The sequence below is a fragment of the Acomys russatus genome, chromosome 24, assembly GCF_903995435.1.
Source record: "Acomys russatus chromosome 24, mAcoRus1.1, whole genome shotgun sequence".
Classification (NCBI taxonomy): Eukaryota; Metazoa; Chordata; class Mammalia; order Rodentia; family Muridae; genus Acomys; species Acomys russatus.
In genome coordinates this window covers 25,564,524-25,841,519 of record NC_067160.1, presented here as the reverse complement: position 1 = coordinate 25,841,519, position 276,996 = coordinate 25,564,524, and the positions used below count along the sequence as shown (strand labels likewise).

The following is a 276,996-nucleotide window of genomic DNA, read 5'->3' as shown; positions in this document are numbered from 1 at the left end:
GCAGTCGGAGGGAGGGCTCCCCATTTCTCTTTTAATGTATTGAGCGAACTTGCACATCTGAGTGCATGCCAGACTGGCGCGAGAGTTCTTAGTGCGGGGATTCTTTTTAATAGCTCTTGTCTTTCTAAATAATAACCAGGGCCCCTCTTCAGAATGGACCACAGTTAAAGAAAATGAATACATTAAGCAGCATCTGATTTGGTTAAAATTCAAAACAAGTGCATGAAGAATACTTAAGACAGAGGCACAGTTCACATTATAATGGCGTCTCGTTAGGGGGAAATGCGGGCCGGACTCCCTTCCTTTGTTCTTCATAGCTGGAGCAGTCTCTCGCCACCTCCTCCACCTCATCATCATTGGCCATTCTTCTCCAGATCAGAAATGAGAATGTTTTCTTCTAAGTGTGTCGTGCTGAAGCTGAAGGTAGGATAGTAGAGGCTCCTAGGTCCTCTGAGGCTCTGGAAGAAGCCCCTATTCTGCTTGCATACCCAGATGAAAAGCGTGAAAATGGCCAGGATTATTATCAGCGTCAGTGTGACCGTGAGAGGAACAAGGCTGTGGCTCGGTCCTAGAGGAAGACAAAGAGAAGATACAGAATAGATACCGTAGCCTACCTGCCATCCGTATCATTAATTCTAAGAAAAATCTAAATATTCTTTCCTCTTCCAAACCTACCTTTCCCTGGTTGCTCCATCACAGCTGGGACATCTAAAATCAAATAATAAACAAATTATTTCTTTAAATCCAGCAAAGCAGCAATCAAACTATTGCTCATACATCAAGTCTGGTGGCCTGTTTTTATGAATGATGTTTTATTAGAGCGCTGATATTCATTCATTTATGTAATCTCTCTCTCTCTCTCTCTCTCTCTGTGTGTGTGTGTGTGTGTATAGGGCAGATGATGACAACTTGTGGGAGTCAGTTCTCTCCTACCACGCAGATTCCATATTGCTAGTCCATGAGTGCGCTCTCGCTCTCTCTTTCTCTCTCTCTCTCTCTCACTAAGCAAAAATATTTCCCTCTAGATTTAGTACTACCATAACAGAAATATACGTAAGACATGCTCCTTGCTTACGGAAAGTGACCATTTTGTTGGGATTTAGTGGAGAGTCCCTGCTTGTATGTATGTACCAATTTTACAGTCATTGCCTTTCATGCCTGTGATTTCCAAGAGTCTGGAAACTATAATAGAACCTCCATTCCAAAGTGACATGGTTCCCATTTTAAAACATTAAAAAAAACCCAACAAAACATTTTACTGTAGGAACATTGCTCACTTAAGACGACTGTCTCCCAGCATTCGGGAGGCAGAGGCAGGCGGATTGCTGTGAGTTCGAGGCCAGCCTGGTCTACAAAGTGAGTCCAGGATGGCCAAGGCTACACAGACAAACCCTGTCTCGAAAAAAAAAAAAAAAAAAAAAAAAAAAAAAAAAAAAAAAGACGACTATCTCAAGGGCCAATTTTTGATCTAGGAAGGATCCAGAGAAGAATGCAGAGCTTTAGAGACAGCTGCAAGGCTAGACTGAAGACTGCGGGGAATCTGAGGTCAGGCAGGACTTTATAGTGAGTTCCAGACCAGGCTGGGACACTGAAACCTACATTAGAAAGGAAAGAAGAAAGAAAGACAGACAGACAGAAAGAAAGAAAGAAAGAAAGAAAGAAAGAAAGAAAGAAAGAAAGAAGTTGGGAGTGTTGGAGGTTGGTCTGATGTATTCTGATGCTAATTACTGGCTGGAAAGATCTAGTTACTGCCCTGAACCTTGCCTTCCTGATTGGCTGAATAAAATACGTGGGCAAGGCAGAAGGAAGGGACAGAGTGAAGGTTCAAAGGCTTTGAGCAGAGAGGATCTTGGGAGTGCGAGAGATGGGACGGAGGAAGAAGGAGAAGGAGATCCACCATGGGATAGGAAAAGAGCCTCATGGGCCCAGAGGAGGAACTCTGACATTCCTCATGGAAATAGATGGCCAAAATGAGCAACCTTAGCAAGCATTTGGGTATTATGGATGGGAGAGAGCCAAGCAGAAATTATTAGAAGTAGACGGAACAGGATGGAGACTGGGAGATAATGGAGTATAGCTTAGGAGGTAGTATGTGCCCTGCCCCAGGTAAAGGCTTATTCTAAAATACATCAGGTGTCTGTCTTCATTGATTGTAAAAGTGAGTTAGATAGTACTGCCATCCTAACTATAGTCTAATTATAAGTATTTACTAGGACAGTCTTTTAAATTAACCACAACAGAGGGAAGGAGAGAGGGAGGAAGAGAGGAAAGGAAGGAAGGAAGGAAGGAAGGAAGGAAAGAAGGAAGTCAGAAAGAAAATCTAGTTCTCAGTGCAGCCTGTTTGGACAGCCACTTTCTCCCCTATCGGATGGGAATGTTTGAACCACTCCTTGAAAAGTTACAATGCTTTAAAATTGGATACTGTGCTATTCTCACAAAGTAGAAGGATCCAGAGGGTCCTAGAAACCTACAAGAAGAACATTATGATAGGCAGATTTGGGCCCAGGGGTTCCGCTCAAACTCAGGCACCAGCCAAGGACAATACAGGCGGTAAACTTTAAACCCCTACCCAGATCTAGCCAATGGACAGGACATTCTCCACAGTTGAGTGGAGAGTGGGGTATGACTGTCACACGTACTCTGGTGCCTCATATTTGACCACGTCCCCTGGATGGGAGACCTGGGGGCACTCAGAGGAAGTATAGCAGGCTACCAAGAAGAGACTTGATACCCTATGAGCATATACAGGGGGAGGAAGTCCCCCTCAGGCACAGTCATAGGGGAGGGGAGTAAGGGGAAAATGGGAGGGAGGGAAGAATGGGAGGATACAAGGGATGGGATAACCATTGAGATGTAACAAGAATAAATTAATAAAAAAAAAAAGTAAAAAAATAAAAAATAAAAATAAAATTGGATACTGATGTATGGTGCATCTGATTTGCTCCTGATGCTTAAACGGCAGTAAATACTTGGGCACACTGTTAGTCCTATGTCTCCTACATCGTTGCTGCACTTTAGGGTGTCACACATTGATGCCCCCACACCCAGCTTTTCCCTTTCGTTGCCAGCGTCTCATCAGTCTTCCTACGTCTCCCCATAGTTTCAGTCATGCCATTCACATTACCAATGCTGTTCTTTCATCTAAGTGAGTTTACCTCACCGTGGGTGCTTACAGCAGCACACCCAGAGCATCCCTTGTTCCACCAGGAATCTCGGCTCTTTAGCTCAACACTGGATCCAGCCTCATGGTCAATTTTCCTCCCACCATGTGTCTTCTACTTCAGTTTAGCACATTCGCCACGGCTGCTTTCAGCAATGTCAGGCCTTTTGTCTAAATTATTTTTCCTTCTCCTGTCCAGCTCCCCAAGCATCCCTGCTTCTTTAAAACCCAGAGTCTCCTCTCTCTGAGGCCTTCTCCAGCAGCCCAGAGTCACAGCAGCCTTCCTTTTAGGAACTGCCTGGATTATTATGAACACCAATGGTTCTCATGGTAGGCTGGCTTAGAAACCTCAGCTGTTGTGCACAATTGGCTAGGATTTTCCGGCTTAGCTTTCTAAAACTAACTTCCATCATTATGGACTGCACTTCTCAGGATGGAGTCAAATACGCCTTCCCTGACATAACAAGCGCACAGGAGAGGATTATGCATCCACACCAAACGATGCCCCTGATCATTCTCACAGTGCGGCATGGCTCTTTTTGCTGTCAACTGTTGGTCTTAATTTCATTTATATGGCTGATGATTTTTCCTTCTTCATATTATAGGAAAAGAGGAGCTGAACTGTTCTGACTTGTGTGAGGAGCAAGATGACCATGCCAGAACCTCTCTGAAAAACCCTCCGAATATCTGCATTTATAACTTGTCAATGCCACTCTGGTGGGTTGGCATGAAGCAGGAAAGAGTCAATATGAAGAATTTCTCTCTCCTTTCACACACCTGCCTCCATTTTACATATGAATCCCTTTTTCTCTTCACACGGGGTGAACTGCCATATTCCTTCAGGGATCTTCAGGGCAACACATGGATGGGGCTTGAGGTGGTCCATGTCTGGTGTCCGAATGCCCCAGTTTGATTGGTCTGTGGGTGTTCCATCAAACCACCATAAGGTTTCATCTGTGGGAAAGATTGTTCACTTATTATGAATTAATGTGGATTCTTACTGACGTAAGACTGGGTTAAACCATAAAAGCAGCCCCTAAATTAAACAAGAGACTTTTAATTCCATAAGTATACTCTTGAACAAAATATCAAAAAAGGTATGTATCCAGTCAGGCAGTGGTAGAACATGCATTTAATCCCAGCATTTGGGAGGCTGGACACTGTGAGTTTGAGGCCAGCCTGGTCTACAGAGAGAGCTCTAGGACAGCCAGGGCTATACAGAGAAACTCTGTCTGGAAAAAAACAAAAACAAAAGCAAGCGAACAAAAAAAGCTATGTTCAATTAAAGTTCTTGTGCAGCCCTCTAATTCAGATATAAATATCTGTTTTTTTTCTTTTTTTTTTTTTCTTTTTTCTCGAAATATTTATTTATTTATTTATTATGTATACAGTGCTCTTCTGCATGTACACCTGCAGGCCAGAAGAGGGCATCGGATCACATAATAGATGGTTGTGAGCCACCATGTGGTTGCTGGCAATTGAACACAGGACCTCTGGAAGAGCAGTCAATGCTCTTAACCTCTGAGCCATCTCTCTAGCCTTTTTTTTTCTTTTTGTTTTTATTTTTCAGACAGGGTTGCTCTGTGTAGCCTTGGCTGTCCTCGACTTGCTTTGTAGAGCAGGCTGGTGAACTCATAGAAATCCACTTGCCTCTGCCTCCCGAGTGCAGGGATTAAAGGCGTACACCACCAGTGCCTGAAATATCTTGTTTCTTAATGTCCTGGTTTGAGTTTGAACCAGTCCACAAATTTCTAACCAATTTAAATAAATCACCTAGCAAACAAAATTAATTAATGTATAGAAAAATCCCTTGAAACCCTACTATCAACACCATTACAAGAGGGTTCATTTCCTAAAACCATTATTATACTGGACATGGTTCAGTGGAAAACTCAGTCCCTATATCATCAATAAAGTGTGTGTGTGTGTGTGTGTGTGTGTTGCACTGTCTGAAAAGAATTTAACAATAAAGCGAACTACAAGTCAGTTTGCCTATGATTATCACATCTGCGAGAAATTCAGTGTCAAGGACTAGAATACTTGCAAGGATAGGCTCTGTACCCACCCTCCTACACCACTCTAACACTCTCTCCACTGCAACTAAAATAATTTTCTTTACAAATACTTTTCAATCACATCAGTTACATAAAGAAAAGAATAGTGTGCCTCCAATTACACACACTGGTATTTGAACAGCATATAAGAATTTAAAAAGCACAGTTTATCATTGAAACAGCTCCCTGACTCCGTTGTGGTTTGTTGCAGTTAAGAAAGTGGAGTGTTTTCAAGTTGAGGTGGCTTGGCTTTACCAGGAATGCCTGGGAACGGAGTTGCAGCAAGCATGTTCAGTGTCGCATGATGGTTAACTTGTCATGTGTTTTGTTTGGGAGGGGCCTCTTTAGGAGTTACACTGCATTTTCACAGCAAATGTGTCCAAGAAGAGTTCTGTGGCTCCCAGAGGCCTTAATGACTGCGTATTTATTTACGCCTCCTCTGCTCCCACGTCACTTACTGTTATTATCAAATTGAGCATTCAACCAAACCATCTGGAGGGAAGAACCGAAAGCAAGAAGCTCTTCCAGGAGAAATGAATTTTCAGCCTTGTCTTTGATTGCCAAAAGATTTGATCCTGTAAAAGAGAACAGCCTGATGAGCGATGAGCAAGGCAGATGCACTTCAGAGTGTTTCTGCGCCTCCGTTCGTGAAACCCTGGCTTTGAAAAGCAAACATTCCTTTACTCCATAAGCTTCTTTTTCCTTTTTAGTACTGGGCCTTTAGAAGCCCAGGGCCTTGGACGCTGGGCGAGTTCTCTAACTGCTGAGCATAGCCCCAACTCCAGATTTCTATTGTTAAAAAGTGATTAAGTGGACGAGGAGACAGCTCAGTCAGTGAAGTGCCTGCTGCACAAACAAGTGTGAATCCTCAGGACTCAGGAAAAGAGGAGGCCAGATGGTTTGGTTGAATGCCCAATTTGATAATAACAGCAAGTGACGTGGGTGCACAGGAGGAGTGCCGGGAGGAGTCCTAGGGCTTGCTGGCCAGGGAGAGACCATGTCTCAAACATACAGAGTGGAGAGTGGTTGAGGAAAACACCCGGTATCAGTTCTCTGTCTCTGTGTCTCTGTCTCTATGTCTGTCTGTCTGTCTCTCCCTCTCATACACCACGTACATACAAAAAATTTAAAGGGATTCAAAACAAAACAGCATGACTAAGGTCTCACTAGGGAGCCCTGGCTGGGTTGGAACTCGCTATGTAGACCAGACTGCCCTTAAACTCGGAAAGATCTCTCTGCCTCCTTAGCACCAAGATTAAAGGCCTGTGCCACCACACCTACCTAAAATGTGATCTAAGACTTTTAAGGTAAAACTACATTTTAAAAAATGTACAAGCTTTCAATTAGAAAGTTAAAACAGTGGTGATCCAGTTTAGATAACATTAAATATTCATAATGCACCCAGCTTCAGAAGGAAGGATTTTGTGGGAACGCTGTACACCGAGGCACCATCTTGGCCTTTCAAAATCTGCACTGGAACTTGAATTACCTGTAACAGCTGCCCCCCCCTAATAAGCACATTCAATAGTAGTTTTTTTCCCAGTAGTTCTCATGGCTCCTAAAGTTACCAGGTAATCAGTGTGTGAACAAGCATACTGGTTACTGAGACAGCAGGAAGCGCATGAAAGAGTTTTAGCACTGTGGAGGAATTACCTTCTCTTTTGCAAAATCCATGAGCATCCTCAAAACTCCTGCTGTCCAGGACTGTGGTAAAGCTGTAGCAATTACCTTTAAATTTTATCCAGGGAACTGACGTTTCTGAGCACAGCACTGGGTGCTCAACTGCCTTTGTTTCTAAGAAGAAAAACCAGGTGTGACTTGGGGCTGGTGACACCCAGTTAACCCTTATTTTACAGCCCACGAAAGGCCAGAATCAATGCACGCATTAAGATTTTCATGATAATACCCCAAAAGATTGGATTTGATGTCGATGATTACAGACTAGGGTTACGTTCTTGAATTTCTGTTACAAATACTCATTACCTAAACACGAAGAGTGTGTAAAAAGACTTTTGAGTGCTGCCTGGTCAAGGTGGCTATCTACTGTTTTCCTAAAGCTTGGGACACCAGGAAGATGCAGTTCATAGAGGAAGTGGTAGATGAATGATAATGAAAAAGGATGTCTAAATGTATGCTATCTGTCCTAAGCAGGGCTAAGTGTCATGGATTTCTAAAATCCTTACTTGTATATACATGAATATAGACTTCACTGGCATTTAATCCTGAATTGTTTTCATCTACTATGCAAAGTATGTGTGCCAGTTGTAATCTATCCAGAACATAAGTAAATAAAGCAGTTTTGTGAAATGAGAGACTTCAAAGGCGATCAGAAGGGGAACTGTGAGAGCATGTGACAGCAACAAAGAAGAAAGCTGGGAAAACAAGACACAGATGCCACCGCCGTCGGAGGGTGGGAAGGCTGAGCCACTGCTGTTCTCGGCACTGTGGAGGACAGAGGGATCTTCGGGAGTCTGCTTAATGCGCTCAGTTAAGTTTCATCTTCAGGAAAGGGATTGGGCCAGCTGAACTTCATGGAAATGGGATAATGTGCAAAGTGTGGGGTAGGGTATCAGTGAATGTCCAAACAGTGTCAGCTACCATCGCCACAATGATTGCTCAAGAGTCTGCGAGCCTTGTCTGAGACATAAGCCCTCAGTTCAGATGTTCCATAAAAGCCGAGGCACACCTTTCTAGTGTGACTTCCCATCTTCTCTTACCCTTACCTGCCATGCTGGCAAACTCAACATCAGCTCTGCCGACTGTAGCCCCCATCCTGTATCTCTCTGTCTCTATCTAAGCTTTTCACCTCTGAACGCTTCTCTATGTTCTGTTGTTACCCATCAATCCTACCCATTCTTCAAGTCCCATCTGCCTCCATTGGCATGCCCTTCAAGAAGCCTTCTGCCTTCCCCAAATAGATAGGATGCTTTTTAAAGCACAATGGCAAACATTATTTCTTACACTGCAGACAATGGTGGGGAGGGCTCTCCGTAGAACACGCAATGCATTCTTTTCTTGACAATCCCCTCTCTTAACTCATCTTCCAGCCATGCTTGTCATGACAGGTATCTGTCTTTATATCACAGGCCAGACTATAGAATTCCCAAGAGCTGAGGCCTTTTATTATTCATGTTCATATTCCTTGCTGAGCACAGTCATGCAGACAATAGCAACACAGGGCACATCTCTTGAGTGGAACAGACTTGTACCTACCAGTGGGTACATGACAAATGGCACCTTGAAGAAATGCCTCACAGGCTGTCCTCTGCCAGCGTCCATCAGTATCAGCAAAAACACAGTCACCAAGAACGTTTTCCTCCTCATCTTTCCAATAGGTGAATGGGGATTTGGTGCCATCTGACCAGTCAAAAGTAAGACCATTCTGTAGAGGGGATTTGAAGCATCACTTCATTGCCAGGGCTGCTGCTGGGGTCACCCAATACTACCTGAGCACCCATTCCTTCCAAGTTCTAAACTTTTCCCCAGAAGAACTGGAGGTCATGGAAGGAATAGAGTTTACTTTTCAGCAATTCAAATGTGTAATACTCTTGTTTTAAAAAGCAAAATCTCCCTGGTACCTGGCACACACCTGTGATCCCAGAACTCAAGGAGGCAAAGGCAGGCAAATCTCTATGAGTTCAAGGCCAACCGGGTCTACAAAGAAGAGTCCAGGACAACCAAAACCAAAATCCAAAAAACAAAAACAAAAAACCAAAGCAAGCAAGCAACCAACCAACCTACTAAACAAACAAAAACAAAACAAGAAAACAAAACAAAACAAAAAATTAAAATCTTACAAATTGAACTTTGCATGTTGTTTTAAGGGTAGTAGATTATTTAATAATAATGTTTCTGAGCAGGAAGCAGCAATCATTTTTTTTTTTCATGGAGATTCTGGGGATATAGCAAATTACCCAAACATGGTACTTGAGTTTGAGATGTGTTTCATTGCATAAATTAGTCAGTACTCAGGGATGCTTGAGAATTTTCAAAGGACCCATGGGGGACATTATACTTAGAAATCAAGCAAGTGTATATTCACCCTAAAAAGATGTGTGCTCTTGTAGCCTCAGGTGTCTCGAAAACAAAAACAGCAAAACAAAATAAAACAAAACAAATAAAAAACAGTCGTTTCTGTATAAACTAATTATTGAAACGTTACATTTCTACTGGGTTTGGGAGTTGGTTTTGAGCGCTGATTTCAGTGATTGTCTCATTAAGGAAGTAGATAGAAACTTTGCAAAGACAGTCAGAAGAAGAATTGAGAACACCTACGTCTGTGGTGGAGAGTCCAATCCAGTGGGCATGTCCCAGCCTGCTGAGGACAACTGTGAGGAAGGACTGGTGAAATATGTCTGTAATGCTGGCCAGCTCTGCTCCGTGCATCAGGCAGGTTCTTCCTGCTGTGTACCAAGTCACATTAGCGCGGATTATTCTGTAGGTTCTGTTTCCATATTCTAATGTATTGGGGACTGAATACGTATCAGATGCGTTTATGGGATGTTCAGGAGTATCTAGAACAAGAACGACAACAAAATCACTTGTAACATATGGGCTGGAAAGGAGGAGGTCATATTTAACATGCACCTTTGTCACTAACATCGACACTAACCAGAGGGTTTCTTCCAGGAGTGACGAATTCAAAATAATGACACTACACTCGGAAGCGTGTGTGATGCTAGGAAACTGGACCACTGTGGCGGTTTGAATGGCAATGGCCTCTGTAGGCTCATACATTTGAATGTCTGGTCCCTAGTTGGGGGAACTGTTTGAGAAGGATTAGGAGGTGTGGTTTGTTGGAGAAGGTGCCATTGGGAGTGGGCTTTGAGGTTTAAAAAGCCATGCATTTCCAGTTAGTTCTCTCTCTCTCAATCTCTCTCTCTCTCTCTCTCTGCCTATATTGTGCTTTCTTATATATGTATATATACATATATATGTATATATATGCATTTGTCTTCTTTTATTCTGTATTATATTATATCCATAGAACAGGCTGAATTTAGAAAAACTAAAACAGGAAAACAAACTAAAATTTCCTGTACTATCTGATCTGGAGTGAACTGAGTCCCTCTTGCACACTAGGCTGAACACTAACATCAGTAAGTGGTTTGGGCTTAGTAAGGGCCATGCTGAGAGGGGAATGGTTGAAGGGCTGGACCCAGCCCATTCCTAGCTAAGAGTCCTTGAGAAAGCTAACCCTTCTAAAGCTCCAATGTCAGGTCTACAAGAACTGATAAGGTCTTCCTTTGAGGAGTGTATGTAGAATTCATTGTGATTTCCACAAGGGCATATTCTATTGCATCTGGGACACATCAAACACTTAATAAATATTGTTCCTCACTCCTCTCTCCTGTTTTGGTCATGTTGCCTTTTACTTTTTTTTTTTTAACTTGATTTAGAAAGCACACATTATACAAGCTAAATGAAATAAGCCTATTTACTAACTGACCTGTGATGGACTATAGTTGGTCACCAGTGTGTTCTTTGCTGGAAGTCTGTTTGCCAGTCTATGCTCCCAGTTTATGGTTAGTTATACAAAACCCATATAATACCAAAGCACTACTTAAAAATGACAATTAGTACAATTCATGTGGCTGAAAATTTTTGTTTCCCTCTCCATTAGGGTATACTGTTGCTTTTACACATAGGGTTTTCTTCCAGTGCAATAATTAATCCTTTCAAGTTTCAAAACAAAACCCACATGATGTTTGCAACTCATTATTCTGGAGAAGAACTATGTATGGAAATTGAGTGGTTCCTAACTGTTTAGTCTTGAGTCTGTCTGTCTCCCTCCCTTTACGCCCCCCCCCACGGTGTATACATATGTGTGCATGTGGGTGTGTGTGCATGAACACGCATACATGTATTTGTGTGTGAATGCAAGCCCGTGTGTGCCATGGCATGCACATGGAGCCTGGAGGACAACTGTGAAGGCTTGTTAGTCCCTTTATTTGCATCAAGGGCTTGTTCTTCTGCTGTGTTTGTCAGGTTAGCTGGCCCAGCAGCATCAGTAGATCCTCCTGACACTGGCCTCCATCTCCCTGAAGGAGATCTGGGATTGCAGGGGGCAGGGCTTACACCACTCACCTGGCTATTTTTGCGGGTCTTGGGGATTCAAACTTAGGTCCTCACATCAGTACAGCAAGTTCTTCCACCCACTGAACAACTTCCCCTGGCCTCTGTTTCTTTTTTTATTCATATCTTTTTATTCTTTCAGGAGCATAGCAATTTTTGGCTTAAGCCCAATATAAGAATATGTTTATATGGAAAGTAGAGGGTGTCCATCATAACAAGAATTAAAGTTTAATAATATTTTTCAGAAATGATTTTTTAAAACTATCATTTGTTAAACATATGTTGGGAACTATGCTAAGCATATGCATGGGAAATGGACCTTACCTCATTTTATAGGGATGGAAATCAAAGTTTAAAGAGGATAAGTCATTTGACTGAAGTTTATTTACAGAGGTAGAGTGGGAAATTGTGTGGCCAGACACCAGGCCTGTGCTCGTCCCCTCCGCCCTGCAATGTCACCAAAGGCGTGTATACATTGCGTGTCCCCAAATACCAAAGAAAGCAATCAGTTGGTAAACTTGAGAAGAGGTCAACATTACAGAAATAGAATCACTATATTTAACTGAAATACTTTTCCTTTTTAAAGACCAAAGTTCCTTATCTACAGAACTGGGGATACTTTGACCTATTTCCTGGAATGGCCCTCAAGGTTTTATAGCGTACTGCTCATAAACCCAAGGCATGGTGCCAGGCACAGGGACACACAGCAGGTAGTGAAAGCCAGAGGTGTCTTTGCTATTTTATTATTTAAGGTCACTCAAAGACAGTCACATTGCTCATTCATCCCAATGGACATCTGCGACAGTGTGACACTTCAGTTAGGACCTTAAATGCCTTCCAGAGGCCCAAGTGTCCGAAGTGTGGTCCCCAGAGTGGTGCCACTGGAGCCGATGGGGCATTTAAGAGGTGAGGTCCAGTCGAAGGTCTTAGGTCACTGTGGGCATGATTCTTCCTTTTCATATTTTTTGCCTCCCAGTCATGAGCTGAGGGCTTTGCCTTGTCCCCTGAACCCTCTATGATGTTCTGCTTTTTGTCACAGCCTCAAAGCAATGGGTTTAATTTTGTTGAGCTCAAACCTTTAAAATTAGTACGCCAATAAAAACCTTCTCTCTTTAGAAGTTGATTGTTTTAGATATTTTGTTACAAGGAAGGGATGCTGTCACATGCGGCTTTGGTAGTACATTCCAGAATCACTAAGGAGTTTTATCTGCCAGATCTAGAAACGTACTATACGTCATATTTAGCCACGAACACTATTTTTGGAGTTTAAGGGGGGGGGGGGAAGGAGTGAGTGTGAATTGGTTTATTTTTGTGACATTTGCTGTTCTTGTTTTGAGTCAGGGCTTTACTATATTTATAGTAAGGTGGCCTTGAAATTGGTAAGATTTTCTTTTTGTCTCAGTCTTCCATGTGCAGAGAATGCAGGTATAAGCTAAGTCTAGTTTCCTATTATTTTCCAACAGTCTGGGTGACTTTTAAAAATAGCCACAATAGCCTATGTTTGGATCTAGTGCCAATGCTCTTTGCGAAGTGTGCTGCATTGGAATGTGACCCTCATGGTAAAGTAGTAAGTGGGCAGAACCGTAATCTGACAGTGAAGTTCCGAAGTAGCGTCTTCAGAGGGCGACTAGGCTGACGTAAGGACATAGGATTCCCTGGCTGAATCTTGGTGTCTTTAACCGGAGAGAGGGATATAGAGTACACTCATGCCAGTCTCTCACTCTATGTAATGTGCCACCTTGGAAGAACCATAAGGCAAGAGAAAGTGCTTTTCCTTGTGTTAATGCTAACTTCATCAGAGTATGGGAAAATGGAGTGGTACAGACATAGAATCCCAGAACGTAGGACTAAAGCTATTTAATGGCCCTAGGGTTGACGCATTACGTGGCCATCTGTCAGATGGTTTCGGCAGTCCTTGGAACACAGTTGAAGGGCACAGTCCTAAGAAGTGGGGGATAGGTGGCTAACCATGTTTAAATAGAGGGACAGGAAACTCTCGCTGTTGGCTACGAAGCTGGTAGACAACAGGTATGGAGATAAAGGTTAGAAACACAAGGAATAAACCCGCAATTGTTTCTTACCTTGCATTTTTTCACAAACAAATCCGTAACCTTCTTTCCCGCAGTCATCAAAATACCACTTTCCAGTGAAATGGAAATTAGGATTGCTTGACATCAGGGCACAGAGAGACGCTTGCTTTTGAACTTTAGTGGTGTTATAACTCGGGATCTTTAAAGGAATGTACATGTTATTAAAAATATGGCAATATGTAACATTATTGTTACATTGAAATTTTTTGTTTAGGGCATAATTTTAAAAAGTAAAACACCATTATTCTCTTATTTCTATCTAATAAACCAATCCAGAACCTCTTTCTAGCCTGTAAGGTAAACAATTAGCATGATGAGTAGTGTAACTGTGTTTCTGTTATAACGTTACATTATTAAAAACTTAACTTATGACCAGTGAACTAATATAAATTTATAGCTCCAAAATACAGGAACAAATAAATTTTAGTCAATAAGTCTCAGATGTTATCTCTTGTTAAATTGATGTTAAAAAAAAAGCCTAAGGGTCTTGGAACACAGCACAATGATTAAAGTGTACAAGAGCTTGGCTCGACCCCCCAGTAAGCCCTACCCTCAATTACTCTTCAAACTTACATTTATTACATCAGATGGAGACCAGTTAGAATACACCACAGGCTTCCCATTTACCCACTTTTCATAATTATCACTTTGTAACCCTATCCACACATCGGTGGTCTGGCCGAAAAGATGCATAGTAACGAAAGCTGGAAAATATAAATACATTATCTAATTATTCCACACAAGTCACTGGGTCGTCATCACATGCGGTTTGTAGAAGTGATTGTATTTAAATGGCAGCAAAGCTTCGTTGTGAATCAATGGAGGAATTCCTTAGGTTGCTCTTGTTACAGCAACACAGCGTCTTTCGTTTACAGTTTAAATTGATGGAAATTAGCTAGGTAACCTGAGATTTCGTCACATCATTAGCAAAACGATTTCCAGTGTTTACTTACTACCTTACTACCTTTCTTTTTCTTTTTTTAAACAGGTGGATTAATGTACCATATTTAAACAGAAGTATATAATTGCTTAAGTTTCAAATTAAAATATATAGGTGAACTCAAAATGATCTTTAAAAAGCTTACCATGCAACTATAGTAGATGTTCCTGAAAAATTACTTTATCCATTTTAGAACACATGTAAATAAGTCCATATTCTCTCCAGTGCAACCACCCAGTTAAACCCTCCAAAGGCGCAAAGCAGTGTCTAAGCAGTGTACTGACTGTCACAGATGTCATGGAGGAAATCCTGATGCTGAAACTGACATTTCCTGTCTTACCAACACAGTGTTTTCAGTGCTGACTTGTAAATGGAGGTAGGGGTGCGGTTTTGATTGAGACTTGATGGTGGTGGCCATTTTGCCTTGGCTTGAACCCTCAAACTCTACCTTGTTCCAGCTCACTTTCGACAGACACCAGCTTCCCGCCCCTGGCAGTGCAGAAGTCCTGAGCGCCCATCCAGGTCTTCAGCTCACCCGAGTCTTTGGGAATCGTCACCAGGAAGCACTGCAAACAACAACACCACAGTGCGTTCATTTCTGCACTACTCTACATTTCCCGAAGACACGGGAAAATCAGCCTTGGAAATGATAATCTTCTTAGGCAGGGAACTCATTTGTCTTCTGCCCGCTCGGCAGGCGTTAATGAAGCAAGGAGAAAAGCGGCTATGGAGCGACGAGCTGTTTGTCTCACTTCGCAGAGTAGAAGCAGGCATGTGTTTGTCATACGGAATGTCAGAGCAGAGTCTTCTGCTCAGCGGACAAAGGCTCTTCCTAAAGAGCCAGTCTGCTTGCAAGGTTTACAGTGGGGGACTCAGTCTAAGAAGAAAGGCGTGGCTTAGCTTGACTTTAGAAGTGACCTCCTCAAGTTAATGAGAGATGAAAGGACATGGAGGGTTTAAGTTCACTAGGAGCTTGGAGGCAGCCATTTAATGGAAAGCACATAGGGAGTTACAGAAAAACAACAGGAGAGGAAGACAGAAAAACAGAGGAGGTGATCGAGGATCAAATATTGCCACCAATGCTAGATGGACCGCAGATATACAGGCCGGATTTTCACTATGAGGTTGGTTGCTTTAACAAAGAATTCTTTCTTAGGGCACACACTTGAAGGTCAGAGGGCAACTCTAAGAAAACAGGTCCCTCGGTCCATTGTGGGGTCCAGGGATCAAACTCTGCCAGGCTTGTGTCAAAGTGCTTTTTTAACCCACTGAGCCACGCTGCGGGCCTGTGACTGTATCATGGCAGAGGTTTCCTCACTATGAGACGGGATGAGAGTCAGAACGGTGGAGTTGGCCTAGGGTGCCCACCTTGCTCCTCAAGAAAATGCAAACATGGCGGCAATGGCTCTAACACTTCGAGACATGCTCCACAGAAGTCAGGAGAGACTTTGCACAGGGGACATCCCATCCAGAAGGTACAGGCATTTTCTCTTTACACGTAATTTCCTCCTCAGTGTACACAGGCAGTTCTAATCGTTGGCAGGTCTGATCCCAGGACCAAGCTCCGGAGAAGATTTCAAAGTAACCAACCAGTGTTGACTAGAAACTCCAGTATGACAGCACTGCCTTTCCTGTCTTACTTTGTTATCTTATCCTGTCTTAATTTCTTATCTGTCCACTGTCAGTTCCTCCCAACCACATGACTCCATAAAATCAGAGATGGTTTGGCTTTTTCCGCAGCACACCAGAGACAGTCCCTAAGAACTACCTATGAGATAACACACTGAGAAATGACTGTCAATTTTGAGCCACTAAATGAAGCATGAACCTTTGAGGGGAACTATTCCATTAAAATATCAATTAAATATCTTTTCCTTTTTAATTTTTTCTAGGGTAAACTGTTTTGGGGAAAAAAAAAAAAAAAAAAAAAAAACCCAACCAACTTATGGGGCTGTTGAGATGGGTCAGTGGAAGAGCACTTGTCACCCAAGCATGGTGACTGGGATTTGGATCCCCAGAACTCAGGTGACACTGAGGCTCTCCACTTGTGATCCTAGTGAGCAGGAGGTAGAGATGGGGGATCATTGGAGCAGGCTGGCTAGTAGAAAAGCTAGCCAGACCCTACTTCAATGTATAAGATGAAGAGCATTTGAGGCAGAAAACCAGTGCCAACCTTGGGTCTTTACATAAATGTGGACACACATGTATACAGATATATACTTATGTGCACACACACACACACACACACACACACAAACACACAAACACTTGTACATACACTCACATGAGACATGCTTTTAAAAACAATGAAAAATCAGCCAAGATTACTAAGCTCATAGAGGCACTCTAAGCTGTTCTATTGGGCCCACAGAGTAAACTTGTGTCTCTCACTACACCATTGAGCCAGTGTTTGGGACACTGAACTGAACAGGCCCAGAAATGTCCACATCCTCTTCACCTTATATACTACGTGCCCTATGACCTTGAGCTTAGCATGCTCAGAAATGAGTCCATCATTTTTCCATCTTAAACCACAACCTTAAAGTGAGCATGCTTGGGAATGCCCCCACACCCAATGGTGCTAGTGCTTCTCCAATTGGGTCAGTGTAGATTCTCTCTAAGATCACCACACTTCCTTTCCTTAAGGACAGCAGAATTCTGGGAACCACCTGAGTGCTCTCCTTAACTGATGCAGGCCCCAGGCCCTGCCCACTCTTATCTCCCGCTGTGCTTCTGGGTCAGCCCTCTTCAGGACACCAACTCCCCGAAATCGATTACACAATGACATTCTCAGGCATTCTAGACTTAACACGGCAGTTTTCTTGTAACACAGTTTTTTTTGTTGCTGTGAACAATCCAAATGTTTATTCAAGAATAAAATATGTAATAAAAATAGATATCCTATGATGCATAAAATATAAAACAAATGTAACACAATTTTTACCCTTGTGGATATTTCTACAAATTCTGGGGATACTCTTAGCTGTATTTAGTTGGGGCAGACTTGTCGCTGGCATACACAGTTGGAAACTAGGATGCTGCCACTTACTGCCAAAGTGTCAATAGCACCAAAACTCAGTCCTAATGATGGCGAACTTTAGGGCTTCAGGGCTTCCGCCCAGGGCCTGCTGCTTTTAGGATTAAAAATCAGAACCTGTGGTGTAGCCGGAGTAACTGATGGAGACAGGACTGGATTCCCAGCTCTCCTGCACACTTCTTTCTTGTTGGCCTCACAAAGAAATGGAATGGGCTTTAAGGGCTCTCATTTTATAACAACCATCCTTTTATCTATTCCCTTTTGTTCTGCTTCTTTCACCTAATTACAAACCCCAAAGAGCGGCACACAGTAATTACTGGGAAGTCTTATCATTTAATGCAAGTTCACCTTGTGTTCAGATAGCCATTACTGAAGCATTCATAAATACCGGTGTCTCTCGCTGGCTCGGTGTGTTCCAGCCTTCTTTGCAAGAAGACTCTCCCCTCACTGCCTTACATGTTTCCTGCGGCCAGGATTTATTGGTTTGACAGCAGAAGTATAGCCTCCTATTACCACAGACTTATTTTTCTAAAATATAACATATTTACTGACACACGCTGACACAGTGTGGTTAATAATTAAGGCAGAACAGCTGGAGGGAGGAGGGGCATCTTCGATGTTAACTTGCTTACCTTCTGACAAATTTGTGAAATGTGACCGAGTTTTATGTGTCTCGGATCATAATTGTGAATTCAGGAGGTGCTATAATATTCCAAGTGAGCTTGGAATAATAAAAATACTTTGTTCCAAAATAATTTCTAGTCAACATTTGACAATAGAATCTATAATATTTCCTCCAAATTTGGTCTTTTCTCAGTTTTCTTTCTGTCATTGAATGGAATAATTATCTACGTCTGAAACAACCTTATTTTCTCATCCATTTGTGCCTTAGGTGCTACTGAAGAATCCATTGGCACTGAAACAAGGTCTGAAATAAAAATGTGTAAAAAACACATACACACACAGATACACACACACACATAATCACACACACAGACACACACCCATACACACCCACATGAGTTATACACACACAGATACATATACACAGTCTCACACACACAGACACATTCACACGAGTCATACACACACAGATACACACACACACATAATCACACACAGACACACACTCATACACACCCACATGAGTCATACACACACAGATACACACACACACAGTCTCACACACACAGACACATTCACACGAGTCACACACACACAGATACACACACACATAGCGTCACACACACACAGGCACACACCCACACACACAGAAGGGGAGGTGGAAAGGGAGGAGAAAAAGGAGGAGAGGAAACGCCTCTCTTGGCTCTGCTGGCTAACCTTTCCTCAGATGACACCTTGTCAAGCTTCTCATATGCCATTAAGCTACATTATCCAACATGGAGAAGATGATTTATGAGACACTCGAAAGGATGCTTGACTTCCAGATATCTTGTTTTTTTTTGTTTGTTTGTTTGTTTTTGTTTTTTTTGTTTTTTTTTTTTTTTTTTTTTTTTTAACTCTAAAAAGGTGATTAACTTGTCAGCTGAGTTTTTAAAAAAAGTAATAAAAATTAGTTCTTGGAAGAGTTGACAAAGAACTGAGAGAGTGTAATGGCCCATAATGTATTGAAATTTGTTCAGAATTTATCCCCCACTTTTCTTTCTATAGCTTTAGGAGTTAATGGGGGAAAGTGGCCCAACAGTGCTTGCTACTTCCCTCAGCAACAATCCTTTCTTCACCAGCTTCCAGAATATCTGATCAACCCATTAACACCAGTTCCTTCTAATCCATGGTTTTCACTTTATCGGTTCAGTTACCCACAGTGGATAAAGGGAAGGGAAAAAACAATAAAGACATGAGACGAGTGTGGGAAAGAGAGGGGAGCGTAGAAGAGAGAGGGGAGGTAGTCTCCTAATTTTGTTATAGGACATCATTTTATTTTATTATTGGTTATTGTGATTCTTTTTAAAGAGCTATTTTATATATATATGTAAGTTAGTACAAGTGCCTGAGGGGTCCAAAGGAAGGTGCCAGACCCCTGGGAGACAGAGTTAAATGTAGCTGAGAACTGGCCCATTTGGGTGCTGGGAATGGAACTTGAGCCTTTTGTAGGATCAGCACAAACTCTTAACTGCTGAGCCACAAATATAGCCTCTATGGTTTCTTAATCCACCGTAGTCATAAATGAAGCTTTATCAAAGCTACATTGTCCTTAGAAAATCCCTCACAGAAAGGCTTCCTCTACGATGGCCACATTGGGAGGTACTGTGGACATTTAAGGTGGAGCCCAAGGAGAAGTCCTTAGGAAATGGAGGTGTTCACACACAAAAGACCATAGCACCTTAGTGTCTGTCTGTCTGTCTATTCCCCCCAACTCCCCAGAGTACATTCAAGATACAAACACTTGTCTTCTGATTCTGTTTTAAAATGAAATTTTGAGTCAAGACAGGAACTTGTTTGTATCTCTCCAAAGCTACCAACTCTAGGACACTTTTTTTTTTTTTTAAGCAGCGTAAGAAACTAACAGTCATATGAATGAAGTAAAAGCCAATCAGAATCCAACTCTGAGCCAAAATCATGACATGTGACTTGAGGCTGTGTTCTCAGGTACCACACCCAGAGTACACACAATAGAAGAAAAAGCAGACACATTGGGCTTTATCAAAAATTATAGTCTTGTATGCACCAGAGGGCATTAAAATTATAAGGAAGAACATCATTATGATTATTAGAGGTAAGGATCATTTGCCTGATAGGAATTCATTACATGTCACACTAGAATGAATGAATTCCCATAATTCAGCAATTAAAAAAAAGCAAATGACTTAATTAAAAACTGGACAAAGTATTTAACTAAATAGTTCCCTCCAAAAAAGGCACACGGATGAAAACTCCTATCACACATGCAATTGTAAACGGTTTATTTGCTGGGAAAATCCATTTGTCAGCTTCTCCAGCAGCTAAAGAAGGGCATCCTATGACTTAGCAATTGTGCCTCTTGGTTTACCTCCAAAAGGAATGCAAACTGGGACTTAGAAATGTGTAGCAGCTGCATATGGCAGCACTGTTCTTGTTCTCTTTCTGTGAATGATGCCAGTGGGACCCTGATGGAAATTGTACTGACCCTGTACATTGCTTTGGGTAGTATTGATATTGTAATAATAACAATTCTTTTAAAAAATTAATACAGGCCTGAGAGATGGCTCAGAGGTTAAGAGCACTGACTGCCCTTCCAGAGGTCCGGAGTTCAATTCCCCGCAACCACATGGTGGTACACAACCATCTATAATGAGATCTAACGCCTTCTTCTGACATGCAGACATACATGCAGGCAGAGTACTGTATACATAATAAATAAAAATCTTTAAAATTTTTTTAACACAACTTAAAAAAGAAGGAAAACAAGGCTGGTGTGTGTGTGTATGTGTGTGTGTGTGTGTGTGTGTGTGTGTGTGTGTGTGTTCTTGTAGGAGGGCCATGTGTCTGTCTTGTCAGAGGGTGATCTTGAGTGTCACTTCTTGCTTTCTACCCTGTCTGGGACAAGATCTTTCTTATTCACTGCTGTGTATACCCACTAACTGGCCCACGAGCTTCTGGTGACTTCCCTGCCCCAGGAGGAAGCATGTGCTGGGATTAGATATATGTATGATGCTGCGTCTGTGCTTTACATGGTTTCTAAGGACCTGAAGTTAGGTTATCAGGCTTACTTGGCCAGACAACTGCTTTACACCCTGAGCCTGAGACTGAATTTTGATCTGCCAGGTATTTTCAGAAACGTCACACAGTAGAGGAAGCCTCAGATTTCTCAGATGTAAAACTGGAACAATAACTTTGTATATCTTAAAGTTTCAATCAAATGAGAAATATTTAGGAAGCTACCCAGCAAAATCAGCCAAGCGGTGAGGGCAACACTAGATGTTCACGATGGATGGATAGATGGGTGAGCAAGAGGCAGTCACATATGGTATAGGACTATCTTCAGTGCAGCTGAGCCCCTTGCAAATGGTTATCCCAGCCGGGCATATTGACTGTTTACTCTCACTGGGAGACAAGGGGTCAAGAGACCCTCGCCTCTGTACGAGTTCATCCAGCCGCTTCATACTGCCTGTTGTATTCAACCCTACCCTAACTGCATGTGGCCTAGGGAAAGGGCTAGGGTATACAGGCAGGGGAAGATTGTGGGAAGAGGACTCTACCTATGTGGCTATGTCATCACCTGGGGGAGGGGCTAGGGTATATAGGCAGGGGAAGACTGGGGGAAGAAGGCTCCACCCATGTGGCTATGTCATCACCTGGGGGAGAGGCTAGGGTATATAGGCAGGGGAAGACTGGGGGAAGAAGGCTCCACCCATGTGGCTATGTCATCACCTGGGGGAGGGGCTAGGGTATATAGGCAGGGGAAGACTGGGGGAAGAAGACTCCACCCATGTGGCTATGTCATCACCTGGGGGAGGGGCTAGGGTATATAGGAAGGGGAAGACTAAGGGAAGAAGGCTCCACCCATGTGGCTATGTCATCATTGCTGCTAGGTAAAGACTTTCCCATAAGCAACCCTTTACCTATGCTCTGAAAGGAAACCAATACATTGAATGGCTCAGCAAGGTGATTTCTGATAGAATAGTACCTTCGTTTGTCTTTGGGATCTTAGAAGGAGGGGTAGATATTGCTCACATAGCCCCCTTGGGAAGGAATTTTGGCGATATTTATGCTACAGAATATTACTCAGCCTTGACATGGAAAAAAAAATCCTGTCACATGTCATAACATGGTTGAGACTTAAAGACACCACACTAGGTGAAGCAGGGCAGTCATCAAAGGATAAATACTTCATGGCTCCATGTGAAAGAGGCATTTACAGAGTGGGAGTTCGGACAGACAGACAGGACGTAAAATGGTGGAGCCATTTATTCATGAGCCAGGCTGTGATGGGGGAAGAAGAATAGAGAGTTACCATCATTTAATGAACGTAGAGGTTTGGTTCTGCAGGATGAAAAAAGGACCTGGAGATGCTAAGCACTTGCGAACCACATACTGAAAATGATTAAGGTAGACAAGTCTATGGTCTGCGTATTCCACCACAATTTAACCAGCCACAAATAACCAGCCATCTATAATGCACAGTCATCACTCGGGTGACGTCACTGCCTGAGTTAACAGGGACAGCAAGATGGTGTAAGAGAACATGGCGGCCATTGTGACAGAACACTGCAATTTAAAACTGGCTGTCCACAATTAAAGAGCAATTTCATGTTAGCTTACGAAATTATGACAGTTTCATTTCTTAATTCTCTAAGAGTTAAACAATTATGGTTTGGGATTTGTTTTAATCACTTCCACCCAAGGCCTATAAAGTTATTTTATTACAAAACATAAAGAATGGAAGCAAAGTCTTAGCCTTAACTGAAGGCAGCATCAGAAATCATAAAGCTGGTTGGCAGTGTCCCTGCCGGCAAGCCTTTTCTTTTAAATTGAATTCTGCACTGAACATGAACTTTATGAGGCTCGAGATGACACTGGCCAAATTACATTATTAGTTCATCAGTTTACAGGTATGTGGAGTCCTGCTGGTTCTGGGCGGCGGAGACTGGGGTGGGTGGAATACGGGCTCTCTAAAGCTTATAGCTTATTTGACAGCAGGGCCTACATGAGTGGGCACGCAGGAACACACACGTGTACACACCCACGCATCACACACACACACACACACACACACACACACACACACACTCTTCATCTCTTGTGACTCATACAAGGAGCAGTACTAGTAAAACTGCTTCTAAAAGTGAGGCTTGGAGGCATGGCCACCTTACACAAAACCCCCTTTTTTTTTCCTCCCAAAAGGAAAGATTCTGAAACCATTAAAAAATGGTGACAGTGACACCTCGGGTCCCTTGGATAACTGGTGGTTAAGCAAACAAGCAACAAAGACAACTTTATAAGAAGAGCTTTACCTTATAGTTAAAATAAAGCCACCCTTTGGGGCACGTCCCATGCTGTGTCGGTGGCTTCTCTTTCTCGATGACCCATGCTTTCACTCTCTTACAAATGCTGGGCATAGGAACAGAGCAGTTTTCAGTCCCCCAGAGCCCTGCAGGAGGGAGAGACAGGTGAGAGAGCCTCAGGAACCAGGAGGGTTCCCCCAAAGTCTTTAGGATTGATTTCATGACTGCTATGGCTTTTCGTGATTTTATTTTTGAGGTCTGGAAACTAAACTAAACTAGTAAATCCAGAGATCTCTAGTAACATCTACCTGGGCAAGGTGCCACCTGAGTAATTAGACTGCACGAATGTAAAAACTTTGTAAAAAGTAAACAAATACTATAATTGAAACAACATTAATTTAAAATCCCATAAATATTTGACTTGGGTAGCAAAATAAGACTTCATAATTTTTAAGTATCTGGCTTCAGCATACTAAGAATTTATTACATAAATATAACTATTATATATAATTATTTATATGATGTAAATATATTCTAAATATAAATAACAAGGATTTAAACAATTCTAAGACAATAGATCATCATTTCTAAAGATTTAAAAACATTTCTAAACTTTTAGTACTTCTTAATTTAAAAAAAATGCAGGTTGAGTATATTTAATGTAAATATCTAAATTCTAAAACTTTGAGTGCTGATGTGGTGTTCCGGAAGTCTCCCCTTTGGAGGCATTAGCATCTAGCATCCCCCAAACCGCTTCTTATCTTTCTCAGATAAAAGATCCCCAATCTACATCATAATATAGAAAAGTTAAATCGGCAACTTCTCAAAAAGGAGGACTTCTTTGTTTTGACCCTCGACCTCCACTTCCCAGCCTCCTGCAAACCGTCATTTTTTAAAATTTAAATTTAGAAGTTCTGCAACTCCAGAGGAAAGGTGACAGGGCGCAGGTGAGTAAACGCCGAGACAGTGAAGCTGCATGCGCAGGGCAAAGCAGGCCTAGCCTCTTATATCAGAGCAGGAGTAAAGACCGGGGCTTCTAAGGCGGGGCTGCGCTGCGATTGTCAATGTGATGCCGGGGCTCTTCTTGCAAAAACGGCTCTTTCCATAGGCTGTTGTGACACCTGCTGGCAAAGCAAGCGGATTAACTACAGCTTTCCCCTCACTCTGCAGGGGCACGCCCACAGAGGAGCACGGTTCCTCTGTATTTCTCTCCTGACCGAGTTAGCTATGAATATGGCTCCCCCCCCCGTTTTTTGTTTGTTTGTTTGTTTTTTCGAAAGCATGTCTGGTGTCAGTAGACAGTCTAGTTAGCACTGTTCTCAGAACACAGAGAAGGCAGTCTCTAGCCTCAATGCGCCTCTGAATCCCCCTTGCGAACAGGTTCTCTTTTAAGATGAGCAGTCATTAGCGCCGGAAATAATGATAATGATAATAATAACAACGATAATGCTGCTGCTTCTAAAGCAGCGAATTGAATCTAGGTGTTTTTATTTAAAAACTTTATTTTTATGCTCAGTGATGCTTTGTCTGCATGTATGTCTGTGACAAAGTGTCAGCTCTCCTGGAATTGGGAGTTACAGACAGTTGTGAGCTGCCATGTGGATACTGGGAATTGAACCTGGGTCCTTTGGAAGACCAGCCAGTACCCTTAACTGCTGGGCCATCTCTCAGCAGTGTATTACCCTCTGCACTTACACCTGAATGTAGGTTTGTATCATACGAAGGAGAAAACAGAAGTAAATTTCAGAGGTTATATCCTGTTCAGTATATAAACAGGAAAGAGAAGACCTCCACACTGAAGTTTCGCCTGAGTAACATTTCCAACGCATTGTTTTTTTCACCATATCCCAGTCATTTTAATTATTTTACATTTACTGTTTTGATAATTTGTATTTTCTACATTCGGCACATTTTACTTCTCCTCTCACTCACACCTTCTTTGAGGTAGATGCTTTGTGAATATTTCAAATTCTATTATCACTTCACCCTCAAGCTACAGAGTATTTCCTTGTACACACTGGTGAATATTTCTTAATTGTTTTGGGTAGGGACAAGAGGCATCCATTTTGTTTATCTTTTATTAGAAGTGCATGCTTGTCTTTTTAGAAAGACTTAGGTTTATTATTGTAGGTATATGAGTGTTTTGCTTGGATGCCTGTCCGTGCATCACATGTGTGCCTGGTCCCAGAGGAGGCCCGTCTAAGTTCTCTTACAGGGATGTGACTGCATGCGCACCGGATGAGTGGTCATCCAGAAGCCTGACAACGGATGAGACTGCATACAACCAACAGAAAGCAAAGACAACCACACAAGGAGACCGGCAGCCACCAGGGGTGTTGGCAGCACAAACCCAAATGTGGACAAGTAATGTAACCTGTTACGGAAGAAATGAAGACACACTGCTGCGTCTCGTTATCCACTCTCTTTTCTCTTTCTTTGTCCCAGTTCTGGAATATCACGGGCGACCCATTATACCAACTGTGGAAAAACAATTAAAAATGTAAACAGATTTATGTCTCTTCACATGTGTGCCGTGTCACTGTTGTTTGTGTATATTGATGCCACGTGTGTGCAGACGCCCGAGGAGACCAGAAGGAGTCGCCAAATCTCCTTGAGCTGGAGTTACAGGTGGTTGTGATTTGCTCAGCGTGGGTACTGGGAATGAAATTCTGAAAGAGAAGAGAGTGCTCTTAACCACGGAGCCATCTCTCTAGCCTCAGGGAAATTAAAAAAAAAATTAAGGTCTCACTTTTGTATGTTCAGTATCTGAATACATTTGTGTAGTTCTGGAGTATGGACTTACGGTGTAATAGTTTATTCAGTTTGGTTAAATACTTACATGCAGTCTTTTACCTATGGTTAATACTGCATTGTATGTACAAAAGTTTGGCAAAAGTAAATTTATTACTGTGCTTTTTTAAACACACACACACACACACACACACACACACACACACACACACGGGCAGGCAGGAGCATTCCCAGGTGATGGATATACTTGTGGCATAGACTGGTGATGATTCCATGGTACTGCATTAAATAACATTCATGCCTTGGGTTACAAGAATGTAAATTCATATGTTAGGAATACAAGTTGAAGGCTATTCAGCAAACTGATCACCAAAATCTAGTCCATTCATTCTGCATGCACAACTCGTCAACTGACGTTAGATACAGATTAATCTCAGTTCGTACTGAATTTGATCAGTGGCGCTTCCTTCTTGGAGTCCAATCCACCACCTTACACCAAACTTTGATAGCTATTAAAGGGAAGAGAGAAAGAAAATGTCAGCATTGATTGTTTTTGCTTTAAGAATTTCCGTTATTAGGATCAATGGAAATGCTATTAGCTTTTTATTCACTCTGATTTCCCCCAGCTACATAAGAAAGAGTAACTAGAGAAAACCTAAAATTGCATTATTCTAAAACACCCCTTGTTCATTATAAAAGAGAATTGGGGTGAACCACTGAAAATATTTTCTGTTTCATTCATCTTGAAACGCAAACTTTCTAACTCTGTAAGAAGCCATACAACATGAAAGAGAAGATGGGTTCTTCATCTGAATGTCATTAGTGGCTTCTTCTCTTAGTGATTTATGGAAGCTCACTGCACATCTATTTGACAAACAAGGTACAAAGACATTAAGAGAATAAAGAGCGTCTAGGTATTTGTCTGCTAAGCGTTTGACAGTGTGAGCATTCAAAGAGAGAGACACAGCATAGGACAGAAATCCAATGTCTGACAACTAGAAAAGTATCCTTTATCCATTTTATTAATCCAAAGCCAGTATTAATCACTCAGGGTAAGCAGAGTGAAGTATCAACTTGAAAAACATGGGCATGCGGGTGCACACACCTATACACACTGCACAGCAGATGCGGTGCTGGACTTATGGCCCAGGAAATTGAAACCTTCTCCTTAGCCATAAAAGAGGAAGGGACAGAAAGGATTTCACTGAGCCTTCCATGTGGTGTGCTTTATGGTGTATTTTCTCCCTCTGTGTGTCGACCGAAATGCAAATTAACTTTTAGATGCCAAAAACCTATTAATTTTAAGGCATCATGCATTTAAATTCATACTCTTGTTTCTTTTTGAGAAGGCTTGGGAATAAATTTTAAGATATAGTATTTTCTTCTGTATGAATTTCAGGTCATTGTACAACAGAACATTGCTTGCTAACATTCTAATTTTGAAACAAGTGTACTTTTACTCCTTAAACAGCGTGGCTGTCTGCCAGACCAGCAATTTGAGATGATTGCAAGCGGGGTGGGGGGGTGGGGGGAGGGGAACTACTATAATTTGAGATCCCTGAGGAGTTGTCTCATGGGCGTGTTCCCACACGCTGAGTTCAGATTGCCGTTTTTAGACTTTGGAATGGCTCTGCTGAGGGTGGCTGCCGATGCCCTGGGCTGATCAGATCTTGATCAAACCTAGAGGAAAAGGCTCCTGGGCAACAGGAACTGAAGTCATGGCCTGGTCACTCACTGCCCCAGCTTAGGACCCTTAAAGAGACATTATGACACATTTCCATCCTAAGTGGGCATATTTACTACCACCTGGATTGAGGTATGGTAGTCTCCCTCACGGCACATCCCAATTGTGAGATACACATGATAGAGAACTTCCTGGGACGATGCCCATGAAAGATGCCCAGCTAAAACATTCCCATGTGCCAAGTGACTATTTTAAATGTCAGCTAGGTGTACAACAATTCGAACCTAATAATAGATGTTTGAAGGAAGAAACGTAATGTGGCCATGCATGTCTCAAACCAGTTACACTTGTTTGGTAAAGTAGCCTTACAGTTAACGTTACATGGGAGGTCGTGTTCCAGTGAACGGGAGACATGGCCTGTGTGTTCATCTACTAAGCTCTCTGATGCAAAGGCAATCTGTCACCTTTTATGCTTTTACCAAAGTGATTGAGGGCCTTAATTTATTTTAAGGGCTTACATTTATTTCAAGGCTCAAAATGCTAGATTAGGGGAAGCGAGGGATGTGATTTGTAGTTTTCAAAGTGTTTACAAACACAAGACTTAAAAAGTAACAGTGAATTGCTACTTTAAAAGGCAAATACTGTATACCACAGGTATAAATAGCAAATACTGTATACCACAGGTATAAATAGTAGCCAGGTGACGGACTGGTGACCCAGTCACGTCCAGTGACTCTCAGGTACTTGTAGCTTTTGATGTTTTCATCATTGACCAGAAAGAAAAGATTGGTAAAAGAGAAATATTCAAAGATCGCTCTGATGACACCCTATGGTCTGTTATCACAGACGGAGAGAAAACATAAGCACTCTTCAAAAGAAAATTTATTTTTCTTAGGAAAATTATACTCAGCCTCCTATCTTCTACTATATTCTTCTACATTCCAAATCAATGATTTTTTTTTTTTTTTTGCCTTTCACAAACCTAGTTACTGTTCCTTATAGGAAAGAGATACGAGAAGCTGTTATTTAAATGTAGTTACTTATTCTATCTTTTTGACCTTTTTAGGATGAGCATGCCTCAAGAGTGAGTGCCGTGACCTCTCCAGGTCTGACTCCTCATCCTGGAAGCGGTAAGTTCTGCGTCAACCCACTCTGCAAGGATGCTCTTAGGCATGGGACTTCTTCCTTGTGAATGTTAGTGCTCACCGTAATATCAGCACCCTACCACTGACAACAAAAAGTAGCAATCATGGGCAGAAATACATTTTGCTTGGAAATCTACCGCTAGATCCTGCCAGACTGAACGTGCGCGTCTCCTCCGTTATACTGAAATCCTGACTCACAAAGTGATCTATTAGGAAGCGGCAGCCTCTGGGAGGTGATAAGATCAAGAAAGTGAGCACTCATGAATGGCATTAGCGTCCTAGGGAAATGGAGCCCTGAGAGTGATGAGCGAACTTCAGTCAGGAAAACACTGATGCCATTACAGAACAAACAGAAGTCAAAGCACAGAGCAACGCATCAAACCCATGTCTCCGTTGTGTTCTACTAATCTGTACAGTGGGAAGGAAAACGATCTTCAAAAAACATCCACGACTTTTATGGAAATAAATATTGCAGAGTCAATTTAAAAAAAAAAATCCTTCCCCCAAGGACAGAAGGCGGCGTCAGACATGAACTTTATGTAGTGATTTGCGTTCATATACCGCTCTGATTTTGCTGTGGATGAATTCTTGCTCCTGGGCAGAGTAAATCGTGAGGAAATCACTTCCCAGCCAGGCACAGACAAACCCATAGGCAGTCCACTCTCCCGCATGGGTGTGGAAGAGGTACTCCGCATTCTGATAGAAAAGCCAGGGTGCATCTGCAAGGAAACCAGACCATGATGATCCTGTCAAGGCTAGCGAGAGAGGCAAGGCAGACTTGAAGGAGCGTGGGCTATAACTGACTCCTGAATTGTAATTTGGTCACTATGCATTTTTAAAAAATGGTGTAAAGCTGTCCCTTCACCCCGCACCCCGCACCCCCGACCCCAACATCTTAGCGAGGCTGCAGTGGTGGTCACCACTCTCTCAGCTTCACTATGCTGCCCAAGAAGAACAAAGATGCTAGAAAATTGGCCAAAAAAAAAAAAGACAAAGACCCAGTAAATAAGCCTGGTGGCAAGGCCAAAAAGAAAAAGTGGTCCAAAGGCAAACTTGAAGACAAGCTCAACAATCTAGTCCTGTTTGACAAAGCCACACACGGCAAACTCTGTAAGGAAGTTCCCAACTATAAGCTTACTACTCCAACTGTGGTCTCCGAGAGACTGAAGATTTATGGTTCCTGGGCCAGGGCAGCTCTTCAGGAGCTAGTCATGGGCTTATCAAGCTGGTTTCAAAGCACAAAGCCCAAGTAGTTTATACCAGAAACAGAAAGGGTTGCAATGCCCCAGCTGCTGGGGATACATGAGTGGGTTCAAGCAGCTGAACATTTGGGAAAATAAAACTTTATTAAACCAAAGAAAAAAAGGGGGGGGCGTGTAAATATGTATGGGTACATGCACAGACGTTCGTGTGCACGTACACACAATTCGCTTATTTTCTTAGACTTCATCACTTAAGAACCCTTCACCAGTTTTCAAAGGTCAGGGGTAGATACATGTTTATAACTACATGCCATGAAAATGGAGTTGTGACGTTAATTTCAGACCCACTTAATGAGTAGGTCTGCTTATGACTTCTTGACCTGTCGATGTGAACAGGTTAGCCCTCGATCGGTAGACAAGCAAACGGGCAGGATGAGGAGGGTAGGCGAACACAGGGATGCGATCCCCTCTGGGGTGTGTATTTAGAAGGTAGAGACTTGCCAGGTTGGCTCTTACCGTACTGGTACCAGTCTGGAAAGGTGGGTTTCACATCTGCAGAGCAAAAGCAAAACATCTTGCCTGAGCCTTCCGTACAGGCGCACAATTTCTGAATTCCCTCAGCTCTAAGCTCCCTATTCCTATTTCACTCTTAAAAAATAAAAATAAAAAAGTTTGAGGCCAGATACTCTGTGAAGAGTTCGAACGTGCAAGGCAGTCTGGAAAGAGTGTCTAAAGAAAGGTCATGGACACTTGCTGGCCGCTACTGTGCATCGCTTGATGTGATTCTTCACATGGTACAGGGACTCCTGCGTGCTTGTAATGTCAGAGTGGTATTTCTTTCATCTGTACCTTTTCCACACTGTCAGCTGGTGACCTTCATGAAGACCTTGGCACAGCGTACTGTACTGTCCTGCCTTTCCTCCTTTGCCCAGGTTCCCTGTTTTACTGAACAATTGTCGTTAGGTGCATCAGGTAGGCTGGTGGCAGTGTGGCTCAGGGGTCTGCTGCTGAGATTTTGAATCTCTGTGACTCTTGTCTCTGAGAAAGAGCTGCCCATTGTCACAATGAAAGCATACAGGAAAGGAACGATCTAATACCTCTTGGAATTTTGCATATCCACTCGTGTTTGGAAGCACAGTTTGAGGGCAGCAAGGTTTTGTTTGCCTTATACACAGCACAATTTCTTGCGTCTTCTTCAAGATAGGCACTGTCTAAAAATGAAGAGACAACCTGCGGCAGACGAAGTCGGTTACTCTTTGATCACAGTCCCCCAACGGAGCTTCAGAAGACCTGAGAAGGGGGCCCCTGAATGCATGCACTAGGGCAGCGGTTCTCAACCTGGGGGTGTCAACCCCCCTTGGGAGTCAAACAACCCTTTCCCAGGGTCACCTAAGGCCATCAGAAAACATAGACATTTACATCATGACACATAACGGTAGCAACATTACAGTTATGAGGTGGCAATGAGAATGATTTTATGGTTGGGGGATTGCCATGGCGTGAGGAACTGTAGTACGGGGTCGCGGCGTCAGGAAGGTTGAGAACCACTGCCCTAGGAACTTCAGAGGGATCTTCAGAAATGCTCACATGTCATTCAAGAGTAGGACTGGTCCACCTTTGTGAGGACTATGCTAATGGGTACTTAGCATTTTTTGGTTTGTTTGTTTGTTTCCTTTTTCATGCCAAGTGGCACGAGGGGCTGGAGAGATGGGGCAGCTAGCAGACTACTTGCTGGACCAAGCAAAAGGATCTAAGCTCAGTCTGCAGCACCCATATTAAAAAACAAACAAACAAACAAACAAACAAAAAAACTAAACAACTCCAACATAGGACTATGTGCCTGCTATCCCAGCACTGTGGAAGTGAGGTAAGAACCCTGGGCTTGTTGGCCTGCCAGTGTAAGTTCCAGGTTTCGTTGGGGGCGGGGGTGGGGGGCTATCTCAAAAGTGGTAGAGAGTCGTTGAGGAAGACATCTGACACTGGCCACTGGCTTCCACACACGTGTGCAAATGTGCACAAGTGTGCACATACAAATACAACTCTCTCTATTGCTTTCTCCAGAAGTAATCAGATGCATGCTTCCTTCTGAACTTGCACTATTGTGGTGGTTTGAATGAAAATCGACCCACGCGGGATCATAGGGAGTGGCACTGTTTGAAATGAGCAGGATGTGTGGCCTTGCTGGAGTAGGTGTGGCCTTCCTGGAGGAAGTGCGTCAGAGGCTTCTCTCTCCTAACTGCTGTCTGCTGGTCTGGATGTAGAAAGCTTGGTTCCTTCTCCAGCACCATGTCTGTCTACGTGCCGCCATGCTTCCTGCCATGATGATAATGGACTAAACCTCTGAACTGTAAGTCAGCCCCAATGACATGTTTACTTTTATAAGAACTGCCGTGGCCATGTGGCCATGGTGTCTCTTCACAGCAATAGAGCACTGACTAAGACGACTGGTTTCTGGGATCTTGGGTGAGCTTAGAGGCTCAGGGATGTGCCAGATTTTGCTATCGTCTTTGGTGCCATTCATCTGCTAAGCATTTATATAAAATGCTGAGCATTTAGTTTTTAAAGACTAAAGTCTAAAACAGAACTAGTTTTTTGTTTTGTTTTGTTTTAGTTTCAATTTTTTGAGACGGGGGTCTCACTACTTAGCCTTGGCTGGCCTGGAACTTGCTCTGTAGACCAGACTGGCCTTGAACTCATAGAGATCCACCTGCCTGTACTTCCCAAGTGCTGGAATTAAAGGTGTGTGACGCCAGGCCTGGCTTCAGAGATAGCTTCCATGAGTCAGAAAACCAACATTGGTTTGAGTGACCACATATTATATATAAATCCCCATAACAGGTGCTTTTAAATGAGGTGTAAACTCTTTTGACTATTTAATGATTTACCTGACAGAAGAGTAGATGAGCCACAAGTAAAGTAGTTTATGGTTAAAATGTAGACAATAAGAAGATGTTTTGAAGCCATTTTGAACTATTTAAACATGCACAACACTGTGTGTCAACTCATCTACCGTCTCTATCGTTGTGTTTGGAGAATGACATGACACACTGACCAGTGGGCTGTGCTGAGCACCTCAGTGCACCATTCACTCTGTATCAGTTGTTCTTAGGCACACTGTCTGTCCCCCTCCTAGTGCGAGTGAGTTTGAGTGCCTCAAACGAAGTACTTCGACTTCTTTGCCTCTCATTTCCTTTGCCACCTGTAAAACGGCTTTAGCATCCCTTCCATTCTGGACCTTGGCTCCTTTAGTAAAACAGATAGGCACAGCTGAGGGATCCAAACCCTCTCTAGGGTCTCTTCCTACTCTTTGTTCCTGACGCCCCTTTGGGAGGCAGTTAGGGGAGGATTTTTTTTTGAGATTTGTATTTCTTCTCAGGATGAACTATAGGGACCTCAGAGCAGTACGGTTACCCGAGGTTTCCCAGGACCTCAGTATTGCAATAATGCCAAAGTGCTGTATAGGTCTGGGTCCTCCTGGTTGTTTTACCAGGTGGGCCCAGGACCACGTGCCTCGACTACGTCTCCTGTATGCAGTTTGAGAAGACTTACAGGCGTCCCATCAGACCACTCCCAAGAACCGGCATTCAGTGGGTTCCTTTTATTAAATCCAATCCAGAACTGCCTTCCTTGTGTCCTAGGAAGAGAAGAGAAGAAAGCCTTGTCTTTCCAATCTCATTCTCAACATTGGATGCAAGGTTCTGCGATGTGGTGAGGCAGTTATGTGAACAGGAGAGAGCCGATGCTAATTGGCAGGAACAGACATGTTGACAGAAGTGCATCCAGCATCCTTTTACATGCAAAACCCTGGGCTATGAAATGAGGGGGGACATACCACGCACAGGCTACTGTGTGGCTTGCTGGGGGTCGGGGGAGGGGGCGGGGCGAAAGGACGCACTCAACCTATACTGAGGACAAGCACGTCTCACACAGAGAATGGAAATGCCTTTCAATCAGGCCAAGAGCACACAGGACCAAGCTGCTAGGTCATCCCCAAAGCCTGGTATCTCTGGGTGCCTTTAGCTGCCTTACTACATACTACTTGATTCTGCTCTCTGCTCTCTCTTACCATGGCTTGCTTTGTTGCTCTTTGATCAACTGTTTGTGTGTTTTCTGCAAGTTGGTCACTATCATCCTCATCTAATAGAAGGTACACGCAAAGTTTGAGGTTCCTCGCCGCCGCCCCTAACCCCCCACTTCCAACATAGACAACTCTGCGGCCAATCAGCCTGGGCCATGGTAGATTAACTTGAGCAGTCACCACTGGTTTAGACTTGGCCAGAAGCTTCCCAGAGAATCATCATCCCTCCTATCAGGCAGAGGACAAATATGTCAGATTGCAGAGTATTCAATAAATCAAGCATTAAAGCCTAATTGTACGATGAACCATCTCACTAAGATAATTTTCTGAGAGTAATTTTGAAGGATTAAAGATTTAAGAGAGTCGGAAGTTACGACAGCTGCTTTTTCTCATGCTTAGTGCAGAGAAGCATGCTCGCTCTGCAGGGTCTCTTCTCACACGTGAAAGGCAGAGATCAAAGTCGAATGCAAAGCGCCTGAGATGGCCGGTGCCTGGGTGGCCACTGATGACATCATACTCCTAAGAAGGTGAGGGTGACCAGCCTAAGTCAGGCCAGGAGTGTTATCCCCCACGGCCCAGGCTAGAAAGCAGCTTCATTCTCCCTACACTGGGAGCATTTTCCTATTTTCTCCACTGATTTCCCCATTCTTTGTTTGTCCTGCTCTACTGAATCATAGAGGACAAATTGATATTTATTTTCTCTCTGCTAATTTCCTAAATTGAGTAATTTTTAAAGAACATACATTTGACACAGCTGAATTCTCTTGGTAGCACGGGCAAAATAAAGCATAAATTACAAAACTTTTGTGTTCAGATGCTACAGATCAATAATTTGAAAGATGCACAAAATTCTACTAGGAACGTCAAAGTGTGGACACTTATGAAAACAGAAAGGACATTACTACATCTGACCTTAAAGTGAAACTGTTTACAGACTTGGTCTATGGGTGGAATGTGTAAGCATGACATCCAAAGGGTTAAAGTATCAAAGCCCAGCAGAACACGGGCCAGTGGCAGCTATCCCTCACAGCTAGCAAGCAATCAAGATGGAAAACAAAAAACAAAAAAAAAACCTATTTTGTAGAGAAAATGCTCCCTGCTGGAAGTCTAAACAATACTAATTACTAATACTAATTACACAGCGTATTTCTAAAATTGTACATTGTTTTCCAGTGTCATCTGATCACTTACCTATCTCTAAGAACAATGACAATACCCCTTCCACCAAATAATCACATTTATTCTCATCTGCAAGGTCATTGTTGTAAATTTTAAAGGTGAATAATTTGATGACTGTTACGTAGTCGCTTATGAGAGTGACCTACGAAGCCTTTAGATTTCTTTCTATTTAAACTTAGTTGATAGGGTTGGGAATTCAGCTCAATGGTGGAGTACACAAGGCCCTGGGTTTGGCCACCAGAAGAAAAAAATCCCCACAAATAAATCAATAAACCAACCAACCAAACAACCAACCAACAAAAACCAGACTACATTTCTACCTTCAGGAGCAGGGACATTCTAACAATTGATGCACACGGATAAGTGAACACTGATTTCTTCAAATGGACAATTGGAGAGCTAGGCTGGATTTTATTTTTAAATTGTTGGGATTCCCCTCATAAACAAAATTGTAAATGGACTCGCATCTATAGACAATCCTTGTCAGATGGTCCTATTTACTCCAAGACCCCTAGAGTCCTCAGACAACACTTGGAAATCCACCACGATAGCTACTGTTGGAAGGAAAGCTCTAAAAATGTGATTGAAGGCACAAGAAAAGATTTTGGATATTTAAACAACCATCACTTCGTTCTTCATTTTATGCACCGTGAACTTGGTGCAATATAAACACAAAACTGTATGAGGCCATATTTTTTCTTTCACAATTCGTGACTGACTATTTTTAAACGTGAAACGAATAAATGACGTTTTAGACAACCCTTTGAGATACTCATCCCTAAGAAGGCACTACCAGGAGACAACTTTTGACTATAGTTTTCTCGATATTAAGAAGCATTTACCAATTAAATTTTGAATGCAGCAGCTTGTTCACAAAATTTTCCTCTCCTATGTGGGCGAAGCTTGCGAGGTGCGCTCCGAAATCCTCACAGAAGGCTTCGGCTTCTCGCCACGATCTTTTCATCAGGACCTTTTCGCTATGAAACACCTGCGGAGGCACAGGAGACAGAGCGAAGCTGGTGAGAGCTCTGCTGAGTAGCTTGTTTTTCTTCTTTTGGATGGGTCCGAGGGGGCGAGAAGTGGGAGACTTCCTGCATACTGAGCACGCGCTCTTTCCACTGTGCTAGACTTCCACCCCTTTATTAAGTCTTCATTGAGATTATTTTTTTGAAGCCAGGCGTGGTGGCACACGCCTTTAATCCCAGCACTTGGGAGGCAGATCGCTGTGACTTCAACGCCAGCCTGGTCTACAAAGCGAGTCCACGACAGGCAAGGCCACACAGAGAAACCATGTCTCGAAAAACAACAACAAAGGTTTCTTTTTCACTAAATCTCTTACGACATGGAGTTTTATTTTAATAAATGTTTGTCAACATATTAGGAAAATCAGGTCAAGAGACATTAAGAATACCAGGTCGCACACCTATAAATCTGGCTTAGGCCCAGGGTTCCTTGCTTCCAGAATCCATCCATTTCTGTTCCAGCAGCCTGCCTATGGACAAGTTAGAATTAATGGGTGAAGTTCTTGAATCTGTCAAAGCCCAGGAGAAAAGGCTGAAGGCCCAGAGCGAATCTTTTTCTAGGGTCTTTGGGTCTTTGCTGAGCAGGCAGCACCACGGTACCTACATTCTCTGCTGCTTACCAGCTGTTGTGGTGAGAGGAGTAAGTTGCTTTTGGAGCCTTCCCTTTTGTCTTAAGATCAGGCAGGAGGCGGAAGACCGGAAGCTCCCAGCCTAGGGCCTGGGCACCCTTACTGTGTGTAACCGAGGTTACTAAGCTTGCACGCTGCAGGTGAACTCTGAGGCCAGCTTTCACCACACTCTGATTTGCTGAGACCAGAATGAATGCCTTTCCGAGTCCTGTGGACCACAGCATAGCCTTTCCATCTTTTAAATTATATGTCAAAACTTGCCTCCGTTGAGACCCTCTCCCCGAATCACTCTAAATTCATAAATCCCAGCACCACGCACATCAAGTACACCTTGCCTTTGTTGACACATCAGGGTGATGAATGGCCAAAAACACTGTACTGGGAGTCCCAGGACCCAGGGATTTATTCCAACTCTGTCAATAAATAATTGTGATCTTGAGCAAATTACTTATCACACTGGCCTCAGTTTACTCATTTCTGAAGCTTAACTTATTGTTTCATGAGGTCGTGTCTGGGCCCTTTATTTATGAATTTTGTGTAGGTGTGTGTATGTGTGTGTGTGTGTGTGTGTGTGTGTGTGTGTGTACACATTTAAATGGAGTGCATCCTCTTATGTTGTCTGCTATATCTGTACTGCAGAATGCTGTCTGCATCCTGCCTGTGCCCAGACGATGGTGGAAAACTTTCTCTACGGATTTGGAGAATTGCTACCTATAGCATGAGCCAAGAGAAGACTACCAAACTTAAGGCTAGTTTTTTTTTTTTAAAGGGGGATATTTTTAATAAGACAATTGTAATTGGTTTAAATCTAGGATCTGAAGTTGATTTGCAAACAGACACTTTCTTCAAGGATTCCTCATGTCTATCATATGTACATCTCATATATAGAATGAACATTCTTTTCATGGGAGTTGAAGTTATGAACTACTCTAAAACACGAAACTTGCAAGGTAGTGACAGTCTCGCTTTCTGACTTGTAAGTAGGTAGACCATTGCATGCTCCAAATGCTGCACAAAGTGACCTTCAGGCCATGTATAAATAGTGTATGTGAAACAAATGAAATTTTGTATCTAGATTTAAGTCCCAATCCCAAGATATCTCATTATATATATATGTAAATATTTCAGCATTTTAGTCTCCAAACCTTCTTCCTCTAAGCATTTACATATATGTTTATGTATATTTACATGTATATGTATATATATGTACATATACACACATACATATATATATACATATTCATACCAACTATCTATATTACCCTGTTTGATCTTCAGGTGTTTATCAGCCTTTATTTTTATTTATTTATTTTATTTATTTTTTTATTAATTTTTTTTTGTTGATCAGCCCTTAAAGTCTATCTTTAGTATAAGAATTATTTCATAGGAAGTGCCTTATGCATGGGCTTACAAATAACATAGAACAGCACAATTTTAATACCCACGGAGTATGGCTTCTTTTACTTGATATATGCTTGGCAGTGTAAGCAGCACTGGCTGGTGCCTTTGTACTTATTATAGGAAAACAATTTCATAAATGACCATGGCTGGCCTTACTTTTCTCTTTCTTTGATTGCAAATTTAGTTCAGATGTACTGAAAATGCCACACCCCACGGAAAGGAAGAACTGTCCTTGTCCCTCCCAGAACAGGGAGTCCTGCAGGATTTTATTCCAGTGGACCTAAGTGGCTCTTGAGGCCCAGAGAATAGTACTTTCCTAGTCCTTTGTCTGTGGTAGGAAGAGAATCCATCTGCCACCCTGGGAAGCTTTCCTGAGCCTTGAGGGATAGGCTCGCTCGGATCCTAGAATTCTACTGTTCTTTACAGCCTATCCGTGAGCAGTAAAGTTGTTTTGCCTGACTTCCTGGAGTGTTCTGCCATCCTGGCCTTGAACTCTGGCAGGTGAAACCCTACAAAACCTGCCAGCAGTTTTAGGAACTGGGCAAGCATTTAGAGTCATAGGAAAGACCCTAGGGTGGCCGACTAGCGCATAGGGCTATTTTCCTTGTGATTAATACTGACACATGGCACTTCTGCCTTCAGTGACACTGGGGACATCTGCCATCATTTTTAATATTAGAATTATTTGGACTAGAAACACAAGAAGAGGGAAGCAATGGATAGTGGCAGGCACTGCGATAGAAAGTGTTAGAATTAAAAGAATGGAATATGTCGACCAAATGAATATGCAGATCACATCGACATCACCTTGAAGCAACTGTCCAGGCCAGACTCTGACTCCCAGTCCATATAGCAGGGGTGAAAGTCCCAACTCTCTTTGACAACTGTTTTCTCCCAGATTTTGACTGGCATCTTGCACAGAGACATTGCCTTGAAGTCGCTACAGTCCTTCACTTCCCAGCGACCAAGTGAACTTCCTCCTCGCATGACAACACAGCCACCACTGTAGCCTAAGAGCAGAAAACAGCGTCTTAATATAATACGATTATATCATCTTGGGCTCCAAAGACAGCTCTGTGGAGTGTTGAATAATTGACATGTCACAATAAAGCACCAGAGAAGAACAATGAAAAAAAAAAAAAAAAAAGAAAGAAAGAAAGAAAGAAAGAAAAAAAAGCTTTATTGGCACAATTATCTCATTTCTTTTCATCTCTAGACAGAAGAACAGGAAACAGAACCATGAGAGAAAAGACGCTGTGAAGCCTGAAATTTGGACATTGTCTATGATGGGAAACGAGGTGCCGTTCTGACGTGAAGCTGGAGCAGGCTCCGGCGCTCAGTGACGCGCTTTGAAACCACATTGAGGATATCACAATGCGAGGTGCATGGTGTTCATCCCCCTGAGAGCGAGGCGCATTGGGCCAAACGAGGAGACACATGAATAATGGATTCAAGGCAGACAAGAAACACAACAAAGACCCAAACTCTAAGCCACAAACCATGGAGAATAGAGAAAACGAGATAAACTGTTGAATCGGGATAAATCTCAGGGGGTTTGGAGGCAGAAACAGCCGATTTCAGGGAATGAAGGGACATGACTTGTAAACGGGACACAAAGCACACCAATTTCACAGTAAACCCTGCGTAAAATATTAGTGGTGAAACTTCTTCAGTGATATACAAACCTTCGTTTGCTCTTTCTTCTTTGTGTGCTGAACAGGAAATATACTTTTTCATAGAAACAAGTGTTCGCACTCGTAATGAAGGTTTTTGATAACTGGTCTAGGCTGGGCTCATATTTGCAATTTCCCTTTCTCTGTCTCCTGAAAGCTAAGACTACAGGGCTGGACTGCCGTGCCTGGCCCATAGAGACAACATATAGACTGAGTGACATTTCTTAATTTTGTGTAAACTTTATATAATTTTTAGAACCACTGAAAATATGCATTTCACATTTCAGTGGATAGTAGTTGAACACAATCCTGTTTTTAAAATTGAGTGAGACTGTCATTGTTCCGTTATTTCCTTGAGTTCAGGCATTAGCTAATTGGCATTAGCAAGCACACAGAATTGCGTATCTACAACATGCTTGGATCTAGGGTAGGGGATGCTCAAAGCTCTGGAGAAGGGGTCAGAAGGAACAACAGAGTCTGCCCGAAGACATCTGCCAGCCAAGAGTTTATGAGAGGTGCCATTTGAGCTGAATTTTGAAAGATGAAAAAGGAAAAGTCTTTTCAAGGTGGTGGTGTAAAAAAAAATCAAGTGATACTGGAGGGTGCACCTGGAGACTCATGACAATTTTGGCCCTAAAAGCATTTTAAAACAATGTAGTCATTTGGCACCAGGTATTTATCTGGTTTAATTCCCCCTTAGAAGAAATGGCTACTTTGTGTTCTAGATACTGTGTAGCTAGAGTTATCCTTATGTGTACAAACAAGCTGCTTATGCATCAAACAGAGCCACAAAGGTGAAAAAAAGTAGATGCAAAGTAGGAGCTACACTGTAAGCGTGGCTTACAGTGAACAAAGAAGAGTTCAAAGGCCAACAGATACCTACAGAGGCCCAAACAGGTCAGAAGTGCTAAAGGTGTTGGGGGTGGGGTTAGGAAGAGGCAAGCGCAGAGTTGAGACCACTGCTTCTGCCATGAACAAAGTGCTGAAGGTCCGGTGAATATAACTTTGGGAGGGGCTCACAACCTAGCTGGATCATGAGCAACAGAGGAAAGATGTGTGCTTTCTGAAGTACAACTGAACTGTGGAAGCCAGAGGGGAGGGCCAGCACTGGGGTGCTGTTCTAGTCTACGGGAGATGCGCACCTCATCTGATCCCCCTGCCCTTCCTTTATGGCACCCCGGTGAGACTCACTCACCACTGAGCACAAGTAGGAAGTCTTCTAGAAAGAATTTCCAACTTGGACTCTTAAGTCTGGGATTCTAGTTTCAGCACAAATATTTAATAACTCGGCATTTGGGTTGATTAATGAACTACAATGAAGTCTTGTTGAAAATAAATAATTCTTTTTCTTCTCATGGGTCTTCATGAAGATCAAACGAAATGATTATTAAAAAAGACTGTGAAACAGAAAGCTAAAAATCACGCCTATAATTCTTATGGGTGTTTTCATTACAAAACTGGGAATATTTGTGTGTGCGTGTGTGCGTGTGTGTGCGTGTATGTGTGACACAAGTGCTGCTGTGTCTTTAAGAATTTTTAAAAGGTTTGAATCATCAAGTTTACAGTACTACTTTTTTGTTGGCCTTGCATTTTGTCTCACTTCCTCGTGTGAGACAATGATTAACTAGCTCTGGCTTGGATGCTGTGGATATTCAAGTCATCTTCACTAGGGAGGAAGGAGATGTTTGTGGTCCTCCAGGAAGATGAAAAGAGCTGCAGGAGTGTTATTGGTATTCTAAAGTGGCTAACTTAATGTATCATTTGACCCAAATTTTTGAGTTTCAGCCCCCGAGCAGCAGTAAAGTGGTGTAATAAAGGGAGGCTGGGCTAAGGGAGATACAAACTGAGTTTGTAAGTCAGTTTGTGGGGAATCTTGCCAACTGCAATAATAAGAGAAGGGTAAGAGAAAGGGAGGAGGCAGGCTTCTCCTGAGGAAGCTGCTCTTCCATTGGCTAACTGAGTTCCTGCTGGAGAAGGGAAGATGTCATCCTTCTCCTCATTGGTCAACCTCAAATCTCACATTTCAGTGGGTTTCTGGGCCCACCTTTCCTCCCTGCTCCCCTTCACCATCTCCCTAAAATGCCAGCAGCAGCAGCAACAACAACAACAACAAAACAAAAAACGAAACAAAACCAACCAAACAAAAAACTTTCTGTGATTAAGAAGGTCTAATTCATGACGTTAGACTTTCCCATGTGCTACAGCTAATCACGGAAAGCTAGTTAAGCTGTGAAAGCTATGAACCTTGATCTCTCTGGCCAAATCCTTAAACATAAACCAACCAAATCAAGCCAATTGTGGTCTCAGGACAGGAAGGAATTATGCTGGGCCATGGTGTCTCTAGAGAGTTATTCAACCTGGTCTGTCCAGTTACCTCCAATTCCCTTCTCAGCTCTCTCACATTCTCACTTCTCAAGGCTCCACCTGCCTCACCTTCTCCCTTGTTCCGTCCTCTACGGAGTAAAGCAAAGCTCCTGGGACAGAGAAGGTAAACTTCATTGAATTCCCCAATCTGCTCAGCTCTGTGTTGGCCACTTTATGTGGGTCTTTCTGCTGATTACTTTCAAAAATTCTCGCAGCCAGAGATGGTGGTGGCAATTTCCAGATGGAAAAATCGCAGTGCGAAGATGTTATGACTCGTCACAGGCCACGGAGTTAGTGAGGGCTGGATCCTAGCCTGGAAACCAGACTTATCAGAGTCTAAATTGTGAGATGGTATCGAGGCCTAGAGATGTATTCAATGCATGGCTGCTGGAGGAATGACTTCCCTTGAGGATATGGTCGCTGTGTTATTGCTTAATTCTTGTCAGCTTGACAAGAGCTGAGACATATCTTCGAGGAGGGGCTCTCGCGGATGAGGACTCGCCTCTATCAGACTGGCCTGTGGTCATGTCTGTGCGACATTTTCTTGAGTGCTAAGTAGTGCAGGAGGGCCCAGCCCACTGTGAATGTAAAAGAAAGGCAATTGATCAAGCCGGAGGGAGTAAGGCATTAAGTAGCGGTTCCACCAAGGTCTCTGACTCAGTTCCTGTGTCCAAGTTCCTGTCTTGAATTCCTTGATGATGGACTGTTATGATTGGAACGTGTAAACTGAATAGATTCTTTCCTCCGAAGTTGGTTTTAGTCAGTGTTTTCAAAGGCTCATAAGAACAAGCCTCCCCTTGAGCTGAGTCTATGTTGTGTTGTGTCCCCGTCCCATCCAGTCCTGTTCTGTCCTGTCCCACCTCTGCCCCCAGCATGGTTCTCTTCCTGGGAGAACTCCTGTCACCAATTACCTTGCTTGACTATGAAGAGACCTAGCCATGGGCTCAGGAACGAGGTTGAGCACATGCGTAGTGTGTGGCACTTAATTTCAGAACCCAGAGGAGCCATAAGTTCCACCATCCTGATCACTGTTGGTTGATGTGACAGGCTTCCTAGCCCTCACTCCGTGAAGGGCACCTTTAAGCACACAATTCTGTCCCGTTTCGCTGGGATCCAGTTGTCCTTCGCTGGCAGGTTCCAACTGATTTAGAAGATCTGGCGCCCTGGCTGGTCCCATGTGATAGATCTAAGAATGGCCCCGATCCAGAGCTGAAGTTCTTTCAGTCTGCTGGGACGTATCTGAAGCACACATTTAATCCTAGAAAAGCGTTGTGCCATCTTAGCTGGAGGTGACCCCCTGTTTGCCCTTGTAGCTCTGTCTCCACTTCCTGGAATCTACCTGGAGTACAATGAACATTTCTATTTCTGTGCAAAAGGACAGCTGCTATAGATGGAGGTATACCCACACTTACAGAGCTCACTTCACTGTGGACACTGGAGGAGCCCCCCAGCCTCTAATTGGTCACCATTGGAAGATACCAGTGAGGAAATAATCCTTTTGGAAGCTAGGAGGAGAAAAGCACCAAGCATCTCTGCTGGTTTTCCTTAACATCTGCACCACAAAGGAGACAAAACACTGATTGCAGAGAGTTGCTCTCTTACAGAAATATTCCAGCTATAAGTTAAGACACTCTGAATGCTTCAGGCAATGGAATTTGGTGGTAGAACACTTGGCTATCAGGAGAAGGCCCTGAGTTTAATTCCCAAACCAAGCCAAAGACCAATAAAACCCCACTCTTCTGAATCAACGAAGATACTCATTGATAATCAAAATCTCCTTGTCACAGCAGAGAGAAGACTGGACATTCTGACACTCTATATAGAACAAAGAACTACATAAACATAGTTTTTCTAAGTTAAAATAAATCTCAATTTTGATCAGGTCTCTGATAAACAATGAAGTGTGGACTTTAGAAAATTTATAAGATGAATAACCCACTTAAATCACTAAATACAGTATAAAGGAAAAAAAGGGAGGGAGAGAAAAATCTAGACATTAAAACAAACTTTAGGAGACTTTACTAATTAATTACAGAATGTAAAGGCTATTTGGATCCTGACTCAAACAAATCTTAAAATATGCTATAAAGTAGTTAGAATATATATATATATATATATATATATATATATATATATATATATGTATATGTATATGTATATATTTGTATGTCTAGATGTAAGTTAGATATTTGAACATTAACTGAAAGATTTATGATGTCAAAGAATTATAGTTTTGCTTCTTCTTCCTTGGGAAAACACCAAATGGTGGATGACGTGGGTGCAGTGGGAGGGCCAGAGGACCTGGGACCCATGATTAGGAGGCCTCAGATGGCTTCCTTGGACAATTGGGCAGAGGTCCCAGGGGCCAAGCTTGTGGCCAAGGCCATGGCAGTGGTTGTGGCAGTGGGGTTCCTGGAGGTAAAGCCGAAGACAAGGAGTGGATCCCTGTCACCAAGCTGGGCTGCCTGGTTAAGGACATGAAGATCAAGTCCTTGGAGGAGATTTATCTGTTCTCCCTGCCCATTTAGGAATCCAAGATTATTGACTTTTTCCTGGTTGCATCCCTAAAGGATGATGTTCTCAAGATCATGTCAGTGCAGAAGCAGACACGGGCTGGCCAGCGGACCAGGTTCAAGGCTTTTGTCGCTATTGGGGACTATAGTGGTCACGTTGGTCTTGGTGTTAAGTGACCCAAGGAGGTAGCCTCTGCTATCTGAAAGGTCATCATCTTGGCCAAGCTTTCCATTGTCCCTGTGCAGAGAGGCTACTAGGGGAACAAGATTGTCAAGCCACACACTGTTCCATGTGACAGGCTGCTGTGGTGCTCATCCCTACCCCAAGAGGCACTGGTATCATCTCTGTTCCTGTGTCCAATAAGCTACTGATGATGGCTGGTACTGATGACTGCTACACATCAGCCAGGAGCTTACTTCTTTGCCAAGGTCACTTTTGATGCCATCTCTAAGACCTACAGCTACCTGACACTTGACCTCTGGAAAGAGACTGTGTTCACCAAGTCTCCTTATCAGTAATTCACTGATCATCTTGTGAAAACCCTCACCAGAGTCTCTGTTCAGAGGACCGAGGCTCCAGCTGTGGCCACCACATGGGGGTTTTTATACAAGAAAATAAAGTGAATTAACTGTGTTAAAAAAAAAAAAAAAAAAAAAAAAGAATTAGTTTCAAGGGCGATCAGTGCAGTATGCCTTTGACAGAGAAGTCCTTATATTTTAGTGATAATATTGCAATATTTGTGAATAAAATAATCTGATGTCTGAGGTCTGTTTTTAGGAAAGATTCTGGCAGGACTGGGGATAGAGCTGAAACAGTACTGAACACCATTCATCAATTTCTTAGTGGTTCATTATAATATTTAATGAACATAAGACAGAGTTGGGAAAAAAAAACAAAAAACAAAAAACAAAAATCAGCCAAACTGTGATTTCACCATGGGTTGCTTATCTGTTAGGCATACCTTACGGACAGCCATGGCTGAGTTTATAAAAAGCTTTGGGCTTCCTGTTCGCTGGTCAATTTAGGTAGTCAGTTTATGCTGGATTAAGAGTCTGCCATGGGGCCTGAGCTAATGGATTCTTTTGTGACAGGCAGAAGAGGAGATGTGATTTAAGGTGGTGTTTCTACAAGCTGCAATTTAAAAGGAAAAGAGAAACACAGGGCCTTTTATATTGCTATTTTCCCCAGAAACAATTTACATTTTCATCTTATTCGGAGATAATTTACTCAATGTCAGTCAGCATGCACAGCCACACTGAGCATCACAGCATTATTTTTGCTTCAGGGAAAAGAGAGAGAGAGTAATGCCACTCAAATAAATTACAGCCGAAACTTATGAATGACAGGGCACTCTGCTTCATTTCCAGATTTTAGACATCTAAATATGCCCCGAGGAAGTTAGCATGGAAAACCAAAAAAATTTTGTCTGCTCAAAACATATTAATTTATTTTGATAGGTATAGACACTCCTAACAAAATTCCAGGATATAGACATGATCCTTGAGCAGTTCCTTCTCAGCAGCACAGTGACACAAAGCTGTGCTGTTCTCACCCACACAGTGGTGTACAGAGTGAAGGACAAGCCGACGGTCCACAGCATGGCTGTGAGGCTTCCTATCCCTGAGCTGTGTGAAGCCAAACATTTCCACACAGATTCCTTAAACTAACGCTTACACACACACACACACACACACACACACACACACACACACACACACACACACCACCTCAGTTGTTGTAATGTCAACTTTACGTGTATCTTTAAAAAGCTGAATTTGAAAAAAAAAAAAAGATTAAACTTTTAAAATAGTAGTTCTAGGTCTGATGAAAGTTAAATGGGATGGTGACTGTTGCACCCAATCCCTTCCCTCCTGCCTGTACAGTCTCCCTCACCATAGATGTCACACCACAGTGGCACACTTGTCACAGCTCATGAATCTACAGTGACACATTGCAGTTGCCCAGAATTCTGCTCATCCCTGGTTAGGCACGCCATTCATACAGGGAGAATACTGGTCGACACTTCTGTATTCTTTTTCTTGCAAGGCCAGGACAACTGATGAAATGGCCTTCAATTTTTATCTTATAAATATAGTTCTTCTTCAGTCTTAAAGGATAATTTCACAGAGTGTAGACTCCTAGTGCTTCCCTCCCCCACCTTTATCACCAGCTATTTCACAGACTCCCTTCTTGCCTGCACAATTTCTGAGAGGTCAGAAGTCATTCCTGTCTTTGCTCCAGTGTATGGAAGGCGCTTTCTTACTCTGGCTCCTTCGCCTTTTGTCTATCTGATGTTTGAAAATGATATGTGTAAATCTTTAGTCATCTGGGAAATGAAATCAAAACCACTTTGAGATTTCATCTTCTACCTGTCAGAATGGCTAAGATCAATAGAACAAATGACAGCTCCTGCTGGCAAGGATGTGGGGTAAGGGGAGCACTCCTCCATTGTTGGTGGGAGTGCAAATGTACAGCCATTATGGAAATCAGTGTGGCGACTCCTCAGAAAGATGGAAATCGATCTACCTCAACATCTTCTTATGCTATTCTTAGGCATATACTCAAAGGGCGCTTCGTCTCACCACAGGAACACTTGCTCAACCATGTTCATTGCTGCTCCATTTATAATACCCAGACACTGGAAACAACTAGATGGCCTTTAATAGAAGAATGAATAAAGAAAATGTGACATATTTACACAATGGTGTATTACTCATCTCTCTCTCTCTTGATATATATATATATATGAGAAATCATCCTAAATGAGATAATCCAGACCCAGAGAGGTAAACAGCATCTGTATTTGTTTATAAGATGATATCAGCTGGTAAGTCAATTAAATCAATGATAACTTTCTTAGGGTTTCTATTTCTGTGAAGAGACACCATGACCATGGCAACTCCTGTAATGGAAAATGTTTAATGGGGGTTTGTTTACAGTTCAGAAGTTTAGTCCATTATTATCATGGTGGGAAGCATGACCGCATGCAGGCAGACATGGTGCTGGATGGCAGGCAGCAGAAACGGAGAGAGACACTAGGCCTGGCTTGAGCATCTGAGATCTCAAACCCCATCCCCAAGTGACACACTTTTTCCAACAAAGCCACATTTACTCCATCAAGGCTATGCCTATTCCAACAAGTGCCACTCCCTATGGGCGATCAGAACACCACAATAACCAAGCTACAATCCATAGAACCACAGAGATTAGGTGTAAAGAAAGGGACTAGGGGGCAGGGAATGAATAGATTACCCTAGGAAAGAGAAATAAAATAGATAGCTATGCATGGAAGGGGTGGGAGGCTAGAATGGGAGGATCAAATGAGGAAGAGGAGAAGAAAGGAGGGCGAGGAAGGGACTAAAGGGAGGGACAACTAAAATTAAGAGCCATTTTGTCGTATGGAAACTTAATACAGTTGAATCTTTGTAAAATATATGCATATATGAAGGTGATCAAAATGACATCTTCAAATAGTGGGGAAGACAGAGTCCCATGTGGACATTCTTGTCACCAAATGAACCTTCCAGTTCTGGGAATGAATCATAACTAATTGAGTTGTTGACCAAAGGGGCCCCATGGGAATCCCCAAACAACCCAGGCTGCTGCCAAAGTTAGATTGCTCTCCACAAACTGACAGCAAGGGCCTATTGCTGAAGACAACACCTACACAACTCATTGAACATGGAGAAGGTAGTTTCTCTGTGTAGCCTTGGTTGTCCTGGACTCATTGTGTAGATCAGGCTGGTCTCGAACTCACAGACATCTACTTGCCACCGCCTCCCTGAGTGCTGGGATGACAGCCGTGCACCACCACGCTCAGCAAACAAACTGCCCTTAAGGGTAGCCCACAAGCTTAGCAGTAGGAGATGGCTAACAGAATAGGAATTCAATGTCATCTTTGGAGATTCCTTGCCTCATACTGTCATGTAGGGGTTTTTCTTCTTCTTCTTCTTCTCCTTCTTCTTCTTCTTCTTCTTCTTCTTCTTCTTCTTCTTCTTCTTCTTCTTCTTCTTCTTTGTCTTCTTCTTCCTCCTCTTCTTCCTCCTCTTCCTCCTCCTCTTCTTCTCTTCATCCTCCTCCTCCTTTTCATCCTTTTAAAAAATATTATTTTTGTTTCCTTTTTTTTACTCTACAAGTCCTTTATATATCTATATAGCTTCTGATTCTATGTTTTTATGGGATTCCAGAGGGTGCAAATGCGTGGGTCTCTGGTTTTGTATATATTTCTTGTGCCTTTTCTTGGGCTCTTTTCCTTTGGTTTGTTTGTATTGTCATATTCTGATGTGTTTGTTTTTTTTTTTTATCTTGTTTTATTCTATTATTGTCTCTTAGATGACTGTTTTCTAATGAGAGACAGAAAGGAGGTGTATTTGAATGGGAGGCGAAGTGGTGAGGGACTGGGAGGGGTAAAGGGGAAACCATCATCAGAATATATTGAATGAAAAAGAAATCTAATTTTCAAAAAAGGAAAACCCCAAAAGAAAATGATATACGCAGTTGTAGTTTTTCAGGGGGAGAGTGCTATTCTTGCTTGTTCTTTGAGCTTCTAGAATCTTTGGTTTGGGGACACTCATTGTTTTCTCTTTTTCCTGTCCTTCTGCTATGCCTATGACACATATTTAAAGATGTCTTAATTATCCCATAGTTCCTGTGTAGTTTGCTCTTTTTCTTTCGGTCTCTTTTTCTCTGTTTCTCAGATTCTTTTCAAGTTTCTATGTCATAGTAGGAGAGCAGGGTTCCGTTCCTCCACAAGTGCATGGTACTAAAGAGCCACAGGCACCCTTCAATTCTCTTAGAGCACTTGTGTCTCGCATTTGCTTTTTTGTCTTTTTCCCCCAGAATGCTCAGCTCTCTGCTTTCCATTAAAGCCTTCAGGATATTAATTATAATTTCAAAGTTGCTTGATAAGTCCAACCTTTCTGTCACGTGACTGGTTCTGATGCTTCTTTAAAAAATTTTTTTGCATTATAATTTTTTATTAATTCATTCACATTACATCTCAATTGTTATCCCATCCTGTGTATTCTCCAGTTCCTCCTTCCCTCCTGCTTTTACCCTATTCTCCTCCCCGTGACTGTGACTGAGGGGGACCTCCTCCCCCTGTATATGATCAAAGGGGATCAGGTCTCTTCTTGGTAGCCTACTATCCTTCCTCTGAGTGCCACCAGGTCTCCCCATCAAGGGGACATGGTCAAATATGGGGCACTAGAGTTTGTGTGAGAGTCAGTGCCCACTCTCCACTTAACTGTGGAGAATGTCCTGTCCACTGGCTACATCTGGGTAGGGGTTTGGTACTCACTGCATATATTGTCCTTGGCTGGTGCCATAGTTTAAGCAAAACCTCTGGGCCTAGATTCACCCGTCATAGTGTTCTTCTTGTAAGTTTCTAGGTTTCTCTTGTAGGTTTCTTGTAGGTTCTGATGCTTCTTAAGTATCTCCAATCAGCACATTCTGTCTTTATAAGCACGTGGCAGTGTTTCTGCTGCATCTAGATGTGACACACTTGGTAAAAGGAACTTGGTAAACACTGTGAGGTCAGGTGTCATGGAGGTGGGCCCTCTATACCCTCTGAGCCTGATCTTAATGTTTTTGGCTTGTGGTATTCAGCTGTGAGTGCTTTCTCCTCTTGTGTAGACAAGACGGCCAGAGAAGATTGCCAACTGGGCACCACCCTTCCTCCCACAACAGTCTTTTCTGCTTTATCAAGGGCAGAATGTCCTCACCTCTCCCTCAGCTGGAAGTATGAGGAAATTTTTTCCCAATACTTTTAGAATCTGCCATTGCTCCTAGAGGCAGGGCTCACAGACGTGGGGAGCACCCTGTGCCGGGGCCCTCCTGGGGGGGGCAGGCTCTCAGAGTATCCTCACCCAGCCTCCAGCAATTTCACAGGTGCCTTCTGAGTTATCCTGTCCCAGCCCCAGGCCCCAGGGGAAGAGTCTGCTTGTGAGTTTCTGTCCCAGGAAGCTGAGGGTCTGTCATCCTTCTTGTCTGTCTTTTCAATTTACACAGTGGCTCTCAACCTTCCTAATGCTGCCACCCTTTAACACAGTCCCTCATGTTGTGGTGACCCTGCCCCCCCAGCCATAAAATAATTTTCATTATCACTTAATAACTGTAATGTTGCTATTGTTATCACTTGTAATGTAAATGTCTATGTTTTTTGATGGTCTTATGTGACCCCCTATGAAAGAGTTATTTAACCTCCAAAGGGGTTGCAACACACAGGTTGAGAACTGTTGGTTTAGAGAGTAAGGCTTTGCCCTCTGATTGTGTTTTTCTGTTGGCTCTAAGAATTACTAGAAATGTCCGGCTTCTTATTTGTTATGAGGATGGCATAGCCACTTCTAAGCTTCTTACATGCTGGGTTGGGAACTGGAAGTCTTTGGAAAGCACGGGTATTTAAACCATGTAGCTAACACAGAAGATATAAATGGCCATCTTTGCTCTTTCCCTTTTCTTTTTTAATTCAGGCAGTCTAAAGAAATGTTTTTAAAACATTTAAAGCTGTGTTATAGGTGTTAAGAAAACATTAGTGAGTAAGTCAGACTTTTGTTTGGAGACTTAGGATTTTCCAGAGTATTCACATCAGTGGCTGGCCCATCACACACACACATACACACACACACATACACACACACACACACAGAGAGAGAGAGAGAGAGAGAGAGAGAGAGAGAGAGAGAAGGAGGGAGGGAGGGAGAGACTGGGTGAGAATCCTAACAGGCTTCCAGACTTAAACAAAATATTACACATTCCAACAAAAAGGGTAAGATTATGATGCAGCAAACACTGTAAAATTTCATTTGAACCTCATAAAAACGTATTAGGGTAGACACTACTACCATCCTTATCTTAGAAAGAAACAGATGGAGAAATTAACTTTCCTAAAGCCATACAGTGGGGTCTCACCTTGAAAATGACCCAGTAGTGGTTTCTCTCTCCATATTACGCCCACACAGTTTCTCGTGGCTATTCGACTTGTCCTACTTAAGACTAGGCTTTTGGTGATAGGGGTGGAATCTAGGGCCCTATGTGGGCTAGGAGAGCACTAGCTACATCCATGGCCAGGCAGTTCTGATCTTAATATTTACTTGATCCAAACTGTTCATGGCTTCCCACACCTAGAGAGTAAGTGAAAAAACTTGAGCTTAAAAATGTAAGCTGTAGTTTCACTATGTCTTTGACTTTGTTTTCTAATTTGTCTCCATATAACTTACCCTCTAGTTACTTGAAACAGAAATCTCTCACGTGTTTTCAAACTTAGAAAACTCTATTTTCAAAGACATCAAATTCTACCATATTTTAAATTAGAGGTAGAACAGTAAGCACTTACTCTGTGGATGTCAATGATAACTCATGATTGATCTTCCTGGCTTTAACCATTGGGGTGCTTTATTTTGTATTCTGTATAACACTTGTCCCATGTGTTTCTATTGCTGGGGCCTGAATGAATGCATCCTTCCAAAATTCATATGTTGGAAACTAATATCTATTGGAATACTAAAAGTACTGAATTACAAATATTGATGTGGAAAGACTTTAAATTGAAGAACAAAAAGTGGGGATTAGAGAGATGACTCAGTGTTTAAAAGGACTGGCTGTTCTTCTATAGGATCTGGGTTCAATTCCCAGCAGCCACTGGTTGGCTAACAACCATCATTAAGTCCAGTTACAGAGGATCTAAAACCCTCTTCTGGTTTCTGTGGGTACTAGGCATGTAAACAATGCACAGACATGTGTAGGAAGCATTTCCATCTTTGTTCTCACAGACAAGGGACTAGGGGAAACAGCAATGCTAAACACACAGGGTTGTCTCTTCAAAGGGAGAGATGTGTGACCTGTTTTCCTCCCAGGAGGCTGGGAGTGGATGCAGTTGATAGCCTGGTGACCTTTGCACCATGTGGCAAGGACACACTGGATCCTTCCCCAGACCCTTATCTTGAACCTGCTTTCCTCAGTTAACCCACAGAACCCATCCTTATGGAGGTATCTTAAGCATTGTTGTATACATGGGATTGAGTTCATCTTCACCAAGAAATCCACCCCCTCCCAAATTGTGCTGTGCTTAAATATGCCCAGAATAAACGACTCAAGGGCAGACTTTTGAAATTTGAACCAACATGGGCTACTGAGTCATGTTGAACTGAACTGCCTTCTTGCCTCTTGTGGATCGATGGCTGTGGTGTTTGCAGAGACCCTCATAGATATGAATGCAGTCAACACACCCATACACAAAATATAAAATAAAATAAAAGACTATAAACACACACACACACACACACACACACACACACACACACACACACACACACACCAAAAAGAAAACTAGTGGAATGCTACCAGTTAACAGTGGAAAGTGTTGGTGTTGGGAGGTAAGGCGAGGACCTTCACACTTTCCTTACTATACTTCCCTTTTCTTAGAAGACCTATGTAACTCATGTAGATTCATCTTAGCAGAAAGTGCTAGAGTGAAAGTAGGTGTGACTAAGTGATGCCGGACAATAGCTGCAGATTGGCACTGACCAGGGAAACTCACCACATATAGTCATGTTATCCATAGTGAGAATTGCTGACAATTTAATTGTTCAATTTTTATAAACCAGTGACACTTTGCCTATTGTTATTTGGAGTTGAAATTAGGACTTAGTCTTAGACTAGACTTTTATAGTAATGAAAAATATAGTGGGCTGGCAAAATGGCTCAGTAGATAAAGGTACCTGTTGCTAAACCTGGCAACCTGAGTTCTGTCTGGGACTTGCATGATCTTTCAAAAGTTATCCACTGACTGCCACACATCCTCTGTAGCACATGTATGCATGTGCACATACAAACAAAAATACACACTCACACACATAAACACATACACATAAAAACACACAGATACATACTCAAACACACACATACACACAAACATGAACACACAAACACATATTCACACACATACACACAAACACACATATGCACTAGACACACAAACACACCACACACACACACACCCACACACACACACTATAAAAACAAAAGAAAATGATACCTAAATTTATGTGGCTTTTTTATACAGGGTCTCTAAGTAGTCCAAGTTGGTCTCCAGCTTCCTATATATAGCCCAGGCTAGCCTCCAACTCATGACACTCCTGCTTCAGCCTCCCTCTGAGTCGGAGGTGTGGTGGCAGTGGTGGTGAAATCACAGGCATGCTGTGTGGCACTTTCCCTGAGGTGTCTCATGCCACTTCACACTTCACTAGTACTCCACCTCTTCAGTGTAGTAAAGACTCCCCCCCCCCCCAGTTTGGTATCTAGGTTGATAGATGGATTGCACAAAGATCCTGGGAGCCCTCTCACACACCCTTCAGATGCCAAGGAGATCTATTGCCTCCTTCTTATTGATGCAATATCACAGACCAAGAAGGGACCAAACCTTTCTTGTTTATGCTGAAACAAAGGAGTGTATAGTCTAGGCTGTCCCTCAAGCCCGAAGGCGCTCCTTCACTGGTTCTACCTCAGTCTGTGGTTGAAGCCATGAGCATCTCTGAAATTGGCCAACCAGGCAGGGATTTGTGTGCTGGGACCCCAGAGTCATGCACGTGAGGATGAGCTCACGGGGCGGATGGCTCTGATAGCTGCATTTCAGGAATCCACGAATCCACGAAGACTTAAAAGAACAGCATTCCAGTAACGGGGCCTACATTCCCCAGGATGCCACATGGGAACAGTTGTGAACTGCTTAGATGGCTCATTTCTTGTACCTGGATTATTCTAGACTGGTTATTCCCCTGGGGTTCATGGACCATGAGGCAGGTCTGTACGGGAAAGACATAAGGAGGACAAAACTTTCTGATAGCTAAGGGAAGTATGGTCTCCAACAGCAGCTGCCTCCCTGATAACATCACGTGATACATAAAAACTTTAAGATGGCCACCCTATGTCATCTCATGTAGACCTGTTGTGATCATGTTAGTTAAACTAGGCATTAAAAAAAAAAAAAACATTAAGGGAGAATTGAAGGAGACAACCAAAGGGCAGAGGGAATTAGGAGACAAGGAAACAGATTTGCAGGGGTGGGGTAGGAGTGGGGTGAGCTGGTGTTGCAGGGGACTACTCACTGGGCTGATGTGTGTTCCAGTGTGTGTACTGTACCGGCTCAGCCCTCTGCCCCACTGTCTTCCAGGTGTACTCTCCTGTATTGTTTTGGTCTTGAAGAGCTATCCAAAAGTAACTGTCCTTTGTCGTTGTCACACTGCTGATCAAACTGGTAATAAAAGCCTGTTCAAACCTTGAAAGAAAAAAAATTCAAAATGGAAATTGATACACTAGTTTTGGGACAATAAAAATATCATCAAAACACAATGAAATGCACAGAATGGAGGCAGAATAGCATTTCCTGTTAATTCTCTAGAACACAGAGCCAGAAAACACACAAAGACCTTTGTATTGTTACCAGATGTCAAATGTCTTTGCAAGTCCACAAGTGCATGAGTGCAGAGGACATGACTCCTAACGATTTAACTCTTGTTGCTGTTCTAAGGACTGGAGTCCAAGTCTGATTCTGCAGTGAGATGGCAGCCTTAACACACACAACAGCACATTTCTTAGAGAAAGATGTCTACCTTATATGTAGGCTGCACACCATACAGTGTCATGATACACGTGGATCAGGGGAGACGAAGGGAGGAGGGAGGACATTATGTTTTTCTGAATGTACATTTTCACCATGAAGCGCGCATGCACCCTCTCCCCACACTTGCTTAGTAAGGAAGGAAGTGGAGGAACAATTATATGCCTCCCAAATCAGTCTGTTCACTGGCATATGGAGTCTTTGGCTTATTCAAATGTGTTCAAACGTGTATTTTCACTGAAGATAAATTTCAACAAATCTAAGACATTCCACCCACTAGCATTTTCCCCAAGCAGCTGAATGAATTTGCTCCCAATGATTGTTGGCAATGCTTCCTTTCAAATATAAATACATCCAAAGCAGATGTAGTCAGCTTGTATATACATGCTTACACACAGACACACACACACACACACACACACACACACAGACAGACAGACAGACAGACACACACACACACGTGCACACAATGAAGGAAGGGTATCAAACTCAACTAGCATTGAATTCAAAGCTTAATTCAAAACTCCTTTCAAAGCACATAAAGTTAGAGGGACTTTTAAATGGTGTGACTTCTGGCCAGATCTGCTGAGTCAAAGGAAAACATAATGCCTGGTAAAATTACCCAAGAAACCTCAGGAGAAAGTGCATTGGACTTTTAACATTCAATTTTGGATTCTTTTTATTGCATGCATTATTCACTTGCTGCAGGGAGCAAAAGCAATGAGGCCATTTACAAACAGGAGACTCAGAGGGAATGCGGAGGGAATGACAGAAGAACAAAAGACGAAACATTAAGTGCCTGAGGGCCACCCAGTGGACTTCAGTGCCTGAGGGCCACCCAGTGGACTTCAGTGAAGCACCTGGGGTGCTCACATTGGCAGAGCATGTCGGTTTCACCAGGCTTTAGTAAGTATTTCCTGCAAATGCTCTATTAACAATCTAAATATTACATGTTTAAAACCACAACAGTTACTTCTAGCCACACCTCAGAGGCAGAACTTCACATGCATGTCTTTATGAGGAACCTAGGGAAGCTGTCTTTCTATCTCTAACAATGACCAATCCAAAACTGAAACTAAGGGGAAAAAATTCCATCTACCACAGCGCGCACACACACACACACACACACACACACACACACACACACACACACACGGAAAGAAAGGAAGGAAGAAAGAAAGAATAACAAAAATTGCAGGATACTAATTAAAAAATATCAAAGAGACAAAATAAATGGAAAGACATCCCACATTTATAGCTGCGAAAACTTACAACTATTAACTTGTCCACATTACCACAGTGGACTACATATTCAAGGCAATCACCAAAATTTTCATTGATCTGTTTTTGAAGAATATAAAAATTAATTCTGAAATCTATGTACAACTCCAAGGGATCTTGAACTGCCAAACAACCAGGAAAAAGAACAAAGTGGGGTGTTTCAAGTTTTTTTTTTTTTTTTTAAATTTCAAAACATAGCTCAAAACGACAGTAATCAAAATAGTGTTGTGGTGGTGTAGGACTAACATATAGATCAGTGGAATAAGATAGAATAAACTACAAAATAAAACCTTGTATATAAGGTCAAATAATTTTCAACAGAAGTACCAAGAACATTCTATGTAGGTCAGTCCTTTTAACAAGTGGTGCTGAAAGACCTGGATAGGCTTTTGCAAAACAAACCTTACCTTAGACTCTGTTAAAAAAAAAAAAAAAACTCTAAGTTTATTAAAAACCTAAACATAAAGCTAAAATTGTAGGCTAGAGCATGCCAGCAGCGGCACCCCCTGCCCCAGGCCTTCTGTGCTCCATCTCCCCAGCACACTCCATGATGTGGCTCCCATGCATGCTCCATTTTCTGGGCTGCATCTCTACCTCAATCCCAGAGGCCAGCAGACATCAGGAAAGCAGCAGGTGAGGACACTCCCACAACAGTGCCAGCAGTGGCATGTTCTGCCCCAGGCCCTCCACCATCAGAAAGCAGCAGAGACCAGTAGCCACTAAGACTACCATCAAGACTACCACCAAGACTACCAGTTCTCCATGTTTCCCTAAAAGCCTGCTGCCATCCAGGAAAACAAGAGAACTGCTGTCATCTGAGACCATCATCTCTATCTGCAATCCCTAAGGCCTAATACCATCAGAGACCACCAGGCCTGCTAACACCAGGGACAACCAGGTGGCTGGAGGTTAGTGAAAGAACACAAGCAACAAAACCCAGGGCTATATGGCACCACCAGAACCCAGCTATTCTACTACAGTAAGCCCTGGATATCCTATCACACCTAACGTGCAAGAAAAAAAAAATCTTAAATCTGATGTTATGAAAAGGATAGAGGCCTTAAAAGAGAAAAATAAACCCCTCAAGAAAATACAGGACAACACAACCAAACAGGTGAAGGAACTGAATAACTCCCTTAAAGAAATACAGTAAAATATAATCAAATGGGAGAAGGAATTGAATAAAACTGTTAAAGACCTGAAACTGAAAGTAGAAACAATAAAGAAAACATAATCTGAGGCAATTGTGGAGATGGAAAACTTAGGAAAGAGAACAAGAACTACAGACACAAGCATCATCAACAGAATACAAGAGATGGACCAGAGAATGTCAGAAGCAGAAGCTACAATAGAAAAAATTGATACATCAATCAAGTAAAATGTTAAACCTAAAAAGTTTCTAACATAAAACATCCAGGAAATTTGGGACATTATGAAAAGACCAAACCTAAGAATAATAGGGATAGAAGAAGGACCCAGCTCAAAGGCCTAGAAAATATCATCAACAAAATCATAGAAGAAAACTCCTCTAACCTAAAGAAAGAGATGCCTCTAAATGTACAAGAAACTTACAGAACATCAAAAGGATTGGACCAAAAAAGGAAATCCTCTGCCACATAATAATCAAAACAAATGTACAGAACAAATAAAGCTTGTTAAAATCCATAAGGGATAAAGGTCAAGCAACATATAAGGCAGATCTATTAGAATTACACTTGACTTTTCAACAGAAACATTAAAAGCCAGAAGGGCCTGGGCAGATGTCAGGCAGTCTCTAAAAGATCACAGATGCCAGCCCAGAATACTATATCCAGAAAAACTTTCCATTACCATAAATGGGGAAAACAAGATATTCCATGACAAAACTAAATTTAAACAATGTCTTTTCACTAACCCAGAACTGTTAAGGATACTAAAAGGAAAACTACAATACAAGGAGGATTACACCCAAGAGAACACAGAAAATAAATAATTTCACACAAGCAAAAACAAAAGAAGGGAAACACACACACACACACACACCACCACCACCACCACCGCCACCACCACCACCAAGATCAAAATAACAGGAATCATCAAAGAGGAGTAGATGGCAAGAAATAATCAAAATCAGGGCTGAAATAAATAAATTAGAAACAAAGAGAACAATATAAAGAATGAACAAAACTAAAAGCTGGCTCTTTGAGAAAAATCAATAAAACAGACAAACCATTAGCCAAACTAACCAAAGGCAGAGAGATAATACTCAGATTAACAAATCAGAAGTGAAAAGAGGGACATAACAACAGACACTGATGAAATCTGAGGAATCACTAAGCCTTACTTCAAAAGCTATACTCCATAAAACTGGAAAATGTAAGTGAAATGGATGATTTTTTGATAGATTCCACTTAATTAAGTCAAGATCAGGTTAACAATCTAACTAGGCCTATAACCCCCAAGGAAATGGAATTAGTCATTAAAAGTCTCTTAACCAAAAAATGTCCAGGACCAGATGGTTTTAGGGTGGAATTCTACCAAACCTTCAATGAAGAGCTAATACCAACACTCCTCAAACTATTCCACAAAATAGAAACAAATGGAACCCTGCCAAACTCATTCTATGAAGCTACAGTCACCATAATGCCTAAATCACACAAAGACTCAATCAAGATAGACAATTTCAGACCAATATCACTCGTGAACATTGATGCAATAAAATACTTGCAAACCAAATCTAAGAACACATCAAAACATCATTCATCATAATCAAATAGGATTCATCCCAGGATGCAGGAATAGTTCAATATACAAAAATACATCAATGTTATCCACCATATAAACAAACTGAAGGGGAAACACCCTACATGATCATCTCATTAGATGCTGAAAAAGCCTTTGACAAAATCCAACATGCCTTCATGATAAAAGTCTTGGAGAGATCAGGGATACAAGGTGCATGCCTAAACATAATAAAGGCAATATATAGCAAGCCAATAATCAACATCAAATTAAGTGGCAAGAAACTCAAAGCAAGACAAGGCTGTCTATTCTTTCCATATCTCTTCAATATAGTACTTTAAGTTCTAGCTAGTGCAATAGGACAACTAAGGGCGATCAAGAAGATACAAATTGGAAAGGAAGAAATCAATGAAAGAAATCTCTATTCACAGATGATATGATAGTATACATAAGTGAGCCAAAAAAATTCTACCAGAGAACTTCTACAGCTGATAAATACCTTCAACAAAGTGGCTAGATAGAAAATTAACTAAAAAAAAAAAAAAAAAAAAAAAAAAAAAATCAGTTGCCCTTGTTTATACAAACAATAAACAGGCTGAGAAAGAAGTTATGGAAACAACACCCTTCACAATAGCCACAAATAATACAAAATATCTTGGTGTAACTCTAAGCAAGCAAGGGAAAGACCAATATGACAAGAAGTTTAAGTCTCTGAAGAAAGAAACTGCAGAAGATATCAGAAGATGGAAAGATCTCTCATGCTAATGGATTAGTAGGATTAACATAGTAAAAATGGCCATTTTACCAAAAGCAATATACAGATTCAATGAAATTCCCATCAACTCCAACACAATTCTTTACAGATCTTGAAAGAACAATTCTCAACTTCATATGGAAAAAAAAAAATCCAGGATAGCAAAAACAATCCTGTACAACAAAGGAACTTCTGGAGGTATTACCATCCTTGATTTCAAGTTGTACTATAATGCAATATTGGTGTAAAAATAGACAGGTTGATTAATGGAATCAAATCAAAGACCCAGGAATAAACCTACACATTTACAGATACTTGATTTTTGACAAAGAAGCCAAAACCATATACTAGAAAAAAAAGAAAGCATCTTCAACAAATGTTGTTGGTCTAATTGGGAGGTCTGCATGTAGAAGAATGCAAATGGATCCATATTAATCATCCTGCAAAAACTTAAGGCCAAGTGGATCAAAGACCTCAACATAAAACAGAATACCCTAAATCTATTAGAAGAGAAAGTGGGGGAATACCGTTGAATGCATTGGTACAGGAAACAACTTTTTGAACAGAACACTAACAGTTCAGGCACTAAGATCAACAATTGATAAATGGGACCTCATGAAACTGAAAAGCTTCTGTAAGGCAAAGGACACTGTAAATAGGACAAAATAGCAGCCTACAGACTGGGAAAAGATCTTCACTATCCCTATGTCCGACAGAGGGCTAATATCCAGAATATATAGAGAACTCAAGAAATTAAACACCAACAAACCAAATAATCAAATTTAAAAATGGGGTACAGAGATAAAAAAAGAATTCTTAGAAGAGGACTTTCTAATGACTGAGAAGCACTTAAAGAAATATTCAACGTCCTTAGTTATCAGGGAAATGCAAATCAAAATGACTATGAGATTCCATCTAACACCCATTAGAATGGCTAAGATCAAAAACTCAAAGTGACAGCACATGCTGGCAAGGATGTGGAGAAAAGGGAACGAACACTCCTCCATTGCTGTGGGAGTGCAAACTTGTACAACCACTTTGAAAATCAATCTGGTGCTTTCTCAGAAAATTGGGACTAGCTCTACCTCAAGAACCAGCTATACCACTCCTGGGCATATACTCAAAAGCTGCCCTACCATACAGCAAGGACATTTGCTCAACTATGTTCATTTGTAATAGCCAGAAACTGGAAACAACCCAGATGTCACTCAACCAAAGACTGAATAAAGAAAATGTGGTACATTAACACAATGGATACTACTCAGCTATCAAAAACAAAGACATCAAACAAATTGCAGGCAAATGGATGGAACTAGAAAAGATCATCCTGAGTGAGGTAACTCAGCCCCAGAAAGACACACATGGTATATAGTCACTTATAAGTGGATGTTAGCCATACAGTACAGGATAAATAACCATACCACAATCCACAGACCTAAAGAAGCTAAGTAACAATGAGAGCCCAAGGGAGAAAGATTGAATCTCACTCAGAAGGGGAAATAAAACAGACATCAGAAGTGGATGAAGAGAGGGAACTGGGTGGGAGGCAGGGAATGAAGGAGGGACTAGGTTCAAGAAAGCAGGTGGCGCACGCCTTTAATCCCAGCACTCGGGAGGCAGAGGCAGGCGGATTGCTGTGAGTTCAAGGCCAGCCTGGTCTACAAAGTGAGTCCAGGATGGCCAAGACTACACAGAGAAACCCTGTCTCGAAAAAACCAAAAAAAAAAAAAAAAAAAAAAAAAGAAAGCAGGGACGGAAGCAGTAGGAAGGCAGTAGGGCTGGGAGAGAGATGGAAAGCCAAATGGGTGGGGACCTCTGGGACAAATTGGAGACCTTCATCAGGGTATGATCCTGGGTAGGATATGGTGTGACTCGAGCTGAGACTCCTAGCAGCTAGGGATTTGGAGACTGAAGAGGTCACCCCCTACAGCCAGGCAGAACTTCCAATGGAGGGAGGAGGACACTATCTCACCCACAAAACTTTTGACCCAAACTTTACCCTGCCTACAAGATGGGCAGGAATAAAGATGTAGCAGAGTTTGATGAAATGGCCAACCAATGACTGGCCGAATTTGAGACCCACCCCATGGGAGAGAGCCAAGCCCTGTCACTATTAATGATACGCTTCTATACTTGCACACACGAGCCAAACTAACTATCCTCTGAAAGGCTCCACCTAGCAACAAATCAAAACAGATGCTGAGACCCACAGCCAAACATTAGATGAAGTTCTGGGAATCTTGTGGAAGAGTTGGGGGAAGGATAGAGAGACCCGAATGGGGACAAGAACTCTACAAGGAGATCAACAGAGTCAACTAACCTAGGCCCATGGAGCTCACAGAGACTGAACCACCCATCTAAGGTCAAGCATGGACTGGATCTAGGCCCCTACACTTATGGAGCTGACGGACTAAGAACTGCTTGGTCTTAATATGGGTCCCTTAGCAACTGGAGCAGTGGCTGCCACTGACACGGATGCAGTGCCTGCTATTGAATCACTTTCCCCTAGCTAGGCAGCCATGTCTGGCCTCAGTGGAAGAGGACACACTTCTTCCTGATGTGACATGAAGTGGCGGGGTGGGATAGCGCAGGATAACCATACCACAATCCACAGACCCAAACAAGCTAAGGAACAACGAGGGCCCTTCTTCTCTCTAAAGGGGATGGGGTGGGGGTTGGGGGGATGAAGGAAGAGGGTGGAGGGTGGGACTGGAAGAAGAGGAGGGAGAGGGCTGCAATTGGGGTGTAAAGGGAAAAATAAATACATTAAAGAGAAAAAAAGAAAATAATGAAAATGGATAGTAGTAGAATAGAATGTCCAGATTTCTAAAAAACAAAAACAAAAACTAAAATTGTAAAATCCTTGTGATAAAACACACAGGAAAAATTTTGCAGCATTGGATTTGGTGACAATTTTTAGGATATGACACCAAAAGGACAGGTAACAAAATAAGAAACAGATAAATTGGGCCTTCATCACAATGAAAAACTTTTGAGCATCAAACAGATCAAAAAGTGAAAAGACAATCATGAAATGAAGAACATATTTTAAGTTATGTATCAGATAAGGGTTTAATATACACAATGCATAAAGAACTCTTTTAATTCAACAATACCTTAAGTTTTAAAAGGACCAAGGACTTCAATGAAAATTTCTCAAAAGAAGATGTATAAATGGCTAATAAGGACATTAAAAGGTGGTCAATACTGATATTCATCAAGAGAGATAAAATCACAGTAACCATGAGATATTTAGCAGGATCCCAGGCTATTATCAAACAAAAGAAAGGGAAAGGACTAGGGAGTAAAAAGTAAAGCCCAGAATGTGTAGAGCCTGCAGGAGCCCTGTGTGCTACTGGTAGGGGGTACAAAATGGTGTGATCACAATGGAAAACAGACTTGCAACTCCTCAAAATATCAAAAACAAATTCATCACATGAGTCAATAATCTTTCTTCTGGCTACATTCTCAAGGGATTGAAACGAAGGCCTCAAGTTTGTCTACTCATTTAAAGAACCATTATTCACAGTAGTCAGATGGTGGACTCAATCCAAATATCTATTGATGAGCAAGTTGGAAAACACAATGTGCATGCAAACATCGGGATATTAATCAGCTGCAGACAGGCAGAAAATTCTGACATGTGTTGCAAGGTACATGAAACTTGAAGGCACTGTGCTAAGTGAAATGAGCCAGGTACAGCAACACAGCTCTAAGACGGTCCTAATTATGTCTAGTACCTTGAATAGTTCATATTCTAGAGACTGGAACCAGAAAACTGGTCACAAGGAGCTCAGGGCTGGGTCAAGACCTGGAAGTATTACTGAATGGGTATGAAGTTTTTGGCACAGGAAGAAGAACCATGATCTGGAGAGTCGATGGTGCTGGTGGATGCACAGCAAGGAGAAGACATGTAAAACCACAGGTGTTCTCTTAAAGTGGTGACAATGCTACATTTTATTTCATGACTATTTTACCAAGTTAATTCTAGTTGTGTTTAGGGGCATATGGCTTTCAGAACAGGAGAATGGGAGATATGGCAGTATATCTCTTCTGGGACAAATTCACAATATCAAGTATCATTTGCCTTATTTTGTACAAAACTTTTCATGGTTGGTTGTAGCTATGGAGCATGTAGTAGTGTGTAGTCTGTGCTATCATTGTAATTCAGTGTTTGCTTCCTGCTCTGTCTGAAAGCAAAGTGGCCAGGCTTGAAGAGGGGTTTTATTATTTCTTCTTCTTCTTCTTCTTCTTCTTCTTCTTCTTCTTCTTCTTCTTCTTCTTCTTCTTCTTCTTCTTCTTCTTCTTCCTCCTCCTCCTCCTCCTCCTCCTCCTCCTCCTCCTCCTCCTCTTCAGAAAAACAGTAGTCCAGTAAATCAAAATTTGTTTTTCAGAAAGAAGGGTCTGTTTTGCTTCCCCTAACTATTCCACAATGAGTTAAAAAGTCCTATACCAGAATCAGCTGGCCCATAACAAAAGAGATGAGTAATTTGCAGCAGGTGGTTCTAATTGCACCCATCAAACCCGTCACTCTATTGTGCAGACAGTGGAAAATCAATTAGCAACTACAAGCCTAGGTGCTCAGGGTGGCAGGAGTGTCTGTAACTCAAACAGGAAATGGTAATGGAAGCAGATGATTCCCAAAGGGGTTAGTGGGAGCTCCTTGGTTTGAGAAAATTTTCCCCCATACTGCCCATCTTTCTCAGACAAGTTCTACTGCAGAACATTCTAGCACTGATTGCCGCCTTGTTTCCTCCCAGGTGAGATCTGAATGGAACAGGAGCCTTCTTTCCTCAACACGAGAGTGGAGCGAAGGCGTTGGATGAGTTCTTATTTGTGGAGGTGAGTCCTTGTATTAACTGAGTGTAAGAGAAATCACATCAGCACTCTCACACAGTGCTGCAGGCTCTGTTGGAGGCTGCTGGCATGTAACAAGGTAGCATGGATGGGCCTACATAGCTTGTGCTGGCTAGTTTTACGTCAACTTGACACAAACTAGAGTTATCTGAGATGAGAGAACCTGAGTTGAGAAGATGCCTCCGGAAGCTGTAAGCAGGGCTGTCTGTATGACATTTTCTTAACTAGCGATCAATGGGGGAAGGCCCAGGCCTTGTGGGTGGCGCCATCTATGGGCTGGTGGTTCTCGGTGCTGGTAGAAGGCAGGCTGACAGAGCCATGAGGAGCAAGCCAGTGAGCAGCACTCCTCATGGCCTCTGTGTCAGCTCCTGCCATCAGTTCCCAGTCAGTTTGGCTTCCCTCAGTGAACTGTGATTCAAGTTATGTGAGCCAAATAAATCCTTTCCTCCCTACGTTGCTTTTGGTCCCAGTGGTTTTATCACAGCAGTAGTAACCCTAACTAAGACAGGGCTGAAATTAAAATAAAAAAACAAAAACAAAAACAAATCCATTTGTGTGATACTTCTGCTTTAATGTCAGACTATCCCTAAGGGTTGGCTGCTAAATGTAATTTGTAAAGCAAAGTACAAAAAACAACACACACACACACACACACACACACATACACACACACACACACAACACCTCACACATTTGTAGCATCTTCTTGCATCCACTTTGGAGGGAATGAAACATTTTGTTCTCAGAATTCTCTAACAGCTAGCTGCCTGTGGTCCTGAACAGCTGGGAGAATAGGAAGGATTTGAACTCTACACATTTCTGCCTTGGAGTGGGTCCCACTGACACTCTTAGCCACCTGTAAGAACACTTCGGCCTTGCACAGCTGTCCTGTTAACCCTCCTCCTTCACTCGGTTTCACGTATGTGTTGGGTTTTGGGAGTGGGAGGCGAGAAAACTTATTTCAGATAGAGAAGCTTAAAACGAAAGCTCTATTTTCTGAGCTCAGGGAGGCGGCCAGTTCCGGATCTGAACCACGTCCCCAAGGGGAAGCTGTATTGCGTAATTTAAAGTTGAGGGGGGCACTGGTAAGTGTCGGGGTCATCTAATCGAAATTTAACGTTATGGGTTAAGCAAGGGAGTTTTTGTTGGAGGCTGGGCCTGATCCAGGACACCTGGCCTCAAGGCCCTTCACTCATCCTCCTAGACATTTGGTCTGGAGCTCAGAGAGATAGAGGGAGCGAGGGAGTGGGCCAGCTGCACTTAATTAGGGCATAACAGGCAATTGATTATTTATTTTTCTGTTTAGCTATTGGGAAAGTCCCAGCTCCTAGGGGCTGGGACCTTGAATTTAGTTTTTTCCTACGATTAAATGGGATCTGAAAAAAGAAATCATAGTACTCAGAGTGTTTCATTTTGCTCATTTTCAACATATGTAATGTTGTCTCTTTGGTTTTGTGCAGCAAAAGGTACAGTCACACCCATCTTTATGTCCTTTCATAGCATATCAGTGTTTAATATGGTATCCTGCACAATACTGATAGTCACTAAGTACTTTTCTTTCTTTCTTTCTTTCTTTCTTTCTTTCTTTCTTTCTTTCTTTCTTTTTCTTTCTTTCTTTTAAATTAGCCAAAGGACATACTTTATTAGCTCCTGAGCTCTAGTTCTCTTTCTGCTATACAGTTTTGGTTCCATGTAGTCGCCCAGTCTGGCGAGCAGCAGTGAGAACCACTTTACGCCCAGCAAGGGCATTGCTTTAGATAGCAGAGGGTTTGCCAATGTGCTGGTGGTTACCACCTCCAAAGGGATGTTCCGCAGGATTCATGGCCACACCCCGAACACGTGGCCAGCAGTTCCTCTTTGCCTTGTACTTGTGGTAGGCCCAACCAGCCTTTAAGATAGGCTTGTCAATTCTGCCGCCACCGGCCACGACGCTGTTGGCCGAGGAAATACCTTCTTGGACCCTGAAGGCAGCGTCACTCGGGTCTTCTTGGTTTCTGGGTTGTTGGAGATGACTGTGGCATAGTTCCCAAAGTTTTGTGCCAGTTTGTTCCAGACTCCAGGCTTCTGCTCCAGACAAGGCAGTATAGTGCGTACCCTTAGGCATGGTGCCCACAGGCAAAACATTGCCGATAGTCCCCTGGCCTTCTTGCTGCCGAACACAAACTGTCCTCCAGTGTGGATTCCCTTTGCGGCAACGAACAATTTTATCTGCTTCTTAAACCAGCAGGGATCATGAAAGACCACTTTCGCGTGGGGAGCGTCGCACCCAAGATCATGAATGATGTCCTTTACGATGCCCATAATATAGCCATGCAGCTCAATGAGGTCCACTGCATGCAGGCAGGCGCCCAGCACCCTACGGTGCTTCACCTATGTGCGGAACACAGAACCCCCGCCTTTCCTCTGCCCTCGGATCACCTCGGCCCATGGTGGCGGATCTGCCGGCAAGCATGGACGGGAGAGGAAATAAGCAGCGCAAAGCAGCCTTCAGTAAGTACTTTTCTAACAAACTCTTGAGTATAATTTTTATTTTTTATTTTTGGCATGGTCAGGTAATGTGTGAAAAGTAAGTAGCGCTGTGTGGCAATGTGACTGGCATACCCTTCTGGGTAAAGATTTCCAGGTGTGACTGTTGGGAAAGGAGTATTTCACGTCCCTGTAAACAACCTCTCATCCGTGCTTTGTAAGAAAGCCAAATAAACTCATTGGTTTCCCAGAGTGCACTTCAGCCAACTTGTGCCTCAATCTGTGATGCTCATATCTCCCCAAGGGGCGATATTTTAGTTACAGTGATAGACACTCAATGAATGAATATTCAACAGGAAAAAACCAAAAAACCTGAGACGTAAAGAAGATGAAACAATTAGATTTCTGTTTTTCAACAAAACTCTAATTAACCAAGGAAGCTAGCTTTATTGGTCAGGCTCCTATAACGTCCAATGTTGTGCCTCTAACTGGGAGACTTGTGACCCCAAGTGCTCTTGGAGCTTTGGGGTGCTGGGGGGGTGGCTCCTGCCTGGAAGCTGTGCCAGGGAGGGAGAAAAGAGGAACCGAGATCTCACAAGCTTGTGCTATGCCCCAGTGAGGACCAATTTGTCCACCAAGCGCTGCTGGCCCATTCTTCCGGGTCACAGGCTCTTGGCCAAGCATGAGCGTATTCCTAAGCTTTGCTGACACAGTTTTCCACGGAGCCACTGTATTGTACTCTACTGCTGTCTTCGGCCCGGAAGAGCTGGTCTCTCAGCCCTCACTGGCCTGGCCTTCAATACGGACACACCTTTGTTACAAGATTTTATTTTCTTCACCCATCTGTAGCACACTTCAAATTTTAATTATCACAAATAAGCATAGTCTCTGTTAGTGTCAGGAAGACACCCATGTGCAGAGCAATCTAACAGACAAAAAACAAAACAAAAAACCCTAAGAAGCATTTGCTTGCCCTTTCACTTTCTTTGTATTTTCTTTGCTGTTAAACCAACCAATCACAACTTTAAACTATCACATTGAAAAGGACCAGTCAATGACATTCTCTTCTGGTTGTGAACAGAAGACAATGTTTTCAGAAAGTAAAAACTGCCCTAAATGTTACTATTTGTCATTTACAACTCAAGTTAGAAATAACACCAGATTTCAATCCTTCCCAATAAATACTCAGAATCACTTAATTTTCTAGTGCAGACAAGCTTCAGGTGGGGAGAAGCCTCGCACACATTTCATCAACAGTAAAGCCTCTGCAAGATCAGATGAGATCAGGCCTGCTCAGGATCTGGACCCAGGGAGGTCTGCTTAAACTACTGCACCAACCAAGGACAATACATGCAGTAAACATTGAACCCTTACCCAGATGTAGCCAATGGACAGGACATTCTCCACAGTTGTGTGGAGAGTGGGGACTGACATGAACTCTGGTGCCCCATATTTGACTATTTCCTCTTGGTGGGGAGGCCTGGTGGCACTCAGAGAAAGGAGGTGGGGAGGCCTGGTGGCACTCAGAGAAAGGATAAGCAGGCTACCAGGATGAGCCTCGATAGGCTGTGACCATATGGTGGGAGAGGAGGTCATCTTCTGTCACAGACCTAGGGGATGGGAATAGGGTGAAAGAGGGAGGGAGGGAAGAATGGGAGGATACAAATGAGGGGATAATAATCGAGATGTAATCTGAATAAATCAATAAACAACACCAACAAAACAAACAAACAAAACAAAGCACCTGCGAAGGCAGAGGCAGTTAGGAGGCTTGCACTCACCAGCTGGAGACGGTCAGGAGGGCAGGAGGGCAGTAATAACCACCAGAAGCCTGCTCAAAGTTCCTCAGGACTGGGTCAATTTTGTAACAAAATCTCCCGTGTCTCTCCCATCCCTTAAAAGAAGGAAAAGGGAAATTAAGGACACAATCTGATTTAGTCAGATGCCAAGAGATCCCTTCGCCGCTTGCATCATCTCTTTCTTTTCTGACTGGATTGATTTTTTTTTTTCATATCACTTTGTGTTTGTTTTTGTCTGGAATTGCCACCAGTTACAGCCATTTCTACATTTAGTTAATGACTTCTTTTACATTTCAAAAAAAAAAAAAAAAAAAAAAGGCAACCAACTGAAAAACTTAAACACAACTGAAAATAAAGGAGAAAACACTGCAAAACAAAACAAAAATACCAAGTCAATAAACTAATCAAGAGTACTCACTCAAGAGCTATCATTCTTTCCTTTTTTCAAGCTCACAGAATTCCCTTCCAATGGCTGTGATATTTGGGTCAAAATAAAGTCTTGGCTATGGAGGGGGATGCTCATTGATTTGAATTCTGGCTTTCTCACTCATCCTTTTCATTTATAAATAATGGATGCATTTTCAGATTCTTATCTCTCCGCATTAAGTTTTCTCATTTGTGAAGTGGGCATAAGAGTAACATCCATGGCTATCTCACGCGGGAGAGGCGTTGAGCAGGAGCAGAAAACTCTGAGGTGTAGTGGAGCCAGGCCTCTTGAGTAGCACGTAGTGTTGTGGGATTTTTCAGTTTGAATTCACATTGGCTGTTTTGGGTTCCTTAGGGACTTAAGTAGAATTACTAACAGGTGGGTCAGCGGGGCCTACACTGAAGCTCTACCTACTTCTTCTGTATTCTGGGGTGCATTTTCATCGCTGCTGCTGTTGCTTGAGTTATGGTAGCCCACACTAGCCTAACCTGGAAACTCCTAAGTTACCCAGGTTAGCCTCAAACTTGTGATCCTTCTGGCTGTTAGGACTACAAGAGCCATTGAGTCCAGGTAAAGCAACTGGTTTTTGTTCCCCCTCCTCCCCCCCACCCCCACCCCATGCTGCAGATGGAACCTGGGGCCTTTTGCATGCTTGGCAAGTCCTTTGCAACTGACCTACACCCTGAACCCCCAGGGTGGTCTTGCCTGGATCATAATGGCCCAAAGTAGAAAATGGCACCTTAATACAGAGCCACATGTATGGTTAAGATTTTCCCCAAGTTAAGTGGTTGGGCTTTGGGGGAGTAAGAATATAAGTTTGGGGACTCAGGCAAAGATGAGAATTCATAAGTCTGTGGGTTATCCATGGGAGCAAGGTCTATTCCTTAAAAGCATATGGTACAGTGGCCATTCATTCCTTCTAGCTCACCAGACTTTACTTCTGCTCCAATACTACTCAGTCACATGACTCCCTCTGTCCATTTTTACTTATTCCCCAGTTAAAAATGCTCATCATTTTGTGCCACTCCAGTGATCACCAGCTTTTGATCAGAGACAAGATGATTTCTAGCATATTTCTTGGAAAAGGTCCTAGTTCTGTGGCTAACTGCAGAACACTCTAGAAATTGGCTAATTCAGTTCAAAAACACCCCAGAAAACAAGCCAACCACAAAGCGCCTGTATCCACCCATGATCTGCTCTGTCCTCCTCCCTTTGCTCTGTTCTGGGGGCCTCAGTGTAACAGCTCCAGACTGAACCCAGGATCCTCCCTCCCCTTCATCCCTCTAGGTCTCAAATGTCAGCAGTAATACAGCGATGAGGGGAGTGTGCCCATAAAGCCTGTGCCACTCGGGAAAGCGATGCTGTGGCTGTGTACCTTAAGTATCTCTGGCATGTTCTAGGAAGGACAAGAGGAAGAGTGACTGATCTTTGACCTCTCTGACAAAATATTATTATTTATTAGTGGCTTTTGTCTAGTAGGATTTGGAAGCACTGCCCATACTGTCCCACACCCAAAAATGACTCAGTGGGAAATAAAAATCATCCTTTTCCCTTTGAGGTAATTAAGATTTTTTTTTTTTTAAGACAGGCTAGCCTGGAGCTTGCTTGAGAGTCCAGTGGGTCTCAAATTCATGATCTTCCTCAGCCTCTTGAGTATTGGGGTTAGAATGCATGCCTGGCTTCAGGACCCATTCCATAAATTAATTATACATGTACCAATTACTTAGCGAGTTTTACCGAAGCAATGAGCAAAAATAAAAGAGCATAGGGGAACCGTAGTCATAGACTGATACAAATTAAAAGGAATGGGAAATTCTCTGTAAACCTCAAGAATTATCTCTGGATGTGGCTTCTTTAAATACTCATGATGCTGGCTGAAAAAGGAAGCAGAAGAGAGTTCAAAGGGCAACAGCAGTTGCTCATGCTGTGCTCTTACAGCCCTGCTGGCTTGCCTTGAAAGCCACAGAAAGGTAGGGTTTAGGTCTGTGTTCAGCTAGAATTAATGCAGCAATTGCAACCCTAAGACGGAATGCCTGGTGGTGTGTCAGCGATGGCCCGAGTATTATACAACCCGAGTGTGCAGGGTTGCTCATGTGTATATACATTGATTAATGAGAAAAACATAACTTCTGCCGAAATGGACCACTCCTTAATTGGACTATAAATAGGTGGATTACAGAGAGGGGGGAGGGAGTGGGGAAAGAGGGTTCTAATACTTTACTGCAAAATATTAAATGCACTAAAGAAACTCGAAACATAACATTCCGGCTTTAGATTTAAAGCTAAAGTAATAGTTTTTATTTAAAGTATGTAAAAAATACCTTGCCGCTCACACCAAACACAGCCACACCATCCCTTTCCCAAGTAACTTATATTTTATGGGCACACTCCCCTCACTGCTGTATTCCTGCTGACATTGAAGACTGAGAAGGGTAAAAGGTGGGAGCAGGATCCTGGCAGCAGAACCTCAAGCTCTGCCTCTGAAGAATGCATCCACACTTCCTGGCACCCCGCGTGAGATCTGTGAGAACCACGTGTGGGATGGGGCATCACGTGATCCCCGTTGCTCTTGCAGAAGGAATAAAGGGACCCTTTGCATTTTTATCTCTCTTAAAAAGTAGTTTTGGGTCAAAGAGTACACAGTAAGACACATCCTTCTGAAGGCTGAAAAGCATTCTGATGCCTCCAGCTGGAATCTGGCTTGTTGGGGGCGGGGGGGGGGGGAAGACTCTCTCACTCAGAGGTGGGGCTGCTATACTCCATGGTGGGCACATTCTTCCGGTTCGGTGTCCTGGTGCCCCATCGCAGTGTTCGCCATACTTACCTCTTGACATCCTGACTCCTCATCAGCAAGGACTTGTCCTGGTTTTTTACAAATGTAAAAGAGTCTTTCTTCACAGCCTTTCACTTTCCAGCGTCCTTCCTGGAGGGAGAAGTGTCCCAAGACTCTGTGAGCATGCTGGTGAGCAGCAACGTTAGTTAGGCATGAGCCATGCTGCGAATAGCAAGTGTTCCCAGTGGAGTGGTGTTCTAGAACTCTGCCTGGTTATGCAAAGGCCTGGAAGATGCTCTTGGCCCTCTGGATTGAGTGCAGTCCAGAGCCAGGTGGGCCTGAGTGAGGAAGGAATTCAGTTGCTGCTGGGAGTACCCAGAAGCTACCTTGGGGATCAAAATTCAGGTTTAACTCCAACATCTTTTTCACTCAGCTTTCTCTTTAATTAATCAAATATTTTTATTTTTTGAGAGTGGGTCTCACTATACAGTTCCAGGCTGGCCTAGAACTCACTACACAGTTTAGATTTGGTTAAGCCTGCCAATCTTCCTGCCTTGGCTTCTGAAGTACTAGGGCTAGGATTATAGATGTGCCCAGACCTGCTCCACCCCTTCTCTTTCTTCCTTCTTCCTTTTCTTTTCTTTCTTTTTTCTTTCTTTCCTCCCTCCCTCCTTCCTTCCTTTCTTTCTCTCTGTCTTCTTTCTTTCTTTTTGGCTGCGTGCATGATGAATATACATGTTCGTGCTCATGTGTGTACAGATATGTATATTTTGTATGTGTGTGTGGGGGGGTGCCTCTCATTGAACCTGAGGCTGACCAATTGGCTAGGTTGGCTTGCCAGTGGCTCCAAGGATCTACCTGTCTCTTCCCTCCTCTGCACTGCTGGGGTTGTAGACATGGTGCCATGCCTAGGTTCAACTTGTATATTAGAGATCCAAACTTAAGTCCTCATGGCCATGAGCAAGCACTTTGTACCCACCAAGGCACCGCCCAGCTCCAGCTTCCTCTTTACCTATAGACTCCTTTAGTCTTCTCTTACTTCTGCCTAAAGCGGTGGTTCTCAGCCTGTGCCTCATGACCCCATTGGGGTCACATATTAGATATCCTCTGCATATCATATATTTATATGGTGATTTACAACAGCAGCAAAACTACTGTTATGAAGTAGAAACAAAAGTCATTTGGTGGTTGAGTGCCACCACAACATGAAGAACTGTATTGAAGGGTCACAGCATTAGGAAGGTTACCACCCACTGGCCCAAAGGTGCTCTCAAATCCCTTACTGATAATGATAAAGCAGCTAAGAGATCAAAGTAGTATTTACCCAGATGACTTTGAAATCTTAACTCCAAACAGATCCTTAGGTGAGAACCACTCAGTTCAAATTTCAGGTGGTGTTTTGGTATTCAGAATTTTAGGGGGATATGGAGTCCTTCAATGGCCTTCAGGGAAATGCTTGTCAAGGTTGACATGTTCAGTGGTAAGAGCAGCAGTGTGCCTCTCCCCGTGGAACCTTCCAGAAAAATCATCATGCTATAGGACAGTGTCAGTCATTCTATAAGTGCTTCATAGCTGCTGAAAGTTTGTGTGAATGGATAGCTCTTACCTTCAAATTTAGGTGTTAGCTAGATTTAAGTAAAGTTAGTGATCATAATTACTTAATCATGTAATAACTGTTATATTCATACTGAGATCTACTTGATTGAGATAAATGTTAATTTCAATGTTCCATATACTTATTATTTTAGGAATTTATATGCTGCAAAAAAAATGGGGTGCTACAAAACCCCTCAGAGCATTATTGCTCTGAGCTATCCAACAAGATTGTCTTAGGCAGGGTTACTATTGCTGTGATGAAACACCATGACCAAAAGCAATTTGGGGAGGAAAGAGTTTAATTTGCTTATATTTCCATATCACTGTTCATCATCAAAGGAAGTCACGATAGGAACTAGGCAGGGCAGGAACCTGGAGGCAGGAGCTGATGCAGAGGCCATGGAGGGGTGATGCTAACTTGCTTGCTCCTTATGATTTGCTCAGCTTGTTTTTTTATAGAATCCAGGACCACCAACCCAGATACGGCACCACCCACAATGGGTTGGGCCTTCCTCTATCAATCACTAATTAAGAAAATGCCTATAGCCTGATCTTATGGAGGCATTTTCTCAATTGGGAATCTCTTATCTCAGATGACTCTACCTTGTATCAAGTTGATATAAAAGCCAGGTGGCACAAATACCAATATCTGTCCTCATTTTCTTAAAATTAACCCCTATTCAGAAATTAGAAAGCACAATGAAAATAAGCCGGACACAAAGACAGCTATCCCATGTTTCTCTCATATGTGGAACCTAGGTTTTCGACACTCATGCATACACACACATGCACACACGCACACGCGCGTGCGCACGCACACACACACACACACTCATGAGATGGGGGACTGTTGAGGAAGAGGGAGAGGACCAGTGATGAGAGGAAGGAGACAGTAGGGCAATGAGGTCTGAATATGGTCAAAGCAGGTGATGTGTTTGAACAAAAATGTCATTATAAACCCATTACTGGGTACGCTGAAAATACACTAATTAAAACAATCCCTATCCAAATGTTAGCTTTCCTTCTGTAAATATGGTAAGTGAAATAGTCACACCAGGCAATAGGAAATGAAGGTCATCTTAATTATATCAAAGCCAGCGACTCAGACATCATCAACGCCTGTGACTGTGCCAGGCTTCAGCGGAGTTAGGCCCATGGCAGACATCTAAAGAGATTGCTGCTGCTTCCTCCTCAAATGCCACTCAGACACACACTGGTAGCAGGTATAATTATGAATGCACATGTTTCTGCAAGTCTCAGAAGTGAAACATGTCACAAAAGTAAGTGCTTTGAAAATTTTCGTGTTTGGTTGGTACAATTACTTTGTCAAGCTACTTAAGTAGCATTTAATGAGCTGTTTCTTAGGGGAAACTTGACACAACGTCGTCCTGTGGCTAGAAAAAATGAGGTCACCCATCAAGCCCTACAGGGGTCTCAGCAGCTGTTTGAGCAAAGAGAGGGTATTTGTTTAAGATGTTTAATAAACTATTCAGATGGCTTGGATTTAAACTAATTCTGAAGAATGAATCGTGTTATCTGAAACATGAAGGTTTTCTCTTCTCGGCCCTCACTCTCGGTCAACCGTGGAATAGGCACCAAATTGTTTCTCTGCTGCTGCTTTGCCCTCTCTGGTATGTTCTGTATGTTACGACCACAGTTATTTTAGGGGTCAGATTTCCCCCATTGTGTCCTTAATGCACGCTATACCTTGGCATACAAGCCAGTACTTTTGTACTCGCCTTGACCCATGTCCTATCACCTCCTTACTACCGGTCACGTGCTTGGCTATCTAAGATGGCAGATCTTCACCAATCTTCAGACCAGTGTGCATCTGCATGGCATTCAGGTAGGAAGCAGTAGCGATCTCTCTGGGTCTTTGCCTATCTTTGGGTTTTTCTTGGGATGATTTTTCTCTGTGGGGTAAGGGTTTTGCTTTTTTGAAGTCGTAGCTTAAGTGCCATCTGTTCAGAGAGGCTTGCCATCCCTGTCCTGTCTGAAGTTCCCGCTCCCATGCCAGCTTTGCCCCTCTTTCCTCCGTGATGACCATAGCTGTTACCATGTGTGCTGGAACTGGCACAGAAGCCCCATGAAGTGCAGCAAGTGCCTCTCTTGGTCTCTGCCATGACACTAATCCCTGATACAGTGGTCCTTAGTATCAGTGCCACAAAACTGATCACTGATGAAATGAACCAACTTACAGACTGCTCTGCTGAGACACACAGCTCTCTTCTGTTTGGAAAAGTTCGAGGCTCAAGAGGATGCCAGTTAGTGAAGACGACGGAGGAGCCGTTGGACCATCCAAAGGAAACTGGAGTTTTATTGCTACTCAAACCAATCCATGTTTCTGTTGCATTTTCTGTAAAAAATTATAAGATATTATTTGCATATTTTTATGGCACACTCGGATTATTAGTAAGCTATACCCTTTCATGTGTGTTTATCTTTATTTCTTCTTTCTTTTTTTCTATCTTTCTTTCTTTTTTCTTTTTTACTTTTTTTCTGGAGACAGGGTTTCACTGTGTAACCATGGCTGCCCTAGACTCATTTTGTATAGGCTGGCCTCGAACTCACAGTGATTCCCCCTGCCACTGCCTCCCTGAATGCTGGGGATTAAAAGCATATGCCACCATGCCTAGTGTTCTCTTTCTCTATGTTATATAAATCTTGTTTGAATCTCACTAAGAAATGCCTGTCTAAACACCTTCCCACCACCCACCTAATATGCAGGTATAGGTCTTCCAAGAGAGGCAGAATGCGAGCTTAACCTAAAACAAAGACTGCCTGGAGCCAGCCAGAGCCCCAGGGCTCCACAATGTGGGGCTCCTCCATTATGGGCAAAGTGACCTGAAATATCTAGTTTTGCTCTTGCAGAGAGAAAAAGAAAAACTAAGAGGTTAATTGGATTTTGACAGAGAAACATTAAAAGCATCACTACCCCCACCACCCCCAACTTATTTAACCATAGTGTAACTTGAATGCTTTTCTTCGCTCCCTCCCCCTGAGCCCCACACAATAAAGCAAGCAGAAACTCTCTCAGGCTTTCACACAGACCAGGGCGGTTGCCAGAAATACAAAGGAAGCCTGACAGCGGAGGTGCAGTGAGGAACCCCAGGTAGCTGAGAGGCTGTCAAGTGCCCTTGTTGATACAGGGGACGCTGCAGTATTCTTTTAATCCCAAATGCAAAGGATTAGGGAAGATGATGGAATTATTTGCATTTGCAGACTAAAACCTAACATTGCGAAGGTCACCAACTACAGCCCAGGAATATTTTTGGTTTTGCGTTTTATTTTTAAACACTAGGAAAGGAAACGAAGGATTTTTAGGAAGACTCCGCATCTAATGTATGACATGGGGCTGGGGTGGGGGGTCCAACTTGCCCTGAGGGTCAAGTTGAGAGACCCAGGAGCCTGGAACCTCTGAGTAATACACACAGCCTGAAAACCACCAAGTCAAATAAGTTATTTTAAGTTATAGACCTAAGAAATTACCGTCAGGAGAGCATAGCACACTGTGGCTATCCAGTGGCCACAAAGCTGACTTACAGGTTCAGGGTTTGCAAAGATGGCTCTAAAGGATGACTTTTTTTTTTAAAACTTCAATCCCCCTTAAGATCCTTTTTAGTTTATTTATGTTTTTTATTTCTTAGAGAACTTAATGTGTGGGTATTATGTTTACCTCATTGTTATCCCTCCTCCGCGCCCTCCTGCCCCTCTCAAAGTCATCATCTCTCTTCCTTAATTATCTTGTTACATGTATATGTATGTAATCTATTGAGTCCATTCAGCGTTGCTCGTATGTGCATGTATTTAGGGCTGACCACCCGGGACTGAATAACCTATCAGGGACTCATGCCCAGAGAAAACTCTCTCTGTAGCCATTAATTGATGATAGCTCTTCATTTAGGGGCAGGGGCCCGTGAGAGTTCCCTGTGTGCTTTGGCCTGTCAACTGGTGTTGTCATTATGCAGGTCTTGTTTAGTCAACTGTGTTGTTAAGATCTCATGGGTGTGACTTCCCTGTCACGTCTAGGAGACACTGTCTCACAGCAGGCACCCTGGTCCTCTGGCTCTCAGAATCTTTCTGTTGTCTTTTCCATAAAATTTCCTGAGCCCTAGGTGTATGGGTTGGGTTGTATATGCATCAGCAGGGGTTGGGCCTCCCATGGTCAGTTGTTACCACTTAATATAGATATTAATATATATTCATATGTATAAACATAATATAATATATTGACAAATGTGAATATGTTACAGAGCTTCTGAATATATGGCTTATAAAAATTCAGCGAATTGTATTTCTGGATTTTTAAAAAGAAACTGAATATATATATATATATACACATACATGTGTGTATATACCCCATATATCCCTATATAGTAATATATACACTATATATATACACACACCATAATCATTTTCAAGTAGTTTAATTAATTTTTTAACTCTAATTTAAAAGTAGTAACTTATACTATTTCATAGGTCTTAGATCAAAGGGCTTTGGTACTCACCATCCCCAAGCAGGTTTATAAGAAACTCCACCTCTGCTAATGAAGTCACATCCATCAACATGCTGCCATTTGACTGGCAAGAGTTCAGAGCCTCATGCCAGGTCTTTTCTTCTTTCTGAAGTTTGTAGCATTTGCCATTGAGGGGAGTCCAGTCAGGATCACAGTGAGTGGCATGGTATTTCCAGGAGTCCTTCCCTTTGTAAATCAACACAAAGAAAACCATTTGCACAATTACTTCCAATATTACTTAACACTTTTTTTTATATAAATTGCCGTCAGAATGATCACTTTTAGGAAGTAAAACACAAAATTGACTCATCGCACCCACATGGTGGCTTACAGTCATCTGTAACTCCAGTTCCAGAGGATCTAAAGATCTTTTCTGGACTGTACAAGCACTGGGCACACACACATGGTACACACACACACACACATGGTATACACACACATGGTACACACACACACCCAGTACACACACACACGGTACACACTGTGGCTATCCAGTGTGTATACACACACACACACACACACACACACAGAGAGAGAGAGAGAGAGAGAGAGAGAGAGAGAGAGAGAGAGAGAGAGAGAGAGAGAGAGAGAGAATTTTGCTGGTCTATTCACTTAAAGATGTTTTATATTATGCAAGGGCTGTTATGGAACATAATTTAAATGGTATTCCAAGGATTTTATACAGGATGGGTAGGTAGAGCAGACACTTATCCTTGAGTTAAAAAAGCCTAAAATTCTGCTTGTTCCCTTTAGAATACCAATGATGAAGTTTCATCTTATTGTTCCCTTGAGGTCACTGTGGTATCTGCGTCACGCTGGATGGGTGTGAGCTCTGGATTAGGCTTCTCAGAGCCAATTGTCATGAAGCTCTAGACACTTGAGGAGATGGTGCTGTTGTGCAAGTTGGGTTTCAGCTCTTACTTTTGGGGAGCATGTCCCTGACAGCTGACTGCATTTGGGAGGCTATTTTTATTAATTGGTAGCAAGTGTCTCCCTTAGAACTGGTTTAGTTAAGTATGATTTCATTACTTTTCGAGAAACAATTTGTTCTTTCAAGCTGACTTTTAGGACATTGACCTCAATTGAATCATAGCTTTAAAATGTTGGAACATTTAGCTATTGTTAGTGGTTATTAACCTAACAAAACAAATGAATAATAGCAACTTATTCTAAATTCACTCTCAATGTAAGGAAAAAGTTAAAAGGGGGATTTCTGAGATGGAAAGAGTGGTAGGACCTGAGAGCTTTGAACCCTGAGAAGCTGAGTGAGATGCTGTTGAGGGCCGGAAGAGGGCTTGTCTAATATACTGGCTGTGGTGCAGTTTCCACTCTCCATCAGTAAGAAATAAGACATCTCCCTTGATTGTCACCAGACTTTCTTCAGAAGAGCTAAAGATAGCAGACAAGATGCTATAGTGGCTCCGTCTAGTATAACAAATTGAGAAGACGGTGAAGAACCCAGGAAGGAAAGATGCCTGTGTTGTCCCTTTCACCCTCAAAACCTCCAAGCAGCACAGTACAGCAAGAACTCCTCTTAGGGGAAGAAGACAGAAGTAAGTGTAGTCTGAGATGTGAGGCCTCCCATGGTGAACCAATGCTAGGCAGAGCGCTGCAACTCCTACAGTAACACTGGTGACTGTGGGCTAAGTCTTGCATTTGGCCAGGAAGACGGCTGTAGCCAGTACCAGCCTTCCAACTTTGGAGGCAAGACAGAGATCAGGAGTCCATCTGCTAGAGAGCAGGAAGTCGAATCCAACACCGGGCTTTGCATTGGAGCACAGCCTGGTGGGCACTGGGCTTTGCATTGGAGCACAGCCTGGTGGCTGTGTGTACAACTTAGTCCATTCCTGATGACTCTGCCCACAACTGGGCTGAATCCTTCAGTTTGTGACAGTGGGTTGGTAAGTGAATGATGCATCTGGTCTACCCTGGCTCCATGCTTCTCTCTCTAGATATGCTCTTAGTTCTTTTTGAACAACATACGAACTGCATTTGGGTAAAAGCTGGCTTGGCTTGCCACTTAAGAGGAGTGGCAATACCAAGTTCTTAGCAAACTGGACTTGGGCAGCATTTGGTGACTAATGGCTCAGAGAAAACAAGCATCCAGATTAGCATTTCTAGAAAGATGGGTACAAACAAAACCAGACTAAGAAGAGCAAAATAAGCAGCCAATCTTTTGATGGGCAGATGCTGGTACATGGTAATAAGTATTGGGAGTTTTCAAGAAACCATGCCTGCACCTAGTACTCAAAAGAAGGTTCTAGAAGCGGACTAGCTAGTAATCAGTCTGGGGGAGCTCCCAGAGAATTTAAAACAGCTGCTTTATAGAAGCTCATTAAGTTTGAAAAAGAAAAAATACACAAGGCAAACATTAGTGGACTTAAAGGAAGAGACAGACTCCAATACAGTAGTAGTTGGGAATTTACTCTTCATAGTTGGTGATGCACACAGTAAGCCAACCAAGCAATTGCAGAGTCAAGTTGCACCCCTGGTCTAAAGGCCCTACAACACCTACAGAACATTCCAACAGCTGCCTGCTTCACGTTTTTCTTCATCGGCGTAAATTATTCTCCATGACAGTTAACGTGCCTGGCCACAAGACAAACCTCAACAAAATGGACAAAAACTGATATCACACCAAGTTATTTTTTATTTCAACACAATGCAATAAAACTAGAATTCAGAGACAAGAAAGAGGAAGCTATAGTAACACATGGAAATTAAACAGTTTACTTGTGAATGGTCAATGAATCAAAGAATCAGTCAAGAAAGTATTTAAAAAATTCTTTTGAAACAGGTGCGAATAGAGATTCAATGTGCCAAAATGTATGGCCTAAAGCAAGCCCGGCGTGAATGGGGAAGTGCACTGCAATCATCTGCTTACTTGTGAAAGGTAGAAAAGACTCAAACAGCTCAGCACTAGGCCCATTCCCTTGCTGCACCTCCAACGGTCAGAAAAGCAAGAACAAACCAAACTCCAAATTAGCAGAGGGAAAGAAATAATGAAGAGCAGAGTAAAAAATGAATGAAATGGAGATAAAAAAATACAGAAGGTCAGTGAAACAGTGTACCGGAATTCTTCAAACACAATAGGCAAACCCTTAGCCAGACTAACAACAACAACAACACAGGTCAAGAGTCTTCAAGTTCAGCCATCCAGCCCCTCCACTTGTAACTGGCAGTGGCCAACGTCTGGAAATTCAGAAAGTAGTCACCCCGGTATCTCCTCTTTCTTCCTCTGATATTGGAATTGGTCTTTTAAAACTTTCCCTACACTTTTATGCTTTTTTAAAAATTTCCCTTCATATATTCATGAAAATTTATTTTTTAAAGTTTTTCTATTTGGGGTAATATTTTCAATACCTCTTGTTTCCTCCCTCTACCCTACATTTAGGAGTATTATGGCATGTTGTTATTAGTGGTGGTGTTAAATACCAGGCCTCCTATGGTCTAGGCTGGCCTGGAACTCTTAGCAAGGCTATCACCTTACGCTCTGACCCTCCTGCTTCTACCTTCTGGTGAATGTGGTGCTTAGGCTTGAACCTAGAGACACTTTATTGTTTTTTAAAGAAATGCTTCATAGAAATCTAAACAGAGAAAAGCTGAAAGCTTCCTCCTTGCATTCTGTCGCAAGGATGCCCGCTGTAACTACTTTGTCCAACAGTTCCGAGAGTCCTCACCAAAGCAATCACGTAAAAGAAGGAAACCAAGAGCGTTCAAATTGGGGAAGAGGATTCAACTTTGTCACTGTGTGTAGATGCCATCGTCTTATACAGAGACCCTCCAACTATTAGAAATAACAAATGAATTCAAGGTTGCAGGATACAACACATCAAAAGCCAGGTCTCTTGGGCCAGGTGTGGTAGCTCACGTCTTTAATCCCAGCACTTGGGAGGCAGAGATAGATGGATCTCTGTGAGTTCCAGGCCAGCCTAGTCTACAGATGAGTTCCAGGCCACCCAGGGCTACACAGAGAAACCCTGTCTTGAAAAAACAAAAAAAGAAAAACAAAAGTCAGGACTGTTGCTGTATGCTGACAGTGAGTTGTCTGATATAGAAATGAAACCTATTTACAATAACAGAAAAGTAGAATAAGAAAAAATTCTAGGACTAAATTTAACCAAAGAGTTAAAAAAAAAATCTCTGTAATGAAGTTTGTGAAACACTAATGAAAAATTAAAGAGAATATAAACATTGAAAAGGTATTCATTGTGCATGGATTGAAAGAATCACTATTTTTTTTAAATTAATTTATTCTTGTTACATCTCAATGTTTATCCCATCCCTTGTATCCTCCCATTCCCCCCCCCCCATTTTCCCATTATTCCCCTCCCCTATGACTGTTCCTGAGGGGGATTACCTCCCCCTGTATATTCTCATAGGGTATCAAGTCTCTTCTTGGCTACCAGCTGTCCTTCCTCTGAGTGCCACCAGGTCTCCCCCTCCAGGGGACATGGTCAAATGTGAGGCACCAGAGTACGTGAGAAAGTCATATCACACTCTCCACTCAACTGTGGAGAATATTCTGACCATTGGCTAGATCTGGGAAGGGGTTTAAAGTTTACCTCCTGTATTGTCCTTGGCTGGTGCCTTAGTTTGACCGGGACCCCTGGGCCCAAATCTGCCTATCATATTGTTCTACTTGTAGATTTCTAGGACCCTCTGTATCCTTTTATTTTGCTATTCTCCCATGCGTCTCTCATTTAGAGTCCCAATAGGATGCCCTCCCCTCTGTCCCAGTTTCCTGGTAAGTGAAGGCTTTTGTGGGACATGCCCCTTGGGCTAGTATGCAGATATAAGTGAGTATATACCATTTGATTCTTTCTGCTTCTGGGTTAACTCACTCATTATGATCATTTCTAGCTCAATCCATTTATCCACAAATTTCAGGAATTCCTTGTTTTTAATAGCTGAGTAGTATTCCATAGTGTATATGTACCACAGTTTCTTTATCCACTCTTCTACTGAGGGACACTTAGGCTGTTTCCATGTTCTGGCTATTATGAATAAGGCTGCTATGAACATGGTTGAGCAAATTTTCTTGTTGTGTGCTGGAGCATCTTCTGGGTATATTCCAAGGAGTGGAACAGCTGGGTCTTGAGGAAGCCCTATTCCCATTTTTCTGAGATAGCACCAGATAGATTTCCAAAGTGGCTGTACTAGTTTGCATTCCCACCAGCAATGAAGGAGTGTTCCTCTCTCCCCACATCCTCGCCAGCATGTGGTGTCGCTTGAGTTTTTGATCTTAGCCATTCTGATGGGTGTAAGATGGAATCTCAGAGTTGTTTTGATTTGCATTTCCCTGATGACTAAGGAGGTTGAGCATCTCTTTAAGTGTTTCTCAGCCATGTGATACTCCTCTGTTGAGAATTCTCTGTTTAGTTCCAAGCCCCATTTCTCAATTGGGTTATTCGGTTTGGTGGTGTTTAATTTCTTGAGTTCTTTATATATTTTGGATATTAGACCTTTGTCAGATGTAGGGTTGGTGAAGATTTTTTCCCAGTCTGTAGGCTGTCGCTTTGTTCTCTTGACAGTGTCTCCTGCCTTACAGAAGCTTCTCAGCCTCATGAGGTCCCATTTATTAATTGTTGACATTAAGGCCTGGGCCGTTGGTGTTCTGTTCAGGAAGTTGTCTCCTGTGCCAATATGTTCCAGGCTCTTTCCCACTTTTTCCTCTAAGTGGCTTAGTGTCTCTGGTTTTATGTTGAGGTCTTTAATCCACTTGGATTTGAGTTTTGTGCAAGGTGACAAATATGGGTCCAGTTTCATTTTTTTACACATAGACCTCCAGTTAGACCAGCACCATTTGTTGAAGATGCTATCCTTTTTCCATTGAATGGATTTGGCTTCTTTGTCAAAAATCAAGTGACCATATGTGTGTGGATTCATATCTGGGTCTTCGATTCGATTCCACTGATCAACCAGCCTGTTGCTGTGCCAGTACCATGCTGTTTTAATTACTATTGCTTTATAGTACAGTTTGAGATCAGGTATGGAGATTCCTCCGGAGCACCTTTTATTGTACAAGATTGTTTTAGCTATTCTGGGTTTTTTGTTTTTCCATATGAAGTTCAGAATTGAACTTTCAATGTCTTTAAAAAATTGTGTAGGTATTTTGATAGGGATTGCATTGAATCTGTAGATTGCTTTTGGTAGGATGGCCATTTTTACTATGTTAATTCTCCCAATCCAGGAGCAAGGAAGATCATGCCATCTTCTCAGGTCATCTTCAATCTCTTTCTTCAGAGTTTTGAAATTTTTTTCATACAAATCCTTCACTTGCTTAGTTAGGGTAACTTCTAGATATTTTATATTGCTTGTGGCTAATGTGAAGGGTGTGGTTTTCCTAATTTCTTCCTCTGCAAGCTTGTCATTTGTGTATAGGAAGGCTACAGACTTTTTTGAGTTAATTTTGTATCCAGCCAATTTGCTGAAGGTGTTTATCAGCTTTAGGAGTTCTCTGGTGGAATATCGAGGGTCACTTATGTACACTATCATATCATCTGCAAATAGGGATAATTTGACTTCCTCCTTTCCCATTTGGATACCCTTGATGTCCCTTTGTTGTCTTATTGCTCTGGCTAGAACTTCGAGTACTATATTGAAGAGATATGGAGAGAGTAGGCAGCCTTGCCTTGTTCCCGATTTTAGAGGAATTTCCTTGAGTATCTCACCATTTACTTTGATTTTGGCTATTGGCTTGCTGTATATAGCCTTTATTATGTTGAGGAAAGTGCCTTGTATCCCCGATCTCTCTAAAACTTGAAACATGAATGGGTGTTGAATTTTATCAAATGCTTTGTCTGCATCCAAGGAGATGATCATGTGGTTTTTTATTTTCAGTTTGTTTATATGGTGGATTACATTGATGGATTTCCGTATATTAAACCATCCCTGCATGCCTGGAATGAAGCCTACTTGGTCATGATGAATGATATCTTTGATGTGTTCCTGTATTCGTTTTGCAAGTATTTTATTTAGTATTTTTGCATCTATGTTCATAAGAGAAATTGGTCTGAAATTCTCTTTCTTTGTTGAGTCTTTGTGAGGTTTAGGTATCAATGAGACTATGGCCTCATAGAATGAATTTGGTAATTTTCCATCCATTTCTATCTTTTGGAGTAGCTTGAAGAGTATCGGTATTAGCTCGCCCTTGAAGGTCTGGTAGAATTCTGCACTGAAACCATCTGGCCCTGGGCTTTTTTTGGTTGGGAGACCATCGATGATTGCTTCTATTTCCGTAGGGGAAATGGGACTATTTAGCTTGTTTATCTGTTCTTCATTCAACTTTGGCAAGTGAAATTGATCAAGAAAATCATCCATTTCCCTTAGATTTTCAAATTTTGTGGCGTATATGCCTTCAAAGTAGGATCTTATGATTCTTTGAATTTCTTCAGTGTCTGTTGTTATGTCTCCCTTTTCATTTCTGATTTTGTTGATTTCAATACTGTCTCTCTGCCTTTTAGTTAGTTTGGCTAATGGTCTGTCTATCTTGTTGATTTTCTCAAAGAACCAGCTTTTGGTTTTGTTGATTCTTTGGACTGTTTTCTTAGTTTCTAATTTGTTAATTTCAGCCCCGAGTTTGATTATTTCCAGGCGTCTACTCCTCTTGGGTGTTTCTGCTTCTTTTTTTCCTAGGGCTTCCAGTTGTGTTGTTAAGATGCTTATGTGCGATGTTTCCAATTTCTTTTTAAAGGCACTTAGTGCTATGAATTTTCCTCTTAGCACTGCTTTCAATGTATCCCACAAATTTGGGTATGTTGTTTCTTCATTTTCATTGAATTTTAGAAACTCCTTGATTTCTTTCTTAATTTCTTCCCTGACCCAGGTGTCATTTAGCAGAGAGTTGTTTAGTTTCCATGTACATGTAGGCTTTTTGTTATTTCTGTTGTTGTTGAATTACAGCCTAAGAGCATGGTGATCTGATAGGATACAAGGTATTATTTCAATCCTCTTGTATCTATTGAGGCTTGCTTTGTGACCTATGATGTGATCAATTTTGGAGAAGGTTCCATGGGGTGCAGAGAAGAAGGTGTATTCTTTCTTGTTTGGGTGAAAGGTTCTATAGATATCTGTTAGATCCATTTGACCCATGGCATTGGTTAATGATGTTATTTCTCGGCTTAGTTTCTGTTTCAATGACTTATCCTTCAGTGAGAGTGGGGTGTTGAAGTCTCCCACTATTATTGTGTGGGGATCGATGTGTGGTTTAAGCTTTTTTAGGAGATCTTTTACAAATGTGAGTGCCCTTGTATTGGGAGCATAGATGTTCAGAATTGTGATGTCATCTTGGTTGACTTTACCTTTGATGAGTATGAAGTGTCCTTCCTCATCCCTTTTGATTAATTTTGGTTGAAAGTCTATTTTGTTGGATACTAAAATGGCTATGCCTGCTTGCTTCTTGTGACCATTTGCTTGGAATATTTTTTTCCAACCTTTTACCCTGAGGTAATGCCTTTCATTATGGGTGAAAAGTGTTTCTTGAATGCAAAAGAATGTTGGATCTTGTTTATGTACCCATTCAGTTAGTCTGTGTCTTTTTATTGGAGAATTGAGGCCATTGATGTTGAGAGATATTAATGACCAGTGACTGTTAAGAGTCTTAATTTTGATGTTGTTTCCAGTCGAGCGTTTGTGTAGTTGTGTTTTTGCCATGGGATAGTTATCTGTTTCCTGGGTAGTTTTGGTTGGAGCTTGACGCTTTGGGATGGAGTTTTCCTTCTAGTACCTTCTGTAAAGCTGGATTTGTGGATAGGTACTGTTTGAATTTGTTTTTGTCATGGAATATTTTGTTTTCTCCATCAATGGTTATTGATAATTTTGCTGGGTAAAGTAGTCTGGCCTGGCATCTGTGGTCTCTTAGGGTTTGCAGGATCTCTGTCCAGGCCCTTCTGGCTTTTATGGTCTCTGCTGAGAAGTCGGGTGTAATTCTGATAGGTTTACCATTAAATGTTATTTGGCCCTTTTCCCTTGCAGCTTTTAATATTTTTTCTTTGTTCTGCATGTTTTGTGTTTTGAATATTATGTGGCGGGCAGTTTTTCTTTTCTGGTCAATTCTATTTGGTGTTCTGTAGGCCTCTTGTATGTTTATAGGCATTTCTTTCTTTAGATTGGGGAAATTTTCTTCTATGATTTTGTTGAGAATAGTTTCTGGGCCCTGGAGTCTGATGTCTTCTCTTTCTTCAATGCCTATTATCCTCAAATTTCTTCTTTTCATGGTGTCCTTAATTTCTTGGATGTTTTGTGTCAGGAGTTTTCCAGATTTGGCATTTTCTTTAATGGTTGATTCAATATCTGTGATTGTATCTTCTAGACCTGAGATTCGTTCTTCCATCTCTTGGATTCTGTTAGAGAAGCTCACCTCTGTGTTGCTCGCCTTCTTCTCTCAGGTCTCCCGTTCTCGTTTTTCTTCTGTCTGTGTGTTTATCATTGAATCCATTTTCATTTTCAGATCTTGAACTGATTTTTTGATTTCTTTCATCTGATTTTTTGTGTATTCCTGAGTTTCTTCCATTGCCTCTTTATAGGTCTTCAGAGCTTGAACCGTTTTATTTCTTTCTTTCATCTGGTTGTTTGCATTTTCCTGCAATTTTTTCAGTTCCACTCTATGTGCTTCTTTTATGTCTCTCACCTGTTTGTCTGCGTCTTCCTGCATTTGATTACGAATTTTATTTGTTTCCTCCATTATCATCCTCATTACTAAGGATTTGAGGTCATTTTCTTGTATTTCCATTGTATTTGAGTTCTCTGGTTTGTTTTCTTTGGGATAGCTGGAAACTGGAGACGCCATGTTGTTTTGGGTTTTTTTGCGTATGATTTTTCGTTGTCCTTTAGACATCTTGCCGTTTTTGTTTTTGTTGGGTAGCTTCCAGAATTGGATGGAGGGTGTCTGACGATAGATTCACTTATTTTCTCACGATTTCCCTAGGCTGGGAGCTCAAAGCTTCACTGGTGTGGATGTTAGGAGGTTATCCCTGTTGTTCTGGTCTCTCACAGCCAGTGATCTTCAGCCCCCCTGTGCTGTGGATTCTGCAATTGTTCTGGGTCTCTGAATGAGCATTGGGTCAGGCCAAGGTATCCACAGCCTTCTGTGTTCCCTGCCAAGTCCAGCCAGGAACACTGGGCCTGAACCACGGGCTGAACTCAGCTAGATTCTCAGGGCCTGAACCGTCTGCCGAGCTCAGCTAGGGATTCTGGGCCCAAAATGCGCACAGGGTCCAGCCAAAATTTTTGGGCTGGGACTACGCACCAAGCTCCGCTAGGGCCTTTTGGCCCAAAGTGCGTGCTGTGGTCAGTTATTGACTCAGGGCCCGAACTGACTACCAATCTCAGCCAGGAACTCTGGATTCAAACTGCACACTGTGTCCAACCAGAGTCTTAGAGCAGGTGGAACCGAGAGCTCTGTCCAGCCTGAGCCACAGCAGGAGAACTGCGGCTGCTCTGAGTTAGCGCCTGTGGTTCAACCAAGTGCTCCGCCCAGACTGTGTCACCGCAGGGGAGCTGCCGCTGAGCTGAGGTGGTGCCTAGGATGGAACTGCGCACTCCACCAAGCCTGCGCCACAGCAGGAGACCTGCAGCTGTTCTGAGTTAGCACCAATGGTGGAACCAAGTGCTCTGCCCAGACTGTGTCACTGCAGGGAAGCTGCCGCTGAGCTGAGGTGGCGCCTAGGGTGGAACTGAGTGCTTGGCTAAGCCTGCGCCACAGCAGGAGAACTGCGGCTGCTCTGAGTTAGCGCCTGTTTTGGAACCAAGCGCTCCGCCCAGACTGTGTCACCGCAGGGGAGCTGCCGCTGAGCTGAGGTGCTGCCTAGCGTGGAGCTGCACGCTCAACTAAGCCTGCGCCACAGCAGGGGAGCTGTGGCCGAAGCTGAGTTAGTGCCTTGGGCAGAATTGCTTGCTGGGCTGGGCCAGTACCCGGGACTCTGGGGCCGCTGGTGCTGCTGCCTCTGCCGCTGCTGCTCCGATCAGAGAAAGTCCACGCTCCTCCCGTGTGCAGGGGCACGCAGGTCCTCCACACCCTGGTCCCTCCGAACCGTGGAGCACTCCCGCTGCCGTGATGTTCGGACCTCGGTGTTCCTGGCTCAGAAATCTGTGCAATTCCCTGAATTGTTCACTGGAGCCTCCAAACGCGGTCCACACTGCTCACCGCCATCTTGAAAAACCGTCAGGGTAATTTCGGCATGGAGACAGGATCCCGAGGCAGAGGGCATGGGGGAGTGCTCAAGAATCACTATTTTTAAAATGTTCTGCTCACAGTACCTGATGTGATTTATACTGTCACTGAAATTCCTATCAAAATACTAATGATGTTTTTTATAGAACTAAAAAAAGCCAAGTCTCAATCCTATCTGGAACTACACATCCCTCAAATAGTAAAAACCACTCTAGGTAACAGAGAACAAAATTTGACTTTGCAACATGCTACAAAAGCTAGCATTTAACAGAGTATGGGATTGGCATGAAGACAGACACAGTGACCAGTGGGACAGGAGAGGGAACTGAGAAGTGAGGCCCACACATTACAGCAAATGATCTTCAGCACACGTCATAAGAACACTGCTTGGAGAAAGAGAAGTCGTTTTCAATAAATGGTGCTAGAGAGATGAGTTATCCAAATGTGGAACAGTAAAAATAGTTCAGCATTTGCAAAAATTAAATAAAGATGAATTCATAATTTACGTAAAGACCTTAAATTGTGAAACTATTTGAATAGAAAGGGGGACTACTTCAGGATAGTGAAATGGGTGAGGCCCTTTTTGAACAAAAAGGTGCCAAGGCACAGCAATGAAAAGTATATCAGACAAATGAATACTGCCAAACTAAAAAGCTTCTTCATAGTAAAGAAAAAAGAAAAACCAAAAGAATGAAGACACAATATATATGAGACATATTTTCAGACAACACACCTGACAAGGGCTTGGTATATAGAATATACAAGGGACTCCAAAGCTCAACAGCAAAATCCCAGCTTTGACATGGTGGCACATCCCTGTCATCCCAGCATTTGGCGTGGAGGCAGGAGAATCAAGAGTTCAAAGTCATATGGCGTTACATGGTGAGGTGAGGTCAGCCTGGGTTACATGGAAACCGGCCCAACAAACAAATAAAAACAGCGAACCCTCCAATAATCAGACCCAAAATTGAGTAATGGATATAAACTGTAGTTCTCAAAAGAAGATATACCAATAAGCAGCAGGTATAAAAAGTTTCTCTATCACTATTCCTTTGGAAAATACTGTTTAAACAAGATATCACCTCATCCTAGGAAGAATGGCTATTGTCAAAAAGACTAAAGATAATACATACTGCAAGGGTGTAGAGGAAGGGGAACCCTCACACATTGATGAGAATGTGAATTAGTGTGGCCATTATGGAAAACAGTGCCAGGAACTCTTTAAAAAAAAAAAAAACTTTAAAGCTACCATCTAATTCAGCAACCTGATTACTACAGAATATACTTTGAATATATATATATATATATATTCATTTTATATATACATATGATTAATATTTAAGATCATAGGTATATTTAACCTGATTCAAATTAACAATGTGTACTTTTGTACACTTATCAATTTTTGTACCCAACAAGCACATTAAAATTTTATTTTTTAATGTGTTATTTAGTAAAAACAGATCCCTTGCAGCTCAGAAACACAGGGTGACACTACTGGAGTAAATTATCAGACCAATTCATTAACTAGACCCATTGATGAGAGTAGCCAGTCAAACAGAAGAAAATAAACGTGGCAGGAGAGAGTGAGAAAACAAAAAACAAGTGAATGATGAAAGAAGAAATGGAGATATAAAGAAGGAAGGAACAAAACACAAAGGAAACAACCATAACAGCTAGAGCAATTCTAGCAAATACTTAAAATAATGGAAAAGTGACTACATAAAAAATATGAGTGGTGATTCTTTCTTCCCACGTGCTATGCCCAGTTCTCCAACACTGCCAGGGTCAGCTGCCATTGGATAAAAAAATAAGTTAGAACCCAAGTGGTAGAGGCAATATTTACAAATTACGAGTCCGTGTATTTTAAAATCTAGAACTGTTTCAAATTATTCTCGTAATGATTCTTTAAAAAAAAAAAAAAAAACAAACTGGTTTTGTTGTTATTTAGTCTTTTGAGTTAAAGTAGCAATTCCCAAAGAAAATAAATGGGTAACAGATACCAAAAGTAGGTATAATTAGGGCTGAGAAGATGGCTCAGTGAGCAAGAGTGCTTGCTGTTCAAGCCTGAGTATAGAAGTTCAAATCCTCAAAGCCCATGTAACAAGCCAGGTGTGGTTATGCTCGCTTGTGGGTGTGTCTATGATGGTAGCATGGGAGGGGGCTGCAGAGAGAGGATTGTTATGGCTCGCTGACTGGCAGTCTATCTCCAGGTTCGACACAAGATCCTGCCTAAAGAGAATAAGGCAGAGTGGAAGGTCAGGACAGCTGACGTTCTCCTCTGGCCTCAGTATGTTTGGATGGGTATGCACATCCATACATACTTGCACATACACCACGTGCATACCCCTTGCACATACACTGTCCACTGTCCACACATATGTCATGGCCACACTCATACATGCAGATGAATAAAAAATTGTGAAAATGGTAGAGTTAGACTAGATTACATTATTCTAGATTATAACCAGGTATTTGTTGCCTTAAATATCACCCTAATTTTGTTTGCTATTTAAATGGGGGGGGGAGCACATTACTAATATTTGAAATTTGAAATGTAGTAGACACTTCTCAGCAGAGGGCTGGAGTTGTGTTGTATACCAAGTGACCAGAGTTTAAACGGTGCCTTGTAATGTTGAACTAGATCAAAGAGAGGCGTTTGAATGGTCTCACCGCAAAGAAGTGATAATGTTTGAAATAATGGATATGCTGGTCATTGCACGACACGTATTCAGACCACAACACACTGCATGCTATTATCATGTGCAACTCTTATGTTAGAAAGAAAACCCACATAATAAAAAAGTACTACTAAGTTATTTTCTTTTACCTTTAAGTTTGAGGAATCCCACAGATAAAAACTCAAAACTATAAAAGAAAGCATACTTTGGGTTTCTAATGCAGAATGATGAAAGAGTGAAAATCTTTAAAAGAAAAAAAAAAAAAAAAAGAAAAAAAAAAAAAGACAGAATCCTTTGCTTGACTCATGCTGTTTTGTTGTAGTTTTGAGTAAATGCATCTGATGTGGTCATGCTTCTTTAGAAGGGCAAGGACCACTTACATATTTTTATTCATATACCCATAAACCTGAGTTTGCTAAGCCCCAATTATGAGTTATCAGCAAAGTAGAGACATTTTAATGCATAGAGGGGACACTTCTCCAACCAAAGAACAATTAAAGAAGTACTTACCAAGAATTTCATGAGCAGTGTGGTTTAGATCTCTTTTGCATATATAAGGCAAGGTAGACTCACAGTCCCTGCTCTGCCAGGCAGTTGAGGCTAATTTCAGTGTTCCACAGCGATACTCAACAAACGGCCCAGAGTTTAGCTCTGAAAAATCAACACACACAGAAATGTCGTTTTGTCACAAAAGGTAGCCCTTCTCATTCCCCCTGTTAGCGCCCCCTACAGGACATTCGTTATGCTTCTCTGTGATTTTGAAGTTCAAGTCTAGGCATGGCAGGGAACTGATTTCCCAAAGACGGCCAGAGAGCCACTTTTGTTACTTTAAAGTGGAGGGATATTTTGCAATTTGTTGCTATTTTGAAAACAATAGTCTCTCTCGGACCCCAATATCCTTGCAATGTTAGCTAAATAGATTATCTTTCTGGGTTCTGCCTTCTGCGGAGCTCGTCTTATACTTATAAACCGTATTTAATAAACCACAGGTGTGGTGGCACAGGCCTGCAAATCCAGCACATGAGAGATCAAGGCAGGAGGATTGAGCATTCTAGCCTTGCTTAGGTAACATAGAGGAACCTGATCCGGGGGCGGGGGAAAAGTTAACCACTCTCAGAGTAAGATATTTTTATGGGACTGCTGTGTCTAAGTCTGTAGCACAGCCCAGCATGTTAGAGGTAAATACGATGCTTGGGTACCTGGGCTCCAGCTCAGGTAGCTGAGTGGTGTTCCATCAGACCACTGCCAGCCTGCCTTTTCATCCAGCTGATTCAAACCAATCCACACCTCCGCTGCTTCCCTGCTCAGCTGCTCTGAAAAGAAAGCCATGGCGTGTCAACAGAAAAGAGAAGAGTCAAAACAAAAAAGAAAGCCAAACTCAACAGTCCACTGCTTTCTTGAACTGCTATTTCTTCATGTCGTAAAGCCACAGGTAATGCCGGAGTAGGTGTTAAGAACCCCACCACCACCCCCATGCTGGGGCTTGGGTGTGACAAAGCAGGGTTCCGCCATTTGCAGAATGACCTACAAACAGCAATAGGCAATAGCCAGCTCTGGTTTATCCGAAGGGGCCCTATTCAGAACGTGAGGCGCTCCCATTTGCCCTAGCTCACACACTTCCGGTTTTAGAAGGCAGAGGCAGAGATGGCCATGGCCACGCCCAGAGAGTGAACAGAAGTAAGTGCTCACACTTGGGTGAACTGAATCTCAGCAGAGCTGCTGAGAGCTGTCTGAAAAGAAGCATCTTAGAGTAAGAGCCCTGTGTTCTGGAGGCCTCTGCAGCGGGGACCCAGCCAGGGCCCATGCACTTGAGAAAAGAGAGGATTCTGTGGTTCTGTGGTCCCTGCTTATAACCACGGCACTGCAGCATGTTTCCAGTTAATCCAACCATGTCTCTGCCATGGATACTGTAAATAAAACGACTGACATGCTTGCACAGAAAATGTGCCTATAGAAATTGTATACTTACGGTTTTTCTTTTAGTGTGCCTAAGTTGAAAAAAAAATTTTTTTTTCTAAATGAATGTGTACTACTTGTACAATAAAATTGGGGTAGGCCCTCTCTGCAGTTGCCATTTTGACATTTCTTCTGAAAAGGAGAGCACCGTTTTCTTCTGATTTACGTACTTCAGAGTAATTCACTCACTCTCTTCCTCTTCCCCTCCTTTTCTCTCTCCCTGCCTCTCTCTTTATCTCTGTCTTTCTCTGAGCATCTTTGCTTCTGTCTGTGTGTGTTTCTCTGTCTATCTGTCTGTCTCTCTATCTTTGTTTCTGTCTCTGTGTTTCCATCTCTCTCTATGTCTGTGTGTCCATGTGTCTGTGTGTCTGTCTTTCTAAATACAGGGACCTAGCCTGAGAGTACAGGCAGGTATTAAGAGAGTGAGTGACTGGGCTCGCTTCCCTCCTGTGGTTTTGTAGCAGTAATTACTGCAGCGCCTTTATTCTCACAAACTCCTTGGTCTGGACCATAGATTGTGTGATTGTCAGGGAAAGGATTCTGTATTCGCAGATAAGTCGGCTCCTCCTCAACAATTGGACATTTCAGTACAACCATGGAAGCTGGAGGAAGCCAGACACTTTTTTAAAAAAAAGATAAAGGATGCTTTAACACTAAACAGAACATTTTGTACAATAAACTCCATGTCCAAGTGTTTCTAGCATTAAACACAGTCTCTTCCTGATGATTGGACTGAATCGTTAGCCTTCCCATAAGGGCGAGGTGGGTCAGAAGACTCACTGACAAGACAGGGAGAAATTCCTATATGCTAAACCCACACAAAGTGCTGTGATGTAAATAACCTAACTCAAATATCAACTCTTTTTAGGATTAATCCACATACTCAAAACCACGCAATTGTGTTTACCAAAACATAAACAAGGATCATGCACTTTGTAATTCATGTTTAAAGGTACACACACACACACACACAGAGAGAGAGAGAGAGAGAGAGAGAGAGAGAGAGAGAGAGAGAGAGAGAGAGAGAGAGGGAGAGAGAGAAAGCAAAACTAAAAAAAGAAAGAAAAAAAAAAAAGAAAGAAAATCAACACCTACCCCCCAATCTATTTACCTTTATAACTAAGTTTACCCTTAACACATAAATACAAACTCAGGACTAAATTCCTTTGGATGTTCCTTGTCATTTGTGACAAGCTTGATAATTCTTTACGTCACAATTTAGAGACTAACAAGAGACAATAGACTCATCGCATCACCAAAAACACTTTGGTTAGGACAATTTCTGTCTTCATGAATAGACTTCTGTTTCCCCAAACAATCCCCAAAGCCTAATTATAGAATCAAAATGTTTAACTAAAAGCCACTGACATATCTTATTTTTCTTTTACCTTGCTATTCAAGCTTGATGAATAGGTACAAATTCCCCCGTGAGAAGCCTTGGCCGTTAGGATGGATAACAACCGTAATTCATAAATGGTGTGCAAGCTTTCCCATAAGACCCACTCTATATTAGTAATGATTTTGGAAATTGTCTTTTTACTCCAATAAGATTCCCTCAAATTAGTTTTGACAACGATTCCCCACTTGTGCAGAGCTGATGGGGAAGGGTGAGCATGCACTGTGCGCCCATTCATCACTATCCTTCTGAAAGATGTCTCTGGCTGTGCAAAGCTTCTACTTCCATCCAGTGTCTCCCATTCCACAGATACAGATGACGTAACTGGGACCCTATACTAAGATATGTGTGGGAATGGTTGGCACAGCCATAAACAAAATGATTTGATCTGCCTACTCCCGAGGCAGATTAATATGTTACTACAAAGTTACACTCCTCGGTAACAATTAAAACAAGATGGAGGCCTGAAAAGATGGCTCAGTTGGTAAGAGTGCTCATTTTGCAAGCGTGAGAGCTTTGGGTCAAATTCCCAGCAGCCACATAAAAAGCTGGACATGACTGGGAGCAAATCCAGGAAGACTCGAACCTGCGAGCTGCTGTTCCAGTGAGAGGGTGTTTCAAGAGAAGAAGGCAGAGAGTGATACAGAGAGATGCTTTGCCCTCCAGCTGTGTGTTCAGGGACACATGCATCTGCACAGTCACGTACATATGTTATACATCACACACGCACACACACACACAGAGGCACACACCACAGTGTAGAACTATATATCCACTTTTATGTGCACATGTATCTGCACCGTCATGTACATACATATCACACACACACACACACACACACACACACACACACACACGTACACGCCACAACATAGAGCTACATAAACATCTTTATGGACACATATGCATCTGCAAGTCACTTACATATACCACATACACCACAATGTATGTATGTGTGTGTGTGTGTGTGTGTGTGTGTGTGTGTGTGCGTGCGTGTGTGTGTGTGTGCGCCTGTGTGCAGTGAGGACTGTGAGGCAGGGGCGGTTCTCAGGAGTTGTCTCTCTTCTGCCGCATCATGGCATCCGAGGACTGGACTCAGGTCGTCAGGCCGTGCACCTCTACCCACTTGAGTTACCTTGTTAGGCCCCAAGTAGCTTTTTAAAAGGAACACAAATGAATTCGAACTAAAAAGAGGAAGAGGAGGAAACACAAGTTTCAACTCATTTTTACAATTCTATTTGAGGCAGGATACAAAGGTAGGAAAAATTATGGGCACAAGGGAGGGAAAACATGTAAAAAATAAAACAGAACAACCCCCTCCCCCCCAAAAAAAAACAGCTTTCCATCTGGTTTACCTGTCCTACTGATGGATACAGGAACTTCAGGCACCATTAACCACTGATAGGGCCAAAATTGTTTACAGAGACAATATATTTTTTTCCTAAAGCTATCTTGTCAAAGATAAGAAACAAATTGTGTATACTTTAGCCTAAAATTATGTATAACTTTGAGCTTCTCCCATTCTCCTCCCATTTCCAAATCTAAACAATACCTTATAACTTTGTTCAGAAGAAAAATGAATAATAAATATAAATTTCTTTTTTTTAATATTTATTTTTTATGTATATTAATGTTTTACTCGCATATATATCTGTGTGAGTATGTTGGATTCCCCTGGAATAGAAGTTACAGACACTTGTGAGCTGCCATGTGGGTGCTGGGAACTGAACCCGGGGTCCTCTGGAAGAGCATCCAGCTATCTCTCCAGCCCCAGAAGAAAATTCTTGGACTCTGAGAAATGTTTAAAAATGAAGGAACTATTTCTAAGCAATCTTTACAGATTTAACTTGAGACCACCAAATTTACATTGTGTCTATTGTAAAGACACCTAGGCAGACTTTCTCTTGACAAGCTGATACCAATATTTGGGTCTGTCTTATTTTTTTCCCTGGGTACTTCTCTATTAACCCGTGTGTTTAAGATCATGTTAAAAATACCATTTAATAAATCTCTAATTCTGCTTCATATTGGTTCACCCTTGTATATTTTTCATTGAACAACAGACTCTGTGTTTGTCTAAATGGTGGAACGAAAGGAAACCGTCGGGGACGTGTGGGGGATGGAGCATAGCTGTGCCTCTGTGCTTAGCACCACTGACAACTGGGCGGCTTGTCTGGGACCCAACTAAAGCATTGTTTGTGAGTTTCCTTGACTATTATTTGGCTGATCTGCCTTGATAAACACAGCTTGCATTTCATCTATGTTTCCTCATTTCTGTTTTCTGGTCAAAGATCCATGTGATTTTTAAAAAAAATAAGTGTTATTAGAAATGAATATTAAAAATTGCCTGGTATTGTCCACATCCCGTTCTTGGATCAGATAAAACAGTGCATAGCTTATCTAGAGGGATATGTCCGTGAGGTCTGACATACTGATGTCTCAAGTCATGCGATTGCCTTAAAGAGAGCTGTCTGAGATACCATAGGAAAACTGTCTCCCCAGACAGCACATTCCAGACTCAAAACATAACAGGAGTGACCACTTCTACAATTTGTTTTGACTCTATATCTTAAGTTCTACGTTAAAATGTCTTTTAATAAATCTCAACTCTATCATATGGTATTTCCATAAAATCATTTTCTTTGTCAAAGCCACAAATCCCAGTTTTGCCTGAACCAATCATTAAGGGAAAGAGACTGCTTTAGCTGATGTGGGAACAAAGTTAAGCTGTTTTCCCATCACCACCACTGGTGGCATTTTGAAATATTATTGTTCTATATGTACAGGTGTTTTTTGTTTGTTTGTTTGTTTTTAGAAAAAAATCTCCCACTAATATTAAAGTTTTGGTATTTACCACAGGGTCTATGATGGGCCTGCACACCACGATGGATAAGCTATGAATGAATAGACTGTTTAATTATTTACCAATGGAGTTGGATGTCTAAATTCTGCAGACGACAAGAATTGGTATTTAAGTTTAAGAGCTCCTCTGATCCAGCTGAGTTGCAGCTCACCTGGGTCATGGGTTATAGCTGCAACTTCTCTTCTCCAAGGGGAAAACTGAGACATGAATGGGTGCCAGAGAGAATGGTACAGTGTACATACAAAACACACACAAGACAAGATGGCTCAGTGGGTAATGGAACTTGCCACCAAGCATGAAAAACTGAGTTGGATCCTCAGAACCCCTATGCTGGAAGGAGAGAACTGACTACTGAAAAACTGCATACGCGTGCACGCGCGCGCACGCGCACATAGACACACACAGACACACACACACACTAAATTAAGGTTTTAAAATTCAAAATTAGAATTTTGGCTATATTAAGAAAAGGGAAAACATTTTTAAGGATATATTTTTTTGCACCCAAGGACAGAATTGTCCACAATAGCCATTTTATTGTGCTGATCTCAATGTGCCCCATTCCCATACTTACTCCTTATGAAATTTTCTTCATTTTCATCGGTAATACTTAACAAAGCACCTCCTTGCATCTGACAGGAAGAGTGTGCCTCATTCCACGAGAGAAGTGAAAGCAGGTTGAATTGGTAGCAAATGTGTGAACTGGAGTTCCTTTGCCACACAGCATCGCAGAATACCTTCGTGGAGCCTGGAAACAAAGTTCATTAAAAACAGTCATGGCAGCCTTCTCTGTGCGGTGATATCTAATATTTCTAAGATGAGTTCAAATAAAATGATTCCAGCTTGCAAGTTCTCACACTTCAGGGCCTTAATGTGAACTGTACGTTGCTGCTGTCCCATTAATAAAGCAGGGTTAAAAACTTACTCAAAATTTACCTAAGAAAACTCAAGAATGATCAGCAGAGAATCTCTAATAAGAAAGTAGAGAGACTAGTTTTAAGGGAAAGAAGTGGAAATGAAGTATTTTTGGAAATAATATTTTGGTTCTTTAATAAGCAAACATTTAGAATTCTATGGGAATTAAATATTTACTTGGGATAGACCTTAATATTGTTCCCAAAAACCTTTCTCTTCTAATGCCAAATTGCCAAAACAGAGAAAGTGATATAATACATATATGTGTCAAAAAGGAACATGTTTTCCCCAGGCATAGAAACAATGATACTAATTGTAAGCAGTTCTTTCAGACAAGAGGAGTAGAATAAAAATTCACTCATAAGATCCTGTCCTAGATTTCATAGTAAGCTTGAAAGTAAATTGAGTAGAGTATGAAGGTATAGATCTGAAATCTGGAGTTTATTGAAGTGAGGGAAAACAAAGGCCTACTTCGCTGGTTTTGCTAAAATTCTAAACCAAACCCCAAGGTGAACTAAGTCTGTAACTCAAACTCAGTTACACAATTAGAAAATGTAGAAAATGGTGAACTGCATTTTGGCACACACAGAAGCGACGGAGAACAACCCGCTAGAGTCTAGACTGTTCCTTCCCCACGTGTGCTCCTTGGGTAGAGCAACTTCACAACTCTTCCCAAGAAAATTTGGTTCATAGTGCCTTAGTGTGTCCTCTGGGAACACGGCGTGCACACTACAACACTGAAGACTCCGAGATTCCTGTGGTTAAGAACCTGCTTAATATGAATTCAATATGCTTCAAATTGACTTGACAATGAAATCTCTTTTTGTGTGTTCTTTCTCACCTAGAATACTTAGATAATTGCCTTGAGAAATGTAGGCCTGATTTCATGCCTAGTTACTGCACACATTTTCAAGAACCAAATTAGTTAATTGGGAGTTAATAAATAATTTTATACATCTAAGAATGTCTACAGTATTTCCTGGATGATACGTGTATTTGTAGAAGGGTCCAATATTAAAGACAACAGAGAACAAGGCTGTCACCAAACAACATCTAAGGGAGGGAAGAGGAGAGGAGGAAAAGAAAGGAACAATTTTTAAAAACCACTTTTCTGGGGTGGTTAGAGTGTCTTGCATTCCTTCATCATTGCCTTTAGGTAAAATGGTAGGCCTTCCCTGAGATGAATAGTACATTGGGGGTAGACTTTGGATTGGCCATGTTCCCCTGGATGTGATCACTGAAACCATGAAAGTTGATCGACAACTTTCAAAGGAGATGTGTAGAATAACACAGCCCATCTAGGGAAGCAGACATTACCTGGGGCTGCCTGCACAGGGCTACAAATTCTAACATTTGATTTAAGCAGATGTGAATGACATGGGCTGACTCATTAGGAGAATATGAGTGTCTACTGCAAGTATTTGACTGAAGTTTTTCTATTATATAACCTTAGAAATCATAACAGACATGTATAAGCCCAAGTATAATCTAACATAACTGGACTGTGTATACACAGCCCACATGTATCACTCGCAAAACCCTCACTGCAACTACTTAATATGCAGAATTTAAAGAGGGTCTGAAAAAAAGGCATATTGAAAGAGCAGGACCAACTCTTGACAAAAACCCAGATCACTTGATGTGTCCTTCACACCTTTTTTTTTTGTCACGCATATGATTGTGGTCTATATTATAGTTACGACTTTCTACCAGGTCTATTCCCATGTCAGGAGTGAGAGGCAGGTGCCCTGTGCCCAGGATTAACCTCTGCCATTTAGCCATCCTTGAGTAGCCACAGGCCACTCAGACGTGCCTTCCTGAGAAAGGCCTTTGCACTTTTTCCTTAAAGATAATGTTTCCTGGTGTTTGCTTCATGAAACATCTGCTTTATAACCAGCATTTAATTTTAAATGTGTACCCATGCCAGATGTAATACAGAGCCTCTGAGATGGAGAGCAGGAAATCACCTTTTTAAAACATACAAACAATCTGCTACAAAATTCTCTGGCCTACTAAAGTCCTCTATGCTTCCTTGCCTTTCACACGATTATCGCCAATCTAAGGTCTACACTTAGCGCAGTATCCATCTTAGGGAAGGCCATTACACTATACAATCCAATCTTTACTGTAGTCAGAAGAGTGTGGAACCATCATATTTGTTTTAGAAGGGTTAAATAATATGAAGAAGAAACACAGTGCTCACAAGGGGTGACTCCCATCTCCCTTTCAGTCTTCCCTTCTACCTCCCCATCCCATAGTTTCATTTTATTGTATTATAGTGGCTACCATTAATGTAGTTTATATATCTATATATTTGCTTTTATTATATATTTCATATAACCGAAATTATATAATATGTGATATTTTTGTGACTGGCTTTGTCCTCTTAGAATTATGTTTTTAAGAGTCATTTAGGTTGTGGCATGTATCAGTATTTCATTTTTTTTACTGCTCAATATTATATATTATATGATATGCTGCTTAGCCGTTGTCTGTTTGACATAAACTAGAGTCATGTGGGAGGAAGGGACCTTAATTAAGGACTTGTCTCCATGAGGTTGGCCTGTGGGCATGTCTGTGGGGCATTTTCTTGATTACTGATTGATGTGGGAGGGATGTGATGGATTGAGTAAGAATATTTGAATGTTTGGTCCCCAGAGCATTTCAGGGGTCACACTCGAGCAACTGCTGACATGATTACTCCATGTTATGGTTAAAGGAAATGTTTTTATTATAGATATGAGGGAGAACAGAGAGAGAGAAAAAAAGGCAGACTGTACATGACCAGAGCTATCTGTGAGAGAAGGTAGAATAATCAGAGACAGAGAATAGAGAGCAGATAAGTGAGAACAGATGGGTTATAAGAAGGATGAGTAATCCCCCTCAGTCACAGTCATAGGGGAGGGAAGTAAGGGGAAAATGGGAGGGAGGGTGGAATGGGAGGATACAAGGGATGGGATAACAATTGAGATTAATATGAATAAATTAATAAAATATATATTAAAAAAAAAAAGAACTATGGCCTGAGACTAGAGGCACGAACTATGACAGAAATTTCTATTAAATACTTTGTTCAAGAACCTAGAACTATATATTCTCAGACATTAAATGAGCCCTTAGTCTCTCCTAATAAATAAATAAAATAAAACCTTTAAAAAAAAAAAAGAAGGATGAGTAGTTGTAGGGAGGGAAACCCATGAGCTGCAGGCCATTTAGGGTAATGGAGGAATGGAGAAGGGTTAGTGTTCTGGTGTGGACTCTGAAATGTATAGCAGCAACCACAGGTATTGGCAATGGACCCATGCATCTCTTCCGCCAGTGGTAAGGGAAATGACTCCTTTTCATTGATGGGAACTGGTTTCACAAGTTTCTGAGGAACAGTGGCTAACCACCAAAAATCCTCCATTGTCAATTATTTGTAGTTTGGGGAATTGAAATTTCCTTTGGATCCCACACCCAGCTGGTGAACTGTTTAGGAAGGATTAGGAGGTGTGGCCTTGTTGGGGAAGGTATGTCACCGAGGGTGGAATTTGGTTTTAAAAGCCCACCTGTACTTGTAAGATGTAAGATGTACACTCTCAGGTACTGCTCTAGTGCCATGCCTGCCTGCCTCTTGCCATGCCATGATGGCCGTGGGCCCACCCTCTGACACTGTAAGCAATTCCCCAGCTCAATGCTTTCTTTCATAAGTTTCCATGGTCATGGTGTCTCTTCACAGCAACAGAACAGTAACTAAGATAAGGGTCCAGTCCACTGGAGGCAGTATCACCCCTGGGAACCTTGGAACCCTGGGAACTTTGGATTGCATAAAGTCAAGCTCCATTTTATATTCTAGCTACCATTATAAGTCAATATTCTATAAATATTTCCTCCCCTTTGAAGGAGATCTTTGGAAGTCAGAGTTCTGGGACTAGAACCTGGGTCCTTGATCATGCAGGCAAGCACTCCGCCACTAAAGCAGTCTTCTCAGGGTCCTGATAGGTTCTTTGAAGCACAAATTAAAAAAAAATTATTATTGATGAAGAGAGACAACCATATTGTTGATCCATTTTAGGGACTCTGATGAAAATGGTAATTATTGTAGGTAGCAATCTATCTTGTTCCATCATTCAAATTCCTGATCAAAACTACATTGACTAAATTAAAGTTCAAGGGTGAATTGGATCATTTCAGAGGATAAAATTCCAAAAATATCTCTAAATGTAATTCTCTCACTGTGTAAGATACACAACCCAGAGAGCACTGGCATGGCCCAGACTTGCCTCTAAACAAACCAGAGTTGAATCTTGTTTATCATGGTTATTCCTGACAGTGTTTAACTATACTCTTAAGGTTAGTAGGTTGTCCAAGTGTTAAGTTTAAATCTTGCTCCCTTACAATCAACTTTCATTCAAGGCAGCCATCATTTTACACATAGAAAAATTTAAACTATTCCTTATAAAATTAGATGAGACACAGGAGTGTGAATCCTCATTTTGTTTCTCTCTGTCCTGTCTCCTTGTTGACTCACAGAAAGGGCTATCGCTGTACTCAGGGTCCATTCCTTGACACATCGCTTTGAGTTATGTTGGCCACCAGGAACCAAAAGTAATAAGGGAGGGAGAAAAGCAAAGCTGTGATTTAGCGCCATATCAACATGCTCTCTGCTGCTTGTAGAGAGGTCAGGGAGCTGGAAGCTGGTGGGCTGAGGAAGCCCCTGAGCTGAACAAATAGTCTGGGGAATGAAAAAGCCCTGAGCTCAAGAAAACCAAGCTTCCAATGGGACAAAGTGACAAGGGGGGATGGTGACAAAACCCTTCTCAGAAACTTAAGAAAAAGGTTTGTGCTGGTCAGTTTGTCAACTTGACACAAGCTTTGGTCACCTGGGAAGAGGGAACCGCAATTGAGAAAAATAGCCCCATTAGTGTGGCCTGTGGAACATTTTCTTGATTAATGATTTGGGACTCCTGGGCAGGGGCTACTAGGTTGTATAAAAAAACAGACTGAGGAGCACACCAGTAAGCAGTGTTCCTCCCTGGCCTCTGCTGCAGTTTTGTCTCCAGGTTCCTGCCTTGACTTCTCCTCACAGTGAATTGTGATTGGGACTATGAGGTAAATCAGACCTTTCAGCCCCAAGTCGCTTTTTGGTTATGATGTTTTATAGAAACACCATAGAAAGTCAACTAATATACGGTTCCTTTTAAAAGCCCCTTAGGGAGAAGAAGGCTGACCTTAAAACCAATCTCATGAGAAGAACAGAGCCTCACACTAAGGCTAAGGTCTCCCCTTGGAATGGTTGTTACCTGGGGTGATGTTGCTTGTTAAATCTCTTCATGTCATCCTGGCATATAGCTAGAGATAGTCTGAAATTACTTGCATATTGGGACTACCTCGTAAAGAGTTATATGCACCAGGTTCACTTTAGCACTTGTCAAAAAATACAGATGTCTGTGTCCCACATCCTGAACTAGTCAGTCTCCAGGGTAACACATCCTGGACCACTGGGCATCTTCCTCCAGGTGATTCTAGTGTACCGCATTAAATACTGTCTGCATTTTCTGGCACAGAGCAAACCTGTCCATCCCGCGTTAGTCTAGGTGACAGCTTTGTAGCAGGGAACATCCAAGCTTTCAAACTCTTAGCATTTGCCACTATCTATGCCCAGTCTAGTGGTAGGACCAACAGTGAAGAGGATGGGTCGCTCATTCATAAGTAAATTCTGAAAGGATGGGGCTGTAGCTCAGTAGCAGAGTGCTTGCCTAGCCTGTTAAAAGGCCCAGGTTCGGTACCCAGCACTGCCAAAACAGAAAACATGTGTTGAAAAGGTGAGTGATTACCGAATGCCTGCATTATAAGTGTCTTTGATGCACCATTGACTTTAATGTATACAATAGCCCTAATAGGAAATGCTATGGTCTTCATTCTGTCGGAGTCACTTTCTAAAGAGTCACCGACTGGGAGGAAGTTGGACTCATCCTGGTTTGTCTAAGTTAAAAACTGCCCTGTGACTCTTACGCTAGAAAACAACTATGCAGATAGCCTATAAATCACATGATTGGGAGTTAGCGCTTTAATTTACCTTTCACTTACATTTAATTATTGCATGCATTGAAGGGAGGCAGGAATAAAGGGAGAGGAGGTGAAACAGTTTCTGAGTCCAAGGAACTAATGTGATAGAAACAGAATACAGAAAGCAGAAGCTATAAGAATTCCTTCAGACTTAGGAACAATAAGAAATCTTTTAGTTAAAAAAAATTAAAAAAAAAAAAAGTAATCCAATACTATCTGAGAAAAATAAGTAGGACATTGTAGTTGTCACTGGATCTTGAAAATTAGCTAAGAACTTGAAAAGGTTTTGAGACTATAAAGAAAGGTTGGGAAAGTCAGAATTCAAGATGAGACCTCGTGGTGGCTGAGTAAGAGAGGGCAACTGTGATGTTTATAGGAAGGTCATCAAGGGGCTGGCTGATGACTGGACTTGACGATGGGCAAGACAGAAAATCTAGATGTGGAGACATCATGGCAGCTCCTAGGAAGTGGTGGATTGAAAGGACGGCTGGCTTTTGTCTGTATTCTGATTGTTTGGAAGTATCCTGCTGGGGCTTGGCAAGATCACAGAATGTTATAATTTGATTCCAGCTAAATCATCTTTATTCACCAAGCAGGACAAAGAAAGGCTAGTTAGTATCTTTTGAGTGTTGAGGGGGAAAAAAAAGATTATGAATTAAAATTGTCTCTTCAAGTCAAAAACAAACCTCAAATCAAAATCTAGATGGATGGAATCAGAGTGTTTATTCAGACATCAACCCATCAACCCTGGCATTTTCCTTTCACTCTAGATAAGTTTCTAATTCTCCTTGATTCATTCATGATATGGAGATGGATTTATTCTTACTAGGATCTGGGCAGAATCCCCATTTCTCATCTCGTTCATATCGGCTGGTGGTGGCACACCACAGGAGGTCCTCTTTCTGCCCTTCCCGGATACATTCGTGGTGCCACTGATGGTTGTACTGAAAAGGAAACATACATGGCATGCCATGGGCATTCCCTTTGACTGTGTATAAATCTAGGAGAGAAAAGAATTACAGTCAAATGCCGTGTCAGTTTCTTCTTTGGAAAGTGTCATCTGTTAGTGTCTTCCTATTTGTTGACCCCCACCCTGCCACCCCCACACAGCCAGGCACTGTTAAAAGCACCCTGAGCCCTCCAGGCTTTACCAGTTAGTGTGTGCAGACACAGCAGGTCTTCAGAAGTCATGGCAAATGGTTTGTTCCTATGGGTATCTAACGGTTTGTTTACTGTGGCTACTGGTCACAGCAACATACAGATTTGTGAATGGAATAAAAAGGAAAAACGTAATGGGATTTTTTTTTTCTCTTAAACTGTTTGCCAGCCTCCTAACAGCCCTCTCTGTCTGAACTCCAACAGAGTCAGAGGCATCTGTTAGCTCACTGGATGATATTGTAGAACACGGTCCTCCAAGCAAAACAGCTGCCGTCTTCATCAGAGCAGAAGTGTCAACATAATCGGGCCTGTGGGCTGGTGACACTCCCTGATGGAAGGAAGGGCTGAGGGTCATAGGACTCTCACCCGAGCATCTAGCCATGCTCCCCCACCCCCAACACACATACCATCTGTATGCAAATTTGTACAATTGTTTTGAGAGACATGCAGAGGCAGTTGAGTATATAGGCTGGGGAAGGCCAAAGAAAGAGGGATTTGCCTATGCAGCCATGAGGGGCTATCATTCATATTAAGCATAGACCTTCCAGTCTGGTTGCTTTAGGCCTGCCCAGTCTCCAGGCCATACACTGCCCTCACTCATGCTTTGTGAGTGAGCCTAGCAAAGCATTGCTTCCTCAGGGTTAACTTTGGTGGACTCCATTTTTGGTGTGCTATTGGGATCTTGTGTGTGTGGGTGTGGGTGGGTGGGGGGTGTAGATGTTGTTTATGACTCCTCAGGGAAGGAATTTTCACAACAGCCAAGAGATATTCATGGGCTGGCAAGATGGCTTCACGTTTTAGAATATTTGTTCCTCTTGCAGAAGACCTGGGTTTGATTCCCAGGCCCCACATGGTGACTCACAACCATAACTCCAGGGGACACAATGCCCTCTTTTGGCCTCTGTGGGCACCAGGCATGCATGTAGCAAATGTATATACATTCATATGCAAGGAAAACATGTATAAATAAATAAATAAATGCTTTGAAATTAAAAAATAAGTACTTATTTTAATTTAGCATACCCTGCACTGGGAATATAGCAGCGAACTGAAAAAACAAAACAAACAAACAAACAACGCCCCCAAATGCCCCAAAAAACAAAAACAAAAACCCAACCAAAAAACAAAAACAAAACAAAAAAAAAACCAAAAAACAAAAAACAAACAAACAAAAAAACCCCAACCCTTTTTGTTAACAAGCTGGTTTGGTGGAGAAAGAATATGTGATAGCAAGTACACAAACATATAGTTTCAGGTAATAGTAAATGCCATGAAGAAAATAAAATAGGATAAGAAGATTGTGTGTATAGTGGAGTGGCCCCTGCAACCTCTGTGAACAAGTTGGGCAAAGCAAGGATGCTAGTCTGGGGAAAGAAACTGTACCAGCAGAAGGAACAATAAGCCTAAAGAATTGGAGAAAAGAGTACTTGTAGAGTAAAGGAGGCTCCAGGGAGTGGACTCCGGGAAGCAGTTTCTCGGTTTGCGCTTAGATACTTCCGTCTTTATTCTGAGGATGGTGGGAAGTCACTGCCAGGTCTCAAATGAGAAAGTGTCAAAATCAGACTTCTAGTCTTAAGAAGAAAAAAGAAATCACTGTGTGCAGGGAGAGAGTGAATTGGGCTAACTTAGTTTTTAAGTCAGCTTCTGTCCTTGGGTGCGACCTTGAAAACGGAAGCGGCTCTCTCCGGGAGCCAGGGTCTCAGACTTGGTCAGCAAAGCTCCTTTTCCCCCCAGAGCTCCCAGGCAGTGCTTATCTCACGAATTCAAAGAATGAAGGTCATGAACCACAGAGGGAAAATTTTAGGAATTTATTTTAGATTTATGGGGTCCGGGCTTAAGGAGGAGGTGAGGGTGGGCGGGGCTGTAAAGTAGCAAGGCTCCTAGGGAAATCAGGAACCACCCAGCTGCCAGCCTGGGCCTTTTAAAGAACTTGTGGCAGCAACTGATCTGAGGTATGAGGAAGGAGATGAACTACTCAGTCCAGTTGCCCAACCACAGGGCGTCCTGGTGCCTCCTCCCAATCTTGGCCAGACAGTTACCATAGCCTCATAGTGCTCTTTTAAGAGATGAAAGAAACAGGAATTAGCGCTTTTCTGGCATTCCAGGAGTTCAGCAAAGCCATTCTTACATCCTTAACCAGCCTGACCAGTTTCTATCTCCTGTTCTCATCAAGATGGCCCCGCAGACCTCTTTCTCAGAATGTTCCAAAAATCTATCATCCTTGACCATAGCAGCAACCAAAACCACTCATGATTTGGCTGGTGATTTCTACGAGGGGACTATCTAAGCCATATTAAATGAAGTCATCAGGTCTTCGTCTAGACAAGAGGCTCAACTATGGAGAGTTCTACACGGTCTCACAGTTGGCAGGGGGAGGATGGGCTGAGTTCACAGCACATTGCCGATTTTTTATAGGAATTAGAGGGATTTCAGGACCCAGCCTTTTATCTCTTTCAGTCCTCTGTTCTCCTCAGCCACATGGGTTGCTGTGTGCATTGTCAGTATGGACAGAGGGCTAAAACACACAAAGTGAGCATCAAGGTCTTCCTGAGGTCTGTAGGGTAGTCAGCATGCTGGATATAGTTCTTTGCTTTATTGCAGTGTGCAAGCTCAGATAAATGTCTTAGTCTTGGTCCTGATTCTTCACTCACTCACATCAGCAGCAGAAGGTACTGCCTTAGGACTTAGGACTTGCCTGCTGCACTTCTAATCCTGAGAGGAAGACCACAACTGTCTCGGTCTCTGTACTGCCAAGTGCCTAACAGTGTGTCTGGTCCATAGTCAGTGCTCAAGAAAAAAAAAAAAAGTGTGCCAAATGGATGGATGAGTATACACAGTATTTTGCTGTGTAGCTTTATTTTTTTATATCTTCCATTCTTTTTCTGTTTAAATGTGCCAAAAAGTAACAGAACTGTAGAAAACTAAAGTTCCCCTATAAATCATGCCTCCCCACAATCCATGCTTGGTACACAACAAATAACCCTTGACAATAGTGTGTCATTTATCTTCCAGTGCCTTGTAGCCTGGCTGTCACATAGGCCACAGTCAGCTTAGAAGGCATCTGAATGCCCCAGAGACACACCCCCAAAGGCGGAGCGGGAATTCTACAATCATAGAAGTGGCGCCAAGTGTGGCTGCTTTATACCTGTCAGTGCAAAAACCCTCCCATGTAATATGTTCTGTTTTTCCTTCTCTCCTTCTTGCTGGTTCTTCCCCATCTGCATTGATTGTATTGAAGCTAGTTCAATATTTTCCTTTACTACCTTTAAATTCTGAAGTTGCCATCTCTTTAGCACATCCAGTCCAAGATTGCAATAATCCTGTTACTAGAAGCAAGGAAGCTACTAAGATTTACCAGGACGTGACATGCCAGGCTTCATGTACTCCCTTTACATGATAAAATTATACTTTCTGTATATCTATCTATCTATCTATCTATCTATCTATCTATCTATTATCTAATAGATAGTATCTATCTATATTTATGAAACACTGTCCACATAATCTATTCATCAATGGCTACTTTTACCTCTGTGAAGATGCTCACAAATGTCTCCACCACCGGACATGTAGGTGATCCACTTATGGAGCTGTTTCCGTGAGGCCACCACCGTGTTGCCGTGCTTCACCTGGACCTTGTACAGGAGTGGGCTCACGATCGCCTTCCTGCTACAGCGCCATTTCAAGGAGACGAGGGTGGAATCACATTCATAGAGGCTTAATGGTTGCTCCGGATCAGATACACTCAGACCCAGGCAGCCGCTGCCTCCCACATTAAAGAGGTGGTTGTTTGAAACCCATTTCCACAGCATGTGCTTGTTTGGCTGCTCGCAGTTCTCCAGGGTCAGCACCGAATTACCTGCTTGCATGCATGTCTTAAGGCTCTCGCTCTGGATAATGAAAATTCCTTTATCTGTAACAGAATAAATGAAAGACGTGGTATGCAATTTTCATATGTAATTAGCTAGGGCTATGATGATCCCAGTGTGTGTATCTAAGCTGTGATAAGTCACAGCTGCCAGTCATTTTGTAGCTGAGGGACGGAATCCAGGACAAAGTCTTCATTTGCATAAAATAGTTTCCTGGCAGGCAGAAGAGTCCTTATTGGCAATAATGGGAGAACTGTGATCTAAGAGCCTCCTGGGCATGGATGAACAGTGTTTCCTGACAGTCAAAGTTCTTATAACACTTGAACAGATGCAGTGTTAACACAGGAGGGACATTGGGTGTCCAGGGTTTGGCCAAAAATCTAGTTTCCTGCAGACAAATTCCTTAGTATCTGGAACATGGCAGCTTATTCAAAAGTCATTGAGATGAAACTCTCTAGCCTCACGTTCCTGCAGGGAATCAAGGTAGTGAGGTAAACAGAAGTGCCTCTCTACAGCTGTTTGCTAGAGGGTTCAGTGCTGGTGAGAGCTTAACGCTTCTGCAGACTGCTTCCTGTCTAGATCTGTCAAGAGGGAGAGGGTGGGATGGCTGATTTCCTACCAGGAGCAGCCCAGCAAGCATGCAGCCAGTGGCATCGAGGCCAGGCTTGACACCTAGATACACAGAGGCGTGGAGCACAGAGGCAGTGGTACAGAATAACACGGGACCCTACTTTGGGTCAGTCTCCTGTGAAAAAGCCTGCAGGATCCAGCCAGAGAACGCACGTCCGCTACTTGCCTACTGGCCTAGCAGTCACCTGCTTCATAACTGTGTACACATTCCCCTTACAGGTATTCTCCAGATGATAATACTATCTTAGTTCTGTGGACTAAATTCAGCAAATGCTTGCTACGGATTAGACGGTCGGCAGGTGCTGCTTAAAGCTCCTGGCAGCTGGGCTTTAAGGTGGCTTTATCTCAGAATAACCTGTTCATGTCTGCGAGCTCTTTTGTCCTCCCCTTGGCCAGGGTTCCATATTATATTTCTACTTCCCATCCATTCTTTAAAACTCTGCAGGGACCTTATCAGTTTCCTTTAAATGGCTGGGTTTAGGGTAACGAGAGTGATTGCAAAGATGGAGCAGAGATGGGGCGGGGATGGAGGGGAAGGGGGGCAGGGGAGCTACAGAGAGGTTTGGAACAGTGCAGACAAACCTCCTGACACATGGGACGAAGAGGGTAATGCCTCCTTTTTGGGAAAATGCTTGTGGTTTCCTCCAAAACTGACTAAGCTGAGAGCTGGTTTATAGTAACGGAAATCACTTAAGGCTCTGCTGAAAACATTGTCAGCGTATTAGTGAAAGCTGGACCTCATTTAATAATTGATAACCTTTTGTATAACCATGTGTTTGAGGAGTTAAATTAGTTGTCAGGAAAATGCTTTGATTACAATACATCAGAGCAGAAGAGAAGGGAGTGTCGAGGGGGTGGGGAATGGATGGTTTTAGGGAGATTTCATTTAGATCAGGAAATTTGTTTTCCTAATGAAAGCCATATCTGGGTGGTTATTAGTGACAGCCATTCAAAATCAAATCCACCTCTCATCAATGTGATATGGACTTCAATAATTAACCTTCCCTCCAACCCTTCTTTTCACCTTTTCATGCCTGGGCAGAATGCTTGCCTTAATTTCTGCTGTAATCCACTAAATAGCTTTCTAGCTACCTCAGTTCCATTAATTTTTCAATAAAGGGTAATTATTTTACTATGATCATTCTGTATTCAGCTTCTATCCATTGGACATAGTCAAATGTGTCCAGCTCGGATACCTACTGGATGGGTCTCAGTTTGTGCATCTGAGATGAGCACAGGGAATGGCTGGATTGTGGGTAACTTTCTGGATACAGAGGGACCTACCACAGACCAGCTGTGGATCTCTGGGCTGATGAGCTGACCTCCGAGAGCCTCCCTTTCTCTATGTGAACTGGGACCATGACCGATATGAGTCTCATAAGGATGTGAAGGACAGTCTATGAAATAAACCATGCAAAGCTACCAAGTCAAGTGAGTAGATTCAGGAAGCCAGAAACCCCTACTTCTGAGTTTCTAAGAAGTAAGGGGGCAGTTCTGGCTTGATCAATTGTTCAGCTTCAGCTAAGGTTTTTTGTTTTGCTTTGTTTTGTTTTTTTTCATGACTACAGGGGGAACAGTCACTCACTTTTTCATTCAACAAGACATTAGTGGTAGTCCTCAGACTTCTTGATTCTAAGTGGCAGAGCCCGCACCTGTAGATCTGCTGGGCATTATGAAGTTCTACCTGAACAGCTGCCAAAGAGTTTTTTTGTTTTTTAACATTATTACATTATCAACAATACGTTTACTTTTACTTTTGTTTTCATCACACACAGTGAGGGCAAAATGATTCTGAGATATTATGCTATCATTGTTTATGGAGGAAACATATACTTCAAAAACCCAGATCTTAAAAATCTTTGTCTTACTTTTTCAAGTAAATATAACTTATTATTAACTAATAGTCTTTGTATTTTGTTCTTCCACACTCCCTACCTATAAAGTATATACTGCAATTAAAGAACAACAACAACAACAATAATAAACAAAACAAAAACAAAAACTAAGGGCTAGAGAAATGGCTCACAGGTTAAAAGCACTGGCTGCTCTTCCAGAGGTCCTGAGTTCAATTCCCAGCAATCACATGGTGGCTCACAACCATCTATAATGAGATCTGGTGCCTCTTCTGGCCTGCAGCTGTACATGCAGACACAACATTGTATACATAATAAATAAATAAATAAAATCTTAAAAAAAAAAAAAACCAAAAAACTAAGAGTAAGAAAAATGTGTGACACTACAAAGCAGTATATTGGTTGCAAGATGAATAAGCAGACAAAGAAATTTCACATCACCGGGATTAGAGGTGAAAAAATAATATTTGAAGGTTCCAAATTAGTACACATTTAAGGAGAAAGAGTGGCAGAATTGGCATGGTAGAATCACACCCATAATCACCAAAATCCATTCCAAAACATAAAATACCACTAGATAACCTGATCTGTGCTGTTGCCTTCCGGGAGCCATGACTGTTCCGTGGGATGCAGCTTCGAGAAAGCTAATCAGTGCGTGTCTCTAACAAGCAGGCACGGGGTTCACCTATGCCTCTCAACACGTCAAGCTAACAAACACCCCGAGCCACCTTCCCATCCAGTCACCCCAGAGTCTGACCCTAACATTTCGTGCCTCTGTCACTGTCCAGGCATAGTCCTGCTGTTCCGTAGGCCAGTCCCTGAGCTTCGTCCTCCCGCCCTCGCCACCACACCTGGCTTCCTGCACCATCAGTCTCCTTGACTAGACTAATAACAGTGCAGTCTTCCAGTGGACTGTGTGAGGAGGCCTCGCTGTTCCCGTTGCTACTGTGTGCACATAGTAGTTGCTGCTAAAAGTCCTGTAATGTGTGAGGAAGCCACTACCCTTGAGTGTGTGTAGCTGTTGGTGTTCAAAAGCATGGGACTCAAGAGTGGGGGGGAGGGGAGCAGGGGGAGGGAGGATCAAGATTGATTGTGTATGTCAAGGACATCAGTTCTGCTTGAACAGTGATGAAGTGATTAATGAAGTACTGCCAGAATTATTAAATCTCTTTGCAGGGAAGTGTAATGTTCTTCCCTTCCTAATTATAAATTTGGGTGGGGAAAGAGTATGGAGTACTAGAGGAAATTTATAAGCTAATTTACATCCATTAAAACACAGGTAGAACAGTCCTCTCTTTCTACTTCTCGGCTTCTAAACAAGTGAGGGGGGAGCTCTGGTTTTGACCGACTGCTCAGCTTAAGCTAAGGTGTATTTTTCATGAATACAGGTGGAACATTCACTCATTCATATTCATTCAACAAGCACTCTTTGGTGCCAGTTGTGAGAGGCCAAGGAATCGTTAATCTATCTGTCCACTGAAACTATCAATGCGTGCGTTGCGGGATCGGGAGAACTGCCCCGGCTAACATAACGAGAAGCGCTGTCCGTGCGGAAGAAACATTTACCACAATGACACCCAAAATGAGTTGGTGAAAATGAGTAACTAAAATAAAACCAGGGCACAGAAAAAAAGACATAGGAAGACTAATGGAGCCTTTAACCGCTGTCAGTGGGAGGTAGATGGGGCTCTTCCACGGGGGGGGGGGGGGGGTTGGGGGGAGGAGGGAGCAAGCACGTGTGCGCATGCACTTGCCAGTCTCCCACGGAGGGTACGCTGAATAGTGCGGGGCATAACCTGATTTCAGCAGGGAGGCAAGCTTTGCCCATAAGCCCAGACCTTCAGAGCCAGACAGGTCTGGAAAAGCCATATAAGTGAACTACCCATTCGTTGCATTTTTTTTTCCAAATCCATTTCGTCTTGGGAATACAAGTTGGAAGTCTAATGAGGACTGTATTCTACTGTACCTTTAGTCTGATGTGTCCTGTCAAAACACCGAGAAGGAGGAAAGGCACCGCTGTCGATTGCTGACGTGGGCAACTTGAGGTTCCCAACAACAGATGTGTTTCTAGTGACGCATTAGAAACTTGCAGAGGGAAGGATATCTAAGTCAGAGTGCTGCCTCGTGGGCGAGTGACAGGCACAACAGTAATTACAGCTCGAGGCCAAGCTTATATTTTACCTCACAGAAGTCCTGTGTGGTGGGAGGCAGGGTATCATTCTGGTCTTGAGTATCAGAGAATCACAGTCCTCATATTTTTCACCCAAGAAACCCTGACAAGGAGCGTGGTATTTGTAACCAGGTATGTACTGGTCCCAGAGAGCTGCTTCTGCTTGCCACACCGTGTTCAGAATAGCAGGGGGGGCGGAGGATGAGTCAATAGACACACTGGTAGCCAACTGAGGAAGCTTGCAAAGTATCACCTAAGCTCAGAGATGATGAAACTAGGCAGCCTTTGAGTGATGACAGCATAGCTCATAAAAAAATTTGGCAGCAGGAAGATGTGAACTTAGAGTGGCTCCTTTGTGCTTTGGGGTCATTCTATAAAGACCTTGAATTTTATTTAAAAAATTTTACATTATTAATTATATTATATGAAAGGGAGCTTTTGGGAGAAGAAATGACTGAGGCTATGACTTAAGAGATGAACTAGGGTCAAATAGACTTCAACAAAAACATGTATAGTATATTTTTTTTATGTGTGTGTGTGTGCGTGCCCAGCATCATTTTAGGTGTCCAGATGCTGAAAGACAAATAGCCAAGCTCCTGCCTCAGGCAGGGTGAGGTGGTATGTGACTGGGTCTGAGGAACAGTCTGGAAATTATAACTGTGATCCAGAACTGGAGATTGAAAACATCTATGCAAGTCAGGGAGATACTGCAAAGGGGGAAGAAATGGCATGTTGGGTCATCAAAGGACAGCAGGTGCTAGGACATGGGTATAGGGGAGTGTGTCTTCCAAGGGCTCACGTGACTTCCTGTCCTGCCGGTGTCCCTATTACACTTCTGCCACTGTGATGCCAACTGCAGTGAGCTAGCTCCTCATTAGAACTGAGCTGATGCTTGCGTCATGCTGTTGAACTTCTGGAGCTGTAAACTCAATGAGATAAATTTCTTTATAACTGCCCACATAGCCTTGGATATTTCATTACAGCAACAAAACACTGGACATTCTATGAGGATTCTTGAAATGTACATGAACAGAAATTCCTGAAAAGAAGCTGTGTCTAGGGAGGAATGGGAGGATACAAGGGATGGGATAAACATTGAGATGTAACAAGAATAAATTAATAAAAAAAAAAAAAGAAGAAAAAAAAAAAAAACAAAACCAAACCAAACCAAACCAAACCAAAACAAAAAAAAAAAAAAAAAAAAAAGAAGCTGTGTCTAGCTCCCCCATCTCTTTGAACCTGCCCTTCTGATGTATTCACCAGTGCATCTTAAACTTTCCTTGATTTATGACTTTCTTTGTCCTATCAAAACTATAATAAACAAACAAAACAAAAACAACTCCTGGGGGCGGGGGGAGTTTCTGTTTCTGCAGGGACCGACAGCTGGATGGGAATCTCAGTACTGAGGAGAAATTGGAGTTTCGTAGGTTGGGAGTGTAATTACTTTATCTTGGTTGGTTTTAGCCTTATTGAGTAGTCATTGCTTGCTTCACTCTGTATGTGAGGCAACACCTCAGGATATTAAATAGAAACCTTGTAGAAGCTATTAACTCAGCATAACACTAGCTTCCACCAATCTAAGAGCTAAGGGTGTCTCCTGGGTCTATAGGATAGCTCCCCCATCTTGTTGAACCTGCCTCTCTGGTGTACTCAGCAAGATATTTTAAACTTTCCTTGATTTATGACTTTGTCCTGTAAAATTGTAACAAACAAACAAATACACACTAGCAAGAAACCGCTTCCACATTGGAAGATGGAATTCGCAGTAACTTAAGTCTGTTCCTGGGCCATGGTCACTCAAAATTGATGCAGGGACAGGAGTTAGTGGGGAAGACACCCACTGCCCCTAATGCCCTTTATGACGAGAACTGTCATTTTTACACCCACAGGTACTCACACTGACTATGTGAAATAGCTATCAGATTTCTCCCAGATCCTTGAGGTCAGAGTGAGGGACTAGGACCGAGACAGATTCCCTGATAGGTGGACAGATAGGGAGAGGGACCAGGATCAGGTAATAAAGATGATAAACTTCCAAGATAGCTGGCTTCTTCTTCAGCCTCTTGACCTGAGACAAAAGGTTGGCATTGTAAAACAAAAACTTTCCTGCTTTTTCTCTGGGCAGTAGGGCCTCTGCTGATGAACTGGCCCAGCAAATTCAAAGCCGAATACAGACAGGTTTACCTAATAGTTGTGGGCCTATCAGCCAGCCTGTCTGTCTGCAAATTCACCAGCTCTACAAAGCTTAGCAAAGGCGGAGGTGGCACATTTCCTGAGCACCCTTCTGCTTTGACGAGGGTCTTTCCGTGGACTTGCTGGATGTGTTTCCTCAAGCCTGAAAAAAGTCTTTCTTCACCAGCTGACAGCCGTTTGAGAATTTCTCAGCTGTTACCTATCATATAAGAGATTATTCTTTCTTGCGGGGGGTGTGGGGGGGGGGGCTTCGAGACAGAATTTCTCTGTGTTAGCCTTGGCTGTCCTGGACTCGCTTTGTAGACCAGGCTGGCCTCTACCTCACAGAGATCCGCCTGCCTCTGCCTTCCTGAATGCTGGCATTACAGTCATGTGCCACCGTACCTGCCGCCTTTTAATTCTTCAACCGCCAAAGAAAATGAACTCAATCAAGACCACTATGCAGTAACAAGAGTTAAAATACAATTGAAATTATTTTAGTGCCAACTAGAGTCACCTGCAGGAAGTGTCTCTTGAGGCTCTTCTGCTTAGAACCCTCCTGTTTTTTTTTTTTCTACCTGCCTTCAATGTCTCTAATTTAGACAGCTCCCCTCCTACACACAGAGAGTGGCTAGGCTGGGTTTTGAACTGCTAATTCTCTGACCAGTATCAGAACTTCTTTTTTTTCTTTTTCTTTTTTTCCAAGACAGAGTTTCTCTGTGTAGCCCTGGCTATCCTGGACTCTCTTTGTAGATCAGGCTGGCCTCGAACTCACAGAGATCTGCCTGCCTCTGCCTCCTGAGTGCTGGGATTACAGGTGTGCACCACCACGCCTGGCTCAGCGGCAGGTCTCTTAACAAACAACAAAACAGAGTTCTAAAGAAATCCTATGCTGGAAGTTGGCCTCTGTGGTGCTCAGTGTCAAGGGAGCTGTAAGGAAAGTTCACATGCACAGCTCACACCTAGCGCAATGCTTAAGACAAACTATTGAGACACGGCTTATGAACTGTATCCAGTCTCAGTCTCCTTTCCAAGGTCCCTTGGGTTTGAAGCTTCTTTTACTTCATCCACCCAAATATCACCCACTGGCCTGGAGCTTCTCTTTGAGTCAGTTCAGTGTGTGTGCATGTGTGTGTGTGTGTGTGTGTGTGTGTGTGTGTGTGTGTATAATGTTGATGATGATATGTATATGTGTGGTGTATACACGTGCACTTGTGTGTGCAGGTTCTCATGGAGGCTGAAGGAATTGTGCGTCCTGCCCTGTCAGTCTCTTCTATATTCCTTTGAGACAGGGTCTCTCACTGACCTGGAGCTAGGCCAGAAGTCAACAAACCCCAGTGACCCTTCTGTTTCTGTCCATCCCCCAGTGCTGGAGTTACAAGAGCACGCACTACAACATCTGACTCTTTTCTTCGTGCTTGCACACCAAATGTTCCTGCCGGTTTAAACTGTCTCCCCAGGCCCTCTGGACACGATTCCTACTTGAGTTACAGAAGGCACCTCCCTGTTAACTAGTCTGAAGGTGGACAGCGTCTCTCTGGAGATGTACTCGCTTTCTCAACTTCCTGTATCTGGCCTTGTCTGCGCCCCATTTAGTGACCACAGGAATTCAGACGCAGCTGTGTGGGGCTTCTGACTCTGCAGCAGGGAGGGGTGTTGTGCAGCTGTTGAAGCAAACTCTCCTCATAGCTCAGGGCTGCTTCTCTCCCATAGGACTTTGCATGCCCAAGTGAGGAATGTCCCATGCTCACAGTGAGCAAGGGTCTCTGCCTGGTTCTGCAGACAGCAGATAGATACACAGAAGAAGACAACAAAGACAGTCCTTCCTATGTCTCTCTGCTAAAAGTGTACACTTTCTCTCACATCATCTGAGTGTTCCGGGAGACCTTTAACAGCCCTTGGGTTCCTGTTTGTTGCCTTTTATTAATCAACTAAAAAGTTACTTAAGTGCAAAACGAAACCAAACCAAAACAAAACAACCCCCCACCCCCCCAAAACCCAAACCCTGAAACTCCTGCGGCAGCACTTGCTTCCCTTCCCCTGCCCTGGCATCATCCTTGGCTCCGAGGTGTTTTTAGGCTCCTGCTGTCTGGAAACCTGAATAATCAACCCCTCCCTGGGCCCACTGATCCCTCTTGATAAGTCTTTTACTTGGTCTTATCCCCTTTCTCTCTAATCTCCCCAAACCTCTGCTTCAGGTTCTAGGACACACACAATACCCTTTGTCACTGGTGGGAAAATGAAACCCAGCTTAACCAGCTCCGCTGGGCACACCTTCCCCCTCCTCCCACCCCGCACTGGGCACATACCCCCCTCCCCCCACCCCCCACTAGGCACACCTTCCCGGAGGCTTCAAATTGCCTCTTACCAAGCCCTGCAGGTGCGAGAACCACTTAGGCTGTTTTTTGCCAGTCTCAGCTGTCCCAGGCCCAGTCTCATTCCTCCTGCCACCAGGATCGTTGGCATATTTTTGTATCTTACTAAGAAGATTTAAAACTGAGCAAGGAAACCTGTTTCTTCCTTTTCATTTTCAGCCCATTCCTGCATCATTTTGCTTTCATTTAACTGGGGAGTACCCAGCAGACATTGCTAGGGTAAAAAAAAAAAAAAAAAAAAAAAAAAAAAACCACTATTCATCATGGCTCTTTTATTTCCTTACAGCCCGTGTTGAAACTATCCCATCTTAGACACCAAGGAGCATGCTTACAAAGAGCAAGCTAAGGCTGACAAGTTAAACTCCCTGCCCAAACGCATATTGAAGCCCTGGGGGAAGTGACACAGACTGAGCCTATGGAGCAAACAGAAAACAGCTCCACCAACTCTGCAAGTGCAATATGGCATCTCTAAGGCAGCCCTGTTTACATCTGAGCTGCCTAGTCTAACTGCTTTAGGAATGCGCCCGTTTAAAAATTAACATAAACTTGAAGTAGGTGTCTAGGAAGCAAACACAGCACAACACTTCAGGTGGGCTATTGTTCATATCGTTTTTTTTAGTTGTCACAAATAGAATGGCTTAAACAATAGACTGCCCCTCCCCCAACACATACACACCCTGATTCTAGAGACCAAAGGGTAAGGTCAAGCTGGCCAGAGTTAGGTCTTTCTGAGGCTGGAAGGGAAGGTGCCCTCTCATTTGCTTTGGGTGCCATCACCTTCCTGCATCTCTCTATACCTCTATGTTCTATGCATATTTCTTCAACCCAAATTCCCCTTTATACTGTAAAAGATTAGGGCTGTGCTAACCAACTCACTTTAACTTGTTTCCCATTGGGAAACAAAACCAAACAAAACCTTTTATTTATTTATTTTTCTGAATAAATTCCTATTTGGAGGTATTGGGGGATTAGGACTCTACCATATGATTGGAGGTGGTAGTGGTGGTGGTGAGGACACAATTCAAACTGTAACAGTCCCAATCTGTGACAGTCTGATTAAAAAGTATCCCCCACAGACTCAGCTATTAGAACACTTGGTAACACTACTGGGGGAGAGGGGTGCTTCAGCCTTACTGGAGGAGACATGCTACTGCGGAACAGTCCCAAGCCTCTGGCTTGTCTTCCCCTGTCCATCGGAATTACATAAGGTACATAAACTCAAAGATAAAAGTTATTAAGAGCCTGAACCATAGACATTAAACTATATGTCGGAGGCGCTGTGAGCATGGGACTCTGAGAAACTGTGCCTGTGACTGCTTCCCTGATCTTTGATACAAGTTAGTGCTACGGGAAAAAAAGACCAGCAGGCTACACATGACACGCCTGAAACTAGAAGAGAGTCTGCTTTGGATTCCCCATCTGCATAATAGGGTTCATCCTAGTGCGAGCATCACAGGCTCCTGCTGGGGCTAACCTTGGTCCTGTGGATCACTTTGATGACATTAGTAGAAGTGAAAACAAATGCTAACTTTGGGTGCAAGGGCAGTGCACAAAAGACAGTGTTCATAGTTACACAATCACTTTGAACTTCCTGTTTATTTTTATCCTAGCAATTGCTCAATAGCAGTGATGACATATCCGTTTGGATCAACAGTAGTCTGGAAAAATATCATAAATTAGCAAGTCATGTGACCTTTCATGGAAGTGGAAAGCTCTTGCTTTGTTTAGTGACCTACCACAGAGCCCATTTTCCTTGAGTTGGCTTTACTTCGTAGAAAGGCTATAGTTAATCTAGTATTTGTAAGGCACCTTTTGGCTTGTTTCTTTTTATGAATTATATTTCTTTTCATGTCAATCAAGTGAGGCCATGTGCTGGAACATCTCCTAAAAAGCTGTCAAGGACAGTTCCTGAAAGCATACAGAAGGAACAGTCCATAGATGTCGCGAATCCGCTACTCTGATAAATGGAATGAGGGTTTGCTAGCTAGGGGTGAGCTCAGAAGAGAGCACAAAAGCATGGTTGCTACCAGACATCTAGGTAAATAGGTGAAGAGGGACTGAGGCAACAACTGAGCCGCCTGTGAGTAACCTTTCTAGTCATTGGCTTGGAACCTGTATTGGGTGATGCCTGTTACTCTGACAATGGCCAATGGGAAATGAGATTGGAAGTTTAATGCTAAGTTAAAAGGACCAGGCAAATCAGAAATCTATGCTAATGTGCACAGTAAGCAGTGGCACACACCTTTAATCCCAGCACTCTGGAGGCATAAGCAGGCAGATCTCTGTGAGTTTGAGGCCAACCTGGTCTACAGCGTGAGTTCCAGGACAGCCAGGGCTACACAGAGAAACTCTGTCTCAAACAAAACAAAACAACAACAAAAAGAGCCAACCAGAGGAGGCATAACAAGGAAGAAGGTACAACAAAGCATGAAGGGAGAGATGCAGAGAGATGCTGGGTAGAGTTGAGAGATATGAGGTCCAGAGTTTTGGAGTGATGTGTGGCCAGGGAAGGCAGCTAAAGCAGTCTGGCCACACTTTTGCTTAAATCTCAAATCTCCGGATTAGGAGAATGGCTTATTGCCTAAGGACATAGGAGTTGTGTCCTAGAACGGTGTGTAAATCAATGGATTTGCCCATTTTTTGCTTTATGAAAATATTCACTTATACATGTGGGATTTGGGAGCGAGGAGTTGCAGACAGTAGGAAGACCTATTGATTGTTCTAGGGCTAAAATGAACCTCGTGTTCCAAGTATAGCGTAGAAGACTGAACTAGGCCACGGGGTCGCAGAGGTCCATCCAGCAATCCTTTGAAATACTGCACAGATGCCTGGGCTGGAACTCTGCTCTACAAGTCCTGCAGATGGAAGCTACTTAACCCAGCCTTCTCTTTCCAAAGGTTATATATTGCCGGTACCTACCACAGTGAGAGGGTATTCGGTGTGGTACATGTAAACCGCCACAGAGTCCTCGCCAGTGTTGGAAACTTCTAGGATCAGTAAAGAGGGCATTTCAACCTCAGTATCAGAAATGGCACTATGGGAGGATTTAAGAGCCACGACTCTTCCCCATGTTGGCCTCCAGTATGTGTGTGGTTTTCATTCTCCTCTCCCAGAAGGCGGCCATCTCTCTTCTCTTCCTGCAGTGGGGTTATTGCCCCAACCACTTCTCCTCACACGATGATTCTGGCAGCAGTAGGCTCTTCCTTTGTTCTCGTCATCTGAAAATCTAGCAACACTCTAGCCCAGTGCTTTGTCTACTGAAGGCTGGACCTAGTAAGGTAGCTCATGGAATGAATTTAGTATTACATCCATTATGACAGAATAGACAAAATAGAATAGAATAGGATAAAAACCAAAAAACCAAAGTATGATATATTGGGCAAGGACATCTTTTAAATGAAACCTTTAGTTATACATATAGCCCACATATACTGTGCATTGTGGTATGAGATATGTCTGTGAACATTAGACTCTTGATTCTGACTAGCTGGTTTCTTGATTTCTGTTTCAAATAGCTTTTTTTTTTTTCCACTTGCTGTCCAATTTTATGACCGCTCCGGCAACCACATCTTCCCAGGAAGCGGAGAAAGCTACACACATTTGGCACCACTGTCTAGAAAGATTACAGCCCCCAAACTTGGAATTCCCATGGTCTGTCTGTTACTCTCCCTTTCCTGAATGTCTCTCATTTCCTGTCACTTACTCATTTTAAAAGAAAAAAGTAACCATATTTTAAAACTCAAACTCGATGCTCCCTTCTAGGACTGACTTAGCTCAACCTTAACTTTCCAGACAACGTCTTTGCTTGCTGGGGTTGAGGTGGGGTTGCTTCCATGCAGTGGCCAGTATTCTTGAGTCTCCACAAGATTCTGTGACACTTACAATAAGCCCAACACTTGCCCCAGTGACCCTAACAGGCCTCTTTCTTTGTGCATAAAAGAGCCTCACGGGGAACTTTCAGCTCACTGGAGCTTTGACAGTTGCTGATACATGGTTCTGTGGCTTTCACATAAAATAGGACTTGGCACCTATGTCCCTTTTCCCATGTGCTAACTCCCTACTTATCCTTTAGGGAAACAAGAGCCCTTTGGCAGGGCCCTCCTCTGCAGCCCTTCAGCACTCTGCTCATCCTTTGTTGTCTCAACACCTACTGTTCTGTTTTGCGGTTGTTTATGTTTCTTTGTCTGTCTCTGGCTTCTTGGCTTCTTGGGGACAGTGTCACAGGACTCCTGTTTTTTTATTTTTATTTTTTATTAAGTCATTCATTTTACATCTCAATAGTTATCCCATCCCTTGTATCCTCCCATTCCTCCCTCCCTCCCGCTTTACCCCTCCCCCCCCCCCTATGACTGTGACTGAGGGGGGCCTCCTCCTCCTGTATATGCTCATAGGGTATCAAATCTCTTCTTGGTAGCCTGCTATCCTTCCTCTGAGTGCCACCAGGCCTCCCCATCCAGGGGACATGGTCAAATATGGGGCACCACGGTTTGTGTGAAAGTCAGTCTCCACTCTCCGCTCAACTGTGGAGAATGTCCTGGCCATTGGCTAGATCTGGGTAGGGGTTCAATGTTTATTGCAAGTATATATCTTGGCTAGTGCCATAGTTTAAGCGGGACCCCTGGGCCCAGATCTACCAGTCATAATGTTCTTTTTGTAGGTTTCTAGGACCCTCTGGATTCTTCTGTTTCCCCATTCTCCCATATTTCTCTCGCCTAAAGTCCCAACAGGATATCCTCCCTTCCATCCCACTTTCTTGATAAGTTAAGTCTAGGACTCCTGTTTTTATGTCTGCAATATGGGGGGCCATGTAGCTGGTGCTGCTGGCTCTCAGCTCACATCCTCTAATCCAGAGCTTGCTCATCCACAGAGAAGCTCCACTCACCCGGCAGACTCTGTTTCTACCCAGCCGTTTCAGGCCAGGCCAGAAACACTCAAGAATGAATGTCTCAGGAATGACAGGCTGTGAAGGAAGAGATGTTGGTGGAAAATACCACAGCTCTCTCTCCTTCTGTGGGCCCATGGAGAATTCCAGGCAGGTCCACTGTGAAGTTGAACCTCACTTGCCCATCGTGGCTCTCTTCCTTTCCTTGCTCACTTGCTCTCTCTTCCTACAACTGTCTCCCAAATAAACAGTCTTCACTACAATATAGAGACACCTCAGGGATTGCTTTCTGATGAGCTCAAAGTTGCACAAGGAAGGAGCACATACTATTTATCAGATAGCAACTAGGGAGACATCCAGCCTTTGCTCACGCTTCTTGCTGTCTTGTGCCTTGTTTCACTGTCCCTTCTTTGGGCAGGGCCCACTAACAGGCTCACTGTTCTTGGCACTAATTGTCCTGAGGAGCCCTCCCAGTCTGGTGGAGCTCACTGCACTTGTGCATTTGGGGAGCTGATAGCAATGGAGGAAAACTCTTTCGGTATGCTCTCTGGTCAGGGCCATTTTACAGTTATGCCTTTTAACCTTCAGTGTAGCTTCAAAATATGTTTACTCTCAGTCAGTTTCCTTTAGGAAAAACATTGCTCTTCTCTCTCTTTAGTTTCCCTTTGCTCTCCCAGTATCTGGAGTACGTGAGTGGTCAACTTCACAACTCAACACAGCCCAGACTCACCACCAGAAAAAAAGGAGTCTATATTGGGTCGGTCTGGGGCCATGTCCCTGAGGCATTTTCTTGATTGGTTAGTGTAGGAGGCCCTAGCCCACAATAGGAGATACCATTTCCTGAGCAGGTGGCCGTGGGCCATGTAAGGAAAGTCAGCCTGAGTCAACTGAAGATCCCACCAGCAAGCAGTGTCCCTCCATTGATGGACTGTGATCTGTGTGTGCACCAAATAAACCCTTTTCCTTCCCAAGTTGCTTTTGGTGAGAGTCTTTTATCCCAGCAACAGAAAACTAACCAGAACAGTGGCGTTATCAGCATTTAGTACACAGGAGAAGAAGCGCTCTACGAAGGAAAGTCAATCTACAAAAGGCTGTTTGGTTTAGTCAGTGTTGAAGTAGAGGGCAGGATCTGCCAAGGAAATGATTGGTACAGGGTTGATAAATTGTTAAAGTAGTCCTAACCAGAGGAAGAAGGTGCCATGACGACCATACTGCTGAAGGACAACACATGACATTAGGAAGCCCTATGTTTTACAAAGGAGGAAACTGAAGCACAGAGACTAATTATTATCCTATGACTATCATATCCAGTCTGCCCCTGAAGTGCAATGCAATCTACTATCATATGATATAACATTTACTGAGCTTTCCACAAAGATTACTGATAAATGCTTGAAAAGACACAACGTGGCATCACTTGCCTCTCAGGGCTGGTAAACTTGGGATGCACAGAACAGCAATGCATGTGTAACCAGTTATGCATCGCTCTCAATCTACTCTTAGTGGGTATGTAACTCAAATGCTTTGTATTTTCGTCCTAACTGTTAGGGGGATGCCGATCACGGCTAAAGGCAAAGCAACGTAGTGCTGACGCAGTGAGAAACGAGGTGTCTCAAGAGCCGGCTAAGCACATGGTAGCCGTCCCTTGGTTCCTGCCCTTGAATGTACGAACTTGAGTCATGCCAGCTACTTTCATGTCAGTTTGACACAAACTAGAGTCATCTGGGAAGAGGTAGCCTCAACTGAGAAAAGGTTCCCACAGATTGGCCTGTGGGCTAGCCTGTGGTACATTTCTTAATGGACGATGATGTAGGAGGACCCACGTTGCTACTGATAGTGCCTCCCTTGCTTGGGTTGGTGGCCCCAGATGCTATAAGAAAGCAGGCCAAGCAAACAATGGGGAGCAATCTGGAAAGCCCCCTCCTTCCATGGCCTCGCCTCAGCTCCTGCCTCCAGGTTCCTGCTACACTTGAGTTCCTGCCCTGACTTCTTTCCATGGTGGGCTGTGATCTCCTCCCCAAGTTGGTTTTGCTCATAGTGTTGATCACAGCAATAGAAACCCTAAGGCCAGGGCTGGAGAGATGGCTCAGTGATTAAGAGCACGGCCTACTCTTCCAAAGGACCTGGGTTCAATTCCCAGCACCCACATGGCAGCTCACAACTGTCTGTAACTCCAAGATCTGACACTCCCACACAATCAGACATAAATTAAAATTAAATAAAATATTAAAAAAAATAAACCCTAAGGCCAAAGCAGACACCGTGTTATATTTTCTCCCCAATATTAATAGTTTGGTTTTCCTTCTTGGCTAATAAAAAAGTTGATTTCACGCCTGTCTAGAATTCACTTGTAATTCCACTGGTACAGGTGATGGGGTTGCGGGGGGCTGGGGTGGGGGAGCCTGCGTGGTAGTTAGTATAGAATTCCTATACCTTTAGTGCATCAACTCTGGTGCCTGCCTTTGAAGAAGCTCTGTGCCCACAGGCTTGAACTCCAGATTTGCAGGCTGTACCTGGAGAGTACAGTAGGGAGCTGGTGATTCTAATTTTCAAAGTGCCCTTGATTATGGAAAAGAAGGTCTCATTAGCTACTATCTCAGGCCAGGATTTGGGTCTGCCAAATATAGACGGGGATTAGCTCACAGTGGGTGCTGACCCTGACCCAAAAGATCACCAGCACATGCTTTGTGTGGCTCAGTCCCAGCCTGTCTCACGAGCTGCTGCCCTTAAGCCCAGGCAAGACCGGGGTGCTAAGATGCCAAGTGGCCAACTGCAGGATGTGTGTGTGTGTGTTTGTGTGTGTGTGTTTGTGTGTGTGTGTGTTTGCACATACAATACCTTGAGAACATTTCTGACTGTGGCTGTTTCAGAATAAACGCCAGTGTGGTTTAGCCTAGGGGTGGGGGTGGATATAAAGACAAAAGTACAATCCAGAAAAGAAAATCTGAAAAATGTGTGTGTATGTTGAAAGAAAAAAAAAAATCAAAGATCAAAGAACTAGATTACATCATGTTTTATACCTTTAGCTCAAAGATATTCCTAGGACAAAGTGCACAGGAGCTGCCAGGAGGCTTCTTCTGGTTTAAGGCCACCTACTTGCTTTTTTTTTTATTTTTTATCACTACAGTCATTCGTTCTGGGACACGCCTTCCTGCGTTGCTCCTTCAGGACTTTGATCTTTCCTTGGGTTTCCTTACGTGTTTGTTCACTTTGAGTCTTACTGTACATGGTTGGTGCTCAAACCTACGCTCAATGTATCCGTTTGTGCACGTGTGTTGGGCTGTATGGCTTCATTTTCAGTGATTGCGGGAATAGTATACATCCATTGTTCAGCCTAGAGAAACCGAGGAGCAGGAGGTAGCATGTGTCTGTACCAATCTCATAGCGGTCCACCCGGCTGAGAGACTGGATGAGGCGCCCCGCCTCTGCAAGGGGCGGAGCGGACAGGCGTGTTTATAGGGGTCATCTGCAGCGTGTTGTATACACGGTGAGCCAAGTTCTCCCTTTGGGAGGAAACGAAACGAGACATCTTTTTGTCAGCTTTATCCGAACAACTCTTCTAAACAACTCTTGTAAAGTTTGCATTTTTAAGCTATTCCTACCCTCCTAAGTCCTATAGTCCCGCAAGCCTGGAAAGCAAAGACCCTGCCCCTGACCGCGCCCTAATTTGGAGGCCAAGAGGATGCGCGGATGGAGGTCTGTCCCATCTGCCCTGGGACAGTACACAAAGCGACCACAATACAAACCCCGCCTTGCTCTGACTTTTCTTCCTCAGCCCCTACTCGAAAGTCCTGTCCTGACTCCGATTGCCAATTTGCCCCGACCCCGACGCTGGGGACACTCACCTCGCCACGCGAGGGCTGGTTCTTGGGTGTGGGTCAAATCCTGGGCGCTGCCTGAGTGAGCCCCCAGCAGAAGCAGCAGGAGCGGCGGCGGCTGCAGCCAGAGCAGCGGCAACATCGCTAACCATTGCACCATCAGGCACTTTGGGTAGCGCCCCACCGGGGCCACAATCGTGTCTCCCGCACTAGACTGGGGTGCAGGAGGCAAAAGCAGCCTCCACCCTTCGCGAGGACCACGTCACCCCCCGGAGCCCTGGAAATGAACTCGCCTCCCTTGTGGCCACAGTGTGCACACTTGGGGCTCTGGGCGTGGAGACGCAAATAGCCGAGTTTTCCCCGCCCTGCCCACACTGCCTTGGGAAGGGAGGAGGAAGAGGGGCCGGGCGCCGTGTTGCTCAAACACTTCTGCCTTTGGGGTTATAAGAAAGCAGGGCTGGTGCGGCAGCGTGGCTCCCTTCCTGGCGCCACAAGTGCCCAAACTTCTCTCGCTCTCTCGGCTTTGCTGGGGGCCCCCGAGAGTGAGCGACCTGACCCTCTCCCGGAGAAGAAACCTGCCAACTGAGTTTGCAAGAGTTTGGCTGCTCGCAGATGAGTAGAAAGGGCTGCCCGGGGAACTCAGGCCTCTGGTATGCAGAGCACAGGAGACACCTAGGGGCCCGACCTGGTCTCCAACATCGCTCCAGAGTCACCAGAAGGGGCCTCTGGTATTTCAGCTTTATACTGATTTTAAAATGACCCCAGGCTTCTGTTTCCTTAGGTCATCTTTTTATCTAATCAAATATCCTACAGTAGGGCTGAAACAAAACAAAAAACAGTCTGAAAGGTGAGTGGCTTGGTAAACGGCTGCTCCTTAACAAAGCTTACTCCCTAAATTAGTAAACAACAGCAAATGACTACAAGACACCAAGCTCTCCAAACCCTGACCTGATGCAGTCTTTGTAACTGCCTACTTTCCCTGACAAATAACCAGCATTAACTGTACTGGAAGTATTCAATACACAAGGGAGCAATTTGTTTAAGATCCTTGCATAAGCAACACCTTGGCATTGGATGGTAAAACAGTGGGGCGGGGTGTGGGGGTATGGGGGGGGGATGGGGGGACAGCAAGAGGTAAAACAGCAAGAGGGAACCCAGGCAGATGGGGAAGGATGGTAGGCGATAGGAGGACCTGTCTTTCTTGGGTAATTTGCCAATGACAAAACTGACAAGTACAGGGTAACACAGTGCTAGACTCGAGAAACATGCCTCTGCCTGCAAGATATAGCCAAGAGTGACGGTCCAAGGAGGATAGGGGCTTAGTCTTGCAGGGAGCTGGGCAGCTCGCTGGTGGAGGATGAAATAAGCCTTGAGCTCTGTGACCTACTTCAGCCATGGTGAGAGGCTTGGGAAGTCCTGGGGCTGGCGGCGTCAAGTGCGTGGCTTAAGGAAAGATGAGGTACTGTCTGGTTGTCCTTTGGGGGAAAAAAAATGGAAGGAGTAAGGCTGGAGAGGAGGATGAGAGAAATCCCAGTGTGTATATCCGATCTATACTGTACCAGTATATGCAGAAGTCAGTATCTATGCCTGGAAATATGCAGAAAAGGCATGTTGCGAGTACAGCAGACTGCAGTCTGCAATCACCCACAGTGACTCTCTCTCTGTTGGCCTCAGAACCCCATTACTGTAGGAAGATTTGGCCCCGATCGAGCTGACTGGCATTAGTTGTGGCAGGCAGGTGCAATGCATGTGGCCTAATTAGGTAACAGAGTTGGTTATTGCAATTAATCTCTGGCGAGAGGCAGGGCAGTGAGGTTAAAGGGAAGAGGGACCAGAGGACCCGGGCGGGGCTTTGAAGGTCACGCAACACGTGGGTGATGTGTGGGAGGGAGGAGAGGCTGGACAGGACAGGAAGTTGTTAGAATGAAGTGCTCATCTGAGAGGATGCGTGCTTGGCTGGAGGAAAGAGCAGCCACCAGGCACCCCAGGAAACGAGGCAACAGGGTTAAGTCTTTTACTTGCTAGGATCTCGGTTTTAACCTCTGTATAATGAGACGGGAGCCTTTCTCGGTCCGTACAGATAATATTCTAAAGTGGCAGAGCCCTGACTAGGAGGAAGATAAAAGAGAGAAATGAGTCACGTTTCATCCTCCGAGCAATTAGCGTAATGAAGAGAGGTGAGGACAGCTTCCTGGCCTATGACACCGCATATCCTATTCAATGTTAAAGACTCAAAGAGAGCTACGGTTTTTTTTTTTTTTTTTTTCTTCATCTTCTTCTTCATACGTCTTCGAGGCAGAGATTTGTCGTGGGGGTTTTCAGCCTTTGAGAAAAAGAATCACTGTGCTCCTCCTGGATTTCCATTTCAGCTTTCTGGGGCAGTGGAGTGGAATGGTGGCCACCTGTCAGCATTGCGACTAGCTTTCCCCAGCCCTTTGTCTGTAGAATGGGGAGGAAAACGTTAGCTCGTTGTGGGATGTTGCTCAGCCTGTTGTGTAGTCAATGAGCTAATGGACGCAGAGTGCTTAGCACAGTCTACCTTGATGTGATACCCACCTCTAGGAGCTGGGAGTATGTGGGGAGGAAACTGGGCAGCAGAGCAGACTCAGAGTGAGTCTGCAGTGTGCTGCGTTTCTGGGAATGTCTCCTGCCTCCACCCAGGACAGGACTCTGCACCCATGGACCAGGGTCCATCTTTATTATCTTTTGACTTTGGGCTAGCTGTTTACTTATATGTCTCACCTGGCTGTGAGTGCCTTGAAGAACTGGCCGTATTTAATTTCACTTCTCTTTGCATCTCCTGGACACCACACCTCCCAACACTCCAAGAGCTCCTGATGAGGCAAGCACACATGCAGGGTAGCTTAGCATCCCGGAACCCCCCTTTATTCGGGCTACATATACACCCCTTTATAATAATAATGCACCTGGCACCCTGAGACATTACCTGCACACAGGATGCGTACACACACCACTCTGAATAACGGCAGAGGTTTCTTCCCCCCTTAACAACAAAGTTAGAGTAATTCTGCTCCACAGTCCTCTTTGTCCAGGCAGGAGACCCGAAAGCCTAATTTGGCCCAAACTGGATCTGAGTTCATAAAGCAAAACTGTCTTCAAGTTGAGCTTTTAGAGAGAACCTCCTATTTGTACAACTATGCACACTCGAGTGTGCACATAATTAAATGAGGATGAATCATGAGAAGGTACATGTACACAGACATTTTTTTTTTTTTTTGTTATGTCACCTAATCTTTCATTCAAAGTAGAGAAAGAACCTCCTAAACTAAACACCTTAGTACATTATGGGTCTCAGATCACTCAGATTCATCAGTCTGACTCAAGTTTTAATTTTAATAAAATAGAGGCTGTTTATTGAAACAAAAGCAAAACTGGCCAGGGCCAATGCCTGAGAGTTCTCTAGGTAAGGCCTTGGCTGCTTACCTAGAGCAATTTAAAAGCCAAATGCATAAAGTTATCATTTTGGGGAGCCAGGTTAACTCATACGCTGTTCAGGTGAAGGCAAAGCTTGGTTTTGTAACAGATGTCCAGCAGATGCCTCGGTCATCCAAGCAGACAGGTGGCTCATACCAAAGCGGAACTTAGCGGATAGTCTGTGAATCTTGCAATCCACTGTCTTGCAGAAATAGCAGAGGCCATGAAAGACTTTGCAACAATCAGCAGTTTTTAAGAATAGCCCAACTGCGCTGGGAAGTCATTGATCTTGGGCGAGTTAGCTGACAGGATACGCTCGAGATGGGAACAACTTCCTCATGGCTTACAAGCTAAAAACAATTTTGTTTTTAACAAGTCGTTTCAACACAGTAAATTATCCTCTAAACCTAATGATCGCCACCACAGTAACCAGCCCCTCTATTTTTTTTTTTAAGACTCCATAAAAAGAGACAGTAGCTTAGGCTCTTGAGTGTCTTCAATGTGTGGCTTGCTGTCAGCCTATGGACTGTACTCCTTTTTAATCTGTACCATTGCTTTGCTTTGAATAAAGCTTCCTAATTGCTTTCCAGTCTGTGTGAGGTTTTATTTCATTCTTGAGTGAGGCCAAGAACCTGAAACACCACTTCTAGACCCTGCACGTGTTAACACTGTCAAAGAAGGGAGCGAGGGAAAGGAGGAAAGAAAGAAGGGAGAGAGGAGGAGAAAGCCTGGGCTGGAGGGAGGAGGGAGAGAGGAGGAGAAAGCCTGGGCTGGAGGGAGGAGGAGGGAAGGAAGACACGGAGGGAAGAAAGGATGAGATTAAAAAGAAAAGTATTTGGAGTCATTTGAAACTTGAGAAAGCTGTTCAGAACTTGAATTGTGTAAAGAAGATATTTTAGAAAACGTGGGTACTTAAAGTTCACTTAATGCATGGGCTGTAGTTCCGGGCAAAATTAATGAATTGTTTTAAGGATCGAAGGAATCAAGATTTTAGGAAGAAAGAGTGAGAGAAGTTGGAATAGAAATTTAGCCAAGTGATTATTTACCAAACACAGGCTAAATAAATAAATAAATAAAATAAAATAAAAAGGGAAGCCCACACTGAGTAGCAAAGTGCCACATCTCTGGCTGGAACTTGTGTCATTTCTACACCTAGTCCTGGGAGGACAAGGGTAGAAAGGGTGATGGGAGTCTACTGAGTGCTGAGTCCTTGGGATGGGGGGACATCTAAAGGGCAGGAGACCAGCTAAGAGCAGCTGACCCAGCTGGGGAAGAAACTGAGTGAATAAAGGCCTTCTATTGTCTGCCTACTCTTATGGCTCCCCACTGGCCAACGCAGCTTGATTCAACAATCAAGCAAATCCACAGAAGTCAGCTGTAGACAGCAAGTCTGGGGAGGCAGATGGATGAGTTGCTGCACCACAGAGAGCAGAGTAGGAGTCTCTCCCAGGGGAGAGACACAGGGGAAACCATACTGGTGATAGCAGAGGATGGCATGTGGAATGCATTGCAGTACAAGGGCTCAAAGGCGTGAAGCTCAGGGGCTGTGAGTGGCTGCTGACAGCCATAGTCAACGCTTTCTTCTACTTGCATCATGACATCTTCTACTCTGCCCCTGTTGTCACATATCCTTCACCCCTGGGTATCTCTGCACTTTTCATTTGGCATTTTTATAAGGGTACCAGTCACTGGAGTCAGTATGTATCCTGACTTAGCATGGCCCCATCCTAAGTGATTATATCTGCAAAGACTCTTGCTGCCAAAAAAACCCCTCACACTCTGATGCCCCAGTGGACAGATTTGGGAACATTATTCAACTAGTTCAACTACTGTGTGATACCCCTGGATATTTGCTTAAAAAAAAAAAAAAAGCATGCATCCTACATGATTTATGCATTAATCTTTATAGTAGCTTTATTAAAAATAATCAAAGACTAGAAACAATACAAAAGTTTATCAAGAAATGCATGAAAAATTGGCACCAGTAATGCCATAATTTGCTGAACAATGACGTATGCTCTGAGAGATGTCACTATTTGATTTTATCATTATAAGACCATCATAAAGTATATTTAAGCAAAATGTTCATGATATCACTAGGAGATAATTGGGCTTGTTTTCATTTCTTTTCCATTTTCTGTGACAAAAGCCACTTAATATAAAAAAGAGCTTTTTTTTTTTTTTTTTTTTTTTTTAGCTTGCCATACCAAGCTGTTCATCATTATGGGGGAGTCAAGGCAGTAGCGACTTGAAGCAGCTCATCACATTACCAGTCAAAAGTGGGGGAGAGAATACTTGCATTCATGCTTTTTCTCAGCTCACTTTTACACAGTCCAAGGTCCAAGCACAAGCAACAGTGCTGCCCTTGCCAGTTATCATCACCAGGGCAACGCTCCGTGAATATGCCAAAGCCACTAGGACTCAGACATCTTCCCGTTGAAATGCCTCTTCTCAGATGATGGCATATTTTTGTCAGGTAGACAATAAAAACTAGCACCATGGGGCCACTGCCATAAATGTGGTCTGTCCATGATTTATGTGGCACCTGACTATATATCCACACAAGGGAGTATTTCTCTGCAATAAAAAAGAATGAACTCTTGGAGCTGGCAAATTGGATCAGAGGGCACAGGTGCTTGCTGCCAAGCCTAAAGACCTGAATGCCATGCCTGGAATCCACATAGTAGAAGAGAACCAACTCCTCCAAGTTATCCTCTGACTTCTACATGTGTGCTATGGTATCTCCAAACACACACACACAAACACACACAATTGTAAAAAAAAATTAAAAGAATGAACTCTCAATATATGCAGTAATATGGTTAAACCTCAGAAAAATTAGGCTGAGTGAATGACACTAGACAAAGAAGACAGCATACTTTATGGCTCTATTATATTAGTCACAGAGAATGTAAATTAATATATAATGACAGAAATCAGATGTTAGGTGACCAGTTGCCTGGGATTGGGAATAGGGTCCCAGTGGGAAAGACCAAGCAGAGCTAGGAAGGGCTGGACAAATGTTCCAGATGGAGGGGGCAGAGGAGAGTATGTGCACAGTGCATTTGAAGACCTCACACAGCAATCAGACTGAGTATTGCCTGGAAGCTAAACACACGAGCTGGTGCCAAAGCCACTAACTAGGAAGCCATTACATGGTTTCACTATGACCAGATTTGTTTTAAATTCTACTCAATCGATAGATAAATAGACACCTTCTAGAAGCAGACTAAGGTAGAGGTACAGCCACAGAGAATAGAGATAGAGTGCTCTGCCAGCTGGAGGTGGGTGTTTCGAAGCAAGTTTCATAACTTCTGTAAAGGCCAATGAGTCCATGCATTGAACTTAGGGACAAAGTAAGGCATGGTCTTGGGAAGATTTGCTTGTTTTCTGATGCCGGAGAGGCATTTATAGTGGCCCGTGGGTTTTCTCCTCCCTGTTCTGTGTTCAGGTATAGGCAGGGGCGAAGGTAGACACCAGCCTAGTCCAGACTGACGTCACTCAGTCAGGAAAAGTGAGTGGGTGACTTGAAGGAGTTAGAAAGAGAAAGGTTGTGCTGGGTTTTGAAACACTTGGCTCTCCAATCGCAAATAGTCCAGTGGTGACAGGCCGAGGGGACTCTGAGGCAAGCTGGCCAGTTTGGGCTTCTGGCTTTATCACTTACTAGTCCAGTGACATGGGAAAGTCATTAAAGCTCTATGATAATTGCCAAAATCCTTCTTTCTTCTTGGCAGCAGCCAATCGCAGAGGGCTCGTAAGAATCAGGCTCTCTGTGCACTGTGCCTGCAGGGTAGAGGTTGGGAGTTCAGGCCGCCAGGTGAGAATCTGCTCTGTGATCAGCCTCTGTACCTTGCCCAGCCTCAGTTTCCTTTCTGTAACATGGTAGGTACAGAGATCTAGCATATAATGCAATCCCTGAAAGACATTGATAACCTGGCTGAGTTATGGTGAGTGCTGGTGAAGGGGACACAACAGTGACACCATGAAACACAAATGTTGCATTTATTATGTTCTGATAAGGACACTGGAAGAGGTCACATGACATATGGCTAAAGCCCTACCCTGAACAATCCATTAACGTCATATAATAAGCTCCCATTAAGAGACAATTCTACATAGATAAAAGGAAATATTCACTTACATAAGACGCAAGTTTTTTGATCTATTTAATATGTGTATTTAACAGCTCTCTCCTAGTATTTATTAAACACTTAAGAGCATGCTCAAAATATTATTTTATGTTATGATTTAGCGGCACTGTAGTACTTTCATAGTGCCCACAGTTGCTAAAGTACTCCGAGGTGAAAACTCATCAGGCAGAGGGCCAGTTTTAGCAGCGAAATAATAAATGAGCTTTTTTACCATAATCCAAACAGCAATTTATATTAATTTAATTCCATTAACAGCATCTCCGGAACGTGGTGCTTAGCCAGAAAATAGTTCCACTCAGTCAGAAGTTTCAGGTGAGCCTCCATCTTGATTGGTTGTGCCCAGGCTGGCTTGTGTACCTGCCATGGCCCCCTTCTCCTGCCCCCACGCTTCCTTCACACAGCACGGCTGTGTGAATGAAAAGGTGAGTTCTCCTAGACCGTGGCCGCCTGCCACATGTGCTTCTGAAGCTTGCACAGGTTCAGTAGAGCTTAGTTCTCCCCATGAGCAGAGGAGTGCAGAGCTCCCAAGGCTGCAAGTACTCACTGGGCCCCCTCGGCCCCAGGGATTCCGGTTCAGGGAGCAGTCTAGGAGCAGTGAGCAGCAGACACTGGAGCTGCTTCTATACTCTGAAGGTGATGGATGCTAATGCTCGGACGAGGGTGGATCATGTTGGGGTCTCAATAGAGAAGGGTTAGGGCATGGAAAAGAAATGGAGTGAGCAAGAAACCTCACAGAATTTGGGGTGCTAGAGTCAAAGAGCACAGGACAACTCGTAGAAAGCCATAGCAGGTATGTGGCTACTGAGGGAGGAGGCTGCTGCCTGACTCCAGGAACCCCACTGAAGGAAGCAATGTGTCTGGGACATCTTGGGGGCACTGTGGGTCCTATTTTCACCCCACACACTCCATAAAGGGAAGGCAAGGGAATAAATTTATGTTTAACATCTATAATGAATTTTTTTTGTTGTTTTTGTTTTTTCGAGACAGAGTTTCTCTGTGTAGTTTTGGCTATCATGAAACTAGATCTGTAGACAAAGCTGGCCTCAAACTCACAGATCTGAATACCTCTACCTCCTGAATGCTGGGACTAAAGGCTTGCACCATAACCACCCGGCTATCTATAATGAATTTATAGTAATTTTAATATCTTCTTCCTTTTAATATTGAGGAAAGCATATAAGATCACTTCTGTAATCACCAATATGCCTTTTAAATATAAATAATAAAATATAGAAGCTAGTATCTTTTTTTTCCAGATTTATTTATTTAATGTGTATATGAGTACTCTGTTTGCATGTGTACCTGCATGCCAGAAGAGGGCATCAGATCACATTATAGATGGTTGTGAGTCACACTGTGATTGTTGGGAATTGAACTCAGGACCTCTGGAAGAGCAGACAGTGCTCTTAACCACTAAGCCATCTCTCCAGCCCCAGGAGCTGGTGTCTTTTGATTCAATGAAGTGACTCCCAAATGGAAGTGGAGTCTTGTCATCTTTGTATTGGGCAGGAGCCAGGAAGGAGAGAACAAGGAAGTAGAGAATAGTAGGCAAAGCATGGGATGCCAAAATATCTTCCTAAATTTATATCTTACTTGTCCTGGGACAAATCCCATGACCAGGCTGACTTTCTCCTTTTACGTGTGGAACAATGATCAGCTGCCTTGCAGTGTCGCTGTAAGATGAGAAAAAAAATCTGAGCCAACTGCCAGGCAGAAACCCGGCTTCCCAAAGTACAGTCATGGCCATCTCACTGGAGGGAGGCTCTGTCGTTTATCATCCAGGCTAGAGAAGCTGTGGTATGGATGTCTCCACTTGTCCTGTCTTGTTGTGTTCCAAAGTTGAAGACTCGGTGAAGTTTTATTCTAAACAATTCAAGACACCAAGGTTCAGAGTGAAGGAGGCGGAGTAGATTAGACATGTGGTCATTTGGGAACTATGACAGGCAGAAAGAAAGAAAGAAAGAAAGAAAGAAAGAAAGAAAGAAAGAAAGAAAGAAAGAAAGAAAAGAAAAGAAGAAAAGAAAGAAAGAAAAAGAAAGAAGAAAGAAAGAAAGAAAGAAAGAAAGAAAGAAAGAAAGAAAGAAAGAAAAAGAAAAAAGAAATCACTACATCATTTTCCAAAGTAGCACAATTTACATTCCTGCTAATAGTGTCTGAGAATTCCAGTCCTTTAACTTCTTCCCTTTAACTTGTGTGGGTTGAGCTGGGTCCCTCTAGATGTTGAAGTCCTAGCACTGAGTACCTATTAATGCCACTTTAGAAATATGGTCTATTATCAAGTTACGGTGAGGTCACTCAAAGATCCATAATCCAGTATGACTGCCCTATCAAAAGGGCAAGTTGGGAGGCAACTACGGCGGTGCAGTTGGCAAAGTACTTGCTCTGCAAACACGAGGCTCTGAGCTCAATGCCCAACATCCTCCTAAAGCCAGACTCCATCCCATGCATCTGTTCACGCAAGATCCCTGGGGCTCCAGGTTCAGCAAGAGACCCAGCTCAAAACTGAGATTAAAAGTGCTTAAGGGGGTCTGGAGAGATGGCTCAGTGGTTAAGAGCACTGTCTGCTCCCAGCAGCCACATGGTGGCTCATGACCATCTGTAATGGGATCTGATGCCCTCTTCTGTCATACATGCAAATACAACACTCATATAGATAAATAAATAAATAAATATAATTTTAAAAGTGCTTGAGGTAGACACCTATCCCATAGCTCTCCACCAACACACACACACACACACACACACACACACACACACTCGGGGTAAATCGGAAACAGAGACAAACATCAAAAAGGGAACCATCAAGCAGAGATGAGAGTGATGCAGCTGCAAACCAAGGGAGACCGATAACCACCCACCACTCCCTAGAAGGAAGCTAAGGAGACGCTCCCAGCAGGGTCGCCATAGCTCTCAAAAGACCCTCACCTCTCTGTCCTCGCATTTCTGCCTTCAATTCAGTGCTATTGTTTAAGCCACCCTTTGATAGATATGTTGTGTTGTGAGAGTGCCCAGGAAATTAGTATATGTGGCAGCCCTTGGTATGGCTTATATCTCAATTTTAACCATTCTGCTAGGAGCATGGTGACATTTCCCTGGGGTCTACATGCACATTTCTTTAGGCATGAATGATTTTGGAGGCCATTTCATGTGCTCATTTGTTACCTATTTATTTTCTTTGGTAAAGTGTCTGTTCAAAACCCTCCTTTTCCCCAATTGAATTCTTTCACTGAGTTCTGAGAAGACGTGTTTTTTGTTATTTATTCTGCATATAAGTCCCTTACTTGATATACAATTTGAAAATAATATAAGTCTGTGGGTTATAGTCTCTCCTCTTTATATTATCTATTGAGGGGTGCTAGGCTTTTTGTCCATTCGTCCATTCATTCATTTGGTTTTGGTGAAGTATGGTTTATGCATTCCTTCTTTTATGGTTCATTCTTTTGAATCTAAGGAATCTTTAGCCCAAGGATATAAAGTTTTTCCCCTATTTTTTTCTTTTCCAAAATGCTTTACGTTTTCAGATTTACTGTTAGGCTCGCGCAGTTCCTTTGGAGTTGAGATTTGCATTTGTTGTGAAGTTTCATTTTTCATATAATTCTCCAAGTATTCTGACACATGAACTCAGCAGACTGTCTTGCCTCCACTTAGTTGATTAAAAGAGAGCAGTCCTGAGCCCTGAGTCCCAAGCCCTAGCTGAGGAGCTATTGATAGTTGGTGACTGCTAGGGGAGGGAGGGTCAGGGTTTTGTTTTTGTTTTTGTTTTAAGGGCTGTGTCTGATAGGTCAACCACGCACCCTGGATGTCTGCATACTCAAGTGTGTGTGTATAGAAAGGACAAGCTGGACTCAGTGTGTGTGTGAGTAAGAGAAGTAAGGAGTGATTACGGCCAAAGTACATTATGCATGTATGGAATTCTCAGAGTTAACAAAATATCACTTAAAATGAGTTGTCTAAAGCACCATAGTGGTGCTCATGCACCTTTAATCCCAGCACTTGGGAGGCAGAGACAGGCAGATCTCGGAGTTCAAGGCCAGCCTGGTCGACAGAGAGAGTCCCAGGACAGCCAAGGCTACACAGTGAAACTCTGCTCAAACAAAACAGAGCTGCCTCTATGTGTCTGTTTCTGAATGATGCCCCATCCCTCACCTGTTTGCGTAGTGCAACCAGGACCTGCTAATCCTCTAGCTTGGTGCCCTCCGCCCCCTTAAGTGTTTGGCTAACTCTAAAGTTGTTTGTGTTCTTGTTTTAATTTTAGAATCAGTTTGTTGGTTTCTTCTACCCAAAGCTTGCTGAGATTTTTAATTAAGATTGCATTGGGTTATAGATCAATCTGAGATAAAAATGGTATCTTAACAATATTAAATCTTCTGATATCACAAGTAAAAAAAAAATCTATCCATTTATTTAGATTTCTTTAATTTTCCTCAGCAATGTTTTACAGGTGCTTTTGTATGTTTGTTGTTTGTTGTTTTCATTTGAAAAGACACTCAGCATGTAGCCAAGGCTGGCTCCCACCTTGTGATCTGCCTTCTTCAGCCTCCCAATGCTGGGATGTCAAGGCATCCCTTGGCTTGTTTAGCATTTCTATGTCCAAACTTTTTACATCTTTTGTCAAAACTATTTTTAGATTATTTTCACTGACATAAATAGCTTCAATTTTCAGATTTTTAAAATTATGTGTTTCCAGCATATAGAAACACAATTGATTTTTGAATATTAATCTTATTTTTTAATATTAATCTTATATCATGCAATCTTGCTTTTTTCCCTCCTACCATTTTTGTAGATCCATCAAATTCTCTGCCTGATCATATTGGTTATTTTGAGTGGGAGTAGTTAAATATGGACATTCATTGTTCTGTTTGTGACCTTGTAACACAGGCCTTTCACCACTAACATAACTGGTCCACTCCCTTCTCCGCTTACTGCTCCTACCCACTCTAATTCGTTTCCTGAGAGAGTCTATCGGGAATGGACGTTGCTTTGTCAAATATTGCTACTGCATCTATGAGATATTCAAATGCTTTTTGCCGATATGACAAAATTTTCTTCATTAAATTTTGTATAGCTAACAAATTCTCCATTCCCGTGCTAAATTTCAGCTCCAAGACCTGTTTTGGACTTCTTGCTCTTTCCCAGGCCCCATGAAGACCACTAGCCCTCCACTGATCCCCTCTCCTCATCAATTGGTCTTTGTTGGAATGTTCTATCAGAGCCCTGTCCTCGGATGGCCTATTGCATCATTTCCACCTGCGCTTCAGTTGGCTTTTCACTTTCTGAGAAATTTTATTTCCAAATCTAGGGTTGGTGTGTCTCCACTCTATGGGCTGGGTCAAGGTCTGACGAGCTTAAATTAAGTCACAAGCCCAGCTGTGTTGTCTAAGCCACCCCCCCCCCCCCAACTCTGTGAGTGTGATGAAAGCACTCCACCTTCTGGGATTTTCCCTGGTCCTTGGTCTGGGGACCTGCGGGGATGGGTGTGACTCACCTGTGTGAGCTGCTGAAACCTGTGCAGCCTTTTTTTTTTTTTTTTTTTTTTTTGCCAAATCTTTCTGTGTTTTGACTTGTGCATTCTCTTCAGCTGAGTCCCTCTTTGTTAGTAAACGTGATTGTTTACTGGAAGGACTGACCCCAAATCTGAACTGGCCCTGACTTGTGTGCTTGAAAACAAGCAAATCTGAGCTCTGTCACTTGTGCTCTTTATTTTCATAAATAGCTGTGGCGGGGTGAACTCCATCTGTATTATTAGTTTTGCCTGTAGGCCCCTCATGACCTACATTCCTTCACTCTGTCCCCCACAATTTTCTCAGCAGCATCTCATTTCTCAGAAAAGTCTGTGATTTGTTTTGTGGGGCTGTCCCTCTGGGAAGACTAGCCAGGGAGAAACCGAGTAAGATATGGGGTTGTACAATTGCTCTTAGAATTGAGCAACGGCCTCTAAGGGACCATAAATGCTAATTTGTGAAACACCACTTAGTCGTTTCCTTTGTCATATCCAATATGTCCGCCCTTGAAGTCCCAAACCATTCTAAGTATTAGTAGCCAGTGGGTATGAATAAGGAACTTTAAACGTTCAACCTGAATTGCATGGACAACATCTACGGTTACAATACTCAGAAGGCTTGAAGCCTCTTGCACTATTCAAATACTTTCTAGCTCCTGCTTGTCACATGGTTCATGATCTTTCTTGATTCTTGCTTTGTGTTTACCTCCCAGCTTCCTCTTTTGCCCAATGCCCCAACCTTAGGTATTCTGCCCTGTTCCTAGCAGGGTGAACATAGGGTGCACTCAGATCATAATTGTCACTAATGCTTTGAGTCTCTTATGCCAGCAGCTTTGATATGCCATGCAGTTCTCACAGCAACTCTACGGAGTGGGTAGAGACAGAACACAGATCCAGGTATCCACTAGGTTGCTATTTTTCTCTTGTGACCCTCTCAGTATGTGACACTGAAACACAATCAGTATTCACAGCCAGTTGCCAGTTCCTTTTAGGCCTAGGATATTAAACAACCCTCTGCATGATGAGAAAGTTGACTTACAACTACGGCATAAAAATTATATGTATGCTTTTCTGCATTACTGTGCACTGAGACCATTTCAGGTTTTGAATGAATCACAGACTTTTATTAAGTATGGGTTGGTTATCTCTTAAATTAATATTAGATTTGATTATATCAAGCAGTGACTGAACACAATGTGACTAAGACCAAGGAAGCTTCAGAGAAAAACATTGTATATTTTCTTTTTTTGTCTTGATAACAAGTTCATATCTTTTATTATGCTCAATGCTTCCAATCTTCCGCTGTTTATATCGATTCTCTCAACTCTATCTTCCTCATAAAAAAGGTTCTAAAATATGACACACTTCTTGAATTGATGAAATGGATATTTAATATACTGAGAGTAAGCAAAAACTACATTTAACCACCTATTTAATTTAAACTTTCATTATTCCACTATAATGTTTATAAAGCCAATAGTAATCTGTGGGAAGATAGTAGAATCTAGTCATTTGTTACAGAAGAAAATGAATAAACAAGAGACACGAAAAAATTTTAATGAAATTTTGTTAATGATAGAAATGATAGAATAACTATTAAGGTTATTGGTAGTATTAAAATGCTTCCCAAAAACCTTGTAAGACATTTCATAAAGGTGGTTATAGCCAAATTCATGCATTTTCCAGAATATAGACTAAACAACTCTTTAATTCTAATTTCATTCTATGTATACATGTATGATGTGTGTGTGCATGTACATTTGCATGTATGGGCATACATGCATGTGGAGAACCTGAGGCTGATATCAGGTTTGATTGCTCTTGACTGCTCTCTACATTATACATGGAAGCAGACCCTCTCACTGAACTTACCTTGGCATTTCTGTCTGGCCAGCTTAGCATGGGGAGCCCTGGCTGTGTGTCTAGGGTGCTGGGATTACAGATGGCCTCCAGCCCGACCTGGCCTTCCAGTGGGAACTGGAACTCTGATTCTCATGCCTGTATGACAAGTGTCTTACCCAGTGAGCTATTTCTTAGTGGGTAAAACACCTGATATTCCTCACCCCTACTCTCAGAGTCTTCAGTCTTTTTTATTTTAATGACTAATGCATATGATCTGTCATTGAGGCCACTATACAGACCTGAGAAAGGAGCTTCCATCTCTTGTTCTCTTCCTTCTTGGGCAGAGTCTTGATGACTCAATCGCTCCTCATGGCATGGGCTTGCACGCTTGCTTAGTCTTAGACCTTCAAGGCTGGGCCTAGTCAACCAAGAGCCTCTTGCAACATCTGTCTGCCTTCAGTGTGTGGAAGTGTTTATGAGAATCTGCTTTTTTTTCTTTAAACACATTCTACTTCCCCTTCAGACAGAGGTTATGTTTGGTGCACATGACAGTCAATCTCTTAGAGTCACCGTAGCTCCTAACACACAGGATCTGTATCCTTCTCATCCGAGCCACTGTAGCAGGCACTGGAGTAGGCTATGGCCTTCCTATGCCCATATGCTTTCTTGTCCATGGTGTTTTCTGGCATCGAGTCAGGCATGGACAGTCACAGGCCTATGGATGCTCACCTGGCCTTCGATCAGCTTCTAGATCTGCTGAGGTGATTTGCCTTGGCAATTTCACTGGGGCCCAACCAGAACTTCTTTTTACCATAGCAGAGGACACCAGTGGCAAGCATCTCCCAAAGCCTGAGCGTACTCCTGGCCGTGCCCTCAGCATCAAAAGGAAAGCAAGAAGATCTTTTAAAACAAATTACTACGGTAACTAAAAGTCTTTAAAAGGTCCATTTCTGTCCTGTCTCCAGTAGCTTTGGGGAGACAAAATGAGAGACCGTAAAGACAAGGGCTTAAGAACCACTCGCACTGAAGGGCTCGGATTACAGTTCCTGTCATATTTCTGGCCCACCCCCACCCCTCCTGCCTCTTCCGGCCCATCAGCCAGCAAAGAGGAACATTGGGTACATGGCTCACTTTCCCCTTCAACATCTCGTGGCAGGCAGGTCAGGTCCTCTATGCTGGAACATGTTTCCATTGGCACCAGCCCCTGAAGCAGAGCAGGGAAGGCAGCAGGGTGGCAGAGCAGGCACTCAAGGATGATGGTATAGGCAGGGACTGTCTCCTAAGACAACCAAGTCTACCCATTTGAACATAAAACAGTAGCATCGATGCTGCTCTGTGGAGACACAGTCTTTGCTATGAGTAGATTCCTGCCATGTATGGGGGTTGGATGAGCAATGTCCTCTATAGACTCTGGGATTTGAACCCAAGGCTCCCAGTAGGTCATGCTGTTTGGGGAAGTATAGGAGATGTGGCTTTTCTACAAGGAGGATGCTCCTGGTGGTGAGCTTTGAGGCTAAAAGCCTCCAGCTACATGGAATTGGTTCTCTCTGCTTCATGCTGGTGTTCAAAGAGGTGTGCTCTCGGCTTCCAGTTCGGGCCACCACACCTGCAAGCCACGATGGACTCTTACCCTTCTCGAACTATAATGGAAAAATAAACTCCTAGAAGTGGCCTTGGTCACTGTGTTTTATCACAGCATCAGAAATGTAGCTCGCATAACACATAAGAGCCCTGCCTCCGGAACAGTCTACGCCTCCTTCCAGGACTCATGAAACTGAAATGAAACCTGATGCCTAAGCAGAAGTCCATAGTGGAGGGCCTGGCCTGGCCTGACTTAAAGAATAGAAGGCATGGTTATAGCATAACTGTGCAGGACACTCCCACACCCCATGTCCTTAACATATTGGCCATAGAACATTCCCCCGAAGAGGCCTTTATTTCATCATTGAATTTCACTATAATCTTAAGGTTAAGTCTACATTGACCACTGTGACTCCATTACTGCACCTGGAAGCACTAACTTAAGACAAACTCTACAGAGCAGCTTAAGGGTAACACCTTTCTCATGCACAAAAGGGACAAATTAAATAGTGTGTGTGTGTGTGTGTGTGTGTGTGTGTGTGTGTGTGTGTGTGTCCCTGACTTCAAGGATGTCAGAATAGCAAGGAGCTGAAGACTGAGGGGTCTGCATTCAGGCGTATTCAGGTTTTGGTCCCACCTTTGCCATTTAGGGACTCAGTTACTCTGGGAAAATTCCTCTAACTCTCTAATCTCATTCTTCCATACGTATGTATTTCTGTATACACACTCCCTTGTATTTGACACAGTGAAGCCACCTGGATGAAAGAAATAGGCATGACTTTTCAACTAGTCAGCTATGACAAACAATAGGGTTCCGTGATAGTATCTGCAGCTCTTGGCCTGGAATAGAACCCACTGATATGCAAACCACAAATGTCAACACATTTTAGGCTTAACCCAATAAACATTATCTGAGCAGTAAATTCCTTCATGTAACTCATTCTTGGAAACTGCAAAGATTGAGATCACAATGCCAACAAAATCCTCTATGGGATTTGTTAAACCTTGCAGTTATCAGTGACACCAAAAGAATGCGAGGCGTCCAAACTGGTGTCCTTGGGTTCCCGGTTCCCCTTTGACATAGCTACAGAAAAGTGCATGGGTTGGAAGACTCCTGAGTTTCAGTTTCCCTCTTGCTGGCTGTGCAACCCAGTGGGACAGTATAAAAGATCAGGTTTCCTAGCCTTTTCTTGGTGCACAGTGACTCTGCATGGGTGGGGGCGGGGTCAGCATCACAGAGGGCAGCCCCATGTAGTGTGCAACACAAAGGAACCAAGGGTGGGGGCGGGGCACTCAACCATTACCACCTTTCTACCGATAGCTTCATCCAGAGTTGCTCCACTTCCTGTCAGAACTTCTCAGCCCAACTGACTTGTTAAGGGAGCCATGGTAATGTGACAGACAAGTTTTCTTGCTTTTGAGTTGTGTTGACTAGACTCTGTTGTAGTGTGATGAATTCTAATGAAAGTATTTCTACTTAGAACATTTCGGGTAGTCCCTGTTTCTCCTCTATAGGTGTATTTCATTATCTAGATTTGTAAGAATGGCACAGAATATTTATAAATCATCATTTTCTGGGGGTGGGGTGGGCTGTTAGGGATTGAACCCAGGACTTTGCCCATGCTATGCAAATGTTTTTATCAATGGAGACACAACCTGGGCCTGTATCAATGCTCAAGTGAATGCTTTGAAGGGTCAGCAAAGCTGTTAGTGGGATTGCTTCTCTAGTACCAGGAGCCTACAAGAAGCTCTAGAAGAAATAGGCAACTGAGAGATGAAAAAAAAAAAAATCAGAAGACTTTCAGTTAACTGGGGAGGTTATTCTGGGTCAGGCATGTTATTCGGGAAGTTTCAGAGGAATATTTCAGGACACACTTGTTTCTGGTGTTGAAGAGGAAATGGAAGTCATCACACTGACCGAAACCCCCCAAATAACTGACCTTCCTGCTCTTATCAAAGAGCTAGACCTGCCTGCTGGGGTATTGAGGGGTTAACTGTCTCAAAAGCATGAGCATATTAAAAATAAGTAGCCAACTGCCTCTCACCCTCGTGTTGCATTCTCAGTATCACTCTATGCACAGGAATTTTTTCTTTCCTTTCCCTAAATTTTCTAGACTTCTCCAAACCCAGCCAAACAAGTTGTTTCCTTCTTCTCTTCTCGTTGGCTCAGTGATGTACTCTTCAGCTTGGCCTAGCATTGCATTCTTTTTTTGGAAGTTTGATTTCCTTCTCATCTAGGTCCTTTAAAATATAAAAGAGCCTCTGACAGTTGCCGTGGCCGTTACTCCCAACCACTGAAACAATGACAAAACCCAAATAAACTACAGTTATTTCTTTTCTAGAAAGTAAAAGGGAGAAATGAGAATACTTAGCCTTTTCTGAGGCTGTCATGTAACCTTTGAGAGTCACCTACTAACTGCAATAGTGAGTGGAGATCAGGCCATCTTGTGTGTTAAGTACTGTGCTTAAATAAAAACAGGGGTCTGTTTTTTTAAGGAATCTGTCTGGCAGTTGATTTGAACTGTGTTCCTGTAGCTGCCATCACAGAACAGCAGTCCTGGGAATTGCAAAGCTTAAGAAATACAAAGTACCATGTCTCCAAAATAGTGTTTTTGTTTTTTGACAGTCCAGTTAAGTCATTTGGTTCCTTCTTTTTTTTTTTTTTTTTTTTTTTCCCCTGCGTGTAGTTGTTCTTCTTTCTCCCCAGTTCACCTTGTTCTCTCTTAGGTATGACTCCTGGGGCCTTTGTACTTGCTCACTCTCTTTTTACACAGGTCTCTGCGCACAAATTTGAACAGTGGCTGCTGGTGCCTCCTCACACATCATGGCATGGCTTTATGTCCGTCTTCTGTTTTGCATAGTTCTCAGCACCACTAAGCTGTTTTAGTTCAAGCACTCCATAAAATAAGGGCTGGAAGCAAAAGTCTGTGCTAGTGCCCTATTTGGAGGTGCTATGCCAGGGAACAAGGAAAGCGCAGCAAGGAGTAAGAGATGGCAAACACACAGTGGAGCTGTAGGATACTGGTGACGTCATTCCCAGAAACTGCTGCTGGTGGCTCGGCTTCCTTCCCAGCTCTGCTTCTTGGGTATTTGCATGCCTCCTTTGGGTGCTAACCCTCCTGCATTGTGGGTCCTTTAGTACAGCAACTGGCAAAGCCAATCTGGTAGAGGAACCGTGGCAGCTGATTCTTGCTGCCAAGAGGATGATGGCATTTGGTGCTATGGTTAGTTCAGGCACAGACCTGGGAGGTTGGTGTGGCCTAGTAGATGTGAGATAAACAGGAACGTGTCTACCATCCCAACACTATCTACTTACTTGTATATTATCATCTCCCCCACTGGGAAGATTAGATACTGTTCTGGTGAGTGCTCACAACATAGCCATAGCCATAGGGAGAATGTTGGACATGAAATAAATATTTGTTGAATTAATATACTGTGTGTTAAAGATAGTTAAAGGGAGCTTGAAGAGACAAAGATTGTCGCCATCTTACAGATGGAAAAATTAAGATGAAAGATGACTTTCTAAGCGGTATTCAAAATAACAGCAGGTATTGGATTTATAGAATTTGGGGCTTTAGTCTCTAAGAAATAGCTCCTCACAGGTAGAAGATAAATCCCTATTGATGAAGAGACCATGTGCTTCAGACACAGGGTGCAGAGGCCCTTGAGTTAGAACTGACCGGAAAGCCTCCTCCCTGAAGACTACCTTTCATGGCACCAGAAAGCACTATGCCAGCTTCAAAAGGAGGGAAGAAACCAACAATTCTACCCAGATATGACACCAATGAGCTACAACAAGGAGTAACGTGACATGTTAACCCTGAGGGTGCAGTAGTGGTACACATACATTAGTGGTGAACAACAACTCTCTAATTAGATCTACGACCCTCTCAGTATAAAGGAAACCTAGCCAGCCAACCAGAGCTAGTGGTGTCAGGGATCTCAGACGAGAACCTACAACTGCCACTTTACCAAACCAGCTCAACCCTTAACTATATTCTATATATTTATCATTATACACAAAGATGAGTGTAGTCTTCACCCCTCATCAAGGAAACTTTGCAACAGATGGAAACCATTATAGAAAACCTCAACCAATCAAAGTGCACAGTTGTGGACTTTGGTCCCAACTGATACATCTCTTGCACCTAAGAATCAGCGATCACTGCAGAAGGGAAGGCTGACAAATCGTCAAAGCCAGAGGAACAGCGACTTTGCTGTGGAATTGTGTCTCCTAGAAACGTCAGAAGCTACACCCGTGAAGTCTCAACATAGCTGCATTAGCAAGACCTGAATAAGGATGATAGCAATATGCATGTTAAGGTGAATGAGGGAAAGCTCATGAGACCTTAAACAGAGAACTACCAGCAACTCAGGAAATCTGGAGAGGGAGAAAGAGTCTTCCTCAGAAAAGAGCACATACCCCATACCAAAATATCCCATACCAAATGGTCAGCTCTGAAAACATGTGCATACAAGTGACGTTACACAGTCTGAGAAGGTTGTATTTAGGTATATATATATACATATATACACACATTCATATGTGTGACAACAATTAGGGTATCAAGTCTCTTCTTGGCAACCTGCTGTCCTTCCTCTGAGTGCCACCAGGTCTCCCCCTCCAGGGGACATGGTCAAATGTGAGGCACCAGAGTACGTGAGAAAGTCATATCACACTCTCCACTCAACTGTGGAGAATATTCTGACCATTGGCTAGATCTGGGAAGGGGCTTAAAGTTTACCGCCTGTATTGTCCTTGGCTGGTGCTTTAGTTTGAGCGGGACCCCTGGGCCCAAATCTGCCTATCATAATGTTCTACTTGTAGGTTTCTAGGACCCTCTGGATCCTTCTACTTTGCTATTCTCCCATGCTTCTCTCATTTAGAGTCCCAATAGGATGTCCTCCCTCTGTCCCAGTTTCCTGGTAAGCGAAGGCTTTCGTGGCACATGCCCCTTGGGCTAGTATGCAGATATAAGTGAGTATATACCATTTGATTCTTTCTGCTTCTGGGTTAACTCACTCATTATGATCATTTCTAGCTCAATCCATTTATCCACAAATTTCAGGAATTCCTTGTTTTTAATAGCTGAGTAGTATTCCACAGTGTATATGTACCACAGTTTCTTTATCCATTCTTCTACTGAGGGACACTTAGGCTGTTTCCATGTTCTGGCTATTATGAATAAGGCTGCTATGAACATGGTTGAGCAAATTTTCTTGTTGTGTGTTGGAGCATCTTCTGGGTATATTCCAAGGAGTGGAATAGCTGGGTCTTGAGGAAGCCCTAATCCCAATTTTCTGAGATAGCACCAGATAGATTTCCAAAGTGGCTGTATTAGTTTGCATTCCCACCAGCAATGAAGGAGTGTTCCTCTCTCCCCACATCCTCGCCAGCATGTGGTGTCACTTGAATTTTTGATCTTAGCCATTCTGATGGGTGTAAGATGGAATCTCAGAGTGGTTTTGATTTGTATTTCCCTGATGACTAAGGAGGTTGAGCATTTCTGTAAGTGTTTCTCAGCCATTTGATATTCCTCTGTTGAGAATTCTCTGTTTAGTTCCAAGCCCCATTTCTCAATTGGGTTATTTGGTTTGGTGATGTTTAATTTCTTGAGTTCTTTATATATTTTGGATATTAGACCTTGTTACAACAATTTAAAAAAAAAAAAAAAGAGGCCATGAATTTGAAAGAGAACAAAGGGGACAGATGGGAGGCTTTGGAGTGAGAAAAAGAGAAGAAGAAATGATGTCATTATATCACAATCTCAAAAAAGTAAAGGAAAGAAACACCATGTCTAACAGATAACTATTCTCAACTTGACTTTGTATTTTTGTAAGAAATTGAGATAGAGATTAAGCTGACCCACTTTGTGAGCATTTTGTTTCCTGATTAATTCTCTGTACTCATGTATTAATTAATTTGGTATGTCTATTTACCAATAATGAACATTCTGAGAAAGAAATCTGGAAACCTAGTAATAAAATTAACTAAGAAACCAAAAGACTTCTAACAGCAAAAATTTTAAAACATGGAAGAAAGAAATTGAAAAAAAAAAAATCCTCAAAGATGATCTTTTCCATGCTTATGGGTTGGCGGAGTTGATGTAGGGGAAATGCGTACCAAATGCAATCCCATCACACCTCTACAGTCAAAACAATCTCAAAATGGGTATATTAAAAAAGACTCTAGATAGACAAAGCAATCCTGAGCTAAAAGGAAACTGCTGGAACCATCACCACTGTTGATTTCAAGTTAGACTACAGACTCACAGTGACAAAACAACATGGTTCTGGCAGAAAGCAGATGTAAAAGTCAACGAAATACAACAGGGGATACAGAATCAACCCCCTATAGGCATGGCCACCTGATTTTTGACAAAGGTACCAAAAAAAAAACCCAAAAAAACCAAAAAACAAAAAAACCACAAAACACATGTTGGAAGAAAGACGGCCTCTTCTACGCATGGTCATGGGAAAACTTGATATCCATATGTATAAGACAGAAGTCTCAATCTTATCTCTCATTCTGTACAAAAATAAACTAAAAATTTATCAGATATCTTAATCTGAGAGCAGAAAGTCCAGCCAAACACTCGAAGATCTAGTCATTCTGAAGGGGACTCCAATAACTCAAGAAATAACACTACAAATTGACAAACAGGACTGCAGGAAATTTAACAAAGACTTCTCCATAGCAAAGGAAGTAATTTGTCAAGTAATGAGACACCTTACAGAATGGGAGAAAATCTTGGTTAGCTATACATCTGACATAAAAATAATATCTAGGATATATAAAAATTTAAAAAATAAATTAAAAGGACAAAAACAAGGGGCTGAGGGGATGGCTTGGTTTGCATGGTGCTTGCTGACACAACTAACCCAAATTCAGATCCCCAGAACCTGTGTAAAATCCAGACATGGGGGTTCATCTGTAACCTCAGTGCTGGGAGGAAACTATTGTGGTAGAAGGCTCTCAGCGGCTAGCGGGGCAGCCAGTCCAGACAAACTGGTGAACTCCAGAAAGATCCAGAAATTAAGAATAGGATTTTGTACCAAGTAAATAAAAGGCATTATCATCCGACCAAGTTTTACTGTTTAAATTCTGTTTATTTATGACAATGCAAAAATACAATAAAACCGCTTAAAGAACAACCATTTCATCTTCATGTAACGTAAGTCTTCAGCGAAGAGCGGCAGTACTGTTCGTGTTTTGGCCTTTTCAAGGTCCTGCCTTGGGTCAAAACGGTACTTAGAGAAAGAACAAATTCCTCCCAATACACACATGAAAGAAACCTCTATTTTCTAAAATCTCATTTCAGCAACAACACAAAAATAGCACAAACAGCTCTGGTGGCAGTGCTGCCATGTCACTAGGCGTGTGTCTGCTGGTTTGCCCCACTCCGAGGTCTCGGACCATTCAAGGGGATTCATGAGGGTTCTTCTTTGCAATTTAGCTTTGTACTCCCTAACTGATTGGTTTACCTGAGTTATTTAAAAACCAGAAAAGAATCCAGATGATCAAAACATACACAGGCCTATCTGAGAGGCGTGAAGGAGCTTTGAGACTAAGCTGACAATGCAGTGGACAGCAATTGAAGCCTCCGCTAACATGGGACTGCTTGCCTAGTGAATGACTTCCCATTAACATACAGTTAAGGCAATACTTACCGCACAAAAGTACAGCCACTGGCCCGCATTCCTGGGACCCAAGTGCTATTTGTTCTGTGTCAATACACTTTCAAACTAAGATAGTTATACCGTAACTAACACAATCCTTCTATCATTTACTGACAAAAGAGTATCATGCAGAGAGTCAGGAGTTAGAAGACGGAGAGACTGTACCTAGCTCTTGTATCCAGCTTCTCAGCTTCTCTGTGGAGATGCCGTGAGAGTGGAGTGCTTGGTGATGCAGCAGTAACCCTAAGAAACGGAGTTCTCCAGAGACTCTCTCTCCAATCTGCTTCCGGATCGCTGATTGCCTGTGTCGATTTTGTAAGTGACCTTACCTTTTAGAGAAGGTAGGTAACGTGCTCACACCATGGTAGGTGGTGCAGGTAGGCTAGCAATGTCCTGCAGGGAGCCCAGACTCCATGAAGGACTCCTGCAGTCCTGGCACACTTGATGTGAAGCCATGTGACCTTTTATTCTGTTACCCCAGGTTCCTTTTATGTTCCCAAAAACTCTATCTGAGAAGCTAACGACTTCAAGTTATTTTTAAATGGACACTTTCATGTGACAACTGTGGAGTTTTGAAGACTATGAAGCTGATTGAAATAATTGAGAAACCCCTGGAGGGAGAGACCTGGTGGCACTCAGAGGAAGGACAGCAAGTTACCAAGAAGAGACTTGATGCCCTATGAGCATATACAGGGGGAGGAAATCCCCCTCAGGAACAGTCATAGGGGAGGGGAATAAGGGGAAAATGGGAGGGAGGGAAGAATGGGAGGATACAAGAGATGGGATAACCATTGAGATGTAACAAGAATAAATTAATAAAAAATAAAAATTAAAAAAAAGAAATAATTGAGAAATAATGGGATAATAGGAGGGAAACTTGGGGACAAGAGGGAAATTGAGCATATAAGACCATATCTTCAGTTTTACTTGCAACATAATTTATAAATTATTTCTTCCTCATCTGTGGAACAAAACAATTGTTTGTATACACGACTTTTAAGTTTGTACAAATCTACGGCAATTACTAGCACTTAATTTTCATTCTTTCACCTGGGATATGACTGGAAGAACTGCATTCTTTTAGCTGATGGGAAACCAGACTCACATTTCTCACACTTAAAAATTAAAACAGCTGAGCCTGATGTAGCATACCTTCAATCCAAGCGCTTCGGGGGCAGAGACAGGTAGATGACTGAGTTCAAGGGCAGGCAGTCTGGGCAGTTCCAGAACAGCCAGGGCTCTTTAGAGAGACCAAAAACAAAACAAAAAAATTCCTTCAGGAAATGGGAGATTTTCTGTGTTTAGAATAAGAGGCCAGTGTCAGTGCACAACACAAGCAGAAAGACTCAAGGACTTTGTGGAGACAAGGCTTTGGGTAGCTGGATTCAGGAAGCAAATGAGATTCTAATTCAGAACATTTTTCAAATGCAAATCAAGTCCCCTTGAATCATTTTGATGATTTTTTTTTTTTTTGAGGCATTAATGCAACAGAGCTCATCTTCTTCAAGCAGTCTTGACTTTGCCTCTTAGCTTAGGATAGTCTTGTCTTCTCTTGGTTATGTCGAACCTGCCAACGGTGCCTCACCTTCATGCTGAGAATGTCTGATCTCCAAATGACCTATTGTTATCTTAAGTCAACCTTCTCTTGAAGGAACAAAGAAAGACAAATCAAACAGTGCGTTAACCTTTAACGTCAGTGAAGTTGACTCTCTGGCCGAAGTGGGTCTGTCTACCCATCTGCCTTGTGCTTTTCCCTGTGTTTGTAGGTCACATTCTTAAAAGTACTGGTGGAGCCTCTGTACAGTGGGTTGGTTCCCTAGAGAACAGGGAGGAAGGAGGAAACATTCAAAGAAAAGAAGTTGCATTTTGTAATTATACCATTTTAATATCTTCAGATATTTGTATTATAGTTCAAATTAAAGAGTCAAGCTCAATCTTGGAAGCTATTTGGATGATTTTGATCAATTTTAAATTTTACTCATCTTTATTTCATTTACTTCCTTTTGTATGTGGTGCATACACATATAGTTCTACAATTATTATTTTAAAATTTTCAACACTCAATGATCTAGCAGAGGGGGGCACTCATGTGTTGTTGTGTGCCTGTGAGGGTCAGAGGGCACCTTGGGAGCCAGTTCTCACTTTCCATTGTACAGGTCCTGAGAATCAAACTGAGTTCAACAGGCTCTACCACAGGCTCCGTTACCCTCAGAGCCTTTCTCTCTGGCCCTCCACCCTATGTGGAGGAAACAGAATCTCTCCTTTAAGCAGAGGCTCACCAATTTCGCTAGACTGGCTGGCTGGCAATCTCTAGGACTGTATGTGACAGGGGCACCCGTACACTTACAGGACCCTTTCCCTCTCTATAATCTGTGAAGAAGCCAATACACTTAGTGGTTCTCCAGAGTGAAATTTGGTGGACTTGTGCCTGGTTTATCATGGGACTGTAGGAGGAAGGGTAGATATAGTTTACAACTCCCTAAGGGAAGGGATATTATCTACAGCTTGACAAAACAAAATTGTATTTGCTATCAAAAGAGCTGAGGGAAAAACATTTCCTGACCTCACCTACCCTTGGCCTTGGATTCGAGGCAATGCTTCCTTGGAGTGGGAACCAACCCTACAGCCACGTCTGTATTGTTTTGAGGCAGTGACTCAACCTCTGACTTTTGGCCTTTGGTCATGTGACTTCAGGAGACAGAGGTCATCTCTGCGTTAAGGGCAAGAAGAACTGGTTCCTTGGCTAAAGGTCCCTGGTGGGTGAAGGCCAGACAGCTGTGTTGTTCTTACTACTAAGGTCTGCCTAGATAGTTAATCCAGCTGCCATAAGCATTAAGAGCTTCTGAGGATTAATATAAACTTATGTGGTCTCAGAGAGGAGCCAAGTCTCATTTTCAATAAAACTCAGTAGAAGCTTTATGAGGTGTAAGGTCTAGAAACTATTGATAAACTAGTCAGTTGAAAAGGCAAGAGTGAAAAACATGAGGTGAGGGTGGGGATAATGGCTGAAGCTTGGGCTGAATGGAGAAGTAGGGTTATGGAATAGGAAGAAAAAAATAGGCTGTGATCAGGGCCAGCTTAGGTCTTTGTAGGACTGGGTACTTGTTTGTAGACCCCACCCCATACCTGCCAATCATATTACAATGCACCTACTTCCCACACGAAATGGAACTGAGTGTGTTCTACATGTGTGTGCAGCTATGCTTACCTGTGTATGCATGTGTATAGAAAGCAAGAAGTCAATGCTGGGTGTCTGCTATGGCCTCCCATTCCCCCACATCACTCTCTTTGTGATAGAATCTCTCAGTGTCATGGAGCTCCCTGTTTTGCTTAGGCTGGCTGGCTGGTGAGTCCCAGTTTTGCTAGTTTTCCCTCTAGCACAAGGCAGGGTGTGGGGTGGGGGTGTTACTGATTTGAGTTGCTGGGTCAGGCTTTTACGTGGGTGGTAGGGATGTGAACTCAGGTCTTCTTGCTTGCAAGATTCACCCACTAAGCCATCTCAGGAACTCCACAAAATAGATTTCATAGGTACTCTAAAGGAGACGACTCACGTATAAGAGCAGGGCAGCATGATGTTATTTTGTAGGTAGTTGTTAATTATGTACTTGGGTGTACTTTTCACTTATTTCTAACTCAAGTCTGGACTGTTTCAGGGGATCCCTTGCAGAGGGCCAACAAACTAAAAGTCCACCCTAGTGGACTAGTACAAGGGAGGGAAAAGATGTAAAGTGGAGATGGAACAAGTTCACAATACTACAGTGGTACGGAACGGAGATGGGGCCTGACCTCACTGATGGTCAGAGCACGGCCTGTGCCGTATTTATTACTGACCTCCCTTTGGGGGACATCCAGTTGTCTACAGTGGGTGAATGTCCATGTTTGGACAAAGCCAGTTACTCTCTAAGTGTGCAAGGTGACTTAGGATCTCCCTAAATATCAAGGCCATGACTTAAGGCTGGATTCTGCAAAACCAGCAGCAGCACATTTTTCAGCCTACAAAAAAAGTGGTAACAAGAAAGCTCTAGCATGACCCACAGCTTTTTAAATGATTGCCTAACTCCCAACTGCAGACGCGCTTTGCTTAGCATAGAACAAAATCAATCCATGACTCCAAGAATGTCAGGCTAAACCTTTTTTTTTTCCGTCAAGTTAATGACTTGTCATCCAAGGGGGGGGGGGGGATGTCTAATCAAAGATGAATTTAAATAACCTCCATTCGTATTTTCAGAAGGAAATACTGTGTTTTTTTTTTTTTTTTTAATGTAAGAAAAGGTAACCTTTGTTTATAGCCCTGACAAAATATTTCAGGAGGCAAGAGTAAGGATCTGTCCTCAACTCTGTCCCCTTAAGAGTCCCAGTGGCCCAATGGCTCAGGTGACCTCACTGCTTTTTATGTGCCTGAGTTTTAAAGATCAGTCGAGTTCACCCCTTGAGAAGCAATAGGTTTTAGATTAAAAAATGAATTAACCCGCAGATCTTTAAATGTATGCAGCAAGCATGCATTTGTCCCAGGAGAAGGCTACATTAGTGAGATTTGAACTGAATTTTTGAATTGGACCTCTTTTGCATGCAAATGAATGATTATTACCTAGTCATCATCTACTCAGGAACATCAAACATTTGTTATTCAAAGAAACTTGATTTAACAAGGGACCATTTTCCATTTATGCTTTTTATCTGTTTAATGCATGGTTTTGTCCCATTTTAGACGAGAAACAGCTAAAATTTTGGCATTTGAATTTCAGTCATGTTTAGCTTCCTGAGGGAGAACAATTGGTGTTTTGGAGGAAATTAACTGTTAATTAAAACGTTATTCTAAAAAATATTAATCATTTGTCAGCACTCGTGCCAGTGTCTGAGAACATTAAAATATGCTGGTTAGTAGACACGCATCACAAAGTAGTCATGTGTTTACTTGCAGAATCAGAATACCTGCTTATTATTTCTAGACTCTTCAGCTAAAGGCTGTTCTTAGAACAAGTTAAGAAGCGAGGACCAACTGCCTGTACCGAAGAAATATCAAACCCCAAACCTTTCTTCATCTACCCTCACTCCTACACATTTCAGTCTCCCTGACTGAAAACTACAAATATGTACCCTGTATTCACCATGCCTTTGTCATGCCTAATCGAATTAAACGTACATCCTCACAATCATTCCAGCATCTAGTATATATACACTTTTTTTCCAGATGTCTTAAAAATATAATTGTACGGTTGGACTCTTCAAGTCAGGACTTACACAGGGCCCACAGACCACATTTATTACAACCATGGCATTTTTGCTCAAAAGATCGGGTAGATTAAATTTTTTTCTATTGGCCTTTACCCTGCGATGCACATTACGAGTAGCTTGAAATCATCTCCCAAATATAAACACTCATTATCAAAAATGGAAAATTCCGCTTGCTTTCAGAACTGAGGATATCGCTATAGGCTTAGGGAGAGTAGGGCTAACATCAGTTTATTTAGGCAGATGAACCCAAAGGCGCAGCGTGTTAGCTTGCGTTTTCTCCAGTGAGCTCACTGTTTTTGGGACCAGCGGTATAAGATAATTGCTATTAGATAGCTAGGCACTCCATTAGAGATTGAGAGATGAAATTAAAACCATGAAATTGTTTCCAGGGGTCTCTAGGAATGTAATTATCTCTCTTGTGGAAAAGAAACACTAAAAATTGCAGTCCTGTTTTCTGTTTGCCTACTGAGACGACATTTAAATTATATCTATCAAATGCATATATTTAGAGGTTTATTTCTTGTAGCTACTTAAATTTTATGTTATTCAGAAAAAGACACCTGGTATTTAAAAAGGCCTGTCAACTTCGCTTTGTCGCTCGTTGTATCGGTAACAGGTATTTCCACGGAAATTGGCATGAACTGTCCACGAACACTATCGCATTAGCTAGAACACAGCCAATTTACACAACTGTTTAGACACAGCACCTCTGCTTTGCTTCACGAGGCTGCCTCCACAACAGCTCTAAGTCGTCGTGGCAGGGATTTCAGGAGCCTCTTCAGCTGTTATGAGCCCACGCACTAAGACACTGTGCATCGTGAGAATAGCCCAGGACCAGGCGACAGGTTCCTCCCGCTTTCAAGCGAGATAGAAATGAAAGCTGTCGAGGCCGCACCAGGGTGGTCGGAGAAGTGACATCTGAGCTCTTATTTTCTACAAAGGATGGTGGAGTCCCCCATCACTTCTACCGGGTCTCCAGAGCTCACGTACCGTTTGCCACTTAGCCTTTGATCGTTCTGCTTCAAACTTGGCAACTTCTTTCCGATCGTGAAATGATACCAGCAGCTTCCAAATGCACAATAGGACAACGCCGATGAGCAGGATAGCCAGGGACACTCCCAACATGATCATGGGAATATTTGGAGGTTTGGGGCAGTCTGTGGGAGCGGATGAAATAATCTTTAGAAGCTGCTACTATTAATATTTCACTATAAGAAGGCTTCCCCACCTCTCACCGCAATGCAGAGATCTAACCCAGAGCACTGAACATGCTGGACAATTCTCCTGCTAAGCTACATGCCCATCTCAGGGAGTGGAAAGACTTTTCTCACTGGATTTCCTATTCACATATTATCTACAGGAGGAAGGAAAAACCAATACCTTCTTGTCTTGTTGAATTTTTTTTTTCCTAAAACTGAGTTACTTGTTTAAAGATAAGTTTGTATTTATTCTCAGTAGAACAAAAAGATTCAAAATAATTCAAAAATGAATTTACAACTAGCCATTCATATCCTTGGATTAAACATGCCTAGTCTTTTATCATTCGCCCCCCCCCCCCAACACCTCTTGCACCCCAGGCTGGCCTCCAAGTCTAAGGCCAAGGATGACCTTAAATACCTGAGCCTCCTGTCTTTACCTCCCCAGGACTGGAATTATAGGCTATACCTTTATACAACCAGGATTGCTACTATGTCTGATTTTATGTAATGCTTGGGGTTGAGCCCAGGGCTTCATAGGTGGCAAGCACTCTACCAACTGAGTTACATTTCAACACCAGTATCACATTTTGTAAGTAACCTACAAATGAGTTCAGGTATATGGTAAGATGTGTGTAAATTCTGTGCAAGTGTGAGGGCCTTCAGGATTCACAAGATGTACTATCCTTGGCAGTCTTGATATCTTGGACCCAATCTCCTGCAGATATGGATAGATGGCTATAGGTCAGATGCTTGGCATTAAAACTTTAACACAACAGAGTGACAATTAATGTACATGAAATATTTAAAGAACCATGAAAAATGTTACATTACAATTTCCAAAGATAATCTCTTCTGAGTATACTGTAACTACCTTGGTACATATAATTATTTTTGTCAAGAATCTCTTTGAATTGTCAACAGTCTCAGGATTATATTAAAAATTATTAGTCAAGCCTGGTTGGCCATCCCTACAGTCCAAGCATTCAGCAGACAGATGCAGGAGTTTGATGCTAGCCTAGGCTACGAAGCAAGTTAAAGGCCAACTTGAGCTCCAAAGTGAGACCTGTCTCACAAACCAAGGGCTGGGAGTGTAGAGCACTTGCTTAGGATGTGCAAAGGCTCCAACTCCAGCTCCTGAATGGAAGAGATTGAGATTTACTGCAGGTTCCTTGCCCCTTCCCTTTTTAAGTCAAAAGACAACTGTAGCTTTGTATTTTATACAATGCTCTGCCTTCCCAGACTAGAAGAGGACAGGTTTAGTTCTTATCTCATGTACAATAGTTGTGTGGATTCTACTGAGTCCCTTGACCTCAGCTGTGAGATAAAACAGAGCACTCCCTGGCCTTCCCTGATGACAGGAACGTGCCGAGGTTATCAAACCCACAACCTCCTAGACCTCCGCCCTGGCCCAGGATACTCAGTTTCAGTGGGTCTTGGGTATTACCATAGGTTATATATTATTAACAGCATCTAAGTCTTATGACCAGGAGAGTGTAGGGGATTAAGATTCCTTGAAATGTTATTTTGGCTTTATCAATGGTATTAATGTAACAGTGCAGTTACATAGCACCTTTCTCCACTGACAGCAAGGTGATCGACTACCCACCCTTGCAGTGTGCCGGCAAGATGCTAAGTCTGCTAACGGAGCACTATAATTAAGCCCTACTTTTGCTTTCCTGGGAAGAAATTCTACATCAAATGATCATTAAATTTCTGCATCCCTCCATAATAGGTGAGGCAAAAACCTGACACCATCTTGGGAAGAGATGAATCAGGCTTAGCCTATCCTCCATAATCTCACTCCTAGCTAGTTAATCAGGGAGAATTGAACACTGGGACTAACAGTGCAGCTTTTCAGACTGGAATATGAGGGGATTAATGACCCCACCCCCACCCTCCAATGGCATGATACCTGGCCTCACACACTTTTTCTGGGTAGAAAACCATGTGTGGACATCACGAAGAAATAATAAGTGTTAATGGCCACTTACTATAGCACCAAGAGCTAAAGGCTGTGTTGTAGCAAGCAAATGAAGCACGGCTGTGTCCCTAAAAAAATACACTGATCCAGCTACCATATTTTTTGGACTATAATACGCACCTGACCATAAGATGCACCCAGTTTTTAGAGCAGCAAAACATGAAAAACAGTAAAAACAGCTATTGGACCAACCGTAAGGAGCACCCTAATTCCCCCCAAACTTTTGAAGGGGAAAAGTGCCTCTTATGGTCCAAAAAATACGGTATATCTCTGGCCAAGAAATGTCTGGGCTGGGACAGAGCATGCGCCTCTTCACAGCAGGCTGTAGCTTGCTAGGACTTACGCCTGGAAAGTAAGTCAGGCGTGTGCTCGATTAGGGAAGCAGTAAGGCTTGGGAGCAAGCATCATTGCACAATGTAAGGTCATAGGATGCTGTGACTTTGCCCAACTTCCAAGACAGGTATTACAACCCAGACCTCTGCTTCTCATGCTCTGCATATTTCTTTGGTGCTTGGATGGAAGAGAGATACCTAGGTGGGAGGAAAGAGTTGGCTCTACTCCTATGTGGAATGTGACCCTACGTGGGTCACTGCTTCACCTGATGCTGAGGTCTTGAATATCGAATTCTTAGCTCTGTCTAGGCTGGCATGTCTAGGCTGGCAGCTATACCCTATGTGGCTATTGGGTACCAGGAAATATGACATCAAATCAGGTCATACTATAAGTGTTAACACTTATCTCACAGTCTAAGAATGGAAATGTAAAACATCTTAAGGATTTTTGTGTTGATTTCATGTTGAAATGAGAATATTTTGGATACAATGGTAAAGAAACTAACATCGCCTATCTTTTTTTTTTAACTCTAATTTAATGTGGTTTCTAGAAAACATTACAATTTATATAGAGTTCACCTAACAGTCCTATTGGGCAATGCTGACGTCCTTTAGATTCAGATATTTATTACAGCTGTGTAGCCAGTGGGAGGCAGTGTAGTACAGTGGTTAAGAGCTTGGGCTCCAAGCCAGGCTGTTAAGCGGTCCGCAAACAAGCATATCTGTGTTACATTACTGCAAGACCTAGCAATGTATTTGTTTCCATGCCTCCATTTCCTTACCTGTAGAACAAAAATAGAACTAGCATCCACTCTATAGGATCGTGGAAGATACCAAGTGAAATCAGCGCATAGTAAACACGAGGAGTGATGTGTAGCCCCGTTCACAAAGGGACGGTGACAACAGATGCATTTCTCTCCCCTTTCTGTCTCCCAGAAGGCAAAGGGCTGGATCCCTCAAGCTCAACTTAGACGATGTTGAGTGATCTGCCTCTTCCAGCAAACAGGGCTCGGCTGTCATTTATTTTACATCTGGCATGGCTTGTAGGCTCTGGCATTCTCTCCAAATAGAAGAAGGAATGTGAGCGATGCTCTGCTGTGCCTGCATCCTTGGCAACAGTGAGCACACTGGACCAGCTCCCTTTTCAGTTTGCCTAGAGGACACTAGGAGTCATTAGCCTCTCTTTCCTTTTCCTTGTTGTGTGCATTTTGCCTTCCTTCTTATCACAGCTTTTAACTTCAGAGCCACAGGTTTGAGTGCTGCAGGAGGAAAGAAGTACTGACCCCTGTGGGTAGACTGCAGCCTTGTGGCTTCTGGAAGCACCGGGCCTGTCTGGGAATGGGGCATTTGAGGTAGCCTTTGGCCTGTCAGAAGATCTTGCGAAACCCAGGGAGATGGCTTTTTCCACCCTTTCCCTTATCGCAAAAGAATAGGGATAAATAAGACACTATAATAAAAAGGCACGAGGCATCTGTGAGTGCTCTGAAGGGCAGCATGTTGGTGTGTCATTCACACTGCATACGAGAATAAAAGAACAGACAACGGTCAGTAACAAGATGGCATTTATCAGCTGAAGGCCTGCTCCACGAGAGGGAGGCGGGAAAGAAGAGAAAGAAAAGAAAAAAAAAAAAGAAAATCAAACCAGCCAAGCACAAAAAAGCCTGCACACTGAAAGCGAGGCCTTCTGCAGAAAGCAGCTTTGTTGTCCGGGATGTTTTTCCAATAGAATCAATATTTTAAGAGGTGACTTTGATTTCAGGATAACATGCTAAAGTCACCACCACGATTACAAAGACAGCGTTGGGGCTGCAGCTAACTTTACAAAGCTGATAACGAGGAGGCAGGCTTTGTTGTATTATGGTATGTAATTTGGTTTCTTAGATTGTGACTCCCAGTGTTTTCTTAACTGATGCGGCATTTTGTATTCACATTTCTCAGAAATGTGTACATGGAGTTTCCAAGTGCCTGTCACCAGGAGCACCCTGCCCTCACAAGCAGCAAAGCCATGATCAGAGTCACTCCCATATTTCATAGGTTGTGCCTGACTTCAGCTGTCTTGCCCTCAGCCCGGCAATGTGATGCTTCTTCCTTTGTTTTCTTGATTGTAACAGGAGGTTTAAGACCACATTGCAGGTGTTTTGGTATTATTTGGGTTTTCAACCTCTGAGTAATACTAATTTGATAGCTTTGGTTTCAAATTCAGGACTTAACATTTTACCAGCAAGCACACATATCAAAACCCATTTCCTTTAGACCCTGTGTGTGCTGCTGTTGGCTGGGCCCAGACCTTAGGCTCCAAACCCAAGTCTGCTGAAGTCTGACTTGATGCAGCTGTCATTTCTCTGGGACAGTTTAGGGAGGGGTAGGTCATTGCTAAAGACAGAAAATGTGAGGCACCTGTGAGTGTCAAAGAATGCAGCCGGGGGTATTAGCCCAGTGGCTCTGAAGGAGGGCTTGGAGCATCTGCGCTAAGTTGGATTGTTGGAATGTACGTGCTATGCATGCAGGCCTGTTGACTCAGGACACAGGCATTTTAGATTAACCGCAGTGGAGTCTGAGACCCACACACTCTGAAAGCTTCTTAAACATATGCTGCTTACTGCTTTCCTTTCTATGTAATATAAACGTGTCTTCTCCCTTGGCTGGAGATGTAATTTCTATCGGAGCATCCCTGTGTTAGAAACTGATTTCATGTCTTGACATGGTTGGAAAATCTATAGAAGCACGGCTGGCCTGGTCTGGTACCACCGGGTCGAGGCTGCCTCAAACTCAAAGGAAGCCTCCTGCTTCACTCTCCTGGGTACTGGGATTATAGGTGTATGCTGGCTGTCCTGGCACTTTGACCTTTTATACAGCCACATTCTTATTTGTTGCCTTGTGTCGTTCCCGGTCCAACATCATTATTAATGAACCATTGCTATGAGGATGGTTCACATGCTATGTTCATTATTCCATTTATTCCTTAAGTTGCCTCTTAAAAGATTGTGCCATGTTCCCCTCCCCCCCCCATCCCCTCCATTTACAGATGAGGAAATAAGAGGCTTAGAAAGGCAAGTATATCCCACAGCCGCAGGCAGTGGTCACACGAGAAAATAGCATTTGGACCAAGGCTTAAACTTGGCTTTAAAATCTGTTGCACTTCCTCCTGCTAGTTTTTCTGAAAGACACCCCTGTTGCTTATGCCTCGCTTGCTCGGTTCTCCTTTCTGCACTGCCAGCAAGAAGCTGTCAGGGAGGTGATGCCCGATTCAAATGAAAGCGATCATATTACCCCATCTTAATAAAAGACGTGGGAACACAGCAAAGGTTTTAATGAGGAGCTTTCAACCTTTGGAGGAGCACTTCAGCCCAAACTTTGAAATGTCTTTCCTGGCATGCTACCTCAAGTGACTTTCTGGATGCCTTCAACCAGGTAGTATCACTTGACATTGGCAGTGGAACACAAGCTACCCACCTTTTTCACTGATGCTGTGAATGACCGTTTTCCCTTCACTATCTGTAGTTATCAGGAATGTAATAAGACATTCATTTTCTCCTTGTAGAGAGCAGGAAACAGAAGTATCCTTTGACAGATCTGCAGATGAAAGAGTCATTCATTAGGTTAAGTGAGATTTCCAAAGAGATAATTTTTAAAGCAAAGTAGTATTGAGTTTAATATGCAAATCAGAATTCGCAATACTCTCGAATAGGGGGTTGAAAGGCATAGGATTTTTTCCCACCAGGTGAGAGCTTGGGGTTTACTTATGTTCCAGAAGAACAGCTCCAGATGTGGTCAGTCAGGACTGACCATCAGAATTTTTTATCAATCTGATGTAGGCAGATTTCAATAGAGTGAAAGTAGCACAAGGCAGGAGCCCAAAGCTGCCTGGGAGATAGAATGGCCTTGATTATGGTAATATGGGAGCTGGGAGGGACGGCTGAATTACACTGCAGCGCAGTGCAGATGGATACCGACACTGGTAGGAGACGGCTCCTCACAATGGTGTAGCCAGGTCTGCGGGCTTCACATTGTCACTTGGTGAGAATAAAATAATATCAGGAAGCTAAGACAGAGGTGTTATGTATCTCGGACCTGCAGGATAAAGGGAAACTTCTGCTCAAAAGGAACCCTGAATAACAGCTGTCTAACAGTCGGTCGCTACCCTTTCTTAACAAGAAAGTGAAGTTTCCCTCAAATCTTTCCCAAATTCACTATTTTTCCTTGTGAAGCTTATTCAAGAGTTAGAAAATGAATTTCATGATAATCGCTGGCACTAAAAATGTAAAACTCCTTAGGTCCCTCATCAAAAATTTTGGTAGCCCAGATACTCTGTATTTTCTGAATTGATGTGAAACAGTTTCATTTTATGATTCTCATTATAAGTTCAAAATTTTTGATGCTATCGTTAAAGTTTTTCAGAAACCTGAAATTAAAATAATGTTTACTCTTAATCTAAACCTCTAAGACATATGAGCCAATATTAGTGTGTAAAGATAGATTATGAAAATCAAACTGTCTCAGATAATCTTGGGCCTATTCTTCCTAGACTGTGATTTTAAAAATGGAATTCGTGTGTGTGTGTGTGTTCTTACAATAAAAATAAATAGCCTATCTTGGGCTATTTAGGGCACAGAAATGCAGGTCGTAAAATATAGAAATATAAAATTGTCATTGCTTGTTGTCTTTGCATTTAATTTTTAAGAGAAAAATCTGATAGGATCTGTAACTAATATGCCTTGTATCATTCAGGACAATAAGAGCCAGTAAATGATAAATTTAGCATTCTAAATGAGACTTTGTACAAAAGATTTACTCGAACTAACTGGGTTTTGAACTCATTAGAAGTATCTATTTATGTACATATGACTATTAGGAAATAAAATGCAAATTATCCTCATTTGGTTATTTCCATATGCATATGGCCATCTGACTCACCTAGCAGATTTGAAAACACCCATCGTGGGGACCCATCTCAGGTGTTTTAGTGAGAGTCTGTGATGTGCACAGGGCTGGGGCATTAGGCCGTGATTTAATATGCACTCTAATTAGATGCCTTGGATGCAGAGCTATGGGAAACTCTTGGAACTCTGCATAAGCACGACCTGTGTTATTCCACGTGTTTGATGGTAGGTACATGGCAGACACCCTCATTGAGTTCACAGTTTGGTCCTTTCTATATGACCTTCGCCACTGCCTAGCTTCCACTCCTGTAACTAAGATTCATGAAGTCTTGGGGAGTGTGCTTTTGCATCTTGCATTTCTCTCTTTGTCGTTGGCCACAGCAATGAGAGCTTACACCACTCTCTTGAACTCTTTTAATGGGACATCAGGCTCTCGGGTTGAAAGTATGTGTATGGCTTATCAGCCTCATTTCAGTCATATTAATCCTGCCTCTTTATTTTCTTTTAAATAGCTACACTGAAGCATAGGGAGGTTTGCTTTCCGTGGCCAGGATTATTTAAGTTTTAATGGAACCGCGGATCTGACCTTTGAGTCACAACTCCCCCCCTCGTGTTTAATTACTCCACCACTCCTTTTCTTGACTGTTGCAGGCCAGATGTGCCCTGTTTTGTAGTGTTTGGGTGTTGAAATAGTACTATTGGATGTACAATGAAAGATTTGCATAATTAGCTGCTAAGGTTTTCTTTTGTAGTTCATAGAAAATGGCCCTTCCTTTCTTTCTTTCTCTCCCTCCAACTCCTTTGTGAGACTTGAATTGCTGCCACTGAATAATACATGGAAAATAAGATTTCAGACAGCCTAGGAAATCATGCTTAGTGAAGGTAGATATGTGAGCGGTATGGAGTTGGGTGGAGGGTGGAGGGGTGGGGAGGCAGGCCTGGGAAAGTCCAGGAAAAAAAAAAAAGTAGAAAACATGGATGTCTGTACTATTGACTTACAATCCCGAGTTCTAAGATGCCCCAGCTCTGTGGTCAGCTAACAGTTCTGAAAGTAAACAGCTTCCCAAAGGTGCTGGTGAGGCTTTGGGACGAGGTGGTTCTATGATTTTTAGCACCTGTCCTGCCTCTCCTGGTGACTCACACTCATGTTTAATTTACTGTACATAGCAGTTCTGAAGACTCGCAAAGCTCTGGGGTCCTTAGCTTTGTGTTTCCAGAACGTATATGCCCATGGGTGCTTCATTTCAGTGAACTTCTCAGAGATAGTGTTTGGTGGAGCAAACTGAGCAGCAATGACCTGAGTGTCTGGAATAGTGGGGTGAATGAGGAAGCAGGACTCCTTCAGTAAAGTGGAAAGAATTATGTTAGATGGGCCCACCACAGTCACCTAGGCACAGTGGATGAATTTATAAGTTAAACCAGATGCCTGTTTCACTCCTTGTCCTCAGCAGAGGAAAGTAGGTACTAAAAGACCCTCAGATGAACAAGTGCGGCGCCATCTTTTCAAAGATGTGACACCACCACCAGTGGGTTAGAAGCTCAGTGGGCTAGAGGCAACTAGAAAGGTGCCTTTTAAACTCAGTCAGACAAATCTCTTTTCATTCAAGTTTGTCCAGCTTAGTGCTTAGAGAGGCTTGATAGTCCACTGGTTATTTTCATTTTCCAAGTTGGAAACAGTAGTATCTCTCTCTTTTAAAGGCACTTTGGTCAAACACAAAAGAACATAAATATTCAAAATGCCACGTAAGCTAGTCTTCCTCTCAAACCCAAGCATCTTTGACAATGTGCTCTGAAAACTGTGAACTCGGGCACAGCGGCTGCCCTGTTCACACCTCTAGGATGGGTGTGCTCTTTCATACTCCTTTCTAGTGTGTCGCGCTTCCTATGTTGCTAGTGAACTGTGTTTAGTCATTGGCAGGCATCTTCTGCAATTTTTGCTCATTGCTCAGAGGCAGCTGGTAAATATCCCCACCATTGTGAAATGAGCCTAGAGGACACACTGAGATGCAGTCGAGTTACTGGTGTGGACACTCCACAAATGCTTCTCTTTCTCGGTGCTTTACTGTGTCTCACCTTTGACTGTCAGGCAAAGCACACAGCTCCCACGTGGCATATTCATCTTTGGTCACCAGGAAACACAGATGAGGGTTTTTTTTTTTTATAAGCTCTCATCATGTCCTGCCATACCCAGTAAGTCATTCAACTGTGGCATCACAGCAATTTTTGAATCAAAGTACTTTAAAATATATATAAATGTCTCTATATGTTCTATTTTGGAAATACATTAATTTCCACCCATTCACCACGTGTGTCCTTCAGGCTGTGTATGTTATCCTTTCCTGTTCAGCTAAAAACGCATTGTGTTAAATATTTGTGGCGAGTCTTCGACACTAGACTGTCATTTTAAATAATTAAATATGACAGATGAAAACAGAAGCTCAACGTGATTATCAGTTAGAAGAGGGATTTCTTAAATTCGGAGATTGAACCAAGAGGCTTGGAAGGCTGTTGAGGTAACACACCCATGGCTGGGAAGCTCAAAGTAAAAGCACTTGAAGGGACAGTGGAGGGACAGACAAAGAGCAGCTAGTGGGAGGAATACTTCCGGGATCTATAAGGTGCAGTCAGGCAAACCTGTTGCTGCAAGCTCTTGTCTTATCTTGAAATAAGGCAGTCCTGTGATAAAGGAAAATTTCAGGCTGCCAGCCGGAGTTAACAGCCATTTCTTCAATTCCCTTCTTACTAGTTTGGAAAATACAGCCTTGTAGAATTCTCTGCTGTCACCTCTGTCAAGCAGGGGTGAACTTGCTAACAAAGCTGAAGACCAGTCGACTAGCCATGACTTTAAGATGCTTGCTTCTCAAGCCATCATTTCTTTAGCGTTCAAAAATGCATTTATTCTTAAAAAAAAAAAAAAAAAGGCAAGGAACAGGAACAGCCAGTACAAACAAAGTCGAGTTACTAAAAGTCCCCTGACTCACATAGTTTCTGCCTCTCTCACGAATTATGTGACTTAAGACAAGAAGCACACCTTCATCACTGATGGTGGCCCCGGTGGCTTTGCACTTCTCCATGCATTCTTCTTGTGGCTGGCCATCTGCAGACAGATAGCATTCGATGCAGCTCCTGCGGATGGATGGGACAACAGAGTTCGTCATCAGCTCATGTTGGTGGAGAACGGGCATGCCTCCTTACTCTTCTCACTGGTCACATTGACCTCTTGGTACTTTCAGAAAGAGAGTTCGGTGACATCTAGGAGAATGCTAAGTTGTTCTGATTTCTACCGCCAAACCAGCCTCCCCCCAGCCAGCCTTAGTAACAGCCTCCATCATTAGTTTTTTTTTTTTTCTGCAGTGATTGCCTCTGATTGGTTAGGAAAAAAAATACTTCAGTATTTGACTTAGCTGTATTTTCATTTCACAGTTTCAACACAAGGGAGTATTTATATCCATAAAATATGATTGGGGTCTAGGCAAAGGTATGAATTTTGTAACAGAAATGATCCAGATCTCAGCAGGAATTCAAAGAACAATGAGTACTCTTAATATATGTCAAATGTGATTATTCTAAAATTCAATTTTTCTCTTACTCTTTTGAATAAGTATAAGACTTGATAGTGGGTTCTTAAAGCTTAGGATTATAGCCTGGATCTTCATTAATTCAGGCTCCTAAATAAAAGATTGCTGCTTATAGAAAAGTATATTTCTAGGGATACAAGGGAATCATAGTACTTTAAAGATGTCTATGGACCAAAGTAAGATGTAGGCCTTGAGTTCATCTTGTGCTACAAATAACTATACAAATAGAGTCAGTTTGGAGTAAGACAAATCTGCAAATGTTTCTTACTGTGGAGAGACAGCATGCCTTGGGAATAGACAGTCCTCACAGGCCCTGACATCCTCATGTCCTTTGGATCTCAGCTGTTGTGGTGACCCCCAATCGTGAAATTGTCTCCTTGCTACTTCACGACTGTAATTTTGCAACTGTTATGAACCATTATGTAAATATCTGCTATGCAGGATATTTGATGTGTGACCCCTATGGGGGTCTCCACCCACAGGTCGTGAGCCACTGCTCTACAGGCGGCAGGGTTTGGGCCAGCAACCACGTGGGAGTAGGAACACAAGCCTTGTCTTAAAGCTGCTTCTGTGCTTTAAATATATTTGGGCAAGCTTGGTGGGGGCCTGGAGCACACTGTAGAGACTCATCAAACCACCTCTGTGCAACTCCCAGACTGCTCTCTCCCTGGAGGTCTATAGCATCCTCTAGATCCCCACTGTGACTGGTACCCCACATATCTCCTTCAATTACTTGAAAAAAAAAATAATGGCATTAGGGAATGGCTCAGTGGGTAAAGAGCTTGCCGTGCAAGTGTAAGGACATGAGTTCAGATCCTCAGAGCCCACATAAAAACCAGGCAAGTATGGCAACCACCTGTAGTCCCAGCACTCAGGAGGCAGGACAGGCGATCTGCTGCAAGCTGGCTAGCCAGACGATCTGGAATTGGAGACCTCACTTCAATAAATTAAGGGGAAAAGTAATGAAGAACAAGTCCTAGCCTCCAACATCCATATTCACGCAGCAGTACATATGTGTCTATCACACACATTCAAGCACGCACATACACACTCTATCCGTTCACACACACATATGCAAATAATAAAATCCTACCTTTCCCTTAGGCCCTTAGCTCTTACAGAGGTAGAAACCATAACTCTTTTACTGCATTGCGTATGACTTGACACCATGCATGGCATACAGCAGGTACTTAATAGCTGTTAGTTAAGTGAACACCTGCTTGAGTAAAAGGAAGAATAGATGCATTGCAAAACTAACACCGACATCAAGCACATGATGCTGGTTCCCAAACTGGAATGACTTTGTTCATTTCGCATCTTACAAACCAGATAAGACACTGACTCATAGTTACAAAGGAGATGAAATAGAACAGAAACAAAACAAAAACCCTTGAAGACACTACTTTTTTGTTGTTGGTGGTGGTGGTGGGCATGCTAGGAACTGAACCCAGAGACTCATGGATGCTGGGAAATCACTCTGCACCGAACCACAGCTGACAGTTTACATTTGGTTTTATTTAAGTAATTCGAATCAAGCTCTATGCTCTGGCATGTGTCTTGGTTTGCCAGGGACAGTGACAGGAACCGATTCTGTAAAGTGAAGCTGCTAACTAGAAATCCGTCTTAATAGAAAACCATGGATGCATTTAGCTATTCTTATTATTGTCTTAATAGTGTAAAAACCACGGTATATATGTATAATGGTAACCACACAGAAGTGCTGAAGTGCATGGTGGTAATGGCGAGGGAAGTGACAGCTATGTCTCCCTTTTTCTGTCCCCTTGGCCTACCAGGGTGGGAACAAATCCTGCGAGGTCAGCCTAGCCAGGTCTACATAAGAAGGTTGTCTATTTCCCTAGAAAAGGTGGGGACTGCCTGGGAGTGTCTACCCCAGGTAGCTCCAGGGCATTCAGTGGAGAGGCCATCTGATGCTATCAGTGTGGGGCATCAGCAGCACTTCCTCTGCTGTCAACAGTAGAAATGTGACGTTGTGGGTTTGGATAATCAGGACCCAGAGGGAAGCAGGTCAGAGGTGGGCTGAAGATCACAGGGGCCCTTGGGCTGTGAGTTCTGATGTGTGTGGGAGACCAAACCCAGCTGAGATAATTAGAGGTTTGAGTTTACTAGACACCATTCAAACTTTGATCCCATGGAAAGCTAGTCACAGAGGAGAATAAAGGAGAAGAGATACCAGGAGAGAGGGGGCTGCCATCCGGATGTAAAGCAAATACATTAATAAGAAAGAGAGAGGGGGAGGGGGAGGGAGGGGCATTACCGTTTAGAGTTACAGGGGTCACCACAGGTCGGACATCGTTCACAGGTGGGTCCTGAGGCTCCAGGGTTCCTGCAGACACACTTGCCACAGACACAGTCCCCACGCCCACTGCACAGCACTCCGTCCTCAGAGGCACATGAGTCCCTGCTGGTTGTACAGTTGCAGTACTCGCCGGTCCAGCCATCCCGGCACACACATTCGCCACAGTCACAGTCACCATTATCTGTAAAACAAGTTAAACACACACAGGGTTGCTTATGGCCCCAACCATTACAGGATGGGGAATGGCTTCTTTTCTTTGTGCCTTTAAACATTGTCAGAGATTGCGGGTTGCAGAGAGGGGGTGGGGAGGGAGGGAGAGAGGGAGAGAGAGAGAGAGGCAGAGAGTGGAAGTAGAGAAAGAAGAGACACACAGACAGACACAGAGACAGACAAACAGAAGAGACACACACAGAGACAAAGGAACAGAGAGGCAGAAACACAGAAAAAGAGAGAGAGGCAGATAGATATAGAGAGAGATAGAAAGAGAAAGAGAGAGAGACAGAGGCAGAGAGACAGAGAGGGGGAGTGTTTCTGGCCCTGTTTGTGTATTTACTAATTTGTCTCCTAGTCGAAAAATCACTCACAGCAAACTGAATAAATAACCAGTCAAAATGAGACCACGCAGACAAGCCTACTGAAGCTCTTTGGTGGATTGTTCATTGGGTTTTAGTATGGCGATGAAGGGCAGGCAGCCCTGAATTAATACCCATCCCTCTATATCACCCACGCTGACTAATTGAAAACGGTCCCTTACAAAGCACGGGGACAAAAACCTACTTCCACTGGTTGTGGTCAGGCGAAACATTCTAGATTTACGTCCCCTGGTTGGCTAGCCCATTGGTACATACTGAGCACTGACAAATTTATTAGCTATCTCATTGGTACATACTGAGCACTGACAAATTCTAACTCAGCATATACTCTGTGCCAAAGACTTCATTGGATGGGAGGATGAAAAGTCTGACAGACCTCCTGTGCAGAGAATAGGGTCAGCCCCTGTAACAGCAGTAGCAAAGCCACCTCCTTCTGGAAAAGATTTAGAAATAACACATCTCACCACTGAATCTTTGTTCCAGGAAGCATGGAAAGCAATTAAGAGGTTCCCCCCCCCCCCCAGGCCAAATTGTAACAAGCCTAATTCCATTCACCAATTGTGGGTCTGATTTTTAGCTTTAGAATGTGGTGGGTAATGGAAACTAAGAGTCAATTATAGTTTCAGTTCTGAGTGCATCTGGCAACAAAGATGCAGAATTCAATAGCATGAGATGACTGAATTTATCCTCTAGTGTAGGAGGCAGGCAACTTATTACTACCAGTGCTGACTATAACGTACATCTGAGTCTATGATGCAGGGTGGAGGAGTTTCTCAGCTAAATAGGGCTTTGGGAAGGTTTAAGAGGAAGTAGTGCTTCAGCTGATTTTGGAAGATAAAGATAGTTAGAAGAAAGGAGCTGCATACATTTCAGAGAGAGAAAATGACTCGAGGGGGGTGGAAGTGTGTCTAATAACCATCGTAGTTTCACAGGGCAGATAGAGCCAGAGATAGGAAAGTCCACAGAGCATCACAGAGCATCCGGAGTGAGACAATGGGAAGCCGCATGGGTAAAGGAAGAATATCTTCCCAGAAGGCATGAAATTTTACATAAGGCAGTGACCTGAACAGATAGGTATGTGTGTCGACATCCTGGCATCAGAGAGGGTTCAAAGGAGGGCCAGGAAAGGCAGCTGTGAGGTCTTGCAGGAGCAGAAGCCTGACCCATGGCAGCAGCCTTGAGAACAGAGATGAAAAGATAAGCAGTGCAAGCTGGAATGCTCGGGGCAGGGCCAAGACTGGTAAAAGCACAGCACAAAGAAAGAGATGGAATCCTCGCCAGGTCAGCAGGCTGCATAGCCGGCTGGTGGCACGGCTTTCTATTGACTTAGAGTGGAAGCCAGCTGTGGTCACTGCTGTACTCCAGCCCTGGCACACAGTGGGGATCACTTGATGAATGACTGAATGGTCCTGAAGCAGAAGAGAAGAATCAGCCCTGAGTGGACTAGGCAGTGAGTCTCAATGGATGCGTTGAGTTTGGAGGAGAAAGGACTGTTGGGCATCTTAATAGACAATTGGAAAATAAAGAGAAGGGGCTTGGAATCTATCAGGGAAAGGCTCAGGTGAGGCAGTTATGAATCAGATCATCATCTAGGGCAAGCAGCCAGAGCGTGAAAAGCTGTGGAGAGCATCCGCCTGTAAAACACGATCGGAGAAAAGGCTCCTCTCAGGAACAGAAGAAAGGAGGAGAGTCATGGGAGGAATGGTCCTACAGAAGAAGCCCAGGGCAGACTCAGCTTGCAGGAGGATGTGCCTGGACACACTGACGGATAAAGACAGCTAGAAGAAGCAAGTTGCATACATTTGAGAGAGAGAGAGAGAGAGAGAGAGAGAGAGAGAGAGAGAGAGAGAGAGAGAGAGAGAGAGAGAGAGAGAGAGAGAGAGAGAGAGAGAGAGAGAGAGAGACAGAGACAGAGACACAGAGAGAGACAGAGAGACAGAGACAGACAGAGACAGAGAGACAGAGAGACAGAGAGAGGGAGGAAGGGAGAAATGAAGGGAGGTGTTGGAAATATGTGCATAGTGCAGTAACCATAGCAGTTCCACAGGGCAGAGCCAATGATGCAGATGGTTGTGGCATTCAAGGGCCCCTTCTGGATCAGGCCACAAAATGGCCTATAAAACACTCTAAAGTGGTAAATAGCTCATTTCAGATAAGTATCCTTCCCATGGATTTTTGAGTGCTTGCCATGGGTATTAAAGCAAGCATTTGATGTTCCAAACAAATAGCATTTATTTACAAACTCATAACAGATACGTTCCTTGGGGGGCGTGTGTGTGTGGGGGGGGGGGCAGAGATGGCGCACATATAGGCACCTTAGGTCAGAAGTTTTACTCTCCCAGCAAACTCTGCAATCACCTAAGTTAGTCTACGCCCATGTTTACCATGGTGCCAGGCCCAAAACTGATCTCTACAGGGGCTAGTCAGGATAAGTGCTTCTAAAAGCTATCCAGGAAGAAGAACTTGCAAGAGATACTAAAAGGTCTATATTTTATTAAAAACAAAGTAAAAATAATTAGGTGGCGCATGCATCCACCTGTAGAAGATGCTGGTAAGTCACCATGGGACAGAAGACTGCCTTCGCTCTTGTAGACCTGGTTGTAGTGGTTGCTGCTTTTCTGGCTTCATGACTGGGCCTTAAGTGACTGAGAGTAAAAGAGCCCTTCATATAATGCTTTGTCAGGCTCCAAACCACAGGAGTTCACAGTTGTTTTCTGAATGCTTCTGGAATGTGTGTGTATTCTCTGTGTATATGTATGTATATATGTATTTATATATGTATGTATACATGGATCCTCTCTCTATTGCTCTATATGGTATAATATTTAAATGGCATACTTTTCAGATGAAAGATAGATCTAATTTATTTTGGACCCATCACAGTAAGACACACTCCAGATGCATTTTATAGTCTATTGACTATGACTCAATTCATAATTGAGTCAAGGAATTCAAAACAGTATAGTAAATCATTTGAGTAAAAACCAAGAATTAATTTTTCTGTGTAAGTGTTCTCGAAGACGCCAACATCTTTTGTCTGTTTGTCTGTTTCCCCAGGAAAGAGGAAACACCTACAAAAGGGAGAAAAGCTCTATGCTGTAATTTATTCTGAAAATTAATATGATGCATAAATGTGCATTTCCAGGGCCCTCAAAGCAGCACAGTCTATCTCTACACACAAGAATTCCTTGGCAGAAGTTTAGAAAACCTGTCCTGAAACGTTAAAAAATGACAGTCACAGCTAAAATATAAAAATGCATCTTCCAGAACTTAGAACCCTCTACTCGGCCATGATCATCATTAGGTCACTGAAGGTGACAATTGATGCCATTGGGCAACAAGTTATCTGTTCCTGCCACCACACCCGCACCTTAGTATTGGTCTCATGTAGAAGCAAGAATGATAACCTTGGATCTAGAAAAAATTTGCCAGGCTCTTTCCAGAGGTTTAGATCTTTCTGGAATGTCACTGAAAAATAACCCTCAGTGCATAACCACAAGACACTTTCCCCCTATAATACCATTTGCCTGGTACGGCTCTCAGTCTCTTAGAATCAAAATAGACTAATGGAATTTGGGCAATGATAAACAAAATCAATGGAGCCTCCTATCTCTGAGTGCTTACAAATGGATGAAAGACGCTGTGTGACAAAGAACGTCATGATAAAAGCTTTTCAGAAAAGCAGCATGCTGTCAAGTATAGTACTGGGGAAGTAAGTGAGACCCATGCAAGTGTGAGTGGCATGTGTGGTGAGTTTGGCAAACCACAGCTGGGAGGGCAGCATCTCTTCACGGGGAGATGCAGCTTCCATGCCTGCACTGCACACAGTCCCAGACACATAGAGGCTACTCCACCAATCCCAGCTGGATTTGAACACTTGTATTTACTTTTACTGTATCTTTTAAAAGAGAAGGCTACTGGCTATAGAGGATGATGATGATGATGATTAGCTAAAGTAGGAAAGGACTTGGCTTTGGTGGAGGTTTCTAAGTCCAGCTAAAGAAATCTTATTTTTTTTTTTTTAAAGATTTATTTATTATGAATACAGTATGATCAGATCACACTATAGATGGTTGGGAGCCACCATGTGGTTGCTTGGAATTGAACTCAGGACCTCTGGAAGAGCAGCCAGTGCTCTTAACTACTGAGCCATCTCTCCAGCCCAGAAATCTTATTTTTCAAGTATGATTTCTTGCGATTCCTGCATCTGACTTGAAAAGTGGCATTACTGTATATGTTGAGAACACTCTCCTTGTGTGTATTCTTGAGAAACTGCACATAGTTAAAAAAAAAAAAAACAAAAAAAAAAAAAAAAAAAAAAAAAAAAAAAAAAAAAAGGAATGGGGGAACTGCATATGCCAGCGATTCCTTCTGTTTTAGGTAGTTTTACCCAGAATTTAGGGGTTAGAATATCAGGAGGGTTGCTATGCCATTAGATTAGATTAAATTACACTTGAGACCTGCAGAAATTGTTTTTTCAAGTGTTTTGAACACACATTTTACTAGAAAAGCAGTGTAGACTTCTGCCAAATGCATCCTTCCTATGCCTTCCTATGACTTGAGGTAGCTTTACCATTGACTAGTTTATTGTCATCTACAAGCCTAAATCCGATAAAAAAACACTGACCCTGGGTTTACACACACACACACACACACACACACACACACACACACACACTGGAATCAGAAAATGAAGCTTTGCATGAAAATGGGGAGAAAATTGATCTTTTGGGGGATAAATATTTTCATGTGGTTTTCAAAACACTTGGAATTCCTTGAGGATTTCTTCTTTCCTTCCTTCCTTCCTTCCTTCCTTCCTTCCTTCCTTCCTTCCTTCCTTCCTTTCTTCCTTCCTATCTTTTCCTGAAAATAAGCTTCTTCCTTTTTTTCTTTTCATTTCCTTCTTTGTTTTGTGTGTGTGTGTGTGTGTGTGTGTGTGTGTGTGTGTGTGTGTGCATGCACATTTAAACATTTTTTAAAATCTTTGTCACACGACTTCAGATCCTCCAACTTCAGCTTCCTGAGCACTAGGAAAATTATTCTTTTTCCAAGCTTCTGGCACTGTGGTCTAGAAATACAGCGTGCCCAGTTTTCTGTAAAGATAATGCCATTGTGTTTTGCTGAGATGTTTGCTTACCTCCTGTGATAACTAGAGTGTCTGAGCTTAGTCCACAGCCAGTTAATGCGTCACTTGCAGACCACGTTTAGACCATTTAAAACTGTGTTAATATTTGCCACCCCTGTCAGAACATGTCATAATTAAATAGATGCATCAAAATAATTGTGAGTCATGTTTGATGTAGCATATTCTTTTTTCTCTTTTTAAAAGATTGCCTTTTAAATTATTTTTATTGTTTGTACATAAGTATCTGTGCACACAAGTGCAGGTGGCAGCACAGTGCCAGCTCTGGTCCTCTGGAGCTGGAGTTACAGGCAGTTGAGAGTCTTCTGACATGTGTGTTAGGAATTGAACTAAGGTCCTCTGGAAGAGCAGAATATGCTCTTAGCCATTGAGCCATCTCTTTAGCATCTAAAACTTTATTTTATTATTTTTATTTATGTGTATGTGTCTGTATCAGTGAATGCCACATGTGTGCAGGTGCCCATGAAGGCCAGAGGAGGGCATCAGAGCTCATGAAGTGGGCCTTATAGATAGTTAAAAGCCATTTGTCAAGAGGACTGGAAACAAATTCAGGTCCCCTAAAGAATTGTATGTACTCTAATCACAAAACCATTTTTCCAGTGTCTATAATATATCTCTTTGTTTGTATTTGCTTCTTTGTTTGTTTTGAGAGAGAGAGAGAGAGAGAGAGAGAGACAGAGAGACAGAGAGACAGAGAGACAGAGAGAGAGAGACAGAGAAAGACAGAGACAGACAGAGACAGACAGAGACAGAGCGAGATATCTCATTATGCAGTCCTGGCTTGTCTAAAATTCGCTATGTAGACCATGGTGGATTTGAACTTACAGAGATCTGGCTACCTTTGCCTTTAAGCACTAAGACTAAAGGCATGCACCACCATACCTGGTTTCTGTAGTATATTCTTAAAGTACATTGGTTTTTAAAAATATCTACAAAAGCATCTATTAAAATGTTAATATTTATATTTTAAACTTTTCTTGAAAATTTCAAGAAATTCCAAGCTATTCTCTACTTTCATAGGCTTTTTCTCGCATGTGTTCTTGCCTAACTTGACTTGACTGGGTACCTAATTTAGTACATTTAGTGAGTATTTGTGGCTAAGTATGACATAATTGCCTGTAATCATAGCACTTGGGGGACTGAGTGACTGTAAGGATGGAGGGAGAGAGGGAGGGAGGGAGGGAGGGAGAGAGAAAGGGAGGGAGAGAGGGAGCTAGGGAGATGGAGACAGAGCCAGGAAGAGAGGGGGGTGAGGGGGAGGCCCCCAAATTCACTTAGCATTTCTGTGCCTTCTCCTTGGTTCTGATCCTTAAGCAGTCTCCATTAGCTTATATTTTCCAGAGTAAAAGATCTAAGAATCTGGTTGGACCCAGCAACTTAATCTAGAAAAGTCTGACAGACAATGGAATCCAGATCATAGTCAATTTTGTGGGATATGGGTGATAACTAGAGAGGCGACATTCCAACATTTATCTACTCACGGCAAAAGACATTGTATTTAAATATAATGCAAATATAAGTTCAATTGACAGAGATCTGACCCCAAAGGAATGCTAGAAAAACAACAAATGCAAGTGACAAACCAGGTGTCCCAAGTCTAATGATTCGCCTCCCCCTCCCCTGCCCCAAAGCCGTCAACAAACATTTACAAGTGTTCAACCCAGGCCTGTTGAAAAAGGAATGAAAGTCAGACTGCCTTGTAAGAGGCGCTTAGCCATAGCCTACCTCCACAGAGCAGGCCTTTGTGTCTCAGACAGGAGAAGTTGTCGCACTGGCAGTAAGGGCCGTAGATGCTTCCATAGGGAGACAGGTGGCAGATGCATTGCCCACAATAGCAGTCACCCCTTCCACTGCAGGAGGGGTGACCCGGGGACTCCTTGCAGGAATCCGTGCTCACCGTGTCCTCGCCGCACTCGCAGTGAGGACCCATGTGGCCGGGGTTGCAGGCACAAACCCCACACTGGAAGGAGCCGTTCCCGTTATGGCACTTCGTACTGTTTGTTTCTATTTCTCTCTGGCATTCGCAGTCACATTCTGCACTGACGAGTATTTCCAGGGAGTCCCCCAGCCCCACAGGCTTTATGCTAAGGTTTCTGCTTCTTTTCTCACAGTTGGATATGCTCACAGTCACATTGAAATATGCCTAGAAAAGAAAACACTGGTTACCTGCTTCCTCCCTGCAGCAGCCTGCAGGATTTGAGACAAGGCTGGCGGAGACTGACTTTACCAAAAGCATTTAGTGAGAGATGGTTGAAAGTTTTGCAAGAAGTCCGGCTTCCACAATGTGAGCTAGCCTCTTACACATCTCACTGTTATTTCTTAGGATCTATTGGGCATCTACTTACTGTATCCCCAACTTTCATGTGGGAGCATTTCTTTTGGTATGGGAAGAGGACGCCGTTGTTACAGATAGCTGTGAAGGACAGGTTGAGGCCTTCAGTGTCTCCTAACACCTCCAGTTCCACCTCAGACCGCAGTTCCTTTAGCATAGACAAGAAAGGGTTAAGTCATAACAAGGATTAAGTCATAAGAGAAAAAAAAAAATCCGAAACCTACAAGTAGAACATTATGACAGGCAGATCTGGGCCCAGGGGTCCCGCTCAAACTAAGGCACCAGCCAAGGACAATATAGGCCGCCGTAAACTTTAAACCCCTACCCAGATCTAGCCAATGGTCAGAACAGTCTCCACACTTGAGTGGAGAGTGGGATATGACTTTCTCATATACTCTGGTGCCTCACATTTGACCATGTCCCCTGGAGGGGGAGACCTGGTGGCACTCAGAGGAAGGACAGCAGGTTACCGAGAAGAGACTTGATACCCTATGAGCATATACAGGGGGAGGAAATCCCCCTCAGGAATAGTCATAGGGAGGGGAATAAGGGGAAAAGGGGAGGGAGGGCAGAATGGGAGGACACAAGGGATGGGATAACCATTGAGATGTAACAAGAATAAATTAATAATAAAAAATTAAAAAAAAAAAAAAGAAAAAAAAATCCAGCCAGAATAAGGAGATGGTTTATGCTGGCCCACGGAGTGATGCTCTTATGCTTTGTGAGTTCAAGGACCTGAGTTCAAATTCTCAGGACCCATGTAAGGGGGACTCAGGATTGCAAGTCTGTCGTCTCATCTCTATGATATGATGGCAGGCAGAGACAAGAGAAGCCTTGCTAGCTCACTGGCTTATGTAGCAGTAAATTAACAAGAGACCCTATTTTAAATATGGTGGAAGGTGAGAACCAATACCTCCAAGCATGCCGTGGCACATGGGAGTGTGCTCACGCGCTCGACACACACACACACACACACACACACACACACAGGCACACGGACAAAACTAACAACTACAAATTAATAAAGCTAAATTGAATATAAAATATAAAAACCCACCACTTCATTAATCCAACAGTAATGTGATATTTAATAAATATGGGGTATATACAAATATATAATATGTTATGTATGTTTCTCAGATATTGTCAGTGTTGAGATACACTTCTTGTGACAGTTAAGCTATGACACTATTTCTGACAGACAGGAGCTGATTATTGCATGAAACTGGTTTTATTCCTTCTGAAGGATTCAGTGAATTCCCCTGACCTGCGCTGCATAGTTTGGCATCGGAAAGGCAATTATTTTGCTTATGTGCCAGGAGTAAACAAAAACACTGTTTCCCTTTGCGGGTATAATCGCTGTTTCTTGGTTTTCAGAGAGCAGGACCACATCCATTCCCCAGCGGTGAACATTTGCCTCACTCCTAGCAAATGCACACCTACCCTGCTGCTTGGCTGGGTGCGTTTCTACACACATAGTGTCTTTTCATCTCAGTGTTGAGTCATAGGTCAAACATTTTAAGTGTATTTTACAACAGCTACTACCTTTAACGCTTAAAGCAGCAAAAAAATATGTGTAATGACATGAAATGGCATGAAGACAACACAGTGATTGCCAACTTGTACCTGGTGCCATAGAGACCTCACTAATTACAAAGTGGGCATACGTTTGTTTTCTTACTATGTTTGGTGGGGATCAAATATAAGGCCTATGTAATGCCACCCCAGCACTCACCACTGAGTTATACCTGTAGCACCCCAAATTTTAGAAGTGTTAATATACAGTGTGGTGGGTAATGTACAGTGGGGGGGGGGGGTTGTACCTTAACATTATTTGGGGAAATGCCAGTCAGACATTCAACTTGTTTTTTCTATTCCTTGGCTATTTAAAACATATGTAAGGAGACAAGACCAGAACATCAAACCCAATAAAACCCTTAAATATTATAAGTTGAGTTATATTTCAATGCATCCAAAAGGTTTTGAGTTCATACCTTTTTCATTGTTGGCATGTGTCATCTATCTGTCTGTCTATCTATCTATCTATCTATCTATCTATCTATCTATCTATCTACCATCATCTATCTACCCACGATCCTGGGGCTCTAATGTGCTAGATATGTGCTCTACCATTGAGCTATATCCGAGCCCTCATTTTTGACCGTGTAAAATCACATTTGGCTTCATTTTGTTCTGAAGTGTAATTTTTGCCAACCTCACAGAAAGATAGCTCTACTTCTTCCAAAGTCTGGGGTATGTGTGTGTGTGTGTGTGTGTGTGTGTGTGTGTGTGTGTGTGTGTGTGTGTGTGTGTATGTGTTATAGACTGAAGAAGGAAATCAGTCTAGAGGTTTGTAAGGTGATTTATCTTGTGTGCCTGGCCCTATGAAGGGTCTCCAGTTGCTAGTGAACTGGCCCTTTAAGGAGTTGTTAGCTGTTAGAACTGCTTGACCCTATGACCTTCAGTGTTGGTTGCCTCTTAGATTTCTGTTGAGAGGACATAAAGAGCCAGCAGAGGCTGAGAGAAGGAGATTGAGTTAGAAGAGAAGGCAGTTGGGGCAGAAGATATTAGGAGACAGTTGAACCAGGAGAAACTGAGCAATTGTTATGGTTTCTTCCAGAACAAGGGTGGAGCTGCTAGTATTGGGAAAACCAGAAGAAGGGATTGTTTACACACACCCTTGGGGAACAGTTGGGAAAGAAATTAGATTCAGGGATCTCCTCCACCTCATCAATCCTTCTCTCTCTCCTATCTTATGTTAAAGGGTGAAACCCAGGGCATAAAGGGTGGGAAAAAGAAGAACCCACAAAGTAGCAAAGACCAGCTACATAGGTTCCTCTGTTTGAACGTCTTTTTCAGATGCAAAACAAGTCAGACACAAGTGTCACAATCTCTTGTGCACAGCATCTCATGGGTCATGCTGCTCCAATGACAACTCCAGAATAACAGGACCTAGCACAGTGACAGGTCCTTCTTGGTATTTTATGTGCATGAGTGCTTCTTGGTATTTTTGAGGCAATAAATAAGGACTCAAGAGTCCATTCGCGTGTGTAAGGACTTGATCTTAGCTACCTTGTAAATTGTGTGAGCGATTTGGAAATGCAAAGTGAGACATAGCCTGGAACAGAGCAAGTAGGGGTGGATGGAGTTGGCTGACTGGATGGGTCAACATTTTTGACAATCCACTGTTCCTTCATTTGCCTAAAATTTTTTTTGAAGTGATTAACAGTGAATATTTTTGATAGTATAAAATTAAAGAAAATGGAATGTGGTACAATCCAGTGAAGGACTGCTTTGTGATTCTATTTGATTCTTCACATTAGAACTTTAATTAGTGCACGGAGGGGGGTGTTTCTGTGTGTTTTGTTGACAGGTCTTCCTGTCTGGAAGAATTTTAAGGATGAGCTGATGTGCTGATTAATTTTTGATGAGCAATAAAGAAAACTGCAATATCAGATCATTGCTAGGAAGCAAAATCCACCAACATTGCACAGTTTTAGTGGCTATAAGTGTGTTTCAGTCTCTGGAAAAAAAAATGAAGTCTTGCTTTTCTCCTTGTTGTACAAGTTTCAAATTTGGTGGGGTGATGTTAAAATCACAAGGGAGGGTTTTTTCCCCCCAGAACATCCTTCTTCCCTTCCTCTGAACGTGTCTAAGATGTCTATGAAAGGAATCTTAAGTAGTATTAACTTTAAAAAAAGCGTCTCAGGTGATTCTGGCCTGTTATTTAATTAAGGAACACTGGCTTCATATATACCCAGTATTAGAATATGTTATTATACATGGGTTATTAATCTGCAATTTTCAAACAACGAAAGTGTGGAGATTTTTATTCCTTCATTATTAGGTAAATGTTCTTTTGAAAGAAATACTAAAGCTTTACTTGATTTCTAAATGTTTTTCTTTTTTTTTGTGTGCCTGTCCAAATTAGAGCATTAATTTTTGGGGGAGGGGTCAGGAAACATACAAAAAGGAAAATGATATTTAGGACCAAAATAAAAACAGCAGTGGCAACTGGCCATTCAGTGTTGATCAGCTGAGTTAGACAATGGAGACAAAGAAAACACAGCAATCCTTATCTATTCATATTTGTTGAGGAAGGGGAATTCTAGTGGCCTTGCAAGGCAAGACAAAAACAAATACAATAACAACCAACCAAAGGGAAAAAAAAAAAATCGATGTGTACTTGTCTTACTTTCTTTCTTTGTGTCTATGATGAAATACTGTGACAGAAATGAATGAATGGCTTGTTTTAACTGAGAATTTTAGGGGTTATAATGGGGGAGTCAAGGCTTTGGCACTCAAAGGAGCTAGCCATAGTGTGAGAAGAGAGCCTTCCTTACTCTGCTGTTCATGGGACAAACAACCCCAGGAGCCTGTCCTGTGACGTCCCTACTACGATGGATGGACTCTAGCTGAACTGTGAACTGAGATCAAACCTTTCTCCCATAAGCGGCCCTTCTCAGGATGTTTTACCTCAACAACTGGGAAAGGAGCTCAGACAGTGGCCTCTGCTCCTATGGGGATACAGAACAGGGACCAAGAAAGCTTTTGGTACTTTGGGTTGTGGTCAGCAGCTTGTATTTTTATTTGTGTTTGATGTTCGCCCTTTGACCCCATGGAGTTAGTTCCCCACATGACTGTTATTCATTGGCAATTTATGGTTCTTGTTTGTTTGTTTTTGTTTTTCAAGTGGGGAGGAGTTCCATTATGACTCAGAGTCTTCAGCTGTTTTGAAGTTTTGCAGGAGGCCACACTTCCTCTGCGAGTTACCACTCCAGAACAACCTCGGGTTGGGGTCAGGTGTTTGGTTTTTCTACTACTCCTCCCTTTGGGAAGATGAGTGGATGAAGTAAATAAAAGTCTCTATTTCAGCTGCCTGAATGCTGGGGTTGGGGGTGTCCTTTGGGTGAGCAGTCCTTCTACAAACAAATGGAGGTGCATTTCGCTCCCTACACCTTAGTGTCTGGAAGGCAACGGAATGCTGGAAAGGAAGCCAACTGCTTACAAAGTGAAAGAGCATACTTCGTAAGCGGAGATGATCAGCTGGAGGATGTTCCCGGAGTCCTTCTGAAGCAATCCCACGGTCGCCCCAGGAATGAGCTTGGCATAATTCTGTAAAACCAACGACAAGCAGGGTGTAAATGAATGTTTGGCTATTCCCGAAATGCCAAGTTCAGAGTTCAGGTTGTTATCTGGGATTCCCCTCCATGTAACTGGCCCCAGGAAAGAAGAACTCCAGGTGGGTGCACACCTCCGTTGGTGCACACAGAGGCAAGGAAGGCATCAGGCTGCATCAGCAATCTGGGCTGGCGCTTTTAACGAGCAATCAGCTGGTGGAAAGGGGGCATGAACTCCTGCATGCCGGCTAGTAACTCTCCACTCCTACCTGTGCCAAGCAGCTGTTTGCAGGGAGTTAGGACAGTCCTACCATTGGTTGGAAGTGCTCCTCCCTGCATCCTGACTGATGAGAACCAATCCTAGCCTGTCTGTTTCCATTGCCTCTCCTGAGATGTCCTCTCCACCCAGGGATGACTTCCGGTTCACCAACATTCTGGGCCTGGAGTGTGGCCAGAAGATACCGCTTTGCAAGGAAGAAGTTTTCTAGCGAGCTGACTATTGTGGTGTGTGTGTGTGTGTGTGTGTGTGTGTGTGTGTGTGTGTGTGTGTGTGTGTGTGTGTGTGTGTGTGTGTGTGTGTGTGTGTGTGTGTGTGTGTGTAGACTACTGGTCAATGTTGAGTGTCTTCCTTTATCAGCCTCCATCTTACTTATTTATTGTCTTGGTGTGTCTGCATGTGTACATGCCTGTTTGCATGTGTTTGGTAGTATGTGTAAGGGGCTTATGTGATCATGTGTGTGGAGGCTTGAGGTTGATGTTAGGCATCTTCCGCAGTCGTTATCCACCTTACACAAAGAGTCAGGGTCTCTCATTGAGCCTGAGGATTGCCAGTTTGGTTAGTCTAGAAGCCAACTTGAATCAATAATTCTCTGTCTCTGCTAGGATTAAAAGCAAGCTGCTATGTTCACCCAGCTTGGATTCTGGGACTCCTGATTGTCGTTGTGAGCTCTCTCCCCAGTCCTTTTCACCTAATTTTCTAGACAGGGTCTGTCACTGGAACTGAATCTCACCAATTTGGCTATGCTGGCCAGCGAGCAAGCTCCAGGGCCGCTTCTGGTTTTGCCTCCCCAGTGCTGCGATTACAGGTGCCTACTGCTGCTCACGGCCCTGGTTTGTTTGTTTATTGTGTGCTGGTTCTGGGGCTCTGAATCCAGGCTCTCCAACTCGCAGAACAAGCCCTTTACTGACCACGCCATCTCTGCGACCCCAAGTGGGAGGCTTTCTGCAGCACATGCTACGAATCCCTGCTTTCTTAAACAGAGACTCCCAGGAAATATGTTGGTGCTATTTATTTTTAAGAAAATGAGCTTAGATCCTGGCATGGTGGTGAGTGAATGAGGGACCTGCTAAAGCCCCAAACACAGAAAGTTTCAGGCCAGCTTGGGACATATAAGCAAGACAATATTAAACAAAATAAACCAAAGATTAAGAAAAAATGTAAAAGTAGGGAACAAAGGAAAGAATAAAGGGAAAGAAAGACACAAAATCACTGTCATCCGAGGCATCATAACCGTGTTGCTTATAATCCTTGTATTTACTTTAAAATATTCTCCACCTTCTCCTCATTGAGTCCTTAGTTTCATCCAGACACTCGTTTACTGGCTTAATATTTAAAATTGGACTTAGTATCTATTAGCTATGCTATGCTAGACGATGACAATACTCTGTCAGCTGTGGTTTTGTACATTCCTGTGGTCATAAAGTCAGATGGTGAAGTTAAAATTCTGCATAGAAAAGGGTTAACAAGCATCAAGCTATACATTTAGGGCATCTCTATAGGTCCAAGAAAATTTTTACATTTAATCTGCGCTGGCTAGTTCTATATCAACTTGATAGAAGCTTTATCCAAGTAGGGGGAACCTCAGTTGTAAGGTCAGGCTGAAGGCAAGCCTGAAGGGTATTTTCTTAATCAGTGATTGATGAGGGAAGGCCCAGCCCATTACAGGTGATGCTGTGCCTGGGATTGTGGTCCTGGGTTCTGTGATAAAGGCTGAGGAAGCCATGTGAAGTAAGCCAGGAAGCAGCACCCTTCTATGGTCTCTGCATCAGCTCCTGCCTCCAGGTCCCTGGCCTGACTTCCTTCAGTGATGGACTTCATCCGCCAAATAAACCCTTTCCTCCCAAGTTGCTTTTGGTACCTAACTGAGACACTATATAATTCCAAAGATGATTGGAGTGGTTTAGGAAATGCACAGAACTCATTTAGAACAGCCATCATTGATTGCAATAGTGGCTATAAGAAGTCAGGCCAAGGAGAGAGAGGCAAACAGAAGCCCTGAAGCCAACCCAATGGCAGAATGCAAAGGCACCTGGCGGCCCCAGGGGCCTGTTAGAGGTATGCACCTGGGGAAACCCTAGCTCCCTCCACCTCTAGTATGGAAACAATGGGCTTCAGTTTTGAACGTGGGTTTTGTAACATTCCACTTGCTCCCATGTTCACATTCAAAGTTGCTGAAATCTGAACTCTCAGATGTGTCAGCGGCTGCCACTTTGACACTGCATCTTAGTACCAAGGGGGCCTGAGAGCAGCCGTGTGTTGGACAAGGCCCCTTGCATTTCCCAGAGTAAGGGAGAGCTTGTGAAAACCCGAGGAAGGCCCTGTTTCATGGACGTACCTCTTACACATATCATAAAGGGTCATGAAGCATGAGTCTGTGACTAACAGCAAATACCTAAATAGGGACTTGAGTTCCGCCCCAGCGGAGCCGGAATGTGTGTAAATTCGCCTGATCCTGCAGAAGAAGGCTGTGGAAACCTTTGTTCTTGACAGAGAAAGGTTTGGATCCCTTTGAAAAGGAATTTCAAGGTTCTCAGCTGGGCATGGAACTGCCACTCTTGAAGGACATTTTTGTATCCCCAAGGATGAGATGTTGTATTTTTGCAGACACCAGTTCAAGTGGTTCTGCGTTTGGGGCTAATTCTTGGCTAATGGCGCTGATCCCATCCGCTTCCTAATGCGTGATTACCATCCCGCATGTGGTATGACATTTGGCATTTGGCTATTAGGACAAGTGCTTAATGTTAATCACACTTGCTGATTGCCACTAGAGCCAGGGTACAAAAGAGCTGGCAGCCCAGTAGCAGTAGCCAGTGATGACACTGACAATTGTATAGAGGAAAACTATTAATTAATTTTTGGATGCTGATTCCCCCCTAAACCATTTCAAATAATTAACTGAAAAACATGACAATTTGGCTTAATGGCCTAACAGTGTGAAAAATTATACTTTAAATCTTTATAGTATTACGGTTACTGTAAGGAGGTATCAAATGCCTTTCCTTCATTAAAATCTTAACGTGATGTTATAAATTGTTGTGATTAGACGTGCTTCAAGTGAGAAGAGGGTCCATGCCAGCGAATTGCAGTACTGTGCTTCAGACAGTGAGGCTAGCAACAGGAAAGGCCGTGAACATGATGGCACATGAGCTGACTCAAATGCAAAGCCTCACGTGTGGCCGTGCACCCGCTTTTATCCCTCTGTGGATTATCCTAATTACAGATTCTCCTGGCTCTGCCTGCTCTACCTCCCAGGAGTTCCTGTCTGCTTGCTCTTTTGGATCACCTGAGTTTTCTTATTTATTTGTGTACTCTGCTCCCATCTAAAAAAAAAAAAAAAATGGTGGCTTGTTTATTTAACAGCATATATTTGCAAGTGGAAAGGGGCCATTCAGCTGGCAGCCTTCAGGGGACACAGTGCCCGAAGTCACACTCTGACCTCCTCTTTTTTCAGAGAGCATCTCAACACTGAGTGGCACTCAGTGCCTGGCTGTCAGACCAGTTTTTAAGTATGCACACTCGTTTGGCTAAGCGCAGAGGAATTTATGATTACCCTCGTGTCACCTGGTGGCTGACAGTGAGTGGCTGTCTCCTCTGACAGACTCCGTCTGAGGACCTTGGTAAGCATTCCTTTGCTCTGGGAGGTCTCTGATGTGCTGCCTTTTGAGAAAGACAGCTCCCGCCAGGATGCCCTGGTGCACTTCCTGTTGGGGAGCTCTCAGGGGCCCCGCTGACTTCTCCACGGAAGTTTAGTACTGTCTTCTTTCAGCTCATCCTGATTTGCCTTTTGCGCTGAGTGGCGGTGACTCAAGCCTGGATCTTTCTACATCCTCCTCTTGTAACACAGCTATAGTCTCGAAGGCCCCTCACGACCTCAGAGTTCATCGGCCATCGTTTTCTAGTGACTACACTGCCTAAGTCCCTTGTTTGATAAAGGAACTCAGATGTCAACTGTCCACCCGTCAGCTGGAAGCGTTCATAGGCACCTTGAAAGCTCGAGGCTCAGAAGAGCTACTGCTTGCTTCCCCTTGGGCTCTGTGCTTCCTTGTACCTTTCTATGCGGTCTCACCAATACACCCCTGAGACCATGACTGCATCTTAGGCTCAGCACTATTTCCTATCAGCACCACTTATTCAGGGCTATATTGGCAACGCCCTTCAGTGTCTCCCATCTTTACAATGTACTTATTAAATACAGTTTACTGAAATGCATTTACCAGAATGTTGGCTCGTATCTAATCTGCTCACAAATATCTCATCTAATCTTACAAAGATTTTTTTTTTCTTGCCTCTTTATCTATCTTTACTCACTTTTTCATAGCAGCATTCTTTCCGACCCGTGTGTTTTTCTCTATAACACACACACACACACACACACACACACACACACACACACAGAAACACCCCCCCCCCACACACACACACATAGCATGTACACATTAAGTATACAGGTCAGTGGGTATTAAAAACAAGCACATATAGCTACCATAATAACCTGCCCCTGGGGCCCTCTCTTGTAGTGCCTGTCAATCATTACTACACCCTTTGAAAGTATAATGACAATTTCGGGTCTTGTCACTATAGAGCCTGGACCATTTGCATTAGTTACTTTTTCTGTAGCTGTGATGCAACATCATGACCAAGGCAGCTCATAGAAGGAAGGATTCATTTGGTCTTAAAGCTCCAGAGAGCTAAGAGTCCCTCATCCCCACGACAGGCACGGCAGCAGGCAGGGACCTTACATGCTGAAGCAGGAGAGAGCGAGAACAAACTGAGGACTGGGTGAAGCTCTAGGCTCTCTAAGCTCACGCCCTCCAGTGGCACACTTCCTCTAGCCAGGCCATACTTCCTGAGTCCCTTAAATAGCACCATCAACTGGGGACCGAGTATTCAGATACAGGAGCCGATAGAGCAGTCTCTCTTAAACTTCATGGGCTTCGAGTTAAAAAAAAAAATGTATTAAGGAGGACACAAAAATCACTGCCCATAAAAGGAGTGATAAATAAGACTTCAAAGGGAGAGTCCCATCTATAGATCTAACATTATTCCCATCGAAGTACAAACATGTTATAAACTGATGTCAAAGCCTACAGGAAGCAGCAGAAGGCCCCGAGTAGCCAACTAAAATAGAGAGAGGAAGCTAACTGTCTTCAAGACTTCCTGAGAAGCTGCGGTACTCAAAAAGTATAGTATCGACAAATAGATCAATGAAACAGAACAGAAAGCCCAGAAGTCAACTGACATAAATAAAATCAATGGATCTTTTACAAAGAGTAAGAACATCACAATGAAGCAAAAATAGTCTTCTCAGCAAACGGTCCTGGAACAGTTGTGCATCCACATGCGCAAAAGAATCTAGACATGTATATCCATTACATCTTTATTATAAAGCTTAACTCCAAATGGATTACTAATCCACCTGAAAGAGGCAAAACTGTATCTCATAAAAGACGTCATAGGAGAAAATTTCCGCGCCCTTGACTTTGGGTGACGACATTCTGCTACAATACTAAAAATTTGATCCACAAGGGGATTGATGAGTTCGGTGTAAATAAAAACAATCTTGATGTGTGAAAGACAATTTTAGAGACTGTGAAGACAAGACACACACACACACACACACACACACACACACACACACACACACAGAGAGAGAGAGAGAGAGAGAGAGAGAGAGATCACTTACAGAAGATAAATCACATAAAGGTTTGTTATTTATGAGTTTAAGAAACTCTTAAAACTCAACATGAAAACAATCTTATGCCGGGCAGTGGTGGCGCATGCCTTTAATCCCAGCACTTGGGAGGCAGAGACAGGCAGATCTCTATGAGTTCAAGGCCAGCCTGGTCTACAGAGTGAGTTCCAAGATAGCCAGAGCTGTTACACAGAGAAACCCTGTCTCAAAAAAAAAAAAAAAAAATCTTATTTTAGAAGGAATTAAAGACCCATTCAGATGCCTCAACCAAAGAAGACAAGTAGACAGCAAAGAAGCACCTGAAAACATGCTCCCTGTCAAGCTAACACTCTCTAACTCCCTTGTCCCACGGTGCTTTTGCCTCAACTTTCTGACACTGTCTCCATAAAAGGACACTGTTCCTGTTAGATTTAAGAGTTCATGTGTTTGGGCAGGAGAGATGGCTCAGCAGTTAAGAGCACTAGCTATTCTTCCAAATGACCTAGGTTCAGTTCCCAGCACCCACATAGCTGCTCATGTCTGTCTACAACTCCAGCACCAGAAACTCCAAGAGCAACCAGAGCCTATGTGTGATATATGGTGATTAATTGTGTCCCCAATGAGCCTACTTCCAAATAACATCACGTCTCTGGTAACAGGAGTTAAACCTCTAACCTACTTTTCTGGGGGCCATGATTCCTAACAGACAGCTGTGGTTCTTTTTAGCCTTACATCCTTAGTTGAATCAGGGCAGGTGGTACCTTGCCCAGGCGCTGAGGTCTAAAGTGGTAGAAGCAGACTGTGGCTCTAGGCCAATGCTCGCCGGCTTCTATTAGGCTGCCCGTGGGAGGAATGGGTACAAATGCCAGTGGCAGATGAACGTGAGTGTCTCCTTAGGAGGCTAAGATCGCAGTGCCTTATATGTATGCTTAGTGACTCAGATTTTAAAACACTTTCCCAGCCAGTGCAAGAAGAAAGGACCAGAGGAAGAAAGGCCCTTGGCTGTGATGACTGTCAAACGCAAACGCTGCCTTTCAAAAGAAATGTCGGAAGGAATGAAAGGATGGGGTGTTTCCCAGGAGACCAGTGCTCTGTTATTTACCTGGTCAAAAACCCCCAGCTCTTTGGTGGTAAAGCCTTGCTTCTGTGGAAAAGCATGATCCTTCCAGAGCTGGGGCCTGAGCCTGCTGACATAAATGAAACTGAATTCCACCCGAAGGCTTTCTTCTTCTGGGGTGGGGGGGTGGCTTTCATTCTTGTGAGGTTCTCATGTTCATTATTCGGAAATGCAGGGCTCCCGGTATTATGCAAAAGTTTACCCTTAGGCTCCACTCTGTTACTAGGACACCCAAGATTCCAAGAAGAACGCATAATTGTTTCTGGCAAAAAGGGGTGGCCTGGCTGGCTGTCTCTGGGTTGCATGATATCTGCATTGCCTTCAGGCTTTCCACGGTCAGCATTCCCCAGGCAGCCAGGCAGGCAGGATGGGAGTGTGCTAATTAGATCGGGTGCTTGATCTTGAAGTCGGTGCCAGCAATGACTGGTTAGTCAGCCTCGGAACTTTTGAGCACTACCTGTCTTTCTTCCAAGTCTACCCGGAATGTAATTATTTTTTCAGCCAGAAGCCGTATCACACAGCTGAATGAGTGCTCTGGAGCCGTGGCCATAACAAGGAAAACAAACAAACAAACAAACAAACAAAAACGAATGGACCACGGTGCATACTGTTAGGAGACAAACAGATGCTCAGAGGCATCTGAACGGAGACTCTGAGAACAAAGGGGCTGGGTAGAGTATTTGTTGCCGAGGACACTTCACGGCTCCTCTTAATGAGATTAGCCTGCTTTCAGAGACGGAGGACATATCTTGGCTACAGAATGCACATCTTGGGTCTCTAAGCTTTAAAAAGCCCTTTCAAAATGGGAAGGGGAGACGGGTTGCAGAAACAGCCTGTGTGTTCTGCAGACCAATGGGCAGGCAATAAATGATTGGATGATTGGAAGGAAGGATGATTGGAAGGAAGGTTATCCAGGGGACAAGAAGACAGCAAGTGGGGTGTGTGCAAGCACTGCTATAGAGCCGTGAGCCCCCGCACTTCAGGTGTTGTGAAGCTGGTCACACATGTGGAGGCGTAGACCACTGAATCAGAACCCGCCTGTTCATAAGGTGCAGAATGGTTGGATATACAGAGGAAATATAAAGATGCCAACCCCAGTGTCTGAGTCCAAAGGTGTCAATTTAATCAGGCCAGGTTGTGGCCTGGGCATCGATTCTTTTTTTTTTTTTTTTTAAGCCATCAAGGTGTGTCTAAAAGCACCAATGATTTCGAACCATGGGCAAAGAACAGTCTGTGATTTGGAAAATAAAGACATTATGTCTTTAAGACTTAGACCTGTAAGCCATATGGCGTATTCAGCCTTTCATACGCGTGCGGCATCTCTGCTTTGCCACAAAGGTGGTATTTTTAGGTGCCTGAACTCCATGGACTGCCTTTCACTGTCTCTCATCCTCTCTACCGCCTTCTACTTTAGCTTACTCCAAGCTGACTGACTTTTGAACGTTTTTATTCCGTTTCTCGTAATTTCTGAGTATGAGTTGTTTACTGCCCGCAGGGCCTTTGCACGTGCCTCCTCTTAATGTCCTCTCAACTTTCTGGTTGTCTCAGCACCACTTGGGTGGAGTCCACCCTGTAGAGCCTCTCCAAGGAAAATCTCAGTCTTTCCCTTTAATTATCCTCCATCGCTACACACGTTTACCTCCCATTTCTTCAGCAGCACATTTAAAAGTCAGTCTCTGTTCCTTATTCATTGTTTATTACTTGTCTGCTTTCCTTCAATAGAGCCCATGAGGACAGAACCTGCCTTCTATTCTCTAGTCCCCCAGGGCTTGCTAAGTATAAAACACATTAAAAAAAAATTTAAAAAAAAAATGAATGAATGAATAAGTAAGCTAAGACTTGTGGTCAACTATTGACCAGTAACCCATTTTTGTAATAACAGAAATCCGTTAATCTTCATATAGTATGGTAGACTTGTATCTTGTGACTCACAAGGCTTAAGTGGCCATCCAGCCATTACTGTTAGGCTCCTGAGAAATCAAAGCGTGCTGAAGTGTTATTGTGTGAAGCTTAGATGTCCACAGGCTCATGTTCCATAGTTGCCGGTGCTATTTGGCAGGGGATGTGGAGCCTGTTGGAGCTGGCAGGGGCTGCGGCAGGATGAGCAGAGGGGCTGGATGGCTGAAGGAAGGCGCTAGGGAGAGGCCTCCAAATCTTGTAGCCAGCCTTTGGTTTTGGCCTCCTCTTGCTTCCTGCTCTTTGGTGATGTGAACGTCCTTTTTACTTGCTCCCACATGTGGGATCCATGCTTTCCCACAGTGGTGGGCTGAAACCTTTGGCACTGTCAGCCAGACACTTTCTGTAACCTGTTTTCTCAGGACCTGTCCTCACAGTGGTACAAAAGTAACTAATACACGAGTTATACTTGAGTTTCACCAGAACAAAGAACGTTCTCTAATCTAAGAGTATCATCAGTATTGCATGGGACACACTTTCACTAAAACTTATTTGTTGTTTATTTGAAACTCAATTGTAACTAGATATTCTGTATTTTATGGACAAAAAAAAAAAAAATCTATCAATACTATGAAATAAGTGTTCCAGCCTGTGAAATAATGAATAAAGTATGTCCAAACTACACAAATTCAACAGTTTTTTAAAAAAATTTTTTGTTTACTTTTTGAAAATTCTGTATTGCAGAGGCAATAAAATATTCAGCTCTTAAAATTAGTATTAGTCTATTTTAGGTTCTCTTTGACAACTGGGCATGAAATTAAAATATATATTTCTCCCAAACTTTATGTCTAGTGGGCCATCAGTTTTCACTTTCCCTCTTGGGTTGATGAGCTATCCAGTGTTTAAAAGGCAGGGCTCAGTAGAAAATGTGTGATTACAGTTAGACACTGCCCAGTGACACACCCAGTAGCCATTACAATCATGGGGACACCCAGAGAAAGCACAAGGAGTGAGCTGGGTTTATGAAAGTTAAAATGTGGCCATACAAAAGCAAAAACAGAACACATAGCATGTGAATATGGGAAAAAGTAAGTCTGGAGGGGAAATGACCGCACAGTTTGGGGCTGATGAGATGAGAAGGAACAAAACTCTTTAATTAGCTAATTTTCACTTTTGGTTATACTGAGCACTGAACTCAGGGGCTTTGTTGACACTAGCACCACCCTACCACCGGGCTACAGCCAAGCCCTCTTTATTTCTTATTTTGAGGCAAGCTCTTAAAAGTTGTTGAGACTGGCCTTGAACTTATATCCCTCTCCTGCAGCCTCTGACTCAACTGGGAATACAGATCTGTGCCACCAGTTGTGGTGCAAGTTGCTTTTATTTTTACAGCAGAAATCCTATAAATATGAAAGCCATACACTCAGAATATTGTAGGATAACCTTGATTTCTATCTAATGTTATTCTTGTTAATAAAAGTGATTGATGTATAACTACACACAATTTAATTCTTATGCCTTTCTAAGACTATAAACATATAAACTCATTTAAAAATGTGAACATACTTAATATGTATAGTATGATAGCAATTATGTTAAAATATGCAAATGCATGCAAAGAAAAAGGAAGGAAGACTTATTCTAAAATGTCAACAGTGGTTAGCTCTGTCTGAGGGGTTGCTTTATGAGTGATTTTTATTTTTTCCTCCTGCTTTTCAGCATTTCTCTGCCTCCCTCCATTTTGTGCAAATGTTGCATTAATTTTGTAGCTAGAAAAAGAGTAGCTTTATTTTGTTTTTCATACTTCCAATCTGCATTACCTGTAAGAGAGTATCTAATACAATAGTAACTTGTACAAACTACAAAGGTAACTTGGAAGACGACATTTCCTTGTAACCTGGAGGCCTAACTTAAAGATGTGTGTCTGCGGGGCATGGAGAGATAGCCTAGTGGTTAAGAGCACTGGCAGTTCTTCCAGAAGACCCAGGTTCAATTCCCAGCACCCACATGGCCCCTCACAACTGTCTGTGGCTCCAGTTCCAGAGGCTCTGACATCCTCACACAGTCATACATGCAGGCAAAGTACCAATGCACATGAAATTAAAAATAAAATGTGTGGATGCATGATGGGGAATAAAAGTGTAGGGATGGGCCCAGCTACAGCATCCACAGTGCAGCGCACTGCATGTGACTCAGAGCACTCAGTTACAGAGAACTGCAGATGGAGTCTCCTGACACTACAGGCATCTCCCTGGACCAGCCTCAGACACAGCCCACTGAACACGGCAAGGTCAGTATGCTTAATGCCACAAAACTATGCACTGAAAAATTAATTGAAACACTAATGTTTATATCATGCATGCATTTTATCACAATATGACAATATAACAAAAATAGTACCCCCCCCCAATTCATTAAAATTCCTCTTTTCTGCTGGGCGTGGTGGCACACTCCTTTAATCCCAGCACTCAGGAGGCAGAGGCAGGTGGATCTCTGTGAGTTTGAGGCAGGCCTGGTCTACAAAGCGAGTCTAGGACAGCCAAGGCTATACAGAGAAACCCTGTCTGGAAAAACCAAAAAAAAAAAAAAAAAAAAAAATCCTCTTCTCCCAGGATCAGTCATTGGCTGTTAAATCTTGTAGGTCATTGAGTTCAGTTTTTCCTTTCTTTCTTTCTTTCTTTCTTTCTTTCTTTCCTTCCTTCCTTCCTTCTGGTTTTTCAAGACAGGGTTTCCTTGTGGAGCCTTGGCTGTCCTGGACTTGATTTGTAGACCAGCCTGGCCTCGAACTCACAGAGATCCGCCTGCCTCTGCCTCCCAGAGTGCTGGGATTAAAGGTGTGCACCACCATGCCCAGCCGAGTTGAGATTTTTCAATCAAGTAAAAGGAAAGTGGTAGCATTTAAATGTGCCAGCATGTCATTAATACAGAATCAGCTATGGATGTGCCTATATTTTAATATCATAAAAACAAGTGTACAAAAGATGAACACTAAGTTTAGCATCCTGGTCACCTCACAGAAAGGAGGGCAAGAACGCAGACAGGATGCTAGTTGGTGGGCAACCACACACAAGATGTTTTCCTTCTTTAAAATGATCCAATATGGTGGCGATATTAGATCGGAGGAAATTTAGCAGTGGGTGTGCCACTGTTCAATGTATAATCTGCTTGTCTGTATGCTTAAATTATGTAAACTTAACAAATCTATAGCCTTTGCAGACCCCCGGTCCTCATCTTATCTCTTTCATTGGAGTCAGAGATAATAAGTAGCCTGGGTGGGGAGACACGTTTACATGGCAGCCCAATGACATCATGCCTCCTGGCTATGTGGCCTCTTTCCATCACAGGGAAGGATCAGAGACACTCATTTCAAGTATAAGCATCTGTAACTTGCTTCATTCACTTAAATTAACAGCAACACTAAAGGATATCTAGGCCAAAAACTGCCTGGTGTTAAAGGACTGCCGTTTGAAGAGTCCCTCTGTTGGGCAGCTCTGCTCCACCCTCAGGCTATGTGCCTTTACAGGGATGTTGAAAGCTGATGGTGAAAGGGATGTTTGGCGGGTGGTCCAGCGTTTAGGAGTTGGAGGGCTCTACCACCACCTCCGCCGCCTGGGGTCAGGGCTCAACTGCGACTTTTTCCAGTGGTTGAGGCTATAGACTCTGGTTAGCTGGGTGTACATTCTGCCACGTACAACTTGATTTGCTCATCCGGAGTCTGTAGTGATACGTGGACAAGAACTGATAATGTGAGTGTAAAAGTCTTAGTCTCCCGGTGGCCACTTATGATGGTCATTGCTGTAAGTCATCACTAGGTCTCAGTTTTCACCCCCCGTCAAGAGAAAGGGTGAGGTATTGTATTGTGCTACTGTTGGCATCAAAACCAGATTTTATGATTGTCAACTAGTCTGCTACCTCTTCTAACAAAGATGATGAATAGGAAAAAAAAATAATCAAACACTGATTGACAGAAAAAGTACAAACTCATTAGCAAAATCCTGTCACAGAGTGCCTCCCTCCCTCTGGGTCTGTGTCTACAATGCTCTCATCTTATATTTTCAGGTTAATTATTGACTTAAAAGTCTGTTAATGATGTGTGAGGCTCCCTGAGGCAGACACCGTACCTTAGCCTTGTGGTCATGAGGTGCTCCTAGGAGGTGCTCAAGAGATAGTGAATAAATGAATGAATGAATGAATGAATGTGACTGTGCAGTCTGCAGCATCATTGCCCAGGGATACAGGAGCCATCCTAGGTCTTATGCTAATGCTCAAACATTTAGACTGTATTGTGACAAGATCTCCTGTTTGTATATGGGAGGACCTAGCAGGGGAATCTCTTGAAGGCGCCATTTAAACCTGGCTCTTTCTTTTTCTCATATGTTAATGTTTTGGAGTCCAAGCTTTCAGATTCTTGGGAAGAAGAGTCCTGTGTTAGCAAACAGTGTCAATTGATGGTCGGCCATAGTTGGCACTTACTAGTTAGCCTGATTCCATAGATGCCCAGCAATCCGAGGTCATGAGGTTTGTTTCCAAATCCTCCCTCTCTGAGGGATGTTTCTGTTAATGAGGAAAGCGTAGGCAGCTGACTCTCCTTAGGCTTTGTTCCCAGATACCATCAATTAAGGAGAAATCAAAATCTTCCCCATTCCACTTGAATCGAGAGCAATTTATTAACTCCATGGCTATGTTACATAATCGCAAAATTGCCTTTTATCCCAGATGATTTTATTGCATTAAAAATCCCAAGTTTGAGATATCCAATTATAGCATTAGATTGAGAGGAGGGAGGAGTAAATTCTTAGAGTGGGTTATAAAATCAGCCACAGTACAGCTAGCGAACCTTGCCATCTGCGTGGAGATCGTCAGAGTTCACGGCTGGCTGCAGCGTTGGCCATTGGCTGTTAAATACGGAGGCTACCAGACTTTCCGTTTTTATTTTATAAATACTAAGGCCAGAGAGATCAAGGCCTTTCCACTGAACTGAAATTGTTTTGATCTTTTCTGACAAGAACATTTGAAAACAGAATAACCGAGCCAATTAACGAACAGCAAGGGGGTCCAATTTTTATTTTCTCTCCCTCAACCTTGCCTTACCTCCTATCCTCCCTCGCCACAGTGACTAGCTCAAAGAATAGTCAAAGGAAGAAAGGGAGAAAGAAAACCGGGGCTATTGATTCCTGAAACATGGAAACTCATGGACAGGATGTGACTGTCATGGGTCGTGCAAGAACACAAGGCTTGAGGCGTGTTATGGCTGCTCCTCAGACTTACTTTTTGATCAAATGTATGCCAGGGGAGAGCTGCTAGGGGGTTTCCCTGCGACGGCCCGGGGGGGAGCGGGAGGCTGTGGACCTTCTCCAGCAGGTCTGTCCTGAGACAGATGGCATCGATCTGTTTCCCTCTCTCATGCCATCTGGGTCCAGGATGGAAGGTTAAGGGGCGCAGCTTAGGTTACAGAGCATTCTAGCTATGGTCAGGGGCCCATACTTACTGCTCTATGTGCCCAGGATTCCCCAACCTTGACGAGTTTCTGTTATGTCAAGCCCCAAGTTCTCCCCCTTAAAATAGCTGGCCCAATTTTGAAAAAAAAAAAAAAAGAAAGAGAGAGATGATTTTATTGTGTTTTTATATTCACTGAAGAGCTTCATTGAGACTTTGCCTAAACGGGAAGACGTGAAAGGCACCATTCTCTTCAAAGATCTAGTCACCGAGAGCTTTTTGTCTCGAAGGGAACGGGTCCTCCAAAGATGTAAGAACCTGTCCCCACCTCTGTGCTCATGCTTTGGACATGTCACTCTGTCCTAGTAACCACAGGACATCAGTGAGGGAGGCTGTAGCCAGGGGTTGAACTGGAGATGCCTGCTGCAGATGGACCAGCTGTCTCAGCATCACACCACACACACTAGCTCCTGTAATTGTCCTTGTGTTTGGCTTTCCACACATTGCACCCTTCCAGCCAGGCGTAGACATTTTGAAAATACATAGATATTGTAAAACCTTGTAAATACCATGAGGCAATTATTAATAACATGGTTTGACCGAATAGTGAAAATATTGATCTAATTGTTTTTAACTCACTAGGAAGGAAAGGCACCTTAAATTAGACAGTTGTACTTTAAGAGCCTGATACTATCTTAATGTTAATAAAGAGTGAACATTTCAAAATGACAGACTGAGGATATAAACATTTTTTTTTAAAGCTTGGGTAATCAAACTTAGATTTTAAACAGTATTTAGTACTTGGATGTAATCTACTACCTAGTGTTCAGCCAATTATCATTATCTTTTCAACCCTGTAATTGGCCAAACAAGAAACTATTCATAATAATAAGTTTGCTCCTAATTGTCTGTTTGCTGGAGTCTGGGGTGCGCACTGCAGTCATACTGAGCGGGAAGAAAACTGCTTACTGAATCCCTTCCATTGTTTGTTTGGCTCCTTACAGCAGTGTGCAGCAGCCCCCAACACCTGGCCCGCCCCGAGCACCCTACCCAGCTCACTGAAACAACAGCCATTTTTCCTGGATCCCATGAGTGGGCAACATAAATCTCAACATGCTGCAAGACAGAGCCGCCATTGAAGCTTACCTATCCCCGGCAGGCACAGAACTGTCCTTACGGTATAACTCAAGCAAATAATCTGCCCTCTGGAATCTCCATTAGATCTCACCGCTTGGCTACTTAACTTATCCTATCGCTGCCTTGATTTGCCAGTGACTCTTTGGTTCTTAAGGTCTTTATTTTCACAGCTACCCCACACATCGTGTTGCCTAGGGTCTCCAGCACACATAAGGCGTGTTCTAAGAGTTTTAAATTGAAAAGCAACGCAGGCCATTATTGGTCTATTTTCTGTTTTCATAGACCATATGAAACAATAGATCAGGACTCCAGTGCTATGTGAAGCCTTTAGTGACATACATGTGGCTGTCATTATCTTTAGACCAAGCTGCCTCCTGGCGCCCCTAACACAGATGGCATGATGAGCCCCCAGAAGCAAGCAGACCAGCGGAGCACCAGTCATAGAGAGGACTGTTGACCTGGGCTGCTGAGTGGTGGCTCCCTGAAAATGTCCCTTCGAATTTAGTGGCGCCTGGATGGCAGAGGCCACAGATCATGACAGAACATAAATTCTCCTCATAATGAGATTAGTAGGCAGACAAAATAAATGTCCTGCTGCTACATTAGAGGCAGGCTATAATCTGGTGTTTTCCTTGGAAATGATCATTTCGTTTGCAACAGGGGACCATGTGCAAGTAACTTCAATGCAACAGATTCTGTTTCGCCACATGGTCATTTTTCATCCTCCCCTGTCTTCTTAATGGTGGCTTGGGGGCGGCGTCTACATGTCGTGAGTCTTAAAGACTATTGCCGACATGAATTATGGGAGTACTTGTTCATGATCATCAATCGTGGTCCCCAGACTCCCTTCTGCAGGCAAGTTCTGTGCAGCTCCCACTCCAGTTTCTAAGCCACAGCCCTGTTGGGGAGGAGGTGGTGTGACCCGCTGGGCCCTCTCACTTTAGCCTTTGGGATCAAAGGCAGGATAGGCTCACTATTGTACTGAGGGTATTTAAAAATCCATCTTTACTGCAACTCTACTACTTAAAACTAGTGGAAACCAGTATCACATACTAAGGACCCCTAAAAAAAAAAAAAATGCCCAGATCAAGTGAATCGAGAAACTAAAGCCTTCAGGCTGGAGCTTGCTTGCAAGAGACTTCCTTAGTGTGCAGCACAAGGTGCTCTCGCCTGGGAGTACAATGGCCTCCTCTCATTAAAAATGCAAGATCACATCTCCTCCTGGAGCCTTTCCATAGAACCTGATGCAAGTTCTTGGGCTGTGCCATTCGCACTAGTGAGTACATTTAATCAAAACCTCCTCACAAATAATTGGAGCTTGCCCTCCAAAGCCACCACACATGTTAAGAGGTCCTTTCAAAAGGAATGGGAAATCAGAGTCCGAATTTAGAAGTATTTGATATTTTTGCATATAAAGCACCATCTAATGTCTGCATTTTCTGAAGTCCCCGGCTTTTTTTTTTTTTTTTTTTTCTTAATGAAACTTCCTATTTTGAAGAGGCCACTTGCTGTTATCTCAGTTCACAGAACTTTGACATCTTGTTTTTCTTGGGTGATAAAGAGACCACAGAAATCCTAAATTTGCATAGGTGCTTTACAGGTTATATAGTGTTTTGCAAGCATCAATTCAGCTAATGAAAGGCTCCCTTTTCCACATCGGTGCCTCCTTTCTGAACACCTGAACTATAAACACAACTGTATTAGGGGGAAACTATTTTTTTTGGCCCAAATTAATAACTGTTTTTCTTTTAACTTTCTACCTCTCAAAAGCTTGGGTTGAGTCTCTATTTGGCTTTTTCCTTGCTTGCAAATATTTAGTCAGTGCCCTCACACTCCTAATAGTGTGCTTGTTCCCTGTTGCCTGGTCAGACGAAATGCTGGTTTTAATGCCAGTGAGTGACACCCCCCCCCCCCCCCATCCACATTCATCTGTACTCTCCTTTTTATCTACCCTTTACATTTCCAACTTTCTTATTGTTACTGTGTGTGCCCCCAGTTTCCACTGGCCCTCTATGCTTGTTATCTAAAATTTAAGTAGCGAATGAATGTTCTTTGAGTCACGGAGTTAACTGTAGAGTTTTACGGTGCATAATCTCCTTGATGGCCTCTCTCAGATCCTGCTTGCTTACCTCATACAAGTGGACTTGTTCTTGGGTGACGGCGAAGATCAGCAGCACATTGTTTTGTACCAGTTTATCAATGAGTTGTCCAATTGTTGGATATTCCTAAAAAAAAAATTGATGCAGAGCTTTACAATATAATTGTAACAAAAGAAGGTAACATTTAAAAATGCTCCTTTCACAGTTGAGAAAGTTCAGTACTCACAGGGATTTTTATCTGTCCTTCTAAGGAAACACCCATTATCGGTGTTACTGGCTCAGCCCAGGGATTGCCCCAAGTCTTCTAAGTTCAGGTAAATCCTAAGAGTGGACACTGGTGGTAAGCCATACCATGACATATGACTTCTAAGCAGACCCCTTGGATTTATTTCAGGACTTCTACTGTGTCATTTTATCTTCCCCAAGTGCCACTCAGCAGCTGATAGGAATGTTAGACTAGAGGGCGGAGTGGGTAGACGGTGATGTATGTGTCTGAGATGGCTCTTGTGCCTCTTACTGGAATTGGACGAGGTGACGTGAAGGTTGAGCAAGGGATGGAGTGCTGATAAATAACACACTATAATTCCTGTGACTGTCTGATCTGAGACAGGCCTACTACACCCATTTCTCAGGGTTGGTTTTATTGCTTTTGCAATGTCATAAATTGGTGGTATCGGATCATACAATCTTTTTTTTTCTTTTTTCTTTCTTCCTTTTCTTTTTCTTTTTTTTTTCCCCCAGCATGATTGAAAGCATTTTGTCTTTCTGGCATAGAATCATTCATTTCCAAGTGATGTGAATAATTTTAAAAATAAATGAAGTTATTCACTATCAAATTTACAGGTGGGTTTGCTTGCCAAGACTAGAGAACATGAAACACATTTGCCTCCCCTATGATTCCAAAAGTGGATAATGTACCAAGAGGAAGGGTAGAGAAAGGAGAAACCTGTAGCAGATTAAACTAGGACTATGGATGTGACTGATGAAGACGCCTTCTGTTCTCTGATGTGTACGTTGTTGTATTCTCAGGACTGCCAGAGTATTTTTGTCTGAGGCCATCAGTAGGTACAAAGTTCAAGTTGAGCAAAAGGTGTTCTTTCTAAATACTCAGGGAAAGTTCCCAACTGTGACTCAAGCTGTAAATGCTCCCCCCCCCCCAAGTCACATTTGGGTCTTGTTTTAAATGATTTATTTATTTTTATTTATATCTGTATGAGGGTGTTGGATCCCCTGGAATTACAGACAGTTGTGAACTGCCATATAGGTGCTGGGAATTGAACCCATGTCTTCTGGAAGAGCAGCCAGTGCTTTTCACTGTTGAGCCATCTCTCCAGGCCCCATATTACCAGACAATGGAATTTCTCCTTCATCTGACACACTCAGTGCCATTTGATTTTTCAGTTGCCCAAACTTTAAGCATCCTTCACTGTAAAGCCTAGGGCCCTCCAGTGCCGGATCCTTCTACCCTCCGAGGGGGCACACCTGTCTACTGCGTTGTGTGGAGCCAGGATCATAGCACACAGCCCACACAGGATACTGTTTTATATTTGAGTGAGATCTGTTACTTTAGCACTCACAGTTATATTGAAAATTCAAGGCCAGAAGCAGGTCATGTTCGGTGGCCCCAGCAATATAGCTTGGCTTTTCACCATATGGAAAAATCCGAAGGACTCAGGGACACTGAAATGGCCCATGGCTTCTGTGCTTGTGCAGAAATTTACTCAGAATACTGAGCTAAACGTTTACTAAATGAGAAGGACATGTTAGGTAATAGGTGTTGTTGCCTCAACGGTCTTTCTGTTCCCAAGATCTCTATTATTTGGGCATTTGATAAATTAATGACAAAGGGACCCATTTCCTGGAACCTCACTGGCTAAAAGATAAACGATGGCAATAATCACTGTGATTCTCACATGAAACAATTGCAATTAGAGACCATGTGTGTGTGGGGAATGAAACTGTTCAAAGACAGCCATGCGGTGGAGGTCCAGCCTGGTCTACAGAGCAAGTTCCAGAGCAGAGAAACTCTTGTCTCAAAAAAAAAAAAAAAAAAAAAAAATGTTTGGGCTGGAGAGATGGCTCAGAGATTAAGAACACTGACTGTTCTTCCAGAGGTCCTGAGTTCAATTCCCAGCAACTGCATCGTGGCTTACAACCATCTATGAGATATGGTGCCCCCTTCTGGCCTGCAGGTGTACAGTCAGAAGGAACATTATATACATAATAAATAAATCTTTCTTTAAAAAGAAAATGTTCAAAGATTAGTAGGAAATCTAGGTTGAAGTCCAGAATTAGGTCAAAGAATGACCTAAATTTGTGAACTAGTAGAGTTTGGATAGAGCAGTTTTTTTAAAATTTTTTTTCCAATTGTCATTGGAATTCCAAGTTTCCCCCTCCTTCCTATGCATACTTTGTAAATCATCGTTTGAAAGGTCCTTTAACTTTCCTGAGCCATGCATCCCATTGTGTTAGACGTGCATAATAGGACTTTCCCAGGTTGAGGCTTCTACCTTTCACTCATACATTTGTCAGCACCCACCCAGCTGTCAGGAAACAAGGATTATAAACCAGCCCAGGCTCTGAGGAGAGACAGAAGTCAACCCCTGGCCATATAGAGATGTGTGCGAAGGCATCTGTGAATAAAGGTCAAATGAGAAGTGACTGTTTTGGGACCTAGTGGAGGTCAGAGAGGGCTCTCTGGGTTTTAAAGGGCAATTTAGTTTCTTGAGGACAGGAGACAACATTTACAAGCACAGTCAGTAGCCGTGTGATCTATTAATAGAAACATCAGTTGGACACAGAGTCCAATATAAGATCAGATGATTCCATGTGGGACAGAGACCTCTGATTTGTTTTGTTTGTTTTGTTTCTTGAGACAGGATTTCTCTCTGTAACCCTGGCTGTCCGGGACTACCTCTGTAGACCAGGCTGGCCTCAAACTCAAAGAGATCTGCCTGCCTCTGCCTCCCAAGTGCTGGGATTAAAAGCATGTGCTACCACCGCCCCCCATGACCTCTGAAATTTTTACCTCATTTGACAAGTCAAGTTTTGTTGCTGCTGTTGCTTTTGGTTTTTTTTGTTTGTTTGTTTGTTTTATTTTGTTTTTTGTTTTTTTTAATGTTACCAGCATTTTTCAAGCACAGAATAAAAGCTAGGTCTTAATAAGCACCGTCCTCAAGCACCATGGTTGTGCCACAAGTGAGGGATAACAACGCTCAAAAAGGAGAGATGGCTCAGTGGTTATGAGCACTGACTGCTCTTCCAAAAGTCCCGAGTTCAATTCCCAGCAACCACATGGTAGCTCACAACCATCTAGAATGTGATCTGATGCCCTCCTCTGGCATGGAGGTATATATGCAAATAGAGCACTCATATAAATAAATAAAAATAGATATACTTTTTAAAGCCCTTAGTGGTACTGTTCTGACCTGGACCATGGTTGAGACTAGAGTGCTGCTTTTTGTAGGTCTTGGGATCTCTGATAAGTTAATGAGGATTGGGGCTCACCTGTGCCACAGCAGATTTAAGTTCTTAACACACGGCCACTACCTACCTAGTGGAGGTCACCTGGGCTCTGCAGGGAACTGCAATGCAGGTGAGGTGAAAGAAAGCCACTTCTAGCTCCTAACTCAGAAAGCAACGCACCATGTTCACCCAGTGTGAGTCACTTCATATGGCTTCAGGGCAGTTGTTGCCACATGGGGCTTACTTGTAGCTCGGGAAGCTGAAGAGAGTGAAGGTTACGTACCAAGACAGTTGACATGGAGTATTCATTCCTGTTGTCCAAGTGACAGAGCCCATCGTTGGGAATGACAATGCCGGCCAACTTGCTGTCCATTCCAAAGTGAGAATCGGCATCACTGACAAAAACCAGGAGGTGGAGCGAGTCGTTGCGCCAGCCAATCTTTTCCTGGAGTGAGAAGAAAAGCCACAGGTTGCATGGAGACGGGCAGGCCCGAATTGAGGACTGTGAAGCATCTCACATGTGGATTCTGAGCAATGCATGGAGACTCCATTCTAGTCTTTCTATCTACATAGACTTATAGCTTATGAAAGACATGAAATCCTGTAGCATTTGCCTTTTCCTGGACAACTTTCAGAGTTTCTTTCTTTTCTTTTCTTTTCTTTTTTTTTTTTTTTTTTTTTTTTTTTTCATCTCTCTTTCTTTCTCTCTCTCTCTCTCTCACACACACACACACACACACCCACACACACACACACACACACACACACACACCTTCCACAAGTAGTGTTGGGTTTGTCTTGACTTCTAGTTATTGATCTTAACTGGTCAGCTCTCACTTCACCAGAACAAATAAAATGAGAGGAAGTAGTGAGGAAAGTCACAGCCATTCCAATTTCAAGCTAAACGCAATGATAATTGGTTATAAAGGAAGTCTGTTTCATTTAAATGTCACCAAACATTTAGGCATGTATTTCTGATGATGTCACCTAAAAATTATAAACCTAACTCATTGAAATGCCGCCAGGGTCCTGCTAGCTGAGATTGTCTGTGATCTGTGTCTTAGCAGAGACCTCCTGGAACCAATATTAGTCTAGGAAGCATTTGGGCAAAAAGTCATCCTGGCTGTCCTGTCCTACCGTATTCCTTTCCTTCTTCTTTTAACTCCTAGTTTCTTTTTCTGCCTTCTTGGGGCTTCAGCCCCATCCACCTCCTTGGGCTTCCCAGGAGGGACTGACGTCTAGACAGGACGATTGTTCTCAGTCCTCCTCACATTGTCAAGGAGGAGCTGAGTTGTGACAGTACTGCAGAGACAGCGTGACTGCCAATCCTGAGGTTATTAGTTCAAAACAATAGGTTTATATCCTGCGCTATGTAATGAACCTCTGCCTCTAAAAGCCAAGGGGCGGGGATGTAACTCACTGGTAGATATACTATAGCGCTTGCCTAGCAGGTACAAGGCTTTCACCATGAGAAAAGGTGAAAACCAGTAGTTAGGGAATTATGTATGTTGTATACTAACTTTTAAATTTGTTTATGAATGTTCTGCCTTTAATTTTTTCCACTATAGTTAATGTAAAAACAGATAATCTGATATTTGAACTAAAATTTTGTTATGTTAGGACACTTTTATTTGATTATTAAAATATCAGACATATGAGACAATCTCCCACTTCAATGTGATTAAATTAAATGTTTAATAGACATTTTAAAGTTTAAGGAAAGGATCAAATGTAGACATATGATGATCAAAGGAATGACAATTAGCATTCCCAAAGTATACTTATTAATAGAGGATAAAATTTATGCTAACAGGATGGGGCACTGATGCCCTGTGTCTATCCCCCACAACCATACCTTACACACAGCAGCCTGCATAATTGCATCAAATCCACCTTCAGGCGTGTCAATATTAGCAGAAATCTTCTGTTTCCTCACAATTTCATTGAATCTCTCGGCATCATCAGTCAATGGCAAAATGTGCTTGAATCCAAACGTAGGTAAACAGAAATAGGGGATACTACTACAAAAGGAATGCAGAAAAACAGTCTTAAATGGTGATCCAATGCAGTTAGCAGATCTGATAGCTTAGGGACATCTCCTTAAACAGTCGATTTTCTAAAGGGCCTCGCTCTGTGACTGGGCTGTGAATCTTGCAGTTAAGGTTGCCATCTTCTCCAGTGATTCAGCCTGGCGGGGGGTGGGGGGGTGCGGTGGAGGGTGGTGGGGGTGGTGGTGGGGTGGGGGGTTGGGGGGGTGGGCGGGGGCTGCAGGTGATCATGTACCAGAGCCTCATTCAGGGTGTGTAATCACTGCTTTCTATTGCCTACCAGCCAAAATCTACCTGATAAGTCACATTTACCTGACAGCAACTGCTTTGTGTTGCTTTGTATTCAGATATCTTGACCTGTTATCAAGTCTGAGTCATCCCCTAGCCATGGAGGGAGGGACCACATCTCTTTCTTCCTCTCCCACCCCGTCTGCCATGGGCAGAGCACAGCAAAGCTCTTGGTCCTTGTCTTAGGGTTTTGATTGCTGTGGTAAAAGACAATGACCAAAAGCAACCTTGTAGGCTATCACCCAGGGAAGCCAACGCAGGAACTCAGGGCAGGAACCTGAGGCAGAGGCCACAGAGGAGTGCTGATGACCAGCTCGGTTCTCAGGACCTGTTCAGCCTGCTTTCTTATTAGGACCAACAGTCCAGGGGTGGCACTCTACACAGGGAGCTAGGCCCTCACATATCAATTATAAAGCTAGAAAACGCACCACAGGACTTGCCTACAGGCTAATCTGGTCGAGGCATTTTTTTTTTCCAGTTGAGATTTTTCTCTTTTAAAATGACTCTAGCTATGACAAGTTGACATAAACCTAGGCAACAGTATTTCCAACCCCACAGTGACAGAATGCATCGTGGCAGATCGGACTGAAACTACAACTGCACTTGAAATGTCATGGTAGGGTGAAACCTGCATCAAAGAAATGCAGTAAAGGGGGAAGTGTTAGGTGAGTATTCAGGTGCTTTTGTGTTTGAAAGCTAGTTGTGAGCTGTGCCTGGAACTCTGTGGAGGTTACTCAAACCCTTTTTAGCTTTAGGCTCTACCTTGAAAAATGGAGCCAATAATACAGACCCAAGTTAATTCTTTGGACCACGAGTGCTACCGGATCCTTGGTAGAAATGAAACGTCTAGTACACTACTTCAGATCTTCTGTTGAAATCCTATGGGTGAGCTTAGCCCTCTGTGTGTCTCAAGCCTTCCAGATGCATGCTCAGCTTTGCCTACCACTCATGTAGAAGGATGGTGAGAGAGAGAGCAAGGAGGAGCCCCAGGAAGAGTGTGGTACACTGCCTAGGACAGTTCCTGGGCCTCTGCTCAGCAGCTCCGACCCGTAGGTCTGTCAGCACACCCAGAACAGGGGCATCTATCAGAGTCAGGCTTCCGGGGTTTGTTTTTGGTTTTTGTTTGGTTTTCTCAAGATGGGGTTTCTCTGTATAGCTTTGGTTGTCTTGGATGCTCTTTATCGGCCAGGCTGGCTTCGAACTCACTGAGATCCACCTGTCTGTGCCTCCCCTAGTGTTGGGATTACAGGTGTGCACCATCACTTCCAGCTCAGGCTTCTGGTTACCATATCCACTACCTGAGGTAGACCTCGATTATCCTTATTTTTATATTCTGTATTTTTTAAATTTACCTACTTGCTAAAGTGTATCCAAATCACCATGTGTATGTGTGTATGCATATGTGTGTGCATGTGTATGTGTACATGTGTGTGTGCATGTATGTGTGTGTGTGTGTGTGTGTGTGTGTGTGTGTGTTACTTTGCTAGAGACAAGGTTTTATTAAGTAACTAAGGCTGGGTTTGAACTCCCTGAGTGGCCCATTCATGTTTTGAACATGCAATCCTCCTTCAGCTCCCTACATAGCTGAATAACTTGTCTATATCCAGTGGGAGTATCGTTTTCTTGTTCATGGATGTGAGCAGACAGAGGAAAACAAATGCATTTCCCTATGCAAATTCCTAGCTGAGTTCCAGCAAGGGGAGGCCCTGCTTCTCCTTCAGCCCAGCACACACAGCATAGCCAAACAAGCGACCTTCTGATGGTCTATCAAGTGCCATCTGCTTTTATTTTTTTCATTTTCCTTGCTTTTTATGGACGATTTCACTATTTGAAATGAGCCACATGCCTAATACTGAAATGCTGTCTAGTGTTCTTAGGCACAAGGCTGTGATATACATTGTATAGAAATAAACTTCCTTCAGATGTTATAGTCCAATGGTGATGCATCAACAATATTGATTAAATCAGATGGCCTTAAGCTGAGAGACACATAAAACAAAGGTGGTTATCGGTCAATTAACTAAAACAAAGGCTCATGGGCACCTACTTCCTTTTGAAGAAATGCCCAGTGTATTGCAGATCAATCAGTACCATGAGTCATGAGAACCGATAGGGCCACAGAACTGCACGACTGGGGATCTATCTTACGGGGGCAAGAATGTTGATGTCCATGAAGATGGTCATCTTTTTCTCAGTAGACATGCGCAGAAAGAAGTTCAGACTCTGTGTTCCCAAGGGAAAGAACAGGCTAGTTTGAGGAGCCTCGCACCGACTGGCACAGGGCCAGTGTCTTGAGATGGCCATCCCCAGAACAGATGCCCTGGCCACAGAAGGTCCCTCCTGATCTTTGTTCCACTCCCTCAGACAAAGGGAGTTTTTAGACTCCCTGGCAGCCAATGGGATAGGAAACACAGCAAGAGCATTGAGTGTATGTGGCCCAGGCTTGCCTCTGAGCCTCTCTCTTCTGTGCTCTCCTAACATACAAGGTTTGACTATTGTTTCAGCTGTGTGGAGACACCTGGAGCAAGTGTCATCCAATGACAGAGAAGGGACTTGATTAATGAGATCATTAGAATCATGCTTTCTTTTTATAAAAGCAAATATAAGCACGAATGTTCACTAATGAAAATGTGTGTTTTACACAAACATCTAAGGAAGCGAATAAGAAAGAATTTTAACAGTTGTGAGCTGTCTCACAGTTGGGTTGATCATCATCTGTTGCTGAAAATTCATTTTAAAAACCTAGTGGTGCTGGGCGTGGTGGTACACACCTTTAATCCCAGCACTTAGGAGGCAGAGGCAGGCGGATTACTGTGAGTTCAAGGCCAGCCTGGTCTATAAAGCGAGTCTAGGACAGCCAAAAGCTACACAGAGAAACTCTGTCTCAAAAAAACATAAATAGATAGATAGATAGATAGATAGATAGATAGATAGATAAATAACCTGGTGGCATCTTACACATTTTTTAATTGTATCAACAGGATATACTGAGTGACAGAATCTTGCATTAGTAACAGCAGTCTATGGCGTTTGCACTATGACCTGACATCATATCTCTCAGGCTGTGCTTCTGCCATTAAAGTGATAGGTGATATCTCTCTGGCTTCTCTGACTTGCTACTGTTACTACATGACTCGTTAATGTTGCTGTATAAATTAAAGGCTTGCTTCTTTATATTTTGAAGTAATATTCTACTACATGAAAATACCAGGGTTTTTGGTCATTTGCATCGTGGTTGTTTCCTAAGTTTGCTTATTAAAAATAAAGCACGGGTGCACTATGAAATGTTGTCAGCTAGATGTGACATGCCACTGCCATCACGAACACACAGCAGCTACTGCTGCTTGCACAAGACCTGCACACATGCGTGCACGCGCGCACACACACACACACACACACAACTTGAAATTAGAGGGGAGTTAGTTGGGGAGAGGAAGGCTCTGCAGGACTGTGAGACAGTTTTTAAGAGGATATTAGGGGTGAATATGGTCACAATGTATTATGCGATTGTATGAGATTGTCAAAATAAAAAATCAACAATTAAATAAAGTGGCAATAAAAATCTTTCTGTAACTAAATAGTAGAGAGATCCATTTGTGTTCACATTTACAAGTTATGCCATTCTTTTTGCTTAGAAAAATACTCTTTGATGGGGGCTTTTCTGGGTTGCCTTTTGACCCACAATAATATGCCCCTTCTCAGATAGTTTTCATCAGCTACTGTTTCTGCTGTTAGTGTTTGAAGCCATTCCATTTCACAACAGAAAGGAGAAAAAGCAAGGCAATTGGTTGGCTAGAGACATCATTTGAATGTTATTGTTCATTTTTCTTTAATGACCAGTACTCAACATTTGTCCATCCTTAGTGGCATTTTATTTTTAACCCTTTTCAATTAATTGGCACAAGTATAGCCTTTGCTTATTCTTCTGTTGGGAGATTTTATTTTTGGTTTTGTGTGCTCACTTAATACTAATCTCTTTGTATTTTGTCTTTTAGTTTTATCTTTTAGATGTACACCTTAAAACTTTTATGCATTTTTTTACTCTCAAATATAAGAAGTATTTTAAAGTGTGATGCAAGGAAGAAGTTAAATGTTTTTAAATGATGCAGATAATTCACTGTGTGTCCTCATTGCTCCCATAGTGTCTGGAGAAGCTGCGGGGCAGTAGCCAATGTGTCTGGAACAGACTTACAAAGCACTTACCTGTCTTTAGGTGGGGCCACAAAGCTCTGCTGGGTCTCAGAGTCCTTACCCAGTTTACACAGTTGTTGTGAAGGTTATATGAAACAGGAAGTGGATAGTCATGTTAGCCTGGCATTTTCCCTGAGACCTAAATATTCATGGCAAATCTGATTTTTTTTTTTTTTTTTTCAATTTGAGGCTATTTCTTGGTTTGTATCACACTGCAGTATCTTCTGGAATAGACGAACTGGCCACTGATTTGAATATGAGAAATTTGCATCTGTGCCACTTAGACTAGCTTCTCTTAGAGGACACTCATATATGTGTGTGTGTGTGTGTGTGTACATGAGTGTGTGAGTGCTCATGCAAGTGTGTGTGTGTGTGTGTGTGTGTGTGTGTGTGTGTGTGTGACAGGACCTCTGGACTGGCTGGTTAGTAACCACTGGAGATCATCCCACTTCCATCTCTCCAGTGCTGTGTTTACAGGCATACACTGCAGCACTAGCTTTTTGCATCGTCTTGGGATCTGAGGTCTGGTCCTCGTGTCAGGGCAGCAAGTACTTTAGTGTCTTGTGAGAACTCTATGGTTTTGGACAACGGGTGAAAATTCAATATTATTCCTTTAGCTGGTTAAATGATAGGGAACATGTAGGGAGAGCAAAGCCGAACATTAGAGGTGGGTCAGAGTTGGGAAACTGAGCTGCAGACCCTTGTGTTTTCAGAGATCTGTCTCTATTAAGTGGCACAATTGGATGCTACCTTCTGAGCATCCAAACTAAAGGGAGCCAGGCACAGTGGCGCACACCTGTAATCCCAGCCCTCAGGGAGGCAGAGGCAGGGGGATCTCTGTGATTTGAGGCCAGCCTGGTCTACAAAGTGAGTTTACGACAGCTAAGGCTACACAGAGAAACCCTATCTCAAAAACAAAACAAAACCCAAAAAACAAGCAAACACAAAAACCAAGAGAATAGGTTTTTCTCACTGATGAGCAATTCTGAGGCCAATACAACAATGGCTGTGCATTTCAGACACAGGATAATAATGAACCACAACATTAAGAGGTTCTACGTACATTTTGTTAACGTTTAAAACAAATACTGATAAAATAAGACTATCCTTACATATACCAAAAGTCATCTCTTTCTGATAGAAATGATTTCCATTCTTTTCTTTTTTTTACCTGTTTGGGTTCTTTGTTTTGTTTTTGTTGTAGTTTTTTTTTTTTTTTTTTTTTTTCTTCTTCACACATTTCACTGCCAATAGGAGGGCAATAGTGGGGCTGAGGCCTCTCTTTATGCGGTTGCATCAAGCTCTAATGAGTGTCCTGATGGGGGTTTCTCAGGAAGCACTTGGCATAACAAAAGAGGAAATGCTGGTTTCACCTGTTTGTCCTTGAGGAAATACTACAAATCATCCATGTATTAGCTGTGCATCTCAGAATACATTTTTTTTTTTTTTTTTTTAAACACATGGAGAGTTGCACAAAGCATTTCTGCAGCCCTGTAAACTTCAGACAGGAAGCATCTGGCCGATTCAGCTGAATTGGTCCTTTTTCCTGGAACATCATTTTCACCTTAAGGAATGATTGACAGCCAAACTTAAGTTAATCTACCTTGAATATTTGGCAGGTGCGTTCTCAACAACGAACAAAGCAAGACTGTCATTTTCAAGAACACAAATGCTGGCATTTGCTGCTAACAGCAAAACTTGAGGCCACTAGAATATTTGGATTTGAGGGGATTGGTCATTTGCTACTTATGAGACTGACATTACTCCCAAAGTTTTCCAGTACATCAACAGTCACGTGGTGAGGCTGGCGGTGATACTAACAAGCAATGCCTTTTGACATCATGGATCCTGGAAGATCTGAACAACTCAGTGAGCTCATAGTTTACAAATGACCACAGTTTCGCATTGCAAAACCATGAGCAGTAAGACTGTGAGTGGATCAACGGACTGCAGTGGAACACAATGGGAACTGCTCATTGATGCTGCACTGCCACAGTCACCGTCGCCTCCTCTACTGTAACAGTACACCAGTGCACACAGTCATCGGAAATAGCTGTCTGGCGAGGCTCTCCTTTGACAAATACATTTCTGTGTGAGGTTGGACTTCCTTCGTGGAATTCTATCAAAAACATTACAATAGTGGATGAGTGGCTGTAGCAATCCAGTTGCCTTCCATTAAACCAGCTGCGTTAGAGATTGGCAAACATGTGGGCTAACTATCACTCTATTTGAGAACAAAAACCTTGCTGGTTATTTTTGTTCTGAAAGTTAGTTATTGTTTATTAAAACATGTTATAGTGTAATAAAATGTTATAAAATAATATGTGGTATTTCTTATAAATATTAAATCAACAAATTGATGCTTATTTGTTCTATTATATCCTGATAAATAACCATTAATAGGTTTAACCCACATAAACTGAAGCTCTCTTAGAGGTATATCATCATCATCATCATCATCATCATCATCATCATCATCATCACCATCATCACCATCATCATCGGCAGAGTCTTTCTTTGTAGGTCGGATGAGCCTTATTCTTGGGGTCCTCTTGGCTCTGCCAACTGAGGGCTGGGGCTAACAACATGCAATACCACACATGGGTGAGGTATTAATTATTATTTATATTATTGTTGTATATGTAAATATGTTTGTGTTTTATGATATGTGTGCATGAGTGAGGTCAGAGGACAATTTTTAAGAGTCTACTGTCTCCTACCATGGACCCAGGGACTGAGCTGAGGCCATCAGGTTTGCATGCAAGTGCATTTGGCTGTTGAGCTAGCTTGATGGCCCATCAGGTGTGTAAAGGAGTCTTGAGATTTGAAAGTTTGGAGACCACTAGATGGAAATAACTAGAGACGAGTTAATGAATCAGTGAGAGAAAAGAAACTGATGCTTACTTTGAATGTTTATTGTTCAGAGCTCATTTGCTGTTTTGATTAGTCTAGAGTCACTCTCATCCCCATATGTGGGTAAAGAGGCTAAATGCAAACGCCATTGCATGTTGCAAATCTCTTTAGGCTCTTTCCTCTTATCTTCATTGTTTTCTTACTTAAAAAACATTTTATTCTATACTTAGAAGATTTGCTTTGATTAAGATATAAGAGTTTTCAAGCCAGGCATCGTGGCGCATGCCTGTAATCCCAGCATTTGGGGAGGCAGAAGCAGGTGGATCTCTGTGAGTTCGAGGCCAGCCTGGTCTACAAAGTGAGTCCAGGACAGCTAAGGCTACACAGAGAAACCCTACCTCAAAATAAATTAAAAAAGAAAAAGAAAAAGAAATACGAGTTCCATATTGCTGTGTGTATGTGTGGCATGCTAGCTGGATAGAGGAACTTAGAGAGCTAGAGATATAATGGAAAGAAAATATGAAGTATTGCAGTTATTTTAGAAACTGCTTTCAATATACAACTTGAGAGATAAATGTTTCCAGGAAGAAATAAAGAAGCAGCTTTAGCCAGCAAGACATATAGGCCTTTCAGGAGACCAAATGCATGATCGTCTTTAGGTCCCTATGAGCTGTACCCTGTGCAGTGCTGTGGCCTCCTCTGATCATGCTTAGTGGCTACTAATGGCCCCTGGTATTTATGGAGAACTTAGCAAGGTCAAGCCAAATACTTCTATTCATGACCTGACCTAATCCTTACAACCACTCTGTGAGGTTAGAATCATGAGTCTCCATTTACTGAATTGAGAGGAGAAATGATGCATCTAAGGCTATGTTAGGCATGATCTGGAGCCCATGTTGTCATCCAATGTGCCTGTCCCCTGAAGAACTTCAGTTCTTCTGGAATGGGTTCAGATCCCCCACCCCTGATATTTCCACACTTAGCGTACTGCCTGAGGGCTCTGTAAAAATTTTTAAACAAAGGAATGACTGAAAAACTGATGAATGAAAGCCAAGTATCTTTGCTCTGGCCAATTATCTCAGTACTCTGGCTGAGGCAAGTTGGTGGCTGTAATTTCAAGGCCAGCTATGCTCCATGGCAAGTTCAGGGTCAGCCTTGGCTTCAGTGTTAGACCCTGTCTCAAACAAACAAAGCAAGGCAGGAAGAATGCCGAAATCAAATACATACATAGTAGAGCTAACCTACTTTGGTTTTTCCAGAGCTTGAATAAGAGCTAGGTTTCACTGCTAGATCAAGATGTTGCCTCCCAATTTAGGTGAGTCATCCAATGTTGTTACTTTTAATGATTTCCCTGGTACCATTCTATACTCATTGTTTCCCAGTTGTAAGTCAAATCGCTACATCTTATCTGACCTGAGACAGGATGAATCGCACAGAAGTACTTGGTCCTGATGGGCCTACCCTTCACTAGGCTGCACTGGAACTTGTTGCTGGAGGTTATGAGCTATGACAAATCATTACACATAGACTTCAGCAGGTGCAGAGTGCTTTGCTTTACCAAAGAAAAAGCCAGAAGCAAAGGAGAAGCTTTTATATTAGATGAGATGGTGTTTGTAACACATTTCCTTTACAGATGGATCTGATCATTGATAACGGCAGCCTCACCTTACCACTTATTGTTTGGCATTTTAAAAGATGCATTTGAGTCATTATAACTCTTCTTAGACATCTACATGTCTCATGTTACAGGAATTCCTCAAAGCCACCTAGCATTTTTCTATCCAGCAATAGAATCCTGATTTTTCAGGGACTAATGTGGTTATGTAAGTAAGCATAAGATTTAGGGTAAAATTTCTGGCCAAATTTCTTAAATTAGGAAAATAAGATTCAGCATTCACTTATAATTACAAGGAGACAAGTGTTAAATCAGGGAGAGAAGGGGATGGTTCTTATCTTCTAAATGAAGTTGAAGAACTCACTTGCTGACAGTACACCAATGGTGAGGCAGAAGCCTTCCCCTAAAGTTAGTGTGACAAAGTTAGTCCTCTTCCACCACATCAGTTATAGTGTGCTAGCGATCCTAGCCAACACAATAAAGCAAGAAAAAAAAATGAAAAGAAGAATGGCTATTGAAGGAGAAGACATTGTTATTCACAGATGACATGACTCGAAAACCGGAAGTCTACAAAAGCAGGTTAGAATGAATAAGAGGATTTTGTGAAGGTTTAGGACAAAAATGAACATTTAAAATAAGCTGCATTTTTGATAAATTACTATTGAAAACTGAGGATTTAAAAATCTCAAGGAATATATAATGTAAACAAAGTAAAGTGAAAGGTTTTTGTTTTGTTTTGTTTTCACTGAAAACAGTGAAATGGTTCTCACCTATGTGGAAATGCAAAGGATGTAGGCTAACCAAAAGAAGGACAAAGTTGAAGGACCAATTTCCCAATTTCTCTTTTTATAAAGCTACTGTAAGGAAGGCTAAGGCATGTACTGTTACAGGATCCAGCGTCAAGGGACCAGCGAAGGCACAATGAGCATTTACATTCAGACTCACATGCAGCCAGCAGATTTCCACAAAGACATCGAGCTAACTCAGTGTGGAAAGCCTTGCTTGACTAACAGTTCTGGACTAACCAAGTCTATGTAGAAACAAAAGACGAATCTCAATGTTTTCATTCTCAATATAAAAACTTATTTGGTTATGATCATAGGCCTAAATGAAAACTTTAACCTTAAAATTTCTATAAGAAAATATAGAAGAGTTTTTTAGGCCTTAGAGTAGGCCAGAGTTTCTTGAAACAATCACAACAACAAAAATGAACTATAAAATTAAAAATTGATATACTGATCTTCATCAAAAATTTTAAAAGAAATATTGTTAGTATAATAAAATACAAGGTAGAAACTGGTAAAAAAAAAAAATCAGAGAAGCATATTAGACAAAGATTCTGTATCCAAAATACATAAAGAGGGCCAAGAGAGATGGCTCAGCAGTTAAGAGGACTACTGCTCTTGCAGAGGACACAGGTTTAGTTACCAGCACTCACATGGTAGCTCAGAACACTCTACAACTCCAGTTCCAGGGGTTCTGACACCACCTTCTGGACTCTGAGGGCACTCAACATACACTCAAACTCACAAAATAAAATAACCCTTATAAAACAATATTATTAAAATAATAAAAAAAAATTTAAATAGTTAAAATATTTGAAAAGATCTTTTCCAAAACAATACATTAGCACAAATAAACACATGAAGAGATGTTCAAATCAATAAACACAAATTAAAGCAACAGCAGGACAGCATAACAAACCTATCAGAATGCCTAAGATTAAAAGGACTGTTTTTTTTTTAAGTGACAGTTTAGTAAGTTGAATCCTACTTATGCCATCATTTATTAACGATGCTGTAGATGTGATCACATGGAAAGCCTGCAAACAGTTCTTAGAAATAAAAGGTGGCACATCTACTTTGCAAGAGAGTCTGGTAGTTTCTTGAGAACATTTTTAAAAATTATTATATAATTCGGCAAATCTATCATACACATCAGACGCATCTAAGAGAAATAAACATATCTTTGTAAAGATCTATATGTAACTGGTTATACCAACATTATTCACAGCATCTAAAACATAGAAACAACCCAACAATCCTTCAATGGAAGAATGAATAAGAAATGGTAGGGGATCCATAAAGGACTAGGTATGATGTTACAACAAGGAGGAACATACTGCTGATGTGCACAACAAAATCACAAAGAAATCTGAAAGCATTTTGTTGAACAAAAGAATCCAGATATTAAGCATACAAACTACACATTCTTACATCTGTATGAGATGCGAGAACAGGCAAAATGAATCTAAACCATAGAATTAGAAAGCTGTCACTTCCGAGGAAGCAGAATTGACGATACTGGCACACGAAGAGTCCTTCAAGGGGTGACAAGCCTGGTATGTTGATTATTTTGCCACATTCAACTACCCAAAAACTCATCAAACAACATTGTTGGCTGTGTGCTTTTTAGAGCATACCAATTAGATCTTTATTGATCTGTCTACTTCCCTTCCTTCTTTTCTTACTTCCTGGAATTCAGGCATGGCTACTGTCCCAGCAGCCTTCTCGGACGTGAAGACATAACCAAAGCACCGATACTGGCTGAGCAGACAGCAGGAAAGCCCTGTACTGCTTTTATCCCAACACCTCTATGTGGAAGAAAGAGCAATAATTCTCCTTTTAAGCCAGTGTCTCTGTTACATGCAACCAAACACAATTCCTAAAATTGTAATCAGTTAAGAATTTCCCTTCAGGGGAGACTGTTTTGGGTTGTGTTAGATTACAGTTGATAACTATACTACTTTTCTTTTCTTTCTTTTTTCATTTGGTTTTTCAAGATAGAGTTCTCTGTGTAGCCCTGGATGTCCTGAAACTTGCCTTGTAGACCAGGTTAGCCTGGAACTCAGAGATCTGCCTGCCTCTGCCTCCTGAGTGCAGGCATGAAAGGTGTGCACCACCACTGCCTGGCCTTTGAGAACTATCTAAAGTTCTAAACTGACATAACCCCCGTTTGTTTCTTGTAGATACTGCTCCCTTTGGTATATTAAAATATTAAATGCTAACATACATTCTGTAAATGTGTGTGTGTGTGTGTGTGTGTGTGTGTGTGTATGTGTGTGTGTACGTCTATGTGTTATATTATAATCAAAGGCCAAGGACCATACCAGATCTTTTCAGAAATCCTTATTTATTCATGTGGCCATGGGTACATTGCTGACCTATCAGAGTTTCCTTTCATTTCCTCTGAGTACAGGACTCACACAAGACCGGCTAAAGATCATTACGAAGAAGGAATGCGATCAGCTATATGAACTGTTCAGCATAGAGGTTGGCATAGGACAAACAGTAGCTCTTTTTTTTTTTTTTTCCAGTAGAAGAATATTAAATAATTTGGTTTTGAATATGTCACTGACTGTACAGGTAAGCCATCATAAAGCAATTGGCCCTTGACCGTCACCTGCATAATACATGGTTTTAATGGCTGATTATAGCATATTATAACAGAGTCACTGCCTCATTTCCTGTTGAATTAAATTGCAGTGAAGGCTACCTCTCTCAGTGATGAGCCAAAGCCACATTTCCCAAAGTGCGTCAGAGGACTGTTATTTTGTTAGAAAGACTTGGGAGGGGGGGGGGGGGGAAATAAAGGTAAGTGTCAAATAGCCCTAGGAAGTAGTAGTCACTGGGGACTGAGGATCTCTGAGGTACTGACTGGTATGTGTGTCTGGTACAGCCAGTGGTGAAAGGCAAGGTAAAAGGCGAACTCTCCTTACCCACAAACAGGAAATCTCGTAGGCTACATCCCGACCTGCAAACCTGGCAGACGATGCAGTGTCTGCAGGCTAGATCCATGGAGCTATGATGACCCCACCCCGGCTGGAAACTACCTAGGCCACAGAGAATTGCTGAGATGCAAACGTGAGACAGAATGCCAGCGTGTTAACAAGCCGCTGGCATGGCAGCTCAGGCGTGTGGATTACATCTATAGAAACCAGTGCCCACGGATGCCAGGGAGTTCACCCGCTTACCTGCAAGGGTTGGTGATTTCCTCTGGTGTTGTTTTCATAAAAGGAGAAACGGGCTTTTCCACAAAAGAACCAAAGCCCAGTCTAAAGTTGCTGGTTAATTTAGACATCTCCTTGGCAAGCCGGGAGCCCAGCTCTTTGATTGTATTGAGGTCGTCATCCATGGAAGCCGAGAGGTCCATGAGGTAATACAGATCTACTGGGTAATCTTCCGTCTGGCGGACCTGCACTTGCAGAGTCTGCTCACCACCTGCAATGCCCCATGAGAAAGGCAACTCCATAAACATAAAAGTGATTTGTAACTAGCCAATCTTTAGCTAGCCAGCTACTTTATTGCATGGTGACCCTATTAAGATGCATGCAATCTCACAAACTCTCTGGTAACATTTACAAATGAAAACATCCATGCAAATCTCTCAGCCATGTGTTTTGAAGAACTGATGGAGGTATATGTTGGGACATTTTATATCTCCTTAAGAGAAGTAGCATCCATTTAGATGAAAGATAAGCTGCATTTGTGTGTGTGTGTGTGTGTGTGGTTTTAGAAAAGGTGACCCCAAAAACGGAGAGGTGAAATTTACATTTCAGTCCTTAAAGAAATGTGCAGTAGCCAGGCAGTGGTGGTTCACGCCTTTGATCCCAGCACTTCGGAGGCAGAGGTAAGAGGATCTCTTTGAGTTTGAGCCAGGCTGGTCTACAGAGCAAGTTCCAGGACAGACAAAGCTACACAGAAAAACCCTGTCTTTAAAAAAGAAAGAAAGAAAGTAAGTAAGAAAGAAAGAAGGAAAAGAGAAATGTACAGTAATGTGGTCAATATTTGAGTAATTCAGATGGTCACCATCAGAGAAGGTGTCTTCAGTGACACATTTGGAGTGCAATGAAGAGACATGTTAATGCTTCCCAGTTTCCTTCAGACTGGGGAATGCAAATCCCAGTTAACCAATGATGTGTGATAGGGTGCCAGAGCTATTAGCCCATAGCAAGTCACAGACACAGTGCTGGGAAATCATATCATACCTGGTCTCAGTTTTAAAGCCAAGCTTTGAGGTGCAATCTGAACAATGTCAGAACTATTTTTCTGTCGGCCTACGCTGACAGGCTTATTTTGAAGTATTTCTACTTGGGAGACGGGGTTTTCAATGAACGGTAATTGACATCCTTTGGCTAAAAGATTTGCTGGGGTGTCACACCTTTCTCCAGCTCCCGAGAGGTGGGTGAAATTCTAAAAGGAGAGAAAAATAAAATAAAAATGAAAAGACCAATCTGCATTTTTTGTAAGATTCCAGACATTAATTTTTTAAAATGTGTTTTGGGAGACAAGTAAGTGCAAGGTACATCAAACCGCCACATGACAGGTGGTGATTGGCAGACAGAGTTATGTGACAGCAGAATAAATGGAGAATTTAGACAGCAACTTAAAAAAATAAAATGGAAGCCTCATTTTCAAAAGTATTATTATATTCAGTTGAATTCACCTAACAGGTTTTTTTTTTGTTTTGTTTTGTTTTTTCTTTTTTAAAACCCACATCGTGAAGTTTCTTCAGTGACCTGAGTGGATCTTTTAAATGGCGGAGTCCCCAAAGTTGACCTTTTCCTGTGAATTTATTTGTTCGGGATGAGTGGCTGGTTCCTGGACTCACTAGGGCTATGAAACACTGTGTGTCTGTCACCAAACCTGTTGAGGTGTTTCCTGTGGCTTCCTAAAGGGTGGGATGCCTGGCATCTCCTAGCCTGGCACTCCGCTGGTTTTATTTGCTGATGTGTTCCCTTCGATTACAGCCTCACGTCGCCGAAATGGACTTCTCCAGGTCTCTAAGCTCAGTGTCTTAGAGGATTCTAGTTCAAGGTCTTTTAGGGCCCCCCACCCACCCGGTTTTGGAGGCTGAAAGAGAAGATGTCTGCATCCTGCCTGGAATTACAGGAAGTCCCAGCCTTTCAGATCCATGCAGAGAGTTTGCTGGGAAGTGTAAGACACAGCAGAGATGTGGCCACTCTGACCTTGTAGCACCCAGAGCAGGAAGATGGAGCCAAGACATGAAAAGAACAGGTGCTACTGCTAGACAAAGCTGTTCCTGAGGCTCTTGGACTCTTTTGTGTGTGTGTGTGTGTGTGTGTGTGTGTGTGTGTGTGTGTGTGCGCGCGCGCGCGCGCACCCGCTCAGAAATGTGTGCATGTGGGTGTGACAGGTTAGTGCCTACTGAGAACCAAGCTAATGCTCATATCTTTTCCTTGCCCCTTAGGATCCTAAGCCATTCCTGCTATTTTCGCCCACTAGGAAAGTTACGCTTCTTCTGAAATTGATTTTTGAAAATACAATTTGTTACCTGCCAATCAGACCTTATACAGATTTGCAGCTGTGACCTGGGTAAACCAAACTCTGCAGCTTCCCATGAAGTCAGGAAGGCAGACGGTGGCTGGGCAAGGCCTCAGAACCCTCCCCAACACCGTGCAATGGCTGGCAGCTGTGCTCCCGCCTTGCCAAAAGAATAAAGGGGTCTCAACTGCAGAAGCAGTGTATGTCTACCCCAAGCTCTGTCCATCCTTTGCTCGGATGGCCACAGCTCTCTGCCACCCCTGATACACTAACGCCTGCTTCTATTATTGGAGAGGCCCCTACAAATGATTGTCTTACAAACTTGATCATCACTTAGCTGGCTACAACTAAAAACTCTCAGCAACACCTTAGGAAGCACTTATTTGTGCTAAGAAATGAATTTAAGTATAAGCTCTAGTGGGCTGGAGAGGCATGGGTGCACACACACACACACACACGCACACACACACACACACACACACACACACACGCACGCACACACACACACACACACACACACACACGGGGGAGGGGTGAGAGAGAGAGAGAGAGAGAGAGAGAGAGAGAGAGAGAGAGAGAGAGAGAGAGAGAGAGAGAGAGAGAGAGAGAGAGAGAGAGAGAAACTCTAGGTCGATACAATAGTTTCTTTTCTCTGCCATGAAACCAATCTTGCCTTTTAGACAGTGTCCAAAAAGTATAAGGGCTTGTTCCTTGTTGAATATTCTCAACCCCGCATTTGATATCTGACCTTAAAGGAGTATAATTGCCTTGGATTTTATTTGTGGCCTAAGCAGTTGAGGCAGTGGAGGGGCAGTGAGCTGGTTTGTGCTGTCTTGCCTGTGAGGCAACCCTCCACAGGTACATAACAAATGTGGAATTCGGGTCGTAATAGTTACAGCCCAGTTCTGAGCTTTCCCTTTGAGCATGCTACTTGGCTTTCATTGGCATCGGTAAGTCTTGATTGGCACTTAGGTTTTTTTTTTTCTTTCCCCCCCCCACAGGTGGGACATAAAATCCAGAAAGCCAAGGGCCTCTTCTTAGTGTGAACCCTTTACAAGCTGCTCTGTGCATCACAGCACAGGCCATGCCTTGGTCTGTCTTGTTAGACGGCCCTCATGGTCTTCACACTGCTTCCCACATTTCACTCTGCCCAGATAAGGCCTGTTTCCTTAAAGCTCTGATTCTCAACCTTCCTAATCCGAGACCCTTCAATACAGTTTCTCATCTTGGCTTTTTTCGTTTGTTTGTTTGTTTGTTTTTCGAGGCAGGTTTTCTCTGTCTAACCTTGGCTGGCCTGGACTCACTTTGTAGAGCAGGCTGGCCTCAAACTCACAGAGATCCACCTGCCTCTGCCTCCCAAGGGCTGGGATTAAACACGTGCACCACCACACCTGGCTCAGTTCTTTCTCTTGTGGTGATCTCAACCGTAAAATTATTTTCATTGATACTTCACAATGTAATTTTGCTACAGTTATAAATCGTAATGTAAATATCTGTGTTTTCCGATGATCTTAAGTGACCCTTGTGAAAGGGTCATTTGACCCCGATTGGGGCGGGGCACACAAGAATGGATATTGTGACCTACCGGTTGGCTTCAGAGCTTTGCTGTTTTCACTTAGTTCATTACTATGTAAGAGAACAGGCTGATGCCTGAATCATAGTTTTGCCTTCATGGTGGAAGAACCTAGCACAGACTCACAACGGATCACAGGCCCCAGATGGACTAGAACTACATTGTATCAACATTAAGTGTCTCCTTCGCTTTAGACAGTATCTCCATCTCCATAGCCACCAATTATGCAGACAGAATGCTACACCTGCAGCCAGCCAGAAAGGCTTTATAGTAAGACAAGTAACCAGATGGCTGACACCCCTTCAATCTCAGCACTGGCTAGGCAGAGAGGCAGCCATATCTCTTGTGAGTTCCAGGCCAGCCTGGTCTACATAGTGAGCTGTAGGCCAGCCAGTGTTATGTAGTGAGACCCTGTCTCAAAAATAAAAATAAAAATTAATTAATTAAGTTAAGAGAATTAGACAGAGTTAATAAAGGCTGCTACATTTTAAGAAAAATAATAATTTGACATCCATTCCTTCAGTAAATTGCTTTCAAAGAATACACAAGTACACAGACATTCACACACTTTTCTCAACCTTGTTTACTCATTCAACGTCACAGAGAGAGAGAGAGAGCTTTCACGGAGGAAGGTAACTGACTCGGAGAGGCTGTTAGAAATTGGGTTGATAGCCAGTGATTTACCTCCTGGGAGCACCAGGCGCAGTGAGGTCCCGAGAGCAAGCACTCTGAGCAGGTTTCCGCACCGCCCCAGGCACAGCCACCTAAGGGCAAAAGCCAGCAAGAGACACCAGTCAAAGCATGCTCATTCATTCCATTTACGGGTCTAACGCTTCTTCCTTGAGCAAAGCTGTGTCAAAACGTACTTAAGAAATGTAATCATCTAAAGGCTAGTAACTCACAGCAAAGTTTGCAGTTTGTGCCTGTCACATCGGAAACACCGACATCATGTAGACAGAAATTAGCTCTCTTTTGTCTAACTGCTCAGCAGAACAGAATCGTCCGATTTATTCTCCCGGTCAACACCTGCCACCTGACTTCAAAACCATGTCTGTACTCACTAAAAATGTTTCCCTTATACATTTGGCATTTCTACTTCTGAATTCCTTATCTACTTTCAAGATTATGACTCCCAAGTGGATGGTCCTGCCATACAACAAAATATTCAAGCTTCTGAAGTGACTATTACAACAACACCCAAGAGTTCCTCTGTGCAGTAAAGCTGTCTGCTTCTCCTCACTAAAACGCTCGTGCGATCTGTATCTATTTACCTTGCACCTAGAAATGCCCTGAGTCTGCCTATAGTTTGCTAAAGTGCCTCGGTGGCAAGAGAGCCATTAGACAGATCAAATGAGAAATGACTGCAAGTCTGCTTTCTGAACCAAATGACAGTTTGTCAAACACAGAACGAGAGCAGTACGCACACAGGAGAGCTTCGGTCTTACCTTGGACGTGATCATGCCTTCCTAGAAGTAACAGGAACAGGCAGGCCAGCTCAATCCCCATTCGGTTCAGTTTTCACTGTGCAGACAGATGAAAAATGAATTACCTTCAGGGTTACAAGACCAAAGCTGGAGGCGAGGCCGTGATTGTCTTTCTTGCAGTGTTTAAAAAAAAAAAAAAAGTAAAACTACTTATACCCGCTTTGAAAAGTAACCTGAGCTGTGAATTCAAAAGCTTTCATTAAGACTGAAATGAAAACAGAAGCTACCTGGACAAGCAAAGCAGAAAGCTGTGTTTAAAAGCAACTTCAACATGATTACTTCCTCATTCACCTTATAAGGAAGTCAGGTGTACACTCGCCGGGAAGGTGGGGAGACTCATGCAGGAGACATTTTTGTGTGTGTCAGTTCTATTAGTCTTACTGTATCCTAGAGAAAATTAGTCTCTTTAGTGAAATGGTTATCAATAAGCTGTCAAAAGGCCAACTGAAATGCATGGTTTTCATAACAATTTTAATTTAATGTAGTAAGGATATAAAAAAACAAAAACAAAAACAAAACCCAGGACTTAAGCTCAATGTAAGGAAACTTAAAAAAAAAAAAAAAAAGCCAACTGAAAATACCTGAGATGTTTGTTTTTCATGTTAGAGCCTCTTCAGAGAATTGAAATAACCTCTGAAAAAAATAAACATTGTTTTACAGTCAAATTAGAAGTTAGACCAAGGAGAACAAAACAGTTTTCTTATCTTTCAAATTATGTGAGATTTTTCCCCCACAAGCATAGAATTTTAATTCTTTGAAATATATTAGAAACACAGTATATGAAAACCAACTAGATCAAAATAAGGAGAGTCACAGCACAACAACAGAAACAATAAAAAGAGAAATAGTAACAGCCAAGATTCGGAATTCCTATTTCTAAGGCATTATTCGAGGGTGCAGAGCACACAGAGCATTTGGTGGGCACCGGGAAGGTCCTGAGCATCTCTTCAAGTACCAGGATCTCAAAACAAAATGTGGCCAAAAACCAAGGTTTAAAAAAAAAAGAAAAGAAAGGCAAGGGTTCTGGCAGCCAGCTCCTGGCTTGGCACATAGGAATCATTTAGTTGTTAAATGAAAGAGTGACACCTTAAAACATGCACAGCCTTGGGAAAATCTGTGAGGTCTGTAGTCCACCCCCCCTCGCCCCTGCCCCCACCCCTGCCCCACACAAGTTCAGTGGCCATTTGCGATTTGTAGAAACTACAAGCATGTAAGAATCCAGTGAGCTGCCACTCTAAGCTACCTGACCTTAGGCAGGCTCCTTTGTGTCTGGGCTCACGTCCTGGGAGACTATCTTTTGAAGGTATGTTTCTAGGCAAGAGTGAGAAACCTGTAAAGAGAAAAAAACAAATTATAGACTACTTAGATTTTTTTCTCCCCAGAAGCCTATATTCAGTTTTTAACTCTATCATATACAAAACCCCGGGGAGAAAAACAGAAAGACTCCCGCAGCAAGAATCCAGGTTGTAGAGATGAAAGATGGGCCTTTGAAAGAAAATGCCACAGCACGTGGAATTTGTGGGTGAACTTGAGGGACGGTGGAGGCATGACTTTCTGCATCCATGATACTGCCTCCATTCTAAAACTCAGCCAGAGGGCGTTTTCTGAGCATTTACTTTGTATCAAATTGTAGTGACAATTTTGTTTTGGTTTCTTTTAAAAACACAGAAATATTATAAGAATATGTTTTCTTTTTAGTCCCAGGTGTGGGATATGGGGGACGCTGCTGACTAGAGCTATGATTTGCCTCATGCTCTAGCAGAGATCTGGTTTTGCCAGATGCAGATACTTTCTGCAACTGTGTGACTTTTGGAATTCTAGGAGGTTGTCAGAGGGTATACAAGTGCTAGAGTCCTGAGAGGCGGTGTCAATGGTTTTTGGTCACTGGGGGACAAGGGGGGCAGTGTTGCTTGCTGTTTGTTAGTAGTTGTTCTCAAAGAAACTAGATTCAGGGATCTCTCTCTCTCTCTCTCTCTCTCTCTCTCTCTCTCTCCTTCTTTCTCTTCTATCTAACAATAGAGGTGAAACTGGGGTGACAAAGGGTGGGAAAAAGAAGAACCCACAAAGACCATCTACAAGCAAAGAAGAAACAAGAAAGAAGGTATATCTAGAGATAGGGGGTGAAACAGGGAGATAAAGTGTTGGAAAAAGAACCACAAAGTAGTCAAGTCCAGCTACATCAAACACATTCCTTTAAGATATACTCTTATTTTTAATTGACATAATAGTTGGATGTGTCTTGAAGTAGATTGCAAGGTTTCAATGATTGTACACAACACGATCAGGTCACTGGCATATCTGTTATCCCAGAAACTTCATTTATCACACCAAAAATATATCCTCTCTTCGTGGAATGTTCAAAACCCTCTCTGATAGCTATTTTAAAACAGTCAATAAATTATTGTCAACCCAAGTTGTCCTTCTGGGTTTTAGAACATTAGATGTTATTCCTCCTCACAAACTGCACATTGTTACCCCTTAACCATCATCTCTCCATCCCTCCCTCCCACCCTTTTCTGGCTCTACTCTTCTATTCAATACTTCTTTGAGCTCAACTATTTACTTTCCATATATATGAGCACATGTATTTATGTTTGCCTTTCCGCACCTGGCTTATTTCCCTTAACAGTTCCAATCTGTTCATATTGCTATAAAGAACAGACTAAAGGTATGACATTTATAAACACACAAGTGCAGGTGTTTCTTCAGTGTATGGTCTAATTTTTTCTGGATATTTGCCTGATAGCAAGACTTTTGGGCCATATGATAGGCCCAATGTTTGTTTTTAATGCTCACATTTTCTAATATTCTCTGTGTTCTAATTTCATTTATTTATTTACGTGTGTGTGTGTGTGTGTTTGTGTGTGTGTATGAGTGCTGATATACATGTGTGATGACATGAATGGAAAATCAGAAGACACCTATTTGGGGTGTTGTTCTTTGCTTCCTTGTTGAAGCAGGGTCTCTCTCAGTGCTTGCTAGCCCAGGAGCGTCCAGCCCACTCATGTCTCTGCCTCCCGCCTCACCATAGGAGTGCTGGGAGTGTAAGTGTATATGCACCACAGCATCCAGCTTTTACGTGGATTTCAGGGATCAGAATCAGGTTGTCAGGCTTTGGTGACATCTGCTCAGCTGTCTCCCCAGAGGGGGCAGTTTCAGTTTTTGAGCAAACTGTTCTGTTTTTCCCAAAGCAGATGTTAATCTTTAAATTAAAAAAATATTATGTATCTTTATTGTATTGTATAAGTGTCTGCCTTCATATGCATAAATTTACTGTGTGCCCAGTCCCTGCAGAGCCCAGACAAGGCCATTAGATCCTCCTGGAACTGAAATTACAGCCAGTTGTGAACTGCCGTGTGGGTCTGAGCTACAAACCAAGGTCCTCTTCAAGAACAGCAAGTATTTTTAACTACTGAGCTACCTCTCCAACTCCAGATATATTCCTGAAGCAGAGGTTATATTAGTAGAATAAAATCAAAGGAAATGCAGCAAGCTTTTTATTTAGAGAGCGTACATTTTAGGCTGGGCCAGGAAGGAACAGAATCAGACAGAGAGCTGCCTGAGTAAAAGAGAAGAAGAGGAGTGTATTCTATTTAAGGAGGTCAAGAGAGTTTTCTGATTTGGCTATCCAACAGCAAAGCACTGCAGTTTGAGAAAGCCTCACAAGAGGTACTTTTTAAGGGAAAAGAGAAAGTGTGGGGTGACGGACGAGTGTGATCCTGTGTCGTGGTGGAGGTCAAGATAGCCGCAGAGCTGAACTTGAATTTTATTTTAAACAGTCTTGGATCTCATTGGAAAGTTAGAACAAAAGGAACGATGTGGTTTCACTTCCTTCAAAAAAAAAGAATCCTGCTGGCTTCAAGTGCGTTCGAATGCACTGCAGCATGCTGAGTGGTCTCGCGGGCAGAGACGATGCTAGCTGGGACTAGGCTGTTGATGATATGTGAGGAGAGAGGCGCCTGGCTTCAGGACGTATTTGGAGATGGACCGTGTTCAAGGATTAGTTGCGAATATAAAAGAAAGAAACTTCTGCGGCCTGAGACGACACTGAGCAGCGATGCTTTTGATGACTGAGAGGTTAGTGAGGAGCAACGGGAGCTTTCATGTGGAGGATGAGCATCAAACAGGGCACGTTTGCGACCCCAGAGGACGCCCTGAATACAACTGGACATCGAAATCTGGAACTTGGGGACAATGTCAAAGTACAAACTCTAGCATCAGATATGCTCACATGGACTGACAGCTATGTGGCTGAAAATATTCTAATACAGGGGTCTGAATGAGATCTCCAAGGAAGTGAGTATGGACAGTAAAGAGCCCTGAGAATGAAGGCCTGGGCCCAGCATTGTCTAGCAGTCAGGGGAGCAGCACAGAACAAAGGAAACTGCTATTTTAGGCACGCTCTGCTCCATCTTATTAAGGAGGAAGAGCGTTTGCTAGCAAACAAATTTCTCTCATGTTTCCATACCTCTTGCAATGGCTGCCCTTGTGTTGGACTCCAAGAATGTAAACTGAGCAGCCTTTGAAGAGAGACGTAGAGTCTCTCTTTCAGGCCAGTCGAAAAATTGCTTACCGCTTTGAAAGCACCAGATTAAGGGCCAGGTGTGCATACACCTTGCAACGTTAGCAAGAGGCAGCAGGCACGCTTGCTGACTGCTCATTACGTGCGGCTCAAGTCCTCTAACTCAGGCCTTCTGTCTCAGAGCCCAGCTTACTCCATCTATAGGCCTCTCTTCCCTTTGGTGTCATCTTGGGAGAACCGAGGTTGGGAGATGGGTGAACAAAAGTGCTGACACTCTGGCCTCTGTGACAGCTGTGAGCGATAAAGTCCTTTATCTCTGGCACAAGCATAGCATGTCTCCGTCAGTACCCACGAATCCATGACAAGCCTGGCATAGTACATTGAACCCCCAGGGGCCCTTTGGCCCCTCCCAGTTTGTGATAAATCTCCTCCAGTCCACACCTCTTTCTTCAGACAGGACTTTTTCACCATTGCTTTGGGAGAAAAGATTTTGTACACGTAAGGTTGCGCCTCATAATATAGCCTGACCAGTGAGTGGTGCCCACCTCCAGAGGCATCCCAGGCTCCTGAGCGGTCTATTCACAAATCTCTCGGGCTGCCAGTGTCAGTCCCTGTGTAAGAACTGGCACCATGGGTTTTGAACAGCTTCCCAGCTGCCCTGTCCCTAGACTCTTTGCTGGGGTTCTATTTGCCACCAAACACCTGCTCTTCTTCTTACAGGGCATTGGGGCTGTTCCTCCTCTTCTTATGTGGTTATGAGAACTCTAGTGACTGCTCTTGCACATGGGATGTGAGAGGGAGTGGTACACACTATTGCACACCCTTCTGCTGACTGGATGCAGACGGCAAGGTCCTGAGAGCATTGGGGGAACACAGTTGGGCTTGTGAAACTGAATACCTTTGAATTGAATTGGATTTTCAACGTGCTGGTTCACATAAATACTTCCACCCCGCGTCAGGAGAGTTGCAGTTACCCTGGGGTATTTATTTTTGTGTTCTCAGTAGGAACCCTCTGTTGTTCGTGCTGTTCATCCTATCCAGGCCTGTGGACTTGGGCCCTGCTGCCTACAGGCCCTCATCCACCTCTCACCTGCCTAATCTAGCTCACTGTTCTTGGTCTCCAAGAGACCTCAGGGTTTTTTACATCCTCATCTCTTCTGGATTGTCTCAGGACATCCCTTTCCACTGCTTGCACTTGTCTGAATACTGGCCTTTCTGCCTCACTGGGCTATGAGCTTCTTTCTTTCTTCCTTCCTTCCTTCCTTTCTTTCTTTTTTTTTTCTACAAGGCATTAATTTACACAATGAACATTTACTGAATTCTGATTAGGCAGCAGGAAGCGATTGCATCTAGTTAATCTTCTTGTTCCCAGTGAGTAGCACAATGCGCAGCACTTCGTAAGTAGTCAGTTGTGTTTATGGGGCAGAATAATGAAATGTATGTTTTCATTGCTTAGTATTTCACCCTCGACAGGGCAATTACTCAAGAGATAGTGAGTAAATAGATGAGCAAATAAGCAAACTGTTTGGGAGGGTACGGAATACAATCAGGGGAAGGGAAATTACGCTCCCTGTGTGGGTTGAGATGAAAGCTGACAAAAAGCTTCGTATGTAGGGTACAGAAATGAAGAGGGGGGACTGAGGAGAAAATGAAGGGTAGAAGGGGCGTCCCAGTAAATATCCCTTCCGCTGCCTCCACGGTGATGCTCGTCTGAATTCAAAGCTGTAAGGTGCAGGGAAGCCTGGGTCTTGCTTCCTGAAGATGCTGTGCCCACCGCCCTATCCTAACAAGGGAAGCAAGGCAGCACTCCCACATCATCCCACAAGCAGCCAGCCCATTAGGTCAAGTGTCCTGAAGGAAACTTTGTCCTTTAGCCAAGAAAGTCACTCACTTCCTTCTCTGTCTTTAGACTGTGGTCCTCCTTATCTGCAGGGAACAAGTGTCAAGACTCCCAGCAGTCCCTGAAATCATGAAGGTACAAAGCCCTATGCTGTAATTTTTCCTGTATAAATGTTCACAAATTTCACACTTTTCCTGTCTTAACCAGGTACGCACAGCATGGCTCTAACTTTTGCAGTTTGTGGTGTGATAGCAAAACTAGAACAGATTTCCCCTTTTTTCATAGTTTCACAAATAGACTGGTTCTTACCATAGACATTAGCTAGCATGGGATACAATATTTTTCTGTCCCTAAGGTGAGAATTTCCACCTTTTTACCTGAGGCAATTCTTTTTGGCTTCACTTTGCATATCTAAATCCCAGCATCACAGTCAGGTGCTGTGGCACACACCTGTAACCCCAGCACTTGAGGAGGCAGAAGCAGGAGAATCAATGTGAGTTCGAGGCCAGCCTGGTCTACAAATAGAGTCCAGGACAGCCAAGGCTACACAGAGAAACCCTGTCTTGAAAAACAAAAACAAAACAAAACAAAACAAAAACAAAAACAAAAAAAATCCCAGCATCACTCTTGTGTATTCATAGAAGGCATTTTAAAGTAAAATAAGACTTTCTTAAATACAAGAATGACAATACCATGACCTACTATAACTAGGAGAAATAATGGATGAGCAGCATGTAATATATGGATACAGTGGACAAAGGGGCGATCCATGCCCTGGGTGGGAAGAAACAAGATGGTGAAAGGTTTTATTGTTCTATTCTTAATGGTTCACGACTTAAATATTAAAATTCATTTATTTCTAGAATTTTCCATGCCATGTTTTAAGACTGGGTTGACTGTGTGGAACTAGAACCTTAGAAAGCCAAACTATAAATGGGTGAGTATAAGGGACCTACAATATGGAACTATAGGTGGAATATCAGGCATTTGTAATGAGAGGTGAGGCTGGCTAGGAGGCTATGGGTCGTGTGTGTGTGTGTGTGTGTGTGTGTGTGTGTGTGTGTGTGTGTGTGAAATCAAGCAAACTAATGAGGTGATTTTAATGAGATAAAGAGACTGAGACCCTGGGAAGCTGCACAACTGCTACTGGTACTCTTGGGACAGAGTTGAAGATAAGCCAGTGTCCCATAGAACCTCCCCACCGGTTCCCCCCTTCCCCCCAGGGCTCAGGTTCACTGTGCAGATAAGAGACAGTCATGGAATTCTAAGAGAATCACAGAAAGAAATGTCAACAAGAAAACAGGACTGCAAAGGAATTTAAAAAATGCACCTCTGGCCAGGTGGTGGTGGGTGCACACCTTTAACCCCAGCACATGAGAGGCAGAGGCACATGGATTTCAATGAATTCAAGGCCAGTCTGCTCTACAAAACAAGTTCCAAAACAGCCAAAGCTATACAGAGAAACCAGGTCTCAAAAACAAAAAAGCAAAACAAGTAAACAAAAAACCACCACCAACAACAACAACCAAACCAAACCAAACCAAACCAAACCAAACAAAAAAGCACCTCTGTGTCTTTAGGGTTCTTGTTCTGCTGTGGCTCAAACTGTTTCCATTTGTTTTCTGCTTTCTATATCTTGTGGGCTATTTACGCTGCTGAAAACAGAGGTGTCATCTTGGACCGTGGTCCATATTCCTTATTCCTTTTCTGTGTGAAGTTTAGTTCAAATGACTTGAACAAAATGAAACAAAACATGTTGCTTGGCCCCTTAGCGGAAGTTGCAGTCACTGGTGGGCAGCCAGGCACTGAGTTCAGCCTGGCACTTTCTGGGCTGAGCTCTAAGAACTCAGTCCTGATGCTTCCCTGCCACCTGCCCACACTGGAGGCCATTAGGCACACACGAAATACCCTCCCTGAGCTGAGCATTGGCTCCTTGAACACCCTTCCTCCTCAGAAACCAGAAATTACTTTGAAGTCTGAGCTCTTTCTGGCTTTTTGCTTGTAAAATAAACTCAGGATGAGATTTAAAAAACAAACAAACAACAACAACAACAACAACAACAAACAGCAAATAGAAGTTTGTTTTGACGGGCCTCTGAGGAGACACATTGTGTGTTTTTCCCTAGTTCCATCTCCCTCCTACTTTTTCTGTCTATGTACCAAACAAATGGTTTGCTATGGCAAGAAGTCCGTGTGAACAAATAGACATTGATTGCCAGAAGATTTATTCACAGCTTGAAAACACGATAAATATTCCAATCATTTTCATTTCAAATGATATATCCAACCAAGAATCAGGATTCCTCAATTTTGAACAAATATATATATATTAGAAACATATACATATTTCTAATGAGCACTGTCTATATTATTGAAACTGTAATATGCCATGTATTTCAGGTTAAAAAATAGATTCTCATTTATTTTTTCATTCTTTAACTCATCAGCCATCTACTGAGATCATAACACACATAGAGGACTGCTCTGGGAAGACAGTGCAGATTAAAGCTGACAAAGCGCCTGCCTCTTGGAGTTTATAGTGAGAGAGACAAATATAAACACACAAACACAACAAGAGGAGGGAGACGAAAGCTAAGGAATTAGCAATGAATTAAGGTCAGAGAGCTCTAAGATGGAAGGCCAGAGAAGATTCTCTGCTAGGGCGTAATTTGTACAGAGCCCCAGAGAGAAGAGAGTCGCAGGGCTGCCATGGGAGGTCTGTGTGCAGGCTTCTGGGGGGAAGAAAAGCTGGTGTGGTTTCAGGGGATAAGTCCATAGTATGAGATAGGCCACCGAAAGAAAAGAGCACAAAGGGCCACAGTCAGCACACTGCATTTATGTGTTGCATGAGGAGAGCAACTTTTAATGAAGTCGTGGATGTAGTTTGAAGAGCTGGTTGAAGAGATCACTCTGAGAAGACTGTAGGTAGAGTTAGCAAGGATGGAAGGCCAGAAGTGCACCTGAGGCTGTTTCAACAATAGAAGCCAGAGACAGGAGGGCTTGGCTTGGCGTGTGGTGGAAGTAACGAAAGTAGAGAAATGTGCCGGGATTCTGCATATGTATCCAAGATCAACAAGATGTGTAAATGGATTGCTCCTGGCCGGGAGAGAAATGAAAGGAGCATGAAAAACTGAAAGAGTTATGAAGGCCCTACCTGATAACCTCACCATCTCTGACAGACTTTTTTCCAGATCTTTTAGAGAGACATGGCATTGTACCATCACCATCCACCATCAAAGTCAGAGTGAGCTCTGATACACTCTAATGACTTGGGGAGTCAGGAGGAAGTTAGCATTGCAAAGGGAACTGCAGGGCAGAGCCAGGAGAGTCTAGACATTGCAGGCAAGAGCTCCATGGCTAGACTGTTCATAGGCTATGTAAATATTTCAGTCCAATAAGTCAGATTAGCTGGAGTCTTCAGTTCTGGAATTTCCCAACCATCTGAAGAATAAAAGAAAATCTGAAAAATCCCCTTTGGCCCCATGATCTTCTACGACTGTGCTGATAGACCAGTTGAGATTAGTTTTAATAGGAAAATAGTCTCCCAGTTTATTTAATATAATATCTATTTAGTATGTGCACTAAAAACCATATAAATATGTATGCATTTCTCAGTCAGCTAATGTAACAAGGAAGGTGAGATGAGTCATCTTACTCTAAAATGAAGGCAAAATGGAAGAGTTTTGACCTGTTTCGGCCCTTAAGGACAATTTATGTAGTTGTGACATGACGGTGAGTTGTCACATCTTAAAAAGCTAGGGAAGAGGTGGCCCATGAGTGCCTGAGGAATGCCTTTGAGATCTGCTGAGGGTGTACTACCTCCACTGCCATTTTATGGATTCCCATGATAATTTCTGGTACCCATCCACTGAATCTTACACACACACATGAGAAGGGGAGGACTGGAGAAATGAACGCGATACAACCACCCAACAGGCTGTCATACATTATCCCAACAAGCTAATCAAAATGCCACTGGGCTGTTGACTTCCCAAGCACTGGAAGAGGGGGAAGAAAGAGAGGCCCATAAAAGCCAAGGCAATTGGCATAGAATTAAAGATGGTTTCATGAGTTTTTAGTACCACAACAGAAGTAAGGAATTTGAGGGTATAATTACTTCCAGACCCAAAGTGCCTTCAGTGAACTGTCATCTATGGGAGGTTTTTTCTTTCTTTCTTCCTTTCTTCCTTTCTTCTTTTCTAGGTTTTTCAAGACAGGGTTTTTCTGTGTAGCTCTGGCTGTCCTCAAACTCATAGAGACCCACTTGCTTCTGCTTCTCAAGTGCTGGGATTCAAGGCGTCTGTCCCCACCACCCAATTTATAGGAGGTTTTGAGGGAGTCTGAAAAGTACCTTTGTGTCCTTGCAATCTCTGTTGTCCACCGGCTGCTCTGGGTGGGGTTTCTCTGATTCTCTACTCTACTCTAAAGCTCCTTTTCTCAAGCCTCCGTCATCAAGACTGCAGCAGGCTGTTCAGCCCAGGCATAAATCAGCCAACGGCTCAATAGTGATTCAGCATTAAAGTAAGACCATGATCCCTTTTAGATAAAGTCTTCCTATGTATCCCAGACTGGCCTTGAAATCTAGATCCTTCTGCCTTAGCCTCATGGTGGTGAGATTACAGACATGCACTGCTGTGCCCAATAGCAATAGTTTCCAAGAAGTTCATTAAAAATTTAAAGTTACGGGGGCGGGGCGGGGGGAAGCTTTCTGATAGAAGAAAATTGTTCTCAGTTATAAGTGTTTTGGAAGACGTGTGTGTAATGCTGTGGGAGAACAATATTCCTTCTATGCATTGAAATAAATTATAAATCTTAGGTGTCATAGACGAAAAGGTCAATACCGTGAAGAACTCATTTGTCAGGCTTGGTGGCCGCTCAGGCATTGGTGGATTCTTGGACACCTTTTGCACATCATCAGTTGGTCTTGAAGTGATTTAGGGTCTAAAGTTTATGCAACTGAAGATTAGGAGGATGGATTGAAACTAACAGGATGATTTGTTTTTAGTGTGTGGCTCTAGTGGAAGTACCTGGCTTCCCAAACTGTGTTCTAGAGAAAGCTGTTAATCCTCACCCTCATAGTCAAAGGTGCCATTGTTTATTTAATATAGCGCACTAAATCCCCTCTTCAAAAAGTCACTATGCCCACTAATCTAGTAAATACCCCAAAAAAGCTCCACAGGGAAGAAAACTATTAATCTATGCTGGTAAGTAGGAAACGACTTTCCCGGCAGAGGACCTTTTTCTGCGTATGGCTTCCGGCGTCCCTGAATCCCTTCCACCTAAATACGATCTCAGATTTACCGGAAGAGAGAGAAAGAGACCATATCTGAGATCTTTGGGATTTTACCGAGCCTACTGTCCAGGAAACCCAGAATCCACTCTAACTTGCCCCATAGAAGTCAGATTTCATAAGGAAGCGTTGCTGCTGTCTTCTGAATGCATCGTCTCTTCGAAGACTCCGCAGATGGATGGGGTTCCTCAGCGGAGAGGTTTCTCTATTATAGAAGGATAAAGTTCAGAGGGCAAGTCTACTTCAGGGATAGTTCAGATATTGCCTCTGGGGTGGAGATGTCTCATAGATCTCCAGACTCCGAGGCCAGGCAGTACATTTTCAGTGTGAATGACCCAGTTGGCTCCCCCTGTGAAACAGGTCCCACGCTATTCATGGCTTTCCATCGATTTTCCCCCTCTCTGAACAGACCATCCCAGTTTTTGCAATGTCTGCCCTTAGTTCGACCCTTTTGGGCACAACACCCCCAAGTTCTCCCCTCTATCTGTCCATCTACCTATCTGGTTTGCAAGAGTCCAGCGGAGTCATCCCCTTAGAGCCACCACCTCTTCCCTCTTCTTGGAGTAGGATCCATCCTGCTGGGCGAGGGTGCGGCATTTTATTTTACACTTGTTCCTATTGTGCTTGCTGCCTGAGTCCTGTGGCGCAGGTGGCATTCGCCACACAAGGCAGGAACACACTACTTGCAGCTGGGCTTCCTCTCTCAGCCCCCCGACTCTCTCAGAAGCTTCTTATAGTGACCGACCACTGCTTGAGTTTTGAAGGTCGTCATCAATTTAGTGTGTCTGGTCTTAGCATTGTCATACAATATGGTTTTTATCAGATGCTCCTATTGCTGGGTGAACCGAGGTGAATATATGGGACCTGTGTTGTCTGTCTACCTCACTGGATGTCAAAGCAGCTAAGAAAGGACCACCACAACTTATTTTCTTTGGTTTTCTATGTAAAATGTAAAATAAGATGATAGGGTTTTTTTGTTTGTTTGTTTAGTTGGTTGGTTGGTTTTGGTTTTTGTTTTTTCGAGGACAAGGTCTCTCTGTGTTAGCTTTGGCTCTCCTGGACTCACTTTGTAGACCAGGCTGGCTCTGAACTCACAGCAATCCACCTGCCTCTGCCTCGGAGTGCTGGGATCAAAGGTGTGCGCCACCACCACCACCTGACCAAACGACCTTGTTTTTACCATAGCCTTTTCCATTTAAAAATCCTGTTACAGTGGCACGCTACTTTAGTTCCCATGTCTTTTTAGGACTTTTTGTGGGTTCTCCCCATTTTATAGAAGAACAATATGACACACACGGAGGGCCACTAATTTCACCACAGCATCCTAGCTGCACAGTGGGGATGCTGGCCTCAAATCCAGACAGTCTGAGCATGGGCATATGGCTAACCTTTGCACTAAGTTATTGTAACCTTAACGGTACTATTTCATCTTGAAGTACACAGTTCTTCGTCAGCTTGGGCAGGCAAGGGGTGGAGTGCCATGCATGACTGCCTCCACTGAAGTAGAAAAACCACTCACACAGGCGGTTTGCAACAATGAAGCAGTAGGCTCCTGGGTCTTAAGACCTTGGAGAGCTTCTGACAATCACAGGTGGCTTACAAAACGGAAGCTGCGTCTCCTTCTATAGGCTCTGAGTGGATCCTATCCTCTCCCCATCTCCAAATGACGCCCAGCAATCCTTGGCTCTCTAGTCTTGTCTGTGTGCCACCCGGACGCCACCTTCACATGGGCTTTGCCTTCTCTGCTTCTCTTCCTCTTCCATGGCCTTTTGTCCATTGAGGCTCTGACCAGTCAAAAGATCCAGGGTGCTGTTCTCTCAAGGAGACCCTTAGCTTAGGCATACCTAAAAGACCATTTTCCAAATAAGATTCTATTCACAGGCATCAGGAAGATAGACATAGTTTTTGGATACGGTCACTATTCAACCCATTACAGAGGTTAGTAATCCACATAGCCTAGTTGGGAGGAGTAAATGAGATAAAAGTATATAAGATACCTGCATGGGAGGCATGTTTCTTAAAATGACATCATCATCATCACTATTATTATTATTATTATTATTATTATTATTATTATTATTATTATTTATAATACAAGTTCTCTCAGTATATGGGTATTAGGTTGGGTAAATAGCCCAAATGAAATCATACCACTCATTCATGACTAGTTTGCATGTCTACCAGTGATCCTTGTGTTGACAATATCCTGGCTGTGACTATTTTTGGAACATTTAGTTTTATCAGGAATTTTACAGGACTGTTCAAACTCCAGCCTTTCTTCCTCGACCCCCACCCCGTGTGTGTGTGTGTGTGTGTGTGTGTGTGTGTGTGTGTGTGTGTGTGTATGTCTGATAGAGAACGCAAGGTTGAGGGTGCCCTCTGTCAAGACTTTCCCCTGAGGACACTTGTCCAAAAGACAAAAGCTCTTTAAGCTTACAAAGGGTCTCTTCATCAAGCCAGGGAGCAGGATGAGTGCATTTCCTGCCCTTGCCCATGCTGATGGACAAGCTGCAGAAAAACAGCTGGCCAGCTCAGCTGCTCCCTGCCCCTGGGTTAGCCTCTGTGGTCACTGGTTGAAGCACTTCCGCTTTCTGTTCAGGATCATTATCTGAGAGGCAGAATTCCTGCTGGGTACTAAGCACCAGTCTGGCTTCCACCCCACTGCATTGTACGGCTACTCCACCCACAGCTGCTCCACCCACTGCCTCTGGTGTCTTCTGTGGTCCCCCCCCTCCCCATAGCCACAGGACTCTGAGCTGGCTACAGTGAATTCCTTCTGCATTTGTCAGAGTCTTAGAATGTCAGGGCAAGCAGAGAACTTAATCTGCCAAGTCCACTCCTCTGCCTCTCCATTCCTTCCTTCCTTGAACAGGCATGCATTAAACATTTATTTGCACAAGGCACTATGCTAGGAAGCCGGCAATGTGCAATATCAAACAAGCTCAAAGGGCAACCTCCCAGAGCTCAGACTGGACCTGTCTCTCTCAATCTGAGTAGATGCTTATATAGTCTCCAATAATCATTGACAGCTTATGTTTTGCCTAGAAACAATTTAACATACCTGTTTTTAACCTGAGGTGTAGCTATTGACAGAACGTACAGGGCCTCTGATTTTGGAAGGAGGGAAAAGATTGCATCTTCATTTTCAACAATCTGGCATTAAAACTAAACATTTCTTTGCATTATGGCAACAAGCCTCTGTAATAATAGTTCCTGAAGCTTGCACCAAGGAAAGTCACACTTTTTTTTTGCCCATCATTTCAAGGTTGCTACAAATATCTCAAAATGTTGTCTACATATGGCGCCTTGTCAAAGTCACAGTAGACATTGGGGTGCCATTGGACCTGTTATCTACAGTGCTAATAAAAAGGTATATGTGTTGCTGTAATGTACATTTGCTTTTAAATATTTCCATAACTGTGTTCAATCTAGTTGGCTGTTATAGTGATATGTATTTTATTTTAGAATTTAGAGGGTTTTTTCCTTTCATTAAAACTGTTAAAGGTGTCTAGAAAAGGATATTCACCATGCAAAACTAAAAACCCCCTTTTCTAGATGCAAACCCTACTTTATTCTTTTCCTATTATCTTTGTCCTTTTTATCTCTGAGATGACATACAGACATATAATACCCAGGAGTACACCATGCAATTGTTCCTGGGTCACATGGGTAACTATATACATTTGTAAGAATTGGAGTTCCAGAGTAGGACACAGTATTTTATATGATGTGGGTTTCATATTTAGAAAGGTGTAGTCAACTTCTTTTAAAATTTTTTTAGCATAAGCAAATTTCTTAACCCTGAGCCTGTAAGTTTCAGGCACAGTTCATTTGCGTTGCACACCCATTAGGGTATAGTGTTTCTAAAGATAAGTATACAAGAAACATGGAAGTGTCTCTGCTTATTTGAACACACACACACACACACACACACACACACACACACACACACACGCACACATACACACACACACAGGAGCTAAGAGTGCATAAGGGTTTTTTGTACTATTGCTCCCTACTTAACATACTTGAATTGTTGGATTTCCTGTAGGACAACCAAAAGCACTCAACTTGACTCTTTTTGATGTTAGTTTGGCTAATATTGCCAGAAATTTCTGAACCCCAAAGGTAAGAGAGGCCCCAAGGTTTGAAAAGTTACAGAAATGTGTCCTGACACAAATTTCAAAGTTGAAAATAGAAACCTCTTGCTAGGCAGTGGTGGTCCACAACCTTCAATCCCAGCACTTGGAGGCAGGTGGATCTCTGAGTTTGAGGCCAGCCGAGTCTACAGAGCTAGTTCCAGGTCAGCCAGGGCTGCATAGACAAACCCTGTCTCAAAAAACCAAAAAGGAGAAGAAAGAAAATAGAAACCTCCTAATGAAAGAAGGGCTCAACTTTTTCATTTGACCCATACTTTCTTACCTTTGCTCCAGCATGACCCACTGATTGCTAATGGTGATTAACGCTTAAATAGCCAGCTGATGAATTGACATTTTATTGATTTGTATACAACTCTGGCCAGGTTGTCCACCTTTCTATTTGGACAGTACCTTTCAAATGGAACAGTACCATTTTTATTCATCGAAGTTCAGAAAAAAGGAATATCTTTTTGAATAAATTTGTTTCTTTATTGTTATTGCTGGGTTTTTCCCCCTTCAAATAATTAGATAGGACAAAAAGAGGTGCTGATGCTATTTGTGAGAAGAAAAAAAAAAATCACAAAATTGGAAATCACTAGACTTAACCCTCCTGTGTCTGCGCATTGAACTGTGCACACATTGCTGAAAAGAAATAGACAATCTCTCTCTCTCTCTCTCTCTCTCTCTCTCTCTCTCTCTCTCTCTCTCTCTCTCTCTCTCTCACACACACACACACACACACACACACACACTCTCTCTCTCTCTCTCTCTGGAAGTATGACATTGGCAAATGCAAAACTTTCTAACTCTCTGAGATAGAATCCCCTCCATTATGTCCCTGGGTAACACATTTAATACCTATATCTTGCAAACGTGTTTTGGGAAAACAAAATGCTATGATTTTGACCAAGCAACTTCTAATGTTTACAATTCATTTTTTTGAAAACCCTCCCCCGACAAACAACATTTACAAACCTTAGACTAATGAAATGATTTGCACCGTCCCTAACCAAACCAGTGCCAAGCCTCTCTGTTCACACGTAGGTGACTTAAGCATCTTTAATCCACTTCAAGGTGATCAAGTGGTCTCCCCCTCCCCCTCCCTAGCCTTGTTCTCTCACTCACATATACACAGCTGGCTCCAGGGAAGCTTTTACAGCTGGACTTTAAATCAGTGATGACACTTCACAACCTACAGAGCAAAATCCAGTGGCTTCCTCTACTATTAGTAGAGCCTCTCAGAGTCTTGTTCCACTCTGTCACTGCCTTACTGCGTAGAGCTGTCCCGGAAAGCTGTTTCCTGATGGCTGATTTCTATCCCAACAACCCATTTCTGCTTACACCAATCCCTGTGCATGTCCTTTCCCTTGCTGGAAATATCTGCATATAGCCACAGAGATATGTTCATCACACACCATATATTGTCTTTCTTTGTTTGTTTGTTTCTTTTTTGTTTTTTAAAATATATTTTATTAATTTATTCGTATTATATCTCAGTTGTTATCCCATCCCTTGTATCCTCCCATTCCTCCCTCCCTCCCATTTTCCCCTTACTCCCCTCCCCTATGACTGTGACTGAGGGGGACCTCCTCCCCCTGTATATGCTCATAGGGTATCAAGTCTCTTCTTGGTAGCCTGCTATCCTTCCTCTGAGTGCCACTAGGCCTCTCCATCCAGGGGACGTGGTCAAATATGGGGCACCAGAGTTCATGTGAAAACCAGACCCCCACTCTCCACTCAACTGTGAAGAATGTCCTGTCCATTGGCTAGATCTGGGTAGGGGTTTGAAGTTTACTGCACATATTGTCCTTGGCTGGTGTCATAGTTTGCGCAGGACCCCTGGGCTCAGATCCACCCATCATAATGTTCTTCTTATAGGTTTCTAGGCCCTCTGGATCCTTCTATTTCCCCATTCTCCCATGCTTCTCTCACCTAGAGTCCCAATAGGATGTCCTCCCCTCTGACCCATTTTCCTGGTGAATGAAGACTTTCATCTGACATGCCCCTTGGGCTAGTGTCCAGATATAAGTGAGTATATACCATTTGACTCTTTCTGCTTCTGGGTTAACTCATTCATTATGATCATTTCTAGTTCAATCCATTTGTCCACAAATTTTGGGAATTGCTTGTTTTTAATAGCTGAGGAATTCCCCCCTTTTGGTTTTTTGAGACATAGTTTTTCTGTGTAATAGCCCTGGCTGTCCTTGACTATGTAAACCAGGCTGGCCTTGAACTCACAGAGATCCACCTGCCTCTGCCTCCCTAGTGCCAGGATTAAAAGCATGCACTACCACACCTGGCACAGCCTCTATTCTTAACTGTCTAATTTAAGACCCAATCTCTTTAGTGAACCCCCAAAGTCATAATATTCATCCTGTATGAATCCCAAAGCCCCAAGTATATTGTTTATTTGGGATTTACTGTGGACTATGCTGAAGCTGTGACCATTTATACTTTAACTCAATTCTATTTCAACTTCTTTACATTGAAAGCGAACACCATTCCAAATCACATAGTGAACTCTGGTTTTTGTCATGTGTTGATTACTTGATTTCTGTAGTTTTCTTATTGTTGGCACGAGAATAATTGCAACCTCACACGACTGATGGATTTAGAGAAAGAAAAACAGAGCTATACAAGTAACACCATGCTCTTCTTGGCCGCTGGTTTCCCGACCTCAGTGTCTTTGGCAGGTTTGAGGTTGTAGCGTGTGCTACTCAGCTTGCCTAGTAGAATGTGGGAGGAGGCCATCTCAGCCTGTACCCTTCCCAGGCTCCAGGCAATGTGACCTCAGTAGAGCCTGACACAGAGGAAAATGCCGATCTCAGTCAGTAGAAGGCTTGGCTTGGCCTGCCCCTGCCCTGGGCCCTTCCTTTTCCTCCAGCTGGCTCTGAGCTAGAGACAAGGGGATCTGCACCTGGAGGGTGGCTGCAGAACACAGGCCTGGGATAATCCTGATATTCGCTTGGCTCCTGCACCAACTTTGTAGATCGAGAGAGACTGGAGGATCAGTCATCTGCAGATGAGCAAAAGTTGTGGGAAAGGCCAGATTGCTCATTGCGCTCCTGGTAATGATGGATATCATAATTGAGCAAGCGGAAGTTTAGTGTCTCCGGTGATGGAGGAAGGAGTAAACTCAATTCAGGTAACTTTAGCCTGACAGGGTATTTGGGGAAACAAAACTCTGGTTGGCATTGTGCTTTTGTTTACTATAACAATTGGCTCAGAGATGGAAATAAAGTACTTTGAGGAAGACACCGCTTTACTAATTTGCATAAAGGCCCCATATGGGCGCCAGTGGTTTCTTTAGACCACTTCCTCGATCATGCCCTCAGCTCCACTGAGTTCTAGCATTTTTTGGTACCTGTGTGTAATAGAAGCATAAATGCTTTCTCTAGCCACGTGTTTTTCTAGCTCACGCCTGTAATCCCCACACTGAGAAAGCTGAGGCAGGTGAATTGCCAGAAGTTTGAGGCCAGTTTGGATTATGTGAGAGTGAGCGTTTTAGTCTCAAAAATCAAGGGCAACAACAACCAAATTGTTTCAGTTGTCTTGGAAAGAAAAACCATGGAGACCGCTGGGAAAATTGGGGACAGAATGAGGGAAATGCTGTGAGTGCAACTCTTTATTTAACAGGAAAGAGTCTAAACTTGTAGTCACCAGACCATACACAAGGTAGATTAAAAACTCCCTCTACTTCATGAGCCTGGATTAGGTGTGGCTGGTAAGGCTAGTAGTGGACCGCCTCCCAGCCTATCAGTGGGGTGTTTGGAAGAGGCCCTGCTCTCCTCCACAGAGCTTCCAGGACTGGTCTGGGTCCCTGAAGTCTCTAGGCCCCAGAAAAAGAGAGGAGCAGAGGCCAGGTAGGAACCCCTAGTACCCAAGGATGGCGGGCAGAATCTCTACGTGTTGCTCTTCAGGAGTATGTGTTAGCCAGACTTTCCATTCCTGTAGTGACCAATGGAGAAGAACAGCATGAAAGAGGACATGGTTTGCTTCTGCTCCCATTTTAAAAAAGGTGGCAGAGCAGCTCGCTGAGGTGGCCAGGAAGCAGAGACAAGGAAGGTCTATACCATCAGAACCATTCTTCCCTTTCTGTTCCACCGAGGCAGGCTCCCGGTCTACCGGGTGGTTCCACCCACACTCACAGCCAGCCTCAGTCTGGAAATGTCTCACAGATGTGCCCAGAAGTACGTTTTGCTCTTCTGAGCACTTCCCAGTCCAGTTAAGTTGGCAGGCCAGATTAATCACCACACAGACGGGGATGGGGTGGTGGGGGGGGGGGGGGGGGCTAACAGCATGGCAGGTGTGGCTAATTCGGCCTTTTAGAACCTCCCTGTTTTAAGAGACAAGCACGTAGCAAGAGGTCAGGAACCTCCGGGGAGCTTCGGATCTTGATGATTTTCTCATCACATGTTTACCAGCTTTGTGGGAAAAGCCATTTGCTCATTCATTTAGGACAGTCAATGGTCCTCTCTAAGGAGCTAACTCCGACGAGGAGAAGCCCGAAGAGAGGTCAAGTGGCATCTCTGGAGGAGAGGACATGTGGGTGGCCTGTCGGGGGATGGTTTGTGTGTCAGGAGCTGCTAATCAACTAGTGGGGCTGCAGCCTTCAATGTGGATAGGGGGAGTGCAGGTGAGGTGGGAGCAGTACTGTGGTTTGAGGTGTGCAGGTGTGGCTCTTATGTCTGCAGCCGTTTGGGAGTTTGTTTACAGTGACTGCATAGCCACTGCTGTCACCGTGGCTAGCACAGAAGCTGGCAAACTTAGCTTACATGAGAACATTTTAGGTTGGCCACTGTGAAGCTGAATAACTTCTTTGGGGAAAAAAAAAAATCACACATGGATACTGCCTCTCTGTGGCTGAAAAGCTCCAGTGTGCTGTAAATACCTTCTCTTTGTAGCTTGGCACTATGTGTGCCAACATCGTCCATACCGGTCAAGTCCTTTCTGACCTTTCAGGCCTATGCATCCCTCTTCAGGCGTCCTCCTAGGGGTCTAGAAGGCCCACCTGCAGTGCTCTCTCTAATGACATCAAGGCTTTGGGATGATGATTTTATTTGGATTTATGAGATACGCCCCCCCCCCCCCCCCCCGATTCAGCGATCTGGTCTCATTAACACCTGCACATTTATTTAATTGAAATCAAGTTCAAAAGCTGAGAGCTGGGAAATTGCCTGTCTGAAAATGCAAATCTATTACCCCTTCTTCCTACTGTTTTCCAGCTGCCTGTGAATACCCTAAAAATTCAGTGTCCCCGGAAATGTTTTGGCTGGTCTGCTTCTGGCTTGACTGAGTAGTAATAAATAAAAATGAAAGGCACTGGGAGGAAAACTGGATTACACTTGTGTGGGGCTCAGCAGGACTCTGCTCAGGTTGGGAGTGTTGAGGATGGCAGGCTTGTCCCTGTCATGTCTGGCTTGACTTTGGAGTTCCTGCACCCATGCCTTCAGGGTCAGAACAGGGATTTCTTGTCTAGCTGATGATTCATCTTCGGCTCTAATGTTCGTGGGGACACATGAGTCACTGCCATTTCAGACAGAGCGGTTGATGGAAAGAGCCTCAGTTTTCAAAGTAGGGCCTGTTATGTATTCCCAACCCAAAGCAAGCACTGAGCCAGCACAGGCCACCTGTGAGGTCTTCTGGGCATTTCGGGTAGTTGGCGTTCTAGACCAGCTGGCTAGGTGGATACCCCCCAAAAGCATATGAATATACTGACAGGGTCTCCGGCAAGCTGGGTTCTGTAAAATGACTGGATGCTATTTCAGGACTGACGTGTTTCCTAAATGATACATGGACTTCTCAGTGAGCCCCATCACTACTATATAATGCCATAACCTCAAACTGCCTGAGCTATCTGACAGGCCCTAGGGGACCCAGCTGGTGACATCAAGCTGTGAGACAGGCAGACTTCCTGAAGCTGGTGGAGCCCCCGCCTGGACTGCAAACAGACCGGTATCACCAGCTATTCTACTGAACTGCCCAGGGCGGCTCATCGGATGCAGATGTGCATCCCCTTTATGCCTTGACAGCAAGCATCTGGAGACACTAGGCATATTGTCATCATTTCTCACAGAGCCTCCCCTTCCCACTTTAGCCCCTCCCCCCACCCCGTGAACTGACCCAAGGCTTGCTTTTACAGCTCTTACTTTACAGGGCCCCACAACAATGACTCAAGGCCCAAAGCTTTTAGGTGATTTTCAAGTTTCCAGACTCCGTTCCTAAGAACTTATTTATATTCTACCAATTCTGGCTGCTTAGCTGGGGCGTGTGCAGTGCTTGTCCCTGTAGTCACAGAATGAACCAGTGTTCACCATTCTGTTAGCACAGCACATAAAGACAGGTGTATACATAGCTCACAGATCATGAACACATATGTAGATACACACACGCGCTCACGCACGCACACTCGCAGCTTCCAACAAACAGAATGAAACCAAATGTTTAAAAAATGGACACTGCTGAATCATGCCAGAGGTGGAATTATTGCAGCTGCTTTGTTTCCTGGGAGTGCTGGTTGGGAAAAGGCCCTGGTTTTCTGGCCCTAGGCATTCTGTCAGAACGCACAGCTGCATGGTTTTGATCCTGGAGCTAAGCTCCTTGGTCGGAAGGAATATTTATTTCTTGGGGCAGTTTGATTCCTCCAGGTAACTCTTGCTGAGATACCCACTATGCAGAAGATCCCAGGCAGGCCTTCCAGGTTGTACCAGTAGCTGAGGTCCAGCCTCTGTCCTCAGGTACATCGGTCTGAAATGACTTTGCTAGCAATATGAAAGACAAGTTACATGCGTTCGTATTTAACTCTGAAGTAATAGCTTCAGAGCTGAAGTCTCACTGGGGCCCTTTTGCTACAGATTTTTTTTATCTTTTCTGTGGGAATTACAGTGTCATAGGAAGGAAGGAAGGAAGGAAGGAAGGAAGGAAAGTCTTTTCCATATTTTGCAAATGTGCGTAGACTGCAGCCCTAGGGCAGAGCGATTACAGTCTGCTCATGTTAATTAATTATGCCTATTTCAGTGCAGAAGCGGAGCAGGGGTGGGCTCGCAGCGTCATCCCCTCAGCTTGTGGGATTCTGGGCTCCACAACAGGGTTGTTGTTCTAGCCCGCTGTTGCCTTTGGCTCCCCCTTGGCACTGACAATTGCATTCCAACTGGGTAAGTCTGAACCTGTCTGCTGAGCCTTCTTGGCAGGTGTGTACCCAAATGTCCCCAGGCCTCACCAGTCTGTGGGGGCCAATTAGACCTCACTTCCACTCAAATGTTTCTCGCTGATTGCTCCACCTGAGAAACTCTGGCCCTCTGCGAATCTTCTTTCTCATAAAGTCTCTGCTTCAGGGATAAGGCCACAGGAGGAAATCAAACATGCTCAGAACCGGTTTGTAGATAGATCTTGGATGTTCATAGTTTGCTGGCCATTGGAAGCTGTCACTATGTTGATACCGTGTGTGCCAGTTCCTCTTTTGGAGCCAAGTGTCTCCCTCAGCCCACCTGGCACCTCCAGAAGCTTTGGGGGTGCTGAGGACGTGGAGAACTGGTGCCCTGAGAGAATGCTTTGAGGGGACTAAAACAATTGCACAATTCAGAGTACCAGGGCAGCTCATGCCAACCCTTACCACCCATCTCTCATGTAGGTCCTGTCTGACAGTTGGCATGAAGCTAACCCTCGGCCTTGGCTCGGCTGCCAAGTGCAGCAGAGCGCCACATCGCCTGCGTTCTTCCTTCCGCTAGCCACGATCTTCTTGCCGACTGGGAAAAACACCCTCACCCACCCTCCTTGCCTTTCCTAGTTTGAATCCCAAAGCTCTTCTGCTTTGGCTGCTGCCGCTGGCTTTATTCTCAACCGGGGCTCAAGTCCTGCTGGACCAGCCTCCCCTCATCCTGCCCCAGCTGCCCTCTTTCATCCTTAGGGCTCATCCCCCATCTGCCAGATCCTCCCGACTAACTGAAAACCAAGATGATTGCAGTTCAATCCCACTGGTGGCTGTGCCCAGACGGCGGATGGATCCCAGGCCTCTGGGGCACAGTGCTGCCTGGCAGTCTCTTTCCTGGAAGAGAAGAAGCCTTGAGCCTCCAGGATGTCAACTCGTTTTCCTAGCGTTAGGTGGAATGCAGTGGACTGCTTCTCTGAAGCAAGGCCCTTGATTCCTTTCCCTGAATGGCCCTCGCACTGTTGCCAGAACAGTTGAATGAGCTACGGGTTGAAAGCTATAACTGCTGTAAGTGGAGAGAAGTTAGGCTTTTGTATATTCTTAATGCCCCACAGATACTGTGAAATGGCTACTGACAGTGGCACTTATTACTACCTAGCAGCCCATTAAGATATTTATTGAGTCAAGTGTGGCAACTTATACCAGTCATTCAAGCACTGGGGAGACTGAGACAGGAAGATTGCTGTGAGTTTGAGGCCAGGCTAGGCTAAATAGTGAGCTCAAGGCTAGCCTGGGCTACATAGTGAGTTAGTTCTAGGCCAGCCTAGGTCACAATGTGAGATTATATAAATATATAATCTATATATTGCCCCCTTTGTGGATGAAGGTTTTTTCTAGAAAATATCTGAATGGGATGAGATGAATGGTAAATAAATTTATCAATAAGAAAATTGATAATAAAATGTCCGCAGGGAACTGATTTTGGATGATATAATGGGGGGGGGGGGTATCTAGATGAGTCCTTAGAGCAGAATGCCGGGTAAGACATCCCTGAAGAAGTGATAAATTAAATTGAAGGAGATCCACCCATGCAAAGATCAGAGGGAAGAGAATTCCAGAGAACGGAGATGTGAGATGAAGTAGGCTGGGAGCAGCTCAAGCTATGACAGAGGATTCTCTGATGATGGTGTCTAAGGCAGGACTCAGCTTCAGCTGAGTGGAGGAGAGACAGAGACTAGGACAGGGTGGTAATATTTATCCTGGAGAACACAGACAGGTCTAGGGCCTCTGCCCATGGGAATGACAGGACTGACTGACAGGTCACATGCACATGAGTAGAAGGAGAAGATCCCAGACTCTCTAGATGACAAGAATGGACACCAGAAGCTCCTACCACCTCAGATGCAGGTACCTCGGGTCTAGTTGATCGCCAAAGTGTCTGGACAGCGGTATGTCCAACAGGAAGACAAAGGACTGCCATCCCCACCCCCACTGCCGGATGAATCCTTTGGTTTCAAATATTTTAAATTACAGTCTTGGAAAAGCAAACCATATCTAATTCCACAGGCTAGAAAGTCAAATAACTTGAAACTAGCTCAAGATGTGCATAGTACATTCAAGTGGCCAAAATTTGTTTTCCCTGTTGAACTATGGGTGGCAGCGAGAGCGCGAGGTGAGGGAGGAGCCTGGTGAGGGAGGGGCTTGGTGAGGGAGGGGCCTGGTGAGGGAAGGGCTTGGCGAGGGAGGGGCCTGGCGAGGGAGGGGCCTGGTGAGGGAGGGGCCTGGTGAGGGAGGGGCCTGGTGAGGGAGGGGCCTGGTGAGGGAGGGGCCTGGTGAGGGAGGGGCCTGGTGAGGGGTTCTTTTTATTTAAGTATAAACATAAAGGCCTGTTCTCATGAAAACCGGCCATCCTGCTCTAAGGGCTGCCCCAGACGCCAAAGAAAGCCCTGCTTTATCAACAGTCACCACTTCTGTCTATTTGCTAATTTTGCAACTCAGTGAAAACCTGAGAAACTCCAAAACAGTGGCTATGAGAGAACAGGACCTTCTGGAAGCCCAAGGAATTTAGATTCCTGAGTGTTATCACGGAGTTGTCTCTAAAGTTCACGCTGGCCTTAGGGCTTTTTTTTTTTTTTTTTTTTTTAAGTTGACAAACAGCACAGAGGTGACTCAAGTCTATGACATGATCATCTTTCCCAGAACTGGGAGTTTTCCTGGCCAACCAGACACAGGAGCGCTCTTTTTTTCCTTCTTCTTCAAGGTATGACTTGTCCTCATCCTTAGTCACACACAAGTTACTCATTACTTTGAAGGGCATGAAGAGTTTACTCATGGCCACCGTACATCCTGTGCTGCTTTGTTGAAGAAGGAAAAATGCAGATGGATGAGTCACTTTTTTCAATTCACTTTTCAGTTTTATCTGGGGCCAAGGTTCTCTGTATCCATATAGTTGGATTGCTTTCCAAATCACTGTGATCATATCTTTTGTGGGATAATTCTTTTTTTTTTTTTTTTTTGGCTGAAGATATTAGCAACACTCAGTATTACCATGCAGCAACACAAGCAAAGTACTCTTAAGCAGATGTGGAAAAAAAAAAAAAAAAGGAAATCCAGTAAGACTGAGTAACTCACATTCAAGGTCTGAGAGGAGAGAACTAGACAGTTACAAGCCTTGAAACCATGGCAGAGTTTTGTTGCTTCGAAGAAACCCAAAGAATTATTTAAGTGGATTTTACACATCTATTATAAACCCAGCCTCATTACACAGAAGTATATTCATGTGTTTAGTCAATAAAATAATTTAAGTGCACTGTTATATAAAAGCCATAGCTACAAGGGCCTTGTCTTTATAGACTCTGTGTGTCTGAATAAAAATGAATCCACATGAAAGTTCAGTGATGGCAAGAGGTGGTGTGTAAGTGAGATAAGACCAAATAGATGGTGCACACGTGTGCTGGAGGTCAAAAGATTTCCTGCCTGAGGCAGCCAAGGTGACCTCGATGAATGGTTCCTGAAGGGCTTTCAAGATGGGAATTGGGGAACACTCAGGAACAAGGCACTTTGGAAACAGGCACAGCATGCACCAAAGAACACATTTAATCCCAGTACTGGTGAGGCAGGTGGGTCTCTGCGAGTTCCAGGCCAGTCTGGTCTACATAGTGAATTCCAGGCCAGCTAGAGCTATATAGTGAGACTCTGTAGAAAGAAACAGAGACCTCAGTGGTCAGGAGATGCCATGAGCTTAGCGGGCCCGATGTACATGGAACCAGAATGGCTGGATAGTGCGCAATTACAAGTCCCCCTGGCTGTCAATGTGCACGCACACACTCCTGTAATTACAAGGACCCAATGTCTTCATCTTTAAAACATAAAAATGTTTCAGAGAGTGAAACTTTAGATTTATCCTTTAGCTACCATTTAGCTGGGATGCCTAAACTAAAATAAAACAGATTGTTACTACATTTTTATATAGCACAAAGTTAGGATCAATACGGGTGGTTCTCTTCTGGACACCACAAAGTAGCTGTGAGATCTCTAGGCAAAACTTTTAAGTTGACCAACAATTTCTTGACCTTCTACTGTCTGCCCAATATGTCACTGCTATATATGATCACGGGGCCCATGATGTGGAGAGTCTAAGTGGAGATGTGCAAGTGTCAACTATGTATTGAACTTTAAACATTTAGTGTGACTACTTTAAAAAAAACAATATTAAATATCTTAATAATTTTTAGTTTATTATGATGAAATAAGCATTTTTTTTTTTTTTTAACTTTCTTACGGTCTGACTTCTAGGAAATGTTCGCTTGCACATCTGGCTCAGGTGTGTGGTTTCTGTTATCTTTCTTTCCATTAGATAGGGCGTCTGTGCCTAATCCTTGTGCAGGAATGCTCTGGCTTTCACTTCCCTACCTCTCTGTCAAGATGCTACTGGCTTCCTATGTGGAGGGCTGTGTTCTGCTCACCTACTTCATGCTAGCATGTAAATTTCTGTTCTCATTCTCTCTGTCTCTCCGTCTCTCTCTCTCTCTCTCTCAGTGTATGTGTGTGTGTGTGTTTCTATCTCTCCCCCCTCACTTTATCTCTCTATTATCTCCGTATCTATCTCCATTTCAGATGTTTAAAAAACAAAACAAAACAAAACAAAAAAAACCATATTTAACAGAATGTGTTGTATACCCAGTTACTGAGACTTTCCAGTGGTCACAGGGATCAGGAGCATCAAGTAGGCCATCTGTAGGTGACCAGAGAAGAGTGGCAGAGACTACAAACTGGATATCTCCCTGCCTTGAATGAAGGCAAGAGATACCACCAAGCTCCAGCTTGTTTCTGACTTGTTCCAATTTGGACCCAAAGGCCAGACCCTTTGAGTTCTCATGGTCATCTGAAGACCTGCTTTCCTATCGATGAACCCCACTGAAAGAAAAGCTGTGAGCTCGTATTGTAAACTGCATTAAAGTCTACCTGAGAGCTCCATGTGATGTACCGGGTCTCGGCTTTCTATGAAGGCCAGCTTGGTGAGATGGTATATGGTAAGCTGGACTAGCAGTGGTTGGCTTTGGCATGTGACATGCTTAAGGCTGGAAGATCCCATCTTTACATAGATGAGATATAGAGCCACATGGGGGCCAATGCTCACTCATTCTGGATGTCCTTCAGGACAGCTATGTCAGACTCCCACTCTTTGTGACCACCCTTTAAGTAAGACAACAGTCAGTTGGATTTGCCTCTGAGGAATCCTTCACGAGCATGTTGGCAGGGGAGTCTCACAACAAAAGATGCTGAGTGCCTGGGAGTCTCTGGCTAACGAGGAAAATGGCACAGATGGTCAACGTTCTTCACGAATTTGTCTCACACCACAGCACTTATTCTACAAGGACATACACTAATCATTTACCTAGAGTGAACTGAAATCCCCAAATAACTCAGGTGGAAAAAAATAATAAGAGTGCTGAATACCTGCGTTATTTATAGACAGGTCTGCATTCCAGATACCTGAGTCAGGGCCCCTGGGAAAATGTTTCCTTATTCTGCAGTTGACACAGGAAGATTTTGATCTGGGTCATATGCCGAATGCTTGCACCCCTCCCCCTTCCCAATTCTAAAGTGCACAAGGCCTTATCAATCAGTGGGGAAAAAAACATCGATAAGGAATGCAGCATTCACTCAACACAGCCTTTGTTCCTTCTGGCCTCTCCTTGTGCAAATACAGCTTTTAGAGCTCTTAAGGTTGGAACTGCCCACTTCTGTTCTTGATACTGATTTCAGAAAAATCCCAGATCCAGTGTGATGCTGTTTTATTTGCACCAGCCTCGGGCTTTTCTGAGTGGTGTCTGAAGATGGACATTTCCCTGTTACCCAGGTGATGAACGTGGTGGAGATGGCCGGATGTAACTGCTTGGTAATTTATAATTCCACCCATGTAGAGTTTTTAATCTCTATGACCAGCTTCATTCCAAGGATTCTCTCTGTCCCTGCTAACTGGCTGGTGAGGTCAGAAGGACAAGTATTACTATCCACCTTCAAAAGATGAAGAAGAGGAGTCCTGGGAGCCAACTCCGTGACTCATCTGGATGGCAAGATGGAGGTGTCTCCACCCCCAGGGAAGGTTTGTTCTTATTATATCTAAAGCATGGAGGCTCTCAGGACTTCCAGCTGACATGACTAAGTGGAGGTCAACTCCATTATAACATGGTACAATAATGATGCTGCCTTATTTGTTCTCTGTAGGGGAACAAGACCTACTCAGACATCTGCCATACTAATATCGGTCCTACCCCCAAATCTCACTCATTATAACATCGATTTTTTTTTAAAATGTGGGCAAACAAAAAACAAAAAGGGAAGCATTGAACTTTTCACATCTGCCAATATCCTTGAACAGCACGGAAAGGTTTCATTTTCTCTGAAGAAAATAATTTTTTCTCTATGAGATATTTTCTTCCTCTCTATGTAAACATTTAAGCAAAGTGATCACAGCCTACCAAGCAGGACCAGGCAAACAGGTGGTCTTTGAAGGTGCTTTTCCATGTGTTGGAGCTATACAATGGGAAGACGTTTCTGCTTCCGTGTAGTTTGTGTTCTGAAGGAGGCAGATGGACAAAGAATTATGAAGCTATACGATATCGGTAACACTATAGAGAAAAAGTGTTAAGGGAGGTCAGGTGTGGTGGCATACGCCTTTAATGCCAGCACTTGGGAAGCTGAGGCAGGTAGATCACTGAGTTTGAGGCCAGCCTGGTCTACATAAAGAGAGTTCTAGGCTAGCCAGGGCTACATTGTAAGACTCCGTCTCAAGAAATAAAATAAACATGTCTGACATGGAAAGGAGGCAGAAATTCAGTCCAACCATTTGGTAATATTCACTCATCACATGGAAGAAGCTGGGAATGTAGCCCAAGGAGAAAGCACTGGCTTATCACGTACACAATCCTGGGTCCAATCCCTAACAAAAACAAGCACCAAATACAAGTTACCCTCTGCCTCCTCGCCTCCATCCTGACCATACATCCAAATGAAAACACCTCTCTTAAATCTCAATCCCCACAACATTCACCCTTAAAATGCTGTGCCCGGCACCAGCATATGTGACCTGAGAACCATAAACTTGAACTATCAAGTTTGCTTCATTCCCTCTCCCCATTTCCTATTCTTCTTTTCTCAGCCTGTGTTGGCTGCCTGTGTTAACTGTTTGCTCCACTCCCTCCACACACCTCTAGTGCTCCTGGCCTGGCATAAGCCTTCCGTTGCTTTCCTCTGAGTCCATACGAGAGCCTTGAACATCCATCCCATATGCATCGCTCCTAGCCACGTTCCCAAAGATTCCAAGAGTTCTTTTTTTTTTTTTTTTTTTTTTTTGGTTTTTCGAGACAGGGTCTCTCTGTGTAGCCTTGGCTGTCCTGGACTCGCTTTGTAGTCCAGGCTGGCCTCGAACTCACAGCGATCCGCCTGCCTCTGCCTCCCGAGTGCTGGGATTAAAGGCGTGCGCCACCACGCCCGGCCGATTCTGAGAGTTCTACAGGGCTCCCCTCCCCGCTTCCAGGTGGTACCTAGCTCAGCAAGAGGAAGAGGAGGAAGATGTTGCTCTAGCTCCTAACACCAGCCAGAATGCCCCTAGTCTACCAGACTTACACATATTGTCTCTGTGTAAAACTTCCTTCTGCCCGCTGCCCTCAACCACGGCTCCTCCTGCCCGGGCAGCTTCAATACCCCTGGCCAGCAGAGGGAAAGCCTGATTCCCAGCACAGAAGGATAAGGCCTTAGTCCACACAGCAGAGGGAAAGCCTGATTCCCAGCACAGAAGGATAAGGCCTTAGTCCACGCAGCACCGCCCTTCCCATCTGCTGTCTCAGGCTACGCACACTGCCTCCTTGCTCAGCCTCCAGCCAGCTATGGAACTGTCCCAAGCTCCTATGCTGATTGAACCTAACCCTTCTTCCTGCTTGCTTGTCCTCTTGTCATCGTGAAATCCACTCGTTTCCACACCTGAGTGATAGCACCCACCATGACCTGATGCTGAACTCTGTAAAATTTTTTTTTCCAATCATTCCTCTCAGCACTGGTCCATCCCCAAGCATCCAGCATTTACTAGAAGAGTGTTCAGTCCATTGTAAAATGCTCATCGTGCTAGCTAGCGTTTTGTTTGTTTTTAATCAGTTTTACACAGACTAGGGTCATCTGAGAGGAGGGAGCCTCGATGGAGAAAATGCATCCATGAGATACAGCTGTAGGTATGCCGGGCTGTCGAGCATTTTCGTAATTAGCGGGTGGTGGTGGTGGAGGGCCCAGCCCAGGTGGGGGCGGGGGGCGTGGCCTAGGTTCTATAAGAAAGCAGACAGAGCGAGCCATGAGGAGCAAGCCGCTAGAACTCCTTCATGGCTTCCGGACGGCCTCCTCCTGCCTCCAGGTCCATGCTCGGTTTGTGTTTCCTGTTCTGACGTGTGTGGAAGAGTAAGTGAAATAAACTCTTTCCTCCCAACTTGCTTTCGGTCATGGCGTTTCATTATAGCAACAGTAACCCAAACTAATATTCTTGTTAAATATTTTTGGATGATGGATGGATGGATGGATGGATGGATGGACGGACGGAGACTACAAGATGGCCTTTAAAGTTTCCAAGACTCCCCAGATCTAACTTATGCTATACCTGCCCTGTCTTTACACATCCTGACCAAATTCACTCCTCAGCTGTCCCAAATCCCTAACAGTGTTGTCTCACCTGGTGGATGCTTGTCTCTGGAATGCCCTTCTTTCATCTGTCTGGTATAGCAAACGCCTTTCAGTTATTAGTCCTCTGCCTGAAGTCAGTCTCAGTTCTCTCTCTCTCTCTCTCTCTCTCTCTCTCTCTCTCTCTCTCTCTCTCTCTCTCTCTCTCTCTCTCTGTGTGTGTGCATGTGTGTCCCTCCCCCCACAACAACCCAGATTCTACTCTTCTCATAGACGCTCCATCCCCATCTCTATCTGGGAATGCACTGATACCCTGGGAATGCCATGTCTACTGCACGCAGGATGGCATCTTTAGTGTTCTGTGTGTTTAATGACATCAGAGCTAGGAGGAAGGAAGCAGTGGGTTGCACCTAATGGCAGCTCCTTCCCTTCTGCTGTGTTGAACAGCACTCTAATTGACCTGTAGGTGTTGCTAACTGACAGCCTTGTGACTTTTGTCTTTCCCGGACAAGGTCTGTTAAGGTCTTCCTAGCCTGGCTTTGCCTTCCCAGCAGCACCAAGAAGCCCTTTTTAATTCCTGTTTTTCATGCTCACACACTCCCACAACTGGCTAGACAGTCTTCTTGTACTCAAATATTTTTTTTCCAGAACTGAAGCTAGTGTTTCTCAAAGTATGTTTGGTGCCCGTAGACCTGGGAGCAGGTCTGTGAAGGAAAGATTGCATCAAGAGTGCGTGCCACATGTTAAGTGTTCTGTGATCTTCTTCAGGAAAAACACTTCATTAAGTTCTCATCAATGCATCATTAAGTTAGCATATATATACACACATATATAAGTTATCAAAGCTGCATAGTGTAATTATATAATTTTTCGTTTTCATTTTGTTTTTTGAGAAAGGTTTCTCGGTGTAGCCTTGGTTGTCCTGGACTCTCTTTGTAGATCAGGCTGGCCTTGAACTCTCAGAGATCCACGTGCCTCTACCTCCCAAGCGCTGGGATTAAAGGTGTGCACCACCACTGCCTGGCCTATTAGATAATAGTTTCCTGTGTGATGGAGATGTACAAGAATATTTGTGAAATAAGTTGAGAAATGACCTGTGAAAGGCATCATGGTACATGTGCATAGAGATGAAATAATACCCAGTGACACATAGCCACAGTGGAAGTACAGTCACCTATGTGCGTGCGTGTGTGTGTGTGTGTGTGTGTGTGTGTGTTCTTTATACACCCGCTACTGCTCCAAATCCCACTCCACTTCCCGCCCCTCATCAGTCCCATTCTGTAGACAGAGCAAGAGTCTCACTAGATTCCCAATCACTAAGTGGCAAGGGAGGACTTCACAGCCACAGGTCTATCCTCAAGCAGCTTCCAGCCACCCTATTGTGTTGATGCGTGATACACGGACCCCTGCGATTCTGTGTTACACAGTGCAGCAAGCTCTCTCTGTACAGCATCCACTTGAGGCCCTCAGGAACCCTTGTGGAGGGAGGGTTGTAACTCAAGTTACCTCGGGAGTAAGCAGTCTCTGTCAACATGAGCTTTCCATTCCTGATAGCAATTAAACATCTTTCTAGGCCCTATGATCACTCTCCTGGAAACCTAAGAAGACTTCCATATGGCTATTCCTTTGCAGGAATGTCCTTGAGAAGCCTGTGTCACTGGGCTGTGGGGACCCACCTGCTCTCACCCACCTGCTCATCAGTACAGGATCGCCTTCTGAGTTTGGAGAGGAAAGGTGGCATTCTCCAAGGCACCCCTACACCAAGGTAGCTTTTCTTTCTTCTCATTAACAAGAGGACAGGAGTAAAGTCTACTGGGGTCTGTAACCGTACAAGTGAGTTGCTGTCTACCAGGAAGGAGAGCCTGTGATGGATGGGGGCCTATGCTGTACCCTGAGAAAAGAAACCTACCGAACAGAGAGCTGACTGTTCCTAGAAGCTGTTTCCTCCCCAACCATACAAGTGAGCATCGCAATGGAAGGTAGGATGGAGCCCAAAGGGGGTGTCTGCCATTGTCCTGTTCTCTCAGAAGGAAAATGGTGGCTGACCAACTCAGCATGGAGAGGAGGTTGTTGTGGCTTAGATGTGGTGTTTCTCTAAGGAGTCATGTGCTGGAAGCTTGGCCCCCCTGTCCCCCAATTGTGAAGGTATTGAAAGACAAGGAATACTTTAAGATGGCGGTTATCAACCGGTGGGTCACAACCCCTTTGGGGGAAATGAATGACTCTTTCACCTGGGTTACATACCATATATCCTGCATAGCCAATATTTACATTATGATTCCTAACAGTAGCAAAATTGCAATTATGAAGTAGCAATGAATAATTTTGTGGTTTGGGGGCACCACAACACGAGGAACTGTATTAAAGTGTTGCAGCCTTAGGTGGGGTCAGGCGGGCTATGATGTCATGGGAGTTTTGCCTAGGAAGGGATTTCTACTTGCTTTTCCTGTAAGAGCTGCATTGGTTACTACAGCTGCAGCTGCTACCAAGGGAGGAGCCTGGTCCCTCCTTCTGTCTTTCCTGCCTTGTGACTTCTCTTCTTCTGGCCTCACTGGCATAAACTGAGCTGTGTGATGCTCCCTACCAAGTTTTGAGACCACCCAAGGTCCTCACCCTGAGCTTGGGCTTTCAGCCTCCAAAGCTGTAAGCTACCCCAACTGCTCCCCCTCCTTATTTTGTAAAGCACTGGCCTTAGCTTTAGCAGTGTAAAGAGCTGATGCAGTAAGTTGCTTGGCCCCTTGTTGTTGATGTCTTTAGTACAGAGGCTGCTGGGTAACAGTGACATCCATAGCCAGAGCAGTTGGTGGGGGGTAGGGAGAAAGGGGGGGGTGGCATAACCTTCCCAGGTGTCTGCATCATTCAGATGAGTGATAATAACACCATGGGGGGCACACAAATAGGGCCACCTGGCTTGTCACTGCATCATGGCTTCATTACTAGCTGATGGGCTCCATCAGAAGAGGGTGGAGAATTTTCAGCAGGGGAACCAACTAGTAAGTCATGGGTAAATATCTGAATTGTGAGAACAAGGGAAACCTTTGCAGGACCTGGGAAACTGTGTTGCCAGACGCGTAGCATGAATGTATGCGTCTGCAGAGCTCATGATTCCTGAGGGACATTGGGCGGGGGGGGGGGGGCACGGTGCTTTGGGGACTGAGTCTCCTTTGGGAAAGGTGTGCACCCAAAGTAGGGTTCAGGCCCCAGCATAAGTTTGGAGGGCCCTGAAAGGATGAGAAAGAGCCAGGCCTTGGAGGTGGCAGAGCTGGTCTGGTGTGCACTTCTGCTCTTTCTGCTATTGCCCTCTTTGAGCCTTGGGTTTTCCACACTGTGCAGTCCGCCCATAAACAATGACCGAGAATATGTTTAAAGGCTCAGTTGTAATGTACACAGAGACCGTAAGCTGTGGCGCGCTGCAAAATGTGAACTACAATTTACGAGGTTTTGTCTGAATCAGATCACCTGGATTAGGCCCCACACTCCCCCGCCAGACACAGAGGACTCACAACCACCTGTTCCCATCGCCTCACCAAATTCCGGCTGTAACAGCTGCACCTCTTATCCTCACATTTTGTGCTATAGAAGCAGCAGAAACTGCTGCAGAGGGGGGAAAGCCGTGGCTCTTGATCCCAAGGAGTTCATAATCTTACGAAGAACAAGGTTACATCTGACTTACAGAAGGTCAGCTCACACTAGAGGGGGAAGGGTATGACGCGGAGGTGGGCATGGGAGAAAGCGAGGCTGTGGTGGGATTCCAGCAATCTAGTTGGAGCTCTCACTCATGTGGTGCTGTGGTGGGCCAGTCGGGGCAGGGGGAGAAGAGTGGGGGGGGGGCGTTGAGAGACTTGGAGAAGGTATTACCCGCCACCCTGCAGAAGCCGTTTGGTGGTAGACTGTGGAAATCCCCAGACAACAGCAGCTGTGGAATCATGGGAGCTGCAGGGATGCCCTGCTGGGGCTTCAGGCTGGGAACGGAAATGGTTCTAGGACCACTGAGAATGATGCTGTCTTGCAAAACTCTAGGAGGCGATCTGTAAATCATATTCATTATGGATTTGTGACTTCATTAAGACTGTCCTATGGCATCTGAAAACCATGTGTCTGAGAGGGAAGTGACTCTTGTTTTCCGTTCACCGAGGGTGCTCTGTGGGCTCGGACACTTTTGCCTGAACTCTGGCAGCACACTCAGGTCGTGGTAACGAATCAGAAATCTTTCTTCTCTTTTTGCCACTACTTGCCCCCATCTCAGGGGAAGAGGAAAGGATTGGTCATGTTCTCTCCCAGGAAGAGAGGCCTGGTGACAGCTGTCTCAGCCTGGTGGGGCCTGTACCAACTCGCTTCCATGAAAGGCTAACACACCTTCCCTTCGAGCGGTCCAATGGGCTCTTGTTTCTTTATTGCTCTTTGTATTTCTTTTCCAATGGAACTTAAAAAACAAGGTGACACAGCTAAAAAGGTTATTTGAAAGGTGCCACTTTGAGAGAATCTTCGCAAAGAGCAGATCTTCTGCTTCCACTCTTTAGGTATAGCCTTGCCATTCTCAGGGTTTTGTGTTCAGCAAGGATCCCAAACCAGGCCTTCCCTGAAGATTCCAGGCTGAAGGGAAATCCCAGGCCTTTGGGGGAAGGAAGTGAGGGCATAGTGAAGGGATGTTCTCACACCAGAAAGGGGAATTCTGGAGAGGGTCAAGTGCAGTGAAGAAAGCGTTCTCCTCCCAAGGGTGTGTCTCTCCTGGTACTCCGGTCTGGCTTCTTTATTGTTCAGCATCACAGAGCCTGTGTACCCTGGACACCTGGCAAGTGTGTTCGTTCCTCTTGGATGCCTCCTGCCCTAAGCCACTACCAGAGACCAGGGACTGCTGTTCAGCCATTGTTTCCAGCACTTAGGGCACCGCCTTGCACATAGTCTGGCATTCCCACCTGAGTGTGAGATCAGGGGATGATTGGTTTCCAGAGGTTTCTGTGCAGCGGGGCAGGGGTCTCTGACAGATAACTACTGAGTTTAGCTAAATAGAGGGCTGGGGGTTTTGTTGTTGGTTGGTTGGTTGGTTTTTGTTTGTTTGTTTGTTTGTTTGAAAGGATTGGCTCATCCAATTGTTGAGGCCAGCCAATCCAGAATCCTTAGGGGGCTTAGAAAGCTTAGAGTACCAGGCAGGAGTTGGTGCTGTGGTTTTTGAGTCAGGATTTCTTTTTGCCTTTTAAAGGCCTTGGCTGATTGGCTAAATGCAGGCCACCCAGGCTATCAGAGAGCAATCTTGCAAGCCAGCTGGTGGCAGGTGCCAGTAACCAAGTCCCTCCCGGGACTATCTGGCTCCCTGTTTAAGTAAATAACTGGATATTCCAGCCCAGCCAAGTGAACACATTAAGCTCCGAATCATGCCCTGTGTCACAAAAACACTCACCAGCAGTCCAGTCCGGAGCAGATACCACACAAAAGTGCTGGGAAGCTGAACTGGGCTCACACTATATCACTTCCAGCCAGGTGTCAGCACCAGAACAACCCTCCCTCCCAATGCCCCCCCACCCCCACCCCAACCTGTGCCCTCATATAGAGAAATCTCTAGTGAAAGACAGCCCAGCGGGCAGAGTACACATTACAAACTTCTATTTTGGGTGAGATTGCCTTGAGTAACTTAAGAACCTACCTGAGGTCAGCCAGGCTAATATTACAATCATAGATGTCTGCAGAAAGAGTTTAAAATACTTTCAATAAATGGGCTGTGAAATGACCCAAATGCCTTCATGACAACAAATGTCAAAACACTGCAAGCAATTTGGGTAGTTGGGGAAAATCCCCGCAAGGCAGCCTCTCTGCTCATTGCCAGAGGGTTCCAAACGCCAATCAGACACCCTGGTCCCTGTCTTGGTCTTTCCCTGAAGTCCTTTGGATACATTTCCGGGGAAACTGAGGGAGGGGCAGACGACTGGTTGGCTCTGGGATGTCGGCTGCCTTGCTCATGGGAAATGCCACTTGGGCTGAGATCAACCGCGTTCTATTTCTGGAATGGTAGCATCACGTCCTGGTTGTTTCTCCAGCAAGTGCGAGCAGATTGAAAGCATCTGTTCCCTTCCATGGCACTGCAGGTTTTTATGAGGTTAATGTCCTTTGATTCCCTTCCTGGTCCTATGCAGGCTCTAAATGAAAGCCTGGGCTCGTGGCTGCACTGCTCACACAGCAGTGGGTGTTATTGGAATTACCTCTTGTTCTCAAGTTCAAATCATACAGTTAGCTGCCAGTGTCCCTGCGATTGTCTACTGAGTGGCCAGAGCCAGTAACAGAACTCCAAAGCTGGGCTGGCTCGGAGTCTGGTGTGGCATCTGCTGCTGGGTTTGGGGGCATAGAGAAGGTGAGGAGGGGAGAAGCAGTGGGGATGTGAGTCTGCCCTGTCTATCAGTATCCGACTAGTCGGGGGGAGGGGAACCAGCTTCAGACCTGCAGCCTGAAAGGAATCTAGAAAGACCCCCCCTCCTCAGAGTTCCTAAGTATTTCAGGAGGGTGAGATGGGAAAGATCACAGAGAAAGTTCAATTTGCACTTTAGTGTCCTCCACATTGCGTACTGTTGACGTATTGAGTATTTATAACCAAAAACAAACCTAGCTTTTTGGTAGTATTGATTACTTAACCCTGTAACACTGCAAGAGAGCCCACTGGCCCTGACACGTGACTCCCTTGACCGACTGAACAGACTCTTTGAGAGAGTAGGTTGACTTTGGCACTTTCATTTCTTGTTGTGGAGTCTGAAAGATCTACTAGTATGGGGGGGTGGAGGGAGCCATTCATGCAGAGTCCTGTTAGCTTCTTGATAGCTCTGTGCTAGGCAGCCTGGTGCATGGCCACACGTCTGCCTGAGTGGGGCTGGGGTGAGTGGTAGTGGGTGGTAGACATCTCAGTATACAGTTGCCAATAATATGATGTAGCCAAGGACTGAGGCAGGACTTAATTACTATGGGGAGCTGCAGCTGGCTATGGCTGGAGTGAGTTGGCATCTGCTTTTGCAGAGCACAATTTCTGCAAATAATTAACCCACAGAGCTCTTGATTCTCTCTAATTAATGGAGAGGAAGCCCAGAATCTTCAAAGTCCACAAATGTCATGCTGCCATTGTGTCAGGATTGATCTCCTTTGTTCTAGACCGAAAAGCATGCTTCTCCTGCCTCGCCTAATTCTTTATAAATTGAAATTTTCTATTACTCGTTGTGACAGCTAGGGAACATGACTTCAGAAATTCACCCCCCCCCACACACACACACACCCGCCAGTTCATGCCAGTATTAGAAGCCTGAAAAATAATTTTTTTTTTAAAGAACAATAATGTAACGGGCTTTCTGCATCTGACCCGGAATTCATCACAGGGAACAGACACTGAACGGAGCTCGTTAATTAGCGCTAATGGATCTTGCTAGGTGAAGGCTGAGTTCCTGGGAGTCTGCAGGAGAATGAGGGACACATCCTCTTCTCCGGCCATCTCTATGTGCTGAGATCCACAGGGAGTTTGCTTCTAGGAGATAGAGATTTGTGACGGGGTGGGGGGAGCGGCTGGGGGGAGGGGTGCGGCGCAGCAGAGTTAAGTTCGAGCTCACTGAGGCTGACAATCCTGAGCAGCTTCCAGGAAAGAAGTGGCAGTGGCTATTGCCTATGCAAGTGACCTTGTGTGGTTTGTTATTGTTGTTGTTATGTGTGTGTTTATCTGAACCACAGTGAAATCCATCCCAGAAGCCAAAGTAAGACCCTATGAAACCCTAGGTCACGGCCTGTCACTGTGGAAAAGAATGCAGTCTTTATACTTTAGTCTCTGGGGAGTTCTACCTGTCTGGCCATGGGTCCCTCAAAAACCCTCATTTCCCTGTTTTTGTGTCTCAACCCTTTGCATTACATATGCATCAGCTTCCATGCATCCCACTCTGTGCTCCTACCTCAGGGTATTTGCACTGGCTATGGGAAACATTTCCTTCCCAGCCCTGTGTGTCCTCTTCCTTTTATGTGTTGCTTAAGCGTCACCTTAATGGGCATATGGTATGTAAAGGAGAGTCCTCGCCCCCATTCTCCCTGTCCTGCTCTTTTTCCCCTCTCATCTTGCAGTACACTGTCCATTTTCTTTATTTGTCATGTCTGTTGTTAAACCCCAGCCTCCTCCTCCTGTTAGACTGCAAGCTCTGGAGGACAGAATTCACATCTGTTTTGTTTGCTGCTATATTCCCATCACCTAAAAGCCACGGCCAGTTTCATAAGTATTCACAGAGTGAGTGACTCAGCCAGCACACTTCAGAGTGTCTGAGGTACGTGTGAAGCCTGCCCGTGTTCATCCTGCACGCCCGCACAAGCACTATGTAAAGGTTTGCTCCTCTGCTCAAACAGCGAATGAACTGCTGTTGTTTCCTCTGGCTACCAAATGCTAATAATTAAAGTGCACAGTGTGATCTGCATTAAACAGCACTTGGAGTGCTTTCCTTTCCCAGTGGCTTCTGGTAGGAAGGAGGCTTTTCTAGAATGCGGCTTCTCAGCATTGTCCCTAGGAGCACATACTCTTTTAACTCAGTCCACAGAGAGTAAGGGGCTTTAGTGAGTGATGACAGGGGATGGGACAGGGAGAGCACCTTGGAGAAAAACAAAAATGATGCATTCAGATGCAATTAGGAGAATCAAGTGTCCTGGCCAAGCCCCTGCGAAGAGCTTTGGGCAGGGATGCTGGAAGGCCAGCAGCCCCTGCCACCTCCATGCCAAGCCACCAGGATATAGAGTCTCCTTCGATATCCTTGCCACTGAAGAATGCCAGGTGGGCCCTGGGGTGTATCAGCAAGCTTCAAAGAGTTAGGAAAACCTGGTCCATACTGCAGCTTAGACAGACAAGGGCCCTGAGAAGTGGCCAGAGTCAAGCTGCTGGGCTCTGCTCCAGAGTGCAGTCAAGAGAAGCAAGCCTGAGTGGAGGAAAGTCACCAGCCAGCTGCTGCTGGGATGGGCACTGCCACCACACCCAGGCTAGAGCCCTGAGTCTGCAGCTGCTAGTGGAATCACCCTGGCCAATCCTCTTCTGCACTGCTGTGGTTTGGATATGGTTTGTCCCAGGCTAACCTCAGGTTAAAGTTGTCAGTGTGATGGTGTGTGTGTGTGTGTGTGTGTGTGTGTGTTGGGGGGAGGTGCATAAAGAGACTTAATCAAGTCACAGGGTTCTACTGTCTTCAAGGGATTACTGTGGGGCCTAGGGATTCATGGGTCATCCTGAGTAGGCTGTTATAAAGTCAGCTGTGACTGTCCCCTACCTTCCCCACTTCGGGTCAGTTTATATGGCATATATGAATCAGAATGAGACCTTCACCAGAAGCCAAACAGATATCTGCAGTGTGTTTGGAATTCCAGAAGTGGGAATCAAAATCAACCTCTTTCCTTCATATGTTACTTGCCTTCAATTTTTCTGTTGGAGCAACGGAAGATAGACTAGAGCAGCCATTTCTAATTTAGCTACTTGAGATTTCTTATTTTATTGTATGCGTCTGTGCCCGTGTTAATTTGTATGCAGAGTGCGCAAGCATAGTCTGGAAAAGGCCAGATCCCCTACAAGCCGAGTTATAGGCAGTTGTGAGCCACCTGATGTAAGTGCTCGGAGCTGACCTTGGGTCCTCTGGAAGAGCAGTAGGCATGTGCTAGTAACTGCTGAGCCCTCTCTTCAGCCCTCACCCCTGTTAATATCTTACAAAGTTGTCCCACCTTTTCTCTTATGAATAACTTTAACTTGAGTGAAAAAGAAGGAAAGGGCCACAGAGGTCAAGGTACTTGCTTAGTTTCACACTTGCTTAGTTATTAAAAGGTAGGAGGTGGGTGGTGCACGCCTTTAATCGCAGCACTCGGGAGGCAGAGGCAGGCAGATCACTGTGAGTTTGAGGTCAGCCTGGTCTACAGAGCTGGACAGGACAGTCAAGGCTACACCACAGAGAAACCCTGTCTCAAAAAACCAATAAATAAATAAATAATTTAAATAAATAAAGAAATAAAAATAAAAAGTAGGACCTGTACTCTGCCACAGATCCACGTTCTTCCACAGTGTGCTTTGATCAGAACACCACCTATGCTATTTCCTGTTGATGTCATAATCATTGTTCCCACAAGGGGAAAGAGACATTACAATGGATACAATTACATCACAATCTGTAAAACGGATGGTTTCTAAAGTTGCTCTCAAAGTTAGAGGATGGTCAGGGGTCAGAGGTCAGAGCTGAGTTCGTGTGTGAAGTCTCATGGGACATGAAAGTATGACTTCTTGTATTAGATGTCCAAAATTCTAATCCCAAAGCGATGTGAAGCTTTCCTCCAAAGTCAAGTTAGGCAGGGTGTTCTGGTTCTAAATAGCAAAGATGACCTTCTTTCCTAGACGTGAGCCCTGAACCCTGACATTTCTTCCAGACGGCAGCCACCTGACAGCAGCCATAGATGCTCCTGCAGGTTTATGACCTCAGCCTTCGGAAAAGGAACGGAGAAAAGCCGGACCGGGTTTCTGATAGAGTCACCAGCATGAAACACCATCGCTGCAGCTGGGCTTGTCACTGATTGAAAAGCACCACTAACTTGTCCAGTGTTTTCCTGAAATAAGGCATTTGTTGAAAAAACAAAACGGAAGGACACTCTTTCCTCAGTCCTCACCCACAAAGAGTAGGACAGAGGGTGCTGATGGCTACTGAGCATGCGCTCGACCGCGACTCCCACAGCCAGCCTTGAAGCGGTTTCTTGTTCAGTCTCTAAGCCAGTGGCTTGTCTTTGATCAGTGCCTGTGACTGCTGTGTGTGGTGCCCTTCTGTTTCCTGTCTTTACAGATGGAATAAAGATGAGAAGCTAGGGTGCTCCAGCTGTCACGGGCAAAAAATGCAGTGCTTAGCTGTGGCTTGGCCATTTGGCTCAGCCAAAGCGGAGACTGGGATCCCCTCCCTTGTCCCAGCTTTCAGTTCATCAGCTAAGTATTTATTGATGCCCCCTCCTTTCCCCCAAGAGTGCGGAAAGTGACGAGAAGAAAGACCTTTCGGGCTCTTCAAGACTTTGCTTAGAAAATAAGGTGTTCATTCATCAAGAGTGAAAAACTCGCTGGGCGTGGTGGCGACCACCTTTAATCCCAGCACTCGGGAGGCAGAGTCAGGGGATCTCTGAGTTAGAGGCCAGCCTAGTCTACAAAGTGAGTCTAGGACAGCCAAAGATGTTACACAGAGAAACCCCGTCTTGAAAAACAAAAACAAAACAAAAGAGTGAAAAATTCAATGACTATGGAGTCTGGGTAGGCAGGATGGAGAAGAGGAGGAACGAATAAATGAATGGACAGATGGATGAATGGATGAAGCTACCACATAATAGTGTCTCTAAGGCACATTTTTTTCCTATTCAAACACATTTTCCATATCTATTTCTCATATGTAAATATTCTTTCCTTCACTGGCTCAGAGCCTGCTGGTGTGTCGCTGGCTTTCTCATTTTCTATAGAGACTCACGTGTCATCCTCAGTTCTACACAGTGGCTTAGGAGCTGGACAGTGGTAACCAACATTGGTTTTAGTTCTGAGAGGTAACTGAAGTAATTGAAAGTGCCAGAAGAAGTGCTGAGGACTGCATTCAGTTGGAGGGCACGTGGACAGGGCGAGGGAGCTCACGTGGGCCACACTGCTTTGTTGCCGAGTAAGAATGGGGCCCAATAATACCCCACATCTTCCATATTTTCAGCAACACTATGCTTGCCTACACTTCATAAGGCATCTTGCCGTTTCTCTTCCTTAGATGTCTTTGGACTCTTCTTGTGTTTCCATTTCCTGTAAGTTCTGGGAGTTTCTTTGGTGACTACAGAAGTATTTTGTTATCTGGGCAGGGCGTGCTTAGCTCTCATCAGGACACACAGGTTTACTCCCCCCAAGATCTGGTCAAACTTACATAGAGCGTCATGGGTTGTGTGGTGGTGGTTAAGGAAGGCTGGGGCTTCATCAAACTTACATGCAGGCTTCAGAAAGATGGCTCTAAGACAGTCTCTGCAGTAGATAGGACAATGGCCTCCAACCCACGCCTTGGTATACCGCAGCCTTTGTAGTCTCCCTATCTATCTCCATTCTATGGACTGTGTCACAAAAGGATTCTACCAAACATTTACAAGTAGAGACTGGAAAAACAAAACAACAAAACCTGAGGCTTGCAGCTACTGCTGCAGTATATCTATGGGGCTCCTGTGAAAATAAGATCAAACTAACCTGTTAGGTCACACCGCTGAGGACGCATGTCAGCAGAAAGCCTCCTCTCCATAACATGTGCATGAGACTCAGCCAGTACTGATAATTTGGGACCAGAGAGACCTACGAAGGAACCACACCCATTGTGCCTACCCTAAATCACCAAGAATTTTGATCAAATAAATGATAGTTGAAAGAAAAAAAGAACATGGCATGCCACGCTGAGCAATCCAACTGAAGGCTAGATTTTGCCTCCCCCCAGTAATCTGTTCCACACTGAGGTCATAGTGACTACCTAGCCACACAGGGGACCACAGGAACCCTACGCAAGGATACAAGGGCAGCTCACTCTGCCTGTTTCCTGCAGTCAGCCTTTCTGGATGCCTCTGATAAAAGGGCCAGGTCACTCACCAGGAATAGCAATGGTAGGGTGTATGCTGGAGGCTGAATTTTCCAGGCTCACCTTTCATCGTTGACACTGGGAATTTGCACAGATGAGCTATGTTAATTAAACACTAAATGAGCAAGTCTGAAGGCATAGCGTAAGTGGGGTACCTGTGGTGGCTGTCTCTGGTTTTTGTTTTTGTATTGTTTTGGATTTTTGGTTAATTGGTTTTGGGCTTCTGTGTTGGTGTTTCGTTTGTTTTTGTTTTGAGATAGGGTTTAACTGTGTAACCCTACCTGTCCTAGACTCACTTTGTAGACCAGGCTAGTTTTGAACTCACAGAGATCGGCTTGCCTCTGCCTCCTAAGTGCTAGCATTAAAGGTGTGCACCACCACACCTGGTATGCTGTCTCTGTATTAGTAGCCCTTTTGTTCCCAAGTCTTTTAGCATTAGGCTGTACTCAGAAGGTAGCAAAGACCAGCCCTTAACACATCCTTGTTCCTTCCACCTTCTGACCTAACTCCTTACTCCCTAAGACTGTCCCAGTTAATCTTTTAGCAGAAATATTTTTCTGCAGTGCGAACGTAGAGCCATAGAACTTATAAGTCAAGTCTATAGTAAGTAGAAAGAATTAGCCAAAGTGGGAATTGCTTTCAAGTATGTTTCCTTGGATGTTATTGGCTCTTTTGTTAGAGATTTATATGTTTATCCATATAATACATGTGTTTATTGCTTTATCTTAGGCATATTCCTAGATGTTTTGCACACAAAAATCAACACCGAGTTCCAATATTAAGACACATTTCAAAGGAAAGGTCCTGTGAGTGGGGGTCGGGTGGGAAGGTGGGGGTGGCGGTTGGTGGTGGTACAATAAGAGTCCATAGTGGCCTAGAGAGGACCAGAGATGGAGCGACTAAATGTGTTCAGTTGTGAAAACTGGTTGGAGTCCTTCCTCTGACTCTCAGGCCCGTTTATCCCACTTTCTCGGGACACTGAGGCCTGCTGGACTACAGAGAGTGGAAAACACCATCAAAAAGTCAGGGTCCAAATGGACACTGAGGGGAAGTAGATGAGTCACTGGCAGATCTGGAGCTGTGGGTGACTGGTAATGGGTTTGGAGAACAGTAAATTCCTCAGTTGAGACATAGGATATATTTATGTGATGAAGAAAGGATGGAGAATCCCTAGAGAAGGAATGTAAGAGGGGAAGCTGGCAGAGTAACTAGGAATGTCCAGATTTCAAATACTCTTTACGCAGCCTAGGTGCTGGAGTCTGAATATGTCCTTTGAAATCCATGTATTAGACAGTTGATTTAGTATGCACCAGCACAAGAGATGTGATCTTTACAGTGTGCTGAGGACACAAGGCCCTGTCTGTCATTTCTGAAGGAGCAGGCTCATTCTGGTTTCTCCTGAAAGGCAGAGTGGCCTCCCCCTCTCCCCCCCCCCCCCCCCACCCCACCACCATTTCTTGCTTTCCCATCATTGAATAACCCAAACAGAAGCCAATATTAGCATCTAGACCCTTGACCTTGACCTCTCAGTCTTCACAACTGAATGTCAAAACTTTTCCGATCCCTTCCAAGTTGCCCAGCCTGTGGTAGTCTGATAGAAGCATGAAGATGGAGTAAACATAGCGGGGAATCTAAGTTTGCAGATCTTTTAGCTGATGAGGACCAGTGAAGCAGGTCAAATACAGTGGCAAACTTCCTGGTCTATAATGGCCTTTTTGTTTGATTTTGTTTCCAGTACTGGGGCCAGAAACTAGGCCTGATTGGCACATACGCTGCTGGTTGGTTACATTCCAAGTCCCCTTTAAAAATGAATTTTATTTTGAGCCTCAGTTAGCCTCAAACTCACTCTGCAGGCCAGAAGGCCTCAACTCCCCAACTTGACGGGAGAACCCAAGGCCTAGATCTGGGTCTATAATTCCACATAGCTCCTCGGATGCTGGTGAGTTAGAGGATGGGAACAGTGGCAGCAGCAGCGGACATGGGAAGAGAGGAGAGGGTCCCAGCAGCCCCTGGCCAACCTGCGTGGATAAAGCCCCACGGAGGCTGGAGGCTGGAGACTGGGGATGACAGACGTGTAAGGAAGTTTGAAACAGCCTGAGATTTCCTGCGCAGGCAACTGGGCGAAGCAGTTTGATGAGGCAGAGCTGTGAGTGGGTGAGCTTTGTTCTGTGACACAAAAGACTCATTTGACTATCACAGTGTGACACACCTGTGAACCTGCCAGTGGGGGCTTTCCAAAAAAGGTGAGGCACAGAGGTCACCAGGCATGGGACAGACAGCAGTTCAGAATGGCTGAGCATAAAACTGAATGCCAGCCACATGAAGGGCAGTCAAGGGCTTTCTCTTGGGAGTGCCAACTGAAAATAGCAGTTTTGCCTGTCCCGGCTGGCCTGGCTGGCTTGGCAGGGCTAACCAGACACTGTGCCTAGGTGTGCATAATATCCATGTGAGCAGGCCAGGGTGGGTCCCCCAGATGACCTTGGTCTATAGTTAGTGCTCATAATCAGCTGTGGCTGATTTTCGCAGTCACAGTAATAGCAGCAGACAGATTTGGAAATACATTTTGTTTCCTATAAAGAAAAGCGGTCAAACCGATATGGTTGCCCATGGCTAGTCCCACAGTTTTAGTCAGTGCTTCTGTAACGGGATGTATGCATCTGCTTTCTTGAAGGCCCTTGAAAAATTAGTCACTTTTTTTTTTTCTAGAACCTTATACCTCTCAGGTAACTTAGATTAGAAGAATCAAAAATGAAAGCTCTTCCCCTGGGGAACATGTCAAATAGGTGCATACCTTAGCTCCTTAATATCGCCTACCTTTCTGCACATCACAATCAAAGCAAATTAGAATGCAAGGATTCAAAGCAGAGAAGGAGTTTAATGCTTAAGAACTAGATAAAAAGCCAATGGCCCTTTGAGGGGTCTGAAGATGAGATTGAGGTTCTACTGGGTCCGGTCCCTCAGATGAAACATTCCTGCCATCATATAATGGCCCAGTCAACACAACTAGTGATAAGCCTGCTTTAGCATATGGTGTCTGGGGAAATACAGAGACATGGCAAAAATAATACCATTTTGCTTCTGATTTGAGCCTTAAAGACTGCACTTCACCCTGGGAACGCTAGAGGGCAGAAGCCAGAGAGAAAAGGCTACCCAGAAGGGAGAGCTCTGGAAAGCCCGAGTTGGTATTTCACTAAGACATACAATTTCACTTAGGCAGACATTAATGCTCATAGTGTGGCCAGGTGAGGTCATGGTTGGAATTCAGTATTAAACTCTTATGATCTACTGTTCAGAATCCACAGCAGTAAGGGAAAAGCGATTGCTGTCTGAACGGAATCTCTACTCTGGTCCATTTTAGACGTGTTGAAAGCCAATACAATATAGTTATGTCCATGAGCCCTTGATTTTAGAGGATGCATTGTTTAGATGAATGACCTTTCACAGATATTGGATTTTTTAAAAATGGAGTATTTGGTCTGTCGTAGAGTTCTCACAGTGAATAGTAATGACACTGGGCATTCCAGACACAGAAATAAAATGTGCCCTTTGGAGATAGCTAGGCTTGAAAGTCTCTCCATATCCACTTCCCCCATGATTTTCATGTATTAGCTGGAAGTTAAAAGAACGTGTATAAGCTGGAGATATGGAGGTCAACTGGTTCTATGTTATTTTCATGTCAATGACAACATTTTTTTCCCCTCATTTAAATGCTCAGTTCATCATTCATTTTGTGCCTTTTGGAAATGCCAGAAAGAATCAGTGAAGGCTAGTCTCAGCACCCATTTAAAAAAAATCACAATTACCACAAGTAATAGCAAATACCTTAAAATATTCTTTAAAAATAGCACGACTTAGTGATTAAAGCATGTTACGAAATATGTCACCAAACATCAAGTAGATATAAATACATAGATCACTGTCCTTTGACTATCACACATTTTTGAAGCAACTGATTAGAGCATGTGTGGATCTTAGTGTAGGACGAGTCACAATAAAGCACACTGACTAGTAAGCATCTGCTCTTTTACAAATCTCGGGGTCGTCCTCATGGGTTCCTATGTGCTGGGAAAGTAGGAATGACGTTATAGATTCCCAAAGCAGAGTTGGTCTGTAATCACCAATGGCCAGACAGGAAACACTCAGCTCTAAAACTTGGGGTTGCATTTGTTGGTCATGCAGAAAACTTGGTCCACTTACCTCTCAAGGGAGACCCTCTAATCTCAGAAAGTGCTGGCATGCGTTACTGTACCCGTGAGCAAAGCCTTTGGCAGAAGTGCCATTGATCCTTGCGGTAGTGAATAGACTTAAAACATTCTGTTGTCACCGTCCCTGAAAAAGCACATCCGTATGAATATCTCTTCCACCGGTATAATGAGACATTTCATAAAGGCATGTGGGTGTACACCACTATGAAGAGATATTGCTGGTGAGTGACAGAACGCCTGGCTGATTTATACAAACCCCCAAGTGCGCGTATGAGAATAGGTTAGGTTTAGATTGACGAGCAAATGTGTAGCCAGACTTCTGGCTGACAAATGGCTGAGCTATGCCAGCGCATTCGCTTCTCTGGAGGGAGACCAAAAGTGAAACAGGATCAAGTTCACTCTTAAAGGACATCCAAACCGAGCGGGTAGCTGGGTGGCTGGGTTGATAAAACACATATAGACACAAAACCCCCAAAAATAGAATTGGGAGAGTTCATAGTTGAATGCATACCCAAGCCAGTGACAGTGCTTGCCGTGAATCCCTGGACCCTGTGTGTATGTGTATTGACATTCCTTCAGAAGGGGCCTGCTGTTTTTCAAGATAAATCTATTTTATTGGCAGCTTAGGTTTAAACTCACTACTCTCTAAAAATGGCCTGTTTGGGTAAACCAGAAACTGAAAATAACAACTGATGAGACTAGTGTTCAAAATGGTGCCAAGCAGTAAATGGGCCAGATTGGATTAGGTTTATTTTGGCCGGGCACAGCTGAGAACAGACATGTCCAAACAGCGTTTGTCAGGAGGGGCGGATTATTCCAGCCACTCTTTTCTAGGCTAAAGTTGAAAGTTCAGGTCTCTAAGAAAGTGGTGTGACATTAATGACAGGCACTGTTTCCTGAGTCCCACTCAGCACTTGATGTGCCTTGGTTCATTTATTTCTGGAAAGCAAAGTGAACTCTGCCCACCCTAACATCATGGGGCAGAGTATTATCATCTTTGCTTTCTAGATGACCCTGCCGTTCAGAGAAGTTAGTTGCCCTGGCCAGGGCGACAGAGCACCCAAGGCTCAGGATTTAAACTTTCTGGCCCCAAAGCCCTTTGACCTTGAACATGTAATGGGTGTGTTGATTGGCTTTAGCAGCTTGCGTTCTCTGTGGGGTTTGAGGAATGTTGGAGCAAGAACAGAGAAAGCAGAGAGACCTGGGTTTGAATCCAGACTCCACTGGCTGGGAGACCTATAAAAATTCCTAGCATCTGTGTGTAGTCATCATCTATCAGACGTGTGTGTGGGGTGTGAGAAAACTCCTAAACTGCTTTGCATATCTCTCTTGATTCCAGGAGCCCTAATGAGCTTTTAATTTCCTGTAATTGAGGCACATAGTTGGTCTTTTTTTTTTTTTTTCAACTGAACTCAGATGTGAGGAAACATTTTCACTTGAAATTCAAAACCAGATTTCAGTTTTGCCACAGGAATGTTATTGTTCTCAGTCAAGCTCCTTTCCTGGGTACCAGGCCATGACACAGAGGACCGTCCATCTCCTAGGTGAAAGC

At 43.3% G+C, this 276,996-nt stretch overlaps 2 protein-coding genes and 1 pseudogene across 5 annotated transcripts; all 3 read right to left on the bottom strand.

Annotated features, from left to right (window-relative positions):
- Positions 1–332: 332 nt before the first annotated feature.
- Pla2r1 (phospholipase A2 receptor 1) lies at positions 333–128,973 on the bottom strand. The gene is made up of 30 exons (XM_051167079.1): positions 128,736–128,973; positions 110,469–110,852; positions 106,608–106,781; positions 99,393–99,566; positions 93,803–93,916; positions 93,114–93,254; positions 78,741–78,935; positions 76,431–76,588; positions 72,688–72,786; positions 69,419–69,531; positions 55,047–55,216; positions 39,200–39,402; positions 36,183–36,328; positions 33,633–33,717; positions 31,181–31,313; positions 30,600–30,635; positions 29,443–29,600; positions 26,497–26,561; positions 25,676–25,779; positions 23,311–23,447; positions 14,768–14,885; positions 13,953–14,083; positions 13,371–13,518; positions 9,490–9,728; positions 8,428–8,596; positions 6,868–7,008; positions 5,673–5,789; positions 3,938–4,114; positions 676–708; positions 333–568 (listed from the first exon to the last, which is right to left on the bottom strand). Exons 1-30 carry the CDS (start codon positions 128,866–128,868, stop codon positions 354–356), a joined length of 4,410 nt encoding a protein of 1,469 aa, XP_051023036.1. The 5' UTR covers positions 128,869–128,973; the 3' UTR covers positions 333–353.
- On the bottom strand, positions 66,829–68,321 carry LOC127207581 (60S ribosomal protein L8-like; annotated as a pseudogene).
- A 25,413-nt stretch (positions 128,974–154,386) lies between the features above and the next one.
- On the bottom strand, positions 154,387–275,743 carry Itgb6 (integrin subunit beta 6). 4 transcript variants are annotated; one of them, XM_051166118.1, is made up of 18 exons: positions 275,437–275,743; positions 228,299–228,380; positions 227,632–227,683; positions 227,012–227,087; positions 226,251–226,330; positions 222,697–222,901; positions 221,683–221,929; positions 208,570–208,735; positions 206,998–207,159; positions 203,280–203,375; positions 185,519–185,608; positions 180,507–180,641; positions 179,887–180,304; positions 172,384–172,606; positions 169,562–169,656; positions 165,104–165,223; positions 159,129–159,295; positions 154,387–154,719 (listed from the first exon to the last, which is right to left on the bottom strand). In XM_051166118.1, exons 4-18 carry the CDS (start codon positions 227,070–227,072, stop codon positions 154,633–154,635), a joined length of 2,352 nt encoding a protein of 783 aa, XP_051022075.1. In that variant the 5' UTR covers positions 227,073–227,087; positions 227,632–227,683; positions 228,299–228,380; positions 275,437–275,743; the 3' UTR covers positions 154,387–154,632. The 4 variants fall into 4 exon arrangements, with proteins under 4 accessions (XP_051022075.1, XP_051022077.1, XP_051022076.1 ...); XM_051166120.1 differs by lacking the exons at positions 227,632–227,683; positions 228,299–228,380; positions 275,437–275,743 and adding an exon at positions 227,370–227,448; XM_051166119.1 differs by lacking the exons at positions 227,632–227,683; positions 228,299–228,380; positions 275,437–275,743 and adding an exon at positions 227,205–227,325.
- Between the last annotated feature and the right edge of the window lie 1,253 nt (positions 275,744–276,996).

Bases quoted from the DNA above. Each gene is read 5' to 3' on its own strand.
- Itgb6 (XM_051166118.1), bottom strand. From the start codon at position 227,072: ATGGGGATTGAGCTGGCCTGCCTGTTCCTGTTACTTCTAGGAAGGCAT. The intron at 226,331-227,011 runs GTAAGACCGAAG...TTTTGCCCTTAG, and splicing joins AAGGCATGATCACGTCCAAG to GTGGCTGTGCCTGGGGCGGT. The intron at 207,160-208,569 runs GTATGGTTGTGG...TTCTCACTCCAG, and splicing joins TGCAGGCTGCTGTGTGTAAG to GAAAAGATTGGCTGGCGCAA.
- Pla2r1 (XM_051167079.1), bottom strand. From the start codon at position 128,868: ATGGTGCAATGGTTAGCGATGTTGCCGCTGCTCTGGCTGCAGCCGCCG. The intron at 99,567-106,607 runs GTAAGAATAAAT...CTTTGTTTCCAG, and splicing joins GGGATTCTGCCCAGATCCTA to GCTCCACGAAGGTATTCTGC. The intron at 55,217-69,418 runs GTGAGTGCAAGC...TTTTCTTTCAAG, and splicing joins CTCCTGACCGTCTCCAGCTG to GTTTGAACAGGCTTTTATTA.